General features: G+C 38.0%; 71 protein-coding genes, 2 long non-coding RNA genes and 2 pseudogenes across 76 annotated transcripts in view; 65 read left to right on the top strand and 10 right to left on the bottom strand.

Moving 5' to 3' along the window:
- Nucleotides 1-3616, bottom strand: part of LOC106711743 (piggyBac transposable element-derived protein 4) — a 4002-nt gene extending 386 nt beyond the window's left edge. Inside the window, exons 1-3 of one of the 3 annotated variants that reach the window (XM_045684954.1) lie at nucleotides 2858-3616; nucleotides 708-2235; nucleotides 1-402 (exon numbers count right to left, since the gene is read on the bottom strand). The exon at nucleotides 1-402 is cut by the window's left edge and continues 386 nt beyond it. In XM_045684954.1, the coding sequence (XP_045540910.1) occupies nucleotides 80-402; nucleotides 708-2235; nucleotides 2858-2947 (1941 nt within the window). In that variant the 5' untranslated portion in view covers nucleotides 2948-3616 and the 3' untranslated portion in view covers nucleotides 1-79. Of the gene's footprint in view, nucleotides 2236-2857 lie in introns of all 3 variants that reach the window. The other 2 variants (XM_045684956.1, XR_006756529.1) reach the window with 2 other exon arrangements.
- A 22654-nt stretch (nucleotides 3617-26270) lies between these two features.
- LOC123722589 (histone-lysine N-methyltransferase SETMAR-like) lies at nucleotides 26271-27528 on the bottom strand. Its single transcript, XM_045684858.1, has 2 exons — nucleotides 27223-27528; nucleotides 26271-26807 (listed from the first exon to the last, which is right to left on the bottom strand). The coding sequence occupies exons 1-2, from the start codon at nucleotides 27526-27528 to the stop codon at nucleotides 26271-26273; spliced, it is 843 nt and encodes a 280-aa protein (XP_045540814.1).
- LOC123722618 lies at nucleotides 26560-30256 on the bottom strand (annotated as a pseudogene).
- A 7548-nt stretch (nucleotides 30257-37804) lies between these two features.
- On the top strand, nucleotides 37805-38204 carry LOC123722663. Its single transcript, XR_006756536.1, has 2 exons — nucleotides 37805-37838; nucleotides 38126-38204. It is a non-coding gene; the product is annotated as an uncharacterized LOC123722663 (long non-coding RNA).
- An 11878-nt stretch (nucleotides 38205-50082) lies between these two features.
- LOC123722588 lies at nucleotides 50083-50835 on the top strand. Its single transcript, XM_045684857.1, has one exon. It carries the CDS (start codon nucleotides 50083-50085, stop codon nucleotides 50833-50835), a length of 753 nt encoding a protein of 250 aa, XP_045540813.1.
- A 4512-nt stretch (nucleotides 50836-55347) lies between these two features.
- On the top strand, nucleotides 55348-56025 carry LOC123722587 (annotated as a pseudogene).
- A 12516-nt stretch (nucleotides 56026-68541) lies between these two features.
- Nucleotides 68542-79606, bottom strand: LOC123722622 (protein FAM186A-like). Its single transcript, XM_045685043.1, has 5 exons — nucleotides 79472-79606; nucleotides 78043-78210; nucleotides 69914-70004; nucleotides 69483-69649; nucleotides 68542-69277 (listed from the first exon to the last, which is right to left on the bottom strand). The coding sequence occupies exons 2-5, from the start codon at nucleotides 78045-78047 to the stop codon at nucleotides 68599-68601; spliced, it is 942 nt and encodes a 313-aa protein (XP_045540999.1). The 5' UTR covers nucleotides 78048-78210; nucleotides 79472-79606; the 3' UTR covers nucleotides 68542-68598.
- Nucleotides 70201-71215, top strand: LOC123722630. The gene is made up of 2 exons (XR_006756534.1): nucleotides 70201-70246; nucleotides 70938-71215. It is a non-coding gene; the product is annotated as an uncharacterized LOC123722630 (long non-coding RNA).
- A 768-nt stretch (nucleotides 79607-80374) lies between the features above and the next one.
- LOC123722629 (histone H4) lies at nucleotides 80375-81006 on the top strand. The gene has a single exon (XM_045685050.1). The coding sequence runs from the start codon at nucleotides 80378-80380 to the stop codon at nucleotides 80687-80689; it is 312 nt and encodes a 103-aa protein (XP_045541006.1). The 5' UTR covers nucleotides 80375-80377; the 3' UTR covers nucleotides 80690-81006.
- A 1163-nt stretch (nucleotides 81007-82169) lies between these two features.
- LOC123720904 (histone H1-like) lies at nucleotides 82170-83406 on the top strand. Its single transcript, XM_014506933.2, has one exon. It carries the CDS (start codon nucleotides 82278-82280, stop codon nucleotides 83037-83039), a length of 762 nt encoding a protein of 253 aa, XP_014362419.1. The 5' UTR covers nucleotides 82170-82277; the 3' UTR covers nucleotides 83040-83406.
- A 249-nt stretch (nucleotides 83407-83655) lies between these two features.
- On the top strand, nucleotides 83656-84459 carry LOC106713223 (histone H2A). The gene has a single exon (XM_014505950.2). The coding sequence runs from the start codon at nucleotides 83832-83834 to the stop codon at nucleotides 84204-84206; it is 375 nt and encodes a 124-aa protein (XP_014361436.1). The 5' UTR covers nucleotides 83656-83831; the 3' UTR covers nucleotides 84207-84459.
- Nucleotides 84460-84952: 493 nt separating this feature from the next.
- On the top strand, nucleotides 84953-85627 carry LOC123722626 (histone H2B). The gene has a single exon (XM_045685047.1). It carries the CDS (start codon nucleotides 85106-85108, stop codon nucleotides 85478-85480), a length of 375 nt encoding a protein of 124 aa, XP_045541003.1. The 5' UTR covers nucleotides 84953-85105; the 3' UTR covers nucleotides 85481-85627.
- Nucleotides 85628-86343: 716 nt separating this feature from the next.
- LOC123722625 (histone H3-like) lies at nucleotides 86344-86912 on the top strand. Its single transcript, XM_045685046.1, has one exon. It carries the CDS (start codon nucleotides 86395-86397, stop codon nucleotides 86803-86805), a length of 411 nt encoding a protein of 136 aa, XP_045541002.1. The 5' UTR covers nucleotides 86344-86394; the 3' UTR covers nucleotides 86806-86912.
- A 443-nt stretch (nucleotides 86913-87355) lies between these two features.
- On the top strand, nucleotides 87356-88103 carry LOC106713225 (histone H4). Its single transcript, XM_014505952.2, has one exon. It carries the CDS (start codon nucleotides 87552-87554, stop codon nucleotides 87861-87863), a length of 312 nt encoding a protein of 103 aa, XP_014361438.1. The 5' UTR covers nucleotides 87356-87551; the 3' UTR covers nucleotides 87864-88103.
- Nucleotides 88104-89366: 1263 nt separating this feature from the next.
- Nucleotides 89367-90603, top strand: LOC123722623 (histone H1-like). The gene has a single exon (XM_045685044.1). The coding sequence runs from the start codon at nucleotides 89475-89477 to the stop codon at nucleotides 90234-90236; it is 762 nt and encodes a 253-aa protein (XP_045541000.1). The 5' UTR covers nucleotides 89367-89474; the 3' UTR covers nucleotides 90237-90603.
- A 241-nt stretch (nucleotides 90604-90844) lies between these two features.
- On the top strand, nucleotides 90845-91648 carry LOC123722628 (histone H2A). The gene has a single exon (XM_045685049.1). The coding sequence runs from the start codon at nucleotides 91021-91023 to the stop codon at nucleotides 91393-91395; it is 375 nt and encodes a 124-aa protein (XP_045541005.1). The 5' UTR covers nucleotides 90845-91020; the 3' UTR covers nucleotides 91396-91648.
- A 493-nt stretch (nucleotides 91649-92141) lies between these two features.
- Nucleotides 92142-92816, top strand: LOC123722627 (histone H2B). Its single transcript, XM_045685048.1, has one exon. It carries the CDS (start codon nucleotides 92295-92297, stop codon nucleotides 92667-92669), a length of 375 nt encoding a protein of 124 aa, XP_045541004.1. The 5' UTR covers nucleotides 92142-92294; the 3' UTR covers nucleotides 92670-92816.
- Nucleotides 92817-93402: 586 nt separating this feature from the next.
- Nucleotides 93403-94101, top strand: LOC123722624 (histone H3). Its single transcript, XM_045685045.1, has one exon. The coding sequence runs from the start codon at nucleotides 93584-93586 to the stop codon at nucleotides 93992-93994; it is 411 nt and encodes a 136-aa protein (XP_045541001.1). The 5' UTR covers nucleotides 93403-93583; the 3' UTR covers nucleotides 93995-94101.
- A 443-nt stretch (nucleotides 94102-94544) lies between these two features.
- On the top strand, nucleotides 94545-95292 carry LOC123722668 (histone H4). Its single transcript, XM_045685127.1, has one exon. It carries the CDS (start codon nucleotides 94741-94743, stop codon nucleotides 95050-95052), a length of 312 nt encoding a protein of 103 aa, XP_045541083.1. The 5' UTR covers nucleotides 94545-94740; the 3' UTR covers nucleotides 95053-95292.
- A 1266-nt stretch (nucleotides 95293-96558) lies between these two features.
- Nucleotides 96559-97792, top strand: LOC123722664 (histone H1-like). Its single transcript, XM_045685123.1, has one exon. The coding sequence runs from the start codon at nucleotides 96664-96666 to the stop codon at nucleotides 97423-97425; it is 762 nt and encodes a 253-aa protein (XP_045541079.1). The 5' UTR covers nucleotides 96559-96663; the 3' UTR covers nucleotides 97426-97792.
- A 251-nt stretch (nucleotides 97793-98043) lies between these two features.
- On the top strand, nucleotides 98044-98847 carry LOC123722667 (histone H2A). Its single transcript, XM_045685126.1, has one exon. The coding sequence runs from the start codon at nucleotides 98220-98222 to the stop codon at nucleotides 98592-98594; it is 375 nt and encodes a 124-aa protein (XP_045541082.1). The 5' UTR covers nucleotides 98044-98219; the 3' UTR covers nucleotides 98595-98847.
- A 493-nt stretch (nucleotides 98848-99340) lies between these two features.
- On the top strand, nucleotides 99341-100015 carry LOC123722666 (histone H2B). Its single transcript, XM_045685125.1, has one exon. It carries the CDS (start codon nucleotides 99494-99496, stop codon nucleotides 99866-99868), a length of 375 nt encoding a protein of 124 aa, XP_045541081.1. The 5' UTR covers nucleotides 99341-99493; the 3' UTR covers nucleotides 99869-100015.
- A 586-nt stretch (nucleotides 100016-100601) lies between these two features.
- Nucleotides 100602-101300, top strand: LOC123722665 (histone H3). The gene has a single exon (XM_045685124.1). It carries the CDS (start codon nucleotides 100783-100785, stop codon nucleotides 101191-101193), a length of 411 nt encoding a protein of 136 aa, XP_045541080.1. The 5' UTR covers nucleotides 100602-100782; the 3' UTR covers nucleotides 101194-101300.
- Nucleotides 101301-101743: 443 nt separating this feature from the next.
- On the top strand, nucleotides 101744-102491 carry LOC123722669 (histone H4). Its single transcript, XM_045685128.1, has one exon. It carries the CDS (start codon nucleotides 101940-101942, stop codon nucleotides 102249-102251), a length of 312 nt encoding a protein of 103 aa, XP_045541084.1. The 5' UTR covers nucleotides 101744-101939; the 3' UTR covers nucleotides 102252-102491.
- Nucleotides 102492-103754: 1263 nt separating this feature from the next.
- LOC123722673 (histone H1-like) lies at nucleotides 103755-104991 on the top strand. Its single transcript, XM_045685137.1, has one exon. It carries the CDS (start codon nucleotides 103863-103865, stop codon nucleotides 104622-104624), a length of 762 nt encoding a protein of 253 aa, XP_045541093.1. The 5' UTR covers nucleotides 103755-103862; the 3' UTR covers nucleotides 104625-104991.
- Nucleotides 104992-105242: 251 nt separating this feature from the next.
- On the top strand, nucleotides 105243-106046 carry LOC123722675 (histone H2A). The gene has a single exon (XM_045685139.1). The coding sequence runs from the start codon at nucleotides 105419-105421 to the stop codon at nucleotides 105791-105793; it is 375 nt and encodes a 124-aa protein (XP_045541095.1). The 5' UTR covers nucleotides 105243-105418; the 3' UTR covers nucleotides 105794-106046.
- A 493-nt stretch (nucleotides 106047-106539) lies between these two features.
- LOC123722674 (histone H2B) lies at nucleotides 106540-107214 on the top strand. Its single transcript, XM_045685138.1, has one exon. The coding sequence runs from the start codon at nucleotides 106693-106695 to the stop codon at nucleotides 107065-107067; it is 375 nt and encodes a 124-aa protein (XP_045541094.1). The 5' UTR covers nucleotides 106540-106692; the 3' UTR covers nucleotides 107068-107214.
- Nucleotides 107215-113003: 5789 nt separating this feature from the next.
- LOC123722643 (histone H3) lies at nucleotides 113004-113620 on the top strand. The gene has a single exon (XM_045685092.1). It carries the CDS (start codon nucleotides 113103-113105, stop codon nucleotides 113511-113513), a length of 411 nt encoding a protein of 136 aa, XP_045541048.1. The 5' UTR covers nucleotides 113004-113102; the 3' UTR covers nucleotides 113514-113620.
- A 443-nt stretch (nucleotides 113621-114063) lies between these two features.
- LOC123722646 (histone H4) lies at nucleotides 114064-114811 on the top strand. Its single transcript, XM_045685095.1, has one exon. It carries the CDS (start codon nucleotides 114260-114262, stop codon nucleotides 114569-114571), a length of 312 nt encoding a protein of 103 aa, XP_045541051.1. The 5' UTR covers nucleotides 114064-114259; the 3' UTR covers nucleotides 114572-114811.
- A 1263-nt stretch (nucleotides 114812-116074) lies between these two features.
- On the top strand, nucleotides 116075-117311 carry LOC123722641 (histone H1-like). Its single transcript, XM_045685090.1, has one exon. The coding sequence runs from the start codon at nucleotides 116183-116185 to the stop codon at nucleotides 116942-116944; it is 762 nt and encodes a 253-aa protein (XP_045541046.1). The 5' UTR covers nucleotides 116075-116182; the 3' UTR covers nucleotides 116945-117311.
- A 251-nt stretch (nucleotides 117312-117562) lies between these two features.
- On the top strand, nucleotides 117563-118366 carry LOC123722645 (histone H2A). The gene has a single exon (XM_045685094.1). It carries the CDS (start codon nucleotides 117739-117741, stop codon nucleotides 118111-118113), a length of 375 nt encoding a protein of 124 aa, XP_045541050.1. The 5' UTR covers nucleotides 117563-117738; the 3' UTR covers nucleotides 118114-118366.
- A 493-nt stretch (nucleotides 118367-118859) lies between these two features.
- Nucleotides 118860-119534, top strand: LOC123722644 (histone H2B). Its single transcript, XM_045685093.1, has one exon. The coding sequence runs from the start codon at nucleotides 119013-119015 to the stop codon at nucleotides 119385-119387; it is 375 nt and encodes a 124-aa protein (XP_045541049.1). The 5' UTR covers nucleotides 118860-119012; the 3' UTR covers nucleotides 119388-119534.
- A 586-nt stretch (nucleotides 119535-120120) lies between these two features.
- Nucleotides 120121-120819, top strand: LOC123722642 (histone H3). Its single transcript, XM_045685091.1, has one exon. It carries the CDS (start codon nucleotides 120302-120304, stop codon nucleotides 120710-120712), a length of 411 nt encoding a protein of 136 aa, XP_045541047.1. The 5' UTR covers nucleotides 120121-120301; the 3' UTR covers nucleotides 120713-120819.
- Nucleotides 120820-121262: 443 nt separating this feature from the next.
- LOC123722647 (histone H4) lies at nucleotides 121263-122010 on the top strand. The gene has a single exon (XM_045685096.1). It carries the CDS (start codon nucleotides 121459-121461, stop codon nucleotides 121768-121770), a length of 312 nt encoding a protein of 103 aa, XP_045541052.1. The 5' UTR covers nucleotides 121263-121458; the 3' UTR covers nucleotides 121771-122010.
- A 1263-nt stretch (nucleotides 122011-123273) lies between these two features.
- Nucleotides 123274-124510, top strand: LOC123722676 (histone H1-like). Its single transcript, XM_045685140.1, has one exon. It carries the CDS (start codon nucleotides 123382-123384, stop codon nucleotides 124141-124143), a length of 762 nt encoding a protein of 253 aa, XP_045541096.1. The 5' UTR covers nucleotides 123274-123381; the 3' UTR covers nucleotides 124144-124510.
- A 251-nt stretch (nucleotides 124511-124761) lies between these two features.
- On the top strand, nucleotides 124762-125565 carry LOC123722678 (histone H2A). Its single transcript, XM_045685142.1, has one exon. It carries the CDS (start codon nucleotides 124938-124940, stop codon nucleotides 125310-125312), a length of 375 nt encoding a protein of 124 aa, XP_045541098.1. The 5' UTR covers nucleotides 124762-124937; the 3' UTR covers nucleotides 125313-125565.
- A 493-nt stretch (nucleotides 125566-126058) lies between these two features.
- Nucleotides 126059-126733, top strand: LOC123722677 (histone H2B). The gene has a single exon (XM_045685141.1). The coding sequence runs from the start codon at nucleotides 126212-126214 to the stop codon at nucleotides 126584-126586; it is 375 nt and encodes a 124-aa protein (XP_045541097.1). The 5' UTR covers nucleotides 126059-126211; the 3' UTR covers nucleotides 126587-126733.
- Nucleotides 126734-127319: 586 nt separating this feature from the next.
- Nucleotides 127320-128018, top strand: LOC123722649 (histone H3). Its single transcript, XM_045685098.1, has one exon. The coding sequence runs from the start codon at nucleotides 127501-127503 to the stop codon at nucleotides 127909-127911; it is 411 nt and encodes a 136-aa protein (XP_045541054.1). The 5' UTR covers nucleotides 127320-127500; the 3' UTR covers nucleotides 127912-128018.
- A 443-nt stretch (nucleotides 128019-128461) lies between these two features.
- LOC123722653 (histone H4) lies at nucleotides 128462-129209 on the top strand. Its single transcript, XM_045685102.1, has one exon. The coding sequence runs from the start codon at nucleotides 128658-128660 to the stop codon at nucleotides 128967-128969; it is 312 nt and encodes a 103-aa protein (XP_045541058.1). The 5' UTR covers nucleotides 128462-128657; the 3' UTR covers nucleotides 128970-129209.
- A 1263-nt stretch (nucleotides 129210-130472) lies between these two features.
- LOC123722648 (histone H1-like) lies at nucleotides 130473-131709 on the top strand. Its single transcript, XM_045685097.1, has one exon. The coding sequence runs from the start codon at nucleotides 130581-130583 to the stop codon at nucleotides 131340-131342; it is 762 nt and encodes a 253-aa protein (XP_045541053.1). The 5' UTR covers nucleotides 130473-130580; the 3' UTR covers nucleotides 131343-131709.
- Nucleotides 131710-131960: 251 nt separating this feature from the next.
- On the top strand, nucleotides 131961-132764 carry LOC123722652 (histone H2A). Its single transcript, XM_045685101.1, has one exon. It carries the CDS (start codon nucleotides 132137-132139, stop codon nucleotides 132509-132511), a length of 375 nt encoding a protein of 124 aa, XP_045541057.1. The 5' UTR covers nucleotides 131961-132136; the 3' UTR covers nucleotides 132512-132764.
- A 493-nt stretch (nucleotides 132765-133257) lies between these two features.
- On the top strand, nucleotides 133258-133932 carry LOC123722651 (histone H2B). The gene has a single exon (XM_045685100.1). The coding sequence runs from the start codon at nucleotides 133411-133413 to the stop codon at nucleotides 133783-133785; it is 375 nt and encodes a 124-aa protein (XP_045541056.1). The 5' UTR covers nucleotides 133258-133410; the 3' UTR covers nucleotides 133786-133932.
- Nucleotides 133933-134518: 586 nt separating this feature from the next.
- Nucleotides 134519-135217, top strand: LOC123722650 (histone H3). The gene has a single exon (XM_045685099.1). The coding sequence runs from the start codon at nucleotides 134700-134702 to the stop codon at nucleotides 135108-135110; it is 411 nt and encodes a 136-aa protein (XP_045541055.1). The 5' UTR covers nucleotides 134519-134699; the 3' UTR covers nucleotides 135111-135217.
- A 443-nt stretch (nucleotides 135218-135660) lies between these two features.
- On the top strand, nucleotides 135661-136408 carry LOC123722654 (histone H4). The gene has a single exon (XM_045685103.1). It carries the CDS (start codon nucleotides 135857-135859, stop codon nucleotides 136166-136168), a length of 312 nt encoding a protein of 103 aa, XP_045541059.1. The 5' UTR covers nucleotides 135661-135856; the 3' UTR covers nucleotides 136169-136408.
- Nucleotides 136409-137671: 1263 nt separating this feature from the next.
- On the top strand, nucleotides 137672-138908 carry LOC123722670 (histone H1-like). Its single transcript, XM_045685134.1, has one exon. The coding sequence runs from the start codon at nucleotides 137780-137782 to the stop codon at nucleotides 138539-138541; it is 762 nt and encodes a 253-aa protein (XP_045541090.1). The 5' UTR covers nucleotides 137672-137779; the 3' UTR covers nucleotides 138542-138908.
- A 251-nt stretch (nucleotides 138909-139159) lies between these two features.
- LOC123722672 (histone H2A) lies at nucleotides 139160-139963 on the top strand. Its single transcript, XM_045685136.1, has one exon. It carries the CDS (start codon nucleotides 139336-139338, stop codon nucleotides 139708-139710), a length of 375 nt encoding a protein of 124 aa, XP_045541092.1. The 5' UTR covers nucleotides 139160-139335; the 3' UTR covers nucleotides 139711-139963.
- Nucleotides 139964-140456: 493 nt separating this feature from the next.
- LOC123722671 (histone H2B) lies at nucleotides 140457-141131 on the top strand. Its single transcript, XM_045685135.1, has one exon. It carries the CDS (start codon nucleotides 140610-140612, stop codon nucleotides 140982-140984), a length of 375 nt encoding a protein of 124 aa, XP_045541091.1. The 5' UTR covers nucleotides 140457-140609; the 3' UTR covers nucleotides 140985-141131.
- Nucleotides 141132-141717: 586 nt separating this feature from the next.
- LOC123722656 (histone H3) lies at nucleotides 141718-142416 on the top strand. The gene has a single exon (XM_045685105.1). The coding sequence runs from the start codon at nucleotides 141899-141901 to the stop codon at nucleotides 142307-142309; it is 411 nt and encodes a 136-aa protein (XP_045541061.1). The 5' UTR covers nucleotides 141718-141898; the 3' UTR covers nucleotides 142310-142416.
- Nucleotides 142417-142859: 443 nt separating this feature from the next.
- On the top strand, nucleotides 142860-143607 carry LOC123722659 (histone H4). Its single transcript, XM_045685109.1, has one exon. The coding sequence runs from the start codon at nucleotides 143056-143058 to the stop codon at nucleotides 143365-143367; it is 312 nt and encodes a 103-aa protein (XP_045541065.1). The 5' UTR covers nucleotides 142860-143055; the 3' UTR covers nucleotides 143368-143607.
- Nucleotides 143608-144870: 1263 nt separating this feature from the next.
- Nucleotides 144871-146107, top strand: LOC123722655 (histone H1-like). Its single transcript, XM_045685104.1, has one exon. The coding sequence runs from the start codon at nucleotides 144979-144981 to the stop codon at nucleotides 145738-145740; it is 762 nt and encodes a 253-aa protein (XP_045541060.1). The 5' UTR covers nucleotides 144871-144978; the 3' UTR covers nucleotides 145741-146107.
- A 251-nt stretch (nucleotides 146108-146358) lies between these two features.
- On the top strand, nucleotides 146359-147162 carry LOC123722658 (histone H2A). The gene has a single exon (XM_045685108.1). It carries the CDS (start codon nucleotides 146535-146537, stop codon nucleotides 146907-146909), a length of 375 nt encoding a protein of 124 aa, XP_045541064.1. The 5' UTR covers nucleotides 146359-146534; the 3' UTR covers nucleotides 146910-147162.
- A 493-nt stretch (nucleotides 147163-147655) lies between these two features.
- Nucleotides 147656-148330, top strand: LOC106713222 (histone H2B). The gene has a single exon (XM_045685107.1). The coding sequence runs from the start codon at nucleotides 147809-147811 to the stop codon at nucleotides 148181-148183; it is 375 nt and encodes a 124-aa protein (XP_045541063.1). The 5' UTR covers nucleotides 147656-147808; the 3' UTR covers nucleotides 148184-148330.
- Nucleotides 148331-148916: 586 nt separating this feature from the next.
- LOC123722657 (histone H3) lies at nucleotides 148917-149615 on the top strand. The gene has a single exon (XM_045685106.1). It carries the CDS (start codon nucleotides 149098-149100, stop codon nucleotides 149506-149508), a length of 411 nt encoding a protein of 136 aa, XP_045541062.1. The 5' UTR covers nucleotides 148917-149097; the 3' UTR covers nucleotides 149509-149615.
- A 443-nt stretch (nucleotides 149616-150058) lies between these two features.
- LOC123722660 (histone H4) lies at nucleotides 150059-150806 on the top strand. Its single transcript, XM_045685110.1, has one exon. It carries the CDS (start codon nucleotides 150255-150257, stop codon nucleotides 150564-150566), a length of 312 nt encoding a protein of 103 aa, XP_045541066.1. The 5' UTR covers nucleotides 150059-150254; the 3' UTR covers nucleotides 150567-150806.
- Nucleotides 150807-152069: 1263 nt separating this feature from the next.
- Nucleotides 152070-153306, top strand: LOC106707577 (histone H1). Its single transcript, XM_045685143.1, has one exon. It carries the CDS (start codon nucleotides 152178-152180, stop codon nucleotides 152937-152939), a length of 762 nt encoding a protein of 253 aa, XP_045541099.1. The 5' UTR covers nucleotides 152070-152177; the 3' UTR covers nucleotides 152940-153306.
- Nucleotides 153307-153557: 251 nt separating this feature from the next.
- LOC123722679 (histone H2A) lies at nucleotides 153558-154361 on the top strand. The gene has a single exon (XM_045685144.1). The coding sequence runs from the start codon at nucleotides 153734-153736 to the stop codon at nucleotides 154106-154108; it is 375 nt and encodes a 124-aa protein (XP_045541100.1). The 5' UTR covers nucleotides 153558-153733; the 3' UTR covers nucleotides 154109-154361.
- Nucleotides 154362-154854: 493 nt separating this feature from the next.
- LOC123720929 (histone H2B) lies at nucleotides 154855-155529 on the top strand. Its single transcript, XM_014505948.2, has one exon. It carries the CDS (start codon nucleotides 155008-155010, stop codon nucleotides 155380-155382), a length of 375 nt encoding a protein of 124 aa, XP_014361434.1. The 5' UTR covers nucleotides 154855-155007; the 3' UTR covers nucleotides 155383-155529.
- A 586-nt stretch (nucleotides 155530-156115) lies between these two features.
- LOC106713221 (histone H3) lies at nucleotides 156116-156814 on the top strand. Its single transcript, XM_014505947.2, has one exon. The coding sequence runs from the start codon at nucleotides 156297-156299 to the stop codon at nucleotides 156705-156707; it is 411 nt and encodes a 136-aa protein (XP_014361433.1). The 5' UTR covers nucleotides 156116-156296; the 3' UTR covers nucleotides 156708-156814.
- A 443-nt stretch (nucleotides 156815-157257) lies between these two features.
- On the top strand, nucleotides 157258-158005 carry LOC106707680 (histone H4). The gene has a single exon (XM_014505074.2). The coding sequence runs from the start codon at nucleotides 157454-157456 to the stop codon at nucleotides 157763-157765; it is 312 nt and encodes a 103-aa protein (XP_014360560.1). The 5' UTR covers nucleotides 157258-157453; the 3' UTR covers nucleotides 157766-158005.
- A 1263-nt stretch (nucleotides 158006-159268) lies between these two features.
- LOC106707606 (histone H1) lies at nucleotides 159269-160505 on the top strand. The gene has a single exon (XM_014505069.2). It carries the CDS (start codon nucleotides 159377-159379, stop codon nucleotides 160136-160138), a length of 762 nt encoding a protein of 253 aa, XP_014360555.1. The 5' UTR covers nucleotides 159269-159376; the 3' UTR covers nucleotides 160139-160505.
- A 251-nt stretch (nucleotides 160506-160756) lies between these two features.
- Nucleotides 160757-161560, top strand: LOC106707674 (histone H2A). The gene has a single exon (XM_014505073.2). It carries the CDS (start codon nucleotides 160933-160935, stop codon nucleotides 161305-161307), a length of 375 nt encoding a protein of 124 aa, XP_014360559.1. The 5' UTR covers nucleotides 160757-160932; the 3' UTR covers nucleotides 161308-161560.
- Nucleotides 161561-162053: 493 nt separating this feature from the next.
- Nucleotides 162054-162728, top strand: LOC106713190 (histone H2B). The gene has a single exon (XM_014505909.2). It carries the CDS (start codon nucleotides 162207-162209, stop codon nucleotides 162579-162581), a length of 375 nt encoding a protein of 124 aa, XP_014361395.1. The 5' UTR covers nucleotides 162054-162206; the 3' UTR covers nucleotides 162582-162728.
- Nucleotides 162729-163314: 586 nt separating this feature from the next.
- Nucleotides 163315-164013, top strand: LOC106707626 (histone H3). Its single transcript, XM_014505070.2, has one exon. It carries the CDS (start codon nucleotides 163496-163498, stop codon nucleotides 163904-163906), a length of 411 nt encoding a protein of 136 aa, XP_014360556.1. The 5' UTR covers nucleotides 163315-163495; the 3' UTR covers nucleotides 163907-164013.
- A 443-nt stretch (nucleotides 164014-164456) lies between these two features.
- LOC106707657 (histone H4) lies at nucleotides 164457-165204 on the top strand. The gene has a single exon (XM_045685088.1). The coding sequence runs from the start codon at nucleotides 164653-164655 to the stop codon at nucleotides 164962-164964; it is 312 nt and encodes a 103-aa protein (XP_045541044.1). The 5' UTR covers nucleotides 164457-164652; the 3' UTR covers nucleotides 164965-165204.
- Nucleotides 165205-172685: 7481 nt separating this feature from the next.
- On the bottom strand, nucleotides 172686-182230 carry LOC106713148 (phosphate carrier protein, mitochondrial). Its single transcript, XM_045684830.1, has 9 exons — nucleotides 182126-182230; nucleotides 180790-180892; nucleotides 179924-180023; nucleotides 177468-177637; nucleotides 176420-176581; nucleotides 175366-175545; nucleotides 174476-174613; nucleotides 173961-174092; nucleotides 172686-172913 (listed from the first exon to the last, which is right to left on the bottom strand). The coding sequence occupies exons 2-9, from the start codon at nucleotides 180886-180888 to the stop codon at nucleotides 172821-172823; spliced, it is 1074 nt and encodes a 357-aa protein (XP_045540786.1). The 5' UTR covers nucleotides 180889-180892; nucleotides 182126-182230; the 3' UTR covers nucleotides 172686-172820.
- Nucleotides 182231-187675: 5445 nt separating this feature from the next.
- LOC106713095 lies at nucleotides 187676-190404 on the top strand. Its single transcript, XM_014505805.2, has 2 exons — nucleotides 187676-187766; nucleotides 188060-190404. Exon 2 carries the CDS (start codon nucleotides 188098-188100, stop codon nucleotides 190402-190404), a length of 2307 nt encoding a protein of 768 aa, XP_014361291.2. The 5' UTR covers nucleotides 187676-187766; nucleotides 188060-188097.
- Nucleotides 190405-191426: 1022 nt separating this feature from the next.
- LOC106713187 (peroxynitrite isomerase THAP4) lies at nucleotides 191427-192655 on the top strand. Its single transcript, XM_014505905.2, has 2 exons — nucleotides 191427-191940; nucleotides 192243-192655. Exons 1-2 carry the CDS (start codon nucleotides 191802-191804, stop codon nucleotides 192599-192601), a joined length of 498 nt encoding a protein of 165 aa, XP_014361391.2. The 5' UTR covers nucleotides 191427-191801; the 3' UTR covers nucleotides 192602-192655.
- A 5169-nt stretch (nucleotides 192656-197824) lies between these two features.
- On the bottom strand, nucleotides 197825-199715 carry LOC106713182 (transcription initiation factor TFIID subunit 10-like). The gene is made up of 3 exons (XM_045685063.1): nucleotides 199628-199715; nucleotides 199396-199559; nucleotides 197825-198318 (listed from the first exon to the last, which is right to left on the bottom strand). The coding sequence occupies exons 2-3, from the start codon at nucleotides 199548-199550 to the stop codon at nucleotides 198096-198098; spliced, it is 378 nt and encodes a 125-aa protein (XP_045541019.1). The 5' UTR covers nucleotides 199551-199559; nucleotides 199628-199715; the 3' UTR covers nucleotides 197825-198095.
- A 720-nt stretch (nucleotides 199716-200435) lies between these two features.
- LOC106713248 (ADP,ATP carrier protein) lies at nucleotides 200436-202318 on the top strand. The gene has a single exon (XM_014506002.2). It carries the CDS (start codon nucleotides 200682-200684, stop codon nucleotides 201582-201584), a length of 903 nt encoding a protein of 300 aa, XP_014361488.2. The 5' UTR covers nucleotides 200436-200681; the 3' UTR covers nucleotides 201585-202318.
- A 5989-nt stretch (nucleotides 202319-208307) lies between these two features.
- On the bottom strand, nucleotides 208308-212845 carry LOC106713165 (V-type proton ATPase subunit e 2). Its single transcript, XM_014505880.2, has 4 exons — nucleotides 212641-212845; nucleotides 212518-212565; nucleotides 212049-212136; nucleotides 208308-208572 (listed from the first exon to the last, which is right to left on the bottom strand). The coding sequence occupies exons 1-4, from the start codon at nucleotides 212736-212738 to the stop codon at nucleotides 208543-208545; spliced, it is 264 nt and encodes an 87-aa protein (XP_014361366.1). The 5' UTR covers nucleotides 212739-212845; the 3' UTR covers nucleotides 208308-208542.
- A 2248-nt stretch (nucleotides 212846-215093) lies between these two features.
- On the top strand, nucleotides 215094-224288 carry LOC106713094. Its single transcript, XM_045684856.1, has 7 exons — nucleotides 215094-215297; nucleotides 217118-217255; nucleotides 217573-222879; nucleotides 222993-223205; nucleotides 223264-223513; nucleotides 223611-223864; nucleotides 224176-224288. Exons 1-7 carry the CDS (start codon nucleotides 215194-215196, stop codon nucleotides 224243-224245), a joined length of 6336 nt encoding a protein of 2111 aa, XP_045540812.1. The 5' UTR covers nucleotides 215094-215193; the 3' UTR covers nucleotides 224246-224288.
- An 850-nt stretch (nucleotides 224289-225138) lies between these two features.
- Nucleotides 225139-229722, bottom strand: LOC123722586. Its single transcript, XM_045684855.1, has 5 exons — nucleotides 228470-229722; nucleotides 228018-228145; nucleotides 227489-227595; nucleotides 225328-225445; nucleotides 225139-225155 (listed from the first exon to the last, which is right to left on the bottom strand). The coding sequence occupies exons 1-5, from the start codon at nucleotides 229585-229587 to the stop codon at nucleotides 225139-225141; spliced, it is 1488 nt and encodes a 495-aa protein (XP_045540811.1). The 5' UTR covers nucleotides 229588-229722.
- Nucleotides 229723-231346: 1624 nt separating this feature from the next.
- Nucleotides 231347-232240, bottom strand: LOC106713093. The gene is made up of 3 exons (XM_045684854.1): nucleotides 232103-232240; nucleotides 231417-231572; nucleotides 231347-231367 (listed from the first exon to the last, which is right to left on the bottom strand). The coding sequence occupies exons 1-3, from the start codon at nucleotides 232226-232228 to the stop codon at nucleotides 231347-231349; spliced, it is 303 nt and encodes a 100-aa protein (XP_045540810.1). The 5' UTR covers nucleotides 232229-232240.
- Nucleotides 232241-233252: 1012 nt separating this feature from the next.
- On the bottom strand, nucleotides 233253-258234 carry LOC106713252 (kinesin-like protein KIF3A). Its single transcript, XM_045685158.1, has 15 exons — nucleotides 258074-258234; nucleotides 257529-257741; nucleotides 244669-244874; nucleotides 243339-243469; nucleotides 242615-242814; nucleotides 241937-242134; nucleotides 240828-240958; nucleotides 238208-238260; nucleotides 237787-237920; nucleotides 237332-237408; nucleotides 236207-236387; nucleotides 235336-235440; nucleotides 234873-235004; nucleotides 234230-234352; nucleotides 233253-233499 (listed from the first exon to the last, which is right to left on the bottom strand). The coding sequence occupies exons 1-15, from the start codon at nucleotides 258077-258079 to the stop codon at nucleotides 233362-233364; spliced, it is 2028 nt and encodes a 675-aa protein (XP_045541114.1). The 5' UTR covers nucleotides 258080-258234; the 3' UTR covers nucleotides 233253-233361.
- A 271-nt stretch (nucleotides 258235-258505) lies between these two features.
- LOC106713247 (coiled-coil domain-containing protein 186) lies at nucleotides 258506-273595 on the top strand. Of its 2 annotated transcripts, XM_045685022.1 has the most exons (15): nucleotides 258506-259762; nucleotides 260339-260551; nucleotides 260999-261118; nucleotides 261587-261695; nucleotides 262594-262748; nucleotides 263602-263711; nucleotides 264142-264301; nucleotides 264954-265091; nucleotides 265649-265750; nucleotides 266158-266245; nucleotides 267068-267156; nucleotides 267783-267989; nucleotides 269088-269108; nucleotides 269632-269778; nucleotides 273394-273595. In XM_045685022.1, exons 1-15 carry the CDS (start codon nucleotides 258581-258583, stop codon nucleotides 273457-273459), a joined length of 2907 nt encoding a protein of 968 aa, XP_045540978.1. In that variant the 5' UTR covers nucleotides 258506-258580; the 3' UTR covers nucleotides 273460-273595. The 2 variants fall into 2 exon arrangements, with proteins under 2 accessions (XP_045540978.1, XP_045540979.1); XM_045685023.1 differs by lacking the exon at nucleotides 269088-269108.
- Nucleotides 273596-276801: the final 3206 nt, after the last annotated feature.

The raw sequence follows: 276801 nt of genomic DNA, 5'->3' as shown, positions 1-276801 counted from the left end.
GTTATAAAAATAATTATAAAAAATCGAACATCAATCAGTTATTTAAAAAATACGGTTTTTTTTAATAAAAGGTTGTATTTTAATCGGAATCGATCAAGCGAATTATAGTAGATACCAAATTTATGTAACTTTCTATAAACTTATTTTTAAGAGTTTCATTACCCCTAAAATAGCCGTCAGCTAAGATTCTTGCAGTTTCTCTGATCGGATTACAAGTTTGCTCATACTGTGTACTTACAGTTGCTGTTTTAACACGAGTTTGCGTTGCGATAGATCTGTATAAATCTGGTGTACTATCGCAACTTCTTAACTGTGATTGGACAGGGATAACAACATCTTGGCTATCTGTTACATCGTCTTGGCTGTAGTCAGCTAAAATTGATTGGCTCTCTTCAATCTTTCCTAAAATAAAATCAAAAGTAGGTAAATGTTTTGTAATAAATTACCTTACACAGATACAAAAGTTAACTAATTATTTACTCTTGGACGCCATTTTAGCCATCAAAACTAACTTCTGCACACTGTAATTTTAGTTACGCTATCCCTCACAATAAACGCTCGTCACTGTTGAACGCTTTAAACAAATAAACTCCACATCGCGTCGTCGCCCAACCGCCGCGCCCCGTGCAGTTTCTTTCTAAAGCAGTAACCAATCACAAAATTGTTACTAGTGCTGTGGGATCACGATAACGATAGCTGTGTTGTACCTGTAGTTTTATGGTATTCAGTAGCACACGGATCTACACACAGATACACATTGCATTTTCTGCACATAAAACGCGTTTCAGATCTTTTTTTCTTTGATGCGCAAATTTTACACCTTTGCGATTTTCGGTTTGGTATTTTCACAGGAAAATGTTGTAAGGAATCTTGATGTAAAAATCGGAAAGGATCAATGATGCCGCGTGATGTAGAAGGCTGGATTATAGCAGGTTGTTTATATTTTTCTATTAGTTGTCTGATAACGCTTAACTGAAAATCAGCAAAACTACAGTTTGTATTATTTTTCATAATTTTAAACAAAAAGAAAGCATTGAGCATAAACATGTCAATTACATGGAAACCCAGCTTTTTATGCCATTTTTTTGATTTTCTGATACAGCCTAACGTACTGGTCATCATATCAGAAGTGTCAACCGATCCCATATTTCCTGTGTAGTCCACTACACACTGTGGTTTTAGTTTGGGCAACCCAGTGGAGTAGTCTACACTGTTTGATGGAACTATTTTATCATCATGAAACGTCGACAACATTAAAACTGTTTTTTTATCTTGCCATTTAAGAGCCAAAAGCGGAGGTGATGCGTAAGCTGCGGTTTCCCCACGTTTCAGTCTTTCGAAGCTTGGCATTCCCTTCCTATTAGACTTTACGGTGCCACATGCGTATGTGCCCCTTTGATGTAAATGAAGAAAAAGCCGAGGACTGGAATACCAGTTATCTACATATAATTCTCGGTTGCAATAATAATAGTCTTTTAATAGTTCATTTACAACTGATCCAGTTAAACCTAAATTTTGTAAGAGCTCAACTTGAGTTTCGACTCCACAGTATACTATGAAATCCACTATGTAACCGGTTTTGACATCGCATAAAACAAACAGTTTTATGCCAAATCTATTACGTTTTTTAGGTAAGTATTGTTTCATAACTAGTCGCCCTTTGAATGGCACAATACTTTCGTCAATACATAATTTGCGACCAGGCATAAATGTGCTTTTGAACTTTTCACGTGCGTGGTCGATCATCATTTTTATTTTTTGTAACCTTGATGTATCACTGGCTCTTGCAGTTACTTCATAAAAGCATAACATTGCTATAATTGAACAATATCTATTTCGATACATTGTGTTATGAAACACCGCGCTATGCAATAAAGGGTCTGTTGACCAATGTTCTTCAATTGTTATGCGTTTATTTCTAGTAAAAAGCATGGTTAAAGCTAATACGATGTAGATGTCCTCAGTAGTCGCGTCTTGCCATCGCTGTAGCCTTGAATACACTCTGAGATCAGTATGTCTTACGAATTGTTGATGATACTTATTCGTACAATCAACAATTTTCTGCACCAAGTCTATATCACAAAATTTTTCAAAAAATTGTAATTCCGAGGAATCACTATCTAATGCGATATCTGGCGACACTCCACAAATAAACTCATCGAATTCTTCTAACACTGGAGGAGAAATTTGCGTAGTCCAGTTAATGTCAGTGGCTGCGACATTGCCCGTGTGAACCTGGAATGATACAACATAATAAATAATTGAAATTGATAATTGAAGTTAAAAATATTCTCTTGTAAAAGGATAGAGCGATGAAAAAATGCTATTCCATGCTCATAAATGTAGCTCAACCCTAAGTCCTACTACAATATTAAAGATTCAACGTTAACTATATATTTTTCACATATAACGTGAATCACTTACATACTAGTCGTAAATATCTTAAGCTATCAACCTACTGTTATTAGTTTATCATGTGCAAAATAAAAAAATAATGTGCCAGGATACCAAGCGTCTGTATGCGGCGAGCGGCATCCTTTGTGTCGGCGCCGGCTCCTTTCGGCGAGTATACCTACGCGGCGCAATCCAAGGACGACGTTATCTAACCGAACGCACTTTACAACAATCCGCACAATGCGATGTTGCCGCTCCGCGTATCTCGTGTGTGACAGACTTACTTTTGTTCTTTGCTGTGCGACTCAATTCGGCCAAGTAATACTATACTAACAACACAAAGCATTCCTCAACTAGCAACCCAAAAATATTTTTTTGTAGGTTTTTTGATGCAGATATATTTAACTGATTGTTTAATCGAATTGAAAGTAAGGTAAAACTTTACACGAAAAGACTTACTTACCTCTTCATCAAAATCAAAGTCTTCGTCTGGTATGAATTCTTCATTTTCCTCACCTTCCAGAATTCGAATTAATTCTTCAGCTGTAGTCATCGTAACTAAAATGGCACGCACAATCACAACACTATGGAATATTCTGGAAACCAGAACTCGTTTATGACGTCTAAAGCGGTCGTATTTATCCGACCGTGGCGCTGGGCAAACTGACGTAATGATATTCGTAACATGTCATCTAGGGATGGGAACACTATCATTCACAATTGTCGACATTTGACAACTTATTTGCTTATTTTCAGAAGAATTCAATAAAACTATGTAGAACTATTGTAAAGAAATATTTATTAGTAATTAATTTATTTGTTGTTCTCTGAATAAGTCAATATTAAGAGAACTGCTTTGATGTACATTTTTTTTTACATGTTACTCTTTGAATAATGTCCCAACACTAGTGTCGGATTTCTCCGACGCGGGCGTTTGGCACTAATGAAATTACAAGAGAATATTATCAGTTATTTCACCGAACTTCTTACTTCTTAATATGGCTTTTTAGTACGAACCAAAAGTGTACGACATTACAAATGATTGCTTTATGTATTAAATCTTCATATAATAACATGTTTAAGGCAATATAAAACATGACGAGTCGGAAAAGCCACTAAAAACAAACACAGCTATTTTGTCGGATATATACGACCTAGGCGAAATGGACACGATAACATTGGTCGGATTAATCCGACTCTGGCGGTTAAAGGGTTAATCAATAATCAATAAATTTAATATTCAAACGTCTTCCACACATCTGTAGGCAGCCTCTGTGAATTTCGGCTCGCTGCAACTAAATAAATATATATATATAACCCTAGATATGATATTGAGAATCCGTATAGCCCGCTCTATAGGAGCATTTTCCAATAGATTCGTCCTAGCGGTGGGCTCGAGAAACAATGGCGGGCGGCGGCGCACCTGAACCACGCAGTCAGGGACACGCAGGCGCAGCGCTGCAAGCGCGGCTGGCCGGCATACCGCGCCGCGCAGGACGCGCCACACGCTGCGCACGAGGGCCACGTCCCGACGCACTCGCAACGTGCTGTATCCGACCATACCATTCACAAATAAACTCGGATACATTAACGGGAAGCAAGGATAAACTCCGTACTGCTTGTAATACAGGAACCGCGTAAACTTATTTTGAATTCTTTCTACCATCAGACTGTATTTTTTTTCATGGGGACTCCAAATGGAACTACTCGTTTCTAGATGATTCCTAACTAATGCGTTATATAAAACTTTTATTACCAGCGCATTTTCAAAATTCTTACATTGCCTAATAATAAAACCGAGATTTCTAAACGATTTCCTACAGATATTCGCAATGTGGTTTCGGAATTTCAATTCCTCGACCATCTCGATTCCCAAATCACGGACGTGGGATACGCGCGGGAGATAGCTAAGACAATATGACAAATCAGGTCTTGTAAACTTTGAAAACTTGTTCTGGTTCAGCTTTTATATAATTTACCAAATTATCCAGCACCAACAGATTTTCTACAGTGTAGCTCCATTCGTCGTAATTCTCACGACCTTTTAGCTTCGGAATGCCTTGCAAATAGTTCACGTTTGCCGACATTGTTAAAAAATTAATACTGGCTAACATTATATTGGCTATTAACACTTTTTTCAACTTAACATTGAATTGGTTGCTCAATTGCAAAGATCTATTGCTACAGAACAAAGAATTGAGGTAGATAAATTTGTTGGAATAGATGACAGTGTCGTCGTGTGCGCCTTAGCTACTGAGGAAGAAATTCTTGTACAAGCTGAAAGTAAAAATCGTAACACTGACGAATAAAACGAAGACCAACAAGACCCTGAAGAACATTCTCAGCCAACAACAAATTTCGAGGCTCTTAACGCTATAAACAGTTTTCAAATTTTGTTGCCTCTAACGACCAGTTTAATACTGATGATACTCATACCTTAAGGACTATGAAGCGTGAAATGCAAAAAATATTTGAAACTGGGCTAAAAAAAAACCAGACTAAAATGACTGATTACTTTAAAACTAGAGTAGTCTTATAACCCGTACCCGTAGTGTACTCAGATTCAGGGGATTCTCAAAGTCAGGGGGTTACGAGACGGCGGCAAAAAGCCGCCAAAAAAAAGTACCAGTCACTTGATGAGTGATCCGGAACCCGCTGAGGAAGTAGCTATCGCTGCCACATAAGCCCCCTCGCCATTAAAACACAAATTTTCTTGTTATGGGTGTGGCGCTCTTGGGATAGTAAGAAGTAAATGTCCCACATTTATTCATGCAAGAACGGACCAAAACAAACCAGAGAATTTGAGCTTCTATGTAATAAATGTCAACCAGTACAGTCGGCGAAGGACCGTAATAGGTATTGGCATTGGCAGTATTTCGGGCATCGCTTACCAAGATTCATGCGCCAAGACCAGCGTCGCATCGTACAAGTTGTATGTCTGCTTAAAACAGGCTTGATAGGAATTTGTTGAGCAAAGAGCCACAGTCACTGTAGCCGACGAGATCAAGCGAAAGCAGATCATTTACTCAGTGAGGTACCAGTTGGTATTTGTGTACGATTCATACCAACGACATTCATTGTTTTACCGGATTCACGAGAAAACCGTACCTTACTAGGAGTTGGATTCATTCAAGATGCCGGAATGGTTTTGAACGGTTGGTTGGGGTGGTTTTCCCCAATTAACGTGGCACTTTATTGACGACCCAGACGACCCAGATATATGAACTTCAGGAGGAAGATGCTACAGAAACGACAATGACACACGTAGATGCTGTTAAGGAGATTCTTAGCGAAATAAGGCCGCCAGTAGTACTAGTAGAGGAACTATCACCCTTGGGTCTTACTCCGAATACACCGATAATATCAATCACTGCAGTATTGGTGCCAACGTTGCCTGATAAAAGCCCGTTTAAAATGAATATATATAAATGGACCAAAATAATATAATTTTTTTTTGCTTCATTCGGAAAAAAAAATTACGTGATAATTGCCGAGACCCCCCTCCCTCCAACGTGAGATTTGATTCGACCCCCTCCCCTTACACATCTCACGTATTTTATGAACGCTCCCCTATTTCACCTATTCCTCTCCAACATTTACACTAATACAGGCCTTGCCCTCTGACCTGCCTGTAGTGCTTGAGCTGAAGAAGCAACTGGTGGAGCCCTGTCTATCCTGTCTACCGGCTGCCTAGTCATTTCCGTTTGGAGTTCAACTTCTGTCAACTCGGGAACATCAATCCCTTCCGTTATACATAAATTATGTAAAAATCAGCAGGCTATTATAATTGGATCGATGATTGTAAAAACCCACCGTTTGCTGTTTACAAGACTTGTGGGAAATGCAAAAAAACTGTCTGGTATAAAAAAATATATGAAATGGTTGCTGCCAAATATTGGAAATAATAGGTAATTTAAATATAAACTGGTATAAACAAAATCAATCATTATTAAGGGTGCTATTGATATTTTATGAAGCTTTGATTTTTTTGTTTTTGGTGGGTTTTTACAGTCATCTTGAAAATGGTGTGTTTTTACAAACAATATTGAAATAAAAAATCGGTTTCGAATCAATAATCAGTTTATTTTATCAGTTAATTAAAAAACAATCACTCTCTTCACAAATAGTACCACCACCAACAGTGGGCCAGGTCAGAAGCTCATTCCAGAAATTCTGTTTTTCGTCTTCAGGTACATACTCTACACATTTTTTTAAATCGGCCATTTTTTTTGTTTTGATGGGTATTTTTCCTGAATAAGCCGATTGTTCTGGGAGGGATACAACCCTCCACTCATTAATCTTTAACAAAAACGTGTGCTTTGTCAGTCCGTTGATAAATTCATGGCATTTTACTGGCACATCACCATCAACGTTAGTGAAATTGAAGTGGATGGAATTTGGAGATGGAAAAATCCACTTTTGAGATCTTGGAATTCTTCTATATTTTGGTCCTAAAGATAGCGCTGTCTTCTTGTATCATTGGGTCCACCATTGCTTAAAATTTAAGATGTCCTCACTAGAAACCATGTGAACTGTAAAAAAATCTGGTACTGTGCTTGATTGGACTATGAGTTCAACCAGTTGGTGAGGCGTGTAAAATCTTTCACACCTGCGAAGTGATCTTTTTAATACCCCAAATGCTCTGTCGCATGGTAGGTAGGAGTGTCCTCTCATCGGGTGTAGGTGGTCAATTTCCCCGAATCTCCCAGAACCTATTATACTAAAGCCATTTTTAGCCTCACAAAGCAGTGGTTTTTATTTTGTCCGCCACAATTGTCGCAAAAAAGCATAAGCTTCTTTACTGAGGTGTCAACATACTCTTGAATGTATTTCAAAATGTGCGCATACCTCATCAGGTCCTTTATGAGCTTGGCCCTCGTGGTATAGATAGATTATATTTATTATTACAAAGACTGTAAAGAACAACTAGTTTGTATTTTCTTCCTTATTTTGTATGAATACATGTGAAAAGGTGCTTAGTTACAGTACATACGAGTGAAAGGTTATGTTTTCCTCTTTTCGCTAACTACGGCTTTTACAATCAACAATACAGCAGTATACCATGTTTTATAAACTTTACCTAACTAAAACTGAAATATCAAAATATTTTTGCACAATTACGGCAACTAAATACTTTTGATTTTCGAAAAATAGCACGAATGTCAAACGTTGTTTGGCACTGTACTGTTTTGTATATTGTGTTAATATTAAACACTTTAATAAATAAAAACGCGTTTGCAGCCATCGGGGCGCCTAATTGTGTTCGAGAGCACTTATGATGAGCTGGTACTTTTTAATCAAGTAAAGTCGTGTACCTATACTTTTTCATATTCGTCGGCGAACGTTAAGACTTCCTCCATATTAAGGCTCGAAAGACGGTTGAGGGATTTAAAAGGATTCCCTGTCGATTTGGGTGGCCTAGGCATTGCCACCGGCTTGACTGGTACCGGTTTAGCAATGGGCTCGGTTAATACATTACTCGCGGGTGCGTTATAAGTGGGCCTGTTAATACCCCATGCGAGGGTATTTGGGCGTTTGTTTTCCACGATGGTTGAAGAGGGGAATTCGTTGATTGACGGTATCGCAAGCGGTTGACGTCGCTACGGTCGTCGTCGTCGTCGTCGTCGTCGTCGGTCGTCGTCGTCGTCGTCGTCGTCGTCGTCGTCGCTGGAGTTGCGATTGAATTCTCTAAGGTGCCTCATAACATATCTCAAAAATTGCTGTTTTTTCTGGGGTGTCTGGGCAGCTGCCGCTCCAACGCGGTTTGAACTTGAATAAGTACTCCAAGACAACGTCATTGCGTGGTGCGGTCTGAGTTCTAAAGGGTGCGTACGCTATTAGTCCTTGATAGCCTTCATTCACGTGGAAGTTTCTGTTATTCGCCGAGTTGGCCGGGACTTCTTAATAATTGTTGAAATGGAAACATGCCCATGAGTGAATGAAGCCGCCGTCTTCTGTCTCTAGCTCGCGGCGAAGTGTTCTATAACACATGACACGCGCGGCTATCGCTGCTCTCAGTGGCAGACAGGTCCTGGAAATGGCATGTCCTATGATAGAGACTGCTTGAACATATCGTGAGGTAGTTGCAGTTTGAGGCGTCCAAATGATTTGTTGGACGATGGAACCGTGTGTCCGTAGGTGGTAGTTTGTTGTGCTTGTATTTGCACTCTCTTATTCTCCTTTCTACTAACTCGAAGATTTCCCTGTTAATACAGTATCTTCGGTTCATCAAACCCTCAAAGATTGCGTTTGGATCAATGAGTTCAAGAAGCTCATTTTGTTGGTTTGCTGTTAGGCGCCTAGCGGGCCTCCAACCCAATAGGTTTACGGTTGGTGAAGGCCCAGGTGGTATTGGAGCTGGTTCTCGGATCGGTGGTGCTTCAATTCCCTCTATGGCGTCTTCAGGTTGAACATCTTGAGCTGGTCGTCTCCTTGCTGGTGTTTGTACTACATAACCTTCTCGTTATTTTTCTTAATTTCTAGTAACTTACAACTAATTACATAATTATGTTTTACAAATGGTTTTGTTCTATTTTTATGAATAATTTCAATTTTACCTTTCCTCAAAATCTTTACATTCGGTTCCTGTTCTTCTACAACTATATATGGACCGTTATACAATGTTTCTAATTTATTTCCTGTTTCTTTTTTTACAAGTAACATATCGTTTGGTTTATAATTAATTTGATTTACATTTTTATCATAATTACATTTCCTTTTCTCTTTACATTTCAATAAATTTTCCTTAGCATCCTTATTAGCTAATTGTAATCTATATTTTAATTCTAAACTGTAATTATCTGGATTATACTATGGTTTTATGTCTGAAGAAATTCTACTGGGAATTTTACATGATTTACCAAAAACTAGTTCATAGGGTATTTTGTACTTGAATATTATACGTAAAACACCAAAATTGAAAACGAGGTTTATTTGGTAAACATTGCGGTTGAAATATACATTATTGACGGTCGAATTGGCGATTGTAGCTTTTATGGCGAACACAATTATATCTAAGGACTTACTATCCAAAGTTTAAAGTTGCGGAGAGAGGAGTTTTTATTAAATAAAATCGAACTTAGGTTAGTTATTTTCACTACTTTTGATGTAACTTTGACAGTTTTATTTTATAAGTGGTCAAAGGTTTTTATTTTATACAGCCACAGCCATAAGTCATGTATGCTACTAAAATAAATTTTAAAAAAAAGACATATTTATTTTAATTCTTATTGCGAAATATTATCTTAAATTGATTAAAAATAATAAAAATCTGACATTTGTTTGTAATTTATTTATTATTTACTAAAATAAATAAAAAAAAAGACTTATTTATTTCAATTTTTATTGCGAAATATTATCTTAAATTGATTAAAAATAATAAAAAACTGACATTTGTTTGTAATTTATTTATTATTTACTAAAATAAATAAAAAAAAAGACAAATTTATTATAATTTTTTTTGCGAAATATTATCTTAAATTGATTAAAAATAACAAAAAAACATATGAAATAGGCAGAATTTGATTCCCTAACAAAAGAAATTTGCAACGTCTCCGGCGCTATGGGATGAGCAGCCCCTCCGCCCTAGCGTAACAAGGCGCGGGTGCTGCTCCCCCTCCGCGCCTCCGGCTTTTCATAAACACTCTAGGGGTAGGGCAGAAAGTACCACGTGGTGTCGGGGTTGACTGATTCGGTTCTGTGACTCATATCCAACCTTACAATACAAATTTACAAAGAATTTACTACCGTTAATGTGACTTACAACAATTCCTCCGAGGACGGATTTATTCGTCGTACTGATGACCCAGAAGATATTCCGGGTATCATCACCTCAGCTTCACCTGATTCTAAATCTCGAGGATTCGGAGACGCCATAACAGTAACAGACATAACATAAAAGTATGTTTAAATCTCAACTGAATAACCATAACAGATAATGCCAAAGAGTATGTAAACATTTCGCTAGTATACTATGAAATGGGTACATACTCTTTGCTACTTCGTAGTTTTGCGTTCGGTGTCTTCAAAATTATGAAATAAGTAAACAATTTAATGTCAGATTTTTATTATTTTTAATCAATTTAAGATAACATTTCGAAATAAAAATTAAAATAAATAATATGTTTGGTTTAAAAAAACTTTAATCGAATTAAATAGAGTATTTTTTTTAATTTATTTTAGTAGCATACATGACTTACGGCTGTATAAAATAAAAACCTTTGACCACTTATAAAATAAAACTGTCAAAGTTACATCAAAAGTAGTGAAAATAACTAACCTAAGTACGATTTTATTTAATAATAATATTAACTCCTCTCTCCGCAACTTTATACTTTGGATAGTAAGTCCTTAGATATAATTGTGTTCGCCATAAAAGCTACAATCGCCAACTCGACCGTCAATAATGTATATTTTAGCCAATATTGCTTTAGAAAATGTGCAATTTTCGTTGAACACATCTGTTCATCTATAGAAAGTCGTTGGTCTATTGCAACTGATGAAAATGTCGTATTTAGCTGTTCTATCACAGGCCGAATCTTATAGAGGCGATCATGATCGGAATGGTCCCGCGGAAGATGTTCATTATTATTGTTGAAATGCAAGTAGCTCCTAATCATCTCAAACCGATTTACCGGCATTACGCTCTTTACAGGATCTTACCCAAACTTGGAATGCCAGTATGAGCGTACACTAGGGAAATGCTCCACTGACATAAATAAAAGAATTCGTATGATTTGTTTTAGCCCCCCAACACTAATACTGAAAGATATTGAAGGGTTTTTTTGTACTGCATATAAATTGGTTTCATCAACAATTTTTTGAAGAAACTCTGGTGTGAAGTAGTGCAAAAAACATTTATATGGTGTATCGAGTTCAGTTATAGCAGAGTCTGTTGTGCTTGGTTGGTGAATTAATTTTGATTCGTCATACATCAAACTCTCATTTTTCCAACTGACGCCGGAACCGGAAAGTAGTTTCAATTTACAAACTATTAATTGCACTCATATTTGGTCCTCCCTGGTCGCAAATGGTTGCAACTACCTTTAATCCGCATGAATGGATTTTTTTTATTACATCCTTAATTAAGGTTTTTAATATTTCTTTTTTTGTTGCACCTTGACAAAATGTAAAGCATAAAGGTTGCTTAAATTTAGCTTTTATACCTTTTATCATAAAGACCAAAGCATGGTCTGCTATTTTTATATGTTTACCACTTTCGGGGTACTCTAACCTCATAATTTGCTCCCAGATATTTGAATGCATATTTTAATGCATTCCTGGGGTTAGTGCAACTTCATCAAATATTAATGTGCACAATTTTTTCTCTTCCGGTAATTTCTTTACCCTTCTTTTTAAGTTTTCTAGGATGACGTTATTCATCCCTGGTTCGACAGGAATTAAATTTAAAACTTGTTGCAAGCTTCTTTTTGATGGTAAGACAAATATTCTCTGCATAAAATTATATGCTTTTGGACTTTGCTTGTAAAGAGATAAGGCCAAAATTTTTTCCTCAATAGAAAATCTTCTTCCTCTAGGCTTTTTAGTATGCTGTTGTTGCATTTTTGTAAATAAAAATGAAGGCTCCGAAAATCGCTCAATAACATGAAAAAAAATTTGAGAATTTCTTTCAGCTTTTTTTATCATCTGTTTAAAAGTTTTACATTTTAATCGTTCTTTAAGGAGCTTCATTTTGAGCTTTTATAACTTGCTTGGCAATTTCATTATTCCTGTGAAAAAAAATATACCTATTAAGTTTGCAAACAGTGACAAAAAGCAAGTGTGTGTGCATTGAAATTCAAAGAAATCCAGAATTATTACCTTATCAACTTAGGCTTGTTTTAATCTTTTATAAAAAAAAAATTGAAATCTATAATCAATTCAATAATTTACATCTATTCAGTCAGGTCACAGTCAAGAAACATAGTGGGCAATTAATCAATTAAGTGATCCATCACCCTCATGGATATTTTATGCTCTACCATAAAAGCGGTCAACTTTATCTCAGATGCTTTGCATTTATCATCATCGGACTGTTTAACCTTTTCAAATGCAGTAACAATCGAAGATTGAGCTGGCGCTGCTATAGTTCTATTTACATGCTTAGTACCTTCACCATGTCGTTTTATCACTATTCTATCAGCTATCAATTTTGCATCACACATAACACAAACTGCACGATACGGCTCTTTTGGGTCACGTTTCTAACGGTCGGGTCGTTTTGAAACTATTGTCTTTGAACCACTCGTCTCTGAATTTTTGTTTATAATGTATCTTTTTTGCTTTTTTTGGAGTTGATGGTCCGCTTTGATTAATATCATCACATGAATTAGGCATTTTAAATTCTCAAGTCCTTAACCAAAATAACCACTTGCACCAGTTTCACAGAAAGACTTGAAAGAGTCAAATAAAAACGTATGCATTGCATACGAAACCAATCTACAATCATACTAATTTAAGTTAGTCACAATAGGCTTGAAAACAAAATTAAAACACGGTGGACACAATTTGGGTGGTTAATACTAAGAAGTGGTTTCAGTCTACGACGGGAAATTCCCGCGTAGTATCCACCGCCGCCGCTTATCATGCCCGTTTAAAGTAAGAGATATTCGTTCTTATTTCAATAGAAACAAGGGTTGTGACATATGCAGAGAGGCGGCGCGGGCTCTAGTAGCTAGTTGCGTTTTGTTATGTTCATGTTATTTTTTTCTTTTGACAAAGGCTGCGAATTTTGTTTGCCACAGCCGAAGGTTCCAAAAAAAACCGAGATTTATTCTTATAACTGATTTAATGAATAAAAATTACAAATTAAAACTTATTACTAACTATGCTATGTTCCCTCCGAAGTCAGGAAAGGAATTGCTTAATCTATTACAATCAATAATTATGAAATATCGGTGCCAATGCTGCCTCAGCGCCTCGTGTCCACTTAAGTGGGTCGCGGCGAAGTCAACGCACTGCTGCGTCGGCGATGTTCCTTGTAGGCGTTTATGTAACATGCGTTCAAAAAATCAAAATACTTTAATGTAAACACATTAAACTATTTTTATTTTTGTCTGTAGAAAATTACAGTGCTCTCCATACATTGTAATTTTAGTATTACAGTAGACAGTTGATCGTGTGAAAATACAGTAAATCTGCTGTAATTACAATGTATCTGGCATAATTAGCTTCATCACATAAATCTAACTAATTTTGTTTGTATAAAGTTTTGGTGTTTCCGTTTGTTGCTTTGTTATACTCGTGCGGTGGCCACAGTAAGGCGCGAGCTCTTGTAGCGGTTTGACGTACATCAGGTGTTGTAAACTATTATGGACGAGGATTCGCTATTTTTACTAGACAGTCCGATTCTGAGATGGGAGGTGTTGAACACTAGAGATGGTGTGCACGAAATAAATAAAAAAGAGCAATAACTGGTGAATTTGTTAACTTATATGAAGAATTGAGATTATACCCTACAAAATTCTTTCAGTATACTCGAATGCCCGCGTCAACTTTTGACTACATACTAAGTAAAATATCACTTAAAATCACCAAAGAAGATACTAACTTTCGCAAAAGTATTTTTTTTTTGTTGTTGCTCTGCCTTTACCTCAGACATATTTTGGTCCGAGCCTATGTTTGCTAATTTCCATTCATACCAGTTCTCGCTACTGTGCTTCTTGTACTTTTATGCTTCATACTTTTTTGGCGAGATCCCTGCGCGCGGCGATGAGCACCCCGCCCCCGCGCGTCTGCCCGGTGATCGCATACTCCCTGTCTCGTCGCCATACTAAGTACCGATTGTCGAAAAGTTCAGAATCACTAACACCGTCGATTAACCATGTCTCCGTTAAGACTATAATATCATAGGTAAATAAACATAGGTTTCTATAAAAAATATGAGTCTTTGAACTGTAAGGATGGCGTCCGTGGGTCCTTTTTTTAAAAAGAAATACAACACACGATTGATACACTTACTACTTTATTGGAAACTTACTAAACTACTCTATCGACTGCTCTGTAGACTGCACTGCGCTGAATTGAATTGAATTGAACTGAATTGAATTGTCGACTGCCGCGAGTCGGACATTTTATATACTTTGTGACGTCAACGACGCCCAATGACAGCTAGGGGGTTTTTGCAAGAGAAGCAGTTACTCCCTATAGTCAACTGTTCATAACAGAACGAAGTCCACGAACATTTTGATAATAAATATTTAATTTGGCCGCATCATTGTAAACAATCGTTTCATTAGCCATTGTTGCTGTGTGATATTAATGTCACTCCAAGTAGCAATACAAAACGGAGAAAAGGAAAAATATTAATAAAAAGTGATGACAGCGAGACTAGTTCATTTACGAAGTAGCAGCGACTGAGCATTAACTGCAATAGTTGTAAACGAGAGCGGTTATCAATATAAAAGTTAAACACGGAAGCGAACGAAATGTCTAACCTCTCTTTCTCACGTGATAATTGTATATGTAAAATAAAGTTAGTGAGCGAAATGAATGGTAAATACACACAGTGATTGGTTACATAAAATGATTGAATTTGTAATGCGACGGCGCAACGTAAAATTTTAACAAAACATGTTGCCGGTTCGGAATAAATACCCACAAACATAATCGACATTTTTCGTATCTTTAATATGAAGGCAAACAAGACAAATAGAAGAACAACAGGACTTACGACCTTAATATTTATATAATAAGGTATAAAATTACAAGATAGGTTTGAAACAATAATAAGTTGGTAACAAATCAAATTATTTTGTTTAAATCGTTGTCTTTCAGTATAGTAAACACAGGGCTAGTATCGTTCTTTCTGACGTGAATCTTACAGTATTTTACCCAAACGTATTTGTAGCCCTTCTCGAAGCAAAGTCGCTTCGTTTTAGTAAGTAGGGCTAGTTTATTTCTGACATCCTCAATGCAGAGGTCTGGTGCCATGTTTGTAAATTTTTCTTTCATTTTTTCTTTCTCTTCTTTTGTTTTGAAGCCCATTATTATCTTCCTATCTTTAGCCTTCCTGATTTTCTCCACTTTTATCCAGACATCTTTTGCGTCCGTTGCTCTTCTGACGCGTTCCAATACTTCCTCCTCGCAAAAGTATTAGACCTGAGGAGAAATTATTCATAACATTCATTTTACTAAATTTGTATTATTATGTAGATAAGTAGTAACCAACAAATAGGTAGGTAAGTAAAAAGTTGCAATAAACAAATTAATAATTAGAGTAGTTGCCAGTAGAATAACCTCCATAATTTTCCTCGTATCTTGGTTGTGAATACTGCATTCTTTCCGTTTCGTCTATTATGATGTGGGAAATTTTATTTCGAATGCGTAACTTTTGTAATTCACCAAATTCCATTTGTAGCACGAGACTCATAAAAAATGATAGTCATCACTTTTCTCTGACTGGTCACTGTTTGACGCCATTTTCTGTTCAATTAGCAAAATTTTTTTTCTTTCACATTCAATAAGTTCATCTCTATAATCTGATGCCGATTTGTTGCGCTTTGACCCGTTTGTGCGACTGCTGCAGGTCGATGTACCTGGGCTCATCACGTCAGCGATGTTAGATTGCTCAAGTTGACAAGACTCGTTGAGGGATTCCGAATCACTGTCATGTAGATTTCCCGTCATGACTTCAGTTGTGATGTCATTATTTTGAATTGCATAAGTTTAAAGTATGGCCACGTGCTCTCTATTTCATCGCCACCGTCGCCAGAGCGCGGCTCACTTTGGGCTCAAATCGAATTTGAGGGACTTAGGGTCAAAGTGTTCGTTACCAGTTTTTTCTTTATGCCAATGAGTAAAGGACATCAACCCAAATTATAGTTGTCATGTACGTTTTTTTTTTGTATGAAACGCATCAAAAAATGTTAAATTGTAGCTAAGCCCTTTTTTATCCCGCCTTCAAACCTTTTTTTTCTTAATCCCTGTCTAGTCTACTATCGTTATACATAGTAAACATGCGCAATTAGCTATTACTCTTCGAGATTAAAAGATTTAAAAATTTGCAAAATCAGGATTATTTCTTAAATGATTATTTTGTATTTATATATTCTATTTGCACCTACTTTATAAAGAACTAAATAAAAATGTATTTAAACTATGATGATAATGTCAATATCAAACATAATATCAAAAACTAGTGTCTAAACTTACTCACTATCGCTATCAATATGTTGCAATTGCAATGTATCTACATCTAGAAATTCTGACTCTGTCAAAAAAGGTATCAGAAGCTCTTTGCCTCTTGGCGATAGAACCATTGAATTTTGATTTCTCATAAGAGGTCTTAGCGCTGAAATCTTCGGATCAGACGACAAAAGAAAATTATGTAAAATGTCTTCATTTGTCGCCGACCTACTTAACTTCCTGGCATGATGTTCTCTAAATTTGCGAAAGTCTTTGTTCCGAGCTTCTGCTGCTTCTTCTGACAGTTTACCAATGGGTATGAGGCCGAAATACTTAATGATGTCCGCCCCATGAAACAATAACTTGTGAACACTAGAAGGCATGTAATACCAGGGATACAATTTAACATACAGCTCCGCAGTATCTTTGCAAAATAAAGAAATTTAGATAGATCTACGCGCTCTCCAGACGCTATAGTCTGAAGTATTACGTGGAGCCTTTCTATCTCTCATCTTCGTTATTCCGAGGCTCGCACTATGGACGCACACTTAGTGTGCTAATAAAGTCCTTTTTTGTGATACTGGAACTTCGATACTAGAGAACTCAATCAAGTTCGAGTATCACATAAAGGACTTTATCTGGACATCGAGTATGAAACAGATATTAATTGCGGAAAGCGAAAAAAAAAAAAAGATTGCAAGCTCCAGTAGCTGTTGCAGACATCATGATGGACATATAAGCTTTCGATTGGTTTATGACGCTTTCTCGGTATTTCGTTCCGCGTTTGGTTAATACTTTTTTCGGTCTGGGCCATCACAAAAGTTTGTCTCATCGTAGTTTATTAAATTTTTAGGATCAATACCAGACAGAGTGGTTTCTAATTCTTTGAAATAATCTTTGATAGACTCAGGAGATACTTCTGCCCTGTTTCTTTTAATATTTTGGCAATTTCTCTGTGTGATTTCATTTTTACGACGCTTAAGAAAATTTGCTAAAAAGTCAGGACCGGGAAATTGTCCTTAAATTTTAAAACAGTTCTTCCTATTTTCTCTAGGTAATGTTTAATAAAATCAGCACAGATATTGATATATTTGATCATGTGTTTCTCCACTTCCAATGAAAAAACTGTCTGCCTCCCTGTTTTTTCATAGTTTTAGTGCAGAGCCTGTATACGACAGATTTATTAATGCCATATTTATCAGCTACTGTTTTTAATGACACTGTTGGTTTATTTTTTGTTCTTTAGTATTCATGAATAGCTGCGTTAAGCACCTCCTCGTTATATTTTTTGTATCGTCTTCCTCTAGGGTGAGGCTTATATTGTCACGGCATGTTACCTACGAAAAAATACATTTCAGTAAAAAATCCACATATATAAATACCCCTACGATAATCCTTAATCTTGCTCTGTACCCCTGACATGAAATGTGTATGAAAAATGTCATTATTATATGTTAGGAGTAGTTAAAGTATGAAGGCGTAACAAACTACAAACAATCAAGCAAATTCTCTTTCAAATTTATAATATGAGAAAGATTTTTTTTTTTTCAATTTATAATAAATCAAATTATTATTTGTTTTCCTATTATTCACTCTTTAAATCAAAAACAGATAGTACAAGCGAAAACCCTAACTAACATTGTATCTAATAGCCCCCTTCGTATTTCTATTCAAGCCTTCTCGTATCTAATAACCCATCATATCGTATCTATACACCCCGTACGACGTGTCTATTCTCCCCTTTAGCGTGTCTATTAACATCTAAACCATTAAAAAAGGCAAGTTTCACATTTTGCATTATTATAACTAAAATAATTAGGCAGCACTTACTATTAGTTGTCGAAAATAATGAGCACTCACTAACGCTTCAAAATATACTAAATTCGTTTAAGTAACTGTACTTTAACTAATTAAAAAACACCAAGTTTTGCAGCCTAACTTTGCAGCGAATTACACAGTACCCTTTATGACGTTATTTTTTTTCTGTGTCTTAACCCATTAACTTTTTTCCTTTTATTGAAATCCGATAAAGGCTGATAGACTGATCCATTTGGCCAACTCCACCCATTCCTTTATTATAGTTGACAAACATTTTAGGTATATTTACGTCAACCTTTTGCTTTCTGATGTTACACCATCGTTTGACTTTGCCCAGAGGCTCTATGTCATCAAAATTAGTTCCCATTGTAACGACATTATTGTCCTTCCAACGTACCATAGTTATCTCATTCTTTTTATCAAAACTATAATCATATTCCGCCCTAGGCTTCTTCTTCATATTTTTTACTGTGATCAGGGGACATTTCTTCGTCCGATTCTCTCGAACGGTTCCAGTACTTCTAAAACCTAGTCTGGTTTGGGTCTGGTAATCGAGCAACAATTGATGATTGGTAAAAAAATTATCGAAATATACGATATGCTCTTTAGGAACTACAGGCATTTTAGCCAATAAAGATTTCACGACTCTCGCACCAAGGGTATCATTAGAAGGTTCTGTGGATTTTCCACAATAAACATCAAACGCGTAGCAATAACCATCTGAACATGTCGCAGCCCAATTGCGATAACCAAATCTTACAGGCTTTCCTTGTATAAATTGTTTTGATGGATGACGCCCAAAATATTTGATCATGGACTCGTCCACAGACAAGCTTTCATGAAATACACCCCACTGACTAGAGTTTCGCTGAATCAAATCGCATAATGATCTGAGTTTGATCATTTTATCTTTCGAATCATCTATTAGACCGTTATCCACAAAATGAAGATTTCTTTTTATCTCCAAAAACCTATTGCGTGATATACAATTAGCAATCAATGGAACACCAAGGTCTTCATCCAAACTCCAGTAAGCACGTTCAGATGGCAATTCATGGTAAAAAAAAAAAATGTGGGTCATTTCATGACCATGACATCTCAGGGTCGGTGCAGGTTATGCTCTAAGCTCACGACTGTCATTTGCAGCAAATGCGAAGTCCGGTTATGTTTCGTTACCGGAAGTAAGTAAACCTAGGAATTGTCAACTAATTTATCATTTCCAAAAATGAGTAGAGTTTCTGGTTTTACTTCCAATATTTACTTGCCAATCACAGTGTTGCAAAGCCATTTTACCCGCTACTTTGCTTTCATAATGTATGTCCATCAACTCATTGTTATAAAAAAGTTTCATTTATGTTTGTTTTTAATTAAAGTTACAATAGAAATTAATGATTTTTATTCTTACTGATTTTGGTAAGGTATGTCCTAACATACATTCAAATGAATACATATTTCTTTACCCACTTGGCAATGTATGTAGTAGCATACATGATTTTTCAAGAAAACTGAAAGCCCTAGATTTTTTTTACTATTTTTTTGGGCATATTTAGGCTCTACACATTGCTATTTCAGTACAGTATTTTTTTTTAAATTCAAAATGTTTATTTTTTTGCTAAATAAAGGATTAAGCTAATGTCACTCGGATAATTTGGGTTGTAAAACTTTTTTGCTTTTGTGTCTAATCACCCCGTGAATTCTATTGACCCCGTTTTACGGTGTGTAAGGATACATTTTTTTAATAGTGGATTTAGATATCCAAACCCTTTGTCGTTGAGAACTACCAAGATTCCAATAAAAAGCAAATTATTGTCGACATCTTGTATCTGAAATATCTCCACAGTTTCGTTTACAAACAACTTCTTTGCAGGGATTAGTTTTCATACATTTAGATGCAACCTCATGTCCTTTTTCAGTAGTGTAACTCTGTCCATGAGTTTTTTTTTAATAATGATAGCTATTCATAAAAATAATCTCTTGAAGTTTCATCAGTGCGAGATTTTCAGTTTAACATCTCTTTTAATAACATTGCGTAATTAACATCGCTCGGAAAAGCTTTCTTAAATTTTGTCTGCCACTCCTCCCAGGTGTAGTCGAGCGATGGTGAGGATTCGCTAACCCGTGTACATTTTGCAAAGCATAATGACCCGTTTGTTTTTCCTTCCAATTATAGATTACTGCACACTCGTTAACCTTTGGCAACCATCGCTCCACATCCTGAGACTTATTATTGTTGGCGTTTGCAGTGGACTGTATTGTTCGGTTACATTAAGGTTACACTGAGGTTACAATGAAACACGCAGTTTTTGTCTTCGGAGGTCAGCGGCGCAAGGGGGATCTTCTGTCTTCCTCGGAGGCCCGGTTGGATCCCACTCGACGCCTTTCTTTTTTTTGTGACTGAGTAGTCACTGTTCGCCTTGAGGAGGTCAAGTATGACACCTAAGTATTTAACTTGGTCTTCCCAAGGTATTGGGCTGTCCATGAGTTTAATGAACGGAAGAGCAGTACTTTTCTGGCGTGAAAAGTATAGCGCCGCGCTTTTGCTAGGATTAATTTCGATCCTCCATTTCCGAAACCAGGCACCTAACGTGTTGGCAGCGGTTTGGAGACGTCGACATATAGCATCGGGGGAACGTCCAGATGTGTATACGCAGGTGTCATCGGCGAATAGAGCTAGCTCTACACCGTGTACGCGGGGAATGTCATTGGTGTATAGGGTAAAGAGAACTGGCCCTAACACCGAACCTTGGGGCACCCCGGCTCGAACGGGGTGCAATTGAGAGCACACTCCCTCGACGCGGTAGCGGACCGTGCGATTACTTAGGAAGTCTCGTATTATATGCATACGAGACGGTCGGGTACTCCGTACTCATATAGCTTGTATATAAGCCCGTTGTGCCATACTTTATCGAACGCTTTCGCTACGTCGAGGAAGATAGCTCCGGTGCTAAGGCCACGTTGGCGTTTGGCAAGTATGTGCTCCGTGATGCGGTGCACTTGATTGGTGCATGAATGTTTGGCGCGAAAGCCAAACTGTTCTGCAATAGGCATGCCTTTTGTGTCCATAAAGGTGCGAAGGCGAGCTAATATTAATCTTTCATAAATCTTCCTAAGGGTTTTGAGAAGGCTTATGGGGCGATAAGACTGGGGGGATTGGAAGGTGGGTTTGAGGGTTTGAGGAACCCTATGACTTCGGCGTCCTTCCACTCGCTGGGAAAGACGCCTTTGGTCATTGCCGCATTATAAATGGCTACAAGAAGTTGTATGATGGCAACTGGAAATAGTTTCGCCACCCTATTGGTGATGCCATCTGAGCCGGGAGCTTTGCGTGGACGTAGATTTTTAATTAGTTTCTCGACTTCGTCACTAGTAACCGGAGGAATTGAGTCGAGAAGGGGTTCGTTTTTCCTTCGGTCGACCTCGCTGTCCACCCTCCGTAGGTGGTCAGGGTCGATCGGTAGGCTACTGGGGGAGCACTGGGCCTCGAGGCTGTCTGCAAGACATTCGGCTTTCTCTTCGTCCAGCATAGCTGGTGTTGTATTTGGGCGCGACAATGGCGGCATCGTTGAGTACGTGTCGCCTGTAAGTGACTTGGGAAGCTTCCAGAATGCTAAATGTGATGGCTTTATATTTCGAAGCGTTGAATCCCATCGTTCGTTCCGGATGGCAGCTGTGCGTGTTTTTACTTCACGCTGTAATTTACGTAGCTGTTTTCGGTTCGATTCAGTGGGATACAAATCGTGAGCTCGGGTAGCCGCGTTCTTGCGTCTCAACAAGTCTCTGGCATCTGGTGGTAGTGCCCAGCGTTGATTGTCTGACTCTGGCATTTGCCTTGAGCAGTCCTTGATGGCGGTTTGGATATGACTTGTTAGAGAGCCGATCGCGACGCCCATATCGTTATCAGAATTAATTATGTCGGGGATGTCGTTTAGATGTGGGGAGTTAATGTCTTTGAGCCTAGCACTAAGTTTGTGCCAGTCAATGACTGTTTTAATTGGAGGGTCAGCCGGTGCAGAGGGCCCTAGCTGTAACAGAACCGGTCGATGATCCGAGTGAATCTCATGTATCACCTCAATATTACGTAAGGTTAGGTTAATATTCTTGATGATTGCAATATTAAGCACATCCGGAGTGTGTCCCAGTATGTGGGGGTAGTGAGTGGGCTCTAGTGGCGCTATGATTTCAAAATCAAGTAAGTCCGACAGTGAGTCAAGCTCACGGCCGCGTTTACTGATTCTGGTAGAGTTCCATCGAATGTGCTTGCTATTGAAATCACCAGCAAGGATGGTGGCTCCTCCTATAGATAGAAGCGATTCAAAGTCGGAGCGTATGATGGTTGCGCTTGATCTACAAGGAAGGTAGACCGAAGCTATCGTAATGGGGGCATGGCCAGTCATGGCTAGCTGACAGATCGAGGCCTCTAAGTGCGTTAACGCGAGCGTGTCAATCGGTACACAGTGCAGGGATTTTTTATAGTAAATGACAGTGCCACCGCCTTGGGCGCCGGTCCTATCATTTCTAACGATATTGTAATTAGAGACTTTCGGGTCCCTCATAGCCGGTTTGAGAAAGGTTTCCTGCACGAGTAACACGTCGACTTGATGATCGCGAAGGAAGTTATGAATTTCGTCGCGTTATTTTCTAACACCGTTCGAGTTGAAAAAAGCTACGATAATTGAACGCGGTTTGACTCTGCCATTATTATGCGCGAGGGGCGGATGACTACAATTATTTAACGCGTTTGTAGCCATCGGAAAGCCTAATTGTGTTCGAGAGCACTGACGATGTGCTTGTACTTCTTAATCAAGTACAGTCGGGTGCCTATATTTCCTGACGCCTTTTCGTATTCGTCGGCGAACGTTAAGACTTCCTCCATGTTGAGGCCTGAAAGACGATTGAGGGATTCAAACGGATTCCCTGTCGTTTTAGGTGGCGTAGGCATTGCCACCGACTTGACCGGTACCGGTTTAGCAATGGGCGCGGTAGATGTATTGCTCGCGGGTGCGCTAGGAGTGGGTCTGTTAATACCCCACGCGGGGGTGTTTTGTGCGTTCGTTTTCCACAATGGTTGGAGAGGTGGGAATTCGTTAATTGACGGCGGAAGCAGAAGCGGTTGACGTCGCGACGGTCGCTGGGGTTGCGATTGAATTCGCTTAGGTGCCTTAGGGCACCCGTGGTAGTTAGTGGTATGATCACCGCGGCAAAGGACGCATGCAGGCTTCCCGAAAGCCTCTAATAACGATTTATAGAAAGAAAAGAAAGAAATACATTTATTCAGAAGAAAAGGTGTTCATTCGACATGTGCTGCGGCGGGTACCGCAGCGCCGATTTTCAATGAACCCTAAAAAATGATGATGATTTATCTTTAGGTCTTGTACAATCCGACGTTCCATGATCGCCTAAGCACTTAACGCACCTAGGGCGGGCGAAACAGTTGCGGGCCGAATGCCCATACAACTGGCATTTATGACACTGACCGGGTAGGCCATTCTTACGTGGCGGTTCAGTTCGGTTTTCCGACGGTGGCTGAGTAGCTTCAACGGGGATAGCCATGAGGGCTGGGATTTGAACCGGCTGGGAAGATCCGGGTTCGAGCTGGGGACATGGGCGCGGCGCCTTCTGAGGCACGGGAGATGGGGACGATGATGACGCCGACGAGGGAGCGGGGGAAGAGCGCTTCTTGCGCTTCTTCTTGTTCCTCACCTCAGTAAATAGCCCGCCTGCATCATCGGGGTTTTCGGGGGACAAGGGGGAGTCCAACTCCATCTCCTCAGTATCGGTGGTTGATGGCGACGCATTACTCGACGTCGAGTCTGACTTAGATGGCACTACGGGGGCCCCTGATTCTGATTCTAGTAGAGAGGCTGTTAAGGCCTTAAACGCATCAGGGAACTTAGCCCTGAGGAAGTCAAGAACGGCAACTAAGCTTTGGTCCGCCATTTAATTACCTATGATGGGTTGGGACTTAACTATTGCGTTGCAGTCTCCCGGTGGGATGCCAGGGTGTGTATCCCTAGCTCCCTCCCTGCTGGGTTAAGCATTTCAGTCGGACAGTCACGTCGGGCGATCATACGTCGCAGGGCCATTACTGCTGCGTCTGTGCTTAAAGAGGCTGCAATTTCTAGATGGACTGCCCTCGAAGTGAGGCACGTAAAGAGCGCGACGTATCTTTTCTGTGTCATTCGTCCAACGGTGACACTGAGCGGCCCGAAGTAGTCTGAAGGTAGTCCGTAGGTGAAAGCGCGAGTGTGGCAGGCGAGACGTGCGTGTGGGTGGTTGCCGGTTGGCGGTACAGGCGGCTTCTCCCGTCTAATTCTATACGGCTGGCATCGGTGGATGACGCCTCGAACGGTCGTTCACAGCCGCAGTAGCCAATACTTCTGACGAAGTTCGTCGATCGTTGCCTCTACACCGGCATGATGCAGCTGTCGATAAATTTATTCGACATATGAGACGCGCTATGTGATGGTCACTTGTGATGGTGAATGTCTATGATAGAAAGATAGAAAAACTTTTTGCACTGAGGTTATCTGTGCAATTAAATGTTTTAATTTTGACAACATTTAAAATAGTAAAAAAAATTCCTATGCTGACAACAATTTGTCTTTTGGACATAAGTAGGTATTTGCAACCATACCGCACGCTATTTTTTCTAATGCGTGTATTTTAAGTAACTCGTCGCCTCAGTGCTTATTTGTTCTATCTACCAACGGTTACTTTTTCCAGTAGACACGTTTTTATCTCGATTTAAAAAAAAAAGCATTTGTTTTTAGATTCGAAAGTCTTTCTTAGTAAAATAGTTACCAATCAATAGATTTTTATAATTCTCATGTAGGGATGGTTATGAATTATACCTTATTTCACAGTTTATATTTGGAGATAGAACAAACATGCACAAATGTTATTACGAATATGGAGTTAGAACATTATCACATAAGAGATAGGCCAAAGTTATTGTTCCATTTTTGCGTGCTTGTTTGTTCTATGTGCCAAAAGTATATATAGGATGTTTATTTTTTTTAGCTGTCAAACTAACATTCAATATCATAACTCTCTCTCTTACTATAACAATACGTTTATTAATTGTTTTTATGAGTATAATAATATTAAGGGATTTCGTGCACTAGTTTACTACGACTTTGCCGTAGTGACCGCAGCGATCAGACTTTTATAGGAATGTCTCGCACTGTGCAGCAAAGATCTGCCTCTAGTTTGTGGTCGCTGCGGCCACTAGTTTGAATTATAGTTGCGAAATGCGCGAAATCCCTAAACCGACACCATTTTAAGGTTTTCAAAAGAAAAAAAATTTTTTGAGGGATTTTTTTAATGATAAATGAATATTGTACTTATGACCTGCCTAATACCTTTAAAATTATAAAATCACTTTTGAGTTCTATCTTTGAAATCAAAGATAGGGATGTCAAAGATAAAACTCAAAAGTGCTATTACAATAATAATTAAAGGTATTGATGATCTCAGATCGGCACTTATTGTATTAGACAAGCGCCTCTGATTTACAATTTAATCATACACTGTTTAGGTTTATTTGAAAATCGAAAAAGAACTTATAATAGGTTGGGGAAAAAGTTTTTTCGCATTTTATATGAAAATTCAAAACATCTTTAACTTTTTGCCATCTTATAGGTAGGGACATGACTCCATTGCTATAGAAATTTTGGGGCTTCTGATCAAAAAACTGCGTCAAATAGTTTTGGCAGTCCTCTCGTGATGTTAACCTGACACTGCCTAAAGAATTCTGAAGAGACCGAAACAGGTGGAAATCTGAAGGTGCCAGGTCAGGACTATACGGCGGATGCATTAACACCTCCCAGCCAAACTCTCTTAATTTTTGCTGAGTGGTTAAATATGTGTGAGGTCTAGCGTTATCATGATGAAAAACCACACCCCTTCTATTGATTAATTCCGGCCGCTTTCTCTCAACTTCTTGCTTTAATCTTATCAGTTGTTCGCAGTAGTTCTGAATCGATGGTCCTGCCTGGTGGTAACAGCTCATAATGAATAATGCCCTTCCAATCCCACCACACACACAGCATCACCTTGTTGCGAGTTAACCCGGGTTTCGCCACAGTCTGTGAAGCCTGACCGGCCTTGGACCATGACCTTTTTCGCACGTTCTTGTCGTACGTGATCCACTTTTCATCACCGGTTATCAATTTCTTCAAAAATGGTTCGGTCTCATTACGTCGTAATAAAGAACCACAAATGAGTACACGGTTCATTAGGTTTCTTTCAGAGAGCTCGTGAGGTACCCAAATATCGAGCTTTTTTGTGTACCCATTTTCTTTCAAATGCGCCAAAACTGTTTTGTGTTCAATTCCCAGTTCTTCAGCTACGTCGTAACTACTGATATGCCAATCTTGCTCCACTTTTTCAAAAATAGCATCCATTTTATCCGTAACAGGGCGACCAGAGCGACGTGCATCTTTGACATCAAAATTTCCGGATTGAAAACGCTTAAACCAAATGTGTGCTACTCTCACAGACACTGCATTAGGTCCATAAACATCACAAATTTTTTTCGCGGCTTGCGTTGCATTTTTACCTTTTTGGTAGTAAAATTTTAAAATGTATCTAATTTGTTCATTAGATTCACTCATCTTGACGGTAAGAAAAACAAATGATAAACACGCATTTTCCTAATTTGAATTTGGAATTATCTTCTTTAAAGTGTAAACTTTTAAATGATACCCAAACCAACCAGGTACAAATAGTATAGCCAAAGTAGTTTTATTACAAGTTCATGCATACTATATGCGAAAAGACTTTTTTCCCAACCTAATATGTACTATGATCCGTAAAAATAAATCAACTAGTCTATTTTTGTTTGTTTCTTTTTCTTATTGTTTTCTTTTCTGTAGAGTTTTTCACATTTGTCTCATTTTTAGTTTTATTTCTATTGGTTGTTATCTTCTTTTCACTCTTAGTTTCATTTACTTTAGAGAGTGCCTTCTTCTCATATTTCCCTAATTTAGTTTCATTTTCTTCATTAATTGTTTTCTCAACTTTAGCTCTCTTAGTCACTTTCTTTTTATCTTTCAGATTAATCAAATCAAGGTTTTCTTCATCCGCTTTCCTTCGTTCAGCTTTCTTAATGAGACTATCCATGAAAACCTTGTCTTCTGTAGGCATGTATTTAAACGTGCTCCGAATGTCGTCAATTTTCTTTTTGGTCATTGTTTTTTTGGCTTCTTTTAGGGTTACTTCACTTAAAATAGTTATTTGATTTTTTCTAATATCAATTGATTCAGTTGGTCCCCGAAATGAAGATTGATATTTTATAATAAACCACTCGTTTTTCGAATACGTTAGTGCCTTAACTCGTTTGTAAGGTATGTGATAAAAACCGAATTTAACAGCTTCTGAATGAAATGAAAAGAAATCGGCGTCTTCCATTTGCATGAAAAATAGTTTAAGCGTTTTTGATTTTATTTTTAGTAGGGCACGTAGTAAAGATAAAGGGCTGTATATTTCTTGGTGTCTTAAATTTTTTTCGATTAGGCTGTGGACTGAATCTACTTCTTGTACATTACCATGGCCGGGTTCAGAATATTTTTGTGTAATAGTTGTTATATATTTGGAATCATCGGACTGTAAAAATTTTATAAGAGCAATGCTCATATGTGAGTTTCGGTTTTGAGGGACACACGAATCTGACCAAAGTATTAGTTTTGTTATAGTTTCTGGTAATGCACTTACAATTTTTTTTTAAATTTTAACTAATGCACTGGCTAAATCATCTCCACTTCTTCCATTTCTAGTTTCATCCCACAAAGCATTAACGGCACTTTTATTGATATCGCAGTGCGCTGTTAAATTATATACGGTCAATTTGCTTGTATAGAAAAAGCATGATACATTTGCTTTGGGCAGAGAAAATATGTTTTCCAAATCAAAAGTTACAACGGCTGTGTCGTTGTTTTTACTGGTTTTCAGTTTTCTGTCTTTTTCTCGTTCCTCGTCACCCTCTCTTTTTCTTTGTAAGTGCTCTTCACATTTTTCTATAAGATCGCTGCTGGGGTTCTTTTGAGCTTTAAACTCAGAACAAAAATCGCAAACATCTTTTTTTGGGCGATGAAAGCCAAGATTGAAGCGTTCATTGAATATTTTACGATATATGTTTTCTTTAACGGGATCTTTATGCTTTTCCACATATAGTGAGTACAGTCTAGAGACACTCAACCCCGGTTGTAAATATTGCCGCGTACTAGACGATCGGCAGTAGTGTGAATCTACTGTTGGAAACGATTTAATATGATTAACCACTTCGTCTACTTTTTCAGGTGGTGTTTCTTTTTTTACGTATTTACCTTTTCTCGGCGTAGGAGGTAAGGCTGCCTGTCCATTGACGCGGAGAGAGGCAGCGGAGCTGAGCTAGCGAGTATTGCGGAGCGGAGTTACGGACTGTGTCTGTCCATTGACGCGGAGCTAGGCAGCGGTGCGGAGCCAGCGAGTATTGCGGAGCGGAGTAACGGACTGTGCGGAGCTAGGCCGAGTTCACGCAACGAGTCATTTGAGCGGAGGGCGGCGGGCGGTCAGTTCAGTCATACGCGAAATATTACGGAAAACAGACATGTTGTCGACGCAAAAGTTGAAATGTTACTACCTCACATTGCTCGAAGAAGAAATGTTAGACTCGGAAGAAACCGAATTACTTACAACATACTATATTAATAATTCTATAAGAAAACATAGATTTTGGTTAAGAAATCATATCAAGTATCGTTCAGTGCACGGTGAATATTATACTTTTTTCCGAACTGCTGATGAAGAAACTTTCGAAAATTCTTATAGAGTTTCTCGATCTACTTTTCATAAGCTGCACTCTCTGGTTCAACCATATATTCAGAAACAGGACTCAAATTTCCGAAATTCCATCAGTAGCTGTGAAAGGTTAGCAGTGTGTTTAAAGTAAGTACTCATTTTAAAATCAAAGTAACTTTTATTAATTTTCTAAGTTAACACCATGAAAAATAATTCAAAAATTGAAATTAATATTGTTATCCACATATTGATCTGCAGTTTCCTCCGAACCTGTTAGCTCTACTACAGGCGTTCCAGTTCTTCCAGTGTTCTGAGTTTCTGGAACATCTGAAGCGGTAGCAGTAGATATATTGATGTCATTTTGTGGAAATGTTGATGAGTGTTCAGTAGTAGCCTCAGTTTCTTCAACATGCGAAGAATTTGCAGTATTATTACTGATATTTATATTGCCTGATGTTGGTGTTGAGCTTGTAGAGTAACCATAATTATTCGGAGAATACCAGGACTGTTGCAAATTAGTTTCTTCTGCTGTCATTACAGCATTAAAACAATTTTTTTTTATTTGAAGTTGTAAATAATATGGCAACTTTTTTGTTGACGCAGCCAAATTTAAAAAAAAAAGAGTCTATTTCATCATACTTGTCCCTGGCTCCCATCATATTTTTAACTTCCGTACGTTCTTGTCTTAAAAGATCGCGGTTTTCTTGATTTTTTCTTAATATATCTAGGATCTCATCGTTCTTCCTTTTTTTCGATGTGGAAGGAATCGGACCAGATGCTGTCGAATCATCGGAAACATTGACAGAGGTAAGATTATTTGATGTTGATGGCAAGATACCGCTTGATTCTTGAGAATTATCATCAAAATTTGGCTGATTTGAATTCTCATTTGCCGAGTCTTCTAAGGATTCAAAATTTGATGCTCGATCTCTGTTACACATGTACGGTAGAAGAAATGACATGGCGTTTTGATATTTCCACTCCTTGCGTTGTCTTCTAGCCTGTCCACTCCTTGTTGCATTTTGACGTTTTAATGCATCTCGATGGTTATCTCTAAGTTGTTTCCATCGGTATTTGGCGGTTGTAACTGAAACAAGTAACAAACACATCACTGTAGTATTATATACACATAATTAAAAAGTGAAAACTGTTATTTTTTTTTATTTAGGTACTTGTTTAGTTTTGAGTAATTGTTAAAAGTTTTTTTTTATTATTTTACAGATATTTAGCAACCGGCCAGTCATTTACGGGGATAGCAGAGAATTTCAGGATTGGATTAAAAAGTGTGTCAAGAATTATAGAAGAAGTTTGCGATGTTCTTTGGAACGTATTGCAACCTTATGTTATGCCAGAACCAACAGAAAACGACTGGAAAAAAATTGCAAAGGATTTTGATGACCTATGGCAATTCAAAAATTGCTTAGGTGCTCTTGATGGCAAGCATGTATATATCAAGTCTCCTTCTAAATCAGGGTCATCATTTTTCAATTATAAAAAGAGGTTTTCTGTGGTTTTGATGTGTTTAGCTGATGCCAGAAGAAAAATCATAATGGTTGATGTAGGATCTATGGGAAGGTTTTCAGATGCAGGAATTTTTGACGACAGCATTTTCGGAAAACGCCTAAAAGAGAGGAGCTTAAATTTACCTCAGCCCGTACCACTTTATCAGGACGGAGAGCCATTGCCATTTGTATTTATAGGAGACGAAGCTTTTCCATTAATGGAAAATTTTATGAGGCCTTACCCCCGTGATGGACTGAATTCAGAAAAAAGAGTATTTAATTACCGCTTGTCACGGGCACGTCGCATTGTTGAAGCAACTTTTGGGGTACTGGCACGAAAGTGGTACGTGTATCATAAAGATTTCGAATGCAAAATCGAAACAGTTGATAAAATAATAAAAGCAACATGTGTGTTGCACAATTATTTAATTGATCGACAACCTGATTACCTAAACAGTAACGAAAATAACAAGGAGCAGATATTAATCTCAATGGATAACAGAATAGAAACACACTATAGAAACAAAGGTTATCAAGTTCGAGAAATGTATTGTTCTTACTTCAATAATCAGGGGAAAGTTCCATGGCAAGATACTCGCATTTCGTCACGAATTTCAATCAACAATTATAAAAAAAACTAAAGTTCTATTAAGTAAAGTGAAATACAGCTAATATTATGAAAGTATCGATATGTTGCAAATCAGGATTGCGTGTGGGCTTTGTTTGTGTTGACGATGTATCTGTGTGTGCGTTAAGGCAGCAACGCATAGCGCATACCGTAAGAAAAAAATCTTGAAATACTTAACAACAATACTCATACACGTACAAGACTTCAACACAAATAATGTTCACGCGCGCTCACGAATTGCAAGAAGTGTAAGCTATGATATTTATTTTAATAAAAATATATAATTACCGTCTTTTATATTTACTTCATTAATGATGAGATTCCATGCCGCATCCTTTGTTTCGTTACATTTATAAAATTCTGAACTCGTGTCCCACAGGCAAGGAAACTTTTTTACGCTTTCGATGAGTCTTTCATCCATTTTTCAAAATTCTTCGTTACAACAAAGCGCACGTACGTACTGGATAAACTTCAGCGGCATACTATCCCAATATCCCATACCCCCGCCCCCGAGACCGGGCCGTTTCCCCGCCGCGCCGCGCCGGCTCACTCGGCTGCCCCGCTCCGCCGCCCCGCTCCGCCGCCTCGCACCGCTACCTCGCACCGCTACCACGCACCGCTTCCGAAAATGTATGAATTTTTAAACTAGCTCGCAAATCCCTTTCCACTAAAGCGGAGCGGAGATTTCATGCAATCCTATTGGTTAATATTTCTTCGTTTCTCCGCTCCGCTGCCCCTCTCCGCGTCAATGGACAGGCAGCCTAAGAGTGCATTACTGTTTTCCATTTTTAAATAAAAATAATGAACTCGGCGAGCAGAAATACTCAAAGTAGAACAAAAAAATGTTCTGCAGACTTTAATATTTTCGTTTTCTTTACGAAAATAATAGTTAAATGTATAAGATCTCTTACTCTTTTCGTTTTTAGTTCGCGTTCTACTTTTTTTCGTCCTTGTTGTGTATTTTCCATAAAATTTGTATTTTTGAGCGTCTGTCAAACTGTAAAATTCATTTTTTATTTTTTATCTCAGTGATAAAGAAAAATTTGTAGAACACATAAGTTTGCAAGTACTTTCACACCCGGATTTTACAATTTTAGCCTGCATGCATTTCCCTTTTGCCCCTGTGTACTCTTCTCCTCTCTCTCTTTTTATTTTATTTATATTTCTTTTCCAGGTTTCCGGCAGGCGTTTTCTCTTCCGACTAGAATTTTTATTTTCTTCTAAAATCTGCGGTTCAGCTGGATTAAAAGATAAATTTTCGTTGCCATCATTTAAAATGGGAAGTTCACCAGATGGTATTAAAATTTCATCACCGGGTTCGTTTAAAGGAATAATTAAACATGTTTTTTTGTTAACTGGGGCGGATATTTTCGGGACCTCTCTTTGGCGCTCAAAAAGTTTTTTGTTTATCTTCACAGTATTTTTGTTTGGAGTGTCTTCAATGAAGTCCTTATCAGAACTTTTGTCATCATCAAAAAGCTTTTTCTTGACTTTTGCAACCCTTTTTAAGTACATGAAACAATAAGTAAAAAATTGTTAAATAGTTACCTCGATCTATAGAGGACCTCTGTGGCGCAGTAGGGCGAAAGTCTGCCTGTAACGCAAAGGTTGCGGGTATTTGTTCAAGATGATCTGGTCGTTTTTCTATGTATAATAAAAATATCTATATAAGTAGTTTTTTTTTTTTAGACGGACTTCTGCTGTATTCCCTTAGTGGAACAAAAACAGCGCAACCTTAGCGTTCAGGCGAGTCATACCTCGCAATGACAAGAGCGAGGCAGACTCAACTAGCCTGTATCTATATAAGTAGTGTATATCAGTCGTATTATATGTATATCAGTCATGTAGTACCCATAACACAAGCTTTAGGTGCTTATCTTGGGGCTAAATGATGCTGAGTGAAAAAAATAAATGAGAGATTAGAATAAAGAATAGGTAGGTATTAAAATTTTAAGGGTGGTTCCGGATCAAGATATTAATTATTTAAAATTAACTAAATTGGAAAAAAATGTAAAGCGACTTCAAATAAACAGAAGGTACGAGTACCACCAAAAAGTAAAAATAATGTCATTTTATATAAAAAAATCCTTTCTTAGTGCCGCTCATTTAGAAAGTATCAGGAAAGATAGCAACTTACATCCAATCGTACCCATTTACTCAAAGAATTTTCCCTTAACTCCTAACGGTTAAGGAGTTCCACCTTCCATCATCAGCTCAGCAACTCGATTCGATGTTCAAGTTGGTACCTGAATAGCTTTTTATATATACAAATCGCTTCAAGTGTGCCTATAAAACTTTAAGAGTTCCCTCGATTTCTCCGGGATCTCATCATCAGATCCTGACCTGGAGACAATAGGATCATACGGGAAGCACAAGCTATCAAATAAAAAAAGAATCATCAAAATCGGTTTACCCAGTCGAAAGTTGTGAGGTAACAAACAAAACCGTAGAATTGAGCTCACCCTTTTTTGAAGTCGGTTAAAATGTTGTTAGCGTTATCAGTTATTATTATAGCGCTATTATGCAAGATTGTAAAAACTTATTTTTTCGGTCTCGAAAATAAATACACGTCATAATATCTCCTTAAACCTCCCCCCCCTCGCTTGTCGTTTCCAGGGACCCCCACGTGAGCTCTCACCCAGAAGAGCCGGAGGGTTTTACCATTCCCCTCTAACTCCCTTATATTCTTCCGAATATGGGTAGCGAGGGGATGGTGCGTGTCCGGGTTCCGGACCTAATCAAGCGAGGAACGGGAGTCGCTGAGCACCGCCGTGCAGTCGAAGCCGCGCAGGATAGCCAGGTCCGTAGCTCTGGCTATCGCGAGCAGCTCCGCCTGGAAGACGGTGCACATCGGCTCCAACCTCATTCGTTTGGTCCGGATCTCGGACCCATCCCGCCAGTAAGTGTACGCAGCCCCCACTCCGTCCACAGATTTACTCCCGTCCGTATAAATCTGGTGGACGGGGAGCTGTAGGTCAGCAACAATCTCGGGGCGCATACTATCCAGACACTGGTACTTGATATCTGGCTCACTGGCCGGATGTGAAGCCTTGAGGAAGGCTTCACGCTCCTCCAGCTCGCGGGAGTCTAACTCCGTTCTCTTGATCACGGATAGCGACATTTAAATGTCCTTACCTTCTATACTTTTGATTTCTTGTTATTTGTTAATTTCTTTCAATATTAAAAATCGTCGTTTTGGTTAGGATTGTGTTTCTTTTTTAAAAACCTAACTGCCATAAGAGTAGTAAAAATAACAATGGTAAAAAGTGTTTTATGTAAATGTTTAAGGATCGAGCCCCAGGATGAAAATAAGGGCGAATGCGGGGGGAGCTCAATACTTATACTTCCCCCCTCGGAGTAGGCGGGGAAGGTGATTAACGAAGGAGTTTCGCTTGTAAATCGAATATATGTTGTATGAATAATGTAAAAGTATGATAAATAGGATAAGAATATGTAAATTGATGAGTTTATCGTAAAAAACACTATAAATAAAGTATATAAGGAAAATAAATGAAGAGAATCACGCGCAGGGGGGGCATCCTTCTCTGTCTAACCTTGGACCTTTCACTCGGCGCCCGGAGAGTATATAAGACGGACAAATCACGGCGTCGAGCGCGCTCCCAAATCAGATGCGACGTGTAGTGATGCGTCGTTACCCAACAGTGATACTGAGGCGATGGAGCTCGACTCCCCCCTATCCCCCGATAACCCCGAAGATGCAGGCGGACTTTTTACAGAAGTCTGCAACAAAAAGAAGCGTAAGAAGCGCTCTTCCTCCGTCCCCTCGTCGGCGTCATCGTCCTTGTCTCCTATCTCAAATCGGCGCTTTCTAACAAAATAGAATGCGTAGCAACGCCTACCCAACAGGGTATCAAACTACAACTTCAATCGACAGACGCCTTCCGCAATGTTACAAAATTCCTTCGTGAAAAGTACATTTATTACCACACATACACGCTCGTAGAGGAGCGAATTCTTCAGGCGGTCGTCAAGAGGATCCCGAAGGAAATCCCTGTGGAAGAGGTGATACAGTCCCTCAAATCCCAAAACATCCCCGTACTTGCAGTCCACAGGATGAATAACAGGCGCACGAAATCCCCCCTAGACATGGTTAAAATCCAATTAGAGCTCTCGCCGGAGGACAAGTCCATTTTCGATATTAAGTCCATTTTTGGCCTTAGTGGCCTAGTCGTAGAACCGCCGCGTAAGAGCGCTATACCCGGTCAGTGTCACAAGTGTCAATTATACGGACACTCTGCCCACAACTGCTATGCCCGTCCGAGGTGCGTTAAGTGCCTAGGTGATCACGGCACCGCCGATTGTTCCAGACCAAAGGACAAAAGACTACTAGCCGCCTTCGGCAAACCCGCCTGCGTGCTCTGCCGCGGCGATCACACAGCAAACTTCCGTGAATGCCCTAAAGCACCGAAGCGTAAAGAATCAACTTTCAACGTCACTCAGAGACCTCGACCGCTGCCGACATCGGGTTCATTTTCGCCGCTTCGTCCCGTGCGTCCTTCGATCTCGCAAGTCACACCGGCGGGAACTCAATACCCCTACGCCGCGTCCGCGAAAACCCAACACGCCGCGCCCGTAACCAAACCGATACCTGTTAGGCCGGCATTAGTGCCCCAAACACCATGCATGACAGGGACTGATCCCCTTGAGGCACTTAGTCAACTACGATCGCTCGACATGAATGAGGTGTTAGACTTCGCTTATGCCTTTAAAAACGCTTCCGGTGACAAAAAAAAATGCTCTTCTTCCGTCCCCTCGTCGGCATCATCCTACCCATCTCCCGTGCCTCAGAAGGCGCCGCGCCCACGTTCCCAGCCCGAACCCGGCTCTTCCCACCCGGTTCATATCCCGGCCCTTATGGCTATCCCAATCGAGACAACTCAGTCTCCGTCGTATATCTGTCCGGCTCCCCCGCAGCCCGCGCACTGCTCGATAAAAAGCCACCGCCAATCTATATTCAAGCCCAGGCCCAGGCCACAAATGGCCGATGATCCAATCGGCTATGTCTAATAAGTTTAAGGTCGTTGCTTCAGCGACCGCACAAGGCATCAGGATGCAGCTGGAGACCGCCGAGGCCTTCAGATATGTAACCCGTTTCCTCCAGGAAAAGGAGGTATACTACCATACGTACACGCTCGCCGATGATCGTATCCTTACAGTGGTGATCAAACGCATCCCTAAGGAAATCCCCGTAGAGGACATAGTCGTTATAAGCGTATTCCGCATGATAAATAGGCGTACAAAATCGCCTATTGATTTGGTACAGGTACACTTAGACCTGTCGCCCGAAGGGAAGGCCGTTTTAATCGCACTGAAAACTGTACTGTCAAAGACGTAAAACAATTCAAGAGGGAAGCGCGAGGTCATTACGATTACCGATTAGCTGATGATGTCTTCGTATGCCGGTGGAATGATAACAATGTTGTCACAGTAGCCACTAACTTTGAAAAACTTGAAAAAAAAGCTAAAGTGCAAGTCCCTCAGCTATCACTTATTTCAAATTACAATAAGTATATGGGTGGAGTAGACAAATGCGACCAGGCCGTGGCAAACTTACGAACTCGGATACGAATAAAGAAGTGGTGGTGGCCCATATTTGCATATTTAGTAGACGTGTCGGTAGTAAACGCCTGGTTACTTGCTCGGAAGAATGGCTGCACGAGAGACACCGAGTCCTAATTCGTTTTTAGACGGTTCATAGGAAGAAGCTTTCTTTCCACACATGGCATACCGCCGCATCAAGGCCGCAAGCCAGCAAAACCAATATGTACAATGAGATACGACGGTAAAGGACATTGGCTGGTCCCAATAAATACTGAACGTCGGTGTGCAAATCAATGTGGCGGGAAAAGTAAATTCTAGTGTCAGAAATGTGGCCTTCACCCGAAATGTCACATGGCATACCACGTCGTAAATTAAAATCTATTTATTTTCTCTTGCTTATTATAGTAAATTTATTCATGAAAGTCGTACTGTTATTTTCATATTTTTTTTAACATCTACAGTGTCCGCCGTGCATAACATCCGATTTATCGGACGGGCTATAAAATCTAAACTTTCATATTGATTAAATATTTTATATAATTTAATGGTCAAATACACTCGAAATGAAAATATATTACAGTGATCATAATGAAAAAGGCGTTAATAAACTTTACCCGTTCGGCATAAAAGTCAGAAAGATGACATAATGTCGTCTGAAACATGTTGACTTTTAGAGCTCAGCAAAATGTTGTCTTTTCGATAACTTTTTGCCGATGTCATTTTAAAGCAATCTCAATGATAACTAAATGATGACTTTTCGAGAACATATTTTTTTGTTAATAAAACTTTAAAAACCAACAGCGGCCATTTTGTTCTATACGGACCTTTCACTCATCCATTAATGAGTGATTGTTGACAAGCGTGAATTGCATCGTAATTCCTTCGGCATTGCTAAGTGTTTTTATTCATTTATTACAACATAAACGTAATATTTTGGACTTAACATACTGGTTGAAAATATAATTAATAGTATTTGTGATTATTATTATTCAGTTAGTTATCAAGAATTTAATTGCCGAACAAATAAACTTGTAAGTATGAATATAGGTTATAAACACATTTTTTCATATTTTATAACTAATTAAATTATTTAAAATTGTTGTAAGACGATGCTCGTCGCTATTTTAATTAAATGCAGTTTAAATATTTTACTTTTTAAAATATTTCTAACTTTAAACATTTGTATACAATTTTGTTCATTTAATTTATACATAATAAAAAAAACTTATCAGCATCGTCTTTGTAAGTGTCTGATAAAATTTAGAATGCGCTAAAATTTAATGAATATTTTCAATTTCTGATTTGATATTTTTTTTAGGATTCAACACAAGATGTATTTCGTAGTTTTTTGGGATAAAACGTCTGCAATCGTACCTGCATCATGGGTAGATTCAGAATCTCGAACTTTCAAGTGGCCGAAAACAAAAAATCCTACCTTACTAATTATTCGAGCTGATATGGTATGTAACATGGTATGGTATGTATGATGAGGTATGTAACAAATAAAGTTGTTCAATTATATATAATTATTTTGTTCCTTATTAATAAAACACTTTATTTTCAGATAGCGGAATAAATAATATACCAATGCCACCTGCCACGTACGTGAGCCAAAAGGATCAGCAACTACTACCAACATTTAAAACTCCTATATCATTACTTGAGCCGTAAAAGTATTTATAATTTGAATAATAAGATTATTTATATTGGTATGTAATATCGTTACTATTCATTGTGTTATCAAATAAACAATAATTAAACCTTTTTTCCATGTCAATTTTAATTTTACACTAGCCTCTTATTTTAACATAAAAACGTTAACTTTATGATCTCTAGAAAATGTTATCTTTCTGATATCTTTTTAATGATCTCTAAAAGATGGCACTAGATGGCTCATAAGAGAGCTTTATGTTAACTTTATTTTAACTTTATGTTGACTTTTTGGTTATCATTTCTGATATCAGATCTTGAATAATGTTAACATTAAGAGAACTTTATGCTATCTTCTTGCCGAACGGGTATGCACTAATGGGTTAACCAAGATACACTTGAAAACTTTTTTGGAGCTATTAGATCTCATGGTTGCAGTAATGTTATGCCCAACTCACTAGCATTTGGAACAGCCTTCAAAACCCTGCTAATAAATGTTGATGAACAATATTGACAATCTTTTGACATTTTTTAATCTATGTTCCTTTTCCCTCTCTGAATAATGGCGGACTGTAGTGTGTGGTTTTGTAACGAGTAATGGTGCCAAATAAAACAGTTAATATAATAAGTTCCTCTTATTTTATTCGCTGCCACTATCTGCTCTAATAATAAATAACTTAACATCCCCTCACTCACTTCAAGGAAATTGTGAAAAAGACGACAGTATATGTCTACAATCATTAAAATCATTTCGATATGGTGATTTTATTGATTGTAGACCTAACTTATTAGCAGAACATGAAAAGAGGAACAACAAGTTTAACAGTGGTAGACGCCAGCAACAACAACATCAGTTGCACGAATTGGCCGGCTCGCCCGGTGAAATACCACGACTACACAGAAGACAGGCGTGAAGTGGAAGCAATTCTGCGTTTCGTCTGATGAGTGTGGTGCCGGAGGCCTAACACCCCCCCCCCCCCCCCCCCCCTTAATACAGCATGGCAGTGGGATCGAAAGAGAAAATACCCCAGGGGGGTACCAATACCCCCGGTATTGGAGAATTCCCCTCCGCGCGCTTACGCTTGAACTCCCGCTCGAAGTCTGGGGGTAAGCGCGTGGGCCGCCCCGCGTATTCTGGGGGGGGGGGGGGCACCATTCCGCTCGCTTGTAAAGGTCGGGGCAAACGAAGCAAGGCACTTTCAGCTCCCCCTGACACCTACGCCGTGGACCTCTGCAATATCAGGGGGCTCCACTCCAACTTGGAGGCCGTCCACTACCATCTCCGTAAGCCAATCACAACGCGTTATTTGAATTACCGCGTGATGTTGCCGAATAATTTGAAGAGCGAGCTACAACCTGTAGAACATTTCATCACTTCACGTTGCAGTGTAATTAGAATTGTTTTATAAATAGAATATCACAGGTAAGTGCTATTTTTTTTTTTACAATCTAAGTTCTTAATATCTTTGGCTACATTTCTAAAAACTGCTCTACTGAAATATACGTTATTTTTTTTTAATATTTGATAAAAACTGACATGGACTTACAAGTACCGTCAGGTGAATGTAATCACAAAAAATATGTGATTTTATGATATATATACTCGATGAAGTGGTATTTTGTTTTGTCATAAACGAATGTTTTTTATATTTTCATTATTGCTTGATCCATTTTCTTATTGTTTTAGTCATTGAAATGGACATTAAAAACAACAGTGCTCTGATTGAAGCTCTGTTATTAGAAGAACTTCCGGCCAGCGACGAAGATTCTGATGCAGGCGTGTCCGATGATGAAGTTGAAAATCTTCAAGTACCCTCACCATGTGGCTTCGATGAGGTTTTCGAAAAAGCTCTAGACAGTATCTTTGCCGAAGTTCCGCCGTCGTCGCCGTCAAATGAAAATGTAATGGAGTGCCCTATAAATCAGGAATCCACATCTAAAGTTCAGACTGATCTTCTATCTGCAAATACGTCTTCACACCGAACTAACCAGCGATTACCCGAACCAAACCGTAAATGGAAAAAGAGGAACCTAGACACAATTTTACCGGAATACATTGCAGATACTAAAGTTGTAGAAGACTGTTTTGCTCACTGTACAACACCAACTGATATATTTTTAGTATTGATTGGAGATATTATTGACAATATCGTATACCAAAGTAAACATTATGCCACTCAGAAAGGCAAGGTATTGAACCTGAAAAAGGAGGAACTTCTAACATTTATAGGTATGAATTTTTTTATGGGTTACAATACTCGTCCGGCGTGGAGAGACCATTACTCTTCGGCACCTGATCTCAACAATGCACTCATTTGTAAAACAATGCCAAGAGACAGATTTGCTATTATTTTATCTCATCTGCATTGCAATGATAACTCTCAAATACCCAAAGACTGCAAAGATAAATTATATAAAATTAGACCGATGGTTGATTCGCTCAATAAAAAATTTCAAGAAGTGTAACATGGTACTCGCGAGCTGAGTGTAGATGAGTCAATGGTTAAATTTAAAGGTAGGTCAGTCTTGAAACAATATCTACCTATGAAGCCTATAAAAAGGGGGTACAAGTTGTGGTGTCTTGCTGACCAGAGGGGTTATATAAAGAAGTTTCAAATTTACCAAGGAAAAGACGAAGAACTGAACTCAAAATTTACCGGCTATGGCTTGGGAGAGAAAGTAGTCTTGGAGTTAACAGAACAAGATTGGGGTAAAGGAAAGGTAGTTTTACTTTGATAATTTTTTCTCGTCTGTTGCTTTGCTTGAGAAACTGAAAACACCTACGCATGTGGAACTGTGCGAAGCAATAGAAAAGGACTACCTGGAAATTTGATCGCAGATTCTCAAATGAAAAGGGGCGACAGTGATCATCGATTTTCAAACTTAGACATTGGATATTGGAAGTGGAAAGACAACAAAGTGGTTCATTTAGTATCTAATTTTCATGGGAACCAAGAGACAACTGTGTTACGTAAAGAAAAAAATGGATCGAAGTCTTCCATTACATGCCCTGTAGCTGTCAAAGATTATAATAGTTACATGGGCGGCGTAGATACAGCTGATCGTTTGAGAGCCCTTTACTGTATAGATCGTAAATCTCCAAAATGGTGGCACAGGTTGTTTTGGGGTCTTCTGGAAATTGCATTTGTCAATTCATATATCATTCATGGGCTTATAATGGAACGCTCTACCGTAAAAGATTTTCGACGCTCTGTTACTCAAGGCTTGATGACATTGAAATACGAGGGGAGGTCCAAAAGTTCGCGGAATGGAGGGGATGGAGTGGGGATAGGGTAGCTCGCTTATTGTCATACTAATTGGGCACTCATAATTAGTATATATATAACATTTCAACCCTATAGTGCCATTCGTTTACGAGTACTCGCCTGCTGAACAAGTCAATCCGGAAGCAAACTGCAACTATGGAGAAAATTGAACATCGCGCTGTGATAAAATTCCTTACCAAGCAAGGAAAAAACGTTCAAACCATTTTAAATGAAATGGAAGCCGTTTATGGAGATCAGTGCCCTGGTAAAACAATGGTTTATAAGTGGCATGGTCTTTTTAAACATGGTCGAGATTCAATTGAAGACGACTCTCGCTCTGGGCGGCCAGCTGACGCCACCACATCAGACATCGTCGAAAAAGTCGAAAAACTTGTACTCGAAGACACACGTTTGAAGAAGAAACAATTATCTGCATTTGTTGGAGTATCAGATACAACTATTTTGCGTATCCTGCACGACCACCTGGGCATGACAAAAGTCAGTGCAAGATGGGTGCCGAGAATGCTCACGCCGCTTCAAAAACAGCAGCGCGTCGACGCGTCTAAGCACTTTTTGGAGTTGTGTGGAGACGAGCCCGTGCAGATTTTGGAGCGGATTGTTACTGGAGATGAAACATGGGTTCATCACTTTGAACCTGAGTCCAAACAGGAGTCCATGCAATGGCACAAAAAGGGTACACCACCTCCCAAAAAATTCAAGGTGTCAGAATCGGCGGGAAAGTTGATGGCCACTGTTTTTTGGGATTGTAAGGGAATATTACTCATTGATTATAAAGAAAAAGGTACCACTATAACCGGAGAATACTACGCACTCATATTAGAAAAGTTAAAGGAGTCAATTAAAGAAAAACGTCGAGGAAAATTGGCCAAGGGTGTGTTGCTTTTGCAAGACAACGCGCCGGTTCACAAGAGCCGAGTTGCCATGGCTGCTCTGCACACACATGGGTTCGAACCACTTGTTCACCCACCCTACAGTCCAGACCTGGCTCCTAGCGATTTTTATTTATTTCCAAATTTAAAAAAAGAGCTAAGGGGAAGGAAATTTTCCGACGATAATGAAGTGAAGGAGGCAATTTCGGCCCATTTTGAGGCCAAAGACAAAAAATATTTTTTCGATGGTTTAGAAAAATTAATTCATAGATCGAATAAATGTATTAGACTTAAGGGTGATTATATTGAAAAGGAAAAATAAATTTATTGTTATATTTCATTGACAACCCTTTCATTCCGCGAACTTTTGGACCTCCCCTCGTATGTTAGTCAGAAAAGAAAGACATCTATTGATAATATTGCGGAAGACGGTCCTTCCAAAAGGCGCAAATCTTTAGATTGCGCGTCTTTTATAAGCGTACGTCTTTTATATTTGAATATTTATATTCAAATATAAAAGACGTACGCTTGGGTAACAGAGGCATCCATTGGCCTAAGTTCGTAGAGAACAGGGGAAGGTGTGAGGTTTGCAGTTCGAAGAAAATTCAGTCGAAACCTCACAGTAAATGTTCGCATTGTAATGTGTTTCTGTGTGTAAATGAAAAGAAAAATTGTTTTGTTGAATACCACGAGGTGAATATTTAATTAATACCTTTTAATTTAATTATTAATAAATCATGGTCTTGGAAATAGTACTTCTAGGTAAAATAAAAATCTAAAAAAAATATGTTTGTTTCCTGTTACCTACCTTATTATAAAAATAAAGTTCAAAAGCGGAAATTGTTTAAAAAACACTACCCCGGGGGGAAAGGGTTAAAAAATGTGATACATGTCAGAAAAATTTAACATCTAAGATAATACTAGATTTTCATAAATTTATAACCAAAAAAGACTATTGTGGCAAACAATTGTTGTGCTATCCAACCAGGGCAATAATTGACTTTTTTGCCCAAGTAGAGCACATCACAATAAAGATTTTAAATAAAATAAGTAGCCGCATATAAAAAAGTAGTCTAGTAGCAATTTATTTTAACAATGCACATAAGATTTTAATTTTCTTAATGATTGCAATGAACATCACGGTATACTAAATAAATTTCTATTAGAAAAAAGTGTGCTCTTTTTCGTTATAAATTGGTGCAAAGAAGTCAGCAATGTCCTCAATGGCAAGAGCTATTACAATTTTATTAATTTAAAACAAAATGAAACAGACCAAATTTTCATACAGGCCCGAGAACATTTTAATAAAAGTAAGGGTAGATATCGAGAAAGAATAAAGGCTGACATTTCTAATTTATATTTTATTCAATAAAATGAGTACTTATTTTTCGTATTCTTTACCCAGGTTTCCCTAAGTTTCTGATTTACTGCCATAAAAATGGTGGTTACTTGAATTTGTTTTGATTTTGTTTGATTTGAACAAAATATTGAGTTCTTCAAGTGTATATATAATTAAATCTTCCAAAAAAAAAACGCACTACATTTGAATATAAATAGCTGTGTATGTGTATTTTAGTTCAGTTTAATTTGATTATTTCATTTACAATAATATTTTGAATACCAGTCGACAAAATAAATAAATGAAATTGAAAGAACTTTGTACGTAGCTATCTAGAAAATATATCGATAAATATAGCTAGATACATATATTTCAAATTTAGTTCCTTGCTTGGCGTCCAGATGTCCAGATGTGTGGCGAACGGACGTGTTCGCTCGCCACACATCTGTCGCTCCGCCCGACATTACGTTGAGCAATCCGCACCTGCGCGCACCATAAAAGGTGCCGCCGTCCTTTGTTCGCGAGCCGATTCTGTCGGCGTAATTTTAATTGCGCCCGCCTTCTGGTAAGCGCTAATCCTAGTTTCGAGGTAGAACGTCGTAACGTCTATTGTTCCGCTAAGGAACTATATATTGCTCTGCCATCGGGCAAGCCATCTGGTTTCTTGGGATAGCGACGTCACTGTTTCCGACTTCGGGAACTGCGTGAAAGAAATTGTGAAGTGCAGTTTTCACTGCGCGGAGCACGGGTAGCTTTAGTTAGACCTAAGCACAATAAGATTAATTAATAAGAAGTACACCCGAGTGCACAATAAGATGGCACTCGGACACACTAGGGCTACACGTCCTCCCTGATAAACCCAGCAGGGAGGGAGCTAGGATCACACACCCCGGCGTTCCCACCGGGACAGCCTAGTCTTATGTTATACGAAAATAAATAAATAATATGGCAGAAGCAGAACTCAGGGCCGTCTTCAACGCCCTTGAGAACCACTTCCCCGATGCCTTCAGGGCTGCTAAGATAGCGGCCCAAAACATCTCCCGTCCCGCTTCCCGGAGCTCTAACGCATCCATGTCCGGTTCCGAAGCCACGTCATCCTACGATTCGGAAATGGAAGTAAGCGCCTCGTCTCCCTCGGACTCCAACGACGGTTTTACAACCGTTGAGAACAAAAAGAAACGGAAGAAGCGCCCCTCTTCCACCGCTTCTACGTCCTCGTCTCCGGTGCTCCTAAAAACACCCAAACATATCGCCCTGACGGAAGCCGGACTGGCTCAGCCCTCGGCAACACCCATCCCATCCCTTATGGCAATTCCTGTAGCGCCATGCACTGATGCTCCCGTTCCCAGCCCTCAACGGCCGCCTCTACATCCGTGACGGCGCAGCGCCCCGTAGCGGTCCGTGCACCCCAAGACAAATAGCCACCTCCGATTTATATCCAAGCCCCAGACAAGTGGCCGATGATCTAATCGGCCATGTCTAACAAGTTTAAGGTTGTCGCTTCAGCTACTACTCAGGGCATTAGAATGCAGCTTGAGACTGCTGAAACATTCAGATTTGTAACCCGATTCCTCGAAGAGAAGGAGGTGTATTATCACACTTATACGCTCGCCGAAGAGCGCATCCTTAGGGTTGTCATCAAACGGGAATCCCGGTAGAAGATATAACCCAATCTCTCCGGAGCCAAAACTTCCCAGTCATTGCCGTTTACCGCATGACAAATAGGCGCACTAAATCACCAATCGATCTGGTACAGGTACACTTAGACCTGTCGCCCGAAGGGAAGGCCATTTTTGACGTAAAGTCAATCTGTGGCCTTAGCGTGCTACTAGTTGAACCGCCACGCAAAAATGGCCTACCCGGTCAATGTCACAAATGCCAGTTGTACGGGCACTCGGCCCGCAACTGTTTTGCCCGTCCTAGGTGCGTTAAGTGCTTAGGCGATCATGGAACATCGGATTGCTCTAGGCCGAAAGACAAATCCTTGTTAGAGGCTTTCGGAAAGCCCGCTTGCGTCCTATGCCGCGGTGATCATACCCGATGCCAATTAACCCTAGCAAAAGCGCGGCGCTCTACTTTTCACGCCAGAAAGGAGCTGTTCTTCCATCCATCAAACTCATGGACAGCCCAATACCGTGGGAAAACCAAGTTAAATATTTAGGTGTCATACTGGATTCTAAATTTAACTTCTCCGCTCACGTGACCCGGGTCAGGAACCGCGCGGCTTTCATCCTAGGTCGTCTTTCCGCGTTGATTAATAGAAAGAGTAAAATGTTCCTTCGGAACAAGGTGACACTCTATAAATCAGTAGTTCGTCCCGTCATGACGTATGCTAGTCCGATATTCGCGCACATCGCGCCGAAACAATTATGAGAATTAAGAATTATTTACTGTTATAACTGACGCACTGACGTACAGGCTTTTACAGAATATCAGCGCTTATTTCTGAAAAGAAATAAGCACAATGCTGAGTAAAGGCCTTGTCCATTCAGCATTGCAAACCTAGTAGGAACTTTGATTTTTTTTTTATACTTGTTAATATGTGCATGCTTGTTGCTTTTTTATTATTTTTTTAAAATAGTTTTTGTGTTTTTTCCCTCCTTTCAGCATGTTTGTTATTTTTTTTTGTTTTTACTTTTTTATTGTTTACTTCCTAATTAATGTTTTGCTTTCTGAATGGATTAAATGAGTTTATTATTATTATTATTATTAAAACAAATACACCGACTTCAGGTGATTCAGAATAGATTTTTGCGTAGAGCCACGGGAGCCCCGTGGTACATGCGCAACAGTGATCTTCATATAGACATGGACTTGCCCACCATTGCCCAACATCTGAAGTTGACGTCGCGTCGTTATTTTGACTCTGCCGTCGGTCATCCTAATCCGCTAGTTGTGGGTGCCGCCACTTACAATCCAATTGCGCTCGGTAAATTTCGTCGGGATTATCGTAGACCTAGGCACGTTCTTATTTTCTTCCGCCACTTCTTCTCCCTGCGCTAACGCTTTTCGAAGTGGTAGTAATGTTAGCTGTATTAATAATAGCAATCAGATAATAGCAACCGATCAAGCCGAGGTTCGGCCCCCTCGGGAACCCTTGAATCGGCCTCTTCAAGGCAAACAGTGACGACTCAGTCTCAAAAAAAAATAGAAGTGCCACACAATTAACTACTACCCAAGCTAACAAGTCTCGACAAGTAACAATTTGTCGTTGGGAAATCGAAGTAGTCAACGGGCGTTTTAAGCATGATTATATAAACTTTTACGCCAGGAATATTTCAACAAAGCACTTTTGCACATGTTTGATGTTTTTAAGGTGTGCGGAGCATTAATTAACCATTTTCATCCTGTAATCAGTGATAGTGAACGCTCTCTTGCGATAATAAACCGCATACAGGAAAGGGTACACACACCTAACATTTTGCAAGAATATGTACAGCATAAGCATCTTAACAGACAAAGGATTCCTTTCGTGAGAATAGAAGACAATCAAATAGAGGACTTTCCACATTTGACTGAGGAAGAAATAATCCTTTTCGCGCTGGGCACATATCAATTGAAACTGGCAAGGTCTTACTGCAGTGAACATTTACGGGATGGCGTTTACATAATTGAGGTTTATCGAGACGAGCATTTAGAAGATTTGACAGATTTTAATATCTTTCAAACAAATGTATTTTTGATTAGAATTCATATTCAATCACGACATGCGATGGCGCGCGATTATCGTGGCTACATATTAATTGACAGAGACCAAACTGGCATCAGCTCCATTTTACAATATTATTGTACTTGTTTGACCGGAAGTCGTTCTCTGGTATATGAGCTTAGCTAGATACGAAGGATTTAACCCTCCAGCCGCACTTTTAGATTCTGTTATTCTGGATATAGACTAATGTAAAGAAAAATAAACCAATGCGTAAAAGTAATATTGTTGTTTCAGTTATTGTATTTATTATTATACGTAGTTGTCGTAAGAGGCGTTTTAAATTGCAAATATTGCAATCAACAGTATTTGGGAGTGGCTCCAGTGCTATTCGTCCTATCAGTGCCAGTGCTCCATCTACGTCTACCATTACACCGGCTGCTACGTTGTCGACAACAACATCCACTTTTAGACAACAGGCTACAATGGAACGGTATGGTACATCAAAAAAAAAATCTAACGAGCTTAAAAGGAAGATTGACAGTGATCTTTTAGATTTATTTGTGACAAGCTATCAGCTATTTTCACTAGTCGAGGAAAAAGCTTTCAAGAAATTTGCCAGTTGGATTCCGGGCTATCAGCTTCCGAGGCGGAAAACTATATCAAGTAGTATGATTCCCAATCTTTACAACATTACAAAAGAAAAGATGAAGGAGTTCATGTCTTCAAATATAGAAACGATTTGCTTAACAGCTGACTTGTGGACATCTAGGATAAATGACTCTTATTTGGCCGCAACATTATTTAACGGACGACCTGACACTAAAAACAGTAAATTTAGTAGTTGTAGTAAATTTCTTAAATATATTGCTTCTTTGCAAGCTTCGGATATACTCATATATTCTGCTTCACAACTTTTGACTTGTACTTACATTAAACCTAGTCTCCATTGGAGTATCAAAAGTTTTCCAGTCAGTCATATGAAACCTTTGCAACAAAGTATCTATATAATTTTCTTGACTTAAAGTGACAGATCCTTCAAGTTTATCAAAAGTGACATTAATTCCTAAACATTGTTTTACTTGTCCTAGATCTTTAATTTGAAATTTACTTGACAATACTTCCTTAAGATGTTTACTTTCACATTTGTCATTAGAAAAGATAAAAAAATCATCAACATAGACTGTTACAATAGTTTTTAAATTCCCAACACTTTTAACATACATACAAGGTTCTAATTTGGATTTAACATAATCAATTTCAGGTAAACAACAATCTACCTTTTTATTCCAGGCCTTGAAGCTTGCTACAAACGATTAATGGCCATCTTTAATTTCAAAACTTTATCTGAGCTATCAGAGGAACTAATATAACAATCTGGTTTTTGCATGTATAAGGTTTCCTGTAGATCACCATTAAGAAAAGCCGTTTTGACATCTAAATGAGTTACTTCAAGACCTAATTGTACTGATAGTGAAAACAATAGTCTCAAGGTTGTGTGTCTAACCACAGGAGAAAAAGTTTCTTTATAATCTACTCCTTGTTTTGATTTAGACTATTGATTGTCTCGTGTCCCACCAGGTTTACCTCCATTCTTCTTTCGAAAACTAATGAACGCGCCACTGACGTCGCCACCGTCTTCCTCTAAATCCATAAGTTTAGTTTTTTATGGCGTCTGCTGTTATTTTAATACCAGAATGTTCTATGGACATTATTATTGGAGAATATTTATCTGACAATCCGGCCAAAAGCAATGATCCAATCTACTCGTCATTAATGTTAAAACCTGTTCCACTTAATTTTTGACTTGTGTCAATTATTTGTGTCACATATGATGTCATAGAACTGCAATTTTCGAGACTTATTGAAATTAAGGTTCTTAACAACGTTATTCTTCTGGTAAATCCAGAGTCATCAAATAATTGTTTTAGTTTATACCATAATTCTTTCGTATTTTGAACATCTTTGATGTGAACATACAATGACGATTCTATAGTTAAGATCAATTTTGCCTTAGTTTTCGCATCAGCTGCGGCTTCTTCTGAAATTGTAGCTTTAATGAAATTTGAAGTACCCTCCAGTATAAGAAAATTCTCCGCTGCGAAAGCCCATTCTTGATAATTCTCGCGTCCTTTTAACTTAGGTACACTCACAACATAGTTCGAAGTCATATTTCAACCCGCACAGTAATTCTTAGTCCACATAAACTTATTCAGCACTATCTTGCCAGTTTTTTTTATTTTAGACTAAACTGTTTCCTGGGCCCATAACCTATAATGAAACTACCTTGTTCAGTGTTTTAAAAGGAAGTAAGTTTATTATAGATTAAAAAAGGCACAGATAATAAAGAATGACAATCATAATGTCACCAGCAGGTGTCGCTACTATTGATTATTAAGATATAATTCAATAGAATTGAATATCTGAGAAAAATAAAAAAATATAGAGAGGAAGGAAGGCCTATCATTTACACTGATGAATCATATGTCGATAGTTCCCAGTAGCTTTGTGCCGAATGCGTTACTTACATTCAAAGCTGGTACGAAAAGCGGCGACTACCACGACAAAATGAATTCTGACAATTACGAGCGGTGGCTCCGTACTAAGCTGATACCAAATTTACCTCCTAATTCAGTCGTGGTTGTCGACAACGCGTCGTACCACAATAAAGAACTTGATGCTGCACCAACGTCTAATACAAAAAAAGCAGACATGCAAACCTGGCTCTGTCAAAAAGGAATTGAATTTGAAGAAACAAAGCTAAAGCCGGAGCTGTACAATTTGATAAAACTAAACAAAGAACAATTTAAGAAATTTAATATCGATGCCATATTAAACGATGCAGGCCTTTCTATACTTCGTTTACCCCCTTATCACCCGGACCTGAATCCTAAAGAAATGGCCTGGACTCAAATAAAGGGATATGTTGCCAGCAAAAACGTAAGTTGGAAGTTTGAAATAATAATTGAGGTGGTTAATGAAAAAGTAAATTTAATGGGAGAAAATACTGAAAAGGCTGATCACTGTAAAAGCGATCATGTGGTAGACATTATGACCGAAACGTTTATAATTTGCGTAGGGGATGATGATTCTCACTCAGATGATGATGAAAGTTCGAGAGACGACAGCGACGACGATGAAGTGACCACCTCTATCACCAACACTGCCTCATCATCTGGTTTTCTAGTCACCCACGACGACTTAATGGAAGGCGTTTCCTTATTTAAATTTTATTAATTTTTACGTAGTTTCTTTTACTAAATTATATTATCATTAGTAAATTAGATTATAATTTTTTACTAAATTAGATTATCTAAATTAGAGAGAATTAAACGCAAAATATGCGCTAGTCGCAGAGTTGCGGAAAATGAGCACCCAACTACTACTAACATATCAAACATGTTTTTATTTCTAATAATTGATATTCTATTCTTAACTATATTTTCAATGTGCCAACGAAAGACGCGAGCGAAAAGCCTAGTACTTTCGTGCGCGAGTGTACCCATGCGCAAACACACCCCCACCAACTTCCTCCAGCGTTCTTTTTACATGACGCGAACTATACCGTGCGAACGCATTTTTAGTAAGACAGGGTTGATTATCAATGATCGTCGAACAAGACTATCCACAAATAAAGTTAAGCAACTTACGTTCCTAAACGTTAATTTAGACCCGGAGCGATTTAAGTAGGTTATGACCAACACATAATTATTTTTTTCACACTTTGTATTCATTTATGCAATTTTTGTTTAACCATTTAATTTTAGTTTAAGTTTAGTGGATTAGGCACCTTACTTTGTACTACGTACATACAGTGCTTATTCGTAATTATTGTTAATTAAGGTTATTAAAAAAATAAAAAAAACAATTGTTGTTTATTACGAAAAAAGCATTAAAATAATATAAACAAGAAAATACTAAGGATTTAATGCGAAAAACATTGTAAAATTGAAATTAGTATGTTGCTTAGACTTTTTTGATGTGTATAGTTACAAAACTTTTTTGGTCCTAACGATCCGGGTATTATAGTAATTAATTATTTTAAACAAACGGAATCGCAACGCCTACCGCGCAATAGCGCATTTTCAGCTTTTCAGCAAAATTTAAATATTTCAACAGACACTTTAGAAAAGTTAATAAACCGCAGAAGTAATTTTATAATTACTTCTGTGCGGTCTGCGGCGGCCTTTATAGGCCGTCTAAAAAGAATTTACAACTTTGTCGACGAGCAAAACAACCATGAGAAAATATTCGAGCTTTAGACCAGACAAACAGAAATGGCTGAACTGTATGAAAAATACAATACCACACATGAAGACATCGAAATGATAGATCAAGCAACAAAGCCTCTGGACCCGGGGGACATGGCGCCCCCAGCGGGTGCGTATATAACAATATCAAATGAATCCGGAACGGATTCAGACTGTTCCCTTATTTCTAAAAGAAAAGTGAAGCGCAGACATATACGAGGGCTGTTTGAAAAGAATCCGAAACAATAAAAAAAAAAGAAATAAAACAAAATTTTACTAGAAACGTCATTTGCAGTCTTTTACGATCTCAATACACATAATTTTAGGAAATATTATTTGTTTAAAAAATATTCAGCTTTATAGTGAGACAGTTTTCATTTTCATGAAAATGGAGAAAACGGAGGTTCGTGCCGTCATAAAGTTCTATGTTTTAAAAGGGAAATCGGCGACCCAGATTCAAACTAAGTTGAATAGTGTGTTAGGGGATTCTTCACCTTCATTTAGCACTATCCACTCTTGGGTGGCAGAATTCAAACGAGGACGAACGAGCTGCAATGATGCTCCCCGTAGCGGAAGACCAAATGAGGTAACTACCCCAGAAATAGTCAGTAAAATAAAAAAATATCGTATTAGAAGACCGTCGATTAAAACTCAGGGAGATAGCCCAAATTGTGAACATCTCATCTGAACGCGTTTTGAACATATTATATGAGCATTTATCTATGAAAAAGCTTTGTGCCAGATGGGTGCCGCGGCTTTTGAACGACGAGCAAAAGAAACAAAGAGTGAATGTTTCAAAGGAGTGTTATAATATTTCGTCGATTTATAATATTTGATGAGAACTGGATACACCACTACACGCCGGAGACCAAAGAGCAGTCTAAACAGTGGACTAAAAGCGGCGAACCCGCACCAAAGAAGGCGAAGACGACATTATCGGCAGCCAAGCTTATGGCAACCGTATTTTGGGATGCTAGAGGTGTCATCTATGTGGATTACCTTGAAAAGGGATAAACAATAAATGGCCCATACTATGCAAACTTGTTGCAAAAGTTGAGTGACGCAGTGAAACAAGAAAGACCCCACTTGAATAGGAAAAAAATGTTGTTCCACCACGATAATGTACCGGTCCACACTGCAAAAGTTGCGATGGCAAAAATTAAAGAGTTTCGCCTCGAATTACTGCCCCACCCGCCATATTCGCCAGATTTGGCCCCCTGCGACTTCCATCTGTTCCCAAATTTTAAAAAATGGCTAGGAGGGCAGAAATTTTGTTCCAACACTGAAGTGATTGATGCCGATAATGGCTATTTTGAAGGACTTGAGAGATTTTTTTTATAAAAATGGAATAATGGCCCTGGAGAAGCGTTGGTCTAAGGTATTGAGCTAGGAGGAACATATGTAGAAAAATAAATTAAATTTATTCAAATATCTCTTTTTTCTTCTCTTCATTCCGGATACTTATCAATAAGCCTTGGGAAAAAAAATATGTTAAAGCTGCAACAATCAAAAAACGCAAAAGTAATTCCGAATCAGGTAAAAATTCAGATTGTCATTGTAACGACAATTTGCTGAAATCCCCATGGATATACCTGCACCTTATCATATACCTAATATTCCTTCTTTACCTGATCTTTCTTTACCTGGACCTTTTTCTAATATTTCCTCTAAAGACCCCACAGAAATTGGTAGGGCTACTTACGATGTTAACTACCACGGCCTGTTTATAGTTCATGTTCATAAAATACAATCTGCAGATGTCGACGATTATTAGGATACTATCAGGCAACATCAAAAGGTTTAACTGTCACATGGCCATCAATGAAGGAGACGACATATCGAAGTTTTGGGAGGTTAAGGGCATTCAAGACAACACTATGCACATGCCTGAGCAAGAGCAATTTTGTGAAGATCTATATCAAGCGACAACACGACGACTAGACACTGGCAAAAATGAAGTATCCTATGAAGCAGGGCTTCGAGGAACTTCTTGGGTTATCTAAAACTAAAGCTATCATTCTGTTCAAACAGCTCGAAAAAAGAATGTCCATTTTTGATATAAATCCAAGCCCCGGACAAGTGGCCGAAGATCCAATCTGCCATGTCAAACAAGTTTAAGGTCGTCGCTTCAGCAACAACTCAGGGCATTAGAATGCAGTTTGAGACTGCTGAAGCCTTCAGATTTGTGACCCGATTCTTACAAGAAAAGGAGGTCTATTATCACACCTACACGCTCGCCGAAGAGCGCATCCTTAGGGTAGTGATAAAACGTAAAGAAATCCTGGTGGAAGACATAACCCAATCTCTGCGGAGGCAAAACTTCCCAGTCATTGCCGTTTGCTGCGTGACAAATAGACGCAATAAATCGCCCATTGACCTGGTGTAGGTCCACTTCTCCGCAGGCCGCAGCGGCGGCACGGTGGGCCACGCAGCGGCCTGCGCTTTGGCCGGCACTCCCCCGTGGGAGATAGAAGCGGGTGTGCTGGCCGAAGCGTACCGGGAGCGGGCCGAACAGAGAGCTCGGGGCGAAGCCCCGGCTCCAGAGGAGCTCGCCCGCTCCCGGGCGAGGAGAAAGCGAATGACCATAGAGCTGTGGGCTGCTGGCCTAGCGGACGCCAAATACGGCGCCCGCACCATAGAGGCCATACGCCCACGGCTCTCGGACTGGTGCGGGAGGCGCCACGGCGCGATGAATTACAGACTTTCCCAGATTTTAACAGGTCACGGCTGCTTCGGGCGGTACCTTCACCGCATCAGAAGAGAGGAGAGGATGTCGTGCCACGAGTGCGGCGCTGATGAGGACACCGCGCAACACACCCTTCAGGTTTGTACACCGTGGTCCGAAGAGCGCCGCACTCTGGTAGCGGCGATTGGAGATGACCTCTCACTCCCAGGCGTAATTCACGCCATGCTGGGCAGTGAGGGGTCATGGGAGGCGGTTTCCTGGCGGGCAGGAAAGGGAGCGAGAGCGCAAGGATAACCCCCTCGCGCCCCCGCTCAGACGCAGGAGAGTGGGGAGAAGGAGGCGAGGTTTCGCCGCCGTACTTCTCCCCACAAACCATGCGTGAGGAGGCCCCTTCAGGGCGATAACGCAGGCGGGGCCACGGATGAAAGCTAAAGCGTTCCCGTGGCGCCCGCCATAATGCGTTAGAGGGCAGTCAGGTTTTAGTGGGTATTCCGGTCACCTTCTGTGGCCCGTGAGTCCCACACTCCCTACGCCATTGCACAAGCCCGGCGTAGGCGTGCGTAAACGCATTTCCTGACTATAAAAAAAAAAAAAAGGTGTAGGTCCACTTAGACCTATCGCCCGAAGGTCGTTTTAACGTCAATTCCATCTGTGGCCCCAGCGGGCTAACAGTGGAACTGCTGCGCAAGAATGGCCTACCCGGTCAGTGCCATAATTGCCAATTACACGGACGACTGTCAAAACGCAACAGCAAGGCTTATTCTGAGGGCGACGAACGCAACAACTGACAAAATCATCGCTTATAACACAAAAATGGCGATGAGAAACCGAGACGTGGCGATCGTAGAAGGCCTTCTAAAAATGAGAAACAGGAAGTAAAATGCTACATCCGTCGCCAAAGAGTCTAAAAAAGTTAAAGTATAATTAATTTAGTAAGTAAGTAATAAAGTAAATAATATAAAGGGTAAAAAAAACGCCTAATAATATAAAGAAAAAAAACAACGGATTGTCCCAAGCCAAAAGATAAAGCCTTTTTGGAGGCTTTCGGAAAGGCCGCGTCCGTACTTTGCCGTGGCGATCACGCTGCCAACACAAATTTTGATGCTAGTAGTCTGCCACAGTGTAAATCCGAACCGTGTAGATCCGATCCGATCCGACGATTTCTGCGAGCCAACTTTGTGTGTAGCATTTGGAATAATGCAAATCAGCAAATTCCAACAATTTATCAACCCGAGAATAATGGGTGGGTACTCCAAAATAATCATTACCATTTTAAATGGTTCAAAGTTCGAAGGTGATCAGTTACCAAATTTCGTTAGAGATTCACTGAAAACTGTCTCAGGTATTACTTCAATCCATTTTTTTTAATACTTTTAACCGCATTACCTTTTATACAATTTTACAGAAACGGATGAAGAAGATCACGATATCGAATGGAATAACAGGGACGAAGAAAATGACAACATTGGTGATAATGATGATAATGAATGAAATAATATTATCTTTTATGCTCTATAATAACATGTAATGTCATCTATCTATTTTTTTTATCCTTTTTAATAACTTGTATCATTAACCGATTTTTTATTAAATTTTTAAGGAACATTTTTTTTGCCTTTTTTTATCTGTTATTGACAGACTAAATTAAAATTTATAACGTCACACTCCGCTACAGACTGCTGAGATGAACGGACGTGTCCGCTCGCTGCACATCTGTCGCTCCGCCCGACTTTACGTTGAGCAATCCGCACCTGCGCGCGCCATAAAAGGTGCCGCCGTCCTTTGTTCGCGAGCCGATTGTGTCGGCGCAATTTTAATTGCGCCCGCCTTCTGCTAAGCGCTAATCCTAGTTTCGAGGTAGAACGTCGTAAAGTTTATTGTTCCGTTCGGGAACTATGTATTGCTTTGCCATCTGGAAAGCCATCTGGTTTCTTGGGATAGCAACGTCACTGTTTCCGACTTCGGGAACTGCGTGAAAGAAATTGTGAAAATTGTCCAAATGGCGGACCAGAGCTTATTAGCCGTCCTGGATTTTCTCAGGACAAAATTCCCTGACGTTTGTAAGGCACTTACTGCCTCGTTACCAGACGCGGAATCCCAGGCCCGCGCAGGGCCATCTACACTGCCGGCCAAAAGTTTGAGACCACTTTGTACACAGGTTATAATTTGCAAAATATTTTAAATCTGCGTATGATAACATAACAATATGAACACCTGTTTAATCTACTAATCATTTTGAATGTCTAAACACCATTTCTCTTATCTTTTACACAATGACTATGCCATAAATGGGCATTGTTTATTTACCACAGATGAATGCCACGTAAGGACCAGGTGTTTCAATTGTCATTATATTATATGGCGGCTCCCTTGTACTTGTTTGGTTATTGTTTTGCGTTGAAAAATATTTAGGAATATTTTAAGCCATAAATCCTATTCATGGCATGGCTACTTAAGGAGTTAGTCTTGGTTAAATCTATTCAGTCTGAGCTACTGTTTTGTCAAGTGAAGATCTCCAAAAATGGGAAAAGTCCGTGAAATCTCCAGTGAAACTCGTTCCGCCATCGTTACTCTATACGACGAAGGCAAGTCTGAACGAGAAATTGCCGGTAAGCTGAAGTTATCGAAGACTTGTGTTCATAACGCAATAACTCGATACAAGACAACCGGCAGTCATCAAGACCTACCGCGCTCGGGGAGACCGAGAGCAACCATTTCTAGCGAAGACAACTTCATTGTTGTAACAAGCAAGCGTAATAGACGTTTAACAGCACCAGAAATTCGAGCTGAACTCAATAAAACTCGACCGGAACCTGTATCATTGACAACAGTAAAGAGAAAACTTCGAGATGCCAATTTGTTTGGTCGCGTAGCTGTTCGTAAACCACTGTTACGACCACAAAACAAAAAGAAACGTCTGCAGTGGGCTCTTACTCATCGATATTGGACTGAAGAAGACTTTAAAAAAGTTCTTTGGACTGATGAATCAAAATTCGAAATATTCGGTTCGAAAAGAAGAGTTTTTGTACGTCGTACCACAAAAGCAATTCATATAATGACAGCAGTTTCTGATTTTTTTGCGGAACACGAACTGTCGTGGCAAAAGTTAATGGGTGTTTGTACAGATGGTGCACCGACACTGATTGGGTCTCGCTCAGGTTTCGTACAATTGGTGAGAGAGAAAAAATCCTAATGTTATTGCTATTCACTGTTTCATACACCGTCAAGCCCTGGCGGCCAAGACACTTTCAAATTAATTCAACACTATTTTAACATTATGCATAAAAATTGTCAATTATGTTAAAAAGAGTGCTTTGAATACTAGATTTTTTACGGCTCCTTGTGAAGATTTGGGTACAGAACACAAGACTCTGTTATTTCAACTGAGGTGCCCTGGCTCTCAAAAGGAAATATGCTGACTAGGTTATATGAGCTTCGAGATAAAATTATTCAGTTCTTGGATAATCAAAAACAAAGTAATTTATTTGTAGAATTCAGAAAGCCAAAAGTACAAGTGGTATTTACTTATTTAACGGATATGTTCGATTCATTAAACTTAAAACTGCAAGGAGGAGATTCAAATATAATTAATCACCGAGATGCTATCACAGCGTTTACTGAGAAGTTGCTATTGTGGAAACGTAAGATTTTAGCAGACAATTATTCGTGCTTTCCTAAATTATATGCAATCACAGAGGACAAATGTTTTATGGAGTTTTTTTGCGAAACCGACATTAAGACCGAAATATCCAACCACTTGCAGCACCTCAGTGATGAATTCAGATGTGTGCAACCAAAATGAGCCATTACATAAAACAATACATGCCCAATAAACCCCACAAGTGGGGGTTCAAATTATGTCTCAACTGCAGTCTACAAGGATATGCTCATAGATTTGAGGTTTACAGTGGAGGGGGCTCTTGGGAGAGTCTGGCAATACAGTCGTCAGGTTAGCTAGAATGGTATCACGCAATGTGAATCACATTATATAATTCGAAAACTTCTATACTTCTGTGCCTCTCGTCACCTATTTAGCTAAGGAAGGAATTTTCTGACTGGGAACAGTAAGAGTAAACCGATTGAGAAACTGCAAATTGCCTGAAAAAAAACACTATAATGAAAAAGAACGTACCCAGAGGATTCTATGAGGAAAACGTGGCGACTGTGGATGATATTGACGTAAGTGCTGTTGTGTGGAAAGATAACAAGCCCGTTAACCTTCTTTCCACTTAAGTAGGAGCAGAACCAGCAACCACAGTCACACGCTTTGATAAATCGAAGATAGAGAGAGTTGCTATTCCATGCCCCAAAGTCATCAAGGAGTACAATGCCCACATGGGAGGCATGGACTTATTGGTGTGAGCCGTAACTTTGTGTCTATCAAACGATACAAGTAGACAAGTTCTTTGCAAGATCGCCAAAACAGTGGTCGTCCAGTAAACAGAATACTGAAATATGACCTTTTAAGGTAAAGGCGTATAGCCGCAGGAAAGTTCACTTTTTAAACGATTGCCTTCGTAAATTGCGACGCGAACGCTGTCCAAATACTGCTTAAAAGACACGATCAGAGTAAGATACTCTTCACCGATGAGAAAATCTTTACTGTCGAAGGAAAGTTCAACAAAACAATAGAGTATATGCCAAAAGTAGCAAGGATGTCCCATCTTCAGCACGGAATGTCGCGCGTATTCATCATCCAGGTAGGAAGGCGAAAGCCAAGAATTATCAGTGACATTTTAGAGCCAGTTGTAAAACCTCGGTCTCATACTTTATTTCATGACAAGGATTGGGTTTTCCAGCAAGACTCGGCACCATCCCATAAGGCAAAAACCGACCAAGCTTGGTCGAGGGCATCGCGGCTAACGAATGGCCCTCCTCCAACCCCGACTTCAACCCGCTGGATTATTCTTTATTGACTGAATTAGAGCTTAGGGCTTGTCGATAGTCGCAGCCAAATTTGAAGTCACTGAAGCGAGCCTTTGTCCGAGAAGCAAAGCGAATTTCACTTGAAAAGATTCGTTCCGCTATTGATGACTGGCCAAATCGTCTAAAGGCCTGTGTTAAAAACACGGGTGGTCATTTTGAATAATAATAATATTATATTGCTTATTATTTACTTTATGTATACTGATTTTTTTAGGAATATAAATTGATTATTAAAAAACTTATGCAACTTGATTCGCTCTGGTACCGCCGTGGCGTTCACATGTCTCGGTGGCTCTCTAAGCTAATTACGTGTCTTTTGTGCAAAATCACTGTTCGTTGTGAGTTAATTCCAAGAAGCTCAAAAGAAGATATGCAGGTGTTTCGGTGACGTCATCGCGTGGCCGTAGCGGCCGTTTGTGCCACCCGCTAGGGGGGCCAAGCGTTGCTAGTTCAGTTAAGTGTTATTGTGTTGTGTAGTGGGCGCAACGAGACTCCACACGTAAGTTAGTGTAGTTATTTTCCCTAAAATCATACAACCCCTCCGCTTATTGCAATAGGCAGCAAGCTAGGTACACATCCCGGCGCACCTAAAGCGTCGGGACTAGTTCATCTCAATTCACACGTGTTATATTTTTAAAAACATCGCATACTCAAGATGAGAGTCCGAACTCATGGACTTTCTTAAAGCGCAACATCCCCAAGTGTGGGAAAGTTATTTAACAACCCGTAGGGCCTCAATACCCGCCATTAGCGACGCCCATCTCGCCAGTCGGCAAAACGCACCGGCTACAAAAACCACTCGCGCTAGAAACGTGCCCTCAGCGCGTCCGTCACCCGCTCTTACCGCGAATCCAACTCCCGCGTCCTCTGCGCGTCCCGAATCCGCTACCTCATCCCTCTCGTACTCAGACAGTACAAAAGTCACCTCTCCCATTCCTGGTTCCTCGGGCCAATGGGCTCATGACAACATTTCCGACTCTTCTGACGCGGAAAATTCGGACTCCAACATGAACATTGAGTTCCAATTGGTTACAAACAAGTGGAATCGTGGAGCCAAATCTCTGCGCAAAACTGCCGCACCCGCTAAGAAAGCCGCACAGTCCAATGTGCCCTCCGAACCCCGGAAGGAAAAGCCCCCTCCCCCGATAATCCTCCAGGAAAAGGGAAAGTGGTAGACCACTCCACCATCCATCCGCCATCCATTTGGAAACGGTAGACCGTTTCCAAATGGATGGCCTCAGTTAATATTATGTGCCTTAGAGCGCAGTCAACAGCGCAGGGCGTAAAATTTCACTTAGCCAGTGTTGAGGAGTTTCGTACCGTTACGAAACACCTCAAATCACAAAATCTCGGCTTTCACACCTTTTCTCTCCCAGAAGAGAAAAGACTGCGGGTAGTCATCCGAGGCTACCCACTAGAAGAGGACCTTGATCTAGTAGACGAGGAACTCAAAAAACAAGGCCTCCCAATCATTTCTCTTGCTAGAATGATCCACCCAAAGTACAAGACGAAGATGTCATTGATTATGGCCACCTTAGATCTCATTTCTGAAGGAAAGGCCATTTACAATCTCAAAACCCTGTGTGGCCTCTCGGGCATTTCCGTAGAGGCCCCTCGCAAAACAGGTATTATAGGGCAATGCTACCGATGCCAGTATTATGGTCGCTCTGCTCGCAACTGCTTTGCACATCCCAGGTGCGTGAAATGCGCCGGGGATCATGCAACAGAAGATTTCTCCCGTGCAAAAGGCACGAAAGAACCTCACCAATGTATCCTTTGCGACAACGATGGACATCCCGCGAATTACCGCGGATACCGAAGGGCACCGCGTAGCATGATAGTATCGAGACCTAATTATTCGAATGCGCTGTCCCAATCTCGCGTACTAAACCCGAGGTCGGGAACACGCTCGCGAAACATTCGTCCCCGCTCCACTACCGGCAAATTCGGCATGGAACAGACCCACGTCAGCATCATATGATCAAGTCCCTTCAGGACACGAGGTCGAAAGTAAAACCACGGCCTCTAGGCCCCCTAAGGGCAACGAACAACCAAAGTTTTCCACAGTCACCGAGATCTCTCAACTCCTAAGCTATCTCAAAAATAGAAACATTCCAGACATCCTTATACTTTCCCGAGAAATCCGTGCCGCGAAGTCTGGGGAAGAACGATTAAACGTTATTCTACAGCATATTGACACCATCAATGCTGTCTGGACCAATAATTTGGTCAACTAACGTAAACATACTATGGGTAGCACGTACATACTCGTATAAAGAACGTATCCTGCTCGCGAACAGCTCCTTTCCAGACGCTTGGAAGGAAGCTATAGTCAGAGTAATCCCTAAACTCGGCAAACCGCCGGATAACCCCTCTAGCTACCGCCCGATTAGCCTTGTTAACACAATGGGTAAACTTTACGAACACGTTATCCTAAGGCGGCTCAAAGCTCACGCTTTCTCTAATAATCTCATCCCCGACGAACAATTCGGTTTCCGTCCCCGTCACTTGTGTGAACAACAAGTACATAGACTCACGGACTCTATTCTTACCGGTTTCACTGCAAGAAAGTCCATTAATTCTTGCGCCCTCTTTTTCGATATCGCAAAGGCTTTTGACAAAGTCTGGACAATGGCCTTGTTTACAAGCTATACCAACTCAAAGTGCCAGATAGGCTTGTTCACATCATACAAGCTTTTAGTATTTTATTTTAGCTCTCGGTCATCTGTGATCGAGAGCCCTGTATTTGATGAAGCTGTAAATACCATCAATAGGGTTAACAGCAACGACATCTCCGAAAACAAGTAACTTATGCAACTTTTATTTCGTCTCAAAACTTATGAACACCAAAGGTATAGTCTGCCTTTATCTGTACGCCGTGCGAAGTCTAATGATAAAAAATACAACACATAAATTTTTAATTCGGGGTAATACTCAGAATGAAGCAGATAGCATTAATAGTCTCATTGAAAAAAAAAATTCGTGTCCTATATACAAGCCTGATCAATATATAGACTTAATTAAGTATTCCAAAAAATCTGAGCCTGCTTTAAAACGTACTTGAAATGAATTTTGATTCATTTTATGATTTAAAAGCTTTACAAGAAGATTGGGGACTTAATTTTTCAACAAAAGCATTTTGTGTTCTTCACAAAACGATTGGAACGAGATTAAAATGGTAAGAGTGGAGAAAGATAATGTTCTCATTTTTTTACAAAACATCATATAATGATGAAAATTACAAATAAGTTAACCTTAGAAATAAACGGAAGAAAATGAAATCTACAACGGATGTAACACTTCACGGAGCTTATACAATAAGAATAAAGATTTGAGAGAATTTATCTCAAAAGAAGACAAGAAAAAGGTATCCATATTCCATTGCTTGTTGACGAAGCAAACACAAAGTCGGACAATACTATGAATAATTCAAGCGTAAACGTATCGTCGAGCGAATCGACAACGTCTGAATCCGAATGTGTCATCGAGTTGTACGTAAATGAAAGAAACGTACCAGAAGACGGTCAAGAATTATTCACAGAGCAACTCTCAAGAGAAGAATGGGCTGCAATCAGACCTTCGTGTACGTAAACTTTACTATTACTTCCAATTAAATGAAAAAACACTATTAAACTTGACAATAGGGGAACGTGCCAATTTCTACCACATATACCTCGAGTGTTCATAAGTTTTGAGACAAACTTTGTACTTTAAAAATAAATAAAATAGTACTGGCCGCTGTTTATTTCTTTTTCCAATTTTAAATTTGGAATGTTAGCTTTCAATTATTTTGATTTACAGATTTATTTCTTTCAATTTTCTCGTGATGGAGCCAAAAAAAAACAAAGAATTACGTGCAACCGTGATCTCGCTATTTAAGGTGGGAAAAAAACCAATGGAGATTATCCGTGAGGTGAAATCTTTTGGTGTGAGCCGTAACTTTGTGTCTATCAAACGATACAAGTAGAAAAGTTCTTTGCAAGACCGCCAAAACAGTGGTCTTTTAAGGTAATGGCGTACAGCCGTAGGAAAGTTCACTTTTTAAACGATTGCCTTCGTAAATTGCGACGCGAACGCTGTCCAATACTGCATAAAAGACACGATTAGAGTAAGATACTCTTCACCGATGAGAAAATCTTTACTGTCGAAGAAAAGTTCAACAAAACAATAAAGTATATGCCAAAAGTAGCAATGATGTCCCATCTTCAGCACGGAATGTCGCGCGTATTCATCATCCAGGTAGGAAGGCGAAACCAAGAATTATCAGTGACATTTTAGAGCCAGTTGTAAAACCTCGGTCTCATACTTTATTTCATGACAAGGATTGGGTTTTCCAGCAAGACTCGGCACCATCCCATAAGACAAAAACCGACCAAGCTTGGTCGAGGGCATCGCGGCTAACGAATGGCCCTCCTCCAACCCCGACTTCAACCCGCTGGATTATTCTTTATTGACTGAATTAGAGCTTAGGGCTTGTCGAAAATCGCAGCCAAATTTGAAGTCACTGAAGCGAGCCTTTGTCCGAGAAGCAAAGCGAATTTCACTTGAAAAGATTCGTGCCGCTATTGATGACTGGCCAAATCGTCTAAAGGCCTTTGTTAAAAACATGGCTGGTCATTTTGAATAATAATAATAATATTACATTGCTTATTATTTACTTTATGTATACTGATTTTTTTAGGAATATAAATTGATTATTAAAAAACTTATGCAACTTGATTCGCTCTGGTACCGCCGTGGCGTTCACATGACTCGGTGGCTCTCTAAGCTAATTACGTGTCTTTTGTGCAAAACCACTGTTCGTTGTGAGTTAATTCCAAGAAGTTCAAAAGAAGTGCAGGTGTTTCGGTGACGTCATCGCGTGGCCGTAGCGGCCGTTTGTGCCACCCGCTTGGAAGATCCATCTCGAATATTCAATTGTGACGAGTCTGCTTTTTTTTTAATCCTAAGGGCCCCAAAGTTCTTGCTAGAAAAGGAGATAAAACAGTTTTTCAAAAAGTTAATGTTGATGAGAAAGAGTGCGTTACAGTTTTGCTAACTGGTAGTGCAAGTGGTGAAGTAGCTCCCACAACTTGCGTTTACAAATATAAGCGTATTCCTCAAGATATAGCAGAAAATTTTCCTAAGGAATGGGGGCTAGGAAAAACGGATTCAGGATGCATGACATGTGAGGCATTGTTTGAATTTATTGCCGATATTTTTCATCCCTGGTTATTACAAAAACAAATAACTTTTCCAGTCATTCTTTTCGTGGATGGCCATGCGTCCCATTTGTTTGCAAACAAGCCAATTTTGTGAAAAAAATGGGATAATTTTGGTAGCTTTGTTACCGAACGCCACCCATATTTTACAGCCTATGGATGTTGCAGTGTTCAGAAGCCTCAAAGAAGCATAGAGGAAAAAAATCCATCAATGGAAGATGGACAATGTTGTTCAAGGAGGTTCTCATATCCTAAAAAAAAAAAGATTTCGCAAAGTTACTGCAAGAAGTGATACTTCAAAATATTACAAAATCTATGTTGTCCAATGGATTCAAAAAATGTGGATTGTTCCCGTGGAATCCGCAAGCTGTTGTGATACCAGACCAAGGATTATCCCAAGAACAAGAACGTAATTACTTTTGCATCTCAACGAAGAAATTTAACACCTTTAATAAAAAAATTGTATGAAAGTTATTTCGGTTTTCCTGTTGGCCAGCAAGATAAAGTGTGGGTTCCTCACATCTGTTGTGTTACATGTGTAAGACTTCTTCAGGATGGGAAAAAAGATCTCGATCTATGCCTTTTGGAATTCCGATGATTTGGATGGAACCGACAGACCATTCAACTAATTGTTATTTTTGTCTAACTAATACAAAAGGCATTACAATTAAAACTAAAAAAAAAAATTAAGTACCCTGATGTGTCATCTGCTAAAAAACCGATTCCTCACAGTGAAGAATTACCTATACCAGAACCACCTCAACGCTCTGATCTTTCAACTGAATCAGAGGAAACAGATAATAATAAAAGTACTGATCCTGATTTTCAAATTGCTTCTTCATCTATCTGTCTCAAGGAAGAAACGCCACACCTACTATCTCAAGGAGATCTTAATGACTTAGTTTGTGATTTACACTTGTCTAAACAACAAGAACTTTTAGGATCTCGATTAAAAGGATGGAATTTATTGCAACCAAACACAAAAATAACTTTTTTCGGCATCGTGATAAAGAGTTAAAAAGTTTTTTTTCACAAGATAATGATTTAATATTTTGTAACAATGTCTGTGATGTTATGAATATTTTGGGTAATACATAATAATACAGTACAAAATTGAAGAGTGGCGTTTATTTATCGATGCTTCAAAAACAAGCTTAAAGGCAGTTTTGTTACACACAGGCAATAATCTTCCCTCCGCTAACATGAAAGAATCCTATGAAACAATGAAATTTCTTTTAGAAAAGATTAAATATGACGAACATATATGGAAAATTTGCGGAGATTTAAAAGTTGTTGCCCTTTTATTAGGATTGAAACTTGGGTATACAAAATTTTGTTGTTTTCTTTGCGAATGGGACAGTAGGGATAGGAAGAACCATTATGTTAAGAAAAATTGTCGCGAAAGACAATCTCTTAATCCAGGAATAAAAAATGTAAAACATGCTCCATTAGTACAACCTAAAGATATATTTTTACCACCTCTCCATATAAAACTTTGACTGATGAAAAATTTTGTGAAAGCTATGAATAAAAATGGCGCTGGATTTCAATACTTAAAAGAAAAATTCCCTAAAATCAGTGACGCCAAGATAAAAGAGGGTGTGTTTGTAGGTCCTCAAATCAGGCAAGTGATAAAAGACGATATATTTAAAGAACAACTCGATGATTTGGAAAACCCAACTTGGGAATCATTTATAAAAATTACTGAAAATTTACTTGGAAATCACCGATCAAATGACTATCAAACTTGTCGAGGAACTTTTAGAGAATTATAAAGCCTCAGGCTGCAATATGTCCTTAACAATACATTTTAAAGATTCACATTTAGACTTTTTCCTCCAAACTTGGGTGCTGTTAGTGATGAACACGGGGAACGATTCCACCAAGATATTTTTACCATATAAAAACGATACCAGGAAAAATGGAGTCCCAACTATGCTGACAGATTATTGCTGGGGATTACAGAGGAATGTTCCTGACGCAAAATACAGGAGAAAATCATAAAAATGTACTCGTATTAATATTATAACATTGATAATAATTTAATTCTTGTTAAAATAACTTGTAATTTAAGAAAAGTTAAAAAAAATCATATAACAATAAAACTATTCGTATCTAAAATACAAGACTACTAATTCTACTCTACTTGACCTTATTCCTAATAGAATCAGCCAAAATTTTTCTTGTTACACAATAAAAAAAAGCTTTTTGTTGATCAGTGTAATGGTTCTTCACATACGATAGAAGTTAAAGATGCCGGAGATGTCAATGAAAACGAAGTGTCTGAAACACTACTTTAAATGATACAACTAAAACAAAATGCAGATGTTGTAGTCAGTTATTTACATTTTACTGTTTTCTCCAAAATCAGAAAAAGAGGAAAAGTGAGGTTTTGTTCTTCACCTCCTCAAATATGAGAACAAACATGGAGATAATGAGCAAACATGGAGGTGCTAGAATGCGACCTAATGGAATTATTTACAGCAATATTAATATTCTTTACAATTCCTGTCACTGCTGTAGGAGCTGAAAGGTCATTTGGCAAATTTAAAATAATAAAAAAAAAAATAAGAAATAATATGGACCAAACTCGACTCAGACATTTATCGCTAATAGCGATTGAAAACAAAACCGCATCAAGCCGGGAAGAAAAAAAAATACTAAAGCTAGGAAAAAAATTGTAAATATAATTTTTATTTAGTTAGTTGGTAGACTCGACCTTTGTATAATAAACCCTTGTATCTTCTTCATTTAGTTTTATTAACCAAAATACACTAAATATTAACCTCATCACACTTGTGCTTTCAACCTGCGACGGCATAGATTTAGGGCCACTCAGCGTTACCGTCCAGCGAACGAAGCAGAAAAGATATTAAAAGATACGGACTGAAAGGTTAACACCTTCGCGCTGCTCTACAATAGCTTTAAAGTCACTCTGGTCGAAGAGATCGCAACATAATTGGGTGCAAAGGAACGTATCAAGCAGTTTCGTAAGTTTCTCAGAAAATGTGAGGATGAAAGTTGCGGTGCATTACTCTTACATTCAAAGGAGCAACAGATCACTACGAGGAAGAAGCAAGAATATTCATTAACAAAGCTTTCACCGTAACATATGAGCCGTACGGACATAATGAGTTGCAATCATCTCAACGATATCGGGAATTTCTCTAGTGATAATAGACCAAGACAATTGTCACAGAGGTAACAAAAAGAGCTATATGATCAGATCAACTCAAGGCACAAAATAATTGTAGTACTAAAAAACCTGGCTTAAATTACAATATTTAATAATAATAATTTGTTACATTTTTACATTAAATACATATTATGGTTTATTTGTAACTGTAAATTGTAATTTAATTTACTTTTTATTACATATGTAATTTATAATTGTTATTACAAAATATGACTAACAAATCAAGCCATCCGACTAAAATAGTTACAATCTCTTAATATACCCAATAAAATATACTATAAGATGTTTGATAAGTGCGTTCCGATTTTTTACCTGAATATAGTCAAACAAAGATATCTGGCCCGGTGACATAGAACCCAATAACTATTTTAGTCAGAAGACCTAACTGTAGGACCTGCACAAAAATGCGATATATACATTTAACTAAATTTAGAGCAAAATTATTTAACAAACATTTAATGAAACGTATTTCGTAGTAACCGATAATTTTTTTTACAACACATCTCACGCCCGGTTCCCTGAGAAGTAGACCAGAAATAACACATTCTACTTTTAAGTGACTCAGTCATTTTACATTAATTTCATATTTACTCAAAGAAAAGCAACAGGAAGGGATTTTACAACTTTGGTTAACAATTTCGCGGGTTACAACAACTGTATTAAATACATACTGTATAGGTACGTAAAATTTAAGAGTACATTAAGGTGCGTTAACTGTCACCTAGAGAACTGAAAAGAACTTCAGCTCAGACTGGGGCGTCGCAGTGACACCGCAGTGACGCTCAGGCTGAGGCGCTGCAGTGACGCCGCCGCGACGCTCAGGCTGAGGCGCTGCAGTGACGCCGCCGCGACGCTCAGGCTGAGGCGCTGCAGTGACGCCGCCGCGACGCTCAGGCTGAGGCGCTGCAGTGACGCCGCCGCGACGCTCAGGCTGAGGCGCTGCAGTGACGCCGCCGCGACGCTCAGGCTGAGGCGCTGCAGTGACGCCGCCGCGACGCTCAGGCTGAGGCGCTGCAGTGACGCCGCCGCGACGCTCAGGCTGAGGCGCTGCAGTGACGCCGCCGCGACGCTCAGGCTGAGGCGCTGCAGTGACGCCGCCGCGACGCTCAGGCTGAGGCGCTGCAGTGACGCCGCCGCGACGCTCAGGCTGAGGCGCTGCAGTGACGCCGCCGCGACGCTCAGGCTGAGGCGCTGCAGTGACGCCGCCGCGACGCTCAGGCTGGGGCGTCGCAGTGACGCCGCCGCGACGCTCAGGCTGAGGCGCTGCAGTGACGCCGCCGCGACGCTCAGGCTGAGGCGCTGCAGTGACGCCGCCGCGACGCTCAGGCTGAGGCGCTGCAGTGACGCCGCCGCGACGCTCAGGCTGAGGCGCTGCAGTGACGCCGCCGCGACGCTCAGGCTGGGGCGTCGCAGTGACGCCGCCGTGACGCTCAGGCTGAGGCGCTGCAGTGACGCCGCCGCGACGCTCAGGCTGAGGCGCTGCAGTGACGCCGCCGCGACGCTCAGGCTGAGGCGCTGCAGTGACGCCGCCGCGACGCTCAGGCTGAGGCGCTGCAGTGACGCCGCCGCGACGCTCAGGCTGAGGCGCTGCAGTGACGCCGCCGCGACGCTCAGGCTGAGGCGCTGCAGTGACGCCGCCGCGACGCTCAGGCTGGGGCGTCGCAGTGACGCCGCCGCGACGCTCAGGCTGAGGCGCTGCAGTGACGCCGCCGCGACGCTCAGGCTGAGGCGCTGCAGTGACGCCGCTGAGACAGTCAGCAGCAGGCCTTAGCTCTAGGCACCGCACCTGGAACTGAAATTATCGATCTATATTTTCACTCTAAAATGAAGCGTTTTAATTAATTTTTAATTCATTAACACAAAATACAACCGGCTTGAATTATTTATTTCCATAAACGTTATATGAACATAATCCACTTGTTCCGATTCGAAGAAATCTTGTATTTCTTTATGCACATAACATTTACACATTGGACACTACAAATAAAACTAATATTCAAAAATTACCTGGCAATTATTCCTTAATCTCACTCGTCTACATTATATAGACACATACCAAACTTGACATCTTCACACATCTCCCGGCACCAGCTAACTGCAATGTATTCTCCTGTAGATAATCTCTGACCCCATACCTGCAAAGCTCCCTGAAACACCAGTACATACAAATTAGATACATCTAACAATTGCAGAGCAATGTTATTAACGTTTAACTACCAAGAAACGAGAGATAGTTCTGAAAAGAACTGTTATTGATCTTCTGGTTACCATTGAAAATAGTAAGTTCTGAAAAGAACTTCTGTTGTTGACGTTAATGTAGTTCTAAAGAAACTAGAGGTAGTTCTGAAAAGAACTGTTATTGATCTTCTGGTTACCATAGAAACTAGAGGTAGTTCTGAAAAGAATTGTTATTGATCTTCTGGTTACCATAGAAACTAGAGGTAGTTCTGAAAAGAACTGTTATTGATCTTCTGGTTACCATAGAAACTAGAGGTAGTTCTGAAAAGAACTGTTATTGATCTTCTGGTTACCATAGAAACTAGAGGTAGTTCTGAAAAGAACTGTTATTGATCTTCTGGTTACCATAGAAACTAGAATGAGTTCTGAAAAGAACTTCTGTTGTTGACGTAAGTGTAGTTCTAAAGAAACTAGAGTTAGTTCTGAAAAGAACTGTTATTGATCTTCTGGTTACCATAGAAACTAGAGGTAGTTCTGAAAAGAACTGTTATTGATCTTCTGGTTACCATAGAAACTAGAGGTAGTTCTGAAAAGAACTGTTATTGATCTTCTGGTTACCATAGAAACTAGAGGTAGTTCTGAAAAGAACTGTTATTGATCTTCTGGTTATCATAGAAACTAGAGGTAGTTCTGAAAAGAACTGTTATTGATCTTCCGGTTACCATTGAAACTAGAATGAGTTCTGAAAAGAACTTCTGTTGTTGACGTTAGTGTAGTTCTAAAGAAACTAGAGGTAGTTCTGAAAAGAACTTTTAATGATCTTCTGCTTACCATTGAAACTACAGTTAGTTCTGAAAAGAACTTCTGTTGTTGACGTTAATTTAGTTCTAAAGAAACTAGAGGTAGTTCTGAAAAGAACTTTTATTGATCTTCTGGTTACCATTGAAACTACAGTTAGTTCTGAAAAGAACTTCTGTTGTTGACGTTAATGTAGTTCTAAAGAAACTAGAGGTAGTTCTGAAAAGAACTTTTATTGATCTTCTGGTTACCATTGAAACTACAGTTAGTTCTGAAAAGAACTTCTGTTGTTGACGTTAATGTAGTTCTAAAGAAACTAGAGGTAGTTCTGAAAATAACTTTTATTGATCTTCTGGTTACCATAGAAACTAGAGATAGTTCTGAAAAGAACTTTTATTGATCTTCTGATTACCATAGAAACAAGAGGTAGTTCCGAAAAGAACTTTTTTATTGATCTTCTGATAACCATATCAACAAGAGGTAGCTCCGAAAAGAGCTTTTGTTAGTGACGTTAGTTAAGGCCCATAGAAACTAAGAGGTAGTTCTAAAAAGAACTTTTTTTAATTGATCATCCGATTTCCACAGAAACTATTCAGTTCTGAAAAGAACTTTTGTTTTTGACGATAGTGTAATCCCAATGAAACTAGAGGTAATTCTGAAAATAACTTCTTTTGACGTTTCTGAAATCCCACAGAATCTTGAGGTAGTTCTAAGAAGAACTTTTGATGGAGTCCCACAGAAATTAATGTAGTTCTGTAAAGAACACTTAATAATTCTGATGCTTATTTAAACGACTTCTTGGTCATTCTGAGAAGATTTTTTTAAATGATGTTTGAACTCCAGAGAAAGTGAAGATAGTACACAACAACACTAGCCCACTAAAACACATAACTTTCGTAACAAAAATTCATTGCACTGCAAGTTTCTCAATCTCGTATCTCTTCTTAAAATGTCCCGTTTCGATTTTTTTTTTCAACTTTAGCGTATGTAAAAAAATTATGTCCGATAAATTGCAAAGCTTTGAGCAATGATCAAATTGCAAAGATGTACATATCTTTAATTTCCAATTTAATTGACGTGGGGGTGCGAATACTTAAAATCTTTTACTGCTTCTTCCTCATGTATAAAAATACAAAAATAACTGAATCGGTCATTTCAAAAACCACTTAAGTCAACATTTTTTCCAACATGCTTTTTTTACAGAAAATGGTTTTTCAAAGGTAGTTTATCAGTATTTTCCCATACGTGGTCACTCCTTCTTACCAAATGACCGTGATTTTGGAGTCATAAAAAAAAAAGTTCGGAAGCATGATCGTATCTACGTCCCAAGAGAATACATTGATTTGGTTTCGAACTCCAGCTCAACATTCACAGTTATAGAGCTAAAAACTGAAGATGTTTTAGAATATAAGAAATGGTGGCCAAATTTGTACAAAAAAAAATGTTTGTCAACTGAATCTTATGGAAAAAAAGTCCCAAAGGACCAGAAAAAGTCTTTTGCACCTTCGACATACATGAGTTTTTCATATGATTCAGATCGAAAAGGAACTATCATAGCCGAGGAATATATTGATGGATTGATTGAACATTCATTCTCATTATTGAAGAAAATAACAACTTCTGTTTCACTTCCATCAACGAAAGCCTATAATTTGAAAGTGCCCATCAATAAAAATAAAATAGACGATTTAAAACTAGTTCAAGATAGCATTCCGGAAGAGCATATGCCATTTTATAACAACATTTTTAGCTGGCCAACTGCAAATGTTGAAGATAATCCAGATGAGAATGATGGAGAATATGACTATGTACCATAAAGATATTAAAACATGACAAATTAATACATGTGAAATATTAATAAGATTATTTTTAAGTGTAATTCTTAATTACAAGCAATAAAAAATATGATTACTACAATTTTTTTGGTTAAATTATATACCACTAAACCTATTTCTCGCTAAAACAACATAAGTCAAGAACTGTTTATCAGGTTTTTTTCATTATTTCTATTAATAAAGCGAAAAGATTATACGCTATTTTAATTTTTTACCCCTCGAATACTAAATTAACCATAAAGAAGCTCTTCAAAACTCATTTGTTTGTGTATGAAACAGTTTTTATTGATTTCTGAAAAATTATAATTTTGTGACTTATGAGGTTTTTGAAATGACCGATTCAACTTTATTAAACACCCTTTTACTTTTTGCTTCTGAGCTTTAAGTTTTAGCAGAATGTAGAAAAATTAATTGTACACGATGAGAAGTGTGGTAGAGGCCGATTACTTATAGTTGTTGTTCACACTGTTTTAGAAGCGCTGCTTGTAGATGTTGTTCACGATGTTGTAGACCAGTTGCTTGTAGAAGTTGTACACGATGATTTAGATGTAAACGATGTTGTAGACCAGGTGCTCAATGTTGTAGAACCGCTGCATGTAAATGTTGTACACGGTGTTGTAGACCAGCTGCTTGTAGATGTTGTACACGATGTGGTAATGTTGTAAAAGATGTTGTAGTCCAGCTGCTCAATGTTGTAGAACCGCTGCTTGTAGATATTGTACACGGTGTTTTAGACCAGCTTATTGTAGAAGTTGACACGATGTTGTAAACCAGCAACTGCTTGTAGTTGATGTACACGATGTCGTTGATGTTGTAAACGATGTTGTAGACCAGCTGCTCAATGTTGTAGAACCGCTGCTTGTAGATGTTGTACACGGTGTTGTAGACCAGCACCTTGTAGATGTTGTACACGTTGTTGTAGTCCAGCAGATGCTTGTAGATGTACACGATGTTGTAGACCAGCTGCTTGTAGTTGTTGTACACAATGTTGGAGACCAGCTGCTTGTTAATGTTGTACACGATGTTGTAGACCAGCTGCTTGTAGATGTTGTACACGATGTTGTAGACCAGCTACTTGTAGATGATGTACACGATGTTGTAGACCAGCTGCTTGCAGTTGTTGTGAACGATGTTGTAGACCAGCTGTTTGTAGATGTACACAATGTCGTAAACCAGCTGCTTGTAGTTGTTGTACACAATGTTGGAGACCAGCTGCTTGTTAATGTTGTACACGATGTTATAGACCAGCTGCTTGTTAATGTTGTACACGATGTTGTAGACCAGCTGCTTGTAGTTGTTGTACACAATGTTGGAGACCAGCTGCTTGTTAATGTTGTACACGATGTAGACCAGCTGCTTGTAGATGTTGTACACGATGTTGTAGACCAGCTACTTGTAGATGATGTACACGATGTTGTAGACCAGCTGCTTGCAGTTGTTGTGAACGATGTTGTAGACCAGCTGTTTGTAGATGTACACAATGTCGTAAACCAGCTGCTTGTAGTTGTTGTACACAATGTTGGAGACCAGCTGCTTGTTAATGTTGTACACGATGTTATAGACCAGCTGCTTGTTAATGTTGTACACAATGTTGTAGACCAGCTGCTTGCAGATGTTGTACACGATGTTGTAGACCAGCTGCTTGTAGATGTTGTACACGATGTTGTAGACCAGCTGCTTGCAGTTGTTGTACACGATGTTGTAGACCAGCTGCTTGCAGTTGTTGTACACGATGTTGTAGACCAGCAGCTTGTAGTTATTGTACACACTGATTTTTCATTTTTGGACAGACTCTTGGTCTCTTGGCCTGAAGATCTAAAATTTTGATGACGGATGATAATTGTATTAAGTTAAAACACTGTTGTTGTTGGTCTATTCACAATAGTGTTCATGTTACCACTTCACTTATATTTCTTTAGACATTCAACTGTTTAGTTATTTAAATTTCTCAAGTTTGCATGAAAAGAAAAACACTGGGTCGAGATTCTTAATGATTAATCCTCTAATATTTAAACTTGATGTATGGAGGTGAGTAGTTTAGCTTGCTTAAGTTATATCCATCAAATTAATATATTGTTATAATATTTATTAATTTTTTACACAATCACAAGTTACTTCACATACAATGAGTGAATTACATTATAATTAATATCAACTAGCCATTTTGTCCATCTTGTTGGCTTAATAATCTCGATCGGCCATCACATTCACTTAATATTTATATCAAACTAGCTGTTGCCCGCAACAACGTCCGCACGATACTAATAAAATAAATAAATAAACATAATAAGTAGCCAATATGATCTATCTGTGGCAAATTTCACCAAAATCCATTCAGCCGTTCCGGAGATACCTTCAAACAAACATCCATCTAAACATTCGCATTTATATTATTAGTAACATACAAAGAAAACAATAACCTAACCTATATCACACAAATTTATTTTTGCGGTATGTTTAAACTTTACTAAACACATTTAAAAAACCTTTGACTATTTTCAACAGATAAATAGACTGCAAAATACTGCTGTACTAAATTCTGCCACTTTCACAGGGGTGAGGTGACTTTCATGTCTTTATAAATGCATATTGACTCAAAAATTCACACACTTAACAGCTATCACTAAACAAACGGTAAAGAGTTTAGAACTTATTGTTTGTTTAATTAAGATAAAATTGAATTCATACATGAAATTGTGCACTCATCTAACAAAATGTTGTAAAAGGTTAATTATCTTTACAATGTTTATGATCACCAAAGATTCAGAACTTTAAGGCAACTTAAAGCATTGTATGAATGTTACAAATCTTGTCAATCCTTACTTTCTTACTAATATTATAAATGCAAAGGTAACTCTGTCTGGTCTGTCTCGCTTTCACACCAAAACTACTGAACCAATTCAAATTCAATTTGGTACACAGATAGTCTAGAGCAGTGTTTCCCAACCTTTTTGGATCCATGTCCCATTTTTCAGGATGAACATGACTATTGCCCCCTTATAATTTTTGTTTAGAAATAAATTTCTCTCGAGGACTAAGTTTACAATGTTAGAGAAATAATTAAATACTACTTTTGGCTGACTAGATCAATTTCATATAAAATTTTTAAACACGAAATCACATATAAATAGTTTAAATGCAACGGAATTTTGTCTCTTAAACGTTTTTATGTACTTTTTAGCACTGGCCATCATTGTAAGGATGTAGCCTTACTAAAATTCATGCCCTTAACCTAGAAGGGTAAATAGATACCCAGGACCTATATTTGGCGCAGTCCTGGCACACCTCTCTCTGTGTTCTACCTCTTCTTCATCGGTTATGTAAAATATAATGAGCCTAAAAAATACTACCCGAAGACAGTATTTCACGCGGACGAAGTCGCGGGCACAGCTAGTCTTCTTTTATATATCTTTTTAACTTGTTGGTTAAAAAAAATCATTCAAATTTTGAAAAATTTTAAACATCAAATTATATTTTTCATATAACATTGTATTTACATCGAGACTTATTATAAAACTAGCTGTCGCCCGCGACTCACACCACGCGAAATAAAAAAAAACATAATAAGTAGCCTATGTGTTCTTCCAGAATATGATCTACATATAAGCTAAATCTGATCCAGATCCATTGAGCCATTCTATAGATACCCTTAAACAAACATCCATCTATCCATCCAAACATTTGCATTTATAATTTAACTAGCTGTGCCCGCGACTTCGTCCGCGTAAAATTCTGTCTTCGGATAGAATTTTTTTAGGCTAATTATTTTACTTAACCGACGTGCTATGATTTGATGTATGGATGTAGAAGAACATAGAGAGAGGTGTGCCAGGACCGCGCCAAATGTCTAAAATATTCCCAAACAAAATTTCATCCCCTATTTTTATTTAGCATCCTTGAAAATAATATTTTTTCAAACGTTGAATTTCATATTTATTTATATCAAATTAGCAGCCACAAAAATAAGTTTTAAACTTGTAACTGTAAAAATGACGATACTTCCATACAAATTTCCACGCCCACTTTCAACCCCTTAAAAACCCTTTTTCGCGTTGAAAAGTAGTCTATGTCCTTTCTCGGGCTCTAAACTAAATATTGGTAAGGGTAACAGCAAAAAATATTAAACAAAACATTCACCAAAACCTCACATATTGCCAAACAAATTTTCATCCCCTATTGTTATTTAGCACCCGTGGGGGTAAAATTTTTACAAAAAAATAATTTCATAATTATTTATATCAAATTAGCTGCCTTAAAAATAAGATTCAAGTTCTAACTGTAAAAATGACCATAATTCCATACAAACTTTCACCCCCACGTTCAACCCCTTGTAAACCCTTTTTCGCGTTAAAATGTGCCCTATATCCTACCTCAGGCTCTAGACTAAATATTGGTAAGGGTAATAGCAAAACATATTAAAGAAAATATTCAACAAAACCTCACATATTGCCAAACAAATTTTCATCCCCTACTGTTATTTTGCACCCTTAGGGCTAAAATTTTTACAAAAATTTAATTTCGTATTTACGTATATCTAATTAGCAGTCTTGAAAATAATTTTCAAGCTTCTATCTGGTAAAATAACGATAATTCCATACAAAATTTCACCCCCACTTTCAACCCCTTTATCGCGTTAAAATGTAGCCTACGTCTTTCCTTAGGCTCTAGACTAAATATTGGTAAGGGTAACAGCAAAGCATATTAAACAAAACATTCACCAAAACCGAATTTATTGACAAACAAAATTTCATCCCCTATTGTTATTTAGCACCCTTGGGGGTAAATTTTTTACAAAAATTTAATTTCATATTTATCTTTATCAAATTAGCAGCCTTGAAAATAAGTTTCAATCTTCTACCTGTAAAAATGACGATAATTCCATACAAACTTTCACCCCCACTTTCAACCCCTTTTTCGCGTTAAAAAGTAGCCTATGTCCATCCTCAGGCTCTAGACTATCTGTGTACAAAATTTCATTTAAATTGGTTCAGTAGTTTTTGCGTGAAAGCGAGACAGACAGACAGAGTTACTTTCGCATTTATAATATTAGTAAGGATTAGTAAGGATAAGGATAGTAAGGAAGTAAGGATTAGTAAGTAATGTACAAATATCAGAGCAATCTAGTAAGAGGAAGTGGGTCTCATTTTGATAACTAGATTTGAAACACGCAACAAACAAAGCAAGTCAAATAAAACCATTTAAAAATTAGGGAATAAACCATTTGTTTTATGATCTAATTTTGATAGCAAAAGGTACCAAAAAAGCAAACAACCATCAGAAATTGCTGAAATAGTAAAGAGAGCACTGTCCATATCCATGAAAAAAAAAGTAGAAATTATTGTCCAAGCCCCAATATAACTGAACATATACATACTTCATTGAAATCCAATAAACAGTGACCAAGTCAGGTCACATCTAACATGCACAGAGCTGACTGCTGATGACAGGCTTGTTGACTCCGCTTCTCTGCAACTGCTGCGATACGACTGCAAAACACTGGATTGACCTCCAACCACATATCACCCATGACTCCAATCTGAAACTAACATTATCAATTATTAATATTTTATTCATTCATTAAACTGCAACAAAATTTGTTGACGAAAACATTTCTAGTGCGTACTATGGTACAAAAACATGTCATCAATTACATTATTTTAGGAAAAAAAACATGCAAAATTCTTCCTCGGAATATTGAGTATAAGTAAACATTGTTAACTCAATTTAAGAACCTGCAGATGAGCTCAGTGCTCAAATGAAGCAGATCAGTTGTCTCGCAGTTTAGCTCAATTTGTATCTGCATGAGTTATAATTTGCTTTAATATACGAACTGTGCATCACGAGCTTGCTGCTCATTGACTCACATAGTTATAGTACATTGTGATGAGCTGTGAACTGCCAATTTATTTGTTGAACCGCAGCTCATCTGTTTCAAGTTCATGTGAGCGGAACTGATTCAGAGCCTATTTATATATGGCTTAATCATTAGACCAAGATACTAAAAGAGATAATGGTTTGAATGGATGCAGCTTTGCCTTTTGTTGTTGACATTTTTTTCTATGGAAAATTGTTTGTATTGATTTATAGAATAATTTTATTTATTTATTCCTTTATTAACATAGTAGGCTAAAAGTAACAATAATAAAAAACAATATACACATATTATACTATGGATCAATATATATAGAATCCACAAGTTATTACCTACAAATAATTGAAACTGAATCATGATTTACATCATTTTCGTTATATACAAATTTTGTCTAATAATAACTAAACACTAAAAGTTATATTTCATGTAATTATCAACAAAAAAAAATAATAACCACGTGGGTAAACAATGTTTTAAAAGTCGCGAATGTTCTAGCATTTTGTACTTACCTACATTTTAAATATATTAAAGTTAAGAAAACACGCCATGCTGAAGAAATTAAATTAAACCCGAGGAATGCTAGTATATATAAAGAAAACGTATACATGATAAATGCCTTAGTACTTTAATATAATTGCCAATTTTATTTTCGTTTGGCCGCCATTTTCATAACAATGCGAGGTTATCCAACGTAAAATTTACCAAAAAAAAAATAGCAAAACGTTAAAAATAAACGTAATAAGCTTTATAATTTCCACCAACAATAATAAATAAAGAAAGAAAGAAAAATAACATACAATGTAAGTATTCCAAACAAAGCGGAGAAGAGATACAAATCCCAAAATGTTAATCACACCTGGTTCAAAATCGAAAATAAATAAATTGATGTAAAGGGAATACATTATTATATAATAATTATTTTTGCACTTACAGTTTAGCAGCTGTAAAGAGTTGCACCACTCTTGTAGATTCATAAACCCGACTGACAGACCGCTCTGCACTGCACGACATATGCCAAGACGACTAAACGAAAAAACGAATATTTTGTACTGTTTAACTGAACCGGAAATAGGGTAAAAAAAACAACAATGCCAAAGTTATCGGTACATTGAGTCAATTGAGAATTTAAAGTTAAACGCTTTTGATAAATTTACCTAAATACTAATATTAAAATAAATTGTGTTAATTTATACACTAAATCGTGATGTTTTTAAATAACTCGGTGTAAAACTAGAATGAGGAAATAGAAGCCATGTTTTTTTTTGGCCTAATTATATTTTAGTGCAAACTGCAAACATCGTGCTTTAAACTAGTCAAAAACGATTATTTTTACATTGATTACATTTAACAATAATAAAATATCGAAAAACCTACACCTTATTATAAGTCAATTTAAAATAATTCTAAAATATTTCTGCTAGAGTTTGGCAAAAGCGTCATCTAGTATAAATATTATGTATCAGTACATTTATCTCATTTTGTAAAAACGCTAAAGTATTAAATAATGCACAAACTTTTCCAGTATCAGAATGTCGATGACTTTTAGACAAATGTATCAAGAAACCAATCTGCCTACACTTGGGATAAAAATTTAACATAATTATTTCATATTACTATGTCGTTAATTTCCCTTTGACATAGCTTACTATTTTAGCGCCATCTAGTAGCGAATATTAAAGAGTATTGAACTTCACTTTATGTGTTGAAATAAATACCAACAGATGGCGGTACGTGTCCCAAAAATTTAAAGCTTTGACAAATACGTGATAACCTGACTCAAAAGGTATTCTACACCTGAGTGTAATTTTTTTTTTGGCCATGATGATAATCTAGCAAAATGACCGGTCGCGGCAAGGGAGGTAAAGGCTTGGGAAAAGGCGGAGCGAAGCGTCACAGGAAAGTACTTCGTGATAACATCCAGGGTATTACGAAGCCCGCCATCCGACGTCTCGCTCGAAGAGGCGGCGTGAAGCGTATCTCCGGTCTGATTTACGAGGAGACTCGCGGCGTGTTGAAGGTGTTCCTCGAGAACGTGATCCGCGACGCCGTCACTTACACCGAGCACGCGAAAAGGAAGACCGTCACCGCTATGGACGTCGTATACGCCCTAAAACGTCAAGGACGTACCCTGTACGGTTTCGGCGGTTAAAGGCGAGCAGCAGCAAGCGAAATCTTGCCGGCTCGCGGCTCTTAGTAGCCACGAGACGAGCGTTATTATATTTCTGTCCATTTATAATATCAATGGTCGGATAATAATTATTTCGGCACTGTCAAAAGGCCCTTTTCAGGGCCGCATATATATCTATACACGTTTGATAAAGTTTCTATGGTGTATGACATGGACGTATCGTCTTAATTAAAACTCTTCAATTTGTGATTTTTTTTTCACACAGAAATATGTATTATTATTCTGTTGTTGGTTGTTTGTACTGGTGTACACCACCATGATTGTATAAAATTGTTTCGAACTTCGACTTCGAGAGGAGAATAATTCACGTTGCGATGATTCTTTCTATTTTTTTTATTTTACACAAACGATTCGATTCGAATACGTATTTTATTTAAAAAAGAAAAGGAAAATAGATTTTTCTTTTGAAGAAGTAAACAAAATTTTATAAATTATTTTAATGACATTACACTACACTATATACAGCAGATGTTATGTTTTTTTTTTTTTTTTTACTAGCGAGCGAAAATACTTTAACAACATTTAATAGTTATTAACAACTTGTATCGCCGGTGGTTAATTTGGTTCTAGAGTTTCATTTTCTTATCGATACAGCATAATATATAATACATCTTACTCGTCGGGGCTCTCTAAGGGCAGTGATAAATATGAGCTATGAAATAGGTTTTATTTACTATTAATACATTTGTGACATAATAATAATCTTTTATTTAATTTAAATTATAAACAAAGTGGTAAAAAGAAAGAAAGAAAGTAAGAAAACTAAACGAGAAACTCGATGGCGATGATATAGTGCTACGATACGATCGTACGACTCGCTGCGTTCGTTGGTCGCGTTGGTATAGTTTTAATCATCGTCGTAGCTGTACAAATTTGATGATGATCAATGCGATGATGACGAGGGGATCGTAGCTTATTTATATCAAATCAAACGATTAATTTTTAAAGGTCGCACCATCCATACGAAGACTCGAGTTAGTGATACGTGCGGGCCGTTTGTGTTTTACGACCTTCGATGTATAATCGGTCGTTGCTTAAAGAATAATGCATATCCGGAGTGACCTAAGCTCCCTGTTCATCCTCAGGATCTTAACTTTCGTCGGGCGAAAGAAAATTTTACTCCCCGATCGATTAAATAGAGAAAAATCATTTTTAAACACGAGTCGCAGTACGCTCAGAAAACGGCGGGCAAAATAAACATCAATCACGTCGTTTCTCTACGGCTAATCGTTAAACATTTCATTTCTGTATGAAAACAATCTCAAAAATATTATATATCTAACGTTTCGATCTAAATATTTTTACGTTTAATATTTTAAAATCAATTAAATTTAAAACTATCTAGTGAAAAGTTATAAGTGTTGATACGAGAAAACGTCTTGCGGCATCGCGGTTCTCCTTATGGTAAAGCATGCGAGTTTACTTCGTAGCTCGGAAAGGTATCGTACAACGTTACAACTTCTATATCGTACGTTTACTAATATATTTATTCTCTCTTTGAAGAATTATAACATAGCAACGACACCTAAATACATCATCATCATCTACAATGGCCGACACCGCAGTTGCATCGGAAACCCCCGCACCCGCGACCCCAGCGAAGAAACCAAAGGCGACCGCGGCCTCTGCCGGCGGTGTTAAGAAGCCGAAGGCGAAGCCCACTCATCCGAAAACATCGGAGATGGTCACCAGTGCTATCAAGGAGCTGAAGGAACGAAGCGGATCCTCTCTGCAGGCTATTAAGAAATATATCGCAGCACAATACAAAGTCGACGCAGAGAAACTGGCTCCGTTTATCAGGAAATACTTGAAGAGCGCAGTCGAATCCGGTGCTCTCATTCAGACCAAAGGCAAAGGAGCATCCGGTTCGTTCAAACTCGAATCTAAATCGGCCGCCTCCAAGAAACCGGCGGTGGCGAGCAAGAGCGGCGCTGCCAAGAGCACCGCCCCATCAGCCGCCGGATCTGCAGCTGCGAAAACGAAGAAGGGCGCTGCTGCGACCGCCGCCGGCGCAGGGAAAGCTAAGAAGGCCGCTTCCGCTGCTGCCTCATCGCCGTCCAAAGCGAAACCATCCGCCGCAATCAAGGACAAGAAAGCGGCTGCCGCTAAAAAGAAGCCCGCCGCCGCCAGAAAGACCGCCGGAGTGCAGAGCGGAGGTGTCTCCAAAGCTAAAAATGCTGCGCCGAAAGCTAAAAAGAGCGCCAAGCCACCGACGAAGAAACCTAAAGCACCAAAACCGAAAAAGGCGACGACCCCAAAGTCTAAGCCCGCAGCTGCAGCGTCCAAGAAGGCTTCCGCCGCCAAAAAATAAAGAAAGAAGCGTAAGATATCTTACGCTGTCCAACGCCGCAACGCGCCGCCCCCCGCCTACCGCCGCGCCGGTCGTTCCGCCGCCGTCTCCGGCTAGTGGTGGTGCTGTGGTGTTGTTCACCTGGATTAAAGGTTAATGCAAATTGACTCATCTCGAGCGAGTGCCGTCGGGAGTGTCAAAATGCGCCCTTTATAAAAAGCCCTTTTCAGGGCTAACATAAGATTCCAATAAGGTATAAAGTTTCTATAAGGTATAAAGCGAACGAACGTCGTCATCATCATCATCGAACTCTCTATTTATATTCTTTGTATATTACAACAACATATTGCCGTTGTACGATACCTAATCAATTTATTAATTAATTAGTCTGATTAACGCGTACATTTTCATTAATTTATTTATTCTTCGACAAGAACATTACTACTAAGTAAGTGTCCTAATTACTTATCCTAATCGTCATGGATCAATAAACCGAACGAAAAACACAAAAACACATATTTTATCAATTAAGCATTATTATTGATTTTTTTTTTTCAACTCCTTATTATGTATTACGTATACACACACACACACACACACACACACACACACACGCAAGCGCGCGCCCAACATCCCGATTCTACGTATAATTGATCCAATTCATACGGCGTGTGCTGCTTAAACCCCCCTTCGCTTTGGTACGTCTCGTCGGATATAAGAGTAAAATTTTCTAAAATTTCGCGTGCACTTCGTACAATCGTACGACGACGTTTAATAGTTGTTTTCATTGACGGTTATTATCAAAAAAATATAATGTCTGGACGCGGCAAAGGTGGCAAAGTTAAGGGGAAGGCAAAGTCTCGTTCGAATCGTGCCGGTCTCCAGTTCCCGGTAGGTCGTATACACAGATTGCTGCGTAAGGGCAATTACGCGGAGCGTGTCGGTGCCGGTGCTCCCGTCTATCTCGCTGCGGTTATGGAATATCTCGCTGCTGAAGTTCTCGAGTTGGCCGGCAATGCGGCTCGCGACAACAAGAAGACAAGAATCATTCCCCGACATCTGCAGCTCGCCATCCGCAACGACGAAGAATTGAACAAACTTCTATCCGGAGTGACCATCGCGCAGGGCGGTGTGCTACCTAATATTCAGGCAGTCCTCTTGCCCAAGAAGACCGAGAAGAAGGCTTAAGATGGTGAACAAAGAAAACTAGCGGCGGCGCGACCTATTATACCACCAATGAAGAAAGGAAGAAAGATTATGCGTGATGTGTGTTTTCTACGCACACGTATCATATCTATGCTTTCCTTTTATTTAATTGATGACTAAAAGGCCCTTTTGAGGGCCGCAAATATATTCGATGCAACGCTAATTGCAGTTTCTTGTTACGATGGATTAATGAACGTCTTATAAATTGATAATACATAATTATAATATTTCATATCAAGGCAAAAACTTATTCATTGGTCGTCGTATAATAAGTACTTCGGTGAATTTACAATTAAAAAAAATTAATGATACTCGAGCAATATTTGCGCTTAAATCGGATATCTATTTTTTTTTTTTTTTTTTTTAATACAATCAATATTTCGTAATACAATCCTATGGAATTCGTGTATGTATATCAAAATAAGATGAAATTTTTCAGTTTATCAGCTAATTCCATCATTTTTTTTTATTCATTTCACTTACTAAAACCAATCAAAAATACGTTCTATAAATATTAATATTATAATCGAGTCTAATTCGATCGATCAAATAATTTGACATAATATAACTAACAAGAAGTAATAGGAAAAAATTGATTAAAAAATGTTACATAGAATTAAGAACTAAATTGCCTCCCCCTTCCGCCCTGGGCCCCGCTAACGCTCCGCGTTATTGTTTACTAACGACCTCGCATGTCACGTGATACATCGCCGTGGGACGTTTCGCTGTTTAAGCCCCCCTTGATCTTTTACGCTCTCCAGTCGACAAAAGGCAAAAAACATCTGGGCTTCAAAATATCTCGCTCCTATTCACCGCGTGAACAGTTGTAAGTTGCGCTGTGAGTGATTTAGTACACAATTGTTTGTTTATAACCGACAAACATGCCGCCGAAAACAAGTGGAAAAGCCGCCAAGAAATCGGGCAAGGCCCAAAAGAACATCTCCAAGTCTGATAAGAAAAAGAAGAAGCACAAGAGGAAGGAGAGCTACGCCATCTACATTTACAAAGTGCTCAAACAAGTGCACCCCGACACCGGTATATCGAGCAAGGCCATGTCTATCATGAATTCGTTCGTCAACGACATCTTCGAACGTATCGCGGCTGAGGCCTCCCGTCTCGCCCACTACAACAAGCGCTCTACCATAACATCAAGGGAGGTGCAGACATCCGTGAGACTGCTACTGCCCGGTGAATTAGCCAAGCACGCCGTCAGTGAAGGCACAAAGGCCGTCACCAAATACACCAGCTCGAAGTGAGCTGACTGAAGCCCATCGGTTGTGCAGAATATACAACAACCACAAATATATTTGACAATATGTATATTATGTTACATTGAGTACATAATTTACATTTCAAAGGCCCTTTTCAGGGCCACAAAACGCATCGAATTTAATTTCTGTTTCTAAGATATATGCATAGAACGTCTTCGTCGTAATCGTCTTACTTAAATTCTTACATTTTGAAAGTTAAATATAATATGTTGTTGTTAAAAAAAAAAAAAAAAAAAAAAACCTGACAAACGTTACGAATTGAATAATAATTTATTTACCACAATATCCTTGGTGTGAAGTAGTAAATAGAGAGAATATACACAAATGAGGCTTTTTATTGCCGTCTATTGCGCGCGCACACAACACCGTACAATAATAAATTTAGACGTATTGCAAAGATCGAAGCGCCGTTTAAATATATGCAACAAGAACTTGAAATGATAAAAATAATAAGATTTTTTTATCTGTAGACGTTAAAATAGAATTATCTAATTTTATAATTAAATCTTAGAACCAATGCTGGTATAGTTTAATTTTTTTTTAACTCATAATATTCATATTAAGTAAATAACAAGATTATTATTTAGGGTATATATTTTAATAACCATACCAGAACAAAACATATATTCTTTTTGTTATATACAAATAACAAAGATTTACAATAATTGTTAATAGCGAAGAAAAAAAAAATAAAAAAAAAAAATACGTTCTCGATGTATGCGTGTGTGGTGAGTGAGAAAGAGACAGTGAAGTTGTGGTGAGAGAGGCAATGCGGTCCCCGATGTGCTTAGATATAAAAAGGCGGGCCACCACGGCGAACTTTTTAATAAACTCCTAACCGTCGACTGTTAAGGACATCACAGTGTGTATCGTAACGCGTGTCTTATTAGTGTTCAATAATGGCTCGTACTAAGCAAACGGCTCGCAAATCCGCCGGTGGAAAGGCGCCTCGTAAACAGCTCGCAACGAAAGCGGCACGTAAGAGCGCACCAGCCACCGGCGGAGTGAAGAAACCTCATCGCTACAGGCCCGGAACTGTCGCTCTCCGTGAGATTCGCCGTTACCAAAAGAGCACCGAGCTTCTTATTCGCAAGTTGCCATTCCAACGTTTAGTTCGTGAGATCGCGCAAGATTTCAAGACTGATCTGCGTTTCCAGAGCTCTGCTGTGATGGCTCTTCAGGAAGCAAGCGAGGCCTATCTCGTTGGTCTTTTCGAAGACACGAACTTGTGCGCTATTCACGCCAAACGTGTCACCATCATGCCTAAAGACATTCAGCTCGCACGTAGAATTCGCGGCGAGCGCGCCTAAGAAGATTATTTTATATTTTTTATCTTCATATTTGAAATGAAAAAAGGCCCTTTTCAGGGCCGCATATATATCTAGACAAAAATTCAAGTTTCTACGATATGACTGAGAACGTCATTTATATTATAAAATATATAATACAATAAGAATATTTTTAAATTAATAAAAATGAGTACGTCGTTACTAAAAGAATAATTAATTCAAGTTTTGTAATGGAAATGTTCCATAATATGTCGTTTTATATTAATACACATGATTTATGTGAGTTTCGGTTCGGTTTTTGTTACTGTAAGAGTAGTTCTAACTATGAATATCGAACGAAACCGTCGTCATAAATTTTAAACGTTTTATCTAAACTCAAAACAGATGAAAGAGAAATATCAAAATTGAATAAAATTGCAAACAATCAAAAATGTATACGTACATTACATATCTATTAATTGGATTATGTTTTATGTTGTTCGCGAGGTAAATTCATATTCACATTTACATAATATTTACTATTAGTATTGGTTAAAATTTCATTCATGATAATGGTTAAAATTTATATTATTTGTCTCTTTCGTTTCTGGTCGAGGCTATAAGGCTACCTCGCCCCCCGCCTCAACTCCCCGTATGCCCCAATGGGAGGCGGAGCGAACGATTATAAAAAGCGGCGTGGTGGGCGAAAAATTTTATTCCGCTTCAGGACTCGCATCGTGTTGCAAGTGTTGTACATTAGTGCGTTTTTAAACTGTTAAACTAGCAAAATGACCGGTCGCGGCAAGGGAGGTAAAGGCTTGGGAAAAGGCGGAGCGAAGCGTCACAGGAAAGTACTTCGTGATAACATCCAGGGTATTACGAAGCCCGCCATCCGACGTCTCGCTCGAAGAGGCGGCGTGAAGCGTATCTCCGGTCTGATTTACGAGGAGACTCGCGGCGTGTTGAAGGTGTTCCTCGAGAACGTGATCCGCGACGCCGTCACTTACACCGAGCACGCGAAGAGGAAGACCGTCACCGCTATGGACGTCGTATACGCCCTAAAACGTCAAGGACGTACCCTGTACGGTTTCGGCGGTTAAAGGCGAGCAGCAGCAGCAAGCGAAATCTTGCCGGCTCTCGGCTCTTAGCCACGAGACGAGCGTTATTATATTTCTGTCCATTTATAATATCAATGGTCGGATAATAATTATTTCGGCACTGTCAAAAGGCCCTTTTCAGGGCCGCATATATATCTATACACGTTTGATAAAGTTTCTATGGTGTATGACATGGACGTATCGTCTTAATTAAAACGCTTCAATTTGTGATTTTTTTTTTTCACACACAAATATGTATTATCATTCTGTTGTTGGTTGTTTGTACTGGTGTACACCGCCATGATTGTATAAAATTGTTTCGAACTTCGACTTCGAGAGGAGAATAATTCATGATGCGATGATTCTTTCTATTTTTTTTTTTATTTTACACAAACGATTCGATTCGAATACGTATTTTATTTTTAAAAAAAAAAGAAAAGGAGAATAGATTTTTCTTTTGAAGAAGTAAACAAAGTTTTATAAATTATTTTAATGACATTACACTATATACAGCGGATGTTATGTTTTTTTTTTTTTTTTTACTAGCGAAAAAACTTTAACATGGACATGGAAACGTAATGCATACTGCAACAACATTTAATGGTTATTAACAACTTGTATCGCCGGTGATTAATTTGGTTCTAGAGTTTCATTTTCTTATCGATACAGCATAATATATAATACATCTTACTCGTCGGGGCTCTCTAAGGGCAGTGATAAATATGAGCTATGAAATAGGTTTTATTTACTATAATTACATTTGTGACATAATAATAATCTTTTATTAAATTTAAATTATAAACAAAATGGTAAAAAGAAAGAAAGTAAGAAAACTAAACGAGAAACTCGATGGCGATTATAGTGCTACGATACGATCGTACGACTCGCGGCGTTGGTCGCGTTGGTATAGTTTTAATCATCGTCGTAGCTGTACAAATTTGATGATGATCAATGCGATGATGACGAGGGGATCGTAGCTTATTTATATCAAATCAAACGATTAATTTTTAAAGGTCGCACCATCCATACGAAGACTCGAGTTAGTGATACGTGCGGGCCGTTTGTGTTTTACGACCTTCGATGTATAATCGGTCGTTGCTTAAAGAATAATGCATATCCGGAGTGACCTAAGCTCCCTGTTCATCCTCAGGATCTTAACTTTCGTCGGGCGAAAGAAAATTTTACTCCCCGATCGATTAAATAGAGAAAAATCATTTTTAAACACGAGTCGCAGTACGCTCAGAAAACGGCGGGCAAAATAAACATCAATCACGTCGTTTCTCTACGGCTAATCGTTAAACATTTCATTTCTGTATGAAAACAATCTCAAAAATATTATATATCTAACGTTTCGATCTAAATATTTTTACGTTTAATATTTTAAAATCAATTAAATTTAAAACTATCTAGTGAAAAGTTATAAGTGTTGATACGAGAAAACGTCTTGCGGCATCGCGGTTCTCCTTATGGTAAAGCATGCGAGTTTACTTCGTAGCTCGGAAAGGTATCGTACAACGTTACAACTTCTATATCGTACGTTTACTAATATATTTATTCTCTCTTTGAAGAATTATAACATAGCAACGACACCTAAATACATCATCATCATCTACAATGGCCGACACCGCAGTTGCATCGGAAACCCCCGCACCCGCGACCCCAGCGAAGAAACCAAAGGCGACCGCGGCCTCTGCCGGCGGTGTTAAGAAGCCGAAGGCGAAGCCCACTCATCCGAAAACATCGGAGATGGTCACCAGTGCTATCAAGGAGCTGAAGGAACGAAGCGGATCCTCTCTGCAGGCTATTAAGAAATATATCGCAGCACAATACAAAGTCGACGCAGAGAAACTGGCTCCGTTTATCAGGAAATACTTGAAGAGCGCAGTCGAATCCGGTGCTCTCATTCAGACCAAAGGCAAAGGAGCATCCGGTTCGTTCAAACTCGAATCTAAATCGGCCGCCTCCAAGAAACCGGCGGTGGCGAGCAAGAGCGGCGCTGCCAAGAGCACCGCCCCATCAGCCGCCGGATCTGCAGCTGCGAAAACGAAGAAGGGCGCTGCTGCGACCGCCGCCGGCGCAGGGAAAGCTAAGAAGGCCGCTTCCGCTGCTGCCTCATCGCCGTCCAAAGCGAAACCATCCGCCGCAATCAAGGACAAGAAAGCGGCTGCCGCTAAAAAGAAGCCCGCCGCCGCCAGAAAGACCGCCGGAGTGCAGAGCGGAGGTGTCTCCAAAGCTAAAAATGCTGCGCCGAAAGCTAAAAAGAGCGCCAAGCCACCGACGAAGAAACCTAAAGCACCAAAACCGAAAAAGGCGACGACCCCAAAGTCTAAGCCCGCAGCTGCAGCGTCCAAGAAGGCTTCCGCCGCCAAAAAATAAAGAAAGAAGCGTAAGATATCTTACGCTGTCCAACGCCGCAACGCGCCGCCCCCCGCCTACCGCCGCGCCGGTCGTTCCGCCGCCGTCTCCGGCTAGTGGTGGTGCTGTGGTGTTGTTCACCTGGATTAAAGGTTAATGCAAATTGACTCATCTCGAGCGAGTGCCGTCGGGAGTGTCAAAATGCGCCCTTTATAAAAAGCCCTTTTCAGGGCTAACATAAGATTCCAATAAGGTATAAAGTTTCTATAAGGTATAAAGCGAACGAACGTCGTCATCATCATCATCGAACTCTCTATTTATATTCTTTGTATATTACAACAACATATTGCCGTTGTACGATACCTAATCAATTTATTAATTAATTAGTCTGATTAACGCGTACATTTTCATTAATTTATTTATTCTTCGACAAGAACATTACTACTAAGTAAGTGTCCTAATTACTTATCCTAATCGTCATGGATCAATAAACCGAACGAAAAACACAAAAACACATATTTTATCAATTAAGCATTATTATTGATTTTTTTTTTTCAACTCCTTATTATGTATTACGTATACACACACACACACACACACACACACGCAAGCGCGCGCCCAACATCCCGATTCTACGTATAATTGATCCAATTCATACGGCGTGTGCTGCTTAAACCCCCCTTCGCTTTGGTACGTCTCGTCGGATATAAGAGTAAAATTTTCTAAAATTTCGCGTGCACTTCGTACAATCGTACGACGACGTTTAATAGTTGTTTTCATTGACGGTTATTATCAAAAAAATATAATGTCTGGACGCGGCAAAGGTGGCAAAGTTAAGGGGAAGGCAAAGTCTCGTTCGAATCGTGCCGGTCTCCAGTTCCCGGTAGGTCGTATACACAGATTGCTGCGTAAGGGCAATTACGCGGAGCGTGTCGGTGCCGGTGCTCCCGTCTATCTCGCTGCGGTTATGGAATATCTCGCTGCTGAAGTTCTCGAGTTGGCCGGCAATGCGGCTCGCGACAACAAGAAGACAAGAATCATTCCCCGACATCTGCAGCTCGCCATCCGCAACGACGAAGAATTGAACAAACTTCTATCCGGAGTGACCATCGCGCAGGGCGGTGTGCTACCTAATATTCAGGCAGTCCTCTTGCCCAAGAAGACCGAGAAGAAGGCTTAAGATGGTGAACAAAGAAAACTAGCGGCGGCGCGACCTATTATACCACCAATGAAGAAAGGAAGAAAGATTATGCGTGATGTGTGTTTTCTACGCACACGTATCATATCTATGCTTTCCTTTTATTTAATTGATGACTAAAAGGCCCTTTTGAGGGCCGCAAATATATTCGATGCAACGCTAATTGCAGTTTCTTGTTACGATGGATTAATGAACGTCTTATAAATTGATAATACATAATTATAATATTTCATATCAAGGCAAAAACTTATTCATTGGTCGTCGTATAATAAGTACTTCGGTGAATTTACAATTAAAAAAAATTAATGATACTCGAGCAATATTTGCGCTTAAATCGGATATCTATTTTTTTTTTTTTTTTTTTTAATACAATCAATATTTCGTAATACAATCCTATGGAATTCGTGTATGTATATCAAAATAAGATGAAATTTTTCAGTTTATCAGCTAATTCCATCATTTTTTTTTATTCATTTCACTTACTAAAACCAATCAAAAATACGTTCTATAAATATTAATATTATAATCGAGTCTAATTCGATCGATCAAATAATTTGACATAATATAACTAACAAGAAGTAATAGGAAAAAATTGATTAAAAAATGTTACATAGAATTAAGAACTAAATTGCCTCCCCCTTCCGCCCTGGGCCCCGCTAACGCTCCGCGTTATTGTTTACTAACGACCTCGCATGTCACGTGATACATCGCCGTGGGACGTTTCGCTGTTTAAGCCCCCCTTGATCTTTTACGCTCTCCAGTCGACAAAAGGCAAAAAACATCTGGGCTTCAAAATATCTCGCTCCTATTCACCGCGTGAACAGTTGTAAGTTGCGCTGTGAGTGATTTAGTACACAATTGTTTGTTTATAACCGACAAACATGCCGCCGAAAACAAGTGGAAAAGCCGCCAAGAAATCGGGCAAGGCCCAAAAGAACATCTCCAAGTCTGATAAGAAAAAGAAGAAGCACAAGAGGAAGGAGAGCTACGCCATCTACATTTACAAAGTGCTCAAACAAGTGCACCCCGACACCGGTATATCGAGCAAGGCCATGTCTATCATGAATTCGTTCGTCAACGACATCTTCGAACGTATCGCGGCTGAGGCCTCCCGTCTCGCCCACTACAACAAGCGCTCTACCATAACATCAAGGGAGGTGCAGACATCCGTGAGACTGCTACTGCCCGGTGAATTAGCCAAGCACGCCGTCAGTGAAGGCACAAAGGCCGTCACCAAATACACCAGCTCGAAGTGAGCTGACTGAAGCCCATCGGTTGTGCAGAATATACAACAACCACAAATATATTTGACAATATGTATATTATGTTACATTGAGTACATAATTTACATTTCAAAGGCCCTTTTCAGGGCCACAAAACGCATCGAATTTAATTTCTGTTTCTAAGATATATGCATAGAACGTCTTCGTCGTAATCGTCTTACTTAAATTCTTACATTTTGAAAGTTAAATATAATATGTTGTTGTTAAAAAAAAAAAAAAAAAAAAAAACCTGACAAACGTTACGAATTGAATAATAATTTATTTACCACAATATCCTTGGTGTGAAGTAGTAAATAGAGAGAATATACACAAATGAGGCTTTTTATTGCCGTCTATTGCGCGCGCACACAACACCGTACAATAATAAATTTAGACGTATTGCAAAGATCGAAGCGCCGTTTAAATATATGCAACAAGAACTTGAAATGATAAAAATAATAAGATTTTTTTATCTGTAGACGTTAAAATAGAATTATCTAATTTTATAATTAAATCTTAGAACCAATGCTGGTATAGTTTAATTTTTTTTTAACTCATAATATTCATATTAAGTAAATAACAAGATTATTATTTAGGGTATATATTTTAATAACCATACCAGAACAAAACATATATTCTTTTTGTTATATACAAATAACAAAGATTTACAATAATTGTTAATAGCGAAGAAAAAAAAAATAAAAAAAAAAAATACGTTCTCGATGTATGCGTGTGTGGTGAGTGAGAAAGAGACAGTGAAGTTGTGGTGAGAGAGGCAATGCGGTCCCCGATGTGCTTAGATATAAAAAGGCGGGCCACCACGGCGAACTTTTTAATAAACTCCTAACCGTCGACTGGTAAGGACATCACAGTGTGTATCGTAACGCGTGTCTTATTAGTGTTCAATAATGGCTCGTACTAAGCAAACGGCTCGCAAATCCACCGGTGGAAAGGCGCCTCGTAAACAGCTCGCAACGAAAGCGGCACGTAAGAGCGCACCAGCCACCGGCGGAGTGAAGAAACCTCATCGCTACAGGCCCGGAACTGTCGCTCTCCGTGAGATTCGCCGTTACCAAAAGAGCACCGAGCTTCTTATTCGCAAGTTGCCATTCCAACGTTTAGTTCGTGAGATCGCGCAAGATTTCAAGACTGATCTGCGTTTCCAGAGCTCTGCTGTGATGGCTCTTCAGGAAGCAAGCGAGGCCTATCTCGTTGGTCTTTTCGAAGACACGAACTTGTGCGCTATTCACGCCAAACGTGTCACCATCATGCCTAAAGACATTCAGCTCGCACGTAGAATTCGCGGCGAGCGCGCCTAAGAAGATTATTTTATATTTTTTATCTTCATATTTGAAATGAAAAAAGGCCCTTTTCAGGGCCGCATATATATCTAGACAAAAATTCAAGTTTCTACGATATGACTGAGAACGTCATTTATATTATAAAATATATAATACAATAAGAATATTTTTAAATTAATAAAAATGAGTACGTCGTTACTAAAAGAATAATTAATTCAAGTTTTGTAATGGAAATGTTCCATAATATGTCGTTTTATATTAATACACATGATTTATGTGAGTTTCGGTTCGGTTTTTGTTACTGTAAGAGTAGTTCTAACTATGAATATCGAACGAAACCGTCGTCATAAATTTTAAACGTTTTATCTAAACTCAAAACAGATGAAAGAGAAATATCAAAATTGAATAAAATTGCAAACAATCAAAAATGTATACGTACATTACATATCTATTAATTGGATTATGTTTTATGTTGTTCGCGAGGTAAATTCATATTCACATTTACATAATATTTACTATTAGTATTGGTTAAAATTTCATTCATGATAATGGTTAAAATTTATATTATTTGTCTCTTTCGTTTCTGGTCGAGGCTATAAGGCTACCTCGCCCCCCGCCTCAACTCCCCGTATGCCCCAATGGGAGGCGGAGCGAACGATTATAAAAAGCGGCGTGGTGGGCGAAAAATTTTATTCCGCTTCAGGACTCGCATCGTGTTGCAAGTGTTGTACATTAGTGCGTTTTTAAACTGTTAAACTAGCAAAATGACCGGTCGCGGCAAGGGAGGTAAAGGCTTGGGAAAAGGCGGAGCGAAGCGTCACAGGAAAGTACTTCGTGATAACATCCAGGGTATTACGAAGCCCGCCATCCGACGTCTCGCTCGAAGAGGCGGCGTGAAGCGTATCTCCGGTCTGATTTACGAGGAGACTCGCGGCGTGTTGAAGGTGTTCCTCGAGAACGTGATCCGCGACGCCGTCACTTACACCGAGCACGCGAAGAGGAAGACCGTCACCGCTATGGACGTCGTATACGCCCTAAAACGTCAAGGACGTACCCTGTACGGTTTCGGCGGTTAAAGGCGAGCAGCAGCAGCAAGCGAAATCTTGCCGGCTCTCGGCTCTTAGCCACGAGACGAGCGTTATTATATTTCTGTCCATTTATAATATCAATGGTCGGATAATAATTATTTCGGCACTGTCAAAAGGCCCTTTTCAGGGCCGCATATATATCTATACACGTTTGATAAAGTTTCTATGGTGTATGACATGGACGTATCGTCTTAATTAAAACGCTTCAATTTGTGATTTTTTTTTTTCACACACAAATATGTATTATCATTCTGTTGTTGGTTGTTTGTACTGGTGTACACCGCCATGATTGTATAAAATTGTTTCGAACTTCGACTTCGAGAGGAGAATAATTCATGATGCGATGATTCTTTCTATTTTTTTTTTTATTTTACACAAACGATTCGATTCGAATACGTATTTTATTTTTAAAAAAAAAAGAAAAGGAGAATAGATTTTTCTTTTGAAGAAGTAAACAAAGTTTTATAAATTATTTTAATGACATTACACTATATACAGCGGATGTTATGTTTTTTTTTTTTTTTTTACTAGCGAAAAAACTTTAACATGGACATGGAAACGTAATGCATACTGCAACAACATTTAATGGTTATTAACAACTTGTATCGCCGGTGATTAATTTGGTTCTAGAGTTTCATTTTCTTATCGATACAGCATAATATATAATACATCTTACTCGTCGGGGCTCTCTAAGGGCAGTGATAAATATGAGCTATGAAATAGGTTTTATTTACTATAATTACATTTGTGACATAATAATAATCTTTTATTAAATTTAAATTATAAACAAAATGGTAAAAAGAAAGAAAGTAAGAAAACTAAACGAGAAACTCGATGGCGATTATAGTGCTACGATACGATCGTACGACTCGCGGCGTTGGTCGCGTTGGTATAGTTTTAATCATCGTCGTAGCTGTACAAATTTGATGATGATCAATGCGATGATGACGAGGGGATCGTAGCTTATTTATATCAAATCAAACGATTAATTTTTAAAGGTCGCACCATCCATACGAAGACTCGAGTTAGTGATACGTGCGGGCCGTTTGTGTTTTACGACCTTCGATGTATAATCGGTCGTTGCTTAAAGAATAATGCATATCCGGAGTGACCTAAGCTCCCTGTTCATCCTCAGGATCTTAACTTTCGTCGGGCGAAAGAAAATTTTACTCCCCGATCGATTAAATAGAGAAAAATCATTTTTAAACACGAGTCGCAGTACGCTCAGAAAACGGCGGGCAAAATAAACATCAATCACGTCGTTTCTCTACGGCTAATCGTTAAACATTTCATTTCTGTATGAAAACAATCTCAAAAATATTATATATCTAACGTTTCGATCTAAATATTTTTACGTTTAATATTTTAAAATCAATTAAATTTAAAACTATCTAGTGAAAAGTTATAAGTGTTGATACGAGAAAACGTCTTGCGGCATCGCGGTTCTCCTTATGGTAAAGCATGCGAGTTTACTTCGTAGCTCGGAAAGGTATCGTACAACGTTACAACTTCTATATCGTACGTTTACTAATATATTTATTCTCTCTTTGAAGAATTATAACATAGCAACGACACCTAAATACATCATCATCATCTACAATGGCCGACACCGCAGTTGCATCGGAAACCCCCGCACCCGCGACCCCAGCGAAGAAACCAAAGGCGACCGCGGCCTCTGCCGGCGGTGTTAAGAAGCCGAAGGCGAAGCCCACTCATCCGAAAACATCGGAGATGGTCACCAGTGCTATCAAGGAGCTGAAGGAACGAAGCGGATCCTCTCTGCAGGCTATTAAGAAATATATCGCAGCACAATACAAAGTCGACGCAGAGAAACTGGCTCCGTTTATCAGGAAATACTTGAAGAGCGCAGTCGAATCCGGTGCTCTCATTCAGACCAAAGGCAAAGGAGCATCCGGTTCGTTCAAACTCGAATCTAAATCGGCCGCCTCCAAGAAACCGGCGGTGGCGAGCAAGAGCGGCGCTGCCAAGAGCACCGCCCCATCAGCCGCCGGATCTGCAGCTGCGAAAACGAAGAAGGGCGCTGCTGCGACCGCCGCCGGCGCAGGGAAAGCTAAGAAGGCCGCTTCCGCTGCTGCCTCATCGCCGTCCAAAGCGAAACCATCCGCCGCAATCAAGGACAAGAAAGCGGCTGCCGCTAAAAAGAAGCCCGCCGCCGCCAGAAAGACCGCCGGAGTGCAGAGCGGAGGTGTCTCCAAAGCTAAAAATGCTGCGCCGAAAGCTAAAAAGAGCGCCAAGCCACCGACGAAGAAACCTAAAGCACCAAAACCGAAAAAGGCGACGACCCCAAAGTCTAAGCCCGCAGCTGCAGCGTCCAAGAAGGCTTCCGCCGCCAAAAAATAAAGAAAGAAGCGTAAGATATCTTACGCTGTCCAACGCCGCAACGCGCCGCCCCCCGCCTACCGCCGCGCCGGTCGTTCCGCCGCCGTCTCCGGCTAGTGGTGGTGCTGTGGTGTTGTTCACCTGGATTAAAGGTTAATGCAAATTGACTCATCTCGAGCGAGTGCCGTCGGGAGTGTCAAAATGCGCCCTTTATAAAAAGCCCTTTTCAGGGCTAACATAAGATTCCAATAAGGTATAAAGTTTCTATAAGGTATAAAGCGAACGAACGTCGTCATCATCATCATCGAACTCTCTATTTATATTCTTTGTATATTACAACAACATATTGCCGTTGTACGATACCTAATCAATTTATTAATTAATTAGTCTGATTAACGCGTACATTTTCATTAATTTATTTATTCTTCGACAAGAACATTACTACTAAGTAAGTGTCCTAATTACTTATCCTAATCGTCATGGATCAATAAACCGAACGAAAAACACAAAAACACATATTTTATCAATTAAGCATTATTATTGATTTTTTTTTTTCAACTCCTTATTATGTATTACGTATACACACACACACACACACACACACACACACACACACGCAAGCGCGCGCCCAACATCCCGATTCTACGTATAATTGATCCAATTCATACGGCGTGTGCTGCTTAAACCCCCCTTCGCTTTGGTACGTCTCGTCGGATATAAGAGTAAAATTTTCTAAAATTTCGCGTGCACTTCGTACAATCGTACGACGACGTTTAATAGTTGTTTTCATTGACGGTTATTATCAAAAAAATATAATGTCTGGACGCGGCAAAGGTGGCAAAGTTAAGGGGAAGGCAAAGTCTCGTTCGAATCGTGCCGGTCTCCAGTTCCCGGTAGGTCGTATACACAGATTGCTGCGTAAGGGCAATTACGCGGAGCGTGTCGGTGCCGGTGCTCCCGTCTATCTCGCTGCGGTTATGGAATATCTCGCTGCTGAAGTTCTCGAGTTGGCCGGCAATGCGGCTCGCGACAACAAGAAGACAAGAATCATTCCCCGACATCTGCAGCTCGCCATCCGCAACGACGAAGAATTGAACAAACTTCTATCCGGAGTGACCATCGCGCAGGGCGGTGTGCTACCTAATATTCAGGCAGTCCTCTTGCCCAAGAAGACCGAGAAGAAGGCTTAAGATGGTGAACAAAGAAAACTAGCGGCGGCGCGACCTATTATACCACCAATGAAGAAAGGAAGAAAGATTATGCGTGATGTGTGTTTTCTACGCACACGTATCATATCTATGCTTTCCTTTTATTTAATTGATGACTAAAAGGCCCTTTTGAGGGCCGCAAATATATTCGATGCAACGCTAATTGCAGTTTCTTGTTACGATGGATTAATGAACGTCTTATAAATTGATAATACATAATTATAATATTTCATATCAAGGCAAAAACTTATTCATTGGTCGTCGTATAATAAGTACTTCGGTGAATTTACAATTAAAAAAAATTAATGATACTCGAGCAATATTTGCGCTTAAATCGGATATCTATTTTTTTTTTTTTTTTTTTTAATACAATCAATATTTCGTAATACAATCCTATGGAATTCGTGTATGTATATCAAAATAAGATGAAATTTTTCAGTTTATCAGCTAATTCCATCATTTTTTTTTATTCATTTCACTTACTAAAACCAATCAAAAATACGTTCTATAAATATTAATATTATAATCGAGTCTAATTCGATCGATCAAATAATTTGACATAATATAACTAACAAGAAGTAATAGGAAAAAATTGATTAAAAAATGTTACATAGAATTAAGAACTAAATTGCCTCCCCCTTCCGCCCTGGGCCCCGCTAACGCTCCGCGTTATTGTTTACTAACGACCTCGCATGTCACGTGATACATCGCCGTGGGACGTTTCGCTGTTTAAGCCCCCCTTGATCTTTTACGCTCTCCAGTCGACAAAAGGCAAAAAACATCTGGGCTTCAAAATATCTCGCTCCTATTCACCGCGTGAACAGTTGTAAGTTGCGCTGTGAGTGATTTAGTACACAATTGTTTGTTTATAACCGACAAACATGCCGCCGAAAACAAGTGGAAAAGCCGCCAAGAAATCGGGCAAGGCCCAAAAGAACATCTCCAAGTCTGATAAGAAAAAGAAGAAGCACAAGAGGAAGGAGAGCTACGCCATCTACATTTACAAAGTGCTCAAACAAGTGCACCCCGACACCGGTATATCGAGCAAGGCCATGTCTATCATGAATTCGTTCGTCAACGACATCTTCGAACGTATCGCGGCTGAGGCCTCCCGTCTCGCCCACTACAACAAGCGCTCTACCATAACATCAAGGGAGGTGCAGACATCCGTGAGACTGCTACTGCCCGGTGAATTAGCCAAGCACGCCGTCAGTGAAGGCACAAAGGCCGTCACCAAATACACCAGCTCGAAGTGAGCTGACTGAAGCCCATCGGTTGTGCAGAATATACAACAACCACAAATATATTTGACAATATGTATATTATGTTACATTGAGTACATAATTTACATTTCAAAGGCCCTTTTCAGGGCCACAAAACGCATCGAATTTAATTTCTGTTTCTAAGATATATGCATAGAACGTCTTCGTCGTAATCGTCTTACTTAAATTCTTACATTTTGAAAGTTAAATATAATATGTTGTTGTTAAAAAAAAAAAAAAAAAAAAAAACCTGACAAACGTTACGAATTGAATAATAATTTATTTACCACAATATCCTTGGTGTGAAGTAGTAAATAGAGAGAATATACACAAATGAGGCTTTTTATTGCCGTCTATTGCGCGCGCACACAACACCGTACAATAATAAATTTAGACGTATTGCAAAGATCGAAGCGCCGTTTAAATATATGCAACAAGAACTTGAAATGATAAAAATAATAAGATTTTTTTATCTGTAGACGTTAAAATAGAATTATCTAATTTTATAATTAAATCTTAGAACCAATGCTGGTATAGTTTAATTTTTTTTTAACTCATAATATTCATATTAAGTAAATAACAAGATTATTATTTAGGGTATATATTTTAATAACCATACCAGAACAAAACATATATTCTTTTTGTTATATACAAATAACAAAGATTTACAATAATTGTTAATAGCGAAGAAAAAAAAAATAAAAAAAAAAAATACGTTCTCGATGTATGCGTGTGTGGTGAGTGAGAAAGAGACAGTGAAGTTGTGGTGAGAGAGGCAATGCGGTCCCCGATGTGCTTAGATATAAAAAGGCGGGCCACCACGGCGAACTTTTTAATAAACTCCTAACCGTCGACTGGTAAGGACATCACAGTGTGTATCGTAACGCGTGTCTTATTAGTGTTCAATAATGGCTCGTACTAAGCAAACGGCTCGCAAATCCACCGGTGGAAAGGCGCCTCGTAAACAGCTCGCAACGAAAGCGGCACGTAAGAGCGCACCAGCCACCGGCGGAGTGAAGAAACCTCATCGCTACAGGCCCGGAACTGTCGCTCTCCGTGAGATTCGCCGTTACCAAAAGAGCACCGAGCTTCTTATTCGCAAGTTGCCATTCCAACGTTTAGTTCGTGAGATCGCGCAAGATTTCAAGACTGATCTGCGTTTCCAGAGCTCTGCTGTGATGGCTCTTCAGGAAGCAAGCGAGGCCTATCTCGTTGGTCTTTTCGAAGACACGAACTTGTGCGCTATTCACGCCAAACGTGTCACCATCATGCCTAAAGACATTCAGCTCGCACGTAGAATTCGCGGCGAGCGCGCCTAAGAAGATTATTTTATATTTTTTATCTTCATATTTGAAATGAAAAAAGGCCCTTTTCAGGGCCGCATATATATCTAGACAAAAATTCAAGTTTCTACGATATGACTGAGAACGTCATTTATATTATAAAATATATAATACAATAAGAATATTTTTAAATTAATAAAAATGAGTACGTCGTTACTAAAAGAATAATTAATTCAAGTTTTGTAATGGAAATGTTCCATAATATGTCGTTTTATATTAATACACATGATTTATGTGAGTTTCGGTTCGGTTTTTGTTACTGTAAGAGTAGTTCTAACTATGAATATCGAACGAAACCGTCGTCATAAATTTTAAACGTTTTATCTAAACTCAAAACAGATGAAAGAGAAATATCAAAATTGAATAAAATTGCAAACAATCAAAAATGTATACGTACATTACATATCTATTAATTGGATTATGTTTTATGTTGTTCGCGAGGTAAATTCATATTCACATTTACATAATATTTACTATTAGTATTGGTTAAAATTTCATTCATGATAATGGTTAAAATTTATATTATTTGTCTCTTTCGTTTCTGGTCGAGGCTATAAGGCTACCTCGCCCCCCGCCTCAACTCCCCGTATGCCCCAATGGGAGGCGGAGCGAACGATTATAAAAAGCGGCGTGGTGGGCGAAAAATTTTATTCCGCTTCAGGACTCGCATCGTGTTGCAAGTGTTGTACATTAGTGCGTTTTTAAACTGTTAAACTAGCAAAATGACCGGTCGCGGCAAGGGAGGTAAAGGCTTGGGAAAAGGCGGAGCGAAGCGTCACAGGAAAGTACTTCGTGATAACATCCAGGGTATTACGAAGCCCGCCATCCGACGTCTCGCTCGAAGAGGCGGCGTGAAGCGTATCTCCGGTCTGATTTACGAGGAGACTCGCGGCGTGTTGAAGGTGTTCCTCGAGAACGTGATCCGCGACGCCGTCACTTACACCGAGCACGCGAAGAGGAAGACCGTCACCGCTATGGACGTCGTATACGCCCTAAAACGTCAAGGACGTACCCTGTACGGTTTCGGCGGTTAAAGGCGAGCAGCAGCAGCAAGCGAAATCTTGCCGGCTCTCGGCTCTTAGCCACGAGACGAGCGTTATTATATTTCTGTCCATTTATAATATCAATGGTCGGATAATAATTATTTCGGCACTGTCAAAAGGCCCTTTTCAGGGCCGCATATATATCTATACACGTTTGATAAAGTTTCTATGGTGTATGACATGGACGTATCGTCTTAATTAAAACGCTTCAATTTGTGATTTTTTTTTTTCACACACAAATATGTATTATCATTCTGTTGTTGGTTGTTTGTACTGGTGTACACCGCCATGATTGTATAAAATTGTTTCGAACTTCGACTTCGAGAGGAGAATAATTCATGATGCGATGATTCTTTCTATTTTTTTTTTTATTTTACACAAACGATTCGATTCGAATACGTATTTTATTTTTAAAAAAAAAAGAAAAGGAGAATAGATTTTTCTTTTGAAGAAGTAAACAAAGTTTTATAAATTATTTTAATGACATTACACTATATACAGCGGATGTTATGTTTTTTTTTTTTTTTTTACTAGCGAAAAAACTTTAACATGGACATGGAAACGTAATGCATACTGCAACAACATTTAATGGTTATTAACAACTTGTATCGCCGGTGATTAATTTGGTTCTAGAGTTTCATTTTCTTATCGATACAGCATAATATATAATACATCTTACTCGTCGGGGCTCTCTAAGGGCAGTGATAAATATGAGCTATGAAATAGGTTTTATTTACTATAATTACATTTGTGACATAATAATAATCTTTTATTAAATTTAAATTATAAACAAAATGGTAAAAAGAAAGAAAGTAAGAAAACTAAACGAGAAACTCGATGGCGATTATAGTGCTACGATACGATCGTACGACTCGCGGCGTTGGTCGCGTTGGTATAGTTTTAATCATCGTCGTAGCTGTACAAATTTGATGATGATCAATGCGATGATGACGAGGGGATCGTAGCTTATTTATATCAAATCAAACGATTAATTTTTAAAGGTCGCACCATCCATACGAAGACTCGAGTTAGTGATACGTGCGGGCCGTTTGTGTTTTACGACCTTCGATGTATAATCGGTCGTTGCTTAAAGAATAATGCATATCCGGAGTGACCTAAGCTCCCTGTTCATCCTCAGGATCTTAACTTTCGTCGGGCGAAAGAAAATTTTACTCCCCGATCGATTAAATAGAGAAAAATCATTTTTAAACACGAGTCGCAGTACGCTCAGAAAACGGCGGGCAAAATAAACATCAATCACGTCGTTTCTCTACGGCTAATCGTTAAACATTTCATTTCTGTATGAAAACAATCTCAAAAATATTATATATCTAACGTTTCGATCTAAATATTTTTACGTTTAATATTTTAAAATCAATTAAATTTAAAACTATCTAGTGAAAAGTTATAAGTGTTGATACGAGAAAACGTCTTGCGGCATCGCGGTTCTCCTTATGGTAAAGCATGCGAGTTTACTTCGTAGCTCGGAAAGGTATCGTACAACGTTACAACTTCTATATCGTACGTTTACTAATATATTTATTCTCTCTTTGAAGAATTATAACATAGCAACGACACCTAAATACATCATCATCATCTACAATGGCCGACACCGCAGTTGCATCGGAAACCCCCGCACCCGCGACCCCAGCGAAGAAACCAAAGGCGACCGCGGCCTCTGCCGGCGGTGTTAAGAAGCCGAAGGCGAAGCCCACTCATCCGAAAACATCGGAGATGGTCACCAGTGCTATCAAGGAGCTGAAGGAACGAAGCGGATCCTCTCTGCAGGCTATTAAGAAATATATCGCAGCACAATACAAAGTCGACGCAGAGAAACTGGCTCCGTTTATCAGGAAATACTTGAAGAGCGCAGTCGAATCCGGTGCTCTCATTCAGACCAAAGGCAAAGGAGCATCCGGTTCGTTCAAACTCGAATCTAAATCGGCCGCCTCCAAGAAACCGGCGGTGGCGAGCAAGAGCGGCGCTGCCAAGAGCACCGCCCCATCAGCCGCCGGATCTGCAGCTGCGAAAACGAAGAAGGGCGCTGCTGCGACCGCCGCCGGCGCAGGGAAAGCTAAGAAGGCCGCTTCCGCTGCTGCCTCATCGCCGTCCAAAGCGAAACCATCCGCCGCAATCAAGGACAAGAAAGCGGCTGCCGCTAAAAAGAAGCCCGCCGCCGCCAGAAAGACCGCCGGAGTGCAGAGCGGAGGTGTCTCCAAAGCTAAAAATGCTGCGCCGAAAGCTAAAAAGAGCGCCAAGCCACCGACGAAGAAACCTAAAGCACCAAAACCGAAAAAGGCGACGACCCCAAAGTCTAAGCCCGCAGCTGCAGCGTCCAAGAAGGCTTCCGCCGCCAAAAAATAAAGAAAGAAGCGTAAGATATCTTACGCTGTCCAACGCCGCAACGCGCCGCCCCCCGCCTACCGCCGCGCCGGTCGTTCCGCCGCCGTCTCCGGCTAGTGGTGGTGCTGTGGTGTTGTTCACCTGGATTAAAGGTTAATGCAAATTGACTCATCTCGAGCGAGTGCCGTCGGGAGTGTCAAAATGCGCCCTTTATAAAAAGCCCTTTTCAGGGCTAACATAAGATTCCAATAAGGTATAAAGTTTCTATAAGGTATAAAGCGAACGAACGTCGTCATCATCATCATCGAACTCTCTATTTATATTCTTTGTATATTACAACAACATATTGCCGTTGTACGATACCTAATCAATTTATTAATTAATTAGTCTGATTAACGCGTACATTTTCATTAATTTATTTATTCTTCGACAAGAACATTACTACTAAGTAAGTGTCCTAATTACTTATCCTAATCGTCATGGATCAATAAACCGAACGAAAAACACAAAAACACATATTTTATCAATTAAGCATTATTATTGATTTTTTTTTTTCAACTCCTTATTATGTATTACGTATACACACACACACACACACACACACACACACACACACGCAAGCGCGCGCCCAACATCCCGATTCTACGTATAATTGATCCAATTCATACGGCGTGTGCTGCTTAAACCCCCCTTCGCTTTGGTACGTCTCGTCGGATATAAGAGTAAAATTTTCTAAAATTTCGCGTGCACTTCGTACAATCGTACGACGACGTTTAATAGTTGTTTTCATTGACGGTTATTATCAAAAAAATATAATGTCTGGACGCGGCAAAGGTGGCAAAGTTAAGGGGAAGGCAAAGTCTCGTTCGAATCGTGCCGGTCTCCAGTTCCCGGTAGGTCGTATACACAGATTGCTGCGTAAGGGCAATTACGCGGAGCGTGTCGGTGCCGGTGCTCCCGTCTATCTCGCTGCGGTTATGGAATATCTCGCTGCTGAAGTTCTCGAGTTGGCCGGCAATGCGGCTCGCGACAACAAGAAGACAAGAATCATTCCCCGACATCTGCAGCTCGCCATCCGCAACGACGAAGAATTGAACAAACTTCTATCCGGAGTGACCATCGCGCAGGGCGGTGTGCTACCTAATATTCAGGCAGTCCTCTTGCCCAAGAAGACCGAGAAGAAGGCTTAAGATGGTGAACAAAGAAAACTAGCGGCGGCGCGACCTATTATACCACCAATGAAGAAAGGAAGAAAGATTATGCGTGATGTGTGTTTTCTACGCACACGTATCATATCTATGCTTTCCTTTTATTTAATTGATGACTAAAAGGCCCTTTTGAGGGCCGCAAATATATTCGATGCAACGCTAATTGCAGTTTCTTGTTACGATGGATTAATGAACGTCTTATAAATTGATAATACATAATTATAATATTTCATATCAAGGCAAAAACTTATTCATTGGTCGTCGTATAATAAGTACTTCGGTGAATTTACAATTAAAAAAAATTAATGATACTCGAGCAATATTTGCGCTTAAATCGGATATCTATTTTTTTTTTTTTTTTTTTTAATACAATCAATATTTCGTAATACAATCCTATGGAATTCGTGTATGTATATCAAAATAAGATGAAATTTTTCAGTTTATCAGCTAATTCCATCATTTTTTTTTATTCATTTCACTTACTAAAACCAATCAAAAATACGTTCTATAAATATTAATATTATAATCGAGTCTAATTCGATCGATCAAATAATTTGACATAATATAACTAACAAGAAGTAATAGGAAAAAATTGATTAAAAAATGTTACATAGAATTAAGAACTAAATTGCCTCCCCCTTCCGCCCTGGGCCCCGCTAACGCTCCGCGTTATTGTTTACTAACGACCTCGCATGTCACGTGATACATCGCCGTGGGACGTTTCGCTGTTTAAGCCCCCCTTGATCTTTTACGCTCTCCAGTCGACAAAAGGCAAAAAACATCTGGGCTTCAAAATATCTCGCTCCTATTCACCGCGTGAACAGTTGTAAGTTGCGCTGTGAGTGATTTAGTACACAATTGTTTGTTTATAACCGACAAACATGCCGCCGAAAACAAGTGGAAAAGCCGCCAAGAAATCGGGCAAGGCCCAAAAGAACATCTCCAAGTCTGATAAGAAAAAGAAGAAGCACAAGAGGAAGGAGAGCTACGCCATCTACATTTACAAAGTGCTCAAACAAGTGCACCCCGACACCGGTATATCGAGCAAGGCCATGTCTATCATGAATTCGTTCGTCAACGACATCTTCGAACGTATCGCGGCTGAGGCCTCCCGTCTCGCCCACTACAACAAGCGCTCTACCATAACATCAAGGGAGGTGCAGACATCCGTGAGACTGCTACTGCCCGGTGAATTAGCCAAGCACGCCGTCAGTGAAGGCACAAAGGCCGTCACCAAATACACCAGCTCGAAGTGAGCTGACTGAAGCCCATCGGTTGTGCAGAATATACAACAACCACAAATATATTTGACAATATGTATATTATGTTACATTGAGTACATAATTTACATTTCAAAGGCCCTTTTCAGGGCCACAAAACGCATCGAATTTAATTTCTGTTTCTAAGATATATGCATAGAACGTCTTCGTCGTAATCGTCTTACTTAAATTCTTACATTTTGAAAGTTAAATATAATATGTTGTTGTTAAAAAAAAAAAAAAAAAAAAAAACCTGACAAACGTTACGAATTGAATAATAATTTATTTACCACAATATCCTTGGTGTGAAGTAGTAAATAGAGAGAATATACACAAATGAGGCTTTTTATTGCCGTCTATTGCGCGCGCACACAACACCGTACAATAATAAATTTAGACGTATTGCAAAGATCGAAGCGCCGTTTAAATATATGCAACAAGAACTTGAAATGATAAAAATAATAAGATTTTTTTATCTGTAGACGTTAAAATAGAATTATCTAATTTTATAATTAAATCTTAGAACCAATGCTGGTATAGTTTAATTTTTTTTTAACTCATAATATTCATATTAAGTAAATAACAAGATTATTATTTAGGGTATATATTTTAATAACCATACCAGAACAAAACATATATTCTTTTTGTTATATACAAATAACAAAGATTTACAATAATTGTTAATAGCGAAGAAAAAAAAAATAAAAAAAAAAAATACGTTCTCGATGTATGCGTGTGTGGTGAGTGAGAAAGAGACAGTGAAGTTGTGGTGAGAGAGGCAATGCGGTCCCTGTCGGTATTGTTTATAAGGGTAGTTATAAATAAAGTATAAATAAATCAGTACGCATCTGAAAGTCGCAGCTTTATTACGTCTCCCTTGTCGACATGGCGCAGTCGGTAGGATTATCGATTTAAAGTTTAAAAGTAAAAGTGGACAAAATATTGTGCAGTTATAGTGAGAAATTAGCGACAAATAAAATATAGGAACATTAAATAACAATCGTGTAACAAAAAAATGGAAGCCGTACTCCCTCCACCGTCGCCATTTTGTTATACTAATAATTTGGACAATTTAACATCAGGAAACTTATCGGAAGAGTGGAAAAAATGGAAAAGTGCATTCCTTATTTATTACGAAGCCTGTGAATTAGCGAAGAAGAGTGAAAAAGTTCAAATTAATATATTTTTGCATTTGGTTGGCGAACAGTGTAGGGAAGTGTACAACCAATTTAACGAGTCTTTTTCAAATTTAGGGAGACTAATAGAAAAATTTGATAACTTTTTCAAGGCCAAAAAGAATATTACAGTGCTCAGACATCAATTTTTTACCCAAGAACAACAAGATAATGAGTCTGTCGAACAATATGCTTTTCAACTAAAGAAAATGGCGGCAAATTGTGAGTTTGCGAACTTGTGCGACGACCTCATAAGGGACCGTATAATTTGTGGGATTACGGATAATTCATTAAGAGAACGTTTGTTAAGAGAACCGGATTTAACTCTTCAAAAAACATTAGATATATGTAATCTTGCCCAAATATCAAAAGTGCAAGCTGGAACAATTAAATGTAAAACCGAAGAAAATAATGCATACGAAGTAAACAAACGTAATGAAAATAAAGACATCTGTTATGAAAACTACGAGTGTGACGCAATGTGGAGATTTCAGCGTGCAGGCGCAGCGGAAGCAGGGCGTGCGCGCGGGCGCGGTGTTCGCGGCGTGCCATGGCGCGGCGGTACATCGCGGCGTTGCCAGCCCGCACGCCCCGGCGGCGTTTACGGCATGCATTCTGCGTCAAACAATTTTCGTACTACGTCTTCGACGTTTAATAACGAAAATGTAAATTCGAACAATAAGTATGTGAGACGTGATAACAGTTCAAAGTGCATGAAGTGCGGCATAACTCATGGTTATAATCAGTGTCCAGCGTACGGAAGGAGATGCCTTAATTGTAACAATTTAAATCATTTTTCGCGAGTATGCAACAATGTGTACGAGGTGCAGTCGGAGTTCCCACAGGCTGACCAGTCCCCTGACCAGGTAATTTATTATTTTCATGAACCCAATAGCAAATGGTGTGTAGATTTATTAATAAACGGGAATAAAATTCAATTTAAATTAGACACAGGGGCTGATGTGAATGTGCTGCCTAGAAGATATTTACAAAAGATAGGTATGACAAGTGACAGTCTAATGAAAAGTGCAGTTAAATTACGCGGATATTCCGGCGGGGACATTAAAGTTGTAGGTCGGTGTAACATAAAAGTCAAGTACAAGGATGTTAATTACATCTTAGATTTTATTATAGCCGATGTAGATTCGCCACCAATTTTAGGTTGTCAATCCTGTCAGGAATTAAATTTAATAAAACTGACATTAGCAATAAGTAAACAAAGTAATGATAATTTTAAGGAGAAAATTCTGCACGAATATAAAGACGTATTTGAAGGTTTAGGATGTATGCCAGGTGAATACAAAATAGCTATAGATAAATCCGTCCGTCCGGTTGTTCACGCACCGCGAAAGTTGCCTGTGGCCATTAAAGAAAAGGTAAAAAATAAATTAAATGAGATGGAAATGCAAAAAATTATAAGTAAAGTAGAAGGGCCGAGTAATTGGGTGAGTAGTATGACTGTCGTACGGAAACCAAACGGTGATTTACGTATTTGCTTAGATCCTAAGGATCTTAACAAAGCAATTAAAAGGGAACACTTTCACTTACCCACGCTAGACGAAATCACGACAAATTTGGCAGGTTCAAAATTTTACAGCACATTAGACGCCAAAAATGGGTTCTGGCAATTAAAATTAAATGAAAAAAGCGCTGATTTATGCACGTTCAATACAGCTTTTGGTAGATATAAATTTTTACGTTTACCATACGGGATTTCGTCAGCGTCAGAAGTATTTCATAAAAAGATGTACGAAAATTTTGATGACATTGAAGGTGTGTGTTTGTTTGTCGATGATTTATTAATATATGGTAAAACCCAGTATGAACACGATGAACGGTTAAAGCGAGTGCTAGATAGATGTAGATTAATTAATTTGAAGTTGAACAAAGAAAAATGTAAATTTGCATTAACGGAAATTAAGTATTTAGGTCATAGAATCACTCAAAATGGGATTCATCCCGACGAGTCACATACTTCCGCGATAAAAAAAATGATGGTTCCAAAAAATAAAAAAGATGTCGAAAGGTTTCTTGGTTTGGTTAATTACGTCGGTAGCTTTATTGCAAACTTGTCAGATAAAACACATTTACTACGACAGTTGTTAAAAAAGGATATAGAATGGCACTGGACGCCAGATCATGCCAGGTCATTTAATGTTCTAAAAGAGTGTCTTACCAAACCACCTGTGTTACAATATTACGATGTCAATAAGCCAGTAGTGTTATCGGTGGACGCGAGTAAAAACGGTCTGGGTGCTTGTTTATTACAAAATAATTTACCGGTTAGTTATGCATCTCGTACGCTTACTAAAGCCGAACAAAATTATGCTCAAATTGAAAAAGAATTGTTAGCCTGTGTGTTTGCATGTGAAAAGTTTTATTCTTACATTTTTGGTAAATGTGACGTTACGATTGAGACAGATCACAAGCCCTTAGTGCACATTATAGTGAAACCCATAGCTGAGGCACCCCCCAGGCTACAAAGAATGTTGTTACGTCTTCAACGATACACATTCACATTAAAATATAAGCCCGGTAAATATTTGTTCATAGCCGATGCATTGTCGCGCGACGCGGAGCCGGTGAGTCATGCGCAATTGAGTAATTACTTGGACACCGAAGCGCACGTCTCTGCGGTCATAGCTTCGAATCCACTCACAGATTCTCATTTTGTAAAATTACAGTATTGCACACAAAACGATAATGAATTGCAGACATTAATAGAACTTATTAAAAATGGTTGGCCCGAGCATAAACAAAAATTAAATAATATTGTTTCTCCTTACTGGTGTTATAGGGATGAGTTATCAACTGCACACGGTTTAGTTTGGAAAGGCGACAGAGTCGTCATACCAAAAGTCATGAGAGATGAGATGCTAAAAAAAATACACACAGGGCATTTAGGTTTAGAAAAATGTAAATTAATAATGAGAGAGAGCATGTTTTGGCCGAACATAAATAGTCAATTAGAAGATTACATAAGTAAATGTCAAGCGTGTCTTACTTTTAAAAACGAAAATCAAAAAGAAACTTTAATACCGCATGAGGTACCAAATAGGGCTTGGCTGAAGATAGGGGCGGACTCGTTTCATTTTCAGGGCGAAAAATATTTAATCGTCGTTGATTATTATAGTAAATTTGTTGAGGTAGTTCAAGTGGAATCGCTCAGAAGTGATGTTATAGTAAATCATTTAAAAAATATATTTTCTAGGTTTGGAATTCCTGAAACAGTAATGTCAGACAATGGCCCTGAATTCAATTCTAAAGAATTTCGACTTTTCGCACGCGAATGGAACTTTAAGCATATAACATCATCCCCTCGATATCCACAATCGAATGGGCAAGTTGAAAGAACAATTCAAACTATAAAAAACATTATGAAAAAGACCCGTTTAGATAAGACTGATTTTAGACTTGCGTTACTACATTATATAAATACACCTATAAGTACAACATTACCATCTCCGTCTGAGCTTTTATTCAGTAGGAAGTTAAGAACAACAATTCCTTACCAGCCTCGTCTACTTCGCCCTGTCATCTACAGGAACGTAAGAAATAATTTAGTTGATAGACAATTAAAACAAAAATATTATTACGATAAAAGAGCTAAGGACATGTGTGACCTAGTTGTAGGTCAAAAGGTTAAAGTGCGTTTCAATAAGCAATGGGTAAGCGGGGTCGTACAGGCAATCTTAAGTAAGAGGTCTTATCTCATAAAATTGAACAATGGTACGACATTAATTCGCAACCGTAGACATTTAAATCTTAATACAAGTTTAAAAAATTATGAATCATTAAACGACTCAAATAGCGACACTTACGACGACATAACAGTTAACAATAGTTGTCAGCCGGCATATTCACATCAGCCTAACCAAATCACAACTCGTTCTGGCAGGACCGTGAGGCAGCCTGAGCGGTGGGGATACTCCGCGCCCGGCACAGCATCAATGTAATTGGAATATACTCGTACATAAAAATTATTTTGTATTAACTTTATATTATTGTAATTGAAGCCGATATAATAGTTTAATATGGCTAAGAAGGCATATTCACAGTATATAGCTTCTCTGTAGATTATGTATAATTGTTCTCGTTTTCTTTTTCCATTTATTATAATTTTACATCATTAAAGTTTTATAGTTAACTGTTAACAGCTTAAAAACGTAAATTTTTATTTTAATATATATAATTTTTGTGATAAGTATTAGTAAGTATTAGTTAGTTATTATTAGTGTTATTAGTTAGTTAGTAAGTATTAGATAGTTTATTTCATATTATATCGAAAGTAGTAAAATAAATAATGTTATAACAAAATATTCAATGGAAGTAATGAACAAATAAATAATATACATATATAAATGTAAAGAATAGTAGTGTGCACTTTAATACAGTTAAAGTCTAACCGAAACTGCTATTGATTACCTATATATTTTACATGTTACAAACAAAATATTTCTTTAAAAAACAAAGAGGTTTTCATTGTTTTAATTCATACCCCAAGAGTATTGTTACAAAAATTACCTACAATGTTTTATAAGGCATGTGTTAGTCTAATTTAAATAATATATAATGTTTTTTTTTCCTGTTTTTCTATATTGTTGTACTTTTTTTTTTGTTTTTGTTTAAAAGGGGGTTGTCGGTATTGTTTATAAGGGTAGTTATAAATAAAGTATAAATAAATCAGTACGCATCTGAAAGTCGCAGCTTTATTACGTCTCCCTTGTCGACAGTCCCCGATGTGCTTAGATATAAAAAGGCGGGCCACCACGGCGAACTTTTTAATAAACTCCTAACCGTCGACTGGTAAGGACATCACAGTGTGTATCGTAACGCGTGTCTTATTAGTGTTCAATAATGGCTCGTACTAAGCAAACGGCTCGCAAATCCACCGGTGGAAAGGCGCCTCGTAAACAGCTCGCAACGAAAGCGGCACGTAAGAGCGCACCAGCCACCGGCGGAGTGAAGAAACCTCATCGCTACAGGCCCGGAACTGTCGCTCTCCGTGAGATTCGCCGTTACCAAAAGAGCACCGAGCTTCTTATTCGCAAGTTGCCATTCCAACGTTTAGTTCGTGAGATCGCGCAAGATTTCAAGACTGATCTGCGTTTCCAGAGCTCTGCTGTGATGGCTCTTCAGGAAGCAAGCGAGGCCTATCTCGTTGGTCTTTTCGAAGACACGAACTTGTGCGCTATTCACGCCAAACGTGTCACCATCATGCCTAAAGACATTCAGCTCGCACGTAGAATTCGCGGCGAGCGCGCCTAAGAAGATTATTTTATATTTTTTATCTTCATATTTGAAATGAAAAAAGGCCCTTTTCAGGGCCGCATATATATCTAGACAAAAATTCAAGTTTCTACGATATGACTGAGAACGTCATTTATATTATAAAATATATAATACAATAAGAATATTTTTAAATTAATAAAAATGAGTACGTCGTTACTAAAAGAATAATTAATTCAAGTTTTGTAATGGAAATGTTCCATAATATGTCGTTTTATATTAATACACATGATTTATGTGAGTTTCGGTTCGGTTTTTGTTACTGTAAGAGTAGTTCTAACTATGAATATCGAACGAAACCGTCGTCATAAATTTTAAACGTTTTATCTAAACTCAAAACAGATGAAAGAGAAATATCAAAATTGAATAAAATTGCAAACAATCAAAAATGTATACGTACATTACATATCTATTAATTGGATTATGTTTTATGTTGTTCGCGAGGTAAATTCATATTCACATTTACATAATATTTACTATTAGTATTGGTTAAAATTTCATTCATGATAATGGTTAAAATTTATATTATTTGTCTCTTTCGTTTCTGGTCGAGGCTATAAGGCTACCTCGCCCCCCGCCTCAACTCCCCGTATGCCCCAATGGGAGGCGGAGCGAACGATTATAAAAAGCGGCGTGGTGGGCGAAAAATTTTATTCCGCTTCAGGACTCGCATCGTGTTGCAAGTGTTGTACATTAGTGCGTTTTTAAACTGTTAAACTAGCAAAATGACCGGTCGCGGCAAGGGAGGTAAAGGCTTGGGAAAAGGCGGAGCGAAGCGTCACAGGAAAGTACTTCGTGATAACATCCAGGGTATTACGAAGCCCGCCATCCGACGTCTCGCTCGAAGAGGCGGCGTGAAGCGTATCTCCGGTCTGATTTACGAGGAGACTCGCGGCGTGTTGAAGGTGTTCCTCGAGAACGTGATCCGCGACGCCGTCACTTACACCGAGCACGCGAAGAGGAAGACCGTCACCGCTATGGACGTCGTATACGCCCTAAAACGTCAAGGACGTACCCTGTACGGTTTCGGCGGTTAAAGGCGAGCAGCAGCAGCAAGCGAAATCTTGCCGGCTCTCGGCTCTTAGCCACGAGACGAGCGTTATTATATTTCTGTCCATTTATAATATCAATGGTCGGATAATAATTATTTCGGCACTGTCAAAAGGCCCTTTTCAGGGCCGCATATATATCTATACACGTTTGATAAAGTTTCTATGGTGTATGACATGGACGTATCGTCTTAATTAAAACGCTTCAATTTGTGATTTTTTTTTTTCACACACAAATATGTATTATCATTCTGTTGTTGGTTGTTTGTACTGGTGTACACCGCCATGATTGTATAAAATTGTTTCGAACTTCGACTTCGAGAGGAGAATAATTCATGATGCGATGATTCTTTCTATTTTTTTTTTTATTTTACACAAACGATTCGATTCGAATACGTATTTTATTTTTAAAAAAAAAAGAAAAGGAGAATAGATTTTTCTTTTGAAGAAGTAAACAAAGTTTTATAAATTATTTTAATGACATTACACTATATACAGCGGATGTTATGTTTTTTTTTTTTTTTTTACTAGCGAAAAAACTTTAACATGGACATGGAAACGTAATGCATACTGCAACAACATTTAATGGTTATTAACAACTTGTATCGCCGGTGATTAATTTGGTTCTAGAGTTTCATTTTCTTATCGATACAGCATAATATATAATACATCTTACTCGTCGGGGCTCTCTAAGGGCAGTGATAAATATGAGCTATGAAATAGGTTTTATTTACTATAATTACATTTGTGACATAATAATAATCTTTTATTAAATTTAAATTATAAACAAAATGGTAAAAAGAAAGAAAGTAAGAAAACTAAACGAGAAACTCGATGGCGATTATAGTGCTACGATACGATCGTACGACTCGCGGCGTTGGTCGCGTTGGTATAGTTTTAATCATCGTCGTAGCTGTACAAATTTGATGATGATCAATGCGATGATGACGAGGGGATCGTAGCTTATTTATATCAAATCAAACGATTAATTTTTAAAGGTCGCACCATCCATACGAAGACTCGAGTTAGTGATACGTGCGGGCCGTTTGTGTTTTACGACCTTCGATGTATAATCGGTCGTTGCTTAAAGAATAATGCATATCCGGAGTGACCTAAGCTCCCTGTTCATCCTCAGGATCTTAACTTTCGTCGGGCGAAAGAAAATTTTACTCCCCGATCGATTAAATAGAGAAAAATCATTTTTAAACACGAGTCGCAGTACGCTCAGAAAACGGCGGGCAAAATAAACATCAATCACGTCGTTTCTCTACGGCTAATCGTTAAACATTTCATTTCTGTATGAAAACAATCTCAAAAATATTATATATCTAACGTTTCGATCTAAATATTTTTACGTTTAATATTTTAAAATCAATTAAATTTAAAACTATCTAGTGAAAAGTTATAAGTGTTGATACGAGAAAACGTCTTGCGGCATCGCGGTTCTCCTTATGGTAAAGCATGCGAGTTTACTTCGTAGCTCGGAAAGGTATCGTACAACGTTACAACTTCTATATCGTACGTTTACTAATATATTTATTCTCTCTTTGAAGAATTATAACATAGCAACGACACCTAAATACATCATCATCATCTACAATGGCCGACACCGCAGTTGCATCGGAAACCCCCGCACCCGCGACCCCAGCGAAGAAACCAAAGGCGACCGCGGCCTCTGCCGGCGGTGTTAAGAAGCCGAAGGCGAAGCCCACTCATCCGAAAACATCGGAGATGGTCACCAGTGCTATCAAGGAGCTGAAGGAACGAAGCGGATCCTCTCTGCAGGCTATTAAGAAATATATCGCAGCACAATACAAAGTCGACGCAGAGAAACTGGCTCCGTTTATCAGGAAATACTTGAAGAGCGCAGTCGAATCCGGTGCTCTCATTCAGACCAAAGGCAAAGGAGCATCCGGTTCGTTCAAACTCGAATCTAAATCGGCCGCCTCCAAGAAACCGGCGGTGGCGAGCAAGAGCGGCGCTGCCAAGAGCACCGCCCCATCAGCCGCCGGATCTGCAGCTGCGAAAACGAAGAAGGGCGCTGCTGCGACCGCCGCCGGCGCAGGGAAAGCTAAGAAGGCCGCTTCCGCTGCTGCCTCATCGCCGTCCAAAGCGAAACCATCCGCCGCAATCAAGGACAAGAAAGCGGCTGCCGCTAAAAAGAAGCCCGCCGCCGCCAGAAAGACCGCCGGAGTGCAGAGCGGAGGTGTCTCCAAAGCTAAAAATGCTGCGCCGAAAGCTAAAAAGAGCGCCAAGCCACCGACGAAGAAACCTAAAGCACCAAAACCGAAAAAGGCGACGACCCCAAAGTCTAAGCCCGCAGCTGCAGCGTCCAAGAAGGCTTCCGCCGCCAAAAAATAAAGAAAGAAGCGTAAGATATCTTACGCTGTCCAACGCCGCAACGCGCCGCCCCCCGCCTACCGCCGCGCCGGTCGTTCCGCCGCCGTCTCCGGCTAGTGGTGGTGCTGTGGTGTTGTTCACCTGGATTAAAGGTTAATGCAAATTGACTCATCTCGAGCGAGTGCCGTCGGGAGTGTCAAAATGCGCCCTTTATAAAAAGCCCTTTTCAGGGCTAACATAAGATTCCAATAAGGTATAAAGTTTCTATAAGGTATAAAGCGAACGAACGTCGTCATCATCATCATCGAACTCTCTATTTATATTCTTTGTATATTACAACAACATATTGCCGTTGTACGATACCTAATCAATTTATTAATTAATTAGTCTGATTAACGCGTACATTTTCATTAATTTATTTATTCTTCGACAAGAACATTACTACTAAGTAAGTGTCCTAATTACTTATCCTAATCGTCATGGATCAATAAACCGAACGAAAAACACAAAAACACATATTTTATCAATTAAGCATTATTATTGATTTTTTTTTTTCAACTCCTTATTATGTATTACGTATACACACACACACACACACACACACACACACACACACGCAAGCGCGCGCCCAACATCCCGATTCTACGTATAATTGATCCAATTCATACGGCGTGTGCTGCTTAAACCCCCCTTCGCTTTGGTACGTCTCGTCGGATATAAGAGTAAAATTTTCTAAAATTTCGCGTGCACTTCGTACAATCGTACGACGACGTTTAATAGTTGTTTTCATTGACGGTTATTATCAAAAAAATATAATGTCTGGACGCGGCAAAGGTGGCAAAGTTAAGGGGAAGGCAAAGTCTCGTTCGAATCGTGCCGGTCTCCAGTTCCCGGTAGGTCGTATACACAGATTGCTGCGTAAGGGCAATTACGCGGAGCGTGTCGGTGCCGGTGCTCCCGTCTATCTCGCTGCGGTTATGGAATATCTCGCTGCTGAAGTTCTCGAGTTGGCCGGCAATGCGGCTCGCGACAACAAGAAGACAAGAATCATTCCCCGACATCTGCAGCTCGCCATCCGCAACGACGAAGAATTGAACAAACTTCTATCCGGAGTGACCATCGCGCAGGGCGGTGTGCTACCTAATATTCAGGCAGTCCTCTTGCCCAAGAAGACCGAGAAGAAGGCTTAAGATGGTGAACAAAGAAAACTAGCGGCGGCGCGACCTATTATACCACCAATGAAGAAAGGAAGAAAGATTATGCGTGATGTGTGTTTTCTACGCACACGTATCATATCTATGCTTTCCTTTTATTTAATTGATGACTAAAAGGCCCTTTTGAGGGCCGCAAATATATTCGATGCAACGCTAATTGCAGTTTCTTGTTACGATGGATTAATGAACGTCTTATAAATTGATAATACATAATTATAATATTTCATATCAAGGCAAAAACTTATTCATTGGTCGTCGTATAATAAGTACTTCGGTGAATTTACAATTAAAAAAAATTAATGATACTCGAGCAATATTTGCGCTTAAATCGGATATCTATTTTTTTTTTTTTTTTTTTTAATACAATCAATATTTCGTAATACAATCCTATGGAATTCGTGTATGTATATCAAAATAAGATGAAATTTTTCAGTTTATCAGCTAATTCCATCATTTTTTTTTATTCATTTCACTTACTAAAACCAATCAAAAATACGTTCTATAAATATTAATATTATAATCGAGTCTAATTCGATCGATCAAATAATTTGACATAATATAACTAACAAGAAGTAATAGGAAAAAATTGATTAAAAAATGTTACATAGAATTAAGAACTAAATTGCCTCCCCCTTCCGCCCTGGGCCCCGCTAACGCTCCGCGTTATTGTTTACTAACGACCTCGCATGTCACGTGATACATCGCCGTGGGACGTTTCGCTGTTTAAGCCCCCCTTGATCTTTTACGCTCTCCAGTCGACAAAAGGCAAAAAACATCTGGGCTTCAAAATATCTCGCTCCTATTCACCGCGTGAACAGTTGTAAGTTGCGCTGTGAGTGATTTAGTACACAATTGTTTGTTTATAACCGACAAACATGCCGCCGAAAACAAGTGGAAAAGCCGCCAAGAAATCGGGCAAGGCCCAAAAGAACATCTCCAAGTCTGATAAGAAAAAGAAGAAGCACAAGAGGAAGGAGAGCTACGCCATCTACATTTACAAAGTGCTCAAACAAGTGCACCCCGACACCGGTATATCGAGCAAGGCCATGTCTATCATGAATTCGTTCGTCAACGACATCTTCGAACGTATCGCGGCTGAGGCCTCCCGTCTCGCCCACTACAACAAGCGCTCTACCATAACATCAAGGGAGGTGCAGACATCCGTGAGACTGCTACTGCCCGGTGAATTAGCCAAGCACGCCGTCAGTGAAGGCACAAAGGCCGTCACCAAATACACCAGCTCGAAGTGAGCTGACTGAAGCCCATCGGTTGTGCAGAATATACAACAACCACAAATATATTTGACAATATGTATATTATGTTACATTGAGTACATAATTTACATTTCAAAGGCCCTTTTCAGGGCCACAAAACGCATCGAATTTAATTTCTGTTTCTAAGATATATGCATAGAACGTCTTCGTCGTAATCGTCTTACTTAAATTCTTACATTTTGAAAGTTAAATATAATATGTTGTTGTTAAAAAAAAAAAAAAAAAAAAAAACCTGACAAACGTTACGAATTGAATAATAATTTATTTACCACAATATCCTTGGTGTGAAGTAGTAAATAGAGAGAATATACACAAATGAGGCTTTTTATTGCCGTCTATTGCGCGCGCACACAACACCGTACAATAATAAATTTAGACGTATTGCAAAGATCGAAGCGCCGTTTAAATATATGCAACAAGAACTTGAAATGATAAAAATAATAAGATTTTTTTATCTGTAGACGTTAAAATAGAATTATCTAATTTTATAATTAAATCTTAGAACCAATGCTGGTATAGTTTAATTTTTTTTTAACTCATAATATTCATATTAAGTAAATAACAAGATTATTATTTAGGGTATATATTTTAATAACCATACCAGAACAAAACATATATTCTTTTTGTTATATACAAATAACAAAGATTTACAATAATTGTTAATAGCGAAGAAAAAAAAAATAAAAAAAAAAAATACGTTCTCGATGTATGCGTGTGTGGTGAGTGAGAAAGAGACAGTGAAGTTGTGGTGAGAGAGGCAATGCGGTCCCCGATGTGCTTAGATATAAAAAGGCGGGCCACCACGGCGAACTTTTTAATAAACTCCTAACCGTCGACTGGTAAGGACATCACAGTGTGTATCGTAACGCGTGTCTTATTAGTGTTCAATAATGGCTCGTACTAAGCAAACGGCTCGCAAATCCACCGGTGGAAAGGCGCCTCGTAAACAGCTCGCAACGAAAGCGGCACGTAAGAGCGCACCAGCCACCGGCGGAGTGAAGAAACCTCATCGCTACAGGCCCGGAACTGTCGCTCTCCGTGAGATTCGCCGTTACCAAAAGAGCACCGAGCTTCTTATTCGCAAGTTGCCATTCCAACGTTTAGTTCGTGAGATCGCGCAAGATTTCAAGACTGATCTGCGTTTCCAGAGCTCTGCTGTGATGGCTCTTCAGGAAGCAAGCGAGGCCTATCTCGTTGGTCTTTTCGAAGACACGAACTTGTGCGCTATTCACGCCAAACGTGTCACCATCATGCCTAAAGACATTCAGCTCGCACGTAGAATTCGCGGCGAGCGCGCCTAAGAAGATTATTTTATATTTTTTATCTTCATATTTGAAATGAAAAAAGGCCCTTTTCAGGGCCGCATATATATCTAGACAAAAATTCAAGTTTCTACGATATGACTGAGAACGTCATTTATATTATAAAATATATAATACAATAAGAATATTTTTAAATTAATAAAAATGAGTACGTCGTTACTAAAAGAATAATTAATTCAAGTTTTGTAATGGAAATGTTCCATAATATGTCGTTTTATATTAATACACATGATTTATGTGAGTTTCGGTTCGGTTTTTGTTACTGTAAGAGTAGTTCTAACTATGAATATCGAACGAAACCGTCGTCATAAATTTTAAACGTTTTATCTAAACTCAAAACAGATGAAAGAGAAATATCAAAATTGAATAAAATTGCAAACAATCAAAAATGTATACGTACATTACATATCTATTAATTGGATTATGTTTTATGTTGTTCGCGAGGTAAATTCATATTCACATTTACATAATATTTACTATTAGTATTGGTTAAAATTTCATTCATGATAATGGTTAAAATTTATATTATTTGTCTCTTTCGTTTCTGGTCGAGGCTATAAGGCTACCTCGCCCCCCGCCTCAACTCCCCGTATGCCCCAATGGGAGGCGGAGCGAACGATTATAAAAAGCGGCGTGGTGGGCGAAAAATTTTATTCCGCTTCAGGACTCGCATCGTGTTGCAAGTGTTGTACATTAGTGCGTTTTTAAACTGTTAAACTAGCAAAATGACCGGTCGCGGCAAGGGAGGTAAAGGCTTGGGAAAAGGCGGAGCGAAGCGTCACAGGAAAGTACTTCGTGATAACATCCAGGGTATTACGAAGCCCGCCATCCGACGTCTCGCTCGAAGAGGCGGCGTGAAGCGTATCTCCGGTCTGATTTACGAGGAGACTCGCGGCGTGTTGAAGGTGTTCCTCGAGAACGTGATCCGCGACGCCGTCACTTACACCGAGCACGCGAAGAGGAAGACCGTCACCGCTATGGACGTCGTATACGCCCTAAAACGTCAAGGACGTACCCTGTACGGTTTCGGCGGTTAAAGGCGAGCAGCAGCAGCAAGCGAAATCTTGCCGGCTCTCGGCTCTTAGCCACGAGACGAGCGTTATTATATTTCTGTCCATTTATAATATCAATGGTCGGATAATAATTATTTCGGCACTGTCAAAAGGCCCTTTTCAGGGCCGCATATATATCTATACACGTTTGATAAAGTTTCTATGGTGTATGACATGGACGTATCGTCTTAATTAAAACGCTTCAATTTGTGATTTTTTTTTTTCACACACAAATATGTATTATCATTCTGTTGTTGGTTGTTTGTACTGGTGTACACCGCCATGATTGTATAAAATTGTTTCGAACTTCGACTTCGAGAGGAGAATAATTCATGATGCGATGATTCTTTCTATTTTTTTTTTTATTTTACACAAACGATTCGATTCGAATACGTATTTTATTTTTAAAAAAAAAAGAAAAGGAGAATAGATTTTTCTTTTGAAGAAGTAAACAAAGTTTTATAAATTATTTTAATGACATTACACTATATACAGCGGATGTTATGTTTTTTTTTTTTTTTTTACTAGCGAAAAAACTTTAACATGGACATGGAAACGTAATGCATACTGCAACAACATTTAATGGTTATTAACAACTTGTATCGCCGGTGATTAATTTGGTTCTAGAGTTTCATTTTCTTATCGATACAGCATAATATATAATACATCTTACTCGTCGGGGCTCTCTAAGGGCAGTGATAAATATGAGCTATGAAATAGGTTTTATTTACTATAATTACATTTGTGACATAATAATAATCTTTTATTAAATTTAAATTATAAACAAAATGGTAAAAAGAAAGAAAGTAAGAAAACTAAACGAGAAACTCGATGGCGATTATAGTGCTACGATACGATCGTACGACTCGCGGCGTTGGTCGCGTTGGTATAGTTTTAATCATCGTCGTAGCTGTACAAATTTGATGATGATCAATGCGATGATGACGAGGGGATCGTAGCTTATTTATATCAAATCAAACGATTAATTTTTAAAGGTCGCACCATCCATACGAAGACTCGAGTTAGTGATACGTGCGGGCCGTTTGTGTTTTACGACCTTCGATGTATAATCGGTCGTTGCTTAAAGAATAATGCATATCCGGAGTGACCTAAGCTCCCTGTTCATCCTCAGGATCTTAACTTTCGTCGGGCGAAAGAAAATTTTACTCCCCGATCGATTAAATAGAGAAAAATCATTTTTAAACACGAGTCGCAGTACGCTCAGAAAACGGCGGGCAAAATAAACATCAATCACGTCGTTTCTCTACGGCTAATCGTTAAACATTTCATTTCTGTATGAAAACAATCTCAAAAATATTATATATCTAACGTTTCGATCTAAATATTTTTACGTTTAATATTTTAAAATCAATTAAATTTAAAACTATCTAGTGAAAAGTTATAAGTGTTGATACGAGAAAACGTCTTGCGGCATCGCGGTTCTCCTTATGGTAAAGCATGCGAGTTTACTTCGTAGCTCGGAAAGGTATCGTACAACGTTACAACTTCTATATCGTACGTTTACTAATATATTTATTCTCTCTTTGAAGAATTATAACATAGCAACGACACCTAAATACATCATCATCATCTACAATGGCCGACACCGCAGTTGCATCGGAAACCCCCGCACCCGCGACCCCAGCGAAGAAACCAAAGGCGACCGCGGCCTCTGCCGGCGGTGTTAAGAAGCCGAAGGCGAAGCCCACTCATCCGAAAACATCGGAGATGGTCACCAGTGCTATCAAGGAGCTGAAGGAACGAAGCGGATCCTCTCTGCAGGCTATTAAGAAATATATCGCAGCACAATACAAAGTCGACGCAGAGAAACTGGCTCCGTTTATCAGGAAATACTTGAAGAGCGCAGTCGAATCCGGTGCTCTCATTCAGACCAAAGGCAAAGGAGCATCCGGTTCGTTCAAACTCGAATCTAAATCGGCCGCCTCCAAGAAACCGGCGGTGGCGAGCAAGAGCGGCGCTGCCAAGAGCACCGCCCCATCAGCCGCCGGATCTGCAGCTGCGAAAACGAAGAAGGGCGCTGCTGCGACCGCCGCCGGCGCAGGGAAAGCTAAGAAGGCCGCTTCCGCTGCTGCCTCATCGCCGTCCAAAGCGAAACCATCCGCCGCAATCAAGGACAAGAAAGCGGCTGCCGCTAAAAAGAAGCCCGCCGCCGCCAGAAAGACCGCCGGAGTGCAGAGCGGAGGTGTCTCCAAAGCTAAAAATGCTGCGCCGAAAGCTAAAAAGAGCGCCAAGCCACCGACGAAGAAACCTAAAGCACCAAAACCGAAAAAGGCGACGACCCCAAAGTCTAAGCCCGCAGCTGCAGCGTCCAAGAAGGCTTCCGCCGCCAAAAAATAAAGAAAGAAGCGTAAGATATCTTACGCTGTCCAACGCCGCAACGCGCCGCCCCCCGCCTACCGCCGCGCCGGTCGTTCCGCCGCCGTCTCCGGCTAGTGGTGGTGCTGTGGTGTTGTTCACCTGGATTAAAGGTTAATGCAAATTGACTCATCTCGAGCGAGTGCCGTCGGGAGTGTCAAAATGCGCCCTTTATAAAAAGCCCTTTTCAGGGCTAACATAAGATTCCAATAAGGTATAAAGTTTCTATAAGGTATAAAGCGAACGAACGTCGTCATCATCATCATCGAACTCTCTATTTATATTCTTTGTATATTACAACAACATATTGCCGTTGTACGATACCTAATCAATTTATTAATTAATTAGTCTGATTAACGCGTACATTTTCATTAATTTATTTATTCTTCGACAAGAACATTACTACTAAGTAAGTGTCCTAATTACTTATCCTAATCGTCATGGATCAATAAACCGAACGAAAAACACAAAAACACATATTTTATCAATTAAGCATTATTATTGATTTTTTTTTTTCAACTCCTTATTATGTATTACGTATACACACACACACACACACACACACACACACACACACGCAAGCGCGCGCCCAACATCCCGATTCTACGTATAATTGATCCAATTCATACGGCGTGTGCTGCTTAAACCCCCCTTCGCTTTGGTACGTCTCGTCGGATATAAGAGTAAAATTTTCTAAAATTTCGCGTGCACTTCGTACAATCGTACGACGACGTTTAATAGTTGTTTTCATTGACGGTTATTATCAAAAAAATATAATGTCTGGACGCGGCAAAGGTGGCAAAGTTAAGGGGAAGGCAAAGTCTCGTTCGAATCGTGCCGGTCTCCAGTTCCCGGTAGGTCGTATACACAGATTGCTGCGTAAGGGCAATTACGCGGAGCGTGTCGGTGCCGGTGCTCCCGTCTATCTCGCTGCGGTTATGGAATATCTCGCTGCTGAAGTTCTCGAGTTGGCCGGCAATGCGGCTCGCGACAACAAGAAGACAAGAATCATTCCCCGACATCTGCAGCTCGCCATCCGCAACGACGAAGAATTGAACAAACTTCTATCCGGAGTGACCATCGCGCAGGGCGGTGTGCTACCTAATATTCAGGCAGTCCTCTTGCCCAAGAAGACCGAGAAGAAGGCTTAAGATGGTGAACAAAGAAAACTAGCGGCGGCGCGACCTATTATACCACCAATGAAGAAAGGAAGAAAGATTATGCGTGATGTGTGTTTTCTACGCACACGTATCATATCTATGCTTTCCTTTTATTTAATTGATGACTAAAAGGCCCTTTTGAGGGCCGCAAATATATTCGATGCAACGCTAATTGCAGTTTCTTGTTACGATGGATTAATGAACGTCTTATAAATTGATAATACATAATTATAATATTTCATATCAAGGCAAAAACTTATTCATTGGTCGTCGTATAATAAGTACTTCGGTGAATTTACAATTAAAAAAAATTAATGATACTCGAGCAATATTTGCGCTTAAATCGGATATCTATTTTTTTTTTTTTTTTTTTTAATACAATCAATATTTCGTAATACAATCCTATGGAATTCGTGTATGTATATCAAAATAAGATGAAATTTTTCAGTTTATCAGCTAATTCCATCATTTTTTTTTATTCATTTCACTTACTAAAACCAATCAAAAATACGTTCTATAAATATTAATATTATAATCGAGTCTAATTCGATCGATCAAATAATTTGACATAATATAACTAACAAGAAGTAATAGGAAAAAATTGATTAAAAAATGTTACATAGAATTAAGAACTAAATTGCCTCCCCCTTCCGCCCTGGGCCCCGCTAACGCTCCGCGTTATTGTTTACTAACGACCTCGCATGTCACGTGATACATCGCCGTGGGACGTTTCGCTGTTTAAGCCCCCCTTGATCTTTTACGCTCTCCAGTCGACAAAAGGCAAAAAACATCTGGGCTTCAAAATATCTCGCTCCTATTCACCGCGTGAACAGTTGTAAGTTGCGCTGTGAGTGATTTAGTACACAATTGTTTGTTTATAACCGACAAACATGCCGCCGAAAACAAGTGGAAAAGCCGCCAAGAAATCGGGCAAGGCCCAAAAGAACATCTCCAAGTCTGATAAGAAAAAGAAGAAGCACAAGAGGAAGGAGAGCTACGCCATCTACATTTACAAAGTGCTCAAACAAGTGCACCCCGACACCGGTATATCGAGCAAGGCCATGTCTATCATGAATTCGTTCGTCAACGACATCTTCGAACGTATCGCGGCTGAGGCCTCCCGTCTCGCCCACTACAACAAGCGCTCTACCATAACATCAAGGGAGGTGCAGACATCCGTGAGACTGCTACTGCCCGGTGAATTAGCCAAGCACGCCGTCAGTGAAGGCACAAAGGCCGTCACCAAATACACCAGCTCGAAGTGAGCTGACTGAAGCCCATCGGTTGTGCAGAATATACAACAACCACAAATATATTTGACAATATGTATATTATGTTACATTGAGTACATAATTTACATTTCAAAGGCCCTTTTCAGGGCCACAAAACGCATCGAATTTAATTTCTGTTTCTAAGATATATGCATAGAACGTCTTCGTCGTAATCGTCTTACTTAAATTCTTACATTTTGAAAGTTAAATATAATATGTTGTTGTTAAAAAAAAAAAAAAAAAAAAAAACCTGACAAACGTTACGAATTGAATAATAATTTATTTACCACAATATCCTTGGTGTGAAGTAGTAAATAGAGAGAATATACACAAATGAGGCTTTTTATTGCCGTCTATTGCGCGCGCACACAACACCGTACAATAATAAATTTAGACGTATTGCAAAGATCGAAGCGCCGTTTAAATATATGCAACAAGAACTTGAAATGATAAAAATAATAAGATTTTTTTATCTGTAGACGTTAAAATAGAATTATCTAATTTTATAATTAAATCTTAGAACCAATGCTGGTATAGTTTAATTTTTTTTTAACTCATAATATTCATATTAAGTAAATAACAAGATTATTATTTAGGGTATATATTTTAATAACCATACCAGAACAAAACATATATTCTTTTTGTTATATACAAATAACAAAGATTTACAATAATTGTTAATAGCGAAGAAAAAAAAAATAAAAAAAAAAAATACGTTCTCGATGTATGCGTGTGTGGTGAGTGAGAAAGAGACAGTGAAGTTGTGGTGAGAGAGGCAATGCGGTCCCCGATGTGCTTAGATATAAAAAGGCGGGCCACCACGGCGAACTTTTTAATAAACTCCTAACCGTCGACTGGTAAGGACATCACAGTGTGTATCGTAACGCGTGTCTTATTAGTGTTCAATAATGGCTCGTACTAAGCAAACGGCTCGCAAATCCACCGGTGGAAAGGCGCCTCGTAAACAGCTCGCAACGAAAGCGGCACGTAAGAGCGCACCAGCCACCGGCGGAGTGAAGAAACCTCATCGCTACAGGCCCGGAACTGTCGCTCTCCGTGAGATTCGCCGTTACCAAAAGAGCACCGAGCTTCTTATTCGCAAGTTGCCATTCCAACGTTTAGTTCGTGAGATCGCGCAAGATTTCAAGACTGATCTGCGTTTCCAGAGCTCTGCTGTGATGGCTCTTCAGGAAGCAAGCGAGGCCTATCTCGTTGGTCTTTTCGAAGACACGAACTTGTGCGCTATTCACGCCAAACGTGTCACCATCATGCCTAAAGACATTCAGCTCGCACGTAGAATTCGCGGCGAGCGCGCCTAAGAAGATTATTTTATATTTTTTATCTTCATATTTGAAATGAAAAAAGGCCCTTTTCAGGGCCGCATATATATCTAGACAAAAATTCAAGTTTCTACGATATGACTGAGAACGTCATTTATATTATAAAATATATAATACAATAAGAATATTTTTAAATTAATAAAAATGAGTACGTCGTTACTAAAAGAATAATTAATTCAAGTTTTGTAATGGAAATGTTCCATAATATGTCGTTTTATATTAATACACATGATTTATGTGAGTTTCGGTTCGGTTTTTGTTACTGTAAGAGTAGTTCTAACTATGAATATCGAACGAAACCGTCGTCATAAATTTTAAACGTTTTATCTAAACTCAAAACAGATGAAAGAGAAATATCAAAATTGAATAAAATTGCAAACAATCAAAAATGTATACGTACATTACATATCTATTAATTGGATTATGTTTTATGTTGTTCGCGAGGTAAATTCATATTCACATTTACATAATATTTACTATTAGTATTGGTTAAAATTTCATTCATGATAATGGTTAAAATTTATATTATTTGTCTCTTTCGTTTCTGGTCGAGGCTATAAGGCTACCTCGCCCCCCGCCTCAACTCCCCGTATGCCCCAATGGGAGGCGGAGCGAACGATTATAAAAAGCGGCGTGGTGGGCGAAAAATTTTATTCCGCTTCAGGACTCGCATCGTGTTGCAAGTGTTGTACATTAGTGCGTTTTTAAACTGTTAAACTAGCAAAATGACCGGTCGCGGCAAGGGAGGTAAAGGCTTGGGAAAAGGCGGAGCGAAGCGTCACAGGAAAGTACTTCGTGATAACATCCAGGGTATTACGAAGCCCGCCATCCGACGTCTCGCTCGAAGAGGCGGCGTGAAGCGTATCTCCGGTCTGATTTACGAGGAGACTCGCGGCGTGTTGAAGGTGTTCCTCGAGAACGTGATCCGCGACGCCGTCACTTACACCGAGCACGCGAAGAGGAAGACCGTCACCGCTATGGACGTCGTATACGCCCTAAAACGTCAAGGACGTACCCTGTACGGTTTCGGCGGTTAAAGGCGAGCAGCAGCAGCAAGCGAAATCTTGCCGGCTCTCGGCTCTTAGCCACGAGACGAGCGTTATTATATTTCTGTCCATTTATAATATCAATGGTCGGATAATAATTATTTCGGCACTGTCAAAAGGCCCTTTTCAGGGCCGCATATATATCTATACACGTTTGATAAAGTTTCTATGGTGTATGACATGGACGTATCGTCTTAATTAAAACGCTTCAATTTGTGATTTTTTTTTTTCACACACAAATATGTATTATCATTCTGTTGTTGGTTGTTTGTACTGGTGTACACCGCCATGATTGTATAAAATTGTTTCGAACTTCGACTTCGAGAGGAGAATAATTCATGATGCGATGATTCTTTCTATTTTTTTTTTTATTTTACACAAACGATTCGATTCGAATACGTATTTTATTTTTAAAAAAAAAAGAAAAGGAGAATAGATTTTTCTTTTGAAGAAGTAAACAAAGTTTTATAAATTATTTTAATGACATTACACTATATACAGCGGATGTTATGTTTTTTTTTTTTTTTTTACTAGCGAAAAAACTTTAACATGGACATGGAAACGTAATGCATACTGCAACAACATTTAATGGTTATTAACAACTTGTATCGCCGGTGATTAATTTGGTTCTAGAGTTTCATTTTCTTATCGATACAGCATAATATATAATACATCTTACTCGTCGGGGCTCTCTAAGGGCAGTGATAAATATGAGCTATGAAATAGGTTTTATTTACTATAATTACATTTGTGACATAATAATAATCTTTTATTAAATTTAAATTATAAACAAAATGGTAAAAAGAAAGAAAGTAAGAAAACTAAACGAGAAACTCGATGGCGATTATAGTGCTACGATACGATCGTACGACTCGCGGCGTTGGTCGCGTTGGTATAGTTTTAATCATCGTCGTAGCTGTACAAATTTGATGATGATCAATGCGATGATGACGAGGGGATCGTAGCTTATTTATATCAAATCAAACGATTAATTTTTAAAGGTCGCACCATCCATACGAAGACTCGAGTTAGTGATACGTGCGGGCCGTTTGTGTTTTACGACCTTCGATGTATAATCGGTCGTTGCTTAAAGAATAATGCATATCCGGAGTGACCTAAGCTCCCTGTTCATCCTCAGGATCTTAACTTTCGTCGGGCGAAAGAAAATTTTACTCCCCGATCGATTAAATAGAGAAAAATCATTTTTAAACACGAGTCGCAGTACGCTCAGAAAACGGCGGGCAAAATAAACATCAATCACGTCGTTTCTCTACGGCTAATCGTTAAACATTTCATTTCTGTATGAAAACAATCTCAAAAATATTATATATCTAACGTTTCGATCTAAATATTTTTACGTTTAATATTTTAAAATCAATTAAATTTAAAACTATCTAGTGAAAAGTTATAAGTGTTGATACGAGAAAACGTCTTGCGGCATCGCGGTTCTCCTTATGGTAAAGCATGCGAGTTTACTTCGTAGCTCGGAAAGGTATCGTACAACGTTACAACTTCTATATCGTACGTTTACTAATATATTTATTCTCTCTTTGAAGAATTATAACATAGCAACGACACCTAAATACATCATCATCATCTACAATGGCCGACACCGCAGTTGCATCGGAAACCCCCGCACCCGCGACCCCAGCGAAGAAACCAAAGGCGACCGCGGCCTCTGCCGGCGGTGTTAAGAAGCCGAAGGCGAAGCCCACTCATCCGAAAACATCGGAGATGGTCACCAGTGCTATCAAGGAGCTGAAGGAACGAAGCGGATCCTCTCTGCAGGCTATTAAGAAATATATCGCAGCACAATACAAAGTCGACGCAGAGAAACTGGCTCCGTTTATCAGGAAATACTTGAAGAGCGCAGTCGAATCCGGTGCTCTCATTCAGACCAAAGGCAAAGGAGCATCCGGTTCGTTCAAACTCGAATCTAAATCGGCCGCCTCCAAGAAACCGGCGGTGGCGAGCAAGAGCGGCGCTGCCAAGAGCACCGCCCCATCAGCCGCCGGATCTGCAGCTGCGAAAACGAAGAAGGGCGCTGCTGCGACCGCCGCCGGCGCAGGGAAAGCTAAGAAGGCCGCTTCCGCTGCTGCCTCATCGCCGTCCAAAGCGAAACCATCCGCCGCAATCAAGGACAAGAAAGCGGCTGCCGCTAAAAAGAAGCCCGCCGCCGCCAGAAAGACCGCCGGAGTGCAGAGCGGAGGTGTCTCCAAAGCTAAAAATGCTGCGCCGAAAGCTAAAAAGAGCGCCAAGCCACCGACGAAGAAACCTAAAGCACCAAAACCGAAAAAGGCGACGACCCCAAAGTCTAAGCCCGCAGCTGCAGCGTCCAAGAAGGCTTCCGCCGCCAAAAAATAAAGAAAGAAGCGTAAGATATCTTACGCTGTCCAACGCCGCAACGCGCCGCCCCCCGCCTACCGCCGCGCCGGTCGTTCCGCCGCCGTCTCCGGCTAGTGGTGGTGCTGTGGTGTTGTTCACCTGGATTAAAGGTTAATGCAAATTGACTCATCTCGAGCGAGTGCCGTCGGGAGTGTCAAAATGCGCCCTTTATAAAAAGCCCTTTTCAGGGCTAACATAAGATTCCAATAAGGTATAAAGTTTCTATAAGGTATAAAGCGAACGAACGTCGTCATCATCATCATCGAACTCTCTATTTATATTCTTTGTATATTACAACAACATATTGCCGTTGTACGATACCTAATCAATTTATTAATTAATTAGTCTGATTAACGCGTACATTTTCATTAATTTATTTATTCTTCGACAAGAACATTACTACTAAGTAAGTGTCCTAATTACTTATCCTAATCGTCATGGATCAATAAACCGAACGAAAAACACAAAAACACATATTTTATCAATTAAGCATTATTATTGATTTTTTTTTTTCAACTCCTTATTATGTATTACGTATACACACACACACACACACACACACACACACACACACGCAAGCGCGCGCCCAACATCCCGATTCTACGTATAATTGATCCAATTCATACGGCGTGTGCTGCTTAAACCCCCCTTCGCTTTGGTACGTCTCGTCGGATATAAGAGTAAAATTTTCTAAAATTTCGCGTGCACTTCGTACAATCGTACGACGACGTTTAATAGTTGTTTTCATTGACGGTTATTATCAAAAAAATATAATGTCTGGACGCGGCAAAGGTGGCAAAGTTAAGGGGAAGGCAAAGTCTCGTTCGAATCGTGCCGGTCTCCAGTTCCCGGTAGGTCGTATACACAGATTGCTGCGTAAGGGCAATTACGCGGAGCGTGTCGGTGCCGGTGCTCCCGTCTATCTCGCTGCGGTTATGGAATATCTCGCTGCTGAAGTTCTCGAGTTGGCCGGCAATGCGGCTCGCGACAACAAGAAGACAAGAATCATTCCCCGACATCTGCAGCTCGCCATCCGCAACGACGAAGAATTGAACAAACTTCTATCCGGAGTGACCATCGCGCAGGGCGGTGTGCTACCTAATATTCAGGCAGTCCTCTTGCCCAAGAAGACCGAGAAGAAGGCTTAAGATGGTGAACAAAGAAAACTAGCGGCGGCGCGACCTATTATACCACCAATGAAGAAAGGAAGAAAGATTATGCGTGATGTGTGTTTTCTACGCACACGTATCATATCTATGCTTTCCTTTTATTTAATTGATGACTAAAAGGCCCTTTTGAGGGCCGCAAATATATTCGATGCAACGCTAATTGCAGTTTCTTGTTACGATGGATTAATGAACGTCTTATAAATTGATAATACATAATTATAATATTTCATATCAAGGCAAAAACTTATTCATTGGTCGTCGTATAATAAGTACTTCGGTGAATTTACAATTAAAAAAAATTAATGATACTCGAGCAATATTTGCGCTTAAATCGGATATCTATTTTTTTTTTTTTTTTTTTTAATACAATCAATATTTCGTAATACAATCCTATGGAATTCGTGTATGTATATCAAAATAAGATGAAATTTTTCAGTTTATCAGCTAATTCCATCATTTTTTTTTATTCATTTCACTTACTAAAACCAATCAAAAATACGTTCTATAAATATTAATATTATAATCGAGTCTAATTCGATCGATCAAATAATTTGACATAATATAACTAACAAGAAGTAATAGGAAAAAATTGATTAAAAAATGTTACATAGAATTAAGAACTAAATTGCCTCCCCCTTCCGCCCTGGGCCCCGCTAACGCTCCGCGTTATTGTTTACTAACGACCTCGCATGTCACGTGATACATCGCCGTGGGACGTTTCGCTGTTTAAGCCCCCCTTGATCTTTTACGCTCTCCAGTCGACAAAAGGCAAAAAACATCTGGGCTTCAAAATATCTCGCTCCTATTCACCGCGTGAACAGTTGTAAGTTGCGCTGTGAGTGATTTAGTACACAATTGTTTGTTTATAACCGACAAACATGCCGCCGAAAACAAGTGGAAAAGCCGCCAAGAAATCGGGCAAGGCCCAAAAGAACATCTCCAAGTCTGATAAGAAAAAGAAGAAGCACAAGAGGAAGGAGAGCTACGCCATCTACATTTACAAAGTGCTCAAACAAGTGCACCCCGACACCGGTATATCGAGCAAGGCCATGTCTATCATGAATTCGTTCGTCAACGACATCTTCGAACGTATCGCGGCTGAGGCCTCCCGTCTCGCCCACTACAACAAGCGCTCTACCATAACATCAAGGGAGGTGCAGACATCCGTGAGACTGCTACTGCCCGGTGAATTAGCCAAGCACGCCGTCAGTGAAGGCACAAAGGCCGTCACCAAATACACCAGCTCGAAGTGAGCTGACTGAAGCCCATCGGTTGTGCAGAATATACAACAACCACAAATATATTTGACAATATGTATATTATGTTACATTGAGTACATAATTTACATTTCAAAGGCCCTTTTCAGGGCCACAAAACGCATCGAATTTAATTTCTGTTTCTAAGATATATGCATAGAACGTCTTCGTCGTAATCGTCTTACTTAAATTCTTACATTTTGAAAGTTAAATATAATATGTTGTTGTTAAAAAAAAAAAAAAAAAAAAAAACCTGACAAACGTTACGAATTGAATAATAATTTATTTACCACAATATCCTTGGTGTGAAGTAGTAAATAGAGAGAATATACACAAATGAGGCTTTTTATTGCCGTCTATTGCGCGCGCACACAACACCGTACAATAATAAATTTAGACGTATTGCAAAGATCGAAGCGCCGTTTAAATATATGCAACAAGAACTTGAAATGATAAAAATAATAAGATTTTTTTATCTGTAGACGTTAAAATAGAATTATCTAATTTTATAATTAAATCTTAGAACCAATGCTGGTATAGTTTAATTTTTTTTTAACTCATAATATTCATATTAAGTAAATAACAAGATTATTATTTAGGGTATATATTTTAATAACCATACCAGAACAAAACATATATTCTTTTTGTTATATACAAATAACAAAGATTTACAATAATTGTTAATAGCGAAGAAAAAAAAAATAAAAAAAAAAAATACGTTCTCGATGTATGCGTGTGTGGTGAGTGAGAAAGAGACAGTGAAGTTGTGGTGAGAGAGGCAATGCGGTCCCCGATGTGCTTAGATATAAAAAGGCGGGCCACCACGGCGAACTTTTTAATAAACTCCTAACCGTCGACTGGTAAGGACATCACAGTGTGTATCGTAACGCGTGTCTTATTAGTGTTCAATAATGGCTCGTACTAAGCAAACGGCTCGCAAATCCACCGGTGGAAAGGCGCCTCGTAAACAGCTCGCAACGAAAGCGGCACGTAAGAGCGCACCAGCCACCGGCGGAGTGAAGAAACCTCATCGCTACAGGCCCGGAACTGTCGCTCTCCGTGAGATTCGCCGTTACCAAAAGAGCACCGAGCTTCTTATTCGCAAGTTGCCATTCCAACGTTTAGTTCGTGAGATCGCGCAAGATTTCAAGACTGATCTGCGTTTCCAGAGCTCTGCTGTGATGGCTCTTCAGGAAGCAAGCGAGGCCTATCTCGTTGGTCTTTTCGAAGACACGAACTTGTGCGCTATTCACGCCAAACGTGTCACCATCATGCCTAAAGACATTCAGCTCGCACGTAGAATTCGCGGCGAGCGCGCCTAAGAAGATTATTTTATATTTTTTATCTTCATATTTGAAATGAAAAAAGGCCCTTTTCAGGGCCGCATATATATCTAGACAAAAATTCAAGTTTCTACGATATGACTGAGAACGTCATTTATATTATAAAATATATAATACAATAAGAATATTTTTAAATTAATAAAAATGAGTACGTCGTTACTAAAAGAATAATTAATTCAAGTTTTGTAATGGAAATGTTCCATAATATGTCGTTTTATATTAATACACATGATTTATGTGAGTTTCGGTTCGGTTTTTGTTACTGTAAGAGTAGTTCTAACTATGAATATCGAACGAAACCGTCGTCATAAATTTTAAACGTTTTATCTAAACTCAAAACAGATGAAAGAGAAATATCAAAATTGAATAAAATTGCAAACAATCAAAAATGTATACGTACATTACATATCTATTAATTGGATTATGTTTTATGTTGTTCGCGAGGTAAATTCATATTCACATTTACATAATATTTACTATTAGTATTGGTTAAAATTTCATTCATGATAATGGTTAAAATTTATATTATTTGTCTCTTTCGTTTCTGGTCGAGGCTATAAGGCTACCTCGCCCCCCGCCTCAACTCCCCGTATGCCCCAATGGGAGGCGGAGCGAACGATTATAAAAAGCGGCGTGGTGGGCGAAAAATTTTATTCCGCTTCAGGACTCGCATCGTGTTGCAAGTGTTGTACATTAGTGCGTTTTTAAACTGTTAAACTAGCAAAATGACCGGTCGCGGCAAGGGAGGTAAAGGCTTGGGAAAAGGCGGAGCGAAGCGTCACAGGAAAGTACTTCGTGATAACATCCAGGGTATTACGAAGCCCGCCATCCGACGTCTCGCTCGAAGAGGCGGCGTGAAGCGTATCTCCGGTCTGATTTACGAGGAGACTCGCGGCGTGTTGAAGGTGTTCCTCGAGAACGTGATCCGCGACGCCGTCACTTACACCGAGCACGCGAAGAGGAAGACCGTCACCGCTATGGACGTCGTATACGCCCTAAAACGTCAAGGACGTACCCTGTACGGTTTCGGCGGTTAAAGGCGAGCAGCAGCAGCAAGCGAAATCTTGCCGGCTCTCGGCTCTTAGCCACGAGACGAGCGTTATTATATTTCTGTCCATTTATAATATCAATGGTCGGATAATAATTATTTCGGCACTGTCAAAAGGCCCTTTTCAGGGCCGCATATATATCTATACACGTTTGATAAAGTTTCTATGGTGTATGACATGGACGTATCGTCTTAATTAAAACGCTTCAATTTGTGATTTTTTTTTTTCACACACAAATATGTATTATCATTCTGTTGTTGGTTGTTTGTACTGGTGTACACCGCCATGATTGTATAAAATTGTTTCGAACTTCGACTTCGAGAGGAGAATAATTCATGATGCGATGATTCTTTCTATTTTTTTTTTTATTTTACACAAACGATTCGATTCGAATACGTATTTTATTTTTAAAAAAAAAAGAAAAGGAGAATAGATTTTTCTTTTGAAGAAGTAAACAAAGTTTTATAAATTATTTTAATGACATTACACTATATACAGCGGATGTTATGTTTTTTTTTTTTTTTTTACTAGCGAAAAAACTTTAACATGGACATGGAAACGTAATGCATACTGCAACAACATTTAATGGTTATTAACAACTTGTATCGCCGGTGATTAATTTGGTTCTAGAGTTTCATTTTCTTATCGATACAGCATAATATATAATACATCTTACTCGTCGGGGCTCTCTAAGGGCAGTGATAAATATGAGCTATGAAATAGGTTTTATTTACTATAATTACATTTGTGACATAATAATAATCTTTTATTAAATTTAAATTATAAACAAAATGGTAAAAAGAAAGAAAGTAAGAAAACTAAACGAGAAACTCGATGGCGATTATAGTGCTACGATACGATCGTACGACTCGCGGCGTTGGTCGCGTTGGTATAGTTTTAATCATCGTCGTAGCTGTACAAATTTGATGATGATCAATGCGATGATGACGAGGGGATCGTAGCTTATTTATATCAAATCAAACGATTAATTTTTAAAGGTCGCACCATCCATACGAAGACTCGAGTTAGTGATACGTGCGGGCCGTTTGTGTTTTACGACCTTCGATGTATAATCGGTCGTTGCTTAAAGAATAATGCATATCCGGAGTGACCTAAGCTCCCTGTTCATCCTCAGGATCTTAACTTTCGTCGGGCGAAAGAAAATTTTACTCCCCGATCGATTAAATAGAGAAAAATCATTTTTAAACACGAGTCGCAGTACGCTCAGAAAACGGCGGGCAAAATAAACATCAATCACGTCGTTTCTCTACGGCTAATCGTTAAACATTTCATTTCTGTATGAAAACAATCTCAAAAATATTATATATCTAACGTTTCGATCTAAATATTTTTACGTTTAATATTTTAAAATCAATTAAATTTAAAACTATCTAGTGAAAAGTTATAAGTGTTGATACGAGAAAACGTCTTGCGGCATCGCGGTTCTCCTTATGGTAAAGCATGCGAGTTTACTTCGTAGCTCGGAAAGGTATCGTACAACGTTACAACTTCTATATCGTACGTTTACTAATATATTTATTCTCTCTTTGAAGAATTATAACATAGCAACGACACCTAAATACATCATCATCATCTACAATGGCCGACACCGCAGTTGCATCGGAAACCCCCGCACCCGCGACCCCAGCGAAGAAACCAAAGGCGACCGCGGCCTCTGCCGGCGGTGTTAAGAAGCCGAAGGCGAAGCCCACTCATCCGAAAACATCGGAGATGGTCACCAGTGCTATCAAGGAGCTGAAGGAACGAAGCGGATCCTCTCTGCAGGCTATTAAGAAATATATCGCAGCACAATACAAAGTCGACGCAGAGAAACTGGCTCCGTTTATCAGGAAATACTTGAAGAGCGCAGTCGAATCCGGTGCTCTCATTCAGACCAAAGGCAAAGGAGCATCCGGTTCGTTCAAACTCGAATCTAAATCGGCCGCCTCCAAGAAACCGGCGGTGGCGAGCAAGAGCGGCGCTGCCAAGAGCACCGCCCCATCAGCCGCCGGATCTGCAGCTGCGAAAACGAAGAAGGGCGCTGCTGCGACCGCCGCCGGCGCAGGGAAAGCTAAGAAGGCCGCTTCCGCTGCTGCCTCATCGCCGTCCAAAGCGAAACCATCCGCCGCAATCAAGGACAAGAAAGCGGCTGCCGCTAAAAAGAAGCCCGCCGCCGCCAGAAAGACCGCCGGAGTGCAGAGCGGAGGTGTCTCCAAAGCTAAAAATGCTGCGCCGAAAGCTAAAAAGAGCGCCAAGCCACCGACGAAGAAACCTAAAGCACCAAAACCGAAAAAGGCGACGACCCCAAAGTCTAAGCCCGCAGCTGCAGCGTCCAAGAAGGCTTCCGCCGCCAAAAAATAAAGAAAGAAGCGTAAGATATCTTACGCTGTCCAACGCCGCAACGCGCCGCCCCCCGCCTACCGCCGCGCCGGTCGTTCCGCCGCCGTCTCCGGCTAGTGGTGGTGCTGTGGTGTTGTTCACCTGGATTAAAGGTTAATGCAAATTGACTCATCTCGAGCGAGTGCCGTCGGGAGTGTCAAAATGCGCCCTTTATAAAAAGCCCTTTTCAGGGCTAACATAAGATTCCAATAAGGTATAAAGTTTCTATAAGGTATAAAGCGAACGAACGTCGTCATCATCATCATCGAACTCTCTATTTATATTCTTTGTATATTACAACAACATATTGCCGTTGTACGATACCTAATCAATTTATTAATTAATTAGTCTGATTAACGCGTACATTTTCATTAATTTATTTATTCTTCGACAAGAACATTACTACTAAGTAAGTGTCCTAATTACTTATCCTAATCGTCATGGATCAATAAACCGAACGAAAAACACAAAAACACATATTTTATCAATTAAGCATTATTATTGATTTTTTTTTTTCAACTCCTTATTATGTATTACGTATACACACACACACACACACACACACACACACACACACGCAAGCGCGCGCCCAACATCCCGATTCTACGTATAATTGATCCAATTCATACGGCGTGTGCTGCTTAAACCCCCCTTCGCTTTGGTACGTCTCGTCGGATATAAGAGTAAAATTTTCTAAAATTTCGCGTGCACTTCGTACAATCGTACGACGACGTTTAATAGTTGTTTTCATTGACGGTTATTATCAAAAAAATATAATGTCTGGACGCGGCAAAGGTGGCAAAGTTAAGGGGAAGGCAAAGTCTCGTTCGAATCGTGCCGGTCTCCAGTTCCCGGTAGGTCGTATACACAGATTGCTGCGTAAGGGCAATTACGCGGAGCGTGTCGGTGCCGGTGCTCCCGTCTATCTCGCTGCGGTTATGGAATATCTCGCTGCTGAAGTTCTCGAGTTGGCCGGCAATGCGGCTCGCGACAACAAGAAGACAAGAATCATTCCCCGACATCTGCAGCTCGCCATCCGCAACGACGAAGAATTGAACAAACTTCTATCCGGAGTGACCATCGCGCAGGGCGGTGTGCTACCTAATATTCAGGCAGTCCTCTTGCCCAAGAAGACCGAGAAGAAGGCTTAAGATGGTGAACAAAGAAAACTAGCGGCGGCGCGACCTATTATACCACCAATGAAGAAAGGAAGAAAGATTATGCGTGATGTGTGTTTTCTACGCACACGTATCATATCTATGCTTTCCTTTTATTTAATTGATGACTAAAAGGCCCTTTTGAGGGCCGCAAATATATTCGATGCAACGCTAATTGCAGTTTCTTGTTACGATGGATTAATGAACGTCTTATAAATTGATAATACATAATTATAATATTTCATATCAAGGCAAAAACTTATTCATTGGTCGTCGTATAATAAGTACTTCGGTGAATTTACAATTAAAAAAAATTAATGATACTCGAGCAATATTTGCGCTTAAATCGGATATCTATTTTTTTTTTTTTTTTTTTTAATACAATCAATATTTCGTAATACAATCCTATGGAATTCGTGTATGTATATCAAAATAAGATGAAATTTTTCAGTTTATCAGCTAATTCCATCATTTTTTTTTATTCATTTCACTTACTAAAACCAATCAAAAATACGTTCTATAAATATTAATATTATAATCGAGTCTAATTCGATCGATCAAATAATTTGACATAATATAACTAACAAGAAGTAATAGGAAAAAATTGATTAAAAAATGTTACATAGAATTAAGAACTAAATTGCCTCCCCCTTCCGCCCTGGGCCCCGCTAACGCTCCGCGTTATTGTTTACTAACGACCTCGCATGTCACGTGATACATCGCCGTGGGACGTTTCGCTGTTTAAGCCCCCCTTGATCTTTTACGCTCTCCAGTCGACAAAAGGCAAAAAACATCTGGGCTTCAAAATATCTCGCTCCTATTCACCGCGTGAACAGTTGTAAGTTGCGCTGTGAGTGATTTAGTACACAATTGTTTGTTTATAACCGACAAACATGCCGCCGAAAACAAGTGGAAAAGCCGCCAAGAAATCGGGCAAGGCCCAAAAGAACATCTCCAAGTCTGATAAGAAAAAGAAGAAGCACAAGAGGAAGGAGAGCTACGCCATCTACATTTACAAAGTGCTCAAACAAGTGCACCCCGACACCGGTATATCGAGCAAGGCCATGTCTATCATGAATTCGTTCGTCAACGACATCTTCGAACGTATCGCGGCTGAGGCCTCCCGTCTCGCCCACTACAACAAGCGCTCTACCATAACATCAAGGGAGGTGCAGACATCCGTGAGACTGCTACTGCCCGGTGAATTAGCCAAGCACGCCGTCAGTGAAGGCACAAAGGCCGTCACCAAATACACCAGCTCGAAGTGAGCTGACTGAAGCCCATCGGTTGTGCAGAATATACAACAACCACAAATATATTTGACAATATGTATATTATGTTACATTGAGTACATAATTTACATTTCAAAGGCCCTTTTCAGGGCCACAAAACGCATCGAATTTAATTTCTGTTTCTAAGATATATGCATAGAACGTCTTCGTCGTAATCGTCTTACTTAAATTCTTACATTTTGAAAGTTAAATATAATATGTTGTTGTTAAAAAAAAAAAAAAAAAAAAAAACCTGACAAACGTTACGAATTGAATAATAATTTATTTACCACAATATCCTTGGTGTGAAGTAGTAAATAGAGAGAATATACACAAATGAGGCTTTTTATTGCCGTCTATTGCGCGCGCACACAACACCGTACAATAATAAATTTAGACGTATTGCAAAGATCGAAGCGCCGTTTAAATATATGCAACAAGAACTTGAAATGATAAAAATAATAAGATTTTTTTATCTGTAGACGTTAAAATAGAATTATCTAATTTTATAATTAAATCTTAGAACCAATGCTGGTATAGTTTAATTTTTTTTTAACTCATAATATTCATATTAAGTAAATAACAAGATTATTATTTAGGGTATATATTTTAATAACCATACCAGAACAAAACATATATTCTTTTTGTTATATACAAATAACAAAGATTTACAATAATTGTTAATAGCGAAGAAAAAAAAAATAAAAAAAAAAAATACGTTCTCGATGTATGCGTGTGTGGTGAGTGAGAAAGAGACAGTGAAGTTGTGGTGAGAGAGGCAATGCGGTCCCCGATGTGCTTAGATATAAAAAGGCGGGCCACCACGGCGAACTTTTTAATAAACTCCTAACCGTCGACTGGTAAGGACATCACAGTGTGTATCGTAACGCGTGTCTTATTAGTGTTCAATAATGGCTCGTACTAAGCAAACGGCTCGCAAATCCACCGGTGGAAAGGCGCCTCGTAAACAGCTCGCAACGAAAGCGGCACGTAAGAGCGCACCAGCCACCGGCGGAGTGAAGAAACCTCATCGCTACAGGCCCGGAACTGTCGCTCTCCGTGAGATTCGCCGTTACCAAAAGAGCACCGAGCTTCTTATTCGCAAGTTGCCATTCCAACGTTTAGTTCGTGAGATCGCGCAAGATTTCAAGACTGATCTGCGTTTCCAGAGCTCTGCTGTGATGGCTCTTCAGGAAGCAAGCGAGGCCTATCTCGTTGGTCTTTTCGAAGACACGAACTTGTGCGCTATTCACGCCAAACGTGTCACCATCATGCCTAAAGACATTCAGCTCGCACGTAGAATTCGCGGCGAGCGCGCCTAAGAAGATTATTTTATATTTTTTATCTTCATATTTGAAATGAAAAAAGGCCCTTTTCAGGGCCGCATATATATCTAGACAAAAATTCAAGTTTCTACGATATGACTGAGAACGTCATTTATATTATAAAATATATAATACAATAAGAATATTTTTAAATTAATAAAAATGAGTACGTCGTTACTAAAAGAATAATTAATTCAAGTTTTGTAATGGAAATGTTCCATAATATGTCGTTTTATATTAATACACATGATTTATGTGAGTTTCGGTTCGGTTTTTGTTACTGTAAGAGTAGTTCTAACTATGAATATCGAACGAAACCGTCGTCATAAATTTTAAACGTTTTATCTAAACTCAAAACAGATGAAAGAGAAATATCAAAATTGAATAAAATTGCAAACAATCAAAAATGTATACGTACATTACATATCTATTAATTGGATTATGTTTTATGTTGTTCGCGAGGTAAATTCATATTCACATTTACATAATATTTACTATTAGTATTGGTTAAAATTTCATTCATGATAATGGTTAAAATTTATATTATTTGTCTCTTTCGTTTCTGGTCGAGGCTATAAGGCTACCTCGCCCCCCGCCTCAACTCCCCGTATGCCCCAATGGGAGGCGGAGCGAACGATTATAAAAAGCGGCGTGGTGGGCGAAAAATTTTATTCCGCTTCAGGACTCGCATCGTGTTGCAAGTGTTGTACATTAGTGCGTTTTTAAACTGTTAAACTAGCAAAATGACCGGTCGCGGCAAGGGAGGTAAAGGCTTGGGAAAAGGCGGAGCGAAGCGTCACAGGAAAGTACTTCGTGATAACATCCAGGGTATTACGAAGCCCGCCATCCGACGTCTCGCTCGAAGAGGCGGCGTGAAGCGTATCTCCGGTCTGATTTACGAGGAGACTCGCGGCGTGTTGAAGGTGTTCCTCGAGAACGTGATCCGCGACGCCGTCACTTACACCGAGCACGCGAAGAGGAAGACCGTCACCGCTATGGACGTCGTATACGCCCTAAAACGTCAAGGACGTACCCTGTACGGTTTCGGCGGTTAAAGGCGAGCAGCAGCAGCAAGCGAAATCTTGCCGGCTCTCGGCTCTTAGCCACGAGACGAGCGTTATTATATTTCTGTCCATTTATAATATCAATGGTCGGATAATAATTATTTCGGCACTGTCAAAAGGCCCTTTTCAGGGCCGCATATATATCTATACACGTTTGATAAAGTTTCTATGGTGTATGACATGGACGTATCGTCTTAATTAAAACGCTTCAATTTGTGATTTTTTTTTTTCACACACAAATATGTATTATCATTCTGTTGTTGGTTGTTTGTACTGGTGTACACCGCCATGATTGTATAAAATTGTTTCGAACTTCGACTTCGAGAGGAGAATAATTCATGATGCGATGATTCTTTCTATTTTTTTTTTTATTTTACACAAACGATTCGATTCGAATACGTATTTTATTTTTAAAAAAAAAAGAAAAGGAGAATAGATTTTTCTTTTGAAGAAGTAAACAAAGTTTTATAAATTATTTTAATGACATTACACTATATACAGCGGATGTTATGTTTTTTTTTTTTTTTTTACTAGCGAAAAAACTTTAACATGGACATGGAAACGTAATGCATACTGCAACAACATTTAATGGTTATTAACAACTTGTATCGCCGGTGATTAATTTGGTTCTAGAGTTTCATTTTCTTATCGATACAGCATAATATATAATACATCTTACTCGTCGGGGCTCTCTAAGGGCAGTGATAAATATGAGCTATGAAATAGGTTTTATTTACTATAATTACATTTGTGACATAATAATAATCTTTTATTAAATTTAAATTATAAACAAAATGGTAAAAAGAAAGAAAGTAAGAAAACTAAACGAGAAACTCGATGGCGATTATAGTGCTACGATACGATCGTACGACTCGCGGCGTTGGTCGCGTTGGTATAGTTTTAATCATCGTCGTAGCTGTACAAATTTGATGATGATCAATGCGATGATGACGAGGGGATCGTAGCTTATTTATATCAAATCAAACGATTAATTTTTAAAGGTCGCACCATCCATACGAAGACTCGAGTTAGTGATACGTGCGGGCCGTTTGTGTTTTACGACCTTCGATGTATAATCGGTCGTTGCTTAAAGAATAATGCATATCCGGAGTGACCTAAGCTCCCTGTTCATCCTCAGGATCTTAACTTTCGTCGGGCGAAAGAAAATTTTACTCCCCGATCGATTAAATAGAGAAAAATCATTTTTAAACACGAGTCGCAGTACGCTCAGAAAACGGCGGGCAAAATAAACATCAATCACGTCGTTTCTCTACGGCTAATCGTTAAACATTTCATTTCTGTATGAAAACAATCTCAAAAATATTATATATCTAACGTTTCGATCTAAATATTTTTACGTTTAATATTTTAAAATCAATTAAATTTAAAACTATCTAGTGAAAAGTTATAAGTGTTGATACGAGAAAACGTCTTGCGGCATCGCGGTTCTCCTTATGGTAAAGCATGCGAGTTTACTTCGTAGCTCGGAAAGGTATCGTACAACGTTACAACTTCTATATCGTACGTTTACTAATATATTTATTCTCTCTTTGAAGAATTATAACATAGCAACGACACCTAAATACATCATCATCATCTACAATGGCCGACACCGCAGTTGCATCGGAAACCCCCGCACCCGCGACCCCAGCGAAGAAACCAAAGGCGACCGCGGCCTCTGCCGGCGGTGTTAAGAAGCCGAAGGCGAAGCCCACTCATCCGAAAACATCGGAGATGGTCACCAGTGCTATCAAGGAGCTGAAGGAACGAAGCGGATCCTCTCTGCAGGCTATTAAGAAATATATCGCAGCACAATACAAAGTCGACGCAGAGAAACTGGCTCCGTTTATCAGGAAATACTTGAAGAGCGCAGTCGAATCCGGTGCTCTCATTCAGACCAAAGGCAAAGGAGCATCCGGTTCGTTCAAACTCGAATCTAAATCGGCCGCCTCCAAGAAACCGGCGGTGGCGAGCAAGAGCGGCGCTGCCAAGAGCACCGCCCCATCAGCCGCCGGATCTGCAGCTGCGAAAACGAAGAAGGGCGCTGCTGCGACCGCCGCCGGCGCAGGGAAAGCTAAGAAGGCCGCTTCCGCTGCTGCCTCATCGCCGTCCAAAGCGAAACCATCCGCCGCAATCAAGGACAAGAAAGCGGCTGCCGCTAAAAAGAAGCCCGCCGCCGCCAGAAAGACCGCCGGAGTGCAGAGCGGAGGTGTCTCCAAAGCTAAAAATGCTGCGCCGAAAGCTAAAAAGAGCGCCAAGCCACCGACGAAGAAACCTAAAGCACCAAAACCGAAAAAGGCGACGACCCCAAAGTCTAAGCCCGCAGCTGCAGCGTCCAAGAAGGCTTCCGCCGCCAAAAAATAAAGAAAGAAGCGTAAGATATCTTACGCTGTCCAACGCCGCAACGCGCCGCCCCCCGCCTACCGCCGCGCCGGTCGTTCCGCCGCCGTCTCCGGCTAGTGGTGGTGCTGTGGTGTTGTTCACCTGGATTAAAGGTTAATGCAAATTGACTCATCTCGAGCGAGTGCCGTCGGGAGTGTCAAAATGCGCCCTTTATAAAAAGCCCTTTTCAGGGCTAACATAAGATTCCAATAAGGTATAAAGTTTCTATAAGGTATAAAGCGAACGAACGTCGTCATCATCATCATCGAACTCTCTATTTATATTCTTTGTATATTACAACAACATATTGCCGTTGTACGATACCTAATCAATTTATTAATTAATTAGTCTGATTAACGCGTACATTTTCATTAATTTATTTATTCTTCGACAAGAACATTACTACTAAGTAAGTGTCCTAATTACTTATCCTAATCGTCATGGATCAATAAACCGAACGAAAAACACAAAAACACATATTTTATCAATTAAGCATTATTATTGATTTTTTTTTTTCAACTCCTTATTATGTATTACGTATACACACACACACACACACACACACACACACACACACGCAAGCGCGCGCCCAACATCCCGATTCTACGTATAATTGATCCAATTCATACGGCGTGTGCTGCTTAAACCCCCCTTCGCTTTGGTACGTCTCGTCGGATATAAGAGTAAAATTTTCTAAAATTTCGCGTGCACTTCGTACAATCGTACGACGACGTTTAATAGTTGTTTTCATTGACGGTTATTATCAAAAAAATATAATGTCTGGACGCGGCAAAGGTGGCAAAGTTAAGGGGAAGGCAAAGTCTCGTTCGAATCGTGCCGGTCTCCAGTTCCCGGTAGGTCGTATACACAGATTGCTGCGTAAGGGCAATTACGCGGAGCGTGTCGGTGCCGGTGCTCCCGTCTATCTCGCTGCGGTTATGGAATATCTCGCTGCTGAAGTTCTCGAGTTGGCCGGCAATGCGGCTCGCGACAACAAGAAGACAAGAATCATTCCCCGACATCTGCAGCTCGCCATCCGCAACGACGAAGAATTGAACAAACTTCTATCCGGAGTGACCATCGCGCAGGGCGGTGTGCTACCTAATATTCAGGCAGTCCTCTTGCCCAAGAAGACCGAGAAGAAGGCTTAAGATGGTGAACAAAGAAAACTAGCGGCGGCGCGACCTATTATACCACCAATGAAGAAAGGAAGAAAGATTATGCGTGATGTGTGTTTTCTACGCACACGTATCATATCTATGCTTTCCTTTTATTTAATTGATGACTAAAAGGCCCTTTTGAGGGCCGCAAATATATTCGATGCAACGCTAATTGCAGTTTCTTGTTACGATGGATTAATGAACGTCTTATAAATTGATAATACATAATTATAATATTTCATATCAAGGCAAAAACTTATTCATTGGTCGTCGTATAATAAGTACTTCGGTGAATTTACAATTAAAAAAAATTAATGATACTCGAGCAATATTTGCGCTTAAATCGGATATCTATTTTTTTTTTTTTTTTTTTTAATACAATCAATATTTCGTAATACAATCCTATGGAATTCGTGTATGTATATCAAAATAAGATGAAATTTTTCAGTTTATCAGCTAATTCCATCATTTTTTTTTATTCATTTCACTTACTAAAACCAATCAAAAATACGTTCTATAAATATTAATATTATAATCGAGTCTAATTCGATCGATCAAATAATTTGACATAATATAACTAACAAGAAGTAATAGGAAAAAATTGATTAAAAAATGTTACATAGAATTAAGAACTAAATTGCCTCCCCCTTCCGCCCTGGGCCCCGCTAACGCTCCGCGTTATTGTTTACTAACGACCTCGCATGTCACGTGATACATCGCCGTGGGACGTTTCGCTGTTTAAGCCCCCCTTGATCTTTTACGCTCTCCAGTCGACAAAAGGCAAAAAACATCTGGGCTTCAAAATATCTCGCTCCTATTCACCGCGTGAACAGTTGTAAGTTGCGCTGTGAGTGATTTAGTACACAATTGTTTGTTTATAACCGACAAACATGCCGCCGAAAACAAGTGGAAAAGCCGCCAAGAAATCGGGCAAGGCCCAAAAGAACATCTCCAAGTCTGATAAGAAAAAGAAGAAGCACAAGAGGAAGGAGAGCTACGCCATCTACATTTACAAAGTGCTCAAACAAGTGCACCCCGACACCGGTATATCGAGCAAGGCCATGTCTATCATGAATTCGTTCGTCAACGACATCTTCGAACGTATCGCGGCTGAGGCCTCCCGTCTCGCCCACTACAACAAGCGCTCTACCATAACATCAAGGGAGGTGCAGACATCCGTGAGACTGCTACTGCCCGGTGAATTAGCCAAGCACGCCGTCAGTGAAGGCACAAAGGCCGTCACCAAATACACCAGCTCGAAGTGAGCTGACTGAAGCCCATCGGTTGTGCAGAATATACAACAACCACAAATATATTTGACAATATGTATATTATGTTACATTGAGTACATAATTTACATTTCAAAGGCCCTTTTCAGGGCCACAAAACGCATCGAATTTAATTTCTGTTTCTAAGATATATGCATAGAACGTCTTCGTCGTAATCGTCTTACTTAAATTCTTACATTTTGAAAGTTAAATATAATATGTTGTTGTTAAAAAAAAAAAAAAAAAAAAAAACCTGACAAACGTTACGAATTGAATAATAATTTATTTACCACAATATCCTTGGTGTGAAGTAGTAAATAGAGAGAATATACACAAATGAGGCTTTTTATTGCCGTCTATTGCGCGCGCACACAACACCGTACAATAATAAATTTAGACGTATTGCAAAGATCGAAGCGCCGTTTAAATATATGCAACAAGAACTTGAAATGATAAAAATAATAAGATTTTTTTATCTGTAGACGTTAAAATAGAATTATCTAATTTTATAATTAAATCTTAGAACCAATGCTGGTATAGTTTAATTTTTTTTTAACTCATAATATTCATATTAAGTAAATAACAAGATTATTATTTAGGGTATATATTTTAATAACCATACCAGAACAAAACATATATTCTTTTTGTTATATACAAATAACAAAGATTTACAATAATTGTTAATAGCGAAGAAAAAAAAAATAAAAAAAAAAAATACGTTCTCGATGTATGCGTGTGTGGTGAGTGAGAAAGAGACAGTGAAGTTGTGGTGAGAGAGGCAATGCGGTCCCCGATGTGCTTAGATATAAAAAGGCGGGCCACCACGGCGAACTTTTTAATAAACTCCTAACCGTCGACTGGTAAGGACATCACAGTGTGTATCGTAACGCGTGTCTTATTAGTGTTCAATAATGGCTCGTACTAAGCAAACGGCTCGCAAATCCACCGGTGGAAAGGCGCCTCGTAAACAGCTCGCAACGAAAGCGGCACGTAAGAGCGCACCAGCCACCGGCGGAGTGAAGAAACCTCATCGCTACAGGCCCGGAACTGTCGCTCTCCGTGAGATTCGCCGTTACCAAAAGAGCACCGAGCTTCTTATTCGCAAGTTGCCATTCCAACGTTTAGTTCGTGAGATCGCGCAAGATTTCAAGACTGATCTGCGTTTCCAGAGCTCTGCTGTGATGGCTCTTCAGGAAGCAAGCGAGGCCTATCTCGTTGGTCTTTTCGAAGACACGAACTTGTGCGCTATTCACGCCAAACGTGTCACCATCATGCCTAAAGACATTCAGCTCGCACGTAGAATTCGCGGCGAGCGCGCCTAAGAAGATTATTTTATATTTTTTATCTTCATATTTGAAATGAAAAAAGGCCCTTTTCAGGGCCGCATATATATCTAGACAAAAATTCAAGTTTCTACGATATGACTGAGAACGTCATTTATATTATAAAATATATAATACAATAAGAATATTTTTAAATTAATAAAAATGAGTACGTCGTTACTAAAAGAATAATTAATTCAAGTTTTGTAATGGAAATGTTCCATAATATGTCGTTTTATATTAATACACATGATTTATGTGAGTTTCGGTTCGGTTTTTGTTACTGTAAGAGTAGTTCTAACTATGAATATCGAACGAAACCGTCGTCATAAATTTTAAACGTTTTATCTAAACTCAAAACAGATGAAAGAGAAATATCAAAATTGAATAAAATTGCAAACAATCAAAAATGTATACGTACATTACATATCTATTAATTGGATTATGTTTTATGTTGTTCGCGAGGTAAATTCATATTCACATTTACATAATATTTACTATTAGTATTGGTTAAAATTTCATTCATGATAATGGTTAAAATTTATATTATTTGTCTCTTTCGTTTCTGGTCGAGGCTATAAGGCTACCTCGCCCCCCGCCTCAACTCCCCGTATGCCCCAATGGGAGGCGGAGCGAACGATTATAAAAAGCGGCGTGGTGGGCGAAAAATTTTATTCCGCTTCAGGACTCGCATCGTGTTGCAAGTGTTGTACATTAGTGCGTTTTTAAACTGTTAAACTAGCAAAATGACCGGTCGCGGCAAGGGAGGTAAAGGCTTGGGAAAAGGCGGAGCGAAGCGTCACAGGAAAGTACTTCGTGATAACATCCAGGGTATTACGAAGCCCGCCATCCGACGTCTCGCTCGAAGAGGCGGCGTGAAGCGTATCTCCGGTCTGATTTACGAGGAGACTCGCGGCGTGTTGAAGGTGTTCCTCGAGAACGTGATCCGCGACGCCGTCACTTACACCGAGCACGCGAAGAGGAAGACCGTCACCGCTATGGACGTCGTATACGCCCTAAAACGTCAAGGACGTACCCTGTACGGTTTCGGCGGTTAAAGGCGAGCAGCAGCAGCAAGCGAAATCTTGCCGGCTCTCGGCTCTTAGCCACGAGACGAGCGTTATTATATTTCTGTCCATTTATAATATCAATGGTCGGATAATAATTATTTCGGCACTGTCAAAAGGCCCTTTTCAGGGCCGCATATATATCTATACACGTTTGATAAAGTTTCTATGGTGTATGACATGGACGTATCGTCTTAATTAAAACGCTTCAATTTGTGATTTTTTTTTTTCACACACAAATATGTATTATCATTCTGTTGTTGGTTGTTTGTACTGGTGTACACCGCCATGATTGTATAAAATTGTTTCGAACTTCGACTTCGAGAGGAGAATAATTCATGATGCGATGATTCTTTCTATTTTTTTTTTTATTTTACACAAACGATTCGATTCGAATACGTATTTTATTTTTAAAAAAAAAAGAAAAGGAGAATAGATTTTTCTTTTGAAGAAGTAAACAAAGTTTTATAAATTATTTTAATGACATTACACTATATACAGCGGATGTTATGTTTTTTTTTTTTTTTTTACTAGCGAAAAAACTTTAACATGGACATGGAAACGTAATGCATACTGCAACAACATTTAATGGTTATTAACAACTTGTATCGCCGGTGATTAATTTGGTTCTAGAGTTTCATTTTCTTATCGATACAGCATAATATATAATACATCTTACTCGTCGGGGCTCTCTAAGGGCAGTGATAAATATGAGCTATGAAATAGGTTTTATTTACTATAATTACATTTGTGACATAATAATAATCTTTTATTAAATTTAAATTATAAACAAAATGGTAAAAAGAAAGAAAGTAAGAAAACTAAACGAGAAACTCGATGGCGATTATAGTGCTACGATACGATCGTACGACTCGCGGCGTTGGTCGCGTTGGTATAGTTTTAATCATCGTCGTAGCTGTACAAATTTGATGATGATCAATGCGATGATGACGAGGGGATCGTAGCTTATTTATATCAAATCAAACGATTAATTTTTAAAGGTCGCACCATCCATACGAAGACTCGAGTTAGTGATACGTGCGGGCCGTTTGTGTTTTACGACCTTCGATGTATAATCGGTCGTTGCTTAAAGAATAATGCATATCCGGAGTGACCTAAGCTCCCTGTTCATCCTCAGGATCTTAACTTTCGTCGGGCGAAAGAAAATTTTACTCCCCGATCGATTAAATAGAGAAAAATCATTTTTAAACACGAGTCGCAGTACGCTCAGAAAACGGCGGGCAAAATAAACATCAATCACGTCGTTTCTCTACGGCTAATCGTTAAACATTTCATTTCTGTATGAAAACAATCTCAAAAATATTATATATCTAACGTTTCGATCTAAATATTTTTACGTTTAATATTTTAAAATCAATTAAATTTAAAACTATCTAGTGAAAAGTTATAAGTGTTGATACGAGAAAACGTCTTGCGGCATCGCGGTTCTCCTTATGGTAAAGCATGCGAGTTTACTTCGTAGCTCGGAAAGGTATCGTACAACGTTACAACTTCTATATCGTACGTTTACTAATATATTTATTCTCTCTTTGAAGAATTATAACATAGCAACGACACCTAAATACATCATCATCATCTACAATGGCCGACACCGCAGTTGCATCGGAAACCCCCGCACCCGCGACCCCAGCGAAGAAACCAAAGGCGACCGCGGCCTCTGCCGGCGGTGTTAAGAAGCCGAAGGCGAAGCCCACTCATCCGAAAACATCGGAGATGGTCACCAGTGCTATCAAGGAGCTGAAGGAACGAAGCGGATCCTCTCTGCAGGCTATTAAGAAATATATCGCAGCACAATACAAAGTCGACGCAGAGAAACTGGCTCCGTTTATCAGGAAATACTTGAAGAGCGCAGTCGAATCCGGTGCTCTCATTCAGACCAAAGGCAAAGGAGCATCCGGTTCGTTCAAACTCGAATCTAAATCGGCCGCCTCCAAGAAACCGGCGGTGGCGAGCAAGAGCGGCGCTGCCAAGAGCACCGCCCCATCAGCCGCCGGATCTGCAGCTGCGAAAACGAAGAAGGGCGCTGCTGCGACCGCCGCCGGCGCAGGGAAAGCTAAGAAGGCCGCTTCCGCTGCTGCCTCATCGCCGTCCAAAGCGAAACCATCCGCCGCAATCAAGGACAAGAAAGCGGCTGCCGCTAAAAAGAAGCCCGCCGCCGCCAGAAAGACCGCCGGAGTGCAGAGCGGAGGTGTCTCCAAAGCTAAAAATGCTGCGCCGAAAGCTAAAAAGAGCGCCAAGCCACCGACGAAGAAACCTAAAGCACCAAAACCGAAAAAGGCGACGACCCCAAAGTCTAAGCCCGCAGCTGCAGCGTCCAAGAAGGCTTCCGCCGCCAAAAAATAAAGAAAGAAGCGTAAGATATCTTACGCTGTCCAACGCCGCAACGCGCCGCCCCCCGCCTACCGCCGCGCCGGTCGTTCCGCCGCCGTCTCCGGCTAGTGGTGGTGCTGTGGTGTTGTTCACCTGGATTAAAGGTTAATGCAAATTGACTCATCTCGAGCGAGTGCCGTCGGGAGTGTCAAAATGCGCCCTTTATAAAAAGCCCTTTTCAGGGCTAACATAAGATTCCAATAAGGTATAAAGTTTCTATAAGGTATAAAGCGAACGAACGTCGTCATCATCATCATCGAACTCTCTATTTATATTCTTTGTATATTACAACAACATATTGCCGTTGTACGATACCTAATCAATTTATTAATTAATTAGTCTGATTAACGCGTACATTTTCATTAATTTATTTATTCTTCGACAAGAACATTACTACTAAGTAAGTGTCCTAATTACTTATCCTAATCGTCATGGATCAATAAACCGAACGAAAAACACAAAAACACATATTTTATCAATTAAGCATTATTATTGATTTTTTTTTTTCAACTCCTTATTATGTATTACGTATACACACACACACACACACACACACACACACACACACGCAAGCGCGCGCCCAACATCCCGATTCTACGTATAATTGATCCAATTCATACGGCGTGTGCTGCTTAAACCCCCCTTCGCTTTGGTACGTCTCGTCGGATATAAGAGTAAAATTTTCTAAAATTTCGCGTGCACTTCGTACAATCGTACGACGACGTTTAATAGTTGTTTTCATTGACGGTTATTATCAAAAAAATATAATGTCTGGACGCGGCAAAGGTGGCAAAGTTAAGGGGAAGGCAAAGTCTCGTTCGAATCGTGCCGGTCTCCAGTTCCCGGTAGGTCGTATACACAGATTGCTGCGTAAGGGCAATTACGCGGAGCGTGTCGGTGCCGGTGCTCCCGTCTATCTCGCTGCGGTTATGGAATATCTCGCTGCTGAAGTTCTCGAGTTGGCCGGCAATGCGGCTCGCGACAACAAGAAGACAAGAATCATTCCCCGACATCTGCAGCTCGCCATCCGCAACGACGAAGAATTGAACAAACTTCTATCCGGAGTGACCATCGCGCAGGGCGGTGTGCTACCTAATATTCAGGCAGTCCTCTTGCCCAAGAAGACCGAGAAGAAGGCTTAAGATGGTGAACAAAGAAAACTAGCGGCGGCGCGACCTATTATACCACCAATGAAGAAAGGAAGAAAGATTATGCGTGATGTGTGTTTTCTACGCACACGTATCATATCTATGCTTTCCTTTTATTTAATTGATGACTAAAAGGCCCTTTTGAGGGCCGCAAATATATTCGATGCAACGCTAATTGCAGTTTCTTGTTACGATGGATTAATGAACGTCTTATAAATTGATAATACATAATTATAATATTTCATATCAAGGCAAAAACTTATTCATTGGTCGTCGTATAATAAGTACTTCGGTGAATTTACAATTAAAAAAAATTAATGATACTCGAGCAATATTTGCGCTTAAATCGGATATCTATTTTTTTTTTTTTTTTTTTTAATACAATCAATATTTCGTAATACAATCCTATGGAATTCGTGTATGTATATCAAAATAAGATGAAATTTTTCAGTTTATCAGCTAATTCCATCATTTTTTTTTATTCATTTCACTTACTAAAACCAATCAAAAATACGTTCTATAAATATTAATATTATAATCGAGTCTAATTCGATCGATCAAATAATTTGACATAATATAACTAACAAGAAGTAATAGGAAAAAATTGATTAAAAAATGTTACATAGAATTAAGAACTAAATTGCCTCCCCCTTCCGCCCTGGGCCCCGCTAACGCTCCGCGTTATTGTTTACTAACGACCTCGCATGTCACGTGATACATCGCCGTGGGACGTTTCGCTGTTTAAGCCCCCCTTGATCTTTTACGCTCTCCAGTCGACAAAAGGCAAAAAACATCTGGGCTTCAAAATATCTCGCTCCTATTCACCGCGTGAACAGTTGTAAGTTGCGCTGTGAGTGATTTAGTACACAATTGTTTGTTTATAACCGACAAACATGCCGCCGAAAACAAGTGGAAAAGCCGCCAAGAAATCGGGCAAGGCCCAAAAGAACATCTCCAAGTCTGATAAGAAAAAGAAGAAGCACAAGAGGAAGGAGAGCTACGCCATCTACATTTACAAAGTGCTCAAACAAGTGCACCCCGACACCGGTATATCGAGCAAGGCCATGTCTATCATGAATTCGTTCGTCAACGACATCTTCGAACGTATCGCGGCTGAGGCCTCCCGTCTCGCCCACTACAACAAGCGCTCTACCATAACATCAAGGGAGGTGCAGACATCCGTGAGACTGCTACTGCCCGGTGAATTAGCCAAGCACGCCGTCAGTGAAGGCACAAAGGCCGTCACCAAATACACCAGCTCGAAGTGAGCTGACTGAAGCCCATCGGTTGTGCAGAATATACAACAACCACAAATATATTTGACAATATGTATATTATGTTACATTGAGTACATAATTTACATTTCAAAGGCCCTTTTCAGGGCCACAAAACGCATCGAATTTAATTTCTGTTTCTAAGATATATGCATAGAACGTCTTCGTCGTAATCGTCTTACTTAAATTCTTACATTTTGAAAGTTAAATATAATATGTTGTTGTTAAAAAAAAAAAAAAAAAAAAAAACCTGACAAACGTTACGAATTGAATAATAATTTATTTACCACAATATCCTTGGTGTGAAGTAGTAAATAGAGAGAATATACACAAATGAGGCTTTTTATTGCCGTCTATTGCGCGCGCACACAACACCGTACAATAATAAATTTAGACGTATTGCAAAGATCGAAGCGCCGTTTAAATATATGCAACAAGAACTTGAAATGATAAAAATAATAAGATTTTTTTATCTGTAGACGTTAAAATAGAATTATCTAATTTTATAATTAAATCTTAGAACCAATGCTGGTATAGTTTAATTTTTTTTTAACTCATAATATTCATATTAAGTAAATAACAAGATTATTATTTAGGGTATATATTTTAATAACCATACCAGAACAAAACATATATTCTTTTTGTTATATACAAATAACAAAGATTTACAATAATTGTTAATAGCGAAGAAAAAAAAAATAAAAAAAAAAAATACGTTCTCGATGTATGCGTGTGTGGTGAGTGAGAAAGAGACAGTGAAGTTGTGGTGAGAGAGGCAATGCGGTCCCCGATGTGCTTAGATATAAAAAGGCGGGCCACCACGGCGAACTTTTTAATAAACTCCTAACCGTCGACTGGTAAGGACATCACAGTGTGTATCGTAACGCGTGTCTTATTAGTGTTCAATAATGGCTCGTACTAAGCAAACGGCTCGCAAATCCACCGGTGGAAAGGCGCCTCGTAAACAGCTCGCAACGAAAGCGGCACGTAAGAGCGCACCAGCCACCGGCGGAGTGAAGAAACCTCATCGCTACAGGCCCGGAACTGTCGCTCTCCGTGAGATTCGCCGTTACCAAAAGAGCACCGAGCTTCTTATTCGCAAGTTGCCATTCCAACGTTTAGTTCGTGAGATCGCGCAAGATTTCAAGACTGATCTGCGTTTCCAGAGCTCTGCTGTGATGGCTCTTCAGGAAGCAAGCGAGGCCTATCTCGTTGGTCTTTTCGAAGACACGAACTTGTGCGCTATTCACGCCAAACGTGTCACCATCATGCCTAAAGACATTCAGCTCGCACGTAGAATTCGCGGCGAGCGCGCCTAAGAAGATTATTTTATATTTTTTATCTTCATATTTGAAATGAAAAAAGGCCCTTTTCAGGGCCGCATATATATCTAGACAAAAATTCAAGTTTCTACGATATGACTGAGAACGTCATTTATATTATAAAATATATAATACAATAAGAATATTTTTAAATTAATAAAAATGAGTACGTCGTTACTAAAAGAATAATTAATTCAAGTTTTGTAATGGAAATGTTCCATAATATGTCGTTTTATATTAATACACATGATTTATGTGAGTTTCGGTTCGGTTTTTGTTACTGTAAGAGTAGTTCTAACTATGAATATCGAACGAAACCGTCGTCATAAATTTTAAACGTTTTATCTAAACTCAAAACAGATGAAAGAGAAATATCAAAATTGAATAAAATTGCAAACAATCAAAAATGTATACGTACATTACATATCTATTAATTGGATTATGTTTTATGTTGTTCGCGAGGTAAATTCATATTCACATTTACATAATATTTACTATTAGTATTGGTTAAAATTTCATTCATGATAATGGTTAAAATTTATATTATTTGTCTCTTTCGTTTCTGGTCGAGGCTATAAGGCTACCTCGCCCCCCGCCTCAACTCCCCGTATGCCCCAATGGGAGGCGGAGCGAACGATTATAAAAAGCGGCGTGGTGGGCGAAAAATTTTATTCCGCTTCAGGACTCGCATCGTGTTGCAAGTGTTGTACATTAGTGCGTTTTTAAACTGTTAAACTAGCAAAATGACCGGTCGCGGCAAGGGAGGTAAAGGCTTGGGAAAAGGCGGAGCGAAGCGTCACAGGAAAGTACTTCGTGATAACATCCAGGGTATTACGAAGCCCGCCATCCGACGTCTCGCTCGAAGAGGCGGCGTGAAGCGTATCTCCGGTCTGATTTACGAGGAGACTCGCGGCGTGTTGAAGGTGTTCCTCGAGAACGTGATCCGCGACGCCGTCACTTACACCGAGCACGCGAAGAGGAAGACCGTCACCGCTATGGACGTCGTATACGCCCTAAAACGTCAAGGACGTACCCTGTACGGTTTCGGCGGTTAAAGGCGAGCAGCAGCAGCAAGCGAAATCTTGCCGGCTCTCGGCTCTTAGCCACGAGACGAGCGTTATTATATTTCTGTCCATTTATAATATCAATGGTCGGATAATAATTATTTCGGCACTGTCAAAAGGCCCTTTTCAGGGCCGCATATATATCTATACACGTTTGATAAAGTTTCTATGGTGTATGACATGGACGTATCGTCTTAATTAAAACGCTTCAATTTGTGATTTTTTTTTTTCACACACAAATATGTATTATCATTCTGTTGTTGGTTGTTTGTACTGGTGTACACCGCCATGATTGTATAAAATTGTTTCGAACTTCGACTTCGAGAGGAGAATAATTCATGATGCGATGATTCTTTCTATTTTTTTTTTTATTTTACACAAACGATTCGATTCGAATACGTATTTTATTTTTAAAAAAAAAAGAAAAGGAGAATAGATTTTTCTTTTGAAGAAGTAAACAAAGTTTTATAAATTATTTTAATGACATTACACTATATACAGCGGATGTTATGTTTTTTTTTTTTTTTTTACTAGCGAAAAAACTTTAACATGGACATGGAAACGTAATGCATACTGCAACAACATTTAATGGTTATTAACAACTTGTATCGCCGGTGATTAATTTGGTTCTAGAGTTTCATTTTCTTATCGATACAGCATAATATATAATACATCTTACTCGTCGGGGCTCTCTAAGGGCAGTGATAAATATGAGCTATGAAATAGGTTTTATTTACTATAATTACATTTGTGACATAATAATAATCTTTTATTAAATTTAAATTATAAACAAAATGGTAAAAAGAAAGAAAGTAAGAAAACTAAACGAGAAACTCGATGGCGATTATAGTGCTACGATACGATCGTACGACTCGCGGCGTTGGTCGCGTTGGTATAGTTTTAATCATCGTCGTAGCTGTACAAATTTGATGATGATCAATGCGATGATGACGAGGGGATCGTAGCTTATTTATATCAAATCAAACGATTAATTTTTAAAGGTCGCACCATCCATACGAAGACTCGAGTTAGTGATACGTGCGGGCCGTTTGTGTTTTACGACCTTCGATGTATAATCGGTCGTTGCTTAAAGAATAATGCATATCCGGAGTGACCTAAGCTCCCTGTTCATCCTCAGGATCTTAACTTTCGTCGGGCGAAAGAAAATTTTACTCCCCGATCGATTAAATAGAGAAAAATCATTTTTAAACACGAGTCGCAGTACGCTCAGAAAACGGCGGGCAAAATAAACATCAATCACGTCGTTTCTCTACGGCTAATCGTTAAACATTTCATTTCTGTATGAAAACAATCTCAAAAATATTATATATCTAACGTTTCGATCTAAATATTTTTACGTTTAATATTTTAAAATCAATTAAATTTAAAACTATCTAGTGAAAAGTTATAAGTGTTGATACGAGAAAACGTCTTGCGGCATCGCGGTTCTCCTTATGGTAAAGCATGCGAGTTTACTTCGTAGCTCGGAAAGGTATCGTACAACGTTACAACTTCTATATCGTACGTTTACTAATATATTTATTCTCTCTTTGAAGAATTATAACATAGCAACGACACCTAAATACATCATCATCATCTACAATGGCCGACACCGCAGTTGCATCGGAAACCCCCGCACCCGCGACCCCAGCGAAGAAACCAAAGGCGACCGCGGCCTCTGCCGGCGGTGTTAAGAAGCCGAAGGCGAAGCCCACTCATCCGAAAACATCGGAGATGGTCACCAGTGCTATCAAGGAGCTGAAGGAACGAAGCGGATCCTCTCTGCAGGCTATTAAGAAATATATCGCAGCACAATACAAAGTCGACGCAGAGAAACTGGCTCCGTTTATCAGGAAATACTTGAAGAGCGCAGTCGAATCCGGTGCTCTCATTCAGACCAAAGGCAAAGGAGCATCCGGTTCGTTCAAACTCGAATCTAAATCGGCCGCCTCCAAGAAACCGGCGGTGGCGAGCAAGAGCGGCGCTGCCAAGAGCACCGCCCCATCAGCCGCCGGATCTGCAGCTGCGAAAACGAAGAAGGGCGCTGCTGCGACCGCCGCCGGCGCAGGGAAAGCTAAGAAGGCCGCTTCCGCTGCTGCCTCATCGCCGTCCAAAGCGAAACCATCCGCCGCAATCAAGGACAAGAAAGCGGCTGCCGCTAAAAAGAAGCCCGCCGCCGCCAGAAAGACCGCCGGAGTGCAGAGCGGAGGTGTCTCCAAAGCTAAAAATGCTGCGCCGAAAGCTAAAAAGAGCGCCAAGCCACCGACGAAGAAACCTAAAGCACCAAAACCGAAAAAGGCGACGACCCCAAAGTCTAAGCCCGCAGCTGCAGCGTCCAAGAAGGCTTCCGCCGCCAAAAAATAAAGAAAGAAGCGTAAGATATCTTACGCTGTCCAACGCCGCAACGCGCCGCCCCCCGCCTACCGCCGCGCCGGTCGTTCCGCCGCCGTCTCCGGCTAGTGGTGGTGCTGTGGTGTTGTTCACCTGGATTAAAGGTTAATGCAAATTGACTCATCTCGAGCGAGTGCCGTCGGGAGTGTCAAAATGCGCCCTTTATAAAAAGCCCTTTTCAGGGCTAACATAAGATTCCAATAAGGTATAAAGTTTCTATAAGGTATAAAGCGAACGAACGTCGTCATCATCATCATCGAACTCTCTATTTATATTCTTTGTATATTACAACAACATATTGCCGTTGTACGATACCTAATCAATTTATTAATTAATTAGTCTGATTAACGCGTACATTTTCATTAATTTATTTATTCTTCGACAAGAACATTACTACTAAGTAAGTGTCCTAATTACTTATCCTAATCGTCATGGATCAATAAACCGAACGAAAAACACAAAAACACATATTTTATCAATTAAGCATTATTATTGATTTTTTTTTTTCAACTCCTTATTATGTATTACGTATACACACACACACACACACACACACACACACACACACGCAAGCGCGCGCCCAACATCCCGATTCTACGTATAATTGATCCAATTCATACGGCGTGTGCTGCTTAAACCCCCCTTCGCTTTGGTACGTCTCGTCGGATATAAGAGTAAAATTTTCTAAAATTTCGCGTGCACTTCGTACAATCGTACGACGACGTTTAATAGTTGTTTTCATTGACGGTTATTATCAAAAAAATATAATGTCTGGACGCGGCAAAGGTGGCAAAGTTAAGGGGAAGGCAAAGTCTCGTTCGAATCGTGCCGGTCTCCAGTTCCCGGTAGGTCGTATACACAGATTGCTGCGTAAGGGCAATTACGCGGAGCGTGTCGGTGCCGGTGCTCCCGTCTATCTCGCTGCGGTTATGGAATATCTCGCTGCTGAAGTTCTCGAGTTGGCCGGCAATGCGGCTCGCGACAACAAGAAGACAAGAATCATTCCCCGACATCTGCAGCTCGCCATCCGCAACGACGAAGAATTGAACAAACTTCTATCCGGAGTGACCATCGCGCAGGGCGGTGTGCTACCTAATATTCAGGCAGTCCTCTTGCCCAAGAAGACCGAGAAGAAGGCTTAAGATGGTGAACAAAGAAAACTAGCGGCGGCGCGACCTATTATACCACCAATGAAGAAAGGAAGAAAGATTATGCGTGATGTGTGTTTTCTACGCACACGTATCATATCTATGCTTTCCTTTTATTTAATTGATGACTAAAAGGCCCTTTTGAGGGCCGCAAATATATTCGATGCAACGCTAATTGCAGTTTCTTGTTACGATGGATTAATGAACGTCTTATAAATTGATAATACATAATTATAATATTTCATATCAAGGCAAAAACTTATTCATTGGTCGTCGTATAATAAGTACTTCGGTGAATTTACAATTAAAAAAAATTAATGATACTCGAGCAATATTTGCGCTTAAATCGGATATCTATTTTTTTTTTTTTTTTTTTTAATACAATCAATATTTCGTAATACAATCCTATGGAATTCGTGTATGTATATCAAAATAAGATGAAATTTTTCAGTTTATCAGCTAATTCCATCATTTTTTTTTATTCATTTCACTTACTAAAACCAATCAAAAATACGTTCTATAAATATTAATATTATAATCGAGTCTAATTCGATCGATCAAATAATTTGACATAATATAACTAACAAGAAGTAATAGGAAAAAATTGATTAAAAAATGTTACATAGAATTAAGAACTAAATTGCCTCCCCCTTCCGCCCTGGGCCCCGCTAACGCTCCGCGTTATTGTTTACTAACGACCTCGCATGTCACGTGATACATCGCCGTGGGACGTTTCGCTGTTTAAGCCCCCCTTGATCTTTTACGCTCTCCAGTCGACAAAAGGCAAAAAACATCTGGGCTTCAAAATATCTCGCTCCTATTCACCGCGTGAACAGTTGTAAGTTGCGCTGTGAGTGATTTAGTACACAATTGTTTGTTTATAACCGACAAACATGCCGCCGAAAACAAGTGGAAAAGCCGCCAAGAAATCGGGCAAGGCCCAAAAGAACATCTCCAAGTCTGATAAGAAAAAGAAGAAGCACAAGAGGAAGGAGAGCTACGCCATCTACATTTACAAAGTGCTCAAACAAGTGCACCCCGACACCGGTATATCGAGCAAGGCCATGTCTATCATGAATTCGTTCGTCAACGACATCTTCGAACGTATCGCGGCTGAGGCCTCCCGTCTCGCCCACTACAACAAGCGCTCTACCATAACATCAAGGGAGGTGCAGACATCCGTGAGACTGCTACTGCCCGGTGAATTAGCCAAGCACGCCGTCAGTGAAGGCACAAAGGCCGTCACCAAATACACCAGCTCGAAGTGAGCTGACTGAAGCCCATCGGTTGTGCAGAATATACAACAACCACAAATATATTTGACAATATGTATATTATGTTACATTGAGTACATAATTTACATTTCAAAGGCCCTTTTCAGGGCCACAAAACGCATCGAATTTAATTTCTGTTTCTAAGATATATGCATAGAACGTCTTCGTCGTAATCGTCTTACTTAAATTCTTACATTTTGAAAGTTAAATATAATATGTTGTTGTTAAAAAAAAAAAAAAAAAAAAAAACCTGACAAACGTTACGAATTGAATAATAATTTATTTACCACAATATCCTTGGTGTGAAGTAGTAAATAGAGAGAATATACACAAATGAGGCTTTTTATTGCCGTCTATTGCGCGCGCACACAACACCGTACAATAATAAATTTAGACGTATTGCAAAGATCGAAGCGCCGTTTAAATATATGCAACAAGAACTTGAAATGATAAAAATAATAAGATTTTTTTATCTGTAGACGTTAAAATAGAATTATCTAATTTTATAATTAAATCTTAGAACCAATGCTGGTATAGTTTAATTTTTTTTTAACTCATAATATTCATATTAAGTAAATAACAAGATTATTATTTAGGGTATATATTTTAATAACCATACCAGAACAAAACATATATTCTTTTTGTTATATACAAATAACAAAGATTTACAATAATTGTTAATAGCGAAGAAAAAAAAAATAAAAAAAAAAAATACGTTCTCGATGTATGCGTGTGTGGTGAGTGAGAAAGAGACAGTGAAGTTGTGGTGAGAGAGGCAATGCGGTCCCCGATGTGCTTAGATATAAAAAGGCGGGCCACCACGGCGAACTTTTTAATAAACTCCTAACCGTCGACTGGTAAGGACATCACAGTGTGTATCGTAACGCGTGTCTTATTAGTGTTCAATAATGGCTCGTACTAAGCAAACGGCTCGCAAATCCACCGGTGGAAAGGCGCCTCGTAAACAGCTCGCAACGAAAGCGGCACGTAAGAGCGCACCAGCCACCGGCGGAGTGAAGAAACCTCATCGCTACAGGCCCGGAACTGTCGCTCTCCGTGAGATTCGCCGTTACCAAAAGAGCACCGAGCTTCTTATTCGCAAGTTGCCATTCCAACGTTTAGTTCGTGAGATCGCGCAAGATTTCAAGACTGATCTGCGTTTCCAGAGCTCTGCTGTGATGGCTCTTCAGGAAGCAAGCGAGGCCTATCTCGTTGGTCTTTTCGAAGACACGAACTTGTGCGCTATTCACGCCAAACGTGTCACCATCATGCCTAAAGACATTCAGCTCGCACGTAGAATTCGCGGCGAGCGCGCCTAAGAAGATTATTTTATATTTTTTATCTTCATATTTGAAATGAAAAAAGGCCCTTTTCAGGGCCGCATATATATCTAGACAAAAATTCAAGTTTCTACGATATGACTGAGAACGTCATTTATATTATAAAATATATAATACAATAAGAATATTTTTAAATTAATAAAAATGAGTACGTCGTTACTAAAAGAATAATTAATTCAAGTTTTGTAATGGAAATGTTCCATAATATGTCGTTTTATATTAATACACATGATTTATGTGAGTTTCGGTTCGGTTTTTGTTACTGTAAGAGTAGTTCTAACTATGAATATCGAACGAAACCGTCGTCATAAATTTTAAACGTTTTATCTAAACTCAAAACAGATGAAAGAGAAATATCAAAATTGAATAAAATTGCAAACAATCAAAAATGTATACGTACATTACATATCTATTAATTGGATTATGTTTTATGTTGTTCGCGAGGTAAATTCATATTCACATTTACATAATATTTACTATTAGTATTGGTTAAAATTTCATTCATGATAATGGTTAAAATTTATATTATTTGTCTCTTTCGTTTCTGGTCGAGGCTATAAGGCTACCTCGCCCCCCGCCTCAACTCCCCGTATGCCCCAATGGGAGGCGGAGCGAACGATTATAAAAAGCGGCGTGGTGGGCGAAAAATTTTATTCCGCTTCAGGACTCGCATCGTGTTGCAAGTGTTGTACATTAGTGCGTTTTTAAACTGTTAAACTAGCAAAATGACCGGTCGCGGCAAGGGAGGTAAAGGCTTGGGAAAAGGCGGAGCGAAGCGTCACAGGAAAGTACTTCGTGATAACATCCAGGGTATTACGAAGCCCGCCATCCGACGTCTCGCTCGAAGAGGCGGCGTGAAGCGTATCTCCGGTCTGATTTACGAGGAGACTCGCGGCGTGTTGAAGGTGTTCCTCGAGAACGTGATCCGCGACGCCGTCACTTACACCGAGCACGCGAAGAGGAAGACCGTCACCGCTATGGACGTCGTATACGCCCTAAAACGTCAAGGACGTACCCTGTACGGTTTCGGCGGTTAAAGGCGAGCAGCAGCAGCAAGCGAAATCTTGCCGGCTCTCGGCTCTTAGCCACGAGACGAGCGTTATTATATTTCTGTCCATTTATAATATCAATGGTCGGATAATAATTATTTCGGCACTGTCAAAAGGCCCTTTTCAGGGCCGCATATATATCTATACACGTTTGATAAAGTTTCTATGGTGTATGACATGGACGTATCGTCTTAATTAAAACGCTTCAATTTGTGATTTTTTTTTTTCACACACAAATATGTATTATCATTCTGTTGTTGGTTGTTTGTACTGGTGTACACCGCCATGATTGTATAAAATTGTTTCGAACTTCGACTTCGAGAGGAGAATAATTCATGATGCGATGATTCTTTCTATTTTTTTTTTTATTTTACACAAACGATTCGATTCGAATACGTATTTTATTTTTAAAAAAAAAAGAAAAGGAGAATAGATTTTTCTTTTGAAGAAGTAAACAAAGTTTTATAAATTATTTTAATGACATTACACTATATACAGCGGATGTTATGTTTTTTTTTTTTTTTTTACTAGCGAAAAAACTTTAACATGGACATGGAAACGTAATGCATACTGCAACAACATTTAATGGTTATTAACAACTTGTATCGCCGGTGATTAATTTGGTTCTAGAGTTTCATTTTCTTATCGATACAGCATAATATATAATACATCTTACTCGTCGGGGCTCTCTAAGGGCAGTGATAAATATGAGCTATGAAATAGGTTTTATTTACTATAATTACATTTGTGACATAATAATAATCTTTTATTAAATTTAAATTATAAACAAAATGGTAAAAAGAAAGAAAGTAAGAAAACTAAACGAGAAACTCGATGGCGATTATAGTGCTACGATACGATCGTACGACTCGCGGCGTTGGTCGCGTTGGTATAGTTTTAATCATCGTCGTAGCTGTACAAATTTGATGATGATCAATGCGATGATGACGAGGGGATCGTAGCTTATTTATATCAAATCAAACGATTAATTTTTAAAGGTCGCACCATCCATACGAAGACTCGAGTTAGTGATACGTGCGGGCCGTTTGTGTTTTACGACCTTCGATGTATAATCGGTCGTTGCTTAAAGAATAATGCATATCCGGAGTGACCTAAGCTCCCTGTTCATCCTCAGGATCTTAACTTTCGTCGGGCGAAAGAAAATTTTACTCCCCGATCGATTAAATAGAGAAAAATCATTTTTAAACACGAGTCGCAGTACGCTCAGAAAACGGCGGGCAAAATAAACATCAATCACGTCGTTTCTCTACGGCTAATCGTTAAACATTTCATTTCTGTATGAAAACAATCTCAAAAATATTATATATCTAACGTTTCGATCTTTTTCCCGACTTCCCGACTCCCGACTTCCCGACTCCCGACTCCGACTCCGACTTAATATAATATACATAAAATTGGCGTACCCATATTTATATGAAAAAATTAAATATTTTTCAACGATTTTCATTGGTCTGTATTTCAACCAATCAAATTCTTTAATTTTTCATCAATCATTTTTTTGCACAGAATTGACAGTTATATTCGATTGGTTGGTTTAGTAAATTTAAAATAAAATATATACACAGGTTATTAAAAAAAACGTTTAGTATCTTTCTTGGTTTGTGATGTGCAGTGTTTGTGTTTTTTCTGTGATATAAATAGTTTAGTGCAACATTAAAAAAAACTTGAAATAATGAATGGAACAGCAAGCACAAAAGGCAAGAATATATAACAATATACTTACTCGCTGCTCGCCGGCTACACTAACATATAGGTTAGCGCTTTTTGACATCGCTATGTCGCCATTAATTTTTTCTACAACTTTATTATATTTTAACCAATTAACCATAAAATATACATCTTTGTTACCTTCAATAAATTAAATTAATATTAATTATTAATATTATATAAAACTTGAATGACTTGAAATGACTATACCAAATAAATCCATCATCATGCGTAAGTTTTATTAAAATTTTCGATACGTACCTAATAAATACGTACGTAACATTATGTAATTATCGTAGTTAAGATTTATAACTTTATACTTTATTTCTTATGAAAATAATTTCGAACGTTATAAAATTATCCTTAAAGTTTTGTTCTATTTATAATGTTTAATTACTCATGTTTATTGTGATTTATATATGGTTTATTTTTACAAGTAATTATGAAGTATTGAACTAAAATTATTTTATTTATTATTATATTGAACTTTAAATTTATATCCCTATCAAATATCAATTAAGCCAAAACATTGAGGTTTATAAAAACCTTGTGTGGTTAAAAAATGGTTAAAAAAACTAACATATGCAAAAATGAAATATATTAGTAAATAGCGCATTATGAGGAGGTCTCATTCTCTGCAGCCGTGAACACTGGTTACTTAGCTAGTGGTGCATCACTTCTTTGGTGCATCTTTATTTACTTGGTTATTTTTTTATTAAATGCATTATATATATAGGTAATATGTTCTAGTAATAAATGACTGAAGAAGCGGGGAACTTAATAATAAAAATGTCTTTAAAAATGTTCTAACATAATTGTATGCTATCTGTCTACTTTGCATTTTTTGTGACACCATTTAAATGTTATCTACCTAGATGCCAGACGCGACAAGCTGAAAGCCCGACCACCTGCGGCTATCAGCTATAATTACGTGAACGGTGTGCTCTCATGTCCGCAATGTGCGAGGATTTTCGCAAACAAAATTGGCTACATAAGCCACATGCGAGCACACCAACGTCAAAACCGGAGCTGAAGACAGTCGCCGTGGCCGATATCGGCCGGGATTACATCATAAATATTATTTTTTCATCTATGGAAAATAGCAACGATTAAATAGTTATGTTGTTATAAACAGAATACATAATTGCTTCAGTATCACAGGTTCACAGGCAATTTTTTTACCGCGCCTGCCAAATAAAAATAGCACCGCACGAGTACTGTAAATTCAGTCAGTTGACAATTTAAGGCGCTAGCCGTTTGTACCGCGCCTGTGAAATTATAGTAGCAACAAACACGAATTGTTTATCTTTGGCACCTCTCCTTACCGCTCCTGCCAAATAAAATTAGCGTGAAGGTGAAAATAAACGGAGTGTGAATTGTAAATATAAATTCAATGATCCGGGATATTTGGTACCTGTTCCGCTATCAATATTTGAACATTTTAGATAAGTGTAATATTTATTATTTTTAAACCAATCAACATAACTAGAAATCATCTAGAAATGTTGCTGCCTAATTAACTCGACACACTATTACGTTATTTACACACCGTTAGCCACGAAATAGTCTGCACGGAATTAAAAAAAAATCTAGTAATAAATAATAGCATATTTTATTCAGTGATAATTTACACAAAAATACAAACCTTTCCTCTTTATAATATAACTACAGATATAGTTTTCACAGGTTTATTTACTGTTTATTAAGTAAAATGGTTATGAAATAAATCTAGTCTTAACTTTAAATGGTCAATTATTACTTCGTTTAATTAATCAATCGTTTATTCGAAAAAAATATATTATATATAACTAATAACAGAACAATACAAAAGTAGAACGATATAAAACTGATAACTGAGATAACATTTTGTTTTTTATGTTTTCTGAATGCCGAAGCACATGAACAAAACAAATTCATTCTAAAATTCTTTATGAAAACAGTAATTCATCGAGTTGTCTAAGAACGATTTATAACGCATTTACAAAAAATCGTATTTTTCACAATATTATGATTGCGTTTACATTACAAAAAAGATAACAACAGATGTTATTAAAATTTATTTTATTAAGAATTTTATATTATTTTAAACACTATACTATGTGAACTCAAAAAACTCCTTTAAACTAAAATAGCTTTTGCCCGCTTGGAATTAAAAAGAATAAACATAATCAGCTGTTCTGGGTATACGTAACCAAACCAATAACCAACAACCATTCATCTTAATTATCGCATTTATAATATATGTAAGATTGCATCTAAATTGCATTATTAGGTTAAAGTTAATCTCGGTTTTGAAACGCCATCTTTTTTCGCTTTGAAAACTATCCGATCGCAGTTTAGTTGTTAAATCCGAACGACAGATGGCGCTAGTAGTGTATTATTTTCTCCGCTCAAAGAAAAGATAAGGCCAGCGAAACGATATACGTACTATTAATAATTTTAAAGAACTTTATTTTCATTAAAAAAAAAAAACAATAAAGCAACGCGATTTACTAAAATAAGATTTTATTACTTTTGTAGTAACGTAAAAAGGCTATTCAGTAATTATCCATACCAGTGGCTGTCTACTGTTCTATATTCGACTGTAATTAATTTAAGCTATTAGAGGTTTTATTAAAAGTCGAAATAAAAAAAAATTAATACTTATCCATACTAAAAATTATCAAGAGGATAGATTTGTTTGTTTGCATTAAATAGACTCCGAAACTACTAAACCGATTTGAAAAAATCTATGACTTTTGGGAAGCTAAGCCGATGTAACATGGGCTATACCTATTTATTACGATATTTTTTTTATTCCGCACGGACGAAGTCGCTGCTAGTTGGTTATATAGGCATCGAAGGGTCGTAATCAATATGTGGTTTTAAACAGTATCTAGTGAATTGTTGTTATGTCGTATTTTAATTGTTAACTATAACAAAGGAGGTCGCTCGAAAATTATTATAAAAAAAAAATACTATAGACCCTTACAAATATTAACATGTTAATAATTTTCGAATAAATCGGATTTTGTTTTCTTTAATTATTTCTATATATCTTTTAGATGTAAACAAAAGCGTAAAAGTATATTTCCAAAATGTCTACAATGTAAAATGGCGGTTAAGGCACGATGAGCATTTTGTTTATCACAATTTCGTTTATAATTTGTAACGTTCGTTATATAGATACGTTGCGTATCTAAGAAATAAAGCTGCATAGGCAAATACATAGAAACTCATTTCGTTTATTTATAAAAAAAAATCTTTAATTATTTCAAATGAAGCAATAAACTTTTTCGCAATTCTTCCGAGATCCTTTTGCAGGGTTCGAATTAACTGAAATAAAGCTATTCCAAATTTTAAGACCAGCGTCAACGGTATTTTGTTTAAATATTTTTTGAAATTCGAACGGTCCAAAGTCGAATGTAAAACGTTGAGACGGTCAAAGTGGCGCTGCAATCGCGGTTAGTTTTAACAAAATATAGAAAACCTACTCAAGGATAGATAAATGGCAAAAAAGAAATAACAAATCATATTTTTTCTTTTATGCCAGTTTCACTACGACGAGGATCTTATATTTTGACGATCTATTGCTTTTTATGTCTGGTTTACGTAATGCCAGTTCGTAGAAAAGTATCGTCCAAAATCAGCGCTGACATACAAATGGCATAATATAAAACCAACTGGCGCCACTGTGCTAAAAGAGTTTAAGTTAGGCCAGCGCTACTGTCTTACTGTACTGGAGTAATGTAATACCAGACAAAAAAAAATTGAGAACAAATGACATTTCAGCATTTAATTTTAAAAGTTTTTGAAATTCGAATGGTCCGGAATGTAAAACATTGAAAGTACCTTTCAGCTTTTTTTTATTAATAAACCGTAATATAAAAAGTAAAAAAAAAACTCACCAAGTTTCTTCAAAACTAAAAGTCATATATTTAAGAAAAGAAAGTTTTTAAATTACTGTAAAGCACTTAAAATAATCACGAGTAAGTAATTAAAAAAAATGGCGTTTAAAAATCTAGCCGTTACAAAAATCTAAAATGGCCGCGACGGTAAAAATGAAGTCAGTAAAATCGTTTATTTCATCAATCTTCATATTAATTCTATTTTACACAGAAAAATACTAATTGCTAAACTATAACGATTCGGAAAAAGAAATGTCTAAAAAATATTAGTAAACCTTTCAACACATATTAATAAAATGAAATAAAAAATTATAAATACAAAATAAATTAAGTAGAATCAGAGTTTAAAATAAAGTAACAATATAAAGTAATAAAGAAATTTCAAAATAACTTACCGAATATCCGCCATTTTTCATCTCGTTCAAGAATATAAAAATTAAATTAAAAAGTGTCTCAAAAAGTAAACAGGCAAAAATAACAAATCAAAATAAAAATAAAACATATTCAGACAAAATAAATTAAGTTCAATTTAAAATAGAATTAATTAAAAAAATAAAAAAGACATCAGTAAAAAACGTCTTGTCGCGGGGGTGTAAGAAATTTGACTAAATTATTTTTTTGGTACAAAGAAAGTGCGCAGGCGACGGCGGAGTAACTCGAGGGAGGGAAAGGGGGGGAGGGTATGTCTTTGCTTCAACGCAACGCCACAGCTGCAAGCAATAAAACTATTGTTTCTCAAATAACAATACAAAAATTCCACTGAAAATTTAAAAATGTCTAATATTTTTGGTAACTATCGACTCCTTTGACGGCTTGTCGGCGTAAATCAAATGTTGTTTACGGTTTTTTCTAAAAAAAAAAATCAAACGTTGTAAATTTTAACAGCAGTTAAAATGTGAAACAAAAAAAAACGAGTAATGAGTTAAGGTATGATTTGCTAAAGTTGAGTTTTTTTTTCGTTTACATTGCAAAGTTTGAAAGCTTGAATTTTCAAAAAATAATCAAAGCAATCTATTTGATATTTATAAAGTTTACGGATTTTTGAATCAAAATTGAGTAAAACTAGTAGTTACCTGCGATATCGTCCACGCGGAATTAATACAAAAAAAATATAGTAATAAATATAGCCCTAATATATCCCGGGATAGTGTAACTTACAAACCATCTAAAGAATTTTTCCAAATACTTTCAGAGCATATTCAATGCAAACAAACAGTCAAATCGTATCTCTTTATATATATAACTAGCTTTTATCCGCGACTTCGTCCGCGCGGAATAAAAAAAAATGCACACAAGATAAAAAAGTTCCTATGTCCGTCTCCTAGTTCTAAGCTACCTCCCCATCAATTTTCAACTAAATCAGTTCGACCTATCTTGAGTTATAAATAGTGTAACTAACACGACTTTCTTTTATATATATAAAGATGAAGGAATTGTAATATAATTAAACAAATATTTCTGAACTATTCGCGATTTTATTTCACCTATTTAAAAAAAACACTTTGGTTACAGTTGGCATATTAAAACATGTACTTAAGTGTGTTATAAATGAAAATAATAGATACATACGAAAAAAAAATATTTATTCGAGTAATAATTTAACATAATTCCTTAAATACAATAATCACATGAACCTATATATATATATATATATATATACTGTGTGGTACACTACGAAAACAGTCTAACTTCTTAATTCAGATAATTCTTAGAGTTTAAAAAAAAACCATGCACAGGTAGAAAAAATTTTATTTAATTTGCGGAAAAAAAAATATGTTGAAGTACAGTGACCCCATCGACCCTACAATGTATCGTGACCCCTTCTGTCGAAGTATCGTGACCCCATGTCTTTTTAAATGACAACACTCTCGCTGGTAACTTAATCACTACACTAAAAAAAAAAACTAAAAAAGATAAATAACATTACGAAAAAAAGGTCCTCTTACAAATACTCGCATCATCTCACAGCATAGAACATAAGTCGAAATTTATATCAAAATAATTATTAATAAATAAATAAATTATTATAAAAATAAATAAAATACATAATATATGAGATTACGTTAAAAAAAAAGAGACAAAATGTATTAATACAATAATTACAGTGGAATTGTCTATTTCAAGGGTCGTGTTTCAATTTATCTAAGTTAGGTTCAATGTATTTAGTTATGTTTTTATGTGCATGGTGTGTATGGGCTAGATGTTTGTATGAGCTAGATGTTTGTATGTTCACTTTGATTTCGCAGCCTCCTCCGCTTCGAGACGTTTGCGCATAGATTCCGGCATCTCAGCTGGCGGTGGTCGCGGCATACGCAGCCACACCTAATACATACATATATTTTAGTGAAAAATTTTTTTTTTTTAAATATTGTCATCAGAACTTAAAATGTTTAAAAGATTTGTTAATTAAAAAAAATAGGTATAATTTTAAAACCACAACTGTTGTAAAACGTAATGCAACCCTTTGAAAAAAAAGTAGATGTATGCCTAATTTATATTATTCCAGTACAGTAGTACAGTAACGCTGGCCTGGCATGAATAGTATTTTTATTGGTGCTAGTTAGTGCTTACATACCAGTTGTATACAAGCGCTGAATTTGAGACTTAATATCATACTGTACAGATTTATGTAAGGTAGGTCTAAAGAAAAAAAAAATGTAAGCAAAAAAGGAAACACAGATATTTAAGATGTTTTTCAACAAGTATTACGTCAATGAAAACACACGATAATCAACTGAATTATTGAATGAATTTTCAAATAAGGTTATAATTTTGAAACAATTTTATCAATAACAATTCTAAAATAAAAATTGTCCAATTTATAATATAAATGTTTAAGAGCAATTAAATTTTAATAGATGGCGCCACTAATAACATATACAATAATACATAGAACTGGCACATTTTGGCACCATTACTTATTTATGAAAAAACTAGCTTTTACCCGCGACTCCGTTCGCGCGGAATAAAAAAATAGAAAACGGGGTAAAAATTATCCTATGTCCGTTTCCTGGTTCTAAGCTACCTGCCCACCAATTTTCAGTCAAATCGATTCAGCCGTTCTTGAGTTATAAATAGTGTAACTAACACGACTTTCTTTTATATATATAAGATGTAGCAAATAATTTTTTGTTTATTTTCATTAAACCTTAGTGTGTGTATTTTTCTTCGTTTTTAACAAATTTCTTTTGTATTTAATTTTTTTTACGTTTCCTAGTGTATTATTATGTATTAAATAGTTGTATATAAAAAATAAACAATCTCTTATCAAAGTGTCGTGTTTCATTGAAAAAATACAAAAGAGAATTTCACCATTGTGTCAGAAATAAATTTATTCGATTGTTCAACCGTTATAACAAAGTAAATTACCTTAACAGCATCGTAGATGAACCATTGGAGTGCGGTGAGTGTACCAATCATGATGATCCTGGGACCAAGTCCCTTCCATACACCGCCCCAACCCAGCTTGCCCATGATGGAGCCAACAGTCGCTGTCTTATCCTGGAATATATACATCATCAGCTCACTATACGTCCCCACTGAGGAGCTCAGAGCCTACACTAAATTAGGTGTGACTAGGCCATAGTCAACCACAGCCAAGTGTGGGTTGACTTCACACATATCATTGAATTTCTTCTCAGATATGTGCAGCATCCGTATTCCTTCACCGTAAGAATGTCAGATAAATGTACATATGTAAATCGTAAAAACACATTGGTACATGAGCGGGATTTGAACCCAGGACCTGCAGATTGCAAGTCAAGTGCTTAACCCATAAGCCACGGACGCTCCCATACATTACATTACATTAAAAATAAAACTGTTTTTTAATTCATTAAAAAGGTATTAAGAGCATTAGAAATAGATGTGTTTGTATAACTAACCTGGTTAAGTTTGGAGACGACTGTGTCAGCCGGATGTGACACAATGGCGCAGAACACACCCGCGATGTAACCAGCAGCGAATGTCACCACCAGCTGCTCACCCTTAGTGCACTGCTCACGCGGCTTTGGCACCACGTACTGCGACATGACATCACATGACACCACAATATAATACATAAATGTTTGATCACATATTTGTTGTTTTTTTTATATAACACAAGGTGGTAAATGAACATTTCGCTAAAACAGTAAAGTGACCGCTGCACATAGACATCAGCAAAGTTGCTAAATGTGTTACCTTGAACTAAAAAAAAGTATTTTCCCCTTCCTATGTCCTCTGTTCCGCCAAATTATTATTATTATTTATTTATTTATTTACAATACAATAAAAACCTAAAATAGAACTATGTCCCACAAAATTATATAACATAATTTGTCTGTGGGATCAAAAAATTTAATTTAAATTTAAATTGATATAAAATAAAATTAGGTAAGTATGATAATTAAAATTAAAATAAATTAAATTTAAATTTAAATTGATATAAAATAAAATTAGGTAAGTATGATAATTAAAATTAAAATAAATTAAATTTAAATTTAAATTAATATAAAATAAAATTAGATAAGTATGATAATTAAAATTAAAATAAATTTAAAGAAAGTATAATGAAATCAGTAATGAGAAATGAAGTTATGGCAATGAATGTAATAAATATTTTTTGAGCTTTTTTTAAATTTCCCTTTGATAATTTCATCCGTAATGAAATATTATATATATTAAATATTATATAATATAATATCCCATATTACTTAGAAAAGAGTGGAAAAGGGAACTATTCACTCTACTATTGAAGGAAGAAAAAAAGATAAGAAAATTCCATTTTTTTTACCTTATAAAGGAGCTCCAATGTCTTCTCGAAGCACGCGAACTTCATCATGGTGTAAGGTATCTGGCGACCCCACAGCGGCACCAGACCCTTGTAGAAGGTGCCGTAGCCCTCGTTCTGCACCATCTTAGGCCAAGCCTCTCGCAGCGTCGACGCGAAACCAGGCATCGTTTGGATACGGACCTGGAATTGAGACCATTTTACTACAGATTTCAACAATAAATCGTCGAAAAAAAAAACAACGATTTTTTTCTTTATATTGTGTATTGTCAACAGAACTTAATATGTGTAACAAAAGATCCATCAGTCAAAAGGAAGTAGATGTATTTTTAATTGCTTCAAATATGTTTAAAGCCATTTAAAAATACAAACCTAAATATGTAAAAAAATGTATGTAATTTGTAATTCTAAGACTAGCGGTTGCTCGTGACTTCGTCATCGCGGAATAAAAAAAAATTACCTTCGTTACGGGAGTAAAGCAAGTGAGCTATATTTTTGTATAAGCAATACAAATACATCATGTTTAACAAATATAATTTTTTTATATATTGTTATATTAAAAATTAAACAATTTGTAAAAAACATCAAGTAAAATTGAAGTCTGCTATATTTTTAGCATAAAGAAAAATCAGGTCAAAAAGCCCTCAGCTCTCATAATCTTTGGGTCATTGGGCACCTCTGCGGCAATGGTGAGACTCGAACACGCAGCCCACAGGGCAGAGTGACCTCGTGAAGTCACTGAACAATCCCACCACACCACAGCTCCCCTCCGGCATGAGTTGTCATCATTGGGCAAAATTCAAAATTAAAGGAGATATGCAAAACTTCATTACAGTCAAACCTGGATAAGCGAGAGTCTAAAGGAACGCGATATTTTTCTCGCTCGTAGAGGTTTCTCTCTTACCAGAGTTTCTCGCTTTGGAATTCCACCTTCGAGACTGGATATCCCTTATACAGGTCGAACTCTATATAAGTTTTTTTTAATATAAAGCCTAAATTAATCACAAAGTTTTCCTTTTATACTTAAAGTACTGTCTAGATAGAAAAAAAAACCTACCTTAGCAGCCTCTAGCGGAGAGAGTGCGATGTCTGCAAAGAATTCCGCAGAAGCGGAGGCTGCGAGGTACACGAATGTTCGGTAGGTGTAAGCTGTCTCTTCATCCAGCATTCCGGAGTATGTCACCTTGAACACCTCGTACAGACCGAACTTGCACAGACCCTGGAATAATACACTAATTACAACCTTATTGTAATCACATAAAGTCTATTTTAGATTGTAAGTTTCATCTCATACAGTATATCGTCTTCAATTTCCAATCAGAAGGAACAATTGGATATTTATTTGTTTAATCATTGAAAATATTCAATAATAGTTTTTTTTTATTATTAAAAAGAAGTAGAGTGTAAACTCTTTATAACATTATCCTTTATATAAACTCCCTGTAACGTTGAAGTGAGCAAACTTGGTTGGTTTGCGTTAAAACCCACATATTGAAACACTCTTTATAGCGATACGCCATTCTCTATTACGAAGAAATGTGTTCATATTTGTACACAGTAAATATTTATTATCGGTATTATTGTTTATGTTATCTTGTTAATTTGGGGGATTTTTTGTTCACTCCATATAACGATAACTCTATATAACGACAAAAATGCTCCGTCCTTTGAGTTTCGTTATAAAGAGTTTACACTGTAATTTAATACAATGGAAACATGTCACAGACAAATTGTAGTCATTCTCAGTTTGTGATTTAACTAATGATATTATAAAATTACGGAAAATTTTGAATACGTTCTTAATTTGACATATCAGGACAAAATTACAATTATCTTAAATTAATAATTACTAATTTATTATTTTTATTTTTCTTCAATATTAATTAAAAAAAAATTCACTCATATAACAAAATAGTTTCTTAATACTCTTTACTTTTCCAATAACATTAAATCTTTGACTATAAAAAAAAGGACTAGGTAGTCATTGACCTAAAAAAATGTATCACTTTTCACAGTGAGGTAAATTAACTGTTTCAAATTTCACATTCGAACTATTTCCTTAAAAATTGGGTACAAATTATTCACTTCATGTATAATAATATAACCTGTAGGGAATATCCAATGAAGGTTGGTGCCCAGCCTTTAGCGAGTCCACGCATACCTTCCTCCCGCACTGACACCTTGAAGCCAGTCAACACATTCTTGTACTTATCAGGGTCCACCTGCAGCCGGCACTTCACCAGATCCAAGGGGACAACAGCGGTGTGAGTTATACCTAAATGGAAATGAGAAATTATATGAAAACTATCTAAACATTTTTATCTTTATAAGGCTGTGAACATAGACTTACTAAAAACAGACATGTCTGTATGATTAATTGAACATTAAAACATTCCAAAACAAATTTAATATTATCAGTTAGTACTTGTATTTATATTTTCTCATTTCAAATGAAATCAACTAAAGAAAACATTTATATATTTATGATTTACTAGCTGTCGCCCGCGACTACGTCCGCGCAGGATAAAAAAAATAATTAGTAGCCTGTGTTCTTACAGATTATGTTCTACATCTATGCCAAATTTCAACGAAATCCGTTGAGCCGTACTCTACATACTTACTAACAAACATCCATCCATACATTTGTGTGAAGAAAAACTATTCTATTTTAATTCTAATAAGAGTATATAAGAAGGTAAATATTGATTAACGATACTAAATAGAACACATTATTTATTGTCATTTAAGCAATTCATCAGCCGTTGTTCCCTTCATCATCAGCTTACGTCCTCATTGAGTCGCTCGAAGCCTACCCTTAGTTAGAAGTGACTATCACTACCACACTGGCCCAGTGCAGGTTGACTTCACACATGTCTTTAAATTTATTCTTTTTTATGTGCAGGTTGTATCACAATGTTTTCTTTCACCGTAAGAACTTTGGTTAAATGTACATATATAAATCGTAAAACACATTGGTAAATGGCGAGATTTGAATCCAAGACTTGCAGATTACAAGTCAAATGGTCAAATGCCTAACCCCTGAGCCAACGACGCTCTTCTTCTTACTTTAACAATGTTTTAACTCCCATTTAAAATCCGCTGCACAATTGTAACATCTTTGTTTATAATCTGTTTCAATCCAAAGCGAAATTAAAAGAGCCATCTAATTTCATACATGTTTGACTTTCGTTTGGTTTGGTGAATTTTCCAAACTTAATGGAAAGTGCAATTTGTTTATGTTGAAGGGATTGAATTGGAACCAAGTAAACATATTGGTACTAATATATATAGTACAGCATGTGACTGATGTACAAGGTCTGGAGCGGTGCCAAGGTTAACTCTAAACATGTACCATTGATACATCTATCTTACGCAGCCGGCGTTAGGGTAAGGCTCGGTTGTGCTATCGCCCAGAGCATTAGACAGTAAGGGGCCACAGCTATGCAAATTTCTCAGTCTTACATAACCATTTTGACCCCCAAGGCAGGGTAAAAAAAAAATAAAGCGCCGTGTTAATGTCGCCCAGAGCGCTGGTAGAGCTAGCACCGTTACCGATCTTATTGCCACTTAAGTATTAATCTTACCGACATTATCTCTTACGCCTATTCCTAAGGATATATCCCACTAGTCATGTTTAAATGTCTTTTATTCTATACCATTCGAGCCATACGACGAAAAGAATTACATCTAGTTACCCATAACAGATGTAGCTCTTTTCATCGAATGAATTGATATGAATGATTTCTCACACTATCTAATCAATATAATGTAGACACATTTGAGAGTAATTTGACGTGATTGCGCAATTCAAGTGTTTACTTATCATAAACACTTGCAGTAATCACTGGAGCTCTTCAAACATACGCAGCCTTATCATAACTACAGTCGAAAGAGTAACTAACTTATTGGTCATTATGACTGAATAATAAAAGTTCTAATGCTGTTATTGGAACGAAGTTCCTTATCGCGCGTTATGAAAGGGGGCTAGACGGAAAAAATACTTACGAAAAGTTGTCACAATACTTTTTGCTAAGTTGCTAAGCTTTTGTAAGTATGTTAACGACGAATGAGCGCTACTTCACCATGGCAACGACGTGACAATATATAACAAAAATTCATAGAAATAAAATGTACTTCTTGTGAAGACTTAAGTTTTTTATTCATAGAATAAACATTGGTTCCTTCACTAATTAATAGAAAGGAACTTCGTTCCATCCGGGTGTCCCTTGACACCTCTCAAGTTTTTTTTATTTATTTTATGTAACTCTGTTATATCAGGTCAAAAAGCCCTCAGCTCTCATAATCTTTTGGTCATTGGGCACCTCTGCGGCAATGGTGAGACTCGAACACGCAGCCCATTGGGCAGAGTTACCTCGTGAAGTCACTGAACAATCCCACCACACCGCAGCCCCCCTCCGGCATGAGTTGTCATCATTGGGCAATCGTACAATAACAATGTGAATTTTGAATAATTAAAGAGTGTGATGTAGGTAAATGAAAGTGTGTAAACAAGGTGTCTTTGCTTCAAATAAAAGTATGAAAAGTTAAGGAAGGTACATACCACAAGAGAGGATGCCTCCCAGACCGCAAAGGGCGAAGTACTTGGGTGAGGCGAACTCGCACGAGTCTCCTTGCACCGCCGTCGCTGCAGCCATGCCGCTCTGATGTAACACATGACAAGTCATGACACATTTATACATAAATTTAATATGGAATAAATACATCCCATCAAAATTGCTGTTTTAAATGTCTGGTATCAAAGAAATGCCATAAGCCTAATTGTTAAGAGTATGGATATCCAAACTCCATGGATTCCAAATACGCCGATGGACCCATTTTTTTTAAATACAACTCACAAATCAAAAGATTATTCTTTTTAGCCTACCTAAGGCTTGTGGGAATTAAACTATTTAGCCCTCAGCTCTCATAATCCATTGGTCATTGGGCACCTCTGCAGTGAGTTGCGGGTACTGAACACGCTACCAAAAAGACAGAGTGACGTGATGACGTCACTGTACCAGCTCCCCCCCACACTGCAGCACCCCTCCGGCATGAGTTGTCATCATCGGGCAAAAATTGTTTAATTTATGTGTTTTTCAACTAAATTAATTTATTGTGTATTTCTGGTCAATCTTTATAGATTATGTCCACTTCAATTGTTACAGGAAAATAGTTCAATTTCAATTTAAATTTTTAAATTTGACTAAAATAACAGAATAAGTAAAATATAATTATTGCCTAGTTTATAACTTTTATTATTTTAGGTTTCTGAGATTAAAATTCCGTGAAAAAAACATATTGTTATCCCCATATGTTTTGTAAAGGGATATGCCTATCTTTCGGTCTCAGAAACCAATGATTACATAACCTCTAAAGGATATCAGTGACCTAAGGTTAGATCTTTTGTACTAGATAGGTTGAGGTTACCTGTGCAGCTTGTGGTGCAGCGATGGGCTCGCATTGCGCGGGGGAGAGCGGGCCGCGGAAGGGCGAGTTCCGCGCCGCGTCCAACAGGGATGAGAACATTTTACTGAAATAACAAGACTTCATTAGGAACAATACATATATCTTAAAAAATAAATTATATCCAGTAAATATTTCTTCTTTTCTACTGTTTTCTATGAACAATTTTGCCATTTGTCCCAAAAGTGAACTAGTTAGTTAAATCTGAGGCATCGAAGGTTTTAATTTTTTTTTGTTCAAGTAAAATAAGTTTAAAAAGAATAGATGATTTATTTTGAAGTAAGTAAATAGCTGGTGTTGAACTGGTTGTTAATAATGAAATAAAACTGTGTTGGACTTGGTCAAAATTATATGGCTTTTATACCACCAAGTGCATTCTGTCTAGTTAAAGAAAAACCATTGTAAGAATCGAAATTCTTTCAAACATTGCAATAGCAATAAGTGTGAAAGTTAGTTTAACAAAATTAACTTTTTGATATACATTAAATAATTTTAATTTAAGACAGAGATCAAAAATTCATGGTATTTTTCTGTAATACAAAGAATCTTACACATTTCAGGTTTCTTTTGATCCTTGTAAAAGGGTGTAAATATTGACATGCCATGTGTTAATTCTTTTAAAACTCACACATTTAAGAAGAAATAATAGAAATATAGAATAAGAGAACCACATAGCTTCAATTTATCCCTACAGGAATCCATGTTTCAATTAAAAAAAGTATAAATAAATATAAAACATTGCTTAACATCTAAAATTAATTAAAATAGAAGTTTATTTCATATTTCAAAATAGAAATAAAACATTTTTTCTTTTCGTCATTATTTGATGTCCTCAATGAGGTTATAAATGTCATTGCCAGTGTCACATATTTCTTTGTTACAATGTTAGGTAATGATATAAAGTTGCTATATGTTTTTCTATTAATTTTATCACATATAAGCTGCTGAATAATCTCTAATCATCACATTAAAGTTTGTATTCATGTTAACAACCAATCAATACCCGCTACATGTAATCGATCAAACGTCAATGCGGCCGTCTAGATAATCGTCTTTTGGAATCATCAATGGACTTATAATAATCCCATGTTGATATATTATTAACTATAATTTAACAAAATGGGGAATCTCAAATAGAGCAAGGTCACGTGCAAATAATGTTCTAATACGTTACGTAAGGTAAAAAAATTACATTAAACCCCAATAAGTGCACTTTTTGACTGTAATTTGTAATATATAATGCTATAAATATTGATTCGGATTAGTTTTTATATAGAAAAGGGAAATTATAAGTACTTACATGTCTTAAATCCGATGGAAATGTAGAACACACCGCACCGCGCTTTTTGCACAGTGCTAAAGGAACTAAGCTGACGACGCAAGCGCCATGGCCATGTCAGATTGTCAGATGTTACATAATCACGTGAAACTTTTGACAGGAATTGGGATACCATATCAAAAAGTCTTCGTTAACAAAGTTTTTAAAGAATGGTAATTTAAAGGAACATTTTAAAACTTTAAAGAGTATCAACAATTGCATTACTTATGGAATAGAAAAGGTAATTAAGAATAAGTTTATAAAGTAATTTTTATAGACTACGATATCATAATAACCAACGATGTCTCATAATTTCTTGACAGAGCAGAGGGTTGCAACTTGCAACAAGGAAGCGTGCCGGCAGACTCTGGCCCGAGTATCCGGGAAACCATACACTAAAAAATTTATTCGCAATGGGTCGCAATATAAATAAATAAATTACTGATGAGTAATTCGTCTTTTAACAACCGATGCATTACAGGTTTCTAAATTGTGGGAGAATTTTCGGTTTTTGTAATTAGTTATCTTTGGAGCCGATAGATGGCGTTACGAGAAGTTTTGTACGAAACATTAAGGAATCAAAATTCATCAATTTATGAATTAGAAAAGCAAAAAGGATAAAATTTAAGTAAATTTAGTATTACTTATAACCAAAAATAAAAACTAACACTATAAAACACTCAAGAATTCATAATTATCAATTTTTATTTTCTTATATTAAAACATTTTATCAATTTTTCAGATACTCTCAAGGTTCGTACTACTCGACACTAGATGGCGCATGTAATCATATCACAATTCTCTTTGAATCTTATATTTGAAAGTTGCTTTTTTTTCTCAACCCCACAAAATTTGCCCCTTTTGACTTACGCTGACTAAACAATTTGACCTATATAAAAATGATTTATGCGAGAATTGTAGATCTGAAAAATTCTACAAAAAAGTCAGCTAAATGCTGTCGAATCTTTTACGGTTTTGTCACAAAACCGCATTAGAAAAAGCAATTAAAATATAAAAGTATGTTATTTGCGGCGCTATTTAGTCAGTTTTAATGTTAACCCTCAAATCAAAATAAATGTGTTCCTTATCAGGGAAATTTTATGTAGATTAAAATTGCTTCTTTACAGTATACAACTCTGACGAGTGACGAGTAGTTTAGAAGATAACGCGAACACAAACAACAACCGTTAACGAAAATCCAACTCGAGGGGCCGGGTACGCCCGTATTTACAAGGTTTTTACAGGACGGACCGTAACCGGAAAGGGTACTACTGATACGACAGAAAAAAGATCACATATATATTTTTGCCACCCGTGCGAAGGCGGGGTGGGTCGATAGTAACTAAGAAGGAGACGTAGATAAAATAAAGTAAAATGAAAATGAAAATGAAAAATTATTTATCGACATCCAAAAATACAGTGAATTATCCAGGATCCTCGCACTAGGCGCAGTCTGTATCGCGAGGACCCAGCTCAGTGATTTAACAAGAAACATCGTTAGATGGCAACACATGGGCATTAAACAATATTAGAATAGTTAGGAGTTAAGTAAACTACAAAAGAAAACAAAGTATACTCATTACAACTCAATCCATAAATAATCACTTAATTGTTCTTATTTAATGTACTATTTTAATGATTTTCTCAGTTTCCGCATATGATAGTTTCCATAACCACGACTTCAATTTTAATTTAGCACTGTAAAGTGAGTCTTGTTTAATGTCGCATTTACTTAAAATATTATTATACATTAAATATTATTGTACATTTATTCTTTTCCCCTGTGGGCACGGGACTGGTGCCAGAAAGGTCTTTCAGAGTTCTACATCTATACCATATATCGTCCATCAAGATCCATGCAGCAGTTCTAAAGATACCTTTGACGGGTTGTGTCATTTTTTAATTTATTTATTTTATTTATTTTAATGATAAAAATATTAAAAAGACATAGAACATTATAAAAGACGTATGCAACATTAAACCTAAAGATGAATCACCCCTTGAACTACTTACTATTTAAAGAACACTAAAGAGTCATTCAACAATGTTAATGCGTATTTCACAAGTATTGGGGAGAGTCTGTCATCTTAAATAAACTCGATAAAACAGAGTGTGAGTTAGAAAAACAAGTAGCTGCATAGCTAAATTCTAATCTTCATTCCATGTCATTTGCACCTACCGATCCCTATGAAATAAATAAAATTATAAATGATTTAAAATTAGACAGTTCACCTGGTTACGATGGTATTACTAGTAAATTTCTCAAAATAACGAAAGATTTTCTTGTCCATCTAATAGCACATTTCTGTAACCTCAGCCTTGAACAAGGTGAATTTCCGGATTTGTTAAAAACTGCAATCGATTCTCCTATTTTTAAATTAGGTAACAAGCATGAGGTTTCCAATTATATACCCATATCCCTGCTTTCTACCATGTCCAAGATTCTAGAAGGACTGGTCAATACGAGGTTGACTAACTATCTCGAAAAAAATCAGTTGCTAGCAGACAATCAGCATGGTTTTCGCAAGGGAAGATCAACGGATAATGCCGTGTTGGAACTAACATCTATGATTAACCAATACGTCGACAGTGGAGAGAAAGTAATTTATGTATTCCTAGACCTAAAAAAAGCCTTTGATACAGTTTCTAGACCAATTCTATTATCGAAACTAGAAGCTCTAGGAATCCACGGTCATATCCTCAAGTGGTTCCAGCGTTACCTATAAGGAAGACAACAATATATCAGAGTTAATAATGTGCTCAGTGATGCTTTGACGTGCAGTCTCGGAATTGTACAAGGAAGTACCAACCCTTTTCTTACCCTATATTAACAATCTCCCAAAAGTGCTAACGTCCAATGCCCTCTTTTGTTTGCCGACGACACAGTCCTTTTGTTTCATGGCCAAGACTGGCATAAGGTGCATAAAAGTGCAGAAACTGAACTCCAGAGTGTGACAGCCTGGCTAGAGAACAACTTACTAACCTTGAATGCTTCTAAATCCAAATACTTATGCTTCACTAAGTCTGATAATTATTTCCAAGATCTAGGCCAAACTATCACGTTACATACCTATTCATGCAATAATGAGCATCCAGGTCAATGTACTTGCAACGTGCTTACAAGAGCTAAAAGCTTTCGATATCTCGGCGTACAGGTCGACGACACTCTAAGCTGGAAGTAGCGCATTGCACACATTTGCACACGGGTCAGAAGGCTCATTTATATATTTAAGCAACTGCGTACAGTCGCAAATAAAAAGACTCTCATCCTAACTTACAAAGAGCTCTGTCAAAGTGTTATTTACTATTGTGTGACGGTATGGGGTGGAGTACCGAAAACAAAGCTGATTGACCTAAAAAGGGCACAGAGAGCAGTACTGAAGGTACTAATGCTCCTTCCGTACCGACATCCTACCAATGCATGAGGAGGAGTCTCAAGTGCTCTCAGTTAGGAAGCTCTTCATACTCTAATCCCTGCTAAGATACCACCGCACTTCAGCTAAACTGCTGCTACACTCGTCAAAAAAAAAACTACGCTGCCCTATTCCTCTTATCAAAACTAGTTTTGCGCAAAGGCACTACAACTTTCTTGGGCCTTTAATATATAACCAAATATTAGCTCAGTGCGACATCAACCTAGGAGCTCTAAATTACTTTAGATTCAAAAAATATGTAACGCAATGGCTAATGACACTCAAGTACGACCAATCTGAAAATCTTTTACAAATGAAACAATAAAAAGTGAAAAAAACATCAACATAACAATAAATTCACATTCATGACTATACACACACACACACCCTCGCACATACACATACACACTCCCCAAATACACATACATATTATCACCATCTCGATGGCTGGCAATCCACAACCGTGCAGTTTTCGCGTAGCTTTCAACCGCGTACCGCCGCGTTGTGGAATGGTCTGACCTCGGCGGTAATTCCAAACCGCTACGACTTAGGGTTCTTCAAGAAACGAGCGTATCACCTTCTCAAAGACCGGAAACGCACCTGTGATTCCTCTGGTATTGCAGATGTCCATGGGCGTCGATGAACACCTTGGTGTTCCCGCTGCTCATTTGCCCCTTTCTCTTATAAAAAAAAACAGATTTTTGTACTGTAGCACATACTGTAATAACGTAAGATCGTAAATAAGAGAACAGGTGAAAGAGCTCTATTAAATTTGTAAAAATATATTTACTTCAATAAAGAATTTTTAATTATTTTATTTTTATTTTATATTATAGATATATACTTATTATGTAGTCTTGTTGTGGTTTCAAATAAATAAAAAAACTCACATCGCCATCCTGGAATCGTGAGGATTATTCACTGGTGCCTTATTCAGTGGAAGATATAAAAACAATGACGAAATCTTGTAGAGTTTTTGTTGAGATAAAACTAAGCTACTGTAAGACAAACGGACAATTAGTAAAGGCACCTTTTTGGAAGGATAAGCGTGGATTTCAAAGGACCTCTGCCTGATCGGATTAATCTCCTGACTATTATCGACCAATGTAGTCGATTTCCATTTGCATACGCATGTAAGGATATGACTGCAAGTGTAATTAAATGCTTAAACTATTTATTTTACCATTTTGGTACACCGCTGTACCTTCATAGCGACCGAGGGACATCCTTTATGTCGGAAGAATTACGGGTGTTTCTCAGGTCCACAGGAGTTGCTGTGAGTCATACGAAACCATATAACCCACGAGGGAACGGACAAGTCGAACGTTTGAATGGAACGCTTTGGAAAACCATGCAACTGTCCCTCCGTTGTAGAGAAATGAACCCCTTTATTTGGGAACAAGTTTTACCAGTAGCATTGCATTCTATCGCTCACTACTCTGCACCAGTACAAACGCTACTCCTCACGAAAGATTTTTTAATTTTCCGTGAAGATCAGTAAATGGAAGCTTTATTCCTTCTTGGCTAGTTCCAGGACCAGTACTGTGCAAAAGAAATATCCGCAGTAAAAACGATCCGTTTGTTGATGAGGTTATACTGGTAATTAGCAATCCTTTCGGACGGGAATCGGAATGACGGTCGAGAATCGACCGTCAATAATAGGCACCTCGCACCTTTACCGACATCTAGCCTTTCTAGTGAATTTCCAGAAAGAGAAGCAGAAGTTTCTGTAACAACGCAGAACCCAGCGCATATCGTAGAGCCAGAGTTAAGAAGGTCTGCTAGAGACAGAAGGCCACCACTGTATCTTCAAGATTATACTACCTAGTCAAAAGACTGGAGGAGGAGAATGAGGTGTTGTGTCATTCTATTCTATCATTTAATTTTACTTGTCATTTTAGTCGAATAAAGCCTAAATAAATGGGTATTATCTTTTCTTATAACAAACTTCTAACAATGTTTAATCCATCCAAACAATATTCGTAAGATGATATGTGTATAAAATACAATTATTGATGCACTTATAGTGTTCATTTATAATCTATGATATTAAAAAGAAGAAAAGACAGAATGACAGATGATTCAATCAAATCATCAAATCAAAAGACATCGCAAACAAATCACCTAAAACTTATAGTCCAAAAAATGACAGATAAATAAAATAGAAACATGGCTAACAAATTATTCAGATTAACCAATAAAAGAATAGTGTAAGTAAATCTCGTGGTATACCAGTAGCGTGCGGACAAAGTCGCGCGGCTAGTCACATAGTGGAAAAGGGGTTTTACGTCTCCTCTTATGTCATAGGCAGAGATTTTTTTTGATAGTATCCTGAAGCATTTTCCACTCTACTTTTCTTTTACATCCATGAATCTGCTTATTGTATTAAGGAGGTTTAGTAGTCTCTCCCACAATGGGGTCAACCTCTCTTAAGCTCATTTAAAAGAGTACAGAGGACGTTTCTTCTGTATAATTATTATAATATAAATTTTAATTGTTATAGATATATAGCGGCCTAATCATATCGTCCAGCTCGCGGAAATGCCTCAGCAAAAGCACAGGCGACGATGGCGCAGGAAGGGCATGTGCTGCATGTCGGCGCCCCGGCCCTGCATCGACAGCATGCCACGCCGCTGCATGCCACACTGCGCCGTCTGCCCGCCCTGCCCCTCCGCCCAGCACATCGCCGCCTCCAGCTCCAGCCACTCCGAATGCTCCTGCGAGGAGGAGAAATTCTGCACCGTAGACAGCTGCAAGAACGCGCCACAGTGCATCAGCGCGAAATCACGGTACTGCCCTTATGGCTTCAGAGATAAATCCGGTTCCGATCTGAAACCAGATCAAGCACACAGTAGAGAGATGCTCGAATATCAGCCGCCTCAAGAGCAATACCCACAAGCCGCTTCCACGCCCTATATGCAAGCGCAACCAGGAGCACAACTGACGTCGGAATTCGCACCAAGCGGGTATCCATCAGTTCCCACAATATCGTCAATACATAGTAGAGCTCCGGATCAGTTCGATCAATCCATGCCGCAATACGCGCAGCAACTTCCCATGGATGCTGCGCAGGCGCCAATAATGCAACAAGATTTTGGTCCAACCGAATCTCAAGCTCAAATGCAAGGCAGAATGATGTCTATATCTCCGGAATCCCAACCTCAAATGCAAGGGAGAATAATGCCGATATCTCCTGAATATCAGGCACCAATGCAAGGAAGAATGATGCCAATGTCTTCCGAATCCCAACTTCAAATGCAACAGAGAATGATACCAAGACCCGACACTCTGCCCTCACCGGTGTCTGTTACAAGTGGACCGAGTATTCAAATCAGGCAAACGGCAGATCAGTTTCAACCATACTACAGCCAACCGCAGGACACGATGCCGAGTTATGACTACTCCGCTACGAGACGGCCTATCCCCGTTTCACAAGAGGAGGGCTACATTAATATTCCGCGAGCTGAGAAACAAGTAGGTGGGTATTCGCCTGCGCAATACAGCTTGGGGCCAGCTCCTGAAGATTCGATTTATCCTAGCGGTCTACCGCCGCCACAATTTGATCATGGCCAAAAGTATTCTTTGTCCGCAGTATCATCGGTGGATAGGATAAAACCACGACCTATCATCATACATGATGAACCCAGAAGAATGCCGCAATTTACATCAGCCACAGAATATGTTCCCTCCGACAGGCCACCTACACCATCGTCGAGGGGAAAACATGGTTTAATTCATGACACTAGAGTGCAACAACCCGTTTCTGAAACTTCTTATGTCAGATACGTTTCAGAACCACCGACTTCGCCAGCGCCATCGGAGAGAATACCGACCTCACGGCCCGTGTCGACAGAGGGACTCGCGAGGACCGTGTACCGACCTCCATTCCAGGCCGATACCAGTAGGGGGGTTCCGTACCAGGCTGATACCATTATGAGGGTTCCGTACCAGGCTGATACCATTATGGGGGTTCCATACCAAACAGATACTAGTAGGGGCGTTCCATATCAGGCCGACACCAGTAGGGGCGTTCCGTACCAGGCTGATACTCGTAGGGGAGTACCATACCAGACAGACACCAGTAGGGGGGTACCGTACCAGACCGATATCAATATAGGGACTCCATATCAGGTCGATGCCCGTGTGGGAGCTCCACAGCAAGGTGGTACTCGTACTGGAACTCCATACCAGGCTGATCCCCGTATGGCAGCTCCATATCAGGCCGATACACGCACGGGGTATCAACCTGGTATTGTAGCGGAGCCTGTTCCAAAAAAATCAGTGCATCACGCAATTCCCGGCACTACTTACGATACATCGCTGCCTCTGTCACCTACAGCGCCAGAAATGGACGACACGCGCTCTGTTACGATGGACAGACCTAGAAAAGTGCATCAGCCGATGCCCAGTGGGTATGAGTCTATGATGGAATCACCACCCACAATGGGTCAATCCTTCCCTTCGCGATACCCCGTTGGTCGACCACTGGCCGAAAGTACATCCATAGGGAGCGGCAGAAACATTCCTATGGACTACAGTGCAGGTCCACCGCTGTCCCCAGCTACGTCGGTGCAGACTAGCGAGCAGCGGTCGACTGCGACGGACGGCTTGCACAAAATCTCTTACCGCGCTCCATCGACTGGATACAACAAGTTCTGTAAAGAACCCCCGCAGCCGGAGTACGTCGACAAATCCATCGGCTTTGAATATCCAGTACCACAAACTGAATTAGGTGCGTCTGACGAGACACCTCCAAAGTGTTCGTGTCGCTACCCCCCAGCGTTCAAACATCTGGAGTGTGCCGGCCTCATGAGTGGCACTTGCGAGTGCAATGAAAATGATTTGTAAGCATACTAAATAAAAATTTAATTGCAATAACTGAAGTCATAATTGTCTAAAAATTCTGTAAAATTCATTACTTTAATGGTAATAAAAATATTTAATCAAAAGTCTTTTATTCTATTCAGGGTTGCATTATTATTTGACTCTCTCACAAGATACACTTGAAGTACCTACTTCCTTTTCCTAAAGTGTATCCTCATATGTACTTTAAGGTGGCATTGATCATTTTTTAATTTTAACCTGGATATAAAAAAGTGCATTTTTCGCTTTGAAGAAAGCATACTGATATACTATGGGTATGTTCCGATTTGCACTGCGACCACTGTAAAGTGTGACGTCAGTGCAGTATACTGTGAAGCCATTCCTTTATAGCCAGTTATACTGGTTACGATTTAAAACGGAACGCAATCCCGTATACTGTCAGTCGCATTTTTTGACGCAGCATTCAAATGAGTGTATTCAAGTTTTCTAGTTCATTAAAAAAACTGTCTTGGAGTACTGTCAAATTAAAAATATTTTAATTAATATTAATTGTAAATTGAATTTATAATATAATAAAAGTAAGTAATTTTTCATAAAAAGAATATGTTTTTCATTATCAACACAGTCTAATAAGGTTAATTTTTGCAATTCTTCCATTGTTTTATTTATTAATCCAAACTAATTACAGAACTTTAACATTTTCTGATTAAACTGTAGCTTTGTTTATAAGATGTCAGGCACTCGGGTGGTTTTGACTGATCACGTGATCAAACTACTGCGAGTACCTTACCTCGAAAACGCCAGTGCTCACAGTAGAATATGGCGACGATTTATGACGTCATATATTTCCCTAGGGTACTGCGGCAGTTTACTGGCAGTCCATAACGGAACGAATTTTTCTACAGTGATAGCACTGTGCAGTGCTCGCAGTGTATATCGGAACATACCCTATGTATGATACTGTTAAACTGTGATGAAAAAAAAATCTATCAACTTTTGACATTGACAGTTGATTGACAGTCATACAGTCAAATTGAGATTTTTTAATCTCTAACAATATTAATCTTTAATTGTCTAAGTTTCTGATATTTTAAACTGTAGGTAGTTTACTAACTCTTGTGTTGTCCTTTTCAGTGTCCCAACTGAAGTCATCAGCTACCGGTCACTTGTCAAAGCATACTGTTATTCGTATTTCTGGACTGCCATTAGCTATTACAGTTTTTTTTGTTTTTTTATTATTTATTAACATCTTTCATTATCAATTATCTTCAACCTTGACGTTGGCAAAATCATCGAAGTTACGATGGAGTCCAGTATTAATTAAAAGAAGAAGAAGAAGAAATTGAGATTTTAAAATTTGATTTTATCAGTTTGTCGTACAAGTACCCATATATTTATTTCAGTATTTTTTATTTATCGTAATGGAAGCGGACTATATACACGAGGCTCTTAAGCCGATCTCGTGGCTCGCCGGCCGCTGGTACACTGCTAATGGCCGCGGTTCTTATCCAAGTGTACGGGAATTCGGATACCATGAAGAGTTAGAATTTATTTGCCTTGGTATGTTTATGAAATAATCAGATAATAACAAACTTTCTTAAAGTATTTCAAACATAACTGCACAATTTTTTAACATTACTTGCATTTACTGTGTGACACGATACTGGCACATCTTTGTCGCTTCTCCTAGATTTTTCAAACATAAATGACATTAATAAATAAATAATTACATCTGTTCCTTTTGTAATAAGCATAAATATCTACAGCGTGCTGCTGGTGTTTTAATACCATAGCATTATAATTTGAAATACTGTCATTTTTTAAGTTAATATATTTTTTTAAATTATACATTTGTATTTCAGGTCAACCAATGTTCAACTTTCTATCAATATCCCATCATCCCGAGAAAGGCACAGCGATGCATCAAGAAAGAGGTTTCCTACGTATACTACCCGAAAAAGAGAAAGTCGCCCTCGTAGTGAGTCACAATATTGGTCTTACAACCATTGAAGAGGGTCACTATGACTGTAATTTGAAGGAGATAAAGTTAGCCTCAGTCAGCATAGCCCGGACATCATTTTCTAAGCCTCCACATGTTACAAATTTATTAAGAGAATTTATTTTACTGTCACCTGACACATTACAAGTAACTGTATTTATGACGACTGATCAAAAACCTCTAAGTCAACATTTAAAGGCTGTTTATAAGAAAGTAGAATAAGTATTGCAACATTACTCTATGAGTACTGTCAGGATGTTTCTCACAAATGTATATATTCTACAACTGACATTTATACTACAGTTATGTATATAGTTGTATACAGTCACTTGTATATTGTATACAGTTAATAAAATTAGAGCATTGTATATAATATGAAAAGAAAATTTTCATATTTCATGCACATAATGTATTTACGTTATTTAAAACAAAAAAATCTGTCTGCAAATCCGCTATTGTTTTGGATAATCTCTAACGGCTGGACCGATTTTGGCAGAATTTTTAATGGATAGTAGTATAACCATAGATTTCTGATATCAAAATCTCTGTATAATCTCGTCATCCGTATCATTATCTTTGACAAAACAGAGATAACAATATGTTTTAAACAGACATTTTGATCTCAGAAACCCACAGTAAGTTATGTATGCAAGAGTGATATAGTCTTACTTTTATTTTATAATTTCAAGCTGACAAAGGTACAGCTAGTTCATTATATTTACTTTTGGCAAATGGTTTATTTTAGAACTTCCTTACAACTTGATATTTGAAGGCATTTAAAATATCAGCTTATGTTAGGAGATCAAACAAGTTGTTAGTTTATAAACTTACTAGGCATGTTACTGACTGAATAAGTAATTTCAGTATGTGAATCTGTAAAAGTCATTTGTAGTTTCTTTTTTAAAACATGTTTAATATCTAGAAATAGTAATCAAGAAATGATTTACCTTGAATGTTAAAAAGGTAGATTTTTTACCTACAAAAATTATATATAGATTTTAATGGTAATTAATATCTTTTATTTCAATTCAAAATTAAGTACAGTCCAACCTGGATAATCATTATCTGTTCCTGATGGATGACTGCCTTAAGCAAGAAACTCGAGTCAGAGAAACCTCTATAAAGAAGAAAAATATCGCGGTTATTTTACTTTATATAAAGTTGAACCTCAATAACTGAAAGTCTTAACTGGCTTAACAGCTATATATAGATCATTACAATATTTGAATTTTTTTACTTGTAAAAATGTTGAGAAAAAGTAACTTTTTAGTTTGTGTAAAAAAGAATGTTTGAAAAAAGATGTTTCATAAAAACTGTTAATAACTTCAACTTATATATTCACTAGCTTTTACCCGCGACTCCGTCCGCGCGGAATAAAAAATAGAAAACGGGGTAAAAATTATCCTATGTCCGTTTCCTGGTTCTAAGCTACCTGCCCACCAATTTTCAGTCAAATCGATTCAGCCGTTCTTGAGTTATAAATGGTGTAACTAACACAACTTTCTTTTATATATATAGATAATCAGTGGTCCTAGTATGAATAATTGTGACAAAAATATCATACTAATATTGACAGAATTGAGGATGACAATATGAAGACGATTGTCACAAATATTTGTACTAGACTCACTGTATCCATAACCCAATCCAGCTTCTATTAGGTTGATAGATGACCTAAGTACTTACAAATCACGTGAGAGGTATGATTAAAAATTTCTGTGATGGAATATTTTTTTATTACAAAAAACATAACACGGGCACTAAGTTACAATGGTGACCTAAACTTAAATTATTATTACAAATAATATATTAAGTATATAAAATAATATGATACATACTATATTCCAAACCAAAATCTATATACACACATCAAAAAAGTCTAAGCAACACATACTATTTCAAGTTATTAATCAATTATTTTATCATTTTTTTACTAAGTAGGTAATACTTATGTAAACTTTTTTGATCTATAGGACATACTGGCTGGTTGTGAAAAAAAAAATCGAGTATCATCTGTTTTTTTTTTCACAAATTCAAAAGCGAATGCATTTGTTCGAATTTTACAGCGTTTTCTTTGCTTGTTAAAATTTAGTATTCGGTATCAATTTTAAGATTCAAACAATAATTAAAAAAGTTTTGAACAAATTTGAATTTTGAGACATTTTTTACGTTATGGAGCGACGTCATTTGAACGCAGATGAAATGCAGAGAGCTGTAGGGATGTTACAAGCAGGAAGAACTTAATCTCAGGTATCTCGGTATTTTGGTATCAACAGAAGCGTTATTTGCCGTGTTCATCAGCGTTAAACTAACACGGGCGATCCTGCTGAGCAGCACCCAGGTCGAGGAAGGTGTACAACAACACGGCAAGATCGATACATACAACTGACTGAAAGACGCCAGCCGATGTTAACCGCCCGAGAGATAGGTTTGAGGCTACAAAATTCAAGTAGTGTTGTTGTTAGCTGCCAAACTGTGTGAAATCGATTGCATGAGTATGGCCTACGAGCACGACGGCCAATTAGGTGCCTACCGATACGTCACGGGAATCGCGCTCGTCGAAATGAATGATTTAGGGAACACATTATGTGGACCCGGAAACAATGGGATAAAATTTTATTTTGCGATGAGTCTCGATTTGGGTTCTAGTCTGATACTAGAAGGGTAAGAGTGTACCGTTGTCCTGGAAATACTGAAAGACTGAGGTGGCTTCAGGAAGTGGATCCATACAACGACTTAACAGTTATGGTATGGGCGGGTATTATGAAGAACCGAAGAACAGAGCTCGTTTTTGTAAATGGTAACATGAACGCTGTAAATTACGTTGAGGATGTTCTAAGACCTTATGTCCGTCCATTCGCACAAGCGCTTGGCTTCGATTTCACCTTGATGCATGACAATGCGCGTTCGCATACAGCTTTGCACACACGGGAGTACTTGGCACGGGAAAACTTCCTGGTATTGCCTTGGCCTGCACAATCGCCAGACCTCAACCCCATCGAGCATGCACGGGACATGCTCCAGAGACGTGTTTTAAATGACTTGGATGGAGTGACAACAACCCAACAACTGATGGACTTACTAAAATTTCATTGGGAGCAATTACCGTAGGATCACATTAACAGTCTCATCGATTCTATGAATAATCAGTGCCAGCAAGTTCTCCTTAACAGAGGAGACCACACTTTGTATTAATTTATGCAATTTTTGTACAACCATTAAATTTTACTTTAAGTTTAGTTGATTAGGGCACCTTACTTTGTACTACGTACAAACATTCCTAACTCGTATTTATTGGTAATTAAGATTATTAAAAAGTAAATAAAAAAAACAATTGTTGTTTAATATCAAAAAAGCATTAATAAATAATAAAAGTACGAAAATACTAAGGATTTAATCCGAAAACACATTGTAAAATTGAAATTTATATGTGTTGCTTAGACTTTTTTGATGTGTATATTAACCAAAAAATATTTGAGAAAACCAACTTTTTTTTCTATAAATCTTTTAACAATGTAATTGTTGGACATCTCATGTTATTTTGCATGCATAGTACATGAAAACTTTTTTGTTTCCCATTGTTATGAAATAATCATAAATTTAGAAATTATCTTGTTCAAATGTTTTAAAGAAATCTCTTACATAATATTGTGGTAAGCATAATTCTAAATAACTTGTATCTTTATTATTTTTATAATTATTGGGTTATTTAATATGAAAGTGTAAAGGCACATGTTACAAAAAGAATAATAAAAATTGTATTTGGTACGTTGAAAGAATACATTTCTGTTCAACGTGCCAACTCTAGCGTCGCATACTACTTGTTTTCTATACTAATATAATAAAACACACTTTATAACACAGAATCTTAGCTAAGCAGCATATTTTTAATTAATTATTTCTGTAATAATAAGCCCCATACTTACGACACGCTTTAGACTATATTTTCATATCAAGCTTAGGGGATGAGCAAATTGAAAAATTAATATGCGAGAAAGGGACAAAAATTACAAGCCAATAGCAGGAAAGATTGATGGTTGCCATGGTAACGGTAAATCTCAGCCAATGAAAAAGGCGTTCCATTTCATTTGAGCATTTGTAATTGAAAGTTTTGAGTGGCAAACAAGTAGTTATGGAACACTAAAATACAATGAGCTATCAATGCCCATGGCATCGGAACCACAGATGGATTTTTCATGAATAATTAATGAATTTAGACAATTTTTTTATTAAGTTGGTATTATTAAAATAATTGAGAATTATAGTCGGGACCAATATCACAACCTTAGGGAATGGGACAAACTTGGAAGTAATTTTAATAAAAAAAAATATGATTGAAGTAAGACTTATATTAGTAAGTATATAACAAAAATAAAACAATAATTTTACTTTTACAATAATTGCTATTTATAATTATTGAAGTCCCTTTACTTTTTAAAAATAACGTTAAATAAAATATAGTTCTACTGTAAAAACTGTTGCTCTATACTGTACTCAGTAACCATAGATTTTCACTGTCATTTTTTAAAATTAAAATAGCAGACTTGTGAATGATGGAATTCGAACCCATGACTACACGAACAGATATCCGTACCCTTAATCAATTAAGCTATTGGTGCTTCAAACTTACTTGGAAGAAAATTGTAATCACATTTAACAAGTTCAGAAAGAGAGTTTTATTGTTAATAGAAGTTTTTCGTCAGTGTAAACCCACAACAAACAAACACAGAGCAAGCAGGATCTTAGGGATCCGATAATCATGTGAGGTTTGAAAGGAGTCTAAAATAAGATATCACATCTATTAATTTTCTGTATTTAATGAATAATTTGGTTATATTTTTAAAATGACTATAAAAAATGTGATTTTTAGGTATACCAGTAGTGTCATATGTAGTATCACATAACATCAGAGGAGGTTGGGTGTTCAAAAAAATGCTAAAAACATCACATAATTAATAGACCTCATGATATTTATCTGTCAGACTGTAAACATTGGAATTGTAACTTTTCAGCAAATTTTCTAACTTAATTTATAGCATTGTCACTATTTAAACAGCTTATAATTAATTTTTGCCTAACTATATAACAGTAGAAACTCTTATATTTAAACTTCAGTTTAGCCAAATTTAAACTTATTTTTAGATTAAAATTACAGTAAACTAAGAGTCTTTTTGTATCGTAAAATTTGATTTGATTTCTTTAGCTGTACTAAAATGGATTCTAGGGACATTTCAAAGTAATTTTGATTGACATAACTAAGATCAATAGGTTGAAGTTACAATTAACAAGTAAAGTCCTATCTTTGGAAATAGTCCGGTCAATTTAGACATTCGAAGTTACATAAAGTCCCAACAAGCTGAACTTCAGTGAAATTGTTCAAAACATAATTATAAACACAACTTCTATAACTTTTTGAATCGTATCTCAGAAACGGTGGCTCGTAAGAAAAAAAGTATTTACCTTGGATAATTTTTTTTTCCATACACGGGAATGATCGGGAACTTCTAGACATTGTTTATAATTATGTTTTGAACAATTTCCCTGAAATTCAGCTTGTTGGGACTTAATGTAACTTCACTCTCATTTTTTGGTCTAAATTGACCGGACTAAAAGGGACAAAGCTTATTTTTGAGTTCTCAAGACGTGAAAGTTCGAAATATAGAAATTCTACTGTTTGACTTATATAACTCACACACATGTGTGACAACAAATAAAATTAAACAAAATAATGCGGCTTCTTAGCTGTAATGCCATACTCTTGGAGTGCAGGCACCAGGTCATCCATGGTCATAACATACTTCTTCTCTTTGGGTCCCCCCTTCTGGTTCTTAGAGCTCTGTGTTACTTGACTGTTGGTGCGCATCTTACAATGCTGCAGTGCATCATTGGCTATATCCGAAAGGTACTTTTGTGCTGCTAGTGCAATAAGTCTTATTAGTCTGAAATTTTAAAAATTAAATATATGTTTTAAATATTTAAATGTGTTAATCAAAATGTTATTAATATATTGTGTGTAAGATGATACTTGTAAGGGAGTAAATTCAGATATGACGGCTGATAGAGATGTATGGTCTGGCTCATGTGGTGTCAGTCCATAAGGTATAAAGTTTTAGCTTATTTTTTTATGGTGGGTCTGTCCGTCGCCAACCCTACTAGGGAGGAATACTTTAAAAAATAATTATAACTAAACATATTAAAAATTACTTCAAAAATACATGACAGCTAAAACAACATAAAAGAGGACAAATCTCTTCTATGTCACTGACAGTAATCAATTTCTCACACTTTTCCTGTTGCCCACAAAAGATTCTTCAATTCATCAATGGAAAAGACCAATTGTTGGCTGGGTTGAGGAAAGCAGCAACATTAGTAGCATCAAAAGGCAAGTTAATACAAAGAAATATTAATACATTTAAATTGTACATTTTTTCAACTTAAAAATCATTTAAAAATTTGGTTTTTCTTGACATGACATTAAATGATTTTATCATGAAAGTTTATTTTGATTTGATGAATATGGTAAGAATGTTAACCCAAAAAACGTGTCAAGACATGTAAAATCTTACAAATTATCCAACACTTATGTAAAAATATAATAATGCTGTGAGTTGCTATTTAAATTTATATATGACAAAATAAATATATAACCATTGTACCCAGATAGCTCATCAATTAATTTTGTTACATGATTAAGAAATAATTAAGCTTGTTTAATGTTATTGCAATATCTAGTTCTTTCCTTTTCCTCCTTTTTGAGAAATATAGATTGACCAGGAATATAAAAAAAACCTCACCATATTGCACGAAAATATGGAACTAATTCCTTTACACTCTACTACTACTGTTAATAAGTAATAAAAAGACGATTGAAGCGCCCCCAGACCATGCTTTTTGTATTCTTGATTGTGTTTATATGGTTAGAGTAATAAAGAGAAAAAGGCAGAGGTCATCATTGTTTAACAGTAAAGATTTTCTTATACAGTGGTTAGCTTGAAAACATATGAAATGATCTTCACCTTTGATCTTGTGATTCAAAACCAGATGCATTCAGATAATATGCAACAACAAATTCTGGTATTGAAGAATTGTAGTTTTCCAGTTGCATGAGAAAATCACTCAAGGCATGGCCGGCACCGTTGTCTTGCTCCATTGCGACGGACGGCGATACCATAATAGTTACCTATGAATTTAAACTTTCTTTTAGTACCTTTAATTAAATAAAAACAATTATTTCAATAATTTACCCACTTCTAACAGTTGACTTATTATTGTCAAAGATTATATCAGATTCAGAATCTGCTTATTGTTTTCCACAGAATAAAAATTGTTGGAGACGATTTCCTTTTGGTTTTGATATACAGCTTATAAGTCAGATTCAATTTTATAGAAGTGCCTACTCTATTGGCTTTACGATGATGCGGCAGTTTCTCCGACTCCGTTGGCACATGTGGCAACACTGCAAATGAGCGTTTCTAAACTACTCAAAATCTTATCTCAATTTCCTAATAATTGAAAAACCATCTTTGTTAAATGTAAAACTGTCGCTAAATTATTTTTTATATATATTTTTTTGATTCAAAACCCAAAAAATTAAACTTATTAATTTTGAGACAATTGTCAAATAATTGAAAATCGGTAATATCAAAAAATAACGTTATTAGAAAAATAATGTGATGTTCTATTTTCAAAATTTTACCATTATCAAAACGCAAATTCTGATCACCATTCTTTTATTGCTATAATTTCAAGGATGCCTAATTTTTGTGAATATCTTCAAAATATTTCTTAAAATCCAGTTACTTTGATGAACATTTTTTGCAGATGGTATTAAGATTAAAAATAAATTTATTGCACAGAAACAGTTTTGTTGTACACGCAAATTTTTAAATTTGCCTTTTAATTTTTCATTTAAATTGCCAAAAAGAACTGATTTTTTGTAGTTTAAAAATTTATTAAATGTTAAAACCAACAAGTACATGAGATGAAAATGTCGGGTGAGATAATAAATTTAACAGCCACACTGACCTCGTGGTACTTTGCGTTAAGTTGGCAACACCGACCCCTTCCTTCCTTCTTTTGCGCCGCTCCTCAAGCCAGAACAGCGAGAGAACGTGATCGATCGAATTTCAAAAAAGGCACACACCTACCCCTGTGCTCCCGAGATCACGAAATTACTCTATATCTCCTGATTACATAAATCGGGAGTTGGTGTTTCGTGGTTTTGCTATTCCGTGTGTGTACCGTAAAACCTTCACTTCGACGCTCGCAATTACTGCGTGAAGAGCCCATCACATTCAACAAAATGTCGAACCTCGCCGATCCGGTTGCGTTCGCGAAGGACTTCCTCGCCGGTGGTATCTCAGCTGCCGTCTCCAAGACCGCGGTGGCGCCCATCGAGCGTGTAAAACTGCTTTTGCAGGTACAGCACGTCAGCAAGCAAATAGCCGCGGACCAGCGCTACAAAGGTATCGTCGACGCCTTCGTCCGCATTCCCAAGGAGCAGGGATTGCTCTCATTCTGGCGTGGTAACCTCGCCAACGTCATCAGGTATTTCCCCACACAAGCCCTTAACTTCGCCTTCAAAGACAAGTACAAGCAGGTGTTCCTCGGAGGCGTAGACAAGCACACCCAGTTCTGGCGTTACTTCGCTGGTAACCTGGCGTCCGGTGGTGCTGCCGGAGCCACCTCTTTGTGCTTCGTGTACCCACTCGACTTCGCCCGAACACGTCTCGCCGCCGATGTCGGCAAGGGCGATGGGCAGCGTGAGTTCACTGGTCTCGGCAACTGCATCACCAAGATCTTCAAGTCCGATGGCCTGACCGGTCTCTACAGAGGCTTCGGTGTGTCCGTGCAGGGTATCATCATCTACCGTGCTTCATACTTCGGTTTCTACGACACCGCTCGCGGCATGTTGCCCGACCCCAAGAACACCCCCATCGTCATCAGCTGGGCGATCGCGCAGACTGTCACCACCGTAGCTGGTATCATCTCGTATCCCTTCGACACGGTCCGTAGGCGCATGATGATGCAGTCGGGACGCGCCAAGGCCGACATCCTGTACAAGAACACTCTGCACTGCTGGGCGACCATCGCCAAGACCGAGGGTGGCTCCGCCTTCTTCAAGGGCGCCTTCTCGAACGTCCTCAGAGGCACCGGTGGCGCCTTCGTGCTCGTCTTATATGATGAGATCAAGAAGCTCCTCTAAACATAGTGTAAGAATTGTTACCATTATTACAATTGTGATTCCGAATCACCTATGATAGCCACACCTTTGAAATCATGTATTATTAGAAGCGAAAAAACAACTCTTAGTAACTTATTTCTAGTTAAATAAAAGTGTTATACACTGATTCCAACTTATTTTGTTTTATTAAAAAATTGAAGTTACATAATTGCTTGCAATAATTAAAAGCATATTTGGAATATGGAATTTGTTCCAAATTCAAATATTTTTTTCTGTGATCACTATTGCTGCCAGTGATAGTTATGTAACCTCCATACATCTATTTGAGGATGAGGTTATATTTTTTCCATCTAAACCATCCTCTTGTGATACTATAGAATTCATGAATGTTATTTTCTTTTAAATTATTGGTAATTTAGGTAACCATTCTAACCTTGGTGTTATGTAACAGTCCATAGAGTATGCTGTGAATTGTCTAAATCATGTGATTATGTTATGCAACATGCCGACTTAGAATATTTCTTGTGCTATGCAGTGTGAGTGGTTCTATGTAGTAAATTGTAATCACTTTGTAAGTGTTTCACTGTAGTTGACAAACATGTGGGCTATTGTAACCAGGTAACTTTCAGTGCATATAAACTAAGTAGGAAGTGGATTGCAAATGTGAAATCATCAATTGTATCCTCGGTGTGAGTTTTTTGTAATGAAAAATTCATGCATTACGAGTGACTATTAAATAGAAATGTTGATAAATATGATATTGTTTCTTTTCTCTGTCCTATTCTGCGCATCACATTAACCATAATCCAATGCATGGTGTTTTATGTTAAAACTAAAACCTTGCTCCAGTTACATATTAGTTAATTCAATAAGTTAGAGGATAATGGAGCAAACAGATCAGCATGTTAAGTATGTAACTACTATCATTACATATAAACAGATAAAGCGCAGAGTTAATACTTTGCAAGAGAATTGTAAATGTACTAATTAGAAAAGAGGAATCTAAAAGACATCACTGCGGACCATAACTAATTTTTCCTTCATTATACATAATTGATCAATTACATCTAAAATTACAATAGGAACAACTAAAACGGCTGAGTATACAAAAAAAAAGTTACATAACCTACTTTGACAAAGCAATTAAAAAGTATTTAATCTTATAGAATTTCCAATTCAAAGAGTATATATAGAGAGAGATATAGGTATAAAATTAAGTCATTGGAGCAGTACCGCAGTGCGCAACTCGGCAGCCCGATGACGTCACCAGACCGTCTATCAATGGCGGGACGTCTCACTTTGGTATTACGTCACTTTATTTACTATATCCTGAATAAATTGCAGATAACGGGTTACGTAAGTTATTATGCTACTGAAAATTAGGTCTGGGTTTAGATTCTCAAATAAAGTTCTTTCGTATTTCAACAAAACCTAAATCTGTTTTCGGATATGCTTGGTTTATTTATAACCGAAACCTTGACGATTTCTTATTCTTCGATGAAATAGCAACACTATTTAAGCTCGTAACCCAGAGGGGTAGAGAGAAACCACGGACCTCGATTTGGGGCAATGAAATGGTTCGTAATAAAGGTTGCTAATCCACTCTGTTACGGTAACTTATGACTTGTTATGTTCATATCGTCATCAATTTATAAATATCAGTTCTCGAGGTTTTACGAAATTCAAAAAATCTTTTTGTATAACTTAAAAGAATCTAAATTAAAATAACCAAACTACAATTACAATTACCAGCAAAGTTTGACCTTTCAATTTCTTTATAAAAGACCTCATAGATAGAACACGTTGAATATGCCTCATTGTGCATGAAAACAGACTGCTTTCTTGACAAAGTCGGTGTAATCCAGTTGCCCATGCGTCAACCATGCTCGGAGCAATAACCTCAACCTAATTGATTCATTCTTTGGCTTTGCACAAACTCCGTTATTGTGGATATCGACTCAAATAATAAAATGTTTGTCGTAAAAATATAACGGAAAATGTCAATAATTATTGTTTTGTTGTCTAAAGTTTTCTTCTTTCTATAGCACAAAGTAGGTTATACATCTTTATAATCTTTGTGCTGAATTTGTTAGATAATATACATACTGTGTATGTGTATACTGAACTTACTGTTACCCTGCCCCCTTACCTTATGGAGGTTCTGCACAATATGTACTCTTTCATACATCTATATCAGCCGTCATAATATTTAGTGTTATATTTTTTTGTTTATAATTTTAAGTATGAATTTGCGAGTATAATATTTAGGAGTATATCGGTATGGGTAGGCCAAGGAAAAGATGTATTGCGTGGAAGGTGACATGATTATGAAGGGAGTGACAACTTAAATGATTTATATATCGATCTGGAGCACGATAACCTGGTGCGCCCCAACATAAAGTGGGATAAGGCTGTCCATTTCCCTGTGGATTTTTTTTTTTTTTTTGTTATGCTTTGAAAATAATTTTCAGTATGCAGACGCACATGACGACTTATCATTCAACCAGTTAAAATTGGCTGATACTGGTCTTAACAAATCGACTAAATCTGGTTATCTAATCCGGTCGAGATAAGTGTGCAGAATGCGGGTTTGAATATAGAAATTCAGCTGTGGTTTTCTGAATAAAATACTTAAACAAATAAGAACTACAGAAAAAGAAATATATTAAAAAAAAAAAAAACAAGAAACGACGGAATACGTAACACTTCACTACACAAAATCGGATCAGTTACTTATCTACAAGGAGGTCACAATGGAATTAACAACATACAAACCATATGCTGGCAAAAACATCCTCACATACGCGCGAAAAAACCTTGTCAGACGGGTAATAAAATTGAATACGATAAAATGGCTACCTTATAATTAAGAAATTGCTGCTTTGAAATTAATGCAGTAGTTAGAAATAATGACATTGATTTTGAGGACCATGTCTATGTTACGTGAAACTGCAGGAGAACGTCTAGACGCCAGTCACCTGGCAGGTTTCCAGGACGCAAGTCGACAGTACTTGAAAAACTTTAAAATTGTTTTACGCGATCGAGGAAATGGCTTGTGCCTTTTTGGCACCAACCCTCTATGTGCTTACTTACTGCTTTGTCACCTGAGCCAATTTATATTATTCGAATATAATTAATTTGTAAAATAAATAAGTGTAATCTCTTAACCTATCAGTAACTTAACAAGGATCATCCAGAGCATCAGCTTGGATCGTTAGAACTATATTGTAGGCAAGAATAATATGCGATAGGTAAAATATGATAATTAAATAAGGTATTTTACAAAAACCTTAGTTAACAAACAGTAGTTTCGAGAAAAATTAAATTCTATTATCAATATAATAATCCAGGTCGCGACCTCTGCCGTCTGGCATCGATTGAGCAGGGCTGCCAACCACACGGCGCCGGACAATGCTGCCCGACAATTACATAACCTAACTGATACTATTATCTTTTATAGGTAGATATTTATAATAGCGTAACGTATAGAATCTGTCATGTCATAAATAGTTTCGAATTCGTAATATTCTTCACAGTATCCTAAAAGGATATACCATATTTGCTAGTGAAAGATCTTTGATTTCATATAAGTACCTAAAAAATAAGGTTAGAAAATTAATATGACATAAATGTATTCGAAATTAATGACACGTAAATGATGCTCAAAATATATTAGAACCAATTTCAATTTACATGATCTACATCATTAAATTGAACAATAAGTATCGTGTTATGTAACAGTCGCAGAGAGCCGAAACCCGCAAGTCCGGAATACGTAACGAATCCGCTGTATTGATCCACTGAAGGAAACAGCTCCGCACATTTTCCGTGCCACGCAAAGATTTACGTAACGATGACGTGCGATAAAATTTTACTATGGCGCTTAATTTATATAATCGCTTTGTACTTCCATAATGTTAACATTTTTTCCTTAGATAATTACTAGCTTTTACCCTCGACCCCGTCCGCGCGGGTAAAAAATAGAAAACGGGATAAAAACTATCCTATGTCCGTTTCCTGGTTCTAAGCTACCTGCCCACCAATTTTCAGTCAAATCAATTCAGCCGTTCTTGAGTTATAAATAGTGTAACTAACACGACTTTCTTTTATATATATAGATTAAACTTATAATGGCGCCATGCACTTATTTTAGTGCCAATGGAATCTAAGTTTTCTGTTGCTTTTGGTTGAGTGACCTTTGTGCCAGAAGCTTTGGGCAGTCTCTGGTAGGATCTGGTCTTCACTAGACGTAGCTGCCTCGGCGTCTGCTTCTATCACGTATTGTTGATTGAAATCGGCTGTCGCACATGGGGCTACGGATGTATATGAAAGATTTCTCAGATCATCCCTAACATGCATAGGTGGAACACAGTTAAGGTTTTAGCCACACTTGCCTCCGCGAGGACGTATATGTGTGGACATTTTCCACACGTAAAAAAATATTTCTATGCTGCACATGAAAACCATCAACTTCATTTGTTTTCGTAAGGAATACAATGTTAGTTATTCAAATTGCTTTCATTATTACATTTCATTATTGCTAATAATAAATCACAAGTAGCAGGTGTGAAACCCAATAAAAAAATAATGACGGCTGAACAGCGGTGTTTACACTTTCAATTGTAGGAAACCATAATCGTTACCAACTGACACTCAGTAACGACACACCGTTTCACGTGACACGTGGGCCTTGTAGATTGTAAGTAGTCTAAACAATGCTTTATATTATATCTCGATACATTACATACTTCGTGTTACAATAATCGTTTTTTATAATAAACGGTGACAAAGCTGATTTCGCTAAAATGTCGAAGAGACCGCTGCCCATAGACATCTGCAAGAAGTACCTACTTCGATTAATCTGAAATTGAAGTTACAATGCTTTTTTTTTCGATTAAATGTCGTTATTTAACATAAGTTTAAATAGCACGTAGTCAAAGTAAAATAATAATGATACTGAAGTTATTTATACATAGCAGGCAGCAGCAGGGTTAAACAAGCCACGGCCCGCAAGTTACATAAGAACAACTTCCATACAAGGAAACAGTTTCATGTGTACCTAACGATTGCTGTTTTTTCAGTTTGCTTTTTTTAGAGCTGTTTAATTAAATCTCCAGTATTTGACGTAGTAGTCAGCAGTCACTACTTCAAATAACTAATCAATTTTGCAAGAAGCCATTAGATTAAGAAGACATATGTAAAGACAGTTTTAGTCAAGAAATAAAGCGACTCTCGAATCAAATAACTTGGTGTTCCCTGGTGTTTAAATTATTAAAACTCCAACAATAGTTGTAATTGACCTTGTTGCCTAATGCCGTTATCATGAAGTTTTTCCAACACGTCTCAGATAGCGTCTTATCAGGTGCCATATATTACATATTCCATAATACATACGATACCGGACAGCGGCCCGCTTACTTATAATGCCTCCGTCTGTATAAATTTAAAAATTCTAGTGTAATTAAAAAGTCAAAGATTAAATAAATAAAAAGAAAAATATAAAACATATATAAAGCAAGATCCGATGAATCGTTCTGGAGATACCTTGTAACAAATATCCATACATCTGTCGAGTATAAAGACATATTCCTAAATAACAATGTAATAATTAGTTACAATGAATTAATCTAGCCTCAAGCAACAATGGACTTTTAAAATAGTACGTACATTGACTTATATAAGAAAGGACGGGAGTTGGATCGCGTGCCCATACGCGCGCCCTCTGGCGTCGCTCCAACAATTCCACTCATCACGCATTGGATGCGAGCGCGCAAGGTCGCAGCACCAGTGTAGGTCAAACATTTTCAAAGCTTGCGTAACAAACTAAATAAAAATACATAACCAAATGACTTACATTTGACAAGCTGTCAAATGTGTCGAAATAACCTGGTGTGGAAGTATAGCTGTTGTATTCTAACATCCAGCTACTTCTGTGGGCCTAGTACGAATATTTATGATGGCCATCTTCATCGACAAAATTTTGACATAATTGATGATAGCCCACTGTAGTGTGTCGATCAGATATATTGCGGACGCCCGTTACTTAACAGATAATTTGACTGGTCTGACCACTACTGTCTTTAGATCCTTACAGTAAAAAAAGTTACACATGTTTTGTCGCCGTTTTGAGCAAAAGAGGATGATGGAAAAGGAAGGTGAAGCGGCATGTTGTTTGGGAACCCTATTTTATCATTAGTTGGGATATTTTTTAGTTTTCTTAAAAGGCACAAAATGTTTCGCACCTCTGCCTAGGCGTTATCCGTAAACGTCATTCTTGACGTAAACAACGTTTTTGATTTTTCTCAGACATGGAACAAAATAAGAAAAAAACAACATGTGGTAATGACTATTATTTTATTCAAGCAAATTATCTAAAATTCAATACAGTTTACACAGATAATAAATAATTACACTTAATGTAAAAACGCTTTGTAACTCGAATAAATATTCGTACTGTATGGAATGATTAACTTTTAAAGTTTAAACATTTTATATGTGTTAAATGTTTTTTTTAATAAACGCTTACAAGTCCAATTATTAAAAACAAAATTAGCACCTTAAAAAGAAAAATACATATTATACGAACTAAAGTGGATTAACTCGGCGATATTTTGTGGCTGTACAAAGAAGTGTGCCTTTGTCCCTGCTAATAAAACATTATCATTTCATATTGTAGTCCAATGACCTCTATATTACACTGAATAGGCTATAAGGCATGACATTTTGTACCTAATTGATTTTCGCCATTTTGGTGCCGATTGTAGCGATTGGTGGTGATGATGGAAACTAATAAACCGATAGTAGCTTCAACTGGCAGTTTAAGTTACGAAGCAAGAACTGTCATTTTCGAGCAGTGACCTAACCAGCATATATTTATAGAGGTCAATGATATAGTCTTAACATTAAAATTTATATTTAACAACATTCATGTTAGAAACATTTAAATTTTATTGGGTTTTTCAACTCTACCACTTCTTCCTTACTTGGTGCCAGCTTCTAACGGGTTGCCCTGAAAAAAAAAGTCACATAAGTCAATGGATTGTTTGGTCAAAGATTTATCTTACACTAGCTTTTACCCGCGACTCCGTCCGCGCGGAATAAAAAATAGAAAACAGGGTAAAAATTATCCTATGTCCGTTTCCTGGTTCTAAGCTACCTGCCCACCAATTTTCAGTGAAATCGATTCAGCCGTTCTTGAGTTATAAATAGTGTAACTAACACGACTTTCTTTTATATATATAGACATAGATTCTTTGTAATAACTTGGGTAAACCTATGAGCATATACAATATTAATTGTCGTCCACGATTTCTTCAACATAAAATTAAAAAAAAAACCGCCTCATAGTCTGCTTTTATATAATTTATTTCCGCGTGCAACTACCTTTCCGTCAAAGTCTAGTGGTAAGTAGTTCAGCCGTTCCAAGGATATCCGGAACAGACGCGGTCTTGCGGACACATATTTTACTTATATGTATAAATGCCAAATATTCTATCATAATATTATTCTAATATTAATATTATAAATGCGAATGTTTAGATAGATGTTAGAAGGTATCTCTAGAACGACTAAACGTCTCTCGATGATACTTGAACAAAGTGGTAACTTAATAAGATTTTTTTTTTTAATTCCGCGAGGTCGAAATCGCGGGTAAAAGCCAGTAATCAAATAAATATTATCATTTGTATATATAAGTAGTTTGGCACATACATAGCGAGCGATTCTCGCGCCAACGTAGTTACAATTTAGAGAGAGCTAATAGATTAAATATAGCGCGGGGCTCGCGAGGATCAAGGTAGCCGTGTCAAGGATACGCACTGAAGATACTAACGTCCTAATACTGTTGTAATAAGAGTTATTCATATCCACATTTGTTTCAGGTAATCTCGGAACGACTGGACATATTTTGACGGGACTTTTAATGGAAATATAATTATTCGGCTATTTTTTTCTGTCCTTTTTATTAATTCCACGCTGGCAAAGTTAATAAATAAAGCCAAAGCCGACACCTCATTGTTTTATAAAAATCGTGATATAAAAAAAACATTATCCTAGACGAAACAAAATCATGGTGACTCACAAAACGAATGGTCACATGAAAGTGGTACAAAAATAGACGGCACGTGTTGGCAGAAATGATTATTTAGTCCTCAGACGCCACGGCTGGTGTAGCCTTGGATACTAGTGCAGTATTAAACTTCACGTATTTCTTATAATTATTGTTCCTTCAGTGTTAAAAGTATCATAAATACATATTTATATATTACTTCAGTCCATTTGGAACGAAGTTCCTTATCGCGCGTTGTGAAAGGGGGCTAGTCGGAAAAAATTCTTACGAAAAGTTGTCACGACACTTTTTGCTATAGTAAGTATGTTAACGACGAATGAGCGCTACTTCACCATGGCAACGACGTGACAATATATAACGAAAATTCATAGAAATAAAGTGTACTTCTTGTGAAGACTTAAGTTTTTTATTCATAGAATAAACATTGGTTCCTTCATTAATTAATTGAAAGGAACTTCATTCCATCCGGGTGTCCCAACACACCTCTCAAGTTTTTATATTTTGTTACACAGAAACATTTTGTTTTATTATTTACATTGGTACAACTTTCAATTGCTAATGTCAAAATTCAAATGCTCATATGAGAACGAAGGTCTTCGCCATTGGCTGAGAATTACCGTTACCATGGCAACGATTCATCTTTGCTGCTATTGGTTTGCAATTTTTGTCCCTTTCGCGCATAACAATTTTTTCAATTTCCTCACTCCCCTCCCTAAGGTTAATGGCGTAAAAATATATAGTGATAAGCGTGTCGTAGGTAAAGGACGTTTTATTAAAAAAAAAAAATATTCAAAATTATGCCACGATTGCTATGATCCTTCGTTATAAAGAAGTATATATTTACGCTTTATTGTATTAGTATAGATTTTACCCGACTGCCAGAGGGTAATGTTTTTCGAGCTTAAGTAAGTTTGATTTTCATGTATGTTGGTTTGTATGTAAATTCCATTGTAATGGCCTAGAGCCTAAACGAATGAACTGATTACGAGTAAGGTGTCATTTGCTTCTTCTTCTCCGGAGTGTCAAAGGGTATAACCCATTGACACAAAACACTTATAGTGGCCGTGAGAGATAAAATTAAAAAAAAGTGAAAGCAAAGAGTTCTAATATCATTCGCCATAACTTTTTTTTGCTGAATCTTTTTTTTTATTGTTTTTGAATTTATATTCTAAAATAAGCAAGTGTTACATATAACATGACAGTCTATTCAGTTTGAATTAAAAACTTTAAAATCTTTGTTTTAAAACGCAGACAATAGATGGCGCTATTTCACTTAATAGAGCCTCAGCCAGTCGCGGTTTTTTTTTTTAATTAAGCGGAGGTTATTTGTTTAATTTTTTCCTTGTTACAACTACGTCTTGTTAATTTTTATTAAATCAGGTGTTTATTAGTTTTTGAAATTATTTTTGTTGCTAGTTCATTGTTTTAACTTAAGAACCATCAACTTTATGTAAAATTTAAATTGTATTATTGTTAATTAATATTCACAGTTAAATTTAATTTCATATCAGCAAAAAACCTGATAAACTAATATTAAAGCTATTATTTAAAAAAAATGTATATTTTTCATGGCAATATTATCAACAGATGGCGTTGATAAGAGCAAAGAAAATATTCAACTTAAATATGCAAGAGAAGCAATCTATTAAGAATCTCAAATACTTTTAAGATATTTGGTATAGTATAAGGTGGCAAACTATGTGCGGTTTTTGCTAACATGGTATAGTGATCTGTGTCTATAAACATCTCCAAACACTTTAACAGTAGAGGATATCTCCCCTGCTTCCTCAGCTGAATCTGCTGAAAAAGGGCTGGACGAAGAACAGTAGTATAATTTAGCCTCAGGCACACACACATCAAATGAATTAAGGAATTAAAATAAAATCGTAATACTAGCTGTCGCCCGCGACTCTGTCCTTGCGGAATCAAGTAAAAACTTAGTTAAACTATATCAATAGAAAATTCCAGTGAGATCCGTGCAGCTGTACTGCAAATTTAACAAACATACATCCATCCAACATTTTTAATATAAGTATTATAAGAAGTAACATTCATTCATTCATTCATAAGAATTAACAGGGAAGGTATTTCAGATGGTTTTTTGTTGAAAATTCCCTTAAAAAAACAAGACAAGGTTTGTTTCATGTGGATTACAGTTCAAATGTAAAACAAGTTAGCGGATGAAATCTTACTTATATTATAAATGCAAATGTTTAAATGGATGGATGGATGTTTGTTTGAAGGTAACTCCGGAACGGGTCAACATATCTTGATGAAATTTAGCACAGGTGTATGACTTAGCCTGTAAGTCCACATAGGCTACTTGCTAGGTGCTTACGCAGCTCATGTGGTGTTCCGACCCACCAAACTTTTTCATTTTTCTTACTCTAGTTAAGGTCAAGTATGGTTTAACTTACCCAGGTGTGAGCGATCCAGATCAATGTGTCATTGGTTAGTCTAGGCCCAATGAGGGGGTTCATCTGTGCCATGTACGCACACAGCCAGCTGGAAATACAGAGACACATCTTAAAGCACATTTCTAAATGATCCAATTAACATAATTCTCCAGTAGATTGACAAAGGTAGAATGGCAATAAATATTAACAATGACAAAACAATCTTTTTGTCAAACGTGTTAAATATTTGCTTACTGGCCTTGCATATATTTTTTTATGAAAACCTGGTGTACTGACATCACAGATTGGGATAAGGACATTCTTTTAAGAGTAGTATAAAGTATAAAAGCTATCATGTCGCCAAATGTCGTTTCATTGATTGACACTTTGTTGGGAAAACACTATGAGATCACAACCCAACTTGCAATCACTGATTAGTAACTTCATAGGTGATTAATGTGAAAATATGCAATTGATAAGTTATACTTACAACAACCAACACGATGCAGCTGTTAACATTAACACCACTTGGATGATTCTGGAATTTAGAAACATTAAATTAAGGAAAAACTACAAGAAAATAATTCATTGTCAGGAGTCAAGAACTACTTACCCTCTATTAGGCCCTTTGGGGGCGAAAATAGGACACACGATACCCACTATGCCCCACAAAACGGTGAAAATGGTGATGGGAAGAAAAGAAGCACCCATTTTGGAACAGTTATCGAATAAAATTTGTAAGAACAAACTTTAAAACAAATATCAGCTGCCTCAAAAAATGGAGGACTTGTTTATAATGTTGGTAGCTCAGTACGTCTTCAGTCATATGACAATTACGTTCGGTTATTTCCAAATTTCTTAAAACGTAGAGACAAGTCTTTAATGTATTTTCAAAAATGTAAAATGTATTAAAACTTATAACGTATTAATAATTATATGAAGCAAAAAAATACTTGCATAAACTAACATCCATTAATCCAAAAAAGAGGAAAAAACTTTAACGTAGGTAGGTCTAAAATATTACAATGTTCAAATTCATACATACGTACTCTTTTATATTTGTGGTGTTATTATTTTATATTAGTTAAATAAAAATGAATAAATGTTACTCTAAAAATAACTCTGAAAGAGACGGTACATTAAAGCTTATTGTAATTTTTTAAGTAATATTAGAATTTCTATAAGGTGATCAAAATGTTCCTTTGGCCCAGTTATATAAGTCAGACATTATTCTCTGTGACATTGTGTCATTATATTTGACTAGAAGTAATGTCGCAGACCAAATCATGAAACGTAAAAATTCATAAAAATCGAACATTTAGTTCTACTTTCATCTTTTCTCATATGCAGCTTTTTAGGCAATTGAAAAGTCGTAGATATAAAAAAATCAACAGTAAAATACGAAAAAGTAAACAGGTTAATAATGGTTCATTTCATATACATCACACTGTTTATGCTATCTAAATATTTTTTGGCCTGTGATGTAATAACAGAAAAAAATAATTAAGTAAATCGTTTCGCAATGTCTACATGTAATGCACAATGAAATGAATTTTTCAGAAATGCCAACTTACTAAAAACAGAAATGTATGGAGGGTGACCCCCAAAGACTCGCGCGACATCTATAGACAACGTCTTCAACGCCGACTTGAAGAGAAAGATTATGATAAAGAAGAATGTATGTGTAATGGAGCCAATAAAGAATATAAGCGATGTCGTAGAGGAAAGAAGAGGCACGTAACATATTCGAGGAGCAAATGTTGCAAAAGGTTATGGAGCTTACAATCCTAAGGATATTTATTCGTATCGAATAACTTGTAGATATGAGAATGCATTAGTATCGCTTGAATGGAGAATAATGTCTATGGTAAATTAATGTGGCACTAATTTAAATCAACTGCTATCAGTTTTAACTACTTTATTTTAAACAAAAATATCCATTCCAAAATTAAGTAACTTCTAGAAAAGCACGAACTCGTTGCAGGGAATATGGGGATTACCCCATGGGGATGGGATTAATGGAGATCGTCGGTGGCTCAGGGGTTAAGCACTTGACTTGTAATCTGCAGGTCCTGGGTTCGAATCCCGCCATGTACCAATGTGATTTTCGATTTACATATGTACATTTATCCGACTGTGCAACCAGCACACCTATCTGAGAAGAAATTTAATGATATGTGTGAAGTCAACCAACCCGCACTGTGCCATCGTGGTTAACTATGGCCTAGTCACCCCTAACTTGGGGTATGCTCCGAGCCCCTCGGCGGGGAGATATAGTGAGCTGACGATGATGAGAGATTAGAGATAATTGTACTCTTGTGTTTCGTCGGGGGAAACGTACAATTTCCAAAATCTCTATTTTTTATGTTAACTTCTCATTTTTACGATCATTCTAGTAAAGGGCTTATAATTCCGCTTTCTTCTCTTAAAAGTTTTCTATATCGTTTTCATTGCAGACAATGTAGCCACGCTTCGGATACAACCGTATCGAGCTATACTCGCTCCTCAAACTCTGACGTCACCAGCACATGTGAAATGGACACCAAATAATTTCATTCCGTTTTTGTTATAATTTTTAATTAATTTTCTTGTACGAGTATTTTAACATAATAAAAATAATTGATCAATCGACTGAGTTATTATTTTTTTACCCGCTGGCCTCAAAGGCGGGTAATGATATTCGTGCTTTTGTTTCTAAGCTTTTACGTTAGGTTCCAGATCGTATACACACGTATTCTTGCTTATTATAATAATTTATGATATTTAATTATGGTTAAAACTTAAACTTATGCTTGGATTTTGTAATCATCAGAATCTGGTAATGTTACACGCTGAAGAGACTCCCCAAATGATGGTTAAGCAGACGATCATTTTGAACAGATAGTAGTTAAATTAATTTCATTTCTACAACAAGTTATTGTGCATATATCAGCCGAGTCTTTTGATATTTTTAAATTACCAACTTGTTTGGAATTAAACTGTAAATAAAAACACTCACTGGCCGTATGAAACATCTTTTTCTTCTGCCAAAGTGGCATTAGTGACAATGCAAAACGATCAGTGATAAATTACAGTGATAAACAATAAAAATGATAGAAAAATTATAAGTTTTATATTAAATTTCAGAGATGTAGGCTTGCACGGAGCCCACGTGGTTCAGCTACCAATGACTGGACCACCAGACGTATGCTGTGCCATCACTAACAGCTGGATCGGAGTATGTACTATACTCTTGCTCACCACTACAACTGTTATCACCGGATATGTTCTGTAAGTTGCCTTAACATACAAAAATAGAACAAAAGTTCACTGAGGGGTCTCACTTCAAAACGTACACAATAATCAAAGCTTTTTTTTAATAAGAGAAGGGGACAAACGGGCGGCAGGATCACAAAGGTGATCAACGACGTGCAGGGACATCCGCAATATGAAGATAGGCTTATGGAAATATCAAATGTAACACATAGATACAGTACAGAAAAAATAGAATTGTTGGTCACATTTATAGTCCAATGGCTAAGTGGCAAACATCAATGGTAATCTTGCTATAAATAACAAATTTCTGTGGTCCGTAATGAACATTATAAACATAGTTAACAATCTGAAGAAATAAATTTATGTATTTTCTTACAATTTCACTAATTATTGAGGCTTTTGTGCTCCCTTATTGAATTTCTAATCCCTCTGTTCTGAGTTTATGAAAAAGCCTTGTTAAGATACAATTTACTTTAACTACTGGCAGTAAATCTCTTTATTTATATTTGATAACGTAATTACATGATACATTGTAAATGGGGATAGTAATTGTTGAACTCGTTAGAAGTCTCTGTTAAATTAAACTGAATAATATTTTTTGGTTTGCTCTTATTTTTATTATTTACAACCAAAGTAAAATAATAAAATGCCTTAAAAATACAATTTAAAAAAAAACCGAATCATAGACAAATCTAATGGCAACATTGATTTGCGTCAAAAATAAACAAATGTCAAGTCAATTCAAAAAATAATTCGTTAATCTTCAACTTGTTTGTTTCCTTTTCCTTACCCTAACAATTTATTGTTATGATGGTTTAGTGTTTATTATTTGTGTCGATTGAATTTTCTTATTTGAGAGAGATAAACTAATGGTCACTTGAAGTGAATGAAACGAGAAAATTAAAAATAAACCGTAATCATGGATGATACCCACGGCAACGGATTAGATGCCACGGCCTCGTAAGTTTTTATTTCATAATTATAATAAAATTAAAGACATCCCTCAGTCAAATACTTCACTTTTAATAACTGCCTTCCAAAATTTCCGACGTTTTTCATACAATTATTTTAACTTTTACACTCTTTTGTTATGACTTCACACACAACTATTGTTTCGTTACATATTTTTCTTAATTTCTCTTGTCCATTGGTCCAATGATTGTAGAACGAAGCTGACAAAACTCAAAGTTGTTGTGCAATTTTTTTTATTAATTTGAGACAGCTCAAGCCGGTGCCATGTTTAACTACTTGGTACTACTATCATTTTAAAAAAATGTGTATGAAATTGTAATTGATTTTTTTTATTTATTTGTTTATTGATTGTTATGTGTACAGAGAATGTTGTAGTAGTCAATATCTGCTGGATTTATTGCTTATATTTTACATGAAATAAATAAATAAATAAATCATAATATTTAAATGGAAACATCTGAGGGGTTCATATTTTTAAAGAAATTGCACAAATGGATTGAACATGAAATTTGTCATGTATAAAGTTAATTTGAAGAGCGGCTAAAATCTATCTTACTAATATTATAAATGAGAATGTTTCTAGATGGAAAGACTGTTATTGTGTATCTCCAGAACATTTCAATGGATCATTGAAATATGGCGTAAATACACATAATCCATTAAGTTTTTCCTACTTCTTTAGATAGGCTACAGATTCTGTGAAGACTGAGTGGCGGGTTGCAACTAGTTTTTATAAAAAATGCTTTGATTATGAATTATGGTTGAATTTCAACCAATGGGTGGGTCACCACTAATAAGTATGGAAACTGATCTTTCATTTAAAATGTTGTTTTTTTATTCATTATTTTATTATTTAATTTCAGTAGAAAGCGAAGATCTTCCATACTGAAGAGCCAACGAGCACCGCGCACTCCACTGACAGAGCTGGAGCTCAATGTGGCCACGCCTCCCGACACCACCAAGAGCCGACGCGTCAGCTTTTCGCGTCGCACCGGAGTAGCGTGCGTATTTTTTTAATTTAAAAAAATATCTTAATTTTTTACCCGAATGTAACAAAATTTTTACATTGGTTTATGTAAAATGTCGTGGTATTTCACCTGGCGAGTCGACCAATTCATGCAACTGATGTTGTTGCTGGCGTCTACCACTGTTAAATAACTAAACCAATTTTAGCAAATGAGGTGTCATTTGATTAGTATTTTAACCCCAAGTGTTAAAGGTTGAAGTCAGATTTTTTAGTTTTATTAAATTAAAATTGTTTACCATTTATATAGATACTGTTACATAGATATATAAAAATAGGATATTATTCTTTCAGAGAATTTATAACTGATGAAGCAACAAACACATGGAAGACTATTTACGTAGAGCAAAATAAATCAATGGAGTCATCATTTAATGACTCTGCAAAGAATCCACCAAAACAAACGGTAGGACATTTGGGCAAGAGGATATTTGATCAGCAATTCCAAGAAGAAGAATTTTATAATTTTGGTAGCGTTATAACATCAAACAATCCTATAGCACAGGAATTGAACATGTCTTTACGAGGAAATTTAACTCAACAGTTTGCAGCACTTGAAAGAGACTTTGATGAGAAAAAACTTGCAGCTCCACAAACTAATTTTGAATTAAGTTCCCTTACAGATCACAAGAGTAAGATCTTTGTAGATGATCTCACAAATCCAACGCTGGGCGAGATGTCCAATAAGATTAATATTAATTTCTCATCTCTAGAGCCGGTTGGCGCAGCACAAAATAAATGTTACGATTTAGATGAAATAGAAAAGGATCTGTTAATACCTCGAACCAATTCAAATCGACCTTTTGGTACAATGACCGATGTTTCGGAACAGATTGAATTTGATATTAATACGAATCCGATTGGGTTGAGGAGCGAAGAGTTTGACATGTCAATAACAGATACTGTACACAATCCGCAAGTCGAAGAAGTATTGCACAATTACAAATCAACAAAAAACGATAGGAAATCTAATATGGACGACGATTGGACATTAGATAAAGAGAACATAGTTGTTAATCCTTATGTAGCTCCTAAAGAAAGTGTTAATTTTGCTATAAATGAAGTACCCGATCAAGTATTAGTGTTTGATGGGAAAAGATTAACCATTCAATCGGAACATAAAAATCCTTTTGACCATAATCGAGAAGAAAATGATTTTAACAAAACTTTATTGCCTAATGAGATATCCGAACGACCTCCACAAAGAAAAACGATTGATCTTAATTTAAATGATGATCTGCCTAATTTTATTGATGTACCCGCAGCATCCGGTGTGACCTCAGTTGGGAACAATATTACAACGAGTAATGAACAGCAACAAAGACATAACGAAATCAATTTTCAAACCAACAAAAGTGATTTGTCAAATTTACGTAAAACCATAATTTATGATAGCAGTGATATTGCTAATATTTCTGTAACGCAAGCTATTATTACAAACATCCTTTTAGAAAAAGAAAAAAGAAAAACGATTGTCTTTGAAAATGATAATGGAGATTTATCTATGACTCAAGCGTTGCCCTCTAATGTTCTAGCGGCAAGTAAAATTGTCCCACAAAATAAAACTGTTCTTTACGATGTAGATAATATTTCAATAACCCAAGCTGTGCCCACGAACTTATTATTGCTTAATAAATCTATCGCTACTAGCAAATCTGTAGCAACATCTCAAAGTGATTTCGACTTATCTTTTACACAAGCTATTCCACACAATATTCTGTTACCAAATAAATCGAACAGATCTAATAAAAGGAATACAATCGTTTTTGACAATGATAAAGCTGACATTTCAATAACTAGAGTTTTACCATCAAATATACTTATTTCTGACATAATTAAAAATAATATTCCAAATGAAAATGCAGATGTACAAAATGTATCAGAAATTATCAGCGCTACTAAAGAAAATGTAAAATTACAAAGTAACACAATATTAGGTGACAAAAAAGGTTTTCAAGATCATTCTAACATGTCCGAAACTTTAATGTTATCTTTAAATGTTATACCAAACAATGATACCAACGGTGATAACACGCAAAAAAGAGTTGGAAGACTATCATGTAAAAGTGATAACTTTATCACCAATATGTCAATAACTGAATCAGTTCCCAATGATATTTTACTTGTCGATAATCCTGTCACCGAAACACAAATATGTGACGATGTCATTAATTCCGATATATCAATGACACAAGCTCTACCATCAAAGATAATTTTACAACAGAAAGAAATTTTAGCACAAAAAGAAATAGTTTCTACACACGAACCTGCTGAGGTGGTGCCAAACAATATAAATAAGATCAACAGCACTAACGATCTCAAAAATATAACAACATCTGAACAAATATCCAGAAAGAGTCTTTGTCAGTATTCAGACAGACATGACATAGTTCAGGAACCTTCAGTAAGAGTGGAACAATCCAAAAGTTATGCTGATATGTCCATGACTCAAGTATTACAACCTGGTGAAGTTACACGTAAAAGTATTTGTAGAAGGGGCACTATAGTTTTCGATAACGATGAAATGGGTGACATATCTGTCACTCGTGTTATTCCAACAAATATTTTATTAAATGAAATAAAATCTAATAGAGACAATACATTACTAATATATGAAAACGTAAACAGTGATGCATTGTCGTCTGTATCAGCGAGCGAAGGTATGCTGACAAAATCTGAAGAAAATGTGCCGTCAAACATCTCATATGCGGATATCCCAGCGCCAACAGAAACTACTCTTAGTAATAAAAATCAAATTGACGATAGAAGGATATACAGAAATTCAATAGCATCAAGAACAATACAACAAGCTAAGGAGGAATTACAGAAAAGTATAGTCGAAACCAATAACGTGAACAAAGATATGTCCATCGATAACATGTACCACGACCACACAAAGCCTCTTTCCGAACAAGATGAGACTTTACTTAAATCTATGAATTACATTGATTCCGTTGATCAAAAAATAGAAACGCATAGTCTCAAATCAATCCCAGAGCATAAACATAAAGACGTGTTCGTATATCAAGCTGCAACAACACATAATGTTTCTAAGCAACAAGGATTAAAAACCGAACAGGGTGATGTCAATAACGATAGAACTATGAATACATATGAAGAAAATACATCGAGAAAGTCAAACGCGGGCAAAGAAAGCGAAGTAAGTTTGTTGATACACGATGTGTCACATTATAGAGATGACACAAAAACGACAGATGTCCCGCCATCAAAACAAAACCATAAAACATCAATACTAGCTGAACTATTGAACATGTCAGGTGAATCTTTAAACATGTCAGTCGATGGGATGGATGATAAAAATGTAATGGTAGGTCTAGAATCTGAACTCGCCTTAGAAAAACTCGCCCAAGATCGTATTACAGACGAACCAAAAGTAGAGTTGACAAAATCGATCGAGTGCACATCAGAGGAAGCAGAGAAGACTCCTGCTTTAAAGGAAGACCTGACCAAGCAACCGAGTTATGATGCAAATCAGAAAGAAATTCGAAGCTGCATAATACAAGCAGAAAATATTCATCGACCGCCATTAAGTTTGACTTATGAACAAGAGAATGAACCACAAAATAAAGAGAAGATTGTAAGTTCTAATTCTGATAACAAAAGTGATGAAAATAGTATGAAAGAAGTCAACAACGAAATCGATGCCGAGGACAAGTGGCTAAAAGAGGCCGATGATACTAAAGAACTTCTAGAAATGTTGACGGATTTCACAGATAAAACTATAACCAACCAACCGGAGCTTGATTCAAGTAAATCATCAAAAGAAATTATCGATGTTCCCTTTGAAACGCAAGAAAAAACTGACATAGTAACTAGCGACAGTAAAGAAAGTTGTGATAAACTGCAGAATGATATTGAAGTACCGAAGTCGTCGCAAGAAGCGATGGAAGGCATCGAGAGTGAAGAATTTTACACTAAAGATGTGACAGACGAAGACACAGATGAGGTTATGTATAAAGAGGCTAATCTGCGTCGCAAGTCAGGTCACGTGAGCAGGGAAGTCGTGAAGACATTGCAGTTCGACGAATCTAATGATGAAATAAAATGCAACTCAAACTCAAGTCCCTTAAAAAAGACTGCTCCTGTCGATATCTCTGCATCGAAGGATAGCAAAGCGAAAGTCATCCCGACTTTCTTGAATGATGTCCCTGATAGTCTCAAGTCCCTGATGCAGGATCTGGTGAAGCCGTCCGCGGATCTGATGCCCTTCCACGTGCCCGGAGTTGAGAAGATAAATAGAAAATCTACCACGTCCGTTAACAAAGAATTGCAGGCGAACATAATTACATCTAGTCAAATAGATATTATTGACATTAATTCATGTCCCGTATCGGAATCCAACATAATTCTAGCTCGCCGACACGAGGACGAAGATGTTGAACTTACTGCTACCGACGTCGCCACGTCAGTCGATTCCGATGTCGACTGCCATGTGCACATCGGCGAGAAAAAACCTAAACAGGTTTTAGTATTTGACCACAAGAATCCTTTAAATAATGTAATTTTATGTCCATCGGGTAAGACAGATATACACAAATATTCCCCTACAAAATCAGAGCCACTCAAATCCGGACATGGAAAAGACAACTTGAAAACATCGCCACGGACCTCCTTTTTAGAAGAGACATTAAAAGAAGCCATGGAAATTCAAAGAGTTTCCACTCATTACAATATCGAGACGAATAATGTTCATGTAGATAAACAATATAATAATACAATACTTGAACATTTGGATGAATCCTTGGATAACATCGGGGGTACAGAAATTTTCTTAGACACGCAGAATGATCGACATCCCATCACAACTACAGAGGTTAACACTTTGATATCCATGAAATGCAACAAAGACCTCCTGCAAGCGAGCTCATCTCTGACGCTAGTAGACGAGGAAACTGACAGTGGAAAGAAAAATAAATCACCCGTCAAGTCGCCGAGGACTTCGCCCGTCAAAGTTATATTCAAACTGAACGATGCCGAGAACGATAACGTTGAATCGAGTTTCGAATTGAGCGACGTGGATTCCAACAGAGCCCAGAAGAGGAACTACCACCGCGCCAAGTACGACCAGTACAAGGTGTGCACCGACGTCACACCCAAACCACTCAGCAAGATGCAAAAGTTGTCCTCGAGTCCGAGACGGGTCGTAGAAAATTATAAGACGGAAGCAAATAAATCCTTCAATAAGACGTTTAAGAATGAGTCGCCAAAGAGATGTGTTAAATCGAACATTCTGAACAATACCAAACCTAAAGTGCGGACTACGACAATAGTACAGCACGTCACGGTATGCAAAATTAACGAGGAAGAGAAAGGAAAACTTCTACACCGAGTTGACGATTTAGAATCGAGTTCCGGTAGTACGCTGAAGACCGAGACGATATCGCGTAAGGATCTGAAGGATTGCACCAGCACGGAGCTGACGTCTTTTACTAGCAGTAACGGGATGAAGGAGATGGAGTACATGCCGAGCCTGGTGACGGTGTCGGGCTCGCAGGAGACTGTCGGCGCGCGCAGCGACCACACCGACACCGACGACTGCAGCGAAGTTATGAGCCAGATTGAATCTCTCTCCTTCATGGGGTAAGTGAGATATGCTACAATTGTGGCACATTTTATGCTGGGTATTGTAAATTTTCTCGTTGCTTTTATGAACCATAGCTTGGCAAAGCTTAATTATGTTGGCTTTTATTCAGCAGTAAGGAGTGCGAGTGTGAGGGGTGCGAGCCGGACGCGTGGCGTTTCCTGCTGTTGCGCCGGCGGCTGCGACTGACGGTGCGCGTGGCGCGTGACGTCACAGACTTGTCGCCCCCCGCGCCCCCCACACGCCCCGACGCACCCCTTATCAGCATCACCATAGAGCCAGTATATCAAGGTAACACATATTCTACCCATACAAAAATTACGCAGTTTTAAAAATTACATTGATTAGTTGTGCGATGAAATTTGTAAAAATAAAATTGAAAGGTTTCGCTACATAATAATTTCCGTATTTCCAGAGTCGGATCCGGTGGCGTGCGCTAGTGTGCGGCTGGCGAGCGAGGCGATGCGGTACGAGTGTGTGCGGTGCGGCGGCGGCGGGGGGCGCGGCGTGGGCGCGCTGCTGCGTCGATGCGTGGGCGTGGGGCGCGCCGCCGCACGCTGGGCGCGACTCATGGCCGATGCCCGCGCCCACCTCGCCTTCACGCTTACACACTGCGGCAAGATACTACTCAACGTGAGTGACTTAAGTCATGAATAGCCAGAATGATCACTGTCACCATGTTCTTTGTTTTGTTAATACATTGTCATAAGTAACGTTTAATGTAATGCAGGTGGCGAACTTCCACATGCGGCGCGTGTGGCAAGTGACGCTGCGCATCGAGCTGGTTGTAGAGGACGCTCGAGAGCTGGCGTGGCCGCGTGCTTGTCACGTCACGGTGCGCGACGTGACACCGGGTGCGGGGGGTACGACAGGCGCGGGGGGCTCGCCCGCCGGTGATGACACGGTTGCGCCCCCCGCACCCGACGTGCGCCGCGTGCTGGCTCGCGTGCCGCACGACTGGGGACACGTGCCGAGGACGATATGGTGAGATTGAACTACACGACACATTATAATGTTCGTAAGAAACGGGATTCTTACCACGATTAGGCTGTTTGAGCTCCCGATATTTCGGTAAGAATCCCGTTTCTTACGAACATTATATGTATTAGTAAAAACCACGAAAGTTTGAAGTTATATACACGACACATTGACTAAATTTTACGGCTGGCCACAGATTTGCTGGTTTTTTTTAAGAGTGAGATTTTCTTAGAACCTTTTGCTCCTCCGAATTACAAAAATATATAATTTAAATTTGTAGTAAATAATGTTTATATGATAATTATTTTTAATTGCAGGAAAGTCTTCAGACATCTTAAGAACAAAACAGAGGATGATGAACATTTTTGGCCTCCGCAAAGTCGATGACATTACACGATAACATTCAAATTGTTGGACTGATTTTAATTAAGACGTGTTTTATTTCCAATAATGTTTTGGGTAGCATTAAAAAAATGTCATTTTTGTACGTAAATAGAAAATACATTTTTGAAATATCCATTAAATATATAAAAATAAGGATCAAGTGTAGTTTTTATTAATAATTTAGCTTTAAGATAATAAAACTTTTAACTAATTTAAAAAATGCGGATTTATGAAACCACCTAATGCTGGTTAATAACGAATGCTTTATTGTTAGAGATGTCTCGCGTAATCCTTCTTACCGCTGGTTTCTGTGACCAAAATTTCTGTATAAAACTTCTCATGCCCGAGGTATCACATTATCTTAGTACAGAGATAACAAAATGTTTTAAACAGAATTTTGGAACGAAGTTCCTTATCGCGCGTTGTGAAAGGGGGCTAGACGGAAAAAATTCTTACGAAAAGTTGTCACGACACTTTTTGCTATAGTAAGTATGTTAACGACGAATGAGCGCTACTTCATCATGACAACGACGTGACAATATATAACGAAAATTCATAGAAATAAAATGTACTTCTTGTGAAGACTTAAGTTTTTTATGCATAGAATAAACATTGGTTCCTTCACTAATTAATAGAAAGGAACTTCGTTCCATCCGGGTGTCCCTTGACACCTCTCAAGTTTTCAGCTTTTTTGTAAACTTCAGCTTTTTAACAATAGATGGCGCTGCATCCTCCAAATTGCCATCTGTTGACAAAAAGTTGGACTTGTAGTATCGCTTTAGAATAACAGATGGCATTATACACTAAAATTCTGTTATAAGTCATACGATGGCAATATGTTAAAATATATTAATATAAATTTACGAAAGGAAAAACTAAGTTACTTTCCGCACAATCTAATTATACGTGTTGACTGAGAATACGTCAAAAACAGTTGAATCACACCGACATTATAAGAATAATATAAAATTACTTCTATTTATTAATAACTAAAATAAGTAGGTTTGTAAAAAAAACAATAAAAAGTACATTTTAATAAATACGTTTATTTGTATTTAAAACAACTAATTTTGTATTATTTGCACCGCTCCTCCATTTTTTATTGACGAAGCGCCTTGACGACGCTATCTCCACAACGGGCTGAGTGCTCAGTGCGTCGCCCAAACCGCGAATTGCTTCGTACACCTTGCACGGGCGAACAATCTGCAAAAAAAATATTTTCTCAGTTACTTAGTTGCAGAAACTATGTAAAAAAACACGATTTCAAAAGGTTAATAAAAAAACATTTAAATCGATTGTTTACACTGACAGCTGTCACAAAATTCTTTAACATTTTCCCTCCAAAAGTCTTTAGCGCGATAACTCTGCTCATTTACATACAAAACGACGGCGATATTAATGGTGACGTGAGAAATATAATAGAAGAGGGATGGACGAAATGGCGATTTTATTTTATCGGCCATTCACAAAATTCCATTAAAAAAGAAGGTGAAAATTTACAAATCTATGTAAGACCTGTTATGATTTAAAGATACGAATTTTGTACAGTTATAGAGACGGATGAAAATATTAGGTCCTTACATATGAAATTGGCGTTTTGTATGGGAGGAACAAAAAGTCGAATATTTTTTAATATAATATATTTAATTAATCAAAGTATGAACCATTATTTTCTATGCACTTTTGCCATCTCATAGGTAGTTCATTGATCCCTTTACTAAAAAAACCAGTCGGACGGGAATCAATAAAATCTTTGAAGGCGATTTGGACTGCCCCATCGGAGTTGAATTTTTCCCTTGCAAGAAGTTATCCAAATTTCGAAAAAAATGGTAATCTGTTGGAGCAAGGTCCGGGGAGTACGGAGGATGTCTTAGACTTTCCAATTGAAGCTCTTCTAATTTAGTAGCCGTCTGTTGCGCAGTGTGTGGTCTAGCGTTGTCGTGAAGCAGCAGTGGCGTGGAGCGATTGACCAGCCTAGGTTGTTTAGCCGCTAGCTTTTCCATCATGGTTTGCAATTGCTGACAATAGACATCAGCCGTAATAGTCTGGCCAGATTTGAGAAAACTGTAATGAACAATACCGGCACTAGTCCACCAAACGCTTACAAGTAACTTTTTTGGGGTTAATTTTCGCTTGGGGCAGGATTTGGCTGGCTGGCCAGGATCCAACCATTGCGCTGAGCGCTTCCGATTATCGTAAAGAACCCATTTTTCATCACAGGTAATGATTCGGTTTAAAATACCTTCATTATTGTGCCGGTTTAGTAATGTAACGCAACAGTCGACGCGTGTTTGCCGGTTTGCTTCAGTCAATTCGTCAGGTACCCACCTTTCAAGCTTTTTAATCTTCCCAATTTGCTTCAAGTGAATTAAAACAGTTTTATCACTAACATCGCAGCCTGCAGCTAACTCGGACGTGGTTTGCGATGGATCCGCTTCCACAATAGCCTTCAACTCTTCATTATCAACTTGAGTCTCAGGCCGTCCACGGGGCTTGTTCTGCAGATCGAAATTTCCTGAACGAAAACGTTGGAACCAAAAACGAACTGTGTTTTCTTTTGCAACACGACCGCCATACACATCATTCACCCTTCGAGTCGTTTCCGCAGCACTAGTGCCACGGCGGAACTCGTACTCGTAAATAATGCGATATTTTAAGTTTTCCATTTTGTAAAATGAGTGACGCAAACAGAAAAAAACAGAAGAAAAAAAACAAATGAATGACGGTCATCGAACCACAAATACATGAGTCTATAGCTGTACAAATTTGAATTTGGAATTCCTTACCAAAGAGGAGAAATTCGTGATTAAAGTGGCCAGTACGAAAAACGCCAATTTCATATGTAAGGACCTAATAGTTTAGATGAATGTTTACTGTTACTGTTTGTAACACAAATGGATAAAATACGAAATGCCTATAATAGACAAAATCTGAAACTAGCATCAATGGTAGAGAAATTAAGAAGCAAAAGATTAGCATGGTCATGATATGAGGAGGGAAGAATCGCATGTTACAAAGAGGACTTCATTTGTGAATGTGAAGGGATACAATGGTAGGAGTAGGTCTAGAAAGATGACGTGACGAAAGTGATAGGATTTCGAAAGAAGTCATGACTGAGATGACGAAAGATAGATCGATCTGAAAGAAGAAAACTTGGTGCTGATCCTACATGAGTGGAAAAGGACAGGGAGATGATGATCATGAGTATAACTTGTCTTACCATTGAACGAGTTAATGTGTACTCACTCTACCAAAAACGACGTTGTTCAAGTCGAACTGTGGCAAAGGTTTGAAAGTGATGTTGAATATCCCGCAAACCTCATTGTTGCGCGTCACACACATCGACAGCAAACCTGACGAACACAACAACACTTTTTTGCAATAAAGTTCAAAAAAGTCATAAAACAAATGTATGGTTTTCGATTTTTATTGATATGACGCCGTATTTAAATAGACGTATCATTGTTTCGACTTAAACGCGCCTGTTTATGTTCCTGATAGTAAGTCAGTCAAATAAAGTAGTAAGTCAAGTAAGTCATAGATAAACCAGTGTTATCAATACGTTAGTTTACTAAATGCTAAAATCAAATAGGCACAAAAAAAACGGCTTATAGCCAGTCCATGTATAGAGGTCAGTGACTCTCAAGAACATAACAGGCGCGTTTAAGTTGGAACGAAGCAAAACTGTCATTTCCTTACGTATCCGAACTTAACCTATCTATTTATTGAGATCAGTAGTTGTACTTGATTATTGGTCATTGTAGTATAACAGTACCAGGCATGGAGTGCGGGAAGTGATAGTTCTCTGCGGGCAGCGGGGTATGCCGGCCGCGCTGTAGGTAGCAACCGCCGCCGCAGTCGCGCGCCACATCCCCGCCTCGCCAAAACAGGCCTGGCACCTTCCTGCTCAAACACACATATTATTGCTGAAACCAACTTTTGGAAACTACATAATTAATAAATTTTTAGAGCTGTCCGCAAATCCGTGTTTGTTCCGGGTATTCTCCGAAACGGCTAAACGAATTTTGACGGGATTTTCACTGGAAGGTATGCGTGAATATTATAGGCTAGTTTTTTTTCTCCGAAGATGAAGTATCGGGTGACCGCTAGACTAAGAAGGGGAAGCAAAAATAAATCACAAAAATTAAAACAAGAAAATTTATTACACAAAAGATAAAGAAAATATTTTAAAAATGCAATCAACGCCTTTGCCGGGAGGTGGAGGGCGCTGCTGGCTGCGGCGGTCGCTCGTTGGAGAACTGGTTGACGGCGAGACAATATTTCTCCGAGTGGTAGGTGCGCGAGATCTGTGACAAGAGCGGGCTGCCATGTGGCGAGTTGAGCCAGAGTGCGGCGCTGCCCGTTTGGCCGACCATCGCAATGAAGGCGATTAGCATGCGCGTATTGAGCAGCCCTCGCTGGATCTGCGGCTGCTTGAGCAGTGTCTGCAGGATGAGGCCGTCGGGTAGCCCGCTCACCAACTCAAACACGCTCGAGCCGCGCTCGCCGATGAGCCAGGAGGCGGCGGCGGGCACGTTGCACCCGGTGCAGCGCAGCGCTTCGTCCGCCTCTTCCGGCGTAAAGCCAAGGTCATTGAGCGCCGCGAGCGCCTCCGCGTTGGGCGGCTCCGCTATCTTTAGCCTCCAAGCGCGGAACTTCTCGAGGAAGCGCTGGAGATGTGCGGCGCGCCGGAAGGGTCCCTCCGCTTCGCCGGCGGCGGGCGGGAGCACGTCCTGCTGCGGCACGTTGAAGCGCGCTGCGATCTCCTGCGGCGTGATTACCTGAGCGTCCAGCTCGCGAGTGCGCTGCGGCTCATCGAGCGCGGCCGACAATTGCGCTAGCGTCAGCTCGTAATTCCTGCCGGCGGCGGCGAGCCGGGCGCCTGCCTCAATCAGCGAGATGAGGATTTTACGCAGCTCGTAGGTAAGCTCGTTAGTGGAGAGTAGCGCCTGAAGGTTGGGCTGGCGCACGGTACTGTGCGGCGGCGGCAGCGAGGCGGTGGCGGCGGCAATAGCGGTCTGCTGCGGCGCGCGCACGGCACCAAGGTCCCAAAGGTTACCGGCTTCGGGCACGCGCCGCTCCACCAGAAGCAGCTCTTCCTGCATGGCCACCTGCTCCTGCGCGAGCGTCAGAAAGTCATGCAGCGTGGTGGTGTCATACACTCGGATCAGCTTGTACCGGCTTGCACCGTGCTCGCCATTCGGGTAAAAGTAGTCAATGGCTCGATTCTTGACATCTTCGATGAGCGTCTCATCGACGAACGACGCACTAAATGTATGGCCCTCCGGACTTATTATCTTTAGAAGGATTTCGGTCCCGAGTATAGTGGTTCCAGACACCAACATTGTGTTCTATGTTTCCTCTCCTCTAACGTCAATCACGCCCGTGTACATCAATAAAAGAAATAAAATAATACTCGTAAAAAACGCTGTGAGACACCAAACAAGCTTTACCATTATTTCACTACATTTTTGTATATGGACTCGGTGTCAAACATTTGTCAAAACATTTTTCAACACAAAGAGGTTTAATTCGCTTTTAACAAAAAGGTATTAGTTATTTAATAACAGATAAAGAAAAGTTTAATTATGTTAAAAAAATATTTATTTTTCATCCTGTCTCGTAATTATGTCCTATCTCTATAGTATGCAGGTAGTACAAGATATATTTTCAATTTAATTGTCATTTGGCCCGTCAGTTAACTACGACTGTAAATGGATGTATAAGCATTGTTATTACCTGAAGAAGCAAGTCCCAATGTACCCATAGCCAGTGTCGCCGTCCAGTAACTCGAGGAATAGTCTGCAGGTTTCGGGACACACCTCCTCGAACAGTTCCACTTTCAGCTCGCCGATCACAGCACCGCCTCGAAATCGTACACTTAGATATACCCTAATTCAGTAAAAAAGATAGTTGCAATTGATTTAGTTTTTAGGAATTCAAATAATCTGCTTTTTACTGCCGCCATGCTATAGATTGAAATATAAATTTCATATGTCTATGGTTCAATGATTTTGGAACAGAGAATAGAGTTCATTTTTGGCTAATGCACAAACTGAGCCAAAGCCAAAAATAAAAAGAAGAAGAAGAAGAGTTCATTTTGACAGCTCACCATGGTCTTAGGAATGTGAATAAAAAATCGATAATTACATATATTGTTTTTTAAATCGATTTTTTTTATTATTACTAATGTAATTATGATAAACTTTTTATATTTTTTAACGTCGAGCCGAGTTTGTGCATTACCTTTGTCGTTTTACACCTGGTGGTTTTAAAAAGGCGGCGTCTTCGATTGTCTCTTGCGGTATTGGAGGAAAGAGAACAAACTTTTTGACCGCTTTATAAAGTATTTCTCGGCGGTTCCGCTGCCAGTCGCGTTCTAACTCCGCTGTTGTTGCTATCCGAGGAATCTTTGAGAAGTAAATAAATATATACGAAACGCGTTACTTTAGCTTTAGCTGGAATATTCTACATTTCTTAAATTGGATATTTATGTCAATACTGTTGTAAACTATAGTCTTTATTGAGATTTGTCTTTGATGATTTTCGAACGTTCAGTCTAGATTCTAAAGTGTTCTTAAACATTTGAATACGTAGTTTTCAACTTACAGCATTGAGTAAACGCGTGTACAAAGCCTTATTGTCCCTTTGTACACGCTTGAGGAAGTTCACCCGGTTATTGTAGTAAATGTTGGTGTGATGAAGGCGTTTTGTCCAATAATTGTCCACTCTACCCTATAAGGAAATAATTACGTCCGTACGTATGATGAAATCCTTGATGATAAATCTATTTTTAGTATAGTTATTTACTCCTTAGTTATGTATCGCTAAGATGAAGAATAAAATGTAAGATTGTATTATTTTATTTTATTTTATTTGTAGCCTTTGGCCGCGACTCTGTCCGCGCGGAATTAAAACAAACCATGATTAGTAGATAGTAGCCTATTTTTCTTCCAGACTATGGTCTACGTCTATGCCTATGCCAAATTTCAGCGAGATCCGTTTAGCTATTCGGGAGATACGTAATGACAAACAAACATCCAATTAAAATTCGCATTTATAATATTAGTAAGATTTCTTTGAAACAAGGAAACAATTAAATTTTCATTCAGTTTCAGAGTTTATCTATTAAAAATAAATCTTTTTACTTTATTAATAAATAAAATAAACTAACACGATTGAAATGCGTCATTTTTATAGCCATCACTAGCCGCGTGTTTTCCAGCATCACATCGCGGATGTTCCGCCGCCATTTTGGCAGATTTCGCGCCAAAATCTGAGCATCATAGCGCGGCGGCGAGCTGTCCACAACTGCTTTGACATGTTTGTACTGGAACGTTATTTTTTATGCCAGTACAGTAGGACAGTAGCTGTTTTGGTTCACTGGCGCCAGTTAGTGTTAATATTATGTCAGTTGTATGTTTTGAGCGCTAATGTCATACTGTGCGGGCATAATATGAGCCAGGCTAAAAAACATCTACTACTAACTTATTCAAATGTATGTATCGTTAAAAACATTTCTAACTACTTCTTCCACAATTTTTAATTACATAGTTTTTATATGAATAATTAAAGAATAAGAATATTAATTAAGCAATTATAATTACAAAAAATAAATTAATTAAGAACGGCTTAACTCACGTGTAACCGTGACTGGTGCGAGACGCGACGTGACCGCGAGTTCCTCAAAATAAAAACTCGCCCTGAAGATGGACCCCCGACGGGACCGAAACTAGTTGGTGCCGTCACAGGACGATCACACGTGAGTTAAGCCGTTCTTAATTAATTTATTATTATGTTTCACAAAAGTTTAAAATTTAATTATAATTATAATTACAACAAAATACTTTTATCACTCACCTTGTCAATGACCTTCTTTCTCTTGCGTTTTGGAATATTATCTATTTCAGGTGGCGGGGACGAGTACTTTTTCGACACAGATTCTACGGACTTTGCTTTATTCAGAATAGCACCAATAAGCGTCATATTACACAGTAATATAGGAAATAAAATTAAACAAATTATTAGAAAAATATAAAAAAGATAATTTTAATCTATGTGGTCTTGAATCTATTTTGACATATTGATCGTAATTACAATAGACTTTGTTAAAAATCACACAAATAAAAGAAAGGATAGTGGGTAATATATAATGTTAACAAATAATTATGTTTGGGAACAGCTTACTTAGAAATAAAACTCAAAGTCACACAAAATAATAATATTTATTTTAGCAATACTGCATTAAAACTAAATATCACAAGAGTATTAAATAAATAAAAAAAGTAATTTAGATAAAATATAAACATAAAATCTAAAAATGGTAACAAGTAAAAAAGTCACTAGCGTTTCGAAAAAAAAAAAGTTATTTATTAATACTGACAGTTACAAACATTTAGTAATACCAGGTTTACATAATTCCAGTCCAGAGATCAAAATCAGCACTGGATTACAACAGGAAAAATGTAAACCAAAACTAGAAACCCGCATAATGCATTCCAGTATGGATTAAAATTATCCAGTAGTAAACCAGCACAGATTTTGATCACTGCACTGGAATAGTGTAAACAGAGCATAAAATATATCACTGGAATGTGACTAGTACAATATCAAATGAGAATCATTTTGCCGCCAACTCTAGAAGCCATTTTATTTGAGAAATTGTAAAATACATTGCTTTTAATATTAAAATTTAATGAAATTGTAATACACTACAGACAGTATTCTAGTAGTTGTAGTTCTAGTAGAAGCACTAATAAAATGAATTCCTAAAATTTATTTTGTTATTGATGACGTGGAAATTTAACTGCAATGATTCAAAATTTACGATTTGATTTTGACACCGTTATTAGTTTTAATGACAAGTAAAATACAAATCTAAAATCGATGAAAACACGAACTGTCAAAATAATGAAAAAAAAAAAAAACTTTAATAAAACCACAAGTCAAAGGTACTACAAATCAGCCACGATTCAGCATAAATACTTTTTTGTTAAATAATTTACCAACTTTTACTTAAAGTTGGTAGTAATTAAGCTTGTTTGATTAAATATGGAAAAACGAATTACCAAAGATTAGCGAATGAAGCTGGCATGAGTACATCATAGAGTAAGTAACGTTTATTGTCGCTGGCGCAGTGCCACAGAGTTGGGTCTGGGGACCGCGGACTGGGGACGCGCCAGTCTTGTACCGGGTCGGGTACCCCCCACAGATGAGTACGACAGGTACCGATCCGATAGATCTGGGGGTTCCACCTGCTACGAAAAGAAATTCAAGTTTTTTTAAAAATTATAATCCTGCACTAAAAAGTACATTATAGTCAAACAATGATATCTAGTCTGATGAGAGAAATATATATGGGCATATAATATGACAGAAAAAACATTATTTCGTGACACTTTTTAAACACCGACAGGAGGGCGCTAGTGAGCTATCATGATTTAGTTTGACTTATGTCCACCGAATTAGATATCATTCGGTCTGTACGTCACATATTCATGTTGTGTCTTGTGTACAGTCGCGAACAGTGCCATTATGAGATACGTTCAAGTGTGTTTGTGTGTACAGACACGCACAGTGAATAACGTTGAAATTAAAGTTACATTTAGAAACTCACGTGTATTATGTGTGCAGTCGCTTATATAGTCACATTAAGTCTTTATGTGTACAGTCGCGCACAGTGCATATGCACACGCATGTTGTGTGTTGTGCTCAGTGTTTTGCTCACGTGTATTATGTGTACTTATGTTACGTGTTGTGTACAATCGCGCAGAGTAAATACACAGGTGTTTTATGTTGAGCACAGTGTTTTGCTCACGCGTATGATGTGTACAGTCACGCACAATGTTTACGTCTTGTGTATAATCGCGCACAGTGTATGGTGACATATGTTGTGTACAGTCACGCTCAATGTTTACATGTTGTGTACAATCGCGCACAGTGTATGGTTACATATGGTGTGTACAGTCACGCTCAATGTTTACTCACGTGCTTGTGGGTCCGCTGGGGGCGCTGGTGCGGCGCGTTCATATTGTTCCCGGTGTACGCGACACACTTCACCTGCCATTCACCGAGCTGCTCGTTCCAGTGCACGTATTTGTCGATCAACGCCTGAAAATAGTAGATTAGATTTTTTTTTATTCATCATTTATGGTGTTTGATTATCTAAGTGTATATGTATAGTCGAACCTAGAATATAGAAATCTTACCTTGGGAGCGGTTTAAATTACTTTAAAATGTCCACAAAGAAGTAAGTTACATTTTTTCCGCATAATTTTGAAAACTAAGGACTTTTTTTTTTAATTTGCTTTCCAGAGTCATAATTGAGGCTGGTGTTAATTTACCAAAAAATAAACCTAGATGGCGTTTCTTGTCTGTCTACGCATCACTCGTGACTAGCTTCAGGGATCGTATACGGACATCCTATTCGCCGGCGCGCAACGATGTTTATGCATTAACACCACTACGGGGCGCCACTACTTCTAACACTTAACGATTACCATTCTAAATACTTAACGTTGTTCGACATTACAAAAATTGTAAAAATTTAATTACACGAAAATAAGCTATCCGAAGAAGTTTCATTTTAAATCCAAACATTATAATTGAAGTTACGTCAACTTGATGTTACCTGATACTCCTTGGGTATGTATGAGTCAAGTACGAGGTCTGCGAGCTGTATCTCGCGGCGCAGAGCTCGCACACCGTCCAGGATGCCCTCCATCTCACGCTGCTGCTCTCGCTGCTGGTCAGCCAGCTCAGCCTGAGGATACAATACCAGGTAGACCAGTGATTGTCAAACTTATTTCTTTCATCGCCCCCTTTGAAAATCAATTATATTTCACTATAATTATTATAATGAAACAGTTTACATGTATGGATGGATAGATTTGTTAAAAGGTATCTACAGAACGGCTCAATGGATCTCGACAAAAGTTGCAAAAAAGCATGTAGAACATAGTCTGGAAGAACATATAGACTACTATAGACTACTAGAACATATAGATAACTAGACTACTAAGAACATATAACATATAAACTATATAGAATTAAGTTTTTTTAACAGTATTTAATAATTTAACAGAGTACTATACCTTAGCAGAGTTAAGTAATTGTACAGCGCGTTTAAGTTTTTTCGTCTTAGCAGCATTTTCCTCCTGCAGGCTGGAGTACCGCTCCTCCAGGTCTAGACGCTCAGCCTGTCACAGCGATATACATCCTTGTCACACGTATGGTACAATATACATGTTAGTAAGTGACAACTGTATGTCGGATCAGTCTGTCGTGTAAATTATATCTGTTCTTGTCACTTATATAATTATATATATGTTTGTAAAAGACAGCTGTTAGTAGTTAGTTATGAATAACTTGAACTATCTCGATTGCAAAATATTACTAATATTATAAATGTGAATGTTTTGATGTATGTTTGTTTGATGTATGATGTATCTCCGGAACGACTCAATGGACTTTGATGAAATTTGACACAGATATATAGGTAGAACAGTTTGGAAGAACACATATGCTACTTATTACGTTTAGTTTTAATACCGCGCGGACAGAGTCGTGGGCGACAGCTTGTATTCCATAACTTAAATAAAAACAGATATTTTTGTCTTAATAAAGTTAGATAAAGATATAAAAAAAAAGAAATCTTCAAATGAAAATAATACGACCACCAGCTGTCAACAGATATTTTTATAGCAATCTAGAATACAAAAATCTACTAGTCTTCTAGTTATTAAAAAAATACAGTAGAATTGATAATCTCCTTCTTTTTGAAATCTGCTAAAAATGACGACTAGTTGGAAGCGTATCTAAAATCTCTAAGCTGTATACATCATTTCAAATATCTTGTCAGCTCAAGAACATGATTGATGACATTGTGTTCTGTGAACACGGGCAATGTTCAGAGTCGACAACATATTTGAAAACTTCTATACCATTAATCAGGAGTTAGTTTACCTCTTTCTTCTGCAAGTCCTCCTGAAGCCTGAGCTCGTTGAGGGTTCTTAGCTCCAGTTCTTTAGCAGCCTGTTCCAGCAGCCGGCGCTGAGCATCCGCCTTGTCCAGTAAGTTCTCACCTCCCACCAGCACTTTTGACTCCAACCTTTGTAATTTCTCTTTTAATTCTTCTTGCTGCTTCCTAAACACCAACATCAGTTGTTAATCACACTCAGAGTCATTTGGCTATGAGTCGTCCATTAATTTATTTTGTTTCTTACTATCTTACTAATAACTAGCTTTTACCCGCGACTTCGTCCGCGCGGAATAAAAAAAATGCACACAAGATAAAAAAGTTCCTATGTCCGTCTACTAGTTCTAAGCTACCTCCCCATCAATTTTCAGCTAAATCAGTTCGACCGATCTTGTGTTATAAATAGTGTAACTAACACGACTTTCTTTTATATATTAAGATGCCAAAGTCTAGACCAAGGATTCCCAAACTATTTTGGACAAGTGACCCCCTTTTCCAAAATGAACTGTTCCCTAAGACCCCCCTTAGCCAAATTATCTACTTTTAAAATCAGTTATTATTATAATTAATTCTGATTTAGGTCAATAGAAGACAGAGTGAGAATTAGCAATACTTTAAGTTCTATATTCACTTTAGGAATCCCTGGTCTAGACGAATGTATGGATGGATATTTGCTCCTACGTATCTTCAGAACAGCTAAAGGGATCACGATGAAATTTGGCACAGATATAGAACATAATCTAGAATGGCTACATTGGCTAATTACTAAGTTTTTTTTTATTTCGCGCTAACGAAGACGCGGGCAAAAGCTGGTATATAAAAATATATCCTTATTTCTCTTGATCACTGCACCACAAGTAAACTAATGCACCAATTTCTACGATTATTTTTTGGTTGTGTATGTTATTGTTCGAAGGTTATGTGAAAGAAAAAAAATTAAAAAAATAGAATCTAGATTAAATTTAGCATAGATGTAGAACATAGTCTTTAAGGCTATTTGTTTTAGTTTATTTTTTTATTTCCGAACGGACGAAGTCGCGGGCAAAAGCTAATCAAGTGATGTTTTTAGCAAGTTTTTAATTACTCCCCTTTCTGGTATTTACGATACTTACTTAGTCTTTTGTAATTCAGCTTTCTTTTCTTCCAGAGCTTTCCTTGCCTGGTGAGCTTTCTCTCTATTTAATTTGGCCTGTAATATAAAAAAAAATTATCTTTTAATTAATTTAAATTTCACAAAAAAGCAATCCAATTTAATGTCATCTCTGTTTTGTCTAAGATTATAAAATGGGATAACATTAATAAAGACTTCTACAAAAACACACTAGCGCCCTCCTGTCAATGTCAAAAAGTGGTACAAAATCATTATTTTGGTGTAAATTATCAAATATTTCTGATAAAACACTTTTTCACATATAAATATAAAACATTAGCTACCCTTATTTCAAAATATCACTTCATTTTATCATTCAATTTTGACAAAATAACTAATAAAAAAGTCCTATATCATAGTATGGAATTCTTGATCAAGTTTATTTCTTTAGTCTTTCAATTTCAGATTCAAACAAACCTTCTCCTCCTTCCTGATCTTGCGTCGTATCTTCCTCTCCTCAGGGTCGAGGCAGTCCAGCTCTGGGTCAGTGAGGGTGTCCTCGCTCAGCTCCTCCTCACTGCATTCACCTTCTTCTTCTCCTTCTTCGATTTCTATTAAAAAATATACTTTAAATATACTATTTGTTGTCGTATGAAATATAAGCAGATTTATCTTACACTAGCTATCGCTCACGACTCCGTCTGTGCAGAATTAGAAAAAAAACTTAATAGCTTATGTGTCCTTCCAGACTATGTTCTACATCTGTGTCAAATATCATCAAAATACATTCCACCAAACATCCATCCATCTTATGAATATTATAATTTGGTCTCAGAAACCTACGGTTAGTGAAGTATTTGACAAAAAAAAAATTAAAGCAAATAATACGAAATCTTACCATTGGCGGTTTCTTCTAGTTGTTTTTTCAATTGATCAATCTCTTGTTGGAATCTGAAATTATTTTTTAATATATAAATATATATATAACTAGCTTTTACCCGCGACTCCGTCCACGCGGAATAAAAAATAGAAAACGGGGTAAAAATTATCCTATGTCCGTTTCCTGGTTCTAAGCTACCTGCCCACAAATTTTCAGTCAAATCGATTCAGCCGCTCTTGAGTTATAAATAGTGTAACTAACACGACTTTCTTTTATATATATAGATTAGGGTGTTTCAATAATAAGACTTTTTTTTTTTTTTAAATGGTGTCGAAAAGTTGAAAGTACACATAAAAACAAAATTTTTAGCGCCTAGTAGAGCCCTTAATATTAATATTAAGGTTTGCCTCTATTCATTCGTAATTTTTCTATTTAAATAACACGGGAAAACCTTTTTTTTATTTTAAAATTTTAATTACTTTGGATTGGCTTGTTTGCGCTACATCTCAAAGCAAGGGTCTATAGGAAATTTCACGCTCTACAAAAAACGTCTGATGGTCAAAGTTCCTCAGATCAACCGTTTCAAAGATATCTGCGATCAAAAATAACACTAATCAAAAATTTCAAATATTTTCCAATAAAACTGCAAAAAAATATCATACCCTATATTTATCTTATTTTTTTCTGTAAAATCACTTGAATTTTGTTTGCTTGAGACGGTTAATTTTTTTTTTTGCTTATTTACTCAATACGTAACTCACAAAAAGCACAAATACATATAAATATAAAGGTTAAAAATATCAAATAAATGATTTTTGGGTTTATTTTATGACAAATTTATTTAATTTTCCACCGAATACTAATAAATTTTATTGAACAATCAATTTTTTATAACAAAAAACAATATTCAACAACAAGTAATAAAATTTATATCTAATATATTTACGCAAATTAAATTAATAATATAACGGATTTAAAAAACAATCAGTATCAATGAAGAAAGACAATGACGAGAAGATATAATAAAGCGTTAAAAGCAGAGCAACAAAGTGAAGTTGGTACCGAACGGCCAGTCTTACCAACACAGAGCTTATTAGCTACACTACTCAGATCAAACGATTATACTAGTTTTGTCGACAGAGCTAAATAAAGCTCTGTCGAATTTTTTGAATGGAAAAATTGATCAAATTTTATAGTTGATTCAATTGATTTAAAATATTTACATAATTTTTTTATTATTTTGAATAAAATGCAATGATGAGTGCTTGGTTAGTTAATGTAATGAGGAACTTTACATTTTCTTCTTACAAAAATTTATGAAGTTTATGACACATAAAATAAATTTGCTATAAAATAAACCCAAAAATCATTTATTTGATATTTTTAACCTTTATATTTATGTATTTGTGCTTTTTGTGAGTTACGTATTGAGTAAATGAGCAAAAATAAAAATTCAAGTGATTTTACAGAAAAAAATAAGATAAATATAGGGTATGATATTTTTTTGCAGTTTTATTGGAAAATATTTGAAATTTTTGATTAGTGTTATTTTTGATCGCAGATATCTTTGAAACGGTTGATCTGAGGAACTTTGACCATCAGACGTTTTTTGTAGAGCGTGAAATTTCCTATAGACCCTTGCTTTGAGATGTAGCGCAAACAAGCCAATCCAAAGTAATTAAAATTTTAAAATAAAAAAAAGGTTTTCCCGTGTTATTTAAATAGAAAAATTACGAATGAATAGAGGCAAACCTTAATATTAATATTAAGGGCTCTACTAGGAGCTAAAATTTTTGTTTTTATGTGTACTTTCAACTTTTCGACACCATTAAAAAAAAAAAAAAAAGTTTTTTTATTGAAACACCCTAATATAGATAGATGTATAGAATTTGAGGTTCATCCGTTTGTCACTGTCACAGACTGGTCGTGAATGTCGTTTATAATTTGCCTAGGTAAATTTGTAAATAGACATGGTCATGACAAAATTCAAGCTGAATTTAATAAATATACGTTCCTTTTCTATCATTTTCTTAAAATAATAGAAAAGGGAAGTGGATTTGGCAGAAGAAACTTATAGGAAGGGAAAATGTCCTCTTTCTGGGATTAAAGGTCTGCAATTGAAAATATCTATGTACAGTGTTCGTTTCGCTATTTGGGCGAATTTAGATGACCGCTTGTTCTTTTGCCATCCTTTAATATAAAAAAATATATATATTACTAAGGTTTTCAAATATTTTGTCAGTTCGGAACATCGCATAAGTTTACACATAACAAAATACGCATATGACCTGGAGCTGACAAGATATTTGGAACATCTTATACTTGGAGAGCTAAAAGAGCGTCAGAGGCTCAGGGGTTAAGTACTTGACTTGTAATCTGCAGATCCTAGGTTCGAAAGCCATGTACCACATGTATTTTTTCGATTTTCGATTTACATATGTACATTTATTCAACGCAACGTTCTTACGGTGAAGGAAAACATCGCGATGCTGCACATATCTGAGAAGAAATTCAATGATATGTGTGAAGTCAACCCGCACTGTGCCAGCGTGGTTGACTATGTCCTAGTCACCCCTAACTTAGAATAGGCTCCGAGCTCATCAGTGGGGACGTATAGTGAACTGATGATGATGAATACCTGGTGAGCAATGCGTCTCCTGGTTCACTGTTGACGTGGGTCTTGTTCTCAATGTTCTTGGCGCGGTTCGCATATCTCAATGTGCTTATTGTTTCAACATAGTTTGATTCCGCGGGACCGATTGTTGCTATCTGAATATACAAACATACAAACATACAAACAAAACTATACTTAAACTAGCTGTCGCCCGCGACTCCGTCCGCGCGCAGTTAAAAAAAATGAAAAATAGATGTTGGCCGATTCTCAGACCTACTGAATCGGTCAAGCCGTTTCGAAGGAGTTCAAGTTCGAACCCCGTGTCACGAGAATTTTATATATTAGATTTAGAAATTACTGAAACCGTATACAAAAATACATTACTTAATATCTTATACCAACAGTAATTTAATGAAAAAAAAATCCTAGCTATTATTATTGTTATTTTTGACGGATAATAGATTGATTCCAGTTCAGATATTAAAATCAGTGCTGGATAACAACTAAACAATGTATAAATACACTGCATCACAGTCAGATAATTCCAGTGAGGGATTTAGAATATTTCATTTGTAAGCCAGCACTGATTTCAAGCATTGGACTGGAGTAATATAAACTCAGACTGTGCATTCCAGTGTCAATTTGAATTATAACTGTTGTAATCCAACGTCGACTTTGATCACTGGACTGAAACAGTGTAAACAAATATTCTATTGTGGATTTACATTATTCCAGTTGTAATCCAGCGTTGATTTACATCGCTGGACTGGAATAATATAAACAGATACAGTGTTCATTTCCATTATTTCACTTGTATTTCAGCGCTGATACAGATGCACTGGAAAAATGTAAACACACATTTCATTCTTAGCTTAACATAACAAAGTTTCTTAGCTTAACTGTTCAATGTAAACTTAAACTTAATTTTTTGGATTGTAATAAAGTATTCTTCATTTTCATTCTAATGTTGATTTAAATTATTCCAGTTCTAAGCCAAAACTGAATTCAATCTCTGGACTGGAATAATGTAAACACACACAGCATTCCATTGTGTATTTACATTATTCCATCAATCCAGCATTACACCGATCGCTGGATTGGAATAATATAAACCGGCCACGAGATACACTCACCATAACAGTCTTGGAGTTCCCCCCGAGTGAGTCCTGCAGTAGACGAGTCAACTTGGAGTTCCGGTAAGGTATATGAGTAGACTTGCCGTCTACTAGCGCTGATATAACATTGCCCAGAACAGACAGCGACTGGTTGATCTTACTGGCTTCTTTCAAACGTGTTCCTGTCGCTTGAGTCTTACTTTGACGTTCTGAACCCTGATAGATAAATATTACGTCAAATTAAAACACAGACGTGTAAAGGCTAGCGATTTTTTTAAAGGCAAATTTTGGATGTATGGATGGATTTGTGTTATCATTTAACACCAGAATAGAACAGTCTAGAATACTTCATTATCTCGTAATACGTACTATGTTGTTTTTTGCATATTGTGAGAGGTCTAATTTTAATTCACCCTTCCCACCAATCATAGGGAAATAACTGGGAAAGGAAGTGGATTTGACGAAAGAGTGGACGCATAGGAAGGAGAAATAATCCCTTTCTCTGTATCCCCTCCTCCGTCGTTTAAAGGTAGACAATGCATCTGCAATAACAGATGTCTATGAGCAAGCTTCATAGCGTCTCGTTTGCAATAAAAAAATAATTTGTTTTAATTTTACGCACATGATTAAACAGACAGCTAAATTTAGTTTTTATATTTATTTTGTGGTATAAATAATACAAACAGATATTCATACCGCTAGATCGACAAGATGCAGCTTCCCCATCTTAACATGCGTCTTTCCATCGTTACCCTTCTTACTGCTCTCCACAGTAATTGAAAATATTGCGTGAGAACGAGAACTCTCAATGTTCATGGCGGTCGCACCAATGTGTCTATTCTTGTTACCAACTGACATTATCTTCTCTAACTCGTCAGCATTGTGTACCACATAGCCTGGATATAGTTGAAGAATTTAATTTGTTTACCACATATTTAAAACTAACTGTCTAATTAAACTTAATTATTAGTCTGTGTTCTTCCAGACTATGTTCTACATCTGTGCCAAATTTCAACGACATCCTTTTACAGAAGAGATACCTTTTAACAATAATTCAACCATTCATTAATCCATATGTATGGATAAATGAATGAAACTTTCGCATTTGTAATATTAAGTAAGATTTCAAATTGTTTGTTTGTTTATCGCACAGAGTTTAGTCATTAAACAGATCTCTGGTCTAATGAAGTTAGTCACTGCCATAGACAAACTACAATTTACATTAAAAAAATCATAAATTACAAAATATTTCTGACAAAACACTACATCTCTAATAAAAATATAACATTAGCTATCCTTATTTCAAAACATCACTTCACTTTATCTCAAAAATTTAACAAAATAACTCTAAATGTCAAATATAATAATGGCCGTCATGTAATTTGAGGTACCTCTTTGAATTTATACTAAGGATAATTACCAGTTAGGTCTTTAACGAATACGCCAATGTCAGGTCGCTCTTTAACTTCTAGACTCTGGTGCGGATTGTTCCCGAGTAAGTCACGAACTTCTTCGTTGTAGATCTCCAGATATGTCACGCATACCAGGAACCTGGAATATACAATACACAAACAATAAATCCGAGATTTTTTATTCTGTCGTAGGTAGGTATACTGCTTTCAAAATATTTCTGGTTGCGCTGAACATTTCTTACTTGTGAACCCAAGACACCCCTCGCCGGACCGTGGATCCCAGGGATTTCTCGGATCTCTTTGGGATCCATTACATGAAATAGTATGCTATTAGACGCTTATTTATATAGTACTTAATAAGTAGCCAATATGTTCTTCTAGACCAGGGATCCAAAAACTATTTTGGACAAGTGACCCCCTTTTCCAAAATGAACTGTTACCACAGACCCTCATGGTCAAATTACCTACTTTTAAGATCAATTATTATTATTAATTCTGACTTAGGTCAATAGAAGACAGAGTGAGAATTAGCAATGCTTTATGTTGCCCCCAAGGAGCCGATATCGACCACTTTGGGTATCCCTGTTTTAGACTATGTTCTACATCTATGCCAAATTTCATCGAGATCCGTTGAGCCGTTTTGAAGATACCTCGTAAACAATCTGAGCATACGCATTTATAACATTAGTATAAGATAAGCTGTAGTCTAAATTAAATTATTTTACTCAAGTAAGGAAAAAACTTTATATTCTATACTAATGATATAGAAATATTTGACTGTTTGTTTGTCTAGATTTGATTGTAAGTAAGTAAATGAAACGGTTGACTGTGAAACCTCATATTAGGTGAATGACAATCGTCGGCCATTTTGTAACCGCGGCCATCTTGGATTAATAATGTTATTAATTGATGTCATGAGAAGTATCAAGATGGTTGTCTTTTATTATGCAAGTAAAAAGTTATTACCACGGTAATAAGTCATGGATAACGTTCGTGCTTAGATAGTTGTTAGGCGACGTTAATTATTAAAACTACCATCGCATGATTGCGCGACGAGAATCGCGTAGCGCACGCTCCATACACACGACGTTGAATCGTCGACGCAAATCGTCTATTCAAACAGTAAAGGCGTTGCGACTACATGTCAACTGTATACATTGAATCCGCCATCTTGATGGCAGCGACTTTTCTCAAGACAATTTTGACAATCAGTTTACGAGCGACTGTCTTTAGCGATGACAGATAGAAATATTACTTAAGTAGCTTAGCGACTAAAATCGCTGGGTTTCAAAAAATTATATTGCCTTGTGTACGAAGGGTTTGTGCTCTGAAACTTACTTCTCATCGTCCTTCGCTTTGGCGATATGACTGAAGATATGTGCGAATGAGTTGGGTATGATGCCTCGTAGCTCGGGTGCTGTGTTGGAACCTGCCATTGTATATGTCTTGCCCGTGCCAGTCTGCCCGTACGCGAAGATAGTACCGTTGTAACCGCGAACCACTTGTTCCACGATAGGACTCGCTGTCTGCACGTAGATGTCCATCTGGGGAAGATTAAGCCGTTTCAGCTTATGACTGGGTAGAAATATTATAGAATAAATTAATATTATAAATGCGAATATTTGAATGGATGTGTGTTAGAAGGTATCTACTGAACTGATCAACGGATCTCGTTAAAATTTGGCATGGATGTAGAACATAGGCTACTAATTAATTTTTTTTTTAATTCCGTGCAGACGGAGTCGTTTCGTGTGTAATGTATAATTTGAATAATAGAAGTCTGTCTAGAAATCATAATATTATGTTGAATACATCAACTACCTTCCAGTAAAAGTCCCGCCAAAATAGGTCCAACCGTTTCGGGGCTTACCCAGACCTAGCGTTGCCAGGCGTCCGGATAAAACCAGATATAGGTAGGCTTTTTGATTACGTGTCCAGCCAAAATAAACGGTTTTCCGGCTTTTGTTAGGCTTTTTACATTTCCCAAATGAGAGTGTACCTATTAATACTGAGACAAAATCCTAAATAATATAGGGTGTCCGATCTTTCTACCCAAATGTCCGGTCAAACTGGCTGGTCTGTCCGCCTAGTAGGTTTGGCGAACTCTACGCGGACCAAACGCAGACTTGCAGACGGACAAAAATTTAAAAAAAAAACGCAACGCAAGTATATCATGAGTACGAAAAATGATTTATTTTTAACATTACATACAGACAGTTTAATTTTATTAATTGTAATAACGTAACAAAGATGACCAATAAATTTATAGCTGTTCAAATAAATTCATGGACGAATACAAGCATAGATAAAAAAGATTACGCTCACAGCAGTTACCATCGGAGCCCTATATAGGGCAGTGGGGCAGGGCTATTGATTGCCTGCCTCGTCCCTCCCCACACCGACCCCGCCCGGTTCCACGTTAAATATAGCACCGCCTATGTGCCTTATAAATTCTAACTTGCTATGTCATGTGCTACCAAATACTCGTAGTTTAACTATGTACATTAATAAGGCCTTTTATCAGGGTTAATATAGACTTCGTCAAGTGCTAACCGCGTGTTTTCATTGCAATACAAGTACAAAAACATGTATCGCATAATCGTAGACGAAAAGATAATACGTTTTTGAGTACATTTAATATAATTACTAGAAAAAACTATAAAGCTTTCTTCCGTTTTCAACGTATGCATTATTTCGCGTAAAGAAATTTCGGATGTTTGTTAACACGTATCTCCAAAACGTCGCTACGAATCTTGCTGATTTTTTTTTATTCCGTGTGGCTAAAAGCTACTTACAATAGATATTGAATAGTATAACGCCATCTAGTTAAATTTTAACAACAATTTGCATTTTTAAAACAACGGCAGTCAACAATAGATGGCGCTATTTGTTCTTTCAAAAGGCCTTTTCACGATTATAATTTTTTTGCAATACATGTTTTTGTTCGTAAAACATCTGCATAAATAACGATAACAACATTTTATCATTACAAAGTTATTGGTTTTTTTAGGCTAACGCCATTTTAGTATACATGAAATAGAATTTTAAAGTTATCTATTTTATTTTATTATTGGTTTGCATCAGTCATTACATTTAGAAAACTTATAACATTTGTTTAGTAACGTTGACAAATAAAAAAAATACCTATGAATACATCTAATATATAAAATTCTCGTGTCACAGTTTTCGTTCCCGTACTCCTCCGAAACGGCTTGACCGATTCTCATGAAATTTTGTGAGCATATTCAGTAGGTCTGAGAATCGGCCAACATCTATTTTTCATAACCCCCCCCCCCCCATTTTTAACTACGCGCGGACGGAGTCGCGGGCGACAGCTAGTAAACTATAAAGAAATGACATCAAATTACAAGTAATTCTTTCAATTCGCCGTCATTTCATAGCAGGTCTAGTGCGATTAGGAACTGATGAACTGCTGTATCGATCGGAAAGTAATACACAATCAAAGTAATAGAACAAAAGCTACAATATAATAGGTTATTGCAAATGACGTATCAACGTAATATCAATCGACGTTAATTGTTCACTTTGTTGTTCCAGTCTTTGGCCTATAAAGTACTTCGAATGATACAGATAATATTAGCTAACTAAACCCTAGTTTCCTATCCTTAGATGTACCTATATAGTACAGGTAGCAGCAAAAAGGTTAGTTGACATCACAGGAGACCGAAGAGCTGGCAGCTACCTCGAACAAAGAATTAGTCTAGCCATTCAAAGGGGGAACGCTGCCAGTATCTTCGGAACCTTGCCTAAAGGGACACATTTTAATGACATATTTTAGTTTTTATGTATTATATTTAAAATCCATGTTTAGATTTTAACTGTATTACTAAGGTACAGGTGTACTGTGTGCAATATTGAATTCACTATGTACTCGTACATAATACGGTCGAGATGTGCGCATGTGCAGATGCATTGGCGCAGTCAGACAAAGACATCGGCCATCTTGATTTCCTTTAAAATATATGCATATAGTACTAAATATTAACAATCGCACATGACTTTGTCAACTCAAACAAAAAGTAATCTATCATTTTCCCGCATGCATTAACTACCTTCTCATCAAAATCTGATTAAAATCGATCCAGCTGTTCCGGAGGTTATCCGGAACAAACCGGGCCTGGCAAACAGATATTTCGTTAACATCAACGCAGAGACATAATGAGTACAAAATATGAGTTTCGTTCAATATTACGTACACACTCCAATTTTAATAATATGTATGGAGTAGACATCGAAAAAAAAATAGTTCTAATTTTTGTGTATCTCTAACTTAAACACTCAAGTGGTTTATTTACTTTAGTCTCTTAATGCATATTTAACTCTCAAAATTGGCACAAAGGAAGGCTTAAGTAACCTTGGAAGTGGTTGTTACGTATATGACACATAGAAAACAAAGTGATTATTTAATTTTTATAAGTTAAATGTTCATACATTCCAATATGAATGTTATTCTATGGCTTCAAATGGTGTCATGTACAATTCTTTACATTATTTGTAACTGTGACAAGAATATTGGATTTGTCATAAATGTGACCACTTTGAATGGTGTCTGGTAACTGGTAACAAAACATAATTAGTGATGTGAAAAAACAAATTATTTCCCAGAATTACATATAAAAATTCGTAATAAATATCGAGACTGCTAATTTTAAATATTGTGGTCGTAATCTTAATTCGCACAAAATAATTAAACAATATTATATGCTGTTGATTGTCTTCGATATCTATATATATAAAAGAAAGTCATGTTAGTTACACTATTTATAACTCAAGAACGGCTGAATCGATTTGACTGAAAATTGGTGGGCAGGTAGCTTAGAACCAGGAATAGGACATAGGATAATTTTTACCCCGTTTTCTATTTTTTATTCCGCGCGGACTGAGTCGCGGGTAAAAGCTAGTCAAAGAATGAAAAAAATATTTTTGGTGATGAAAATATTGACAATACTTTTTTTGTTAATAGAAAAAATTAATAATGACAAGAAGAAAAAAAAAAGAAAAATATGACATGTTGCTATCCCTCTCATTCTTATTTGAGAAAACAGAGATAGAAATATATTTTTTACACATGTTAAAATATAACCACACCCTCTCTGAGTACACATAAGTTACAAGGAAGTTATAAGGCTTTTCGTGACCCAATTCGCGGGTACACGCGTGACCCCACACCGGAAGTATATCGCCGCAGTGTCTCCAAGGGCTCGGTCCACCCGATTTCTGATAGTACACAAAGACCCTTTGTATACCGCTATTTTGTAATTTACCTAGGCAAATTGTAAATCATAGCATTTGAAACGAATTCAATCACAAAGTGACATGTTGAACTTCGACAATTTGTAAAAGAGGCGTTTCATTGGACTATTATCAGTGATCAGCAAGAATTTTTACAAATTATCGTAATGTAATACGTCAGTTTGTCAATTCAATCGATATGCAAGTTAACCAGTCTTTACGATTTGCCTAGGCAAATTACAAACGGATGATGTTTATGGTTCGCCGATAAGATATAAAGAACGGAGTCTTGTGTCGACTACATAAAGGTGTTAAATTTCCTAACTCGATAAAATGTTACAATTTTACATATTAAAAACGTGCAAGTCTTTTAATGTGTTTATATCAGTGTAGTATTTCAAGTAGTGTTGCACCTGATATCGATATAAAGACATTTTGTCGTACATCGAAGCAGCAATAATACCGCAAAATGTAATAATACGGAATAATATTTTTAAAACTAAAACGGAAACAAAACAATTAACTCGTATTGTTTAATAATTTTTACTTATTTTAATAAAAAAAAGGTCTTTCACCTAGTTCACTATTTTGAAATAAGGCTAGCTTATGTTATATAATTATTTGAGAAAAAGTATTTTACTAACCATTTTACACGAGTTTTGTTGTAAAATAAGTAATAATAGTTTCTAGGAAAAATATTTTTATGAAATTAACTAAATAGTTAAGCTATCGACGTCGTCTATCGACAAAGACTGGAAGATACATCTCTAATTACACGTGGCATCAAATAAAGCACACGTCGACGGAACACAAAGACTGAAACAAAGGTACTGCAAAAGCGGCTCTATTTCTGTAATCCTAAGGTGTGAATTAGAACTACGCTAGCATTGCTGACTTCGCATAGGTCAGCAAACAGCATTCAATTCTAAAAACACGTAGTGACGTTCGAGCACTTTGCAATATGAAACCGTACCGCGCAATACTTGGTAATAACATGTTACATATTTAACTGTTAAATCTAAGTGCACATAAACACACACACACACACACACAAATATATACATATATTAGCTGTCGCCCGCGACTCCGGCCGCGCGCAGTTAAAAAAAAAAATTAAAAATAGATGTTGGCCGATTCTCAGACCTACTGAATATGCTCACAAAATTTCATGAGAATCGGTCAAGCCGTTTCAGAGGAGTACGGTGACGAAAACTGTGACACGAGAATTTTATATATTAGATATAAAATAATACGAGAAGCGAAACCTTCGTGTTCCTTTTTTAAAAAAAAAGCAACTAATGTGACGAAGCGCAGAAAGCCATTTTTTATTTAAAAAAAAATGTGTTCGAATTTAAACCAATAGTGACCAATACTATACTGTAATTTGTCGATCATTTAATACAACACTGGTATTAAGAGCAGTTGAAACAGACGAACACGTATTCGTATTTGTATGTAGAAGCGAGAGTTCTATTTGGACCGTGCTTAATGGAAGTACGTAATAACTGCTTACTATTCTGAGATACGGGCGAACTTTGTAAATACTAAGTAAAGGCGATTTTAACCTTTTTCGAGGCTTAAGGTCATACGCCTCACCCTTTACGCCCCGCTACATATAAAATTCGTTGCATCGATTCTTGCGAAGATAAATTTTAGCAAAGATATTTGCTAAAATTTCAATCCCCAGTCTCATTTTTTATAATAAGTAGAACAGTGAAACTAAGTTGAAGTTGACAGCAGATTTTTAATATCTAAACAGCAATACAAAACATTTTTTTTTTTAATGAAAGGCATTATTTTTTTACACAAATTGTTCATTTGTGCATTAGAAATCTACACTTAAATTTTCGTTTAATTATCAATGATATAAAAAAATATTTTTAGATGGATATTATTGTACAAACTGTCGCGCGCGACTCCGTCTGCGCGGAATTAAATAAAAACGTAATAAGTAGACTATGTTCTATATCTGTGCCAAATTTCATCAAGATGCGTTAAGACGTTCCAGAGATACCTTCAAACAAACATCCATCCATGTAAACATTCTCATTTATAATATTAAGATTGCGTGAAAGGAGACATGACTAAGATGGGTGAGATATATTGATCTGGAATACAAAAATTTCTATCCTCACGTAAATTAGGCTAAAGAATAGAAGATAATCAAAATACTCTTCGAATAATCCAGATATACAAGTCAATAAATATATGTATTAGTACAACACTAGCATATCTGCCTATTATCGATAAAATCTACACGTAGACGAGAGGCGCGCGCAACCCCCCCTTCCCATTTCGACCTCAGTCAACGCCCCGGTCGATACGAAGATACTCTTGTACTTAACAAACGCAATTATACATTTTACTAGAAAATGCTCAAGTAATATAATCATGTCTAGAACAAAAAAAAACCTTAAAGTACATCACTATTAGTGTAACAAAGGATTTTATATCACAAAGTTATCTTAAATTGTATTACTAGAATCCCTTTGTTTGAGAACAATTATATTGTAGAAAGACTGTTGGGAATTTTCCATTTTGAAAAGGCAAAAAGGTCAATCGATTTATGTTAAAAATAAAGATAAAAATAAAAATAAAGGTTGTATTACTTAGTAATCCTAAACTAAATATTATATTTAATCATATTATAAAATGCTAATGTTTAAATGGATGGATGGATGGATGTTTGTTACGAGGTAGCTCCAGAAGCCGTTCTGCACAGATCTCGCATAAATTTGGTATAGGTAGATGGAGAACATAATCTGAAAGATCACATAGGTTGCTGATTTTTTTTTTAATTCCGCGTAGACGTATCGCGGGCGACAGCTATTGGTATATATAGATAGAAGAGTTGAAATGAAAAGCTATAGCTAGCTTAGGTGTTTTTTCCAGACTATGTTCTACATCTGTGCCAAATTTCATTAAGATCTGTTGAGCCGTCCCGGAGATACCTTCAAACACAACAATACAATACATCCACCCATCCATATAAACTTACGCATTTATATTATTAGTAAATAGTAAGATAAGTAATATTGGAATGGTTTTTTCAATGGAAAACTCTTGTATTACTGATGATTATCTTAGGATATATTTTCATTCCATCTAAAGCCTAAGAACAAAGGATTTTTAAATGAAACAAATGGCCGCCATTACGGTATTTACATTTTCATTTGTTTTCGATATCGTATTATAAGGGTCACAAATTTTATATGACTTTGCAAAAAAAACTATCGAGGGGTGAAAGGCTATTTGTTTTAAGCTACATTTTTTTGCGATATTGACTTATATATATATATATTTATATATATTCGGAATCAGGGAATTTTTCTGATTCTGAATATATATATATAAGTCAATATCGCAAAAAATGTCGCTTAAAACAAATAGCCTTTCACCCCTCGATATTACTGAAAAATAATTGGAGAAAAGACATACAGAAATTATAATTTACAACAAAACTCGTGTAAAATATTTAGTGAAATACTTTTTCTGAAATAATTATATAACATAAGCTAGCCTAGTTTCAAAATATAACTTCACTTTATCTTACAATTTTGACAAAATAACTCTAAATGTCAAATATCGTAATGTTCGCCATGTATGAAAATTTACGTGTATTTGTATTACTTAATTAATACTTTCAATTGAAACAAAGGATTGGTATAACATCAAACACAAAGGAACCAGTTATAATTAAAACGTTATAGCGTATAAGGGCGGGGTCTGAGTGCGCTTGTGCATACCCTGACAACACTGCAAGAGCTGACTCCCCGGGGTCCATCGATCGACCCATTTTCTAACCTAACTAGGTTACATAGCCCTGCCCAACGACCTCAATTTGCCTTCTACATAAACGTATTTGGTATAAATTGTATGTAGGACAGACCCGCAGCTAGAAATAGGGCACTGCAGTCCCAGCTAAAGCTTCCATATAAATCCCTTTGTTAATGTTCGAAGGAAATAAAATGTTTACCGAAGTTACCAGTATAATGCAAGTACTCAGTCAGAGGTTAAACGCTCTTAAATATACATTAAGGGTCTTATTTAATGATCAATTAACTACTTAAGTGTGGCAATTAACATGAACTCATAGGTATTATAGGCGTCCCAAAATTGGCAATGCAATTGCTAAATTTTTGGAACACAAAATTTTCATACCTTTGATTTTTTTTAGATTGTGGAAAACGTATTATTAATGATTTTTTCACTCCGGGAGATTCGGTGTAGAGTGAGCCATTAGGAAACAATAATTACGACACGCCGAGTCCGGCCTTGGCACGCTTACGAAACGATACGACGAAAATTTTCAGCCGCCCGTTGCTCTCCAACTACGGCGGCCATTTTGATTCGAGGCTAATGGAAAATCGAATAATTTTCTAGAAGTGTTCTTAAACACCGTGAAGGTTTCACTAAAAAGTTTGAATGGACATACATATTTATAAAAAAATATTCAAAAATAATTCTGGCTAGAAAATATAGTAAGTAGTATGATGGATAGACTAGATAGTACTACAGTGGGACTAGCACGAATATTTGTGAAAATCGCCTTCGTGTCGTTATTGTCAATGGTGTCAAAATTAGGATGAAATTTTTTGTGTACTTTACGCCCCATACTCAAATGACACGATGGTGATAAATTAGTTCTAGAATCAGGGTCCAAATTATATGATTCGTGTTCTACTTTGCTGAAAGATATTTGTCATACTAATATATAATTAGAACAGTGATCAAGCCGTTTAGTAAAATAATTAAATTCATTTCAATATAGTACGTATATGATTTGGCACGTCACTAACTAGAGTACTGTTTTGCTCGACGTGCCAACTCAAGCGCAGGGCTCTTTAACATTGCACTCTAGTCAGATGACGTAATAGGTACATCTGTGGCATTAAACTTCCTACATTAGAAGGTCTCCGCCATACTTTTTTTAATATAATTGTTAAATCGACTAGCTATAGCCCGCAACTTCGTCCACGTAGTAATTTAAAAACTCAGTAGCCTATAGGCTATTCCAGAATATAATTTATTTATGATTCAAATTTATACAGCCGTTCTAGAGCTAAGACGTAACAAACATACATACATCCATCCATCCAAACATTCGAATATACATTGTTACATACTTAGTTATTTAGTAGACGAAAGATAAAAATGCCTTTGCTTTGCAGTAGGAAGACGTAGGCTAATAAAAAAATATAGTTAGAAATGTGTTTCCGTAACTAGCACAAGACTTGGGCGTCCGCGCCGCTGACGTCATTTGTATGGGTATTTTAGAGGTTGCATATTTGATCTATATGTGCTATCTGTTTGGAGGCCAAGAGCTTATTTTGGCTCATTCTAAAGACGTAGGGCTGACACTTTTTTCAAATTTAATCCCAATATTAAACGCTTTTTTTCTCAGGCGCCGCTGTTCGAGACTCGTATCTATTTTTAAAAGGTGGCAACCCTATAGTCATTTCTAAATAGGGGAAATCAAGGATTGTATGAAATCTCAGTCAACCTTATCAGAATGGTTCCAAATGATATGAAACTTTTTACATCGTGACTCGATAATTGAGTGTATATTTCAAGTTAGCGCCATTTCGTTACAAGAGTGAGAAACAAGATATTGCTCCTCTCTTCTAAGTGATCAAATAAATTTAATCCTAATAAATCAAATCTAAGTACTAGGTGTCGCCCCCGACTCCGTCCGCGCGGAATTAAAATAAAACAGAACTAGCCTATGTGTTCTTCCAGATTATGACCTAAAACTAAAACTATGCCAAATTTCATCGTGATAGGTTGAGCCGTTCTGAAGATACCTTCAAATAAACATCCATCCATACAAAGATTCGCATTTATAATGTTAGCAAGATTATATTTATACTAACCAGTGGTTCCCCATTAGTCGAAATTCAAACTTAATTCATGATATTTTTTTATTATAGCGTTATGTATTTCTTTTCCACATTACCCGTGTTATTTTTCACGTTCTTCCGTTCTGACAATTTCCTTAAAAAAAGGTACAACGTTTTCGCTTCATGTATTAATAAAGTTACTAGTGATGTGCCCTGGTTTTTTTTCCGTCAATACTTCAACTTTCAGTAGTTCTGTATTCATGAATTCTGAGTAATACTTTTTTTGAGGTTATCGCGGTCATGCGGCCAGACGAGATTACAATTTTATAATATTATCGTGTAATATTTTTATTACAAAGAGGAAGTATTTGCTCATTTATACAAAAACTAGCTGTCGCCCGCGACTCCGTCCGCGCGGAATTTAAAAAAAAAACGTAAAAGTAGCCTATGTATTCTTCCAGAATATGTTCTACGTCTATGCCAAATTTCATCGAGATCCGATCAACATCTATCCATCCATCCATCTAAACATGAAGTAAGATTTTATATAAATACACTTGCATTCAATTAAAGATTTTTATTTCTCTAAGTCTGCATTGCAGCATGACATAATGGATCCCGCCATTTTATTCATAAACTACTCTATTAGTCTTTTACTGTTTTCAGTAGTATTCTTTGCCAATATTCTAAATGTGTTATTAAGCGAAATTAATTGGACTATCTTAGTTTCCATGGACAATGTATTAGTAGTTTTAATGCACCGTAGATAACAACCGATGAAATGTTTTCGTATAAATTTTTTAAATGTCCTTTTATGTTGTAAATTGCAACACTGAGGGGATTTTATGTGAATTAAAGGACTCCAGGAGGGTTTTTTTGCCTCACTTTTTTGTAAGTAAGTAGTTATAGTTATTGTGTAAAATCGCAAAATATTATTGCATATTCATTTTATGTAATATGTAAAGTCTATTTATACCTTTTATATACAACGGGTCTGTACTAATTCCCATAGAATAAAAGACAAATTGTGTTATATACTTATAATTTCAAATTAAACATATATGTTTACAAATTGTACATAAGAAATAATCAAATACATATATAAAATATTTACAAAATACAATAAATTACATTCATATTTAATTTCAAATACAATAATAAACTTATCTATCCTAATTTATTTGTGAACATTGTTACAACAGATTGCCAACTGTTAAAATTTAAAAAAAGTGAGTTTTTATGTCATGTACATACAGCCAGTGTTGCAAAATAAAAAAATTATATTATTTATGGTTTCTTCAATTTTTCTCCAGCGGTCTTCGGCGTCGGTTTAGAGCACAACATTCCCGATGCATTAAGCGGTCAGCCTCTTAATGCCCTGCATCAGCGAACCCGAGATCCCGGAGGATCTCAACGTACGGCAAGATGCATTAGGAACGTTATGTCAATATTTCTTCACTTCTTCCATATCGTTAATATTTCTGAATAACGTACTCAGTCATTAAATAGCCGAAATACAGCTTCAAAGTGTAGATTCTTTTTAGATACGACTGTCGCTTCAGATATCAGTAGAAAGGTTATTATTATAAACATTACAATTTCACACTAAAATAAACTCTACTTCAGAGAATTTTGTGTATAGAAAGTTTACAAATATATTTTTTTTAATTATTTGAAGCAAATGTAAAATCAACAAAAGATATATGACATTTGTTTAAACTTCATTTTTATTACATAAGCAAATATTATAAACTCATAAAAGAATTATAAAAATATTTAATAATTAAAAATAATATTTAACATTTCATTCAACGAAGTATAAACTGAAAGACTAGCACAAATATGTTCCCGCCATTTCATAACGGCCGCCATGTTGTTTTCAGTTAAGCTTACTACCACGCCCGAAACGTAATGGCGGGTTTAAAATCGATATTTGCACGCTACAGACGTTTTAAATTGGACAATAGATAATTAAATATTTTCGATAAAGTGGTCAGATAATATCATACTTTTAAGATAAAGAAATAGATTATAAAATACGGAATAAAATAAATCATTTTATGTTCGTCGTTTTCTCTGATGTTTGTACACAACGCCCACCCACCATTCGACAAGACTGATGCTTATGGAAACAGCGTTAGTCGAGACGAAGGGCGGAAGGGAGTAGCGTATTGTTCCAATGTCTTCTTTCTTCATTTTCTTCAGGAAATGTTGTCAACACCTCATTAAAACAGGCAATGTCATGCATGTATCATAAAGCCAGACCCCATAAAGAACTGTTTTTTTTTTTAATTTTCAAATAAAGAACAACAGCAAAAAGTTTTTATTGTTTAGTTTTCAAGTTTCCCCAATTTGTTTCTTTGGAGTCTGGCATACCCTTTAATACAGAATGATCTCGAGATTCAAAGCTATATTGAAATACAGGTTTTATATAGTCTAGAATTTTATATACAAAGACTTGTAACAAAGGAAAAAAAGCTGTTCAATTTTATTCCTATGGGAAATAGACAGACCCGTTGTGTGAATAAAAATGTCTTTTATTAGAGTTGAATGATTGCAATTTTGTATAAAAATAAATACCCTAGTATCTTTTTAAAATTTTACGTTTGTTCCTAGTGAATGAATGTATGAATTTCTTAAATTAAATGTGTAAGTAGCATGTTTCTTTACTACCCACATTTTCTTGTATTGATTTCTATTTATTAAAGCATATAAAAATATTGTTTTTATGTCTGCAGTATATTGCAATTTAAATTGTTCATATATGGAATTTTTTACTACATAAAAATGCAAATGTATTTCTTGTGGCCGTAGAATGGTGGCCGCTCAGATCTTTATCCAAGGAAAGAAAATGGTAATTTTGCGACTGGAATTTGCATTGTCTGAGTAAACAAGGATAAAATATTCTGTATTAGTCAACGGTTGGCTGAAAGTTCTTCAAGGTGTTTTTTCCTTTATCATTGGTTTAAAAAAACAATGGTATTTTTTTTGCAATACAGTCCATTGTTTGAACTAAATAATATTTGAATTAAAACTAAAAGTATTTATGGCAGAAAAAAGATCAAAAGACTAATTATAAAAATAAAAGTGGTAGATATTAAGTACCTGGCTAGTATTGGTGTCGAAAACTGCATCGTAAGCGTAGATCCTTGGCGGCTCGGGCGGCGAGGCGTTGCTCCTAGTCACGGCGATGGTGTTGTTCACGGAGTCCACAGACACGCAGTTGTAGGAGCCTTCCATCTTCTCGCGCTGGTCCATGGGCCGCACCCGCACCACCACACGGACATTTTCAACCGTAGAACCCACCGACTCCGCATCCTTGGAACAGAAAATTCGAACAGATAGTGACGCTTCGATGTCGCAGACTCAAATGCGTAGTTACGACGGAGCATGTCGCAGTACTCGTCAAATGACCCTGACACGGATTATGACTCACACAAGCGAAAAAATTTCAACGTGTGCTTATTAATCCGATATTAATTTCAAATAGCAAAAGACCAATTGAAAATACAGTTTCCTATTGGAATCCCGTATATTTCCAAATTCCTAAAGAGAACGCAAATGAGTTTGCACAAAAAGAAAATGATGGGTTATGAAATCATGCACGATTTCCGGAAACCATGCGATAAGATGAAGGAACAAACACTTACAGGCATCTTGCACGTTCAACTTCCACGGAAACACTGCGACGTATATTCTGCTCCCCACTATCCAAGTTAGGTCTTTGTTTGTCGAATATCAGGTAAAAATCAATACTGGCGACCTACTTTTCCCTGGGCTTCTGATTCCCTCTTTTACAAAATTGAAGTGACGTATTCGTTCATGTTGCCAGAAAGTAACAAAAGAGTTGCCAGCACAATATATTGTTTTTGAGATTGAATTTTAATTGAAATAATCTTAAAATAATATTTTTTTCAGTATATATATATTTTCAGCACCTTTTTAATTTATTGATTTTTTATTGTTCAAATGTTCACCACAAAACTTTATCAACTTAACTAAAGAAAGGAACGTAACGATTTAGATATTTGAAGGAAACGTCAAAAGCGAATGTTTATTTTTATTGCATAAAAAATATAAAATTAGTAAATTATATTCTAATGGCTGTTTTGAAAACCACAAAAAAATATATTTCTTAGGAAACATTATTCATGTAAATGACAGCAATGTCCAAAGAAAACGACCAAAATTCTGAACATATCGATAGTGTCGACGTCGACGGATTAGAAAAGGAGTGCGTTACAAAAAGTGATCAAAACAGCGATTCTGGTGTCGATACTGGAGAACTGAGTTCCGCTACGGCAAATGCGTCTTCTGATTCGGATGTCTCTCCCCTTAAAAATTCAGATAAACCCCTATCTGAAGACGAAATTAGCAAAAATGAGGACTCTATCGAAAATGAAAGTTCCCTCACTCCAGCCTCTATATCTCCTATCGAACCAATTGAAAACGTGAGTTCAGATGATCCGTTAGCCAATGAAACTGCCGAAAATATTCTCATAACAAATAAAAATGATTTTGAAAGAGATGAACAGAAATCTAGCAATCATTCAGAAATAGGTACTTCACATATTCCTGAACATGATCAACTAGAAGTTTCTATGTATACGCAAACAGATTTAGATAATGTCAATAGAAATTTAACAATGTCAACTGTTAGCTTAAATGAGCCTATTAAAAACTTAGAAAATAGTATAATATGTAAATCACCTTATAGTAAAAGTGCAGAAAATATATCCAATTTAGAAGAACCACAGGCTAACAGTTTAAATTCCAGTACAAACACTATAAACACTGATGAAATTTTATCCGAATTTGCTAATCAAAAATCTAAAATTAGCGCCACACAAAAGATAATACCTGAAAATCAACAAGACACAAAACATAGTCGACTACCAAAGGAAATTTTATCCCAAGATTTGGGTAGTATTGTTAAAAATGTCCATGGAATCTTTTGGTCAGTTGGTGGCAACATAAAAAATGCGTACACTCAAAGAGTGTCTGCCCAGAAGGTTCCCGTTAAGAATTTAAAACCAATACTAAACGGTAAAGTTATGAATGACATATTTGAAAATACAATTGACAATCAAATACCAAATTCTGACAAAAATATAGTCACAAAAGAGATCAAATCAACTCCAGAGCCAAAAGTTGATGTGAATGGAGACTGTGATGACATGAAAAAAGATGTATTAAAGCTGCAAATTGAATCTTTGGAAAGAATGCTTTCGGAACAGCGTAAAGAAAATGTGATGCTGAGGGAGAGAGTTAAACAGCATGTTGATGAACTGAATATAAAAGATCAGACATTTAAAGAATTAGAAGCTAAACTTGATGTGGTATGTTAACTCTTCCATTACTATACCGTATACCCTTTTCTAGACAATTTATTTTATGCACTCGAATATGCAATGGAACTCTCGTTTTTCTTCTTACTACCAATATTAGTATTTAATCCTTCAATTTGATTCCAAAATGTGGTTACCTGTCTGATACCTTTCCCATTTATGGTTTTTTTTATATTACAAGGTGGCAAACAAGCAAGCAGCCTCCTTAATTCGCCAAAAGGTCTTAGCAACTGCTGACATAATGGCACATGCATTGCCTACCCTCAATCAACAGAGGAGGAGATGCACAAAAAGAGAATATTTCTCCTTCCTATGCATCTCCTCCATGAAATTCTCCTCCCCTTCCCACCCTTTTCTTATAAGGAAAGGATGGGAAGGAAAAGAGGACTAAAATTAGGCACCCGGGCCAGTCTGTCCAATGCCCTGTTTATTAAGTATTTTACCTTAAAAACACATCCAAGTTTGTCCTGGCTGATTTTGTAGTTATGGTTATGCTGTTTAGGCCTTTATTTATCATAGTTTAACACGTGGTCTTTTAAGTCTCATCTCACAGTAATTACTTTCCAGATGGGTAAGAAAGTGGAACAGGCTCAGCGGGACGCGGATGCTGCAGTGATGAAGTACGCGGGAGCGGAGTGCGCAGCTATTGAGGGTCGTCGTGCAGCTGAGGCGGCTAAACGAGCTCAGCAAGCAGCGGTGACCGAGTGCGAACTGCTCGCCGGCAAACTGAAGAGTGCGCATTCTGAGAAGCAAAGGATATGTCAGTTGTATGATGATAAGGTATGGGTTCAATATCAAATATTATGTTTAGACTAACTGTCGACATCGACACCATCCCGACAGAATTTAAAAAAACTTAATAAGTAGCCTATGTGTTCTTCCAGACTATGTTCTACATCTGTACTAAATTTCACCGAGATCCATTGAACCATTCCGGAGATACCTTCAAACAAACATACAGCTAAACTTTCGCATTTATAATATTAGTAAGCATTTGTAACAAGAGTGTTGGTGCCTGAACAGATAAGTACTTTACATGGTTTGAGGCCCAATATATGCTAATATGGTTTTCGAATTTCATATCTACATCTGAAGTTCTTTACAAAACATTGTGATGCCAACACAACGTACCTGAAAAGAAATTCAAAGATATATATGAATTCAACCTGTACTAGACCATAATCTAAGTTAGGGTAGCTTTAAGACCCTTGAACAATTTTTTTCCAGTGCCATGAACTACAAAACAGTGAAAGAGAGACGGCAAAATTACGTGAAGATATAAAAGAGTTGGAAGGCAGATTGAAATGGACACAGAGCAAACTGCGCATGGAAATGGACGCTTATAAGGTAGCTGTGTTATTATAGAAAAATCTAGAAAACTGAGCGTGAATTAAGGTTTAGCAAATTTAAAGACTATAGATTTCTGTTTTCTGTTGTTTTTGTTATGATTACTTTCTGTATCACTCATTATCTATAAAAAGACAGGGAGAGAAATATGTTTTTATACAAAACCACTCTTCTATACCTAATTCTACACGAATCCTTGAAGTTATTAACAACTAGCTGTCGCCCGCGACTCTGTCCGCGCGGTATTAAAAAAAATTATAAGTAGCCTATGTGTTCTTCCAGACTATGTTCTACATCTGTGACAAATTTCATCAAGATTTGTTTAGTCGTTCCGGAGATACCTTCAAACAAACATCCATCTATCCATCCATCCATCTAAATATTTGCATTTATAATATTAGTAAGATTTTTTTTTAGTGCCAAAGTAAGATTTAAAATATACACTTTAAAAAAATGTTATATTTAAAGGAGAGTTCGGAGCGCGCAGAGAAACTGTCTCAGCAGGTGACAGAGTTAGAAGCGGCTAAAGAGGCGGCTGCAGCCGGCGCTACTGACTCCGCCAGGGCTAAAGTATTAGGTATACTTCTATTCAAATATCTTATTAGCTCAAAGTCACTACTCCACTACACCTAACATTGTGTTTTGCAAACTCTTGCGATGTTTCGAGCCGACAACATATATGAAAAATACCATAACGATTTTTTTTGTCATTTAAATGCAGTAAACATAGCTTTATATTACATGTTACCAATTGATTATGAATTTAATTAGTTTATAAACTGATTAGACTATATAAACCATTACGTATATTTCGTTCTTTGATGAATATCTTGAGAGTTTATACAGTTGAAGTTAATTTATAAATTATTTTAGACATATATTTTGTCAAAAGTACATTGAATTTATTCAAAATACTAGTTGTGTCCGCGACTTTGTCCGTGTGAAATATTATTTTTGGGTAGCATTTAAAATGTCTTAGGCTAATTATTTTACTTAAATTATAAAACATTACAACAAAAAAATATTTAACTTACAAAACATTCAAATAAAGCTAACAAATTCCCATACAAACTTTCATCCTATATTTTTATTTTAGTACCTTGAGAGTAAAACATTAATAACAGCCTAAAAAATAAATTTCAACTTTCTAACTGTATAAAATGACGATATTTTCACACAAACTTCCACCCCCACTTTCAAACCCTTACAACCCCTTTTTTCGCATTAAAAAGTAGGCTGTCCTTTCTCATACTCTAGATTATTTTGTGTACCAAATTTCATTTAAATCGGTTCAGTAATTCTGCGTAAAACTAGACTGAGTTACTTTCGAATTTATAATATTAGTAAGGATTAACTTGTCTGATAAAATTACTTGGATGATTATAAACCCCCTCTCAGAGGGTTGACTTTTTCTGAACCATCCCCACTTCTTTGTCATCTCACTTGATAAATGTACGATTTCTTTTTAATCTCAGAATGTGAACTAAAGGAAAGTCAGGCCGCGTTAATATTGTGCCGACACGAGCGAGATGAACTTGAGAGGAAGTTGACTGCAGTCACACAGCAGCTGGACACGTGTAAGAGAGATAGAGACGACGCGACTGCAGCTCTCTCTATTGCTACCGATGAAGTGAGTCATACAACTTTCGCTTAGCAACAAAAATATCGCTTATAGCAGTGATTGTCAAACTTATTTCTTTCATCACCCCCTTTGAAAATTAATTATATTTCAGAGCGCCCCTAATTTTTATTCAGCCCTAAAACTTAAAAACCACAATTTCATTACTTTAATTAATTTCAATGCCCCCCATTTTTTGGGCCTCTTATCGCCCCCTCCTAGGTTTCAAACGCCTCCAAGGGGGCGCCTCCTTGTAGTGACATTGAAGGCATAATTTAGTCGTAATAATTGATATGTAAAATGAGATATTGTTTTCTTTGTTTGTAAAATTATATGTAATTATTATTGGAACTATAAAATACAGATTTCAAAATAAAGTGGAACCTAGATAAGTGAGAAACTTTTATAAGCGAGAGTAATTGTCCCGTCACAACAGACGATCAGAATCGAGAACATCGGATAAGAGAGAACAAATTGATTTATTATCTCGCTTTTACTGGTTTAACTGTATTTGATTTACTTCAGTTCATAGTTACGAGTAATAAAATAATATTATATATATATCGACTTCTGCCAAAATAACGAAGTGACTTTAATCGATAGAGAAGGGATCTCACAGAATTATTTCCCCTTCCTATGCATCCCCTTCTCTGACAGATCGATCTCTTTTTATAAGAAATAGATGAGATTTTTTAATTTTAGTTTTATACTAATTACTTGATAGCTATGACTAAATAATACGGAGTTTCTGTAATTTTTTGTGAATTTTTTCACTACTTTGACATCGGAATGCCAAAAAAACAAGACAAAACATAGAAAAAGTACTTTTAGTTACCTTCTCTAGTTATCTTCTCTGGTTATATAGGTGGATCGTCTCCGAGTGCACAATGCTCGGCTGGAGCAGGAGGCGGCCGAGCTGGCGGCGCTGAGGGCGCAGGCCGCGCTGGCTGACACGCTCAGCTCGCAGCTGCAGAGGTATACAAGCTGCCATATATCTTGTCCGCTCTGAACTTAGCACGAGTCGCTGAGCGGAACACAATGTTAGGTGTAGTGGAGTGATCTTGAGCTGACGTGATATTTGAAAAGAAGTATACCTGGATTTCAGATGTGTAACAAACTATAGTTGATTTGATTGATCTGATAGCATCTAGATGGCGCTGACACTAAAAATAAAGTTGACTACAAATCTAGCTAGGGGGCTCTGTTCCAGTAGATGGTGTCTTTTTCATTACTTACTTATTACATTTTTAAGTACCAAATCTTTAATATATCCATTGTCTTTCTCATTCAATTAAAAACACATTTTACTGTAAGAAATATGCACTAAAAGATTTGCATTTTAATAATTACACGACTTTTTTTTAACAAAATAATGTCATTCAATTGATCTAGTTGTCTTTCACAGGGAAACAGAACGCGCGTCACAAGCCGAAGAGGCGTTAAGTCGTGAGCGCGCACGCGCAGAGACGTGCGCGCGACGCGAGGCGGCCGCGCTCGAGCACGCCGCGCGCCTCACTGCGCAGCACGTCGCGCAACGCGCGCGCACCTCCGAACACGAGGCCAAGGTAAACCAACTCTCACTATTATATTAAACGCTACTTTAAGATCACTCTCCCTACCTTAATCACCTCCCTTATTTGTCACTTCCCCCACTTAAGTAACTTCCTGTCGCCTAAGTAACTTTCCCTACTTAAGTCCACTCCCACTATCTAATTTACTTCCCTCACTTAGGTCACTTCCCGCTATCTAAGTAATTTCCCCCACTTAGGTCACTTCACGCTATCTAAGTAATTTCCTCCACTTAGGTCACTTCACGCTATCTAAGTCACTTCACCCACTTAGGTCACTTCCCGCTATTTAAGTAATTTCCCCCACTTAGGTCACTTCACGCTATTTAAGTAATTTCCCCCACTTAGGTCACTTCACGCTATCTAAGTCACTTCCCCCACTTAAGTCACTTCACGCTATCTAAGTCACTTCCCCCACTTAGGTCACTTCACGCTATCTAAGTCACTTCCCCCACTTAGGTAACTTCCCGCTATCTAAGTCACTTCCCCTCACTTAGGTCACTTCCCGCTATCTAAGTCACTTCCCCTCACTTAGGTCACTTCCCGCTATCTAAGTCACTACCCCTCACTTAGGTCACTTCCTGCCACCTAAGTCACTTTCTCTATTCTCGAAATACACTTAATTATGACTTAATATATAACATTTTAGGCTCAGGCGTTGTCCGCTGACAATGTGTCATTACGCGAACGCGCTGAAGCTTTAGAGGCGGAGGTGGAGAAACTTCGCAGTGCATTATCTGAGGAGGAAGAGAGAAGACAGCGGGAGAATAGAGTGCTGGCGAGGAAGGTGGGTCAAAATACTGACCCTGGGTTTCTCAGACCATAACCTCCGATTAAAACATATTGTTATCTCTGTCATAGACAATGAGAGGGATGAAGATATGTTTTACAGACATTTTGGTATCAAAAACCCACGGTTAGACAATTTTATAGACAAAGCTATTTAACCTGATGGGTATAAATGACATTTAATTCTAATAGCTCTCGAACGCCCCCTATCTGTCAAAAAAGTGTCATAAGATCCTTGTAGCACTATTTTTGTCTTGTTTATAATTCTATGACTATAGACTGACAAATTTATATGACCCTATGACTTAAACTAAAATATTACAGCACACTAGCGCCCTCCTGTCAATGTTAAATAAGTGTCACGGTCCTTGTACTGTAACTGTCTTTTTCTATGGTCATATAGGTTTTATATATTTTCTGCCAGAATTAACTGCGATAGCAGCGCCTCACCGGGTCAGATATGTTTTGCGGACTATACAAAAATTTTTTTTCAAAAAGACTTTCACTAGGTGTGTTTTCACACATGTTTAGTCAATGTAAACTGAAAATAATTAGGTGGCGGAGTTGACGGAGGAAGTGGCAGATGTGAGCAAGAGACTTGAGTGGGAGAAGGGAGAGAACGGCGTGTTAAAGAAGAAACATTCCAGTGCCATAAAGGTAATCCCATATACCGTCGTTTAGTAAGTTTATAAACTGACTACCTGAATATCTCTTATAGCATTCCAACTGCACTAGTTTTGTAATAATGGAATTCGAACCCACGACCAATTGAACGGATGTACGTACAATTAACCATTAAGTTATTGGCGCTACATTATTTTACAATTTATTGATTTATAATCTGACAGTTTTAAACTAAGATGAAGCAGTAACTTGTTAAATTATAAATGTGAATGTTTGGATGGATGGATGTTTGAAGGTATCTCCAGTACGGGTCAACGGATCTCGAAGTAGAAAATAGTCTGGAAGAACACATAGTCTACTTATTAAGTTTTTTTTTAAATTCCGTGCGGACGGAGTCGCGGGTGACAGCTAGTATTTTTTTATAAATGTTAATTGCCTAGGAATTGAATCGTGAACTGCAAAGAGCATTGAAACGCAGCGAGCAACTTGAAGCCAGATTGCAGAACGACGCCGCCTCCAACAGAACTGGTACGTAATGTTCATTCATTTATCAATTATCCCATTCCTTCATTTAATTTGTGTTCTTTCATTTATTATTCAACAATTTCATTCCATTCATTTATTCTTTCATCCATTTATCATACAAAAAAGCTACTTCAAATGCAATTTAAATTGTCTATTTATTCTATTTCGCCAAAATAGCGAAACCGTTGCCCATAGACATCTGTAAATGTTTGAAAATCTGTAAATCTGTAAAAGGGCAACGATCTTTAATCGTACCGAATGAGGATATGTCCCCTTCTCTGTCAAATTCATCTCCCTTTTCTTATAATAATAATGGATGGGAAGTGGACTAAAATAGTTTTTAACTTTACTTAATTTTACTTTTACAACTACGTTATAAAATTTCGGAGCGTCGGTGGCTCAAGGGTTAAGCACTTGGGTTCGAATCCCGCTCATGTACTAATGTGTTTTTTGATTTTCGATTTACATATGTACACTAACTTTCGCCCGCGACTCCGTCCGCGCGCAGTTAAAAAAAAATGAAAAATAGATGTTGTCCGATTCTCCTACAGACCTACTGAATATGCTCACAAAATTTCATGAGAATCGGTCAAGCCGTTTCGGAGGAGTACGGTGACGAAAACTGTGACACGAGAATTTTATATATTAGATTTATCCGACTTACTTACGGTAAAGGAATACATCTCTGATATCTGCACATATCTGAGAAGAAATTCAAAGATATGTGTGAAGTCAAGGTCTAGTCACCCCTAACTTGGGGTAGGTTCCGAGCTCCTCAGTGGTGACGTCACATAACTATAGTGAGCTGATGATATAAAATTTCAGGTTCCGTAACTTCATTAAGCAGCGGTGAAGGTGCGCAAAGTGAAGAGCGCACGCAAAATGGTTTGCCTGAATCTATTCCTGATGTACAGGTCAGTTTAAACTTATTTTTTCTTTAGCTTTTAACTATCTGTTACTGTAAAAAAAATAATTAAAAAATAATCTAAATAGGCATGTATAATTTTTTTCACAGATAAAGTATCCAAGTCTTTTTGAAAAATTATTCGTCAAGGTTCGATTTAAAATTGTCTTGTAGTTGAAATGTATATTTTGTGTAATTTAGATTTTCGTATTGTATTGTTTAAAATTTCAGTGGGTTATTATAAAGTAATTAAATATTTTGTATTTACGTAGAGTAAATCAACTTTGTATATAGTTACGTCTGATTTGTGCGGAGCGAAGGCCTAATTTTACTCCTAATTCCCTTTTATTATAAGGTATGGGAAGGGGAAATTGAATTAACAGGGGAGGGGACGCATTGAAAGAGGAAATATTCTTTAATAATGTAGGCAACGCATCTGCAATCGCTTGTGTCTGTAAACAGAGGTCTCTTCGCTATTTCAGGTGGCAGCTTGTTTGCCATCTTAAACCATTGAAATGCAGTTTTACAGATGTGTATCATTTACATAGATATTTGGATATAAAAATAACTTGCGTAGATATAACTTAATTCAATAATAAAAGTATATAAGTTGTCTTGTATATGTATATGTTAAAGACACGAGAGCCGGAACGTCAAGCGCTGATAGAGCGCATAGTGTCGCTGCAGCGCGCGGCCGCGAGACGCGCCGAGCGCTGCGACTTCCTGGAGGAGCACTCGCGACAGCTCACAGCTGAGCTGCGCGGCAAGGCGCGTCTGCTGCGACATCTGCTGGCTGCGCAGCCTGCTGGAGCAGTCGCCACCAGCGCCAGTGACACCAACAAGGTATACCCGGATACCGGGGAGGGCACATGTACACTGGAGGAGCACTCGCGACAGCTCACAGCTGAGCTGCGCGGCAAGGCGCGTCTGCTGCGACATCTGCTGGCTGCGCAGCCTGCTGGAGCAGTCGCCACCAGCGCCAGTGACACCAACAAGGTATACCCGGATACCGGGGAGGGCACATGTACACTGGAGGAGCACTCGCGACAGCTCACAGCTGAGCTGCGCGGCAAGGCGCGTCTGCTGCGACATCTGCTGGCTGCGCAGCCTGCTGGAGCAGTCGCCACCAGCGCCAGTGACACCAACAAGGTATACCCGGATACCGGGGAGGGCACATGTACACTGGAGGAGCACTCGCGACAGCTCACAGCTGAGCTGCGCGGCAAGGCGCGTCTGCTGCGACATCTGCTGGCTGCGCAGCCTGCTGGAGCAGTCGCCACCAGCGCCAGTGACACCAACAAGGTATACCCGGATACCGGGGAGGGCACATGTACACTGGAGGAGCACTCGCGACAGCTCACAGCTGAGCTGCGCGGCAAGGCGCGTCTGCTGCGACATCTGCTGGCTGCGCAGCCTGCTGGAGCAGTCGCCACCAGCGCCAGTGACACCAACAAGGTATACCCGGCTACCGGGGAGGGCACATGTACACTGGAGGAGCACTCGCGACAGCTCACAGCTGAGCTGCGCGGCAAGGCGCGTCTGCTGCGACATCTGCTGGCTGCGCAGCCTGCTGGAGCAGTCGCCACCAGCGCCAGTGACACCAACAAGGTATACCCGGATACCGGGGAGGGCACATGTATAGGAGGGTGGGACACGTAAATGGGAGAAAAGGAAAAGGAAGAAATTAATTTATACATTAAATATACCCATTTAATGTATAAATTAATTTCTTTCATACCTTTACGGTCCCAGCACATTGCCGTAAAAACAAACCAGAACCTAAACTAAACCAATTCAATTTTGATATCACTTTTTCTTTGGAAGAATTACAGTTTTTTTTACTCATTCATACATTTTGCATTAGTTTTTGTACTAAATGCTAACAGCTAGAATCATTTGAATAGGAGCTAATAAAAATATTTTATGTATCATTGCTGCTAGCCGAAGAGGAGGTTAACAAAGGTAATAACTTAATTATTTTTTGCTCGTTTCAATTCAAAGCAGAAGTTAAGTAAATAAGAGACACGTCATACATGGCGGCCATTACTATGTTTCACTTATTCTGTTTTTTTTTTGTTGAAAATTGTGTCATAGTTATGAGATATCTTACGAATATAAATGCGAATATTTAGATGTATGGATGGATGGATGTTTTTTTAGAAAGTATCTACAGAACGGCTTACGATGTAATCTGGCATAGAAGATGAACATAATTTGGAAGATCTTATAGACTACTAATTAAGTTTTTTTTTTTAATTTCTCGCGGACGATATCGCTGGCGACAGCTAGTTGTAAAATAATTATAGCTTATATTTAATTAATTTAATTACAAAAGAAAAATTTTACCAGAATTATTTTCCAATTTTCAAATTTTCTACTTTTATTTCTTCATCCAAAATAAGCCTATAGACAATAAAAAAACAATGTCAGCTAATGAAATGTGTAAATATAATATGTGATTTATATAAAATTGTACTATATATAGAAGGAGATAGCGATGCTGGGTGGGGGGGCGATGGCGGCGCTGTGGGGCGGAGACCCCGCGGGTCTGACGCCGCAACTCTCGCTGGAGATGAACCGACGTCTGCAGGCGCTGCTGGAGGACACACTGCTCAAGAACATCACTCTCAAGGTACATGACAAGGATGGGAGAGGGAGTGACATAGAATGACAAAGATATAGGATCATCAGGTTTATGGTGACGTGGAAGAGATGGAGTGAGGTGATTATAATGAGAGGGAGCGACATAGATACAAGATAATAAGTGATAGAGACAGAGATAATTGTCTTAAGAATATTATATTTTTAGCAACTAAAATTAAACTTTATTTAAAAAAAAAAGAATCACAAGGTGGGTATTAGGTTTATTATTTTACTAAATGAAAACTTATTTTAATAACATTTACAACATTGAAGGGGAAAACAATCAGCCGTTAATCGACACAATTCTATTGGCACAATGGACTTGACACGACCTGTCTTTTTTTTGTTTTTTTGTTGACGCGGGGAATGCATTTACGCACTTCGCCGTCCGTGCTGCGGGGGCAGCAGGGACGGTTTCGTGTGGGACTCGCCGGCCGCAGAAGGCGACCGGAATACCCACTAAACCCCGCGGTGTTCTCCTTCGCCTGACCGGGCCGTGGCATCTACGTTAGTTTATCCACGACCCGGCTAGGGGAGCCCCTTGGTAGGGGCTCGACACGTGTATGGGAGGGGCTGTTTTAACACCCCCTCCCATCACCCTATGATGCCCTCCCTCGGAACACAGGAGAGAGGGCATCCGCCACATTCGGCGCAGCAGGCCCCCCGGCCTGCCGCGCGTGGCCACCTAAAGTTGGTTGAAGGGCCGCGGCGTACCTCGTACGCCGGCGGCCCCTCGCTGGGGCCCTGCGGGGCGGCAGCGTTTCGCTGGCGCGTTCCCGTTCCCGCAGGGCTTCTCTCTTGGCCGCCATCACCTCGCGTGCAAACGAGGCGATGGCGGCCCAGCTCTGCTCGCTGTCGGCCATCGATCTAACAACGGCCGGCAGCGACAGATCGCGTCCTATTGCGCCAGTGAGTGTGGCGCGTTGAGCGTCCCAGGCCGTGCACACGGCGAGCGTATGCTCGGCCGTGTCCACGGCGCCGGTCGCGCAATGTCGGAAACCGGGATCCGACTCAATTCCCACAACTTCACACAGGTAACGGCCAAAACAGCCGTGCCCTGTGAGAAGCTGCGTCAGGAAGTAAGTCGGCTCCCGGTGCTTCGCCTCCACCCACTGGCGCAGGACGGGGCGGACAGCCTCGACGAGTCGCCTGCTCAACGAGGTGTCCGCCAACCTCTCCTCCCATCGCCGGAAGAGATCGTCACGTCCTTCCTTCCTCCAGCGTACGATCTCTTCCGGAAGGGGTTCTTCACCTCTGTGCCGCATCAGGGCCCTTCTCCGGTAAACCTCCGCCAGGACCCCGGCTTCGAGGTCCCAAGGGAGGCTCCCGGAGATGAGGCACGCCGCCTCGTACGAGACGGTGCGATACGCTCTGGAGGCCCGCTGAGCCATGGTCCGCTGTGCACGTCGCAACAGGACCATGTTATCCTTGCTCAGGGGCCTCGACGCCCAAATGGGCGCTCCGTAGAGCGCCTTAGAGCGCACCACACCGTCGTATAGGCGGCGGCATACACCGCCCGCCCCCCCACAGTTGGGGAGCAGCCTGGTGAGCATTCCCGCATACTTCACCAGCTTTGGTGCAAGTATCCGGAAATGCTCACCGAACCCCCTTCGGCTGTCGAGGACGAGACCAAGATATTTCATAGTCCCCCCGACAGCAATGGGGGTGCCGCTCACAACGATGGAATAGCCGCGGGAGGGCTTAGTCCGAGGCCCATGGAAGAACATGGCCTCGGACTTCTCGAGGGCCACGTTGAGGCCCAGGGCCCTGATGCGGCGCACCACGTGGGCCGTGCCCGCAGTTGCGAGCAAGCCCGCGTCCCGGAACGTTGGGCCCCGCGCGGTGACCAGGGTGTCGTCGGCATAACAAAGAACTTCGACACCCCGGAGATTGGCACCGCGCAGAACCCAATCGTATCCGATGTTCCACAGGAGCGGCCCGAGGACCGACCCCTGTGGAACACCGCACGTCATGTCCCTGCGGACTACCTGGTCTCGAGCCGGATAAAATATGGCCCGGTCGACGAAGTAGTCCGCAAGGACTCGCCTGAGGTACCCCGGGACGCGGTGGTAACTCAGCGCCTCCGCGATTGTCGGCCAGGGGATCGTGTTGAAGGCGTTCGCGATGTCCAGCGACACCGCCAACAACACTCCCCCGTGGCCGACAACCTCCTCGACCCTGTCCCTGAGTCGGGTGATGGCGTCAATGGTGGACCGCCCGCGACGGAAGCCGAACTGGCCGCCGCTCAAATTGGGCCCAACCGCCTCCATGTGCGCGACGAGACGCGCAGCGAGCACTCGCTCGAACAGCTTGCACGCCTCGTCGAGCAACACGATGGGGCGGTAGGCCGACGGCGAGGCGCCCGGGCTTCCGGAGAAGCACGAGCTTACCCGTCTTCCACCGCCGCGGGACTCTTCCGGACGCCAAGCACTCCGACAACAGGGACAGCGTCTCCTCCTGAAGGACCGGCACGACTTGGGCGAGGGCGCGCCCAGGGACGCCGTCTGGGCCCGGAGCGCGGTTCCTCAGCCTTAGCTTCAGAATCGCGGCTCCGAGTTCGGCCTCAGATACGGGCGGGATTTCCTCGCCCGTTACGGCCGGTCCCTCAGGATCCGGCGCCGCCATCCTCGGCGGCACCCACTCCTCCCTTGCCGGAAAGAGGGAGCTGACCACCTGCTCTGTGAGGAGCGGGTCGAGAGACCTGGTTAGCGGGGAGGCCCATGGTCGGAGCTTTTGGCTCACGATCTTATATGGGCGCCCCCACGGATCACGGTTCAGGCTCTCGAGCCACTCCTTCCAGGCTTCCTCCTTGGCGGCCTTTATGGCCGAGGTCAGCGCCGCACGAGCGGCCCGGTACGCGGCGAGCAGCAGCGCCTCTTGGTCCAGGTCCCTCCTGTGACACGACCTGTCACTTCGAAAGCCAACGAGCAAATGATCGCTCTCTGAAGTTAGCTGCCTTTAAATCAGGTGTCAAATGTGACGTCATATTTTTTTATTTATTGATTTATGTGATCCTTATAATATTGTTACGTGCTAGGGTTCGAAGGATTTGGAGAGAAAAACCTGCTGACTCTTTTGAAGACTTTATTTACTAACACTAGGTCCAACACAAAATACTAGGTCCAAACACTAAGCACTAACGATGTCCTAGGTCGTAGCCAAGTAGTAGGTTTCCCTTGTATCGCTGGTTGTCGCTTCGAAGTCGCCTCGAAGGTAGCTCAAACTGAACTGACTCGCTCGCCTCCCTGCGGCTATTTATATAGGCCGAGTCGAGCCCCAGACCATTCCAGAAAGTTCCTTTCTGGAACGTTACCAAAAGGCGCGAACGTCATCGACCGGTTTGGACGCTTCCCGAAAGATGAGTCATTTCTCACGCTCGCGCGCCGCCGGTTTTCGAGATACTTCCAGTTTTATAATTTCACAACAGTACCTCTAACGCCATCTAGTGTTGAGTAAAGGGTTTCACGTGACTTTGTACGTTCGTAACAGTATCATTAAATATCGTTATAAAGAAAGAATTTTACAATTTAATAATTGAAAATGAAATAATCCATCCATACAAATTCAGTATATATAATATTAGTAATATTTTATATGATTCCAGGAGAACATTGACACATTGGGGGAGGAGATAGCTAGATTAAAAGCTGAGAAGCAGGCCGAACATTGATTGTAACTTCTGTACACATGTTGTCTCTTTCCTATCAAAGAAGTATGAAAGGGATACGTAATATAAATGTCACTGCAGCCAAGTTTAAAAAAAAAGTGTTCAATGACATAACGTTGTAACAACAAGAAAAACACATGGTACAGTCAGCTTCATAAATATAGTGGCAGTCAAGATATCCAAATATATAGGAACACCTAAAGTGATCAATTATATAAGTACAGCCAAAGTTATCAAATTAATTGAAGCATCCACTCTGCTCAAAAACACCGGAGCGTTCACATCGTCATATATATGAGTACATTCAAAGTGCCCATAATTATAGTAACAGACAGAGCGTCAATAGTAACGAAGCATCGAAAGTATGCAAAAATATCGTAACATTTGACAAAATTGAACTCTATCTCTATTCACTTAAGATACACTTTGAAATATACTACTTCTGTTAAATTCATTTGACGCTTTGTATCAACATAATAGGTTGTCCAATAAGTTCGTTCCGATTTTCAATAGGTATCTTAGAATAGACCCGAATATATTATAGGTACAATTATTGAAAACATAGGACATGTTTACATAACACATACATACTGAAAAGCTTAACTTCAGCCATATTTTGACAAATGGTAGGACACGATTCGTTCTTTTCTATCAGTTTTATAAAAACTGATTGACTTAATTTTTGCCGAAATACATAAGACGTTTTGCTATAAAATCGAACAAATATAATTTAAAAGACGTATGCCAAAACTTAAGGGCCTTTAAAATTTCCATTAAAAATGGGCACGAACTTATTGGACAACCCAACATTTTTCTTCTTATTATTATAACGTTTAAAATTTATAAATTGACGATACATGACAGATACCTAATCTACCTATCTATATATATAAAAGAAAGTCGTGTTAGTTACACTGTTTATAACTCAAGTTCGGTCGAACTGATTTAGTTGAAAATTGATGGGGAGGTAGCTTAGAACTAGGAGACGGACATAGGAACTTTTTATCTTGTGAGCATTTTTTTTATTCCGCGCGGACGAAGTCGCGGGTAAAAGCTAGTAAGTAATATCAAATTTTATTCTGTCACAATATGTGCTAGTTTCAGTGTTTTACTATTTTCGCCGCAGTACTTAAGTTTAATGGTTCGAATCCCAGACTTACAAGGTTTTTATTTTTCAATATTATCAATATATGTATAGAGCTTGATTTATTTTTAATGAAAAGGAAAAATCTAGTAATTTACTTAGAATATGTTTTTTACTTAACAAAAACAATTTAAATTTTTATTTTTGGGGTATTAAATATTTAAATAAAATTAATAACGATTAGGTTCGGCCATCTATACAACTTCTGTTAAATTAATTGACAATTTGTATCAAAATATTTTTCTCTTCCTGTTAGGTATCTTCAGTCCGGTTGCAGTATAATTTTCCAAGCATAGATTTATTACACGTATTCGATGTCGCCAGTGACAGTCCGCGCGGAATTTAATGACGAAACTTACAATAATAAACGTGAACAATAAAAAAACATGGAACAAGGAATATTGTGGTTCCTTAATTTTTAAAGATGTCGAATAGTAACCAATAATTGTTGCGATAAAGTTCAATTTTATATAATGCTTTGATAATAAAATTAAAAACCTTAAAAATGTAAAAATAAGTTTGGGATTCGAATCGCCAAAACTGCGTATTACAGCGAACAGTTAAGCCGTAAGGCTAAACTGGCATATATGGTGACAAATTAAAATTTGATATTGCTTATCTATCTCGTATCTATCTGTCATGCGGGACGTAAACTTGAAGTAAATAGCAAAAAAATGTTTTGATTAAAATGTCAAATGAATTTAACAGAAGTAGTATATTTCAAAGTGTATCTTAAGTGAATAGAGATAGAGTTCAATTTTGTCAAATGTTACGATATTTTTGCATACTTTCGATGCTTCGTTACTATTGACGCTCTGTCTGTTACTATAATTATGGGCACTTTGAATGTACTCATATATATGACGATGTGAACGCTCCGGTGTTTTTGAGCAGAGTGGATGCTTCAATTAATTTGATAACTTTGGTTGTACTTATATAATTGATCACTTTAGGTGTTCCTATATATTTGGATATCTTGACTGCCACTATATTTATGAAGCTGACTGTACAAGGCGGGGATCGAACCTAGGAACTGCAGATTACAAGTTAGGTGCTTAACCCCATGAGCCACCGCCGCTCATATAATAAAATTAAAACTACCCACATTGTGTCATTTAATATTCAGTCGTCTGCGAGTACTGACGTGTTTTGAGCTACGTTCTTGTAAATATTTTTTTTAATAGCTCTCTTGATTTATATAATTAATTTAAATTATCTTTGTTTATATTTTATCTAAAAAAAATATTTAAAATAATTCTGAACAAATCAATTTAAAATTATAGTTAAAAATAAAATGCATTCAATTGCAAAAAATGTATACTTCTGTTAATTCAAATATAGTAAGGAAGATAATTATCAGTATTTTTATGTTAAAAAAAAGTCTTCTTCAGTCGCTTTTTAAGCTATCTTCTATATATATAAAAGAAAGTCGTGTTAGTTACACTATTTATAACTCAAGATCGGTCGAACTGATTTAGCTGAAAATTGATGGGGAGGTAGCTTAGAACTAGGAATAGGACATAGGATAATTTTTACCCCGTTTTCTTTTTTTATTCCGCGCGGACGGAGTCGCGGGTAAAAGCTAGTAATTCATAAAATTCAAAATATTTTCAAATTAATTTACTTTTGTTATATAAAATTTCTAATTTAGAGAAAATTTGCTTGAAATTATTAAATACCATACTATTATGTTTAGATAGATAAATAAAATAAATTAATAATAAAAAATATAAGTAAAAACATGTTTATCTAATCGTGCATTTCCACTGCGAAAACAAATGTAAAAAAAAACTGACAAAGTTAAACAAGCTCTTCAAAATATTAAAAATGTGTCACAACATCCTTGTCGTATTGTAAAGTCTTATGTCTGTAGGTTTTATATATTTTATGTCAGAACTAAACAGCGATAATAAAGCCTCATTATTTTTTTTTAATAATAATTATTTCTGCAAATAAAAATGGCGAATAACAAAATATAATTAAATTAAAATTCTATATTAATATTTATTTCTCGTAATAAACCTATGTACCTTATTTAATTTAGGATAGTTATATATTTATATATTAAATTGTTGTTAATTTGTAATAATAACGGACATGAATATATGAGTGTTGTTAATAAATGTTTGGAGCAATTGATAATTATTTTTTATTTATTATTTATATAAATATATAAAGCCGATATACACGGACTGTTTATA

This window comes from Papilio machaon, chromosome 28 (genome assembly GCF_912999745.1).
Source record: "Papilio machaon chromosome 28, ilPapMach1.1, whole genome shotgun sequence".
Classification (NCBI taxonomy): Eukaryota; Metazoa; Arthropoda; class Insecta; order Lepidoptera; family Papilionidae; genus Papilio; species Papilio machaon.
The sequence above is the reverse complement of the archived record's forward strand: the minus strand, read 5'-3'. Positions and strand labels throughout refer to the sequence as shown.

Coding starts and splice junctions, on each gene's coding strand:
- LOC123722589 (XM_045684858.1), bottom strand. CDS start 27,528: ATGACCAAAAAGAAAATTGACGACATTCGGAGCACGTTTAAATACATG. Junction 26,808..27,222: donor AAACTAAAAATGAGACAAAT/GTGAAAAACTCT, acceptor ATTTGGTTTAAG/CGTTTTCAATCCGGAAATTT.
- LOC123722588 (XM_045684857.1), top strand. CDS start 50,083: ATGTCGATAGTTCCCAGTAGCTTTGTGCCGAATGCGTTACTTACATTC.
- LOC123722622 (XM_045685043.1), bottom strand. Junction 69,650..69,913: donor GTGTGAAGATGTCAAGTTTG/GTATGTGTCTAT, acceptor CGATAATTTCAG/TTCCAGGTGCGGTGCCTAGA. Junction 69,278..69,482: donor CGTCGCGGCGGCGTCACTGC/AGCGCCTCAGCC, acceptor GAGCGTCACGGC/GGCGTCACTGCGACGCCCCA.
- LOC123722629 (XM_045685050.1), top strand. CDS start 80,378: ATGACCGGTCGCGGCAAGGGAGGTAAAGGCTTGGGAAAAGGCGGAGCG.
- LOC123720904 (XM_014506933.2), top strand. CDS start 82,278: ATGGCCGACACCGCAGTTGCATCGGAAACCCCCGCACCCGCGACCCCA.
- LOC106713223 (XM_014505950.2), top strand. CDS start 83,832: ATGTCTGGACGCGGCAAAGGTGGCAAAGTTAAGGGGAAGGCAAAGTCT.
- LOC123722626 (XM_045685047.1), top strand. CDS start 85,106: ATGCCGCCGAAAACAAGTGGAAAAGCCGCCAAGAAATCGGGCAAGGCC.
- LOC123722625 (XM_045685046.1), top strand. CDS start 86,395: ATGGCTCGTACTAAGCAAACGGCTCGCAAATCCGCCGGTGGAAAGGCG.
- LOC106713225 (XM_014505952.2), top strand. CDS start 87,552: ATGACCGGTCGCGGCAAGGGAGGTAAAGGCTTGGGAAAAGGCGGAGCG.
- LOC123722623 (XM_045685044.1), top strand. CDS start 89,475: ATGGCCGACACCGCAGTTGCATCGGAAACCCCCGCACCCGCGACCCCA.
- LOC123722628 (XM_045685049.1), top strand. CDS start 91,021: ATGTCTGGACGCGGCAAAGGTGGCAAAGTTAAGGGGAAGGCAAAGTCT.
- LOC123722627 (XM_045685048.1), top strand. CDS start 92,295: ATGCCGCCGAAAACAAGTGGAAAAGCCGCCAAGAAATCGGGCAAGGCC.
- LOC123722624 (XM_045685045.1), top strand. CDS start 93,584: ATGGCTCGTACTAAGCAAACGGCTCGCAAATCCACCGGTGGAAAGGCG.
- LOC123722668 (XM_045685127.1), top strand. CDS start 94,741: ATGACCGGTCGCGGCAAGGGAGGTAAAGGCTTGGGAAAAGGCGGAGCG.
- LOC123722664 (XM_045685123.1), top strand. CDS start 96,664: ATGGCCGACACCGCAGTTGCATCGGAAACCCCCGCACCCGCGACCCCA.
- LOC123722667 (XM_045685126.1), top strand. CDS start 98,220: ATGTCTGGACGCGGCAAAGGTGGCAAAGTTAAGGGGAAGGCAAAGTCT.
- LOC123722666 (XM_045685125.1), top strand. CDS start 99,494: ATGCCGCCGAAAACAAGTGGAAAAGCCGCCAAGAAATCGGGCAAGGCC.
- LOC123722665 (XM_045685124.1), top strand. CDS start 100,783: ATGGCTCGTACTAAGCAAACGGCTCGCAAATCCACCGGTGGAAAGGCG.
- LOC123722669 (XM_045685128.1), top strand. CDS start 101,940: ATGACCGGTCGCGGCAAGGGAGGTAAAGGCTTGGGAAAAGGCGGAGCG.
- LOC123722673 (XM_045685137.1), top strand. CDS start 103,863: ATGGCCGACACCGCAGTTGCATCGGAAACCCCCGCACCCGCGACCCCA.
- LOC123722675 (XM_045685139.1), top strand. CDS start 105,419: ATGTCTGGACGCGGCAAAGGTGGCAAAGTTAAGGGGAAGGCAAAGTCT.
- LOC123722674 (XM_045685138.1), top strand. CDS start 106,693: ATGCCGCCGAAAACAAGTGGAAAAGCCGCCAAGAAATCGGGCAAGGCC.
- LOC123722643 (XM_045685092.1), top strand. CDS start 113,103: ATGGCTCGTACTAAGCAAACGGCTCGCAAATCCACCGGTGGAAAGGCG.
- LOC123722646 (XM_045685095.1), top strand. CDS start 114,260: ATGACCGGTCGCGGCAAGGGAGGTAAAGGCTTGGGAAAAGGCGGAGCG.
- LOC123722641 (XM_045685090.1), top strand. CDS start 116,183: ATGGCCGACACCGCAGTTGCATCGGAAACCCCCGCACCCGCGACCCCA.
- LOC123722645 (XM_045685094.1), top strand. CDS start 117,739: ATGTCTGGACGCGGCAAAGGTGGCAAAGTTAAGGGGAAGGCAAAGTCT.
- LOC123722644 (XM_045685093.1), top strand. CDS start 119,013: ATGCCGCCGAAAACAAGTGGAAAAGCCGCCAAGAAATCGGGCAAGGCC.
- LOC123722642 (XM_045685091.1), top strand. CDS start 120,302: ATGGCTCGTACTAAGCAAACGGCTCGCAAATCCACCGGTGGAAAGGCG.
- LOC123722647 (XM_045685096.1), top strand. CDS start 121,459: ATGACCGGTCGCGGCAAGGGAGGTAAAGGCTTGGGAAAAGGCGGAGCG.
- LOC123722676 (XM_045685140.1), top strand. CDS start 123,382: ATGGCCGACACCGCAGTTGCATCGGAAACCCCCGCACCCGCGACCCCA.
- LOC123722678 (XM_045685142.1), top strand. CDS start 124,938: ATGTCTGGACGCGGCAAAGGTGGCAAAGTTAAGGGGAAGGCAAAGTCT.
- LOC123722677 (XM_045685141.1), top strand. CDS start 126,212: ATGCCGCCGAAAACAAGTGGAAAAGCCGCCAAGAAATCGGGCAAGGCC.
- LOC123722649 (XM_045685098.1), top strand. CDS start 127,501: ATGGCTCGTACTAAGCAAACGGCTCGCAAATCCACCGGTGGAAAGGCG.
- LOC123722653 (XM_045685102.1), top strand. CDS start 128,658: ATGACCGGTCGCGGCAAGGGAGGTAAAGGCTTGGGAAAAGGCGGAGCG.
- LOC123722648 (XM_045685097.1), top strand. CDS start 130,581: ATGGCCGACACCGCAGTTGCATCGGAAACCCCCGCACCCGCGACCCCA.
- LOC123722652 (XM_045685101.1), top strand. CDS start 132,137: ATGTCTGGACGCGGCAAAGGTGGCAAAGTTAAGGGGAAGGCAAAGTCT.
- LOC123722651 (XM_045685100.1), top strand. CDS start 133,411: ATGCCGCCGAAAACAAGTGGAAAAGCCGCCAAGAAATCGGGCAAGGCC.
- LOC123722650 (XM_045685099.1), top strand. CDS start 134,700: ATGGCTCGTACTAAGCAAACGGCTCGCAAATCCACCGGTGGAAAGGCG.
- LOC123722654 (XM_045685103.1), top strand. CDS start 135,857: ATGACCGGTCGCGGCAAGGGAGGTAAAGGCTTGGGAAAAGGCGGAGCG.
- LOC123722670 (XM_045685134.1), top strand. CDS start 137,780: ATGGCCGACACCGCAGTTGCATCGGAAACCCCCGCACCCGCGACCCCA.
- LOC123722672 (XM_045685136.1), top strand. CDS start 139,336: ATGTCTGGACGCGGCAAAGGTGGCAAAGTTAAGGGGAAGGCAAAGTCT.
- LOC123722671 (XM_045685135.1), top strand. CDS start 140,610: ATGCCGCCGAAAACAAGTGGAAAAGCCGCCAAGAAATCGGGCAAGGCC.
- LOC123722656 (XM_045685105.1), top strand. CDS start 141,899: ATGGCTCGTACTAAGCAAACGGCTCGCAAATCCACCGGTGGAAAGGCG.
- LOC123722659 (XM_045685109.1), top strand. CDS start 143,056: ATGACCGGTCGCGGCAAGGGAGGTAAAGGCTTGGGAAAAGGCGGAGCG.
- LOC123722655 (XM_045685104.1), top strand. CDS start 144,979: ATGGCCGACACCGCAGTTGCATCGGAAACCCCCGCACCCGCGACCCCA.
- LOC123722658 (XM_045685108.1), top strand. CDS start 146,535: ATGTCTGGACGCGGCAAAGGTGGCAAAGTTAAGGGGAAGGCAAAGTCT.
- LOC106713222 (XM_045685107.1), top strand. CDS start 147,809: ATGCCGCCGAAAACAAGTGGAAAAGCCGCCAAGAAATCGGGCAAGGCC.
- LOC123722657 (XM_045685106.1), top strand. CDS start 149,098: ATGGCTCGTACTAAGCAAACGGCTCGCAAATCCACCGGTGGAAAGGCG.
- LOC123722660 (XM_045685110.1), top strand. CDS start 150,255: ATGACCGGTCGCGGCAAGGGAGGTAAAGGCTTGGGAAAAGGCGGAGCG.
- LOC106707577 (XM_045685143.1), top strand. CDS start 152,178: ATGGCCGACACCGCAGTTGCATCGGAAACCCCCGCACCCGCGACCCCA.
- LOC123722679 (XM_045685144.1), top strand. CDS start 153,734: ATGTCTGGACGCGGCAAAGGTGGCAAAGTTAAGGGGAAGGCAAAGTCT.
- LOC123720929 (XM_014505948.2), top strand. CDS start 155,008: ATGCCGCCGAAAACAAGTGGAAAAGCCGCCAAGAAATCGGGCAAGGCC.
- LOC106713221 (XM_014505947.2), top strand. CDS start 156,297: ATGGCTCGTACTAAGCAAACGGCTCGCAAATCCACCGGTGGAAAGGCG.
- LOC106707680 (XM_014505074.2), top strand. CDS start 157,454: ATGACCGGTCGCGGCAAGGGAGGTAAAGGCTTGGGAAAAGGCGGAGCG.
- LOC106707606 (XM_014505069.2), top strand. CDS start 159,377: ATGGCCGACACCGCAGTTGCATCGGAAACCCCCGCACCCGCGACCCCA.
- LOC106707674 (XM_014505073.2), top strand. CDS start 160,933: ATGTCTGGACGCGGCAAAGGTGGCAAAGTTAAGGGGAAGGCAAAGTCT.
- LOC106713190 (XM_014505909.2), top strand. CDS start 162,207: ATGCCGCCGAAAACAAGTGGAAAAGCCGCCAAGAAATCGGGCAAGGCC.
- LOC106707626 (XM_014505070.2), top strand. CDS start 163,496: ATGGCTCGTACTAAGCAAACGGCTCGCAAATCCACCGGTGGAAAGGCG.
- LOC106707657 (XM_045685088.1), top strand. CDS start 164,653: ATGACCGGTCGCGGCAAGGGAGGTAAAGGCTTGGGAAAAGGCGGAGCG.
- LOC106713148 (XM_045684830.1), bottom strand. CDS start 180,888: ATGTTCTCATCCCTGTTGGACGCGGCGCGGAACTCGCCCTTCCGCGGC. Junction 180,024..180,789: donor CTGCACCACAAGCTGCACAG/GTAACCTCAACC, acceptor GTGTTACATCAG/AGCGGCATGGCTGCAGCGAC. Junction 172,914..173,960: donor TCATCTACGATGCTGTTAAG/GTAATTTACTTT, acceptor TGTATGTATTAG/GTGTGGCTGCGTATGCCGCG.
- LOC106713095 (XM_014505805.2), top strand. CDS start 188,098: ATGCCTCAGCAAAAGCACAGGCGACGATGGCGCAGGAAGGGCATGTGC.
- LOC106713187 (XM_014505905.2), top strand. CDS start 191,802: ATGGAAGCGGACTATATACACGAGGCTCTTAAGCCGATCTCGTGGCTC. Junction 191,941..192,242: donor GTTAGAATTTATTTGCCTTG/GTATGTTTATGA, acceptor TTTGTATTTCAG/GTCAACCAATGTTCAACTTT.
- LOC106713182 (XM_045685063.1), bottom strand. CDS start 199,550: ATGGTATCGCCGTCCGTCGCAATGGAGCAAGACAACGGTGCCGGCCAT. Junction 198,319..199,395: donor TTTGAATCACAAGATCAAAG/GTGAAGATCATT, acceptor TTAAAATTTCAG/ACTAATAAGACTTATTGCAC.
- LOC106713248 (XM_014506002.2), top strand. CDS start 200,682: ATGTCGAACCTCGCCGATCCGGTTGCGTTCGCGAAGGACTTCCTCGCC.
- LOC106713165 (XM_014505880.2), bottom strand. CDS start 212,738: ATGGGTGCTTCTTTTCTTCCCATCACCATTTTCACCGTTTTGTGGGGC. Junction 212,566..212,640: donor CCCAAAGGGCCTAATAGAGG/GTAAGTAGTTCT, acceptor TCTAAATTCCAG/AATCATCCAAGTGGTGTTAA. Junction 212,137..212,517: donor GCTGCATCGTGTTGGTTGTT/GTAAGTATAACT, acceptor CTGTATTTCCAG/CTGGCTGTGTGCGTACATGG.
- LOC106713094 (XM_045684856.1), top strand. CDS start 215,194: ATGACTGGACCACCAGACGTATGCTGTGCCATCACTAACAGCTGGATC. Junction 223,514..223,610: donor GCGGCAAGATACTACTCAAC/GTGAGTGACTTA, acceptor AATGTAATGCAG/GTGGCGAACTTCCACATGCG. Junction 223,865..224,175: donor CACGTGCCGAGGACGATATG/GTGAGATTGAAC, acceptor TTTTAATTGCAG/GAAAGTCTTCAGACATCTTA.
- LOC123722586 (XM_045684855.1), bottom strand. CDS start 229,587: ATGTTGGTGTCTGGAACCACTATACTCGGGACCGAAATCCTTCTAAAG. Junction 228,146..228,469: donor CGACCGCCGCAGCCAGCAGC/GCCCTCCACCTC, acceptor GTGTTTGAGCAG/GAAGGTGCCAGGCCTGTTTT. Junction 227,596..228,017: donor CTTCCCGCACTCCATGCCTG/GTACTGTTATAC, acceptor TGTGTTCGTCAG/GTTTGCTGTCGATGTGTGTG.
- LOC106713093 (XM_045684854.1), bottom strand. CDS start 232,228: ATGACGCTTATTGGTGCTATTCTGAATAAAGCAAAGTCCGTAGAATCT. Junction 231,573..232,102: donor GAAAGAAGGTCATTGACAAG/GTGAGTGATAAA, acceptor ATAACGTTCCAG/TACAAACATGTCAAAGCAGT. Junction 231,368..231,416: donor AAATGACGCATTTCAATCGT/GTTAGTTTATTT, acceptor TATTTTTAATAG/ATAAACTCTGAAACTGAATG.
- LOC106713252 (XM_045685158.1), bottom strand. Junction 242,815..243,338: donor ATTCGTTAAAGACCTAACTG/GTAATTATCCTT, acceptor AACTATATCCAG/GCTATGTGGTACACAATGCT. Junction 237,409..237,786: donor AGATCAGGAAGGAGGAGAAG/GTTTGTTTGAAT, acceptor TTTATATTACAG/GCCAAATTAAATAGAGAGAA.
- LOC106713247 (XM_045685022.1), top strand. CDS start 258,581: ATGACAGCAATGTCCAAAGAAAACGACCAAAATTCTGAACATATCGAT. Junction 261,696..262,593: donor CGCCAGGGCTAAAGTATTAG/GTATACTTCTAT, acceptor TTTTAATCTCAG/AATGTGAACTAAAGGAAAGT. Junction 265,751..266,157: donor AACATTCCAGTGCCATAAAG/GTAATCCCATAT, acceptor TTAATTGCCTAG/GAATTGAATCGTGAACTGCA.